The sequence below is a fragment of the Notamacropus eugenii genome, chromosome 3 (genome assembly GCF_028372415.1).
Source record: "Notamacropus eugenii isolate mMacEug1 chromosome 3, mMacEug1.pri_v2, whole genome shotgun sequence".
NCBI classification, from domain to species: domain Eukaryota; kingdom Metazoa; phylum Chordata; class Mammalia; order Diprotodontia; family Macropodidae; genus Notamacropus; species Notamacropus eugenii.
In genome coordinates, this window is record NC_092874.1 from 479,741,683 (window position 1) to 480,027,018 (window position 285,336).

A 285,336-nucleotide genomic window follows, 5' to 3' on the forward strand; every position below is an offset into this window, starting at 1 on the left:
TTAGGAAACAGAATTCCAAGGAGGTTAGGTGATGATTAATGATTAATATTTACATACTGCCTTCTATGTGCCAGGTACCATGGTCAGCACTTTGCAATTACTATCACATTTGATCCTCACAACAACTTGAGAGGGAGGTGCTATTATTATCTCCATTTTGCAAAAACTGAGGCTGACACAGGTTAAGTGACTTTCCCAGGATCATGTAGCTAGTAAGGATCTGAGGCCAGATTAGAATTCAGGTCTTCCTAACTGCAGGCCCAGCACTCTATCCACTACGCCAACTGACTGTTCTTACACAGGTAGTAAGCATTAGAGACTATATTGAATCCAAATGCTCTGAATTCACAGCCAGTGCTGTGTCTGGTCTAGGAAGAGGAATGAGTGCGGTTCTACTGACCTCTGGAAGACTTATGTTCTCAAACACCTTGACCAAAGTTCCTGTGCTTAGGGTCATTGCAGTCCAAGAGAAGCCTCAGTAAGTATTCAGTCTATACTGAAGTAGGGCTTGGGTTCCTGGGTGGAAACCTCAGCTGCTCTAGGTGGCATGTTTTTCTCAGGAGCTGGGGCAGCCTGTGCCTCTGTGGTCCATCCCAGCTGGCACAGTGATACATGCCTGAGTCACTCAACTGTAGATTACTCAGTGTTAATCTGCAACTGTTGTCCTTCCCCTTATAAGCCCTGATATTTTTGGGGCTGACTCCCGGGTCCAGTACTGACTCAGACTTGCTCATGGAGTAGCGTAGCAGGTGTTCTGGAGCCCTCCCCTCCTGGTAGCGGTACCAGTGGATATTGTCAAACTTCGGGCTGAAAATCTCACAGGTCAAGGTTGCAGATGCTCCTACATTTCGGGTCACGGAGATAACCTTCTGCTCCAGGACGATGGCCATCTGGCCAGCTGCAAGGAGGGCAGAAAGAAGTGGGTGACAAGCCAGAAACCAAAGTCAGTGCTTCCCAGACATCCCAGAGCACAGGGCAAACTTACCAGGAACCAGTGCAGCAGCTAAGAGGAGAGCGAGGTACCCAGACATCTCTGTGCCCCTTAGGCTAGAGTCTTGGGTCCAGAAGAAATGAGAGGAAAGCCCTGGAGGAGGTGGGTGTGGAGCTCCTGCTCTGTTTCTGGAGTTCCCTTGTTCTAGAGGGAGGTGCTTGTGTATGACGGTGGGGAATCTTCAGAGAGACCACAGTGAGAACTGGCAGCAGGTGCTGCCTTGGTGGGGAAGCCCACTGTCCCTCCAATCGCTCAGCATCCCAGATCAAAGGTCCAGATGCCTTCTCATGATGGGCATATAAGAACAAATGAGACAAACCCTACCCTCAAGGAGCAGCCATCTTTGGGGAGCAGAGATGCAAATCAATCAAATGACAACCATTTATTAGGAGTCTACCATGTGCAGTCACTGTGCTAGGCACAAAGATCAAAATAACATAGGCCCTGCCCTCAAAGAACTCGTGTTCTAGTTGGGCCTGGGGAGGATTACCATACATGCATAAATTAAGGAAAATTATTTTGGTTGTGTTCTGTTTTTCTGGATGGAACTTTTGTTATTCATGTTGTATTCTCTCAGCAAAAGGTCTTCTCAAGGGCATGGGCCATTTCATCCTCGTCTTTTAATTTGTGGTACCTACAACAACTCTTTGATTCAACAAGTATTTATTGTCTACTGGGTAGAAGGTAGTGTACATGGTTGGGGAAATATCCATATTTCTACCTCACGTAAATCTATGAAGCCATGCTCATTGATCCTTTGGCTGCATAGACAGCTAGGTGACCACAGTCTCTCAGGAGCAAAAGCAAGTCAGGGACCACATGAGGAACCTGAGCCTCAGGGAGGTTGAGGAACTTCCAGTCCTGGGATTTGGAGCTAGAGAAAACCTCAGGGGTCTTCTAGTACAATCTCTACATTTTAGAGATGATGAGAGTCCCAGGGAGGTTTGGTGGTTAATAATTAATATTTATACAGTACCTACTATGTGCCAGGCACTGGAGAGCTCTGTATTACTGGTGCCAAGTACAATAATCCCACAACACCAGCAGAGCAGTGCTGGGACAGACAACCTTGTAGTAACAATACTGGAAAGATCTGAACTGACAGTTCTGGGTCAAAGAAATAATAAACAGAGGGAGTGATATAGGATTTTAGGACAATGTCCTGGGAGGGAGAGGAGGGAAAGGGTGTGCAACACTCTTCCAAACCTGAGGAAAAGAGGCCATTGGGAGGTCAATTCTGACCATCTAAGTCACTTGGGGCAGACTTACAGTCTGGCAAATTGTGAATTTCTCAGTATGAAGGGAGGCTGAGATGTTTTGAGATTCTGCTAATAAGAAAACCACAATCAGAAGGGAGAGATAGGGAGTGATAGTGAAAATAAGGAGGGGGAAAACTGAAATTATCAAAGATTTCAGGAAGAAAAAAACTCAGAGATTTTGAACATAAACACATAAATCAACAAGAAAAACAGTAACAGCTGAAGGAAATATGGCATCCAGACCTAGTAAATGAGTTCAAGCATCTATGAAAAAATATTGTAGAACAAAGGAAAATGATCTAACAGTAGATGAAACAGAGGGTTTTGTGGAATTTGAGAACAGGGAATCACAACTTGCTGTTCCTAAGTGGTGCAAAAAAGAAACGAGAATTATGAGAGAGAAATTTATGTCCTGCACAGCAAAAACAAGGAACAGAATAGAAAAAAACCCTCAAACTTAAATATACGAAAGCAATCTCATGAAAGAAACAAAAGACAAAACAATAGATTAGGAAGGCAAATACACAAAAATGAAGGTCAGTTTAGAAGAGAAGCAAGATAAAAAATGTGCTCACTATGTAAGCAAAACATACTGATCTTGAAGAAAGGTTGTTCAGAGATAATTTAAGGACCATAGATCATGACAAGACAAAAACTTCAACACTGTAAAGAAGGAATTCAGAGGAATTCAATTCAGAAACAGTGATTTCTCAAGAGATCAGGAGAAAGATTTTCAAATTCAAAGGAAAGGGCATCTGAATAACACAAGCCTATTCTGCACTTATTAGAAAAGGTAAGTGAGAATGGAATAATGTGTTCTGAAGAGCAATGGACCTAAGGACACAACCCAGGGTTAACCTCTCGTGAAAATCTGAGCTTAACCATATAGGAAACAAGGTGGATGTTCAATAATAACAAAGAAATTGAAATATTTTTAGTAAGAAAAATAAAAGTGGTTATTTGCTTCTCAACAATGACCAACAGAAATGCAGGAGTTGTTACTAAATTCAATAAGCAAGGACACCAGCAGCGACAGAATGACAGCAGAGACCAATAAAAGACTGCTTTTTAAAATGTGTACAATGAGACAGAGGTGAAACAGGTACAGAAGCTACAGATGAATCACTGGTATTTTTTGCAGGGGGAGGTTACATCACAACATGTGTGGGTACATAAAACAGTAGAAAGAGGAGAGGAATGTGCAATGTTGTGGGGTTCAATCAAGGTCTATTAATGAAGGGAAGATGAATTCTGTCATCTCGGAAAGAGAAAAACCTACAGCAGAGTGGATAAAGAAGAGGAAGGAAAGATTAAAAGGGAAAGAGGGAAGGAAGGAGGTTGTAGTTTGTGATGGGAGGTGGTCCATCGCCGAAAGCTCCTACAGGTGAAGGAAGATGGTGCATGTAAGGAAGTAGGGACTTTACACTGGATATGAGCTGGAGAACTTGTTCTTGAAAAGTTTACTTCTTTTATATTGGAATAGGAGGCTTGAAACCCCAGAGGGCAACTGGTGCTCAGGGGAGTGGAAGAGTATGGACATAGGGAAGAGATTTTGAGGCAAACATGAGGGAAAGGGATAGCCAGGGGAGGGTGTAGAACTCGGTAATGGGTTGCATAATCAGAACTATAAGCAGGGAGTGGCCATACCAACTTAAAAAAAGGATTAAAATAACTGAAGGGCCATAATCTTGTGTTTACAGAAAAAGAGGGAAAAATCATGACTTCAATAAAACTCAACATTAGAGAAATCAACAAAATAGAAAATAAATTCATAACTTTAGATGTAAACAATCCTATAAGCAAATAAGAATGACAGATTAGATAATAAAACAAAATCTTGCAATCTGTTACTTGCAAGAAACACTTTTATAAAACAAAGACACACAAAATGAAACTGAGGGAGTGGGGAAAATTACTTTATATCAAGAGAATTTAAAAAAAGTAATATTTGAAATCTTGCTTTCTGACAAAGCAAAAACAAACACTGAAAAAAAAAGTGGTAAATAAGGATACTATATTGGACTGAAAAAACTATAGATAACAAACCAATACCAATAAAAACTTAACAGCTTCACATGCCTTAGCATCCAAATTCATAAAGGAAATATTATCTGAGCTTGAAAAAGAAATAGACAGTAACACAGTAGTGACACTAGACTTCAATAGCCCTCTTTCAGTTTTGGATAAGTTTATCAGAAAGTTAAACAAAAGAGAAAATATGGAACTGAATGAAGTGCTGGAGAAATTACAGTGAAAAAATATTGTATCTTCTAAATGGTACCACAAAGTAATATACACATTTTCTAGCACCACGTGAAACTTTTAGAAAAATTTCCCCAAGTATTATTTGATTTAGTTCTGAAAATATTAGCTGTATCAATAAAATGAGACAAAATATAAAAGCATGGAGATAGGAAAAGAGATCTTAAATTATTCCTGTCTGCTGATTGTATGGAAAATCCTAGAGGATCAATAAGGATACAAATTAATGTAAGAGATTTGGCAAAGTTTCTAGCTACAAAATAAATCCTCAGAAATCAACAAAAAATTCTAATTATAATGAAAGACAAGAAGCAATAATAGAAAGGGAAATCCTATTTCAAATAAAAATGCATAAAAAACTTGATTAATGATTAATAATATATAAGACTAATAGCCATTCCCCAATATATAAATGGTCAAAGGATAGGAATAAATACTTCTCAAAGAAGAATTGCAAATATTCACAACCTCATGAAAGGATGCTCCAAATCACTAATAACAGGAGAAATACAAATCAAAGCAACCCTGAATTTTCACCTCCTAACGCACACAGAAGATTTATACAGATTCAACTATAAAGTATTCCTGGGGCAGAGCCAAGATGGAGGAGTATAAAGACACACATATGCAGGCTTTCCCCACACAGCCCATAAAAATACCTATAGAGAGGGACTCTCAACAAATTCTGGAAGAGCAGAAGTGGAGAACAACAGAGTGGAGGAGATTTCCAGCCCAGGGTTACCTGAAAGGCCCATGGGAAACGTCTGTTGCACCAGATGCAGAGTTGAGCCCAACCCAGCCTTGGCCATGGCATGCAGCTCGAGAACAGCCCTTGGGGGTGGAATCTCCAGTCTCAGAATCCCCAGTGCCAGTAGCAATGGTTCACAGATCCTTCAACCCACAGGTGCCAAAGGTCAGTGACAGAGTTTTTTCAGCTGGCCAGGAAGGGAGAAGGGCCTTCCCATAGCTCCAGTCTTAAGCAGTAGCAGCAGTGGCCACATCAGACAGGAGGCAGCAGTTTCCATGGCAGCCGCTGCAGTGGCCTGCATCCATTGTTGGATCATAAGACCCCTGGGGGCACTGAGGAGCTGATTCTTGCTTTGGTCCTGTGTGGAGGCCCTAGGGGAGCTGGTCTTTATCTCCCACTGAATGGAGGCTCTGCCCATGCAGCTTATCTGAAAATCAGCCCCCAGTGCTGGCCTGGCCGAACTGGAGGCCAGGTGGCTGTGGAGAGGTAACTGCACAAAAACTGGCACAAATTCTGGGCACAAAAATCTCTCTCTGCTCCCAGACCAGGGTACACCCTTGACTGTGCCACCTTGGAGGAAATGAGATGTTATAGATCCCCAGACTATACCCTGCTCCTGACAAAGTACCCAAAAATCAAGTAACTGTTTGGGAAAATGCCCAAAAAAGGGGAAAAAATAAAACTATAGAAGGTTACTTTCTTGGTGAACAGATATCTTCTCCCATCCTTTCAGATGGGGAAGAACAATGCTTACCATCAGGGAAAGACATAAAAGTCAAAGCTTCTGTATCCCAAACATCCAAAATAAATATTCAATGGGCTCAGGCCATTGAAGAGCTCAAAAAGTATTTTGAAAATCAAGTAAGAGAGGTGGAGGAAAAACTGGGAAGAGAAATGAGAGAGATGAAAGAAAAGCATGAAAAGTGGGTCAACACTTTGCTAAAGGAGACCCAAAACATTATTGAAGAAAATAACAGCTTTAAAAATAGGCTATGTCAATTGGCAAAAGAGGTTCAAAAAGCAAATGAGGAGAAGAATGCTTTAAAAGACAGAATAAACCAAATGGAAAGGAGGTTCAAAAGCTCACTGAAGAAAATAGTTCTTTAAAAATTAGAATGGAACAGATGGAGGCTAAGGACTTTAAGAGAAACCAAGATCACAAAAGAAAACCAAAAGAACGTAAAAATGAATTAAAATGTGAAATATCTCATTGCAAAAACAACTGACCTGGAAAATAGATCCAGGAGAGACAATTTAAAAATAATGGGACTACCTGAAAGCCATGATTAAAAAAAGAACCTAGACATCATCTTTCATGAAATTATCAAGGAAAACTGCCCCGATATTCTAAAACCAGGGGGCAAAATAAATATTGAAAAACTCCACGGATCACATCCTGAAAGAGATCACAAAAGAGAAACTCCTAAGAACATTGTGGCCAAATTCCAGAGTTTCCTGGTCAAGGAGAAAATATTGCAAGCAGCTAGAAAGAAGCAATTCAAGTATTGTGGAAATACAATCAGAATACCACAAGATCTAGCAGCTTCTACATTAAGGGATCAAAAAGTGTGGAATATGATATTCCAGAAGTCAAAGGAACTAGGACTAAAACCAAGAATCACCTACCCAGCAAACCTGAGTATAATACTTCAGGGGTAAAATGGTCTTTCAAAGTATTCCTTAAGAAATGAAGGATAGATTAAAAAGCTGAAGGAACATTCAGTGCTCATTGGCTCTGCCAATAAAATTAAAATGCTGCGAAAATTAATTTCCACTCTTAATTCTATACCAACCAAATTACCAAAGGGGTACTTTATATTAATTGATATAGTAGCAATTGTAGCAAAATTCATGTGGAAAAGCAAAAGATTTGGAATATCCAGGAAAATTATGAAAAGAAGCAGAGACAAAGGGAAATAGCACTTACAGAACTTAAACTATGTTATGATGCAGCTGTCATCAAAATTATCTGGTCTTAGCTAAAAAAAGTAGAGAGGCAGGTCAAAGGAACAGACTAGACATGGAAGAAGCAGAAACAATGAAATTCAATAACTCAACTGTTTGATAAAGTGGAAAACATTTTACCTAGGGAAAAACTTCTCATGTAATAAAAACTGCTTGAAAAACTGAAAAGTAATCTTCTAGAAATCACATTTAGTCAACAACATTTTACAACCCATTTCATACTACTTTTTAAATGGATATGTAACCTTAATATTAAAGATCATACTATTAAAAATTAGGCAAGAAACCCAGCTATGGGTAAGATTTGTATTATTAACCAAAGAAGAGATCGAGGCAATTATGAAAGAGAAAGTAGACAACTTTGGTTACTTGAAATTGAAAGGCTTCTGAACAGATAACGATAACAACTAAAATTTTTATAGTGCACTGGGCTAAGTGCTGATCCTCCCAACAACTCTGCGAGGCAGATGCTATTACAATTCCCATTTTGCTTATGAAGAAACTAAGACAGAAAGGGGTAAACTGACTTGCCAGGGTCATAAGTCCAGTAGTGTCTGAAGTTGAGTTTGAGCTCAAGTCATCCTGACTCTAAGCCAGAGAGCTTTATCCACTCTACCACCTCACAATATTAGTGCTTCCACATTAAGAAGGAAAGTGAGAGAATGGGAAGAAACTCTTTCTATCAAATTTCTCTATGGGTCTGGTATTCCAAATATATACATGATTAATAACACATAGGACTAATAGCCACTCCCCAATATATAAATGGTCAAAGGGTAGGAATGAATACTTCTTAAAAGAAAAATTGCAAAATATTCACAACCTCATGAAAGGATGCTCCAAATCACTAATAACAGGAGAAATACAAATCAAAGCAACCCCGAATTTTCACCTCATACCATGCAAATTGACAAAAATGACAAATGATGTCAACAATCAATGTTGAGGGGCTTATGAAAGAATGCACACGCTAATACATTGTTGATGGAACTGTGACCTGGTACCACCATTTTGGAAAGGAATTCAGAATTATGTAAATAAAGTGTCTATGCCTTTTAAACTAAGGACTCCATTAGAGGGCTTATACCCTAAGGAAGCCATCAGTAAGAAAGAAGTCATCATATACTCCAAAATATTTATAGTAACACTTTTTATGACAGCTAAGCATTAGAAACAAAGTAGATGTTCATCAGTTGAGGAATGGCTAAACAAGTTGTGGTACAAGAATGTAATGGATTAAAATTTCTTATGACACTAGAAATCATGTATGTGATTAATATATGGAAGCATGGAAGGGTCTACATGAACTGATGCAGAGTGAAGTAAACATCTCCATGAAAACAATGTACACAGTAATTAAAATAACATAAATGGAAAGACAGCCATACAGGAAGCAAAATAAAAAATAAATGTGACAAAATTATAAAGATCAAGCGAGACTTGAATGAGGAGAGATTGGAAGACACTCTCAACACACTCTAGTGGAAATGAGAAGTGCACATATGTTGCACGTGGCATGTATCTTCAGATATTAAAAATGGATCAATCAATTATTTCCTCAATAAAAAAATAGTATTTGTTATAGAGGATGACTCTCTGGGAAGGACAAGGAGAGGGTTACTTTGCATAATTATGTAATAAAAAGAAAATATTAATAAAACTTTTTGAAAAGTGACTGCAAGGCAGGCGTTGTCTTCATTCAAACATTGTTGCTAGGTGGCACAATGGATAGAGTACTAACTCAGAGTCATAAAGAGCTGAGTTCAAATTCTGCCTCATACTGGCTATGTGATCCTGGTCACGTCATACAATTTTCTCAGTCTCAGTTTCCTCACCTATAAAATAGGGATAATAGCAACACCTCCTTCCTAGGGTGAGATAATAAAGGTAAGGAATTTTGCAAACCTTACGGCACTATATAAATGTGACTTAATAAGGGACAGCAAAAATTACAATGAAAATAACAATAACTGTAATGACGACAATAATAACCTGCTCTGTGCCAGGCACTGTTAACTGTAAACGACGAATCAGTCCTTGCATTTGAGGAGCCTCCATTTGGATGGCTAGGGCACTGGCCTTGAAGGAAGGAGGACTCAGTTTCCAAATTTATCTTTGACACCTTAAGCAGGGTCCTTCTCTTTTCTGCATCCCTATTTCCCCACTGGGCTATGAGGCTCTCCCGTAGCGCTGCCTTCAAGGAGGTTTGAAGAGGAGAACGTGTGTGAGGTGTTTGCAAGCATTCATGTGCTTCAGAAATGTGAGTGAGGATTCCTGTCCTATCCAAGACAGTGAAATGGCATCTGGCTCTTGGGTCTTCTTTTCAGTCTGGCCAGTCTCATGCCTCTCATCATTGTGCTTATTCCTCCACATCCTTTCTGAGCCCCAACTGAAGCTCCCTGTCCATTAGCTGGAAACCGGCTTTACTCAGAGGTTCCCATCCCCTTTCCTGGGGAAATGTGTTTAGGACTATTCACCCTCCCCTAAGTGGGCTACCTTTTGTCCCCCATCTGTGACTTTGCTTGGATGCCCTACAGTAATGGTTTTCTTCAACATTTCTGCCTGTTGCAATTCTACCCATCCTTCAAGGCTCAGCTTCTGAGGGCAGTTAACTGGCGGCGGCACCTGGGTTAGGAAGACCTGAGTTCATATCCTGCTTCAGACGTTCACTAGCTGTGCGATGCTGAACAAATCACAACCTGTCTGCCTCAGTTTCCTCAATTTTAAAATGAGGATAACAATAGAGCCTGTCTTGCAGGGTTGTTGTGAGGGTGAAGTGAGATAATTTTTGTAAAACACTTAGCATAGGGCCTGGTACATAGTAGGTGCTTAATAAATCCTTGCTTCCTCCCCTTGTTTCCCTCCCCCAGCTACAAAGACATTTCCATGAAGTCAATCTTATTCCCTTGTCAGAAGAGATCTGGTCTCTTTTGCCCTCTCCTGGTACTTTTGGGTAACGCTTTTGTAGGGCAGTCATCTCTGGACATCACATTACACTTCTTGGAATGTGTGGTTTCTTTGCCCTCCTAGATTGAAAGCTTCTCCGTGGTAAGCTCAGGTAATCCTTCTCTTTGGATCTCACTCTGTCTGGCAGGGGCTGGCACATGGCAGCCATTCAGAGGGGACAGAACCACCCGGACACATTTCAACAAATCTTTTCTGAGACTTCCTGTCCATTCTCCACCATAGGGGGTCTGGAGCCTTGTATTTCTTTCCCACGTCTCTCAAACATCCCAGAGATTAAATGAATAACTGGCATTTCCCTGGCATCTTAATTAAGGCTTACAAAGCACATTCTTCACAGCTATCCTGAGAGGCAGGTAGAGCAGAAACCTTCTTCTTCTCATTTTACAGATGAAGAAACTGAGGCCCAAAGTGGCGGATGGATACACAGGCAATGCTAGAACAGAGCTCCAGTACCCTGGTCTTCTTGGCTTGGAGGCTGGCTCTCTACCCAGTTCATCAAGATGACTATCAATGGGCGGTGATGACTTTTATGCAACTAGTGGATGTCTCTACTGCAACTAGACTTTCACCAATATTTTTGCCTGCCATGGCAGCTAGGTGGCGTCATAGTGTGGGTCTGGAGTCGGGAAGACTCATCTTCCTGAGTTCAAATATGGCCTCAGACACTTACCAGCTGTGTGATTTTGGGCAAGTCGCTTAAGCCTTTGCCAAGAAAACCCCACATGGGCTCACAAAGAGTCAGACTAAACAAGAACAACAAACATACATGGTGGGATTTGTGACTCTTGATTAGTGGAGAGAATGCCACATCTCTGCATTAGGGATCTGTTAGTTTGGTACCACAGCAGATAGGTATCACTGGTTTTCCTTCTGAACTCAGACTCATCCCCCTAGACTACAGATACCTAGACCAGAGATATTAATGTGCTGCTCGCTTCTTGAAGACAGGAGAAAAAGAGTGCCCAGCCTCAGTGGTGCTCCCAGGGCCTTTCTGCCCAGTGTGCCAATGACTGGCACACATCTTTGATCCCCTCTTCCTCTGCTAAGAGAAGACCTCAGATTGTATCTAGGCATGCTGCCCACAAGCCTTGTCGATACATCCTGACTCACACCCCCTCATGTGTACACACCTATCTTACACTCTAGCATGCTCTTTACAAAGAACTGCAGAGATGTTATCTCATCTGAGCCTGACCATAGCTCTGCAAGGCAGGTGTAACCTCAGAGTCACCCTTGGCAATCTCTGAGGCTTGTCTGTAATTTGCAGGGACATTCATTGTCACTTACTGAACTGGTTGGCTACATCCAGTGCATGCAGAGATGATGGATGTATGGAAGTGAGGCGCTTAATGATTGTTTAGCAATGGGTTGTTTTCTATGTTGGTCAGACATTAGTGTACACTCTGTGTCAGACAGAACTTTAAGCAAAAATTACTTGGTAGTAAGTCTCCTGCATGGTGGTGTGATCCATCATGTTTGCCTGCCGCCCCTCTGACCCAGACCCCATTGGTTCCAAGCCTTGCAAACATGGTTGGGGGTGGAGAGGGATCCTGCACGGACTTTTCTGTGGTCTGTTGAAAGTCTCACACAGGTGGTGGTGTGGGATGATTTCTGGGTGCCTAGTATTTGTCTGTTAAATTCTCACCTTCTCAAACGCATCCACTTTCCCACTGACATCTTCTTTTTCACAGAACCTCAGAAAGTGTCTCAGGGTTGTTCTGGGATTTGGGAGCACCCATAATGAGAAAACCCAAGTGTGACATACACAGCCTGTCTTTTCTCTTGGTTTGCTTTCTGCTGATTTAGACTTCCAGTGCTTGTGGGCCAGTCGTGGGGCTGAGATTATCTCAGTCAATACAGGTTAGAGAAGGAAATCATGATAACATGGCCAATGCCAATTTGGAAAGGTGGACTTCACTCTGCCCTATATAAAGAATTGCCAAAAAGTTGCCTGAATGACTGATTGAGGATGCTGAGCTGTTAGGCTCTGTGGGTAACTAAGCATGTGATAATGCAAACTCTGGGGTGGAGGGCTGGTGCTGCAATTCCTATTTCTGTGGGACACTGAGCAGATCAAGTCACCTCTATTGGCCTCTGTTTCTGTTTTTTAAAATGAGAGAAAATGAATGCTGGGTATTTTAAGGCCTCTTCCAACTCTAAATCTAGATGGCCCTTTGTTTTAAACAAGTTGAGTTAGAGTTTAGAGGGAGAGAAGGCAGAGCATAAGGAGAGTGGCAGAACACTGGGCCATTTGTCTGAAGACAGCATGTCACTGCATTTCTAAGAGATTCTTCAGAATGCAGAGAGGGGGAGTTAGGAATCAGATGGGGTTTCCTAAGTCACTAGAGTTCCAAAGAAAAGAGGGTTGGTAGTTTGCCAGCATAAACCTTGGGCAGTGGGGACAGTGCTGGGTTGGCGGCCCAGAGTCTGCCTTAGAGGTGACTAACAAAGGACTGGAAGGAAGGGACAGTATAGTCTTTGTAGCCAAGGAAATAACAAAGAGAATGAAATTAGTAATCCCAACTTTTAGAAAACTCGTTCAGTGTAGTCAGAAGGTGACCCCATTCTATCTTCCTCTTTGACTGCTCTGATGTTCACATGGAGCTGTGATCTCCCTCATGTGGGTGGGCCTCCCATTGATGCAGATTGTAGCTCTCTCCTATTTGCCCACCTGGGGCAGCTCTGGGTTATGCTGTCACATAAATGCTCCAGGCAGTGGAGGAGGAACCCAACACGGGGAGGGTCTCTCTCCCTTTGCTTTGATGTTGGGAAGACCCTGTTGGAGCACATGACCTGTCCAAGGCTGTCTTTTCTGATCCAATCACAGAGCTCATTCATCAGTATGAATAAAAATACACACAACACATGCAGATGTCTCTCATCGTTGTTCAGTCGTTTCGGTCATGTCTGACTCCTTATGAACCTCTTTTGGGTTCTCTTGGCAAACATACCGGATGGTTTGCCATTTCCTCTTCTAGTTCATTTTACAGATGAGAAAATTGAGGCAGATAGGAATAAGTGACTTACCCAGGTCACACAGCTAGGAAGTATCTGAGGCAGGATTTGAACTCAGGTATTCCAGACTCCAGGCCAGGAACGCTATCCGCTACATCACCTAGCTGCTTCATACATCTACATCCGTCTATCTATGAATCTATGTATCCTCTACATACATATGCATATTTATATTTCAGCTTATATCTAGTTGGGTCTGCTATAACTTTCATTTTTTAAAATACAAATTTGTTCCAACACAACTGATATGTTAAGAAAACATCTGAGCATAATGAGAAAGGTGTTTATGCGCAATTTCCTCCATAAGAAACATCAACGATGCAGAAAACTTTACTCTTTCACAATAATTTACAACTGCAATCCTGACACCTACTTCCATAAACAAGCATCAGGTCTTTTTCAAGGTAAAATACACTTTTTATTTCACACCTTCTGGTGCAGTAGGAACCATGGGTGGCTTCCCAATCCCTTCTACCGTGGCCCTTCTGTCCTTCAGCCCTTAGACTTTGCCAGTCTGGAGCTTCCAGGAACCAAGATCCAGGCAGAAAAGCACCCAGAAGCCACAGATGCCACCACTGCAACCTTATTTACCTTAATTTTTATGTATTTCTTATCCGTTTAACAGGTTTAAAACCATTCTACCATTTTTACTAAGTTCTTTTTTGTATGTGTGTCTCACTGAGAGTTTTTGAGTTTCGTGTACCTAATCCTATTTTTCCCATAAGCCCCGGGGTTTTTATTGCACTATTTTGCATGTCTCAATGCTTTTGGCGAATGCATATGTCATGTTTATAGCATAACTGACTATATGAAAGTTTTATATGTATATATATATATGTATCTTACTAATTCAGGAGAATGGATAAATTTTCTGACACCAAGTAACATCTAAACAGAAACCTCTTTTCTCTGAAAGTTCTCTTACCTTGGTAACCATCAAGGAACACACATACACATTTACTCACACATATATAATCCATAATTATATGACAATTTCTAAAAAATGAGATTGAAGATTTTTGAAATAGGATTATAGCTCTCTATTGTTTTTAGTCTATATACACATTTGTGTGTAGGCTTGTGTTTAAATTGATATGACAGCTGTGTTTTCTTTTCCTATCAGAATATGATGAGGGCATGGTTAAGGACAAGGACTGTCTCTCCCCTTATATGTATATTCCCCAGCTCTTAAAGCAGTGCTTGGAACACAGTACATGTTTAAATAACAACTGTGACTTGGTTTGATTTGAGAAGGACCTGAACCCAGAGTTTAACAGGAAGAGAACAGGCTGTATTGTCTTTGGAAAACAAAAACTGACCCAAATTCTCCCTGAAGTCAAGATCTCTATATTTAGACTAAGTATCCTCCTTGTGTTGTGTGGCTGTGAGTCAGGAAACATTTTGCTCTTCAAAGAATTGGAAAGGAGGCTCAGCCAACGGGCAGCAGTAGGTTTGAGCTATAAACTAAAGATAATAAGGAAAAGTGGACCAAAAGATGAAAATGGGATGTATTAGTGAAGAAGAAGAGGAGCTGGTCATATGGTGTGAAGGAGCCAGTGTGTTCCACCAAGATCCTCACAATGTTATGAGAAAGCAGGCAAGGCAACTAGCACATTGAAAGGATTCTCTATGATGAAATTATGGTAAGCTACAGACCAGAGTCACAGCAATTAGGAATTGCTGAGTTGCATAAATAGCATTGGAAAGAACAGCCATCTTGATGAGGTGTGTCTGGGTATTTGAGAACCTTCAGGGCCCAACAGTGTACTTTACACATAGTAGGGTCTTAATACAGGCTTGTTGAATAGAATTTACATTATCCTTACTTCTGCCCAGCAGCCCACCCATGTACAAGTGGAAGGCTGGAGGTGAACAAAGATAGACTGGCTAAGACCTTTCCTTTCTGGAAAAAGCCTTTCCATTCGTTCTCATCTTTCACTAGTACTTAGGATAATCATTACCTGAACTCTAAAAGTGAACAGCCACCCTTGGGACCTCTGAAGACTCCAGAGAGAGGGATTTCAAGGCCCTGTATAATAGTAATATTACGGCTTCAGATGGCTTAACATTAGACATACCTACAGAGTACCCTAGAAAAGCTTTGCTATCCTAGCTAATTTTCCTTTTTTTCTCATTTACTATTTTATTTTTCACAATTACATACAAAACAATTTTAATATTCTTTTTTTTAAATTTTGAGCTCCAAATTCTCTCCCTGCCCCTCTCATTGAGAAGGCAAGCAATTTGACATGTTATACATTGTTAGTCATGCAAAATACATTTCAATGTAAGTCATTCTGTGAAAGAAAATACAGACAAAAATGCCCCAAGAAAAATAAAGAAACTGAAGAAAAATTATCTCCAGTCTACATTCAGGCTCTGTCAGTTCTTTCTTTGGAAAGGGATGACACCTTTCATCATAAATCTTACAAATTGTCTTGGATAATTGTATTTCTGAGAACAGCTGTTATTCATAGCAGATCATCACACAATATTACTGTTAGTATGTACAATGTTCTCCTGGTTCTGCTCATTTACTTTTGCATCAGTTCATGGAAGTCTTTACAGGCTCTTTTTTCTGAGAGCATATTGATTATCACTTATTAAAGCACAATAGTATTCCATCACAATCATATACAACAACTTTTTCAGCCATTTCCCAATTGATGGACATCATCTCAATTTCCAGTTTTTTGCCACCACAAAGATAACTGCTGTAAATATATTTATACACATCGATCCTTTTACTTTTTGGTTTCTATCTCTTTGGGATAAAGGTTTAGTTGTGGTACTACTTGGTCAAAGGTTTTTTATGCATGGTTTTACAGACCTTTGGCCAAAGTTCCAAATTGTTCTCCAGAATGGTTGAATGAGTATACAACTTCAGCAATAGTACAATAGTGTTTTAATTTTCCCATATCCCGTCCAACATTTGTCATTTTCCTTTTCTGTCATATTAGTTAATCTGACAGGTGTGAGGTAACACCTTCGAGTTGTTTTAATTTGCATTTTTCTCATCCATCGTGATTTAGAGCATTTTTATAGGACTAGAGATAGCTTTGATTATTTTGTTTGAAAACTGCCTGTTCATATCTATCTTTGACCATTTATCAATTGAGGAATGGCTATAATTTCTATAAATTTTGACTTAGTTTTCTATATGTTTGAGAAATAAAGCCTTTATCAGAGAAACTCATTGTACAAACTTTTTTCACAGTCATGATTACCAACTATGTATTTCTCTCCATCCTATTTTCCTCCTGTTAATACTACTGTCTCTCCTTTTACCCTGTCCATTCTCAAAAGTGTTTTGCTTCTGATTTTTACCTCCCCCAAACTGCCCTCCTTTCTATCAGCTCCTTTCTCCTATTATCCCCTTTCCTTCCTCCTTTCCTATATGAAAGGACTCTAACCAGTTGAGAATGTATATCATTCCTTCTTTGAGTAAATTCCAATGAGATATGGTACACATACTCCTCTCCCCTCTTCCTTCATTTTCCCCTTCACTCTCTTTCAGGTCTCTTTTATGTCAGATAATTTATCCCCCTCTACTTCTCCCTTTCCATTTCTCTTAGTGAATTCTTCTTTATCATCCTCTAATTTAATTTTTTTAGATAATCATATTACCATATTCAACTCACACCTCTGGTTTCCATGTATAGTCCTTCTAACCATCCTAATAATAAAAAAGTTTTTTAATAGCTTTATACATATGTATATATATATATATATAAATTTTCCCAGGTAGGAATATAAACAGTTTAACCTTATCAAACACCTTATGATTTCTCTTTCCTGTTTACCTTTCTATGCTTGTTTTCTGTCTTGTATTTGAAAGTGAAATGTTTCTCTTCAGCTTCTATCTTTTCATCAAGAATGCTTGAAAGTCCTGTATTTCATTGAATATCAATTGTTGCCCCTGATGGATTGTATTCATTTTTGCTGGGTAGGTGACTTTTATTGTAGTCCTAACTCTTTTGCTTTCTGGAATATCATATTCCAAGCCCTGAGATCATTTAATGTAGAAGCTGCTAAATCTCACATTATCCTGACTGAGGATCCGTGATATTTGAATTCTTTTTAGCTGCTTCCAGTATTTTCTCCTTGACCTGGGAGTTTTGAAAATTGGTTATAATATTCCTAGGAGTTTTCATGTTGAGATCTCTTTCAGGAGTTGATTGGAAAATTCTTTTAATGTCTATTTTACCCTATGATTCTAGAATATCAGGGGAGTTTTCCTTGATAATTTCTTGAAAGATGATATCTAGGCTCTTGTTTCATCATAATTTTCAGGTAGCCCAATAATTCTTAAATTATCTCTGCTTGATCAATTTTCCAGTTCAGTTGTTTTTCCAATGAGATTATTGACATGCTGTACTATTTTTTTTGTTCTTTTGATATTATTTGATTGCTTCTTGATGTCTCATAAAGACATTAGCTTCCACTTGCAAAATTCTAACTTTCAAGGAATTCTTTTTTTCAGTGAATTTTTGTATATCCATTTCCATTTGATTAATTCTGCTTTTCAAGGCATTCTTCTCATCACTGGATTTTTGCATCTCTTTTACTCTTTGGCCTATTTTTTTTCTTAAGGTATTGCTTTCTTCTGGATTTTTTTTGCATCTCCTTTAACAAGTTTTTGACTTTTCATGATTTTCTTTAATCACTCTCATTTTTCCTACCAATTTTCCTCTACCTCTCTTACTTGACCTTTTAAAATCCTTTTTGAGCTCATCCATGGCCTGAGACTAATTCATATTTTTCTTTGAGGCTTTGGATGCAGGAGTTTTGAGTTTGTTTTCTTCTCCTGACTGTGGGTTTTGATCTTCCTTGTCACCCTGTAACTTTCTGTGGTCAGAATTTTCTCCTGTCGTTTCTTCATTTTCCAGCATATTTCTTGAGTTTTAACTCTATGCTAAAAATGAGGTTCTGTTTCCAAAATGGGGAGGGGCGTGTTGGTCACTGACCTAAGCTTCAGTTTTTTTGTGCAGCTGTTTTCAGAGGTCATTCTGAGGAACTGTAAGATTTTGGCTCTTCCAAGGTGGTATGATAATGTGTTTACTACTCTCTTGTACTTTGCACTGGTTTGTGAGTGACCACAAATACTCTTTTCAACTCTGGAACCATGAACAGTGTCCCTGCTCCCCTGGGACTGTAAGCTCTGCTGTGCTAGTGCTCCTCCTCTCACTGGGACTAAGATTCAGCACTGCAGCTTAGATTCAAGTATATGCAATGTACGGGGTCCTGCTCATGGTGCCAGCAAAAGTCCTCACACTGGGACTAAGATCCAACACTGCAGCTTAGATTCGAGTATAAGCAATGCAACAGAGTCCTGCCCGTGGTGCCAGAAGTGCCACATAAATCTCCTTCTGACCCCATTTTGTGATTCCCTTACCATCTGTGGGAAGAGAGGTCTCAAAACTGCCAGTACTATCAGTGATTCAGTCTCCCCAAGGTCTGATCTTGGTTTGTTGGGGCCAGGTCTGTGCTGGCACGGCCTGAACTGGTCTGCACTCTGCTCTCACCCAGGTGAAACAGACCTTTCCTGTTGACCTTTTAAGTTATTTTGGAAGGAAAATTATTTCCACTCTGTCCTTTTGTGGGTTCTGCCACTCTAGAATTTGTTTAGAGTTATTATTTAAAGGTATTGTGAGGAGTTTGGGGGAGAGCTCAGGCAAGTCCCTGCCTTTACTCCGTTATCTTGACTCTGCCTTCCCCTTTTTAGTGTTGGCTTTTAATACACACAATGCATTGCCAAAAAGTTGAGGAATGATTACGATCCTAAATCTTTCTTAATTCCATTTTATTCAGAAGAAATTATGCTGTTATGTGTGACGTGTTATTATCCTTCTCCCTTCTTGCCATATGTGATGCCCTGGCTCTATCATAATTTAATTCCAGGAAAAAAAATTGACCCTAATAATAGCTATTTCCTTGTGCCCCATAAAGTATAAGAGTTGATAACTTTGAACAGGCAGTTCTATCCATGAATCATGAGCATATACATAGCAAACATCTGGCAAATACAGAGCTTTGGTCACTATATATTCTGGAGAGGGTGCTGGGAGATTAATAGATACTCAATCACCAGAAAGTTCCTTTGGTTGGGTTAAGAATTAACTTCCACAAACAATGGACCCACTTACTGACTTTCCTATTTCCCTTGATCTATTCATCTATAAACACAGTGACTTAAAAATGCCAGGAAAAAATATGGCTCTGAATGAGGCTGCAGTGAAAAGAAATTCCTGATTAGGAAGGCAATAAACCTGGGTTTGCCAATGACATCCTGGGTTGGTGCTCATGAGTGGAGCCTTGGAGAGGGTCCTCTCTGGCTGTCATGTCATTGCTGCTAACAGCTGTTAGTCAGGAAGGAGAGAGTGGGCCTAGGGATCTGTTAACCAAAAACTGATCTGGGCTTTCAGCTGTGTGCTTTGGGGAGCATAATTGAGAACGCTCTGCTTCTGATGTTTACCAGATGCTAAGGCTATAGATTGAGAACTGTAAGGGGCCTCAGAGCCCATCTACTTTAACCTTTAAACTCAGGCCAAAAATCACACAAGAGATAGAAGCAGGATCTGAGTCAGATCTTCTGATTCCAAATTTACTCCCTCTTTCCTCTCTCCCACACTTCAGATAATCCTGACTTGGAAACCAAGAGGCCAGAACTCTGGTTCTGGTGCTATCACCAACTCAGGGCAAGTCATTTACCTTCTCGAATCTCACATATATTACTCTGGGTAAGCCCCTTAACCTCTCTGAGTCCCAACAATTTAATCTGTAAAATGGAACTTGTCCTCTTCTCACATGCTCTCACTTTAGGATCAAACCAAACTTTCAGAAACACAATTTGTCAAGAGGAACTTGGCTCGTGTGTGGAGGATCAAAGGTTTATTTGGAATGACACAACACTGAAAAACATAATCGTCACAGATGACTGCTGGATACAAGATACATTACTGATTTTTAAAGGATCTATGAAGGTGAGCTGCATAAATATAAGGAGTGAAAGTAAATGGGAGATTTCTTTTTCATGGAGGTATATTTGGGGAGAGGTTCTTTCCCCCATCTTTCAGCCAATCTCATACAAAAGTATATACTCTTTAATGTCACATTAGTGATAGGGAACATTTTAGGTGCTTAACCAAGACTCACTCATCCGTAGCAACAGAAGTCCCTGACATCAGATTCCTTTGCAGCTTTACAATCACCATTCATCATCTCACTGTGAAAAGTGCACATCATATACACACAGACACTGTCTAATGCTTTGGCAATGAGGCAGCTGGCTTTGCTCAGGAAACAAAACCATGTACTATAATGCCAGACAGGATAAGAGCAATGTGTCCCCATGACACATCAAGATAAAGAACCAAAGGACAGGGTGGGAAAAGGAGGCAGGGGTGCCTGTGTGGTTGATGTATGCACAGAGGGTCAGGGATCTCAGGCTGCATTGGAGGGATAGATGGATTTATAGATATATGAGATATAGAGATATGGCAGAAAAGAACACTGAAAATGTTTGCAGCAGTTAAGGTTTAAACATAGACAACCCAGAGTGAAAGAGAAACAGGAGGGAGAGAGAGAGAGAGAGAGAGAGAGAGAGAGAGAGAGAGAGAGAGAGAGAGAGAGAGAGAGAGAGAGATACAGAGACAGACAGAGACAAAGACAGAGACAGAGACAGACAGAGACAGAGACAGAGAAACACAAAGACAGAGACACAGAGACAGAGGCAGAGACAAAGACACACACAAAGAGACATAGAGACAGAGACACAAAGACAGAGACACAGAGAGAGACAGAGAGAGACAAAGACAGAGGCAGAGAAAGACACACAGAGAGACAGAGAGACAAAGAGACAGAGACACAGAGGCAGAGACAGAGAGAGACAGAAACAGAGACAGAGACAAAGACATACAGAGAGACAGAGATAGAAAAGAGAGTGGGGAGAGGAGAAAGAATCAGAAAGACAGAGGAAAGAAGACAGAGAGACAGAGAGGAGAGAGGGAGACAGAGAGAGAGAGACAGAGAGACAGGCAGAGAGAGACACAGAGAGATACAGAAAGAGAGAGACAGAGACAGAGAGAGAGAGGAGGGAGGGAGGGAGGAAGAGAGAGAGGGGAGAAAAAGGCAGAGAAAGAAGGAGGAGGAGGAAGAAGGGGAGAGAATGGAAAAGAGGATGGGAGAGGGAAGGAGGAGGACTGGGACTGCCTCACTCCAGGATTATTCATCAAACCTTCCGCAGCACAGCAGCTCATACAATACACTTAGTGCAGAGAAATTAAGGTTCTGGTCTTGAGGAAGCTAATTTAGACTCTGGGGGAGGGATCAAGAACAGGATTCACCATAGCTCAGAAAAAGCACAAACAAACCTGTTGTCACAAACAGAAGGACAGAGGAGGATGCCCTCCCCCGCTTCATCGGAGGAGTTCACTTTACTTTTTAAAATGTTACTGAATTTAACTTTTTTTTCAACACATGCTCCTTGAACACGTCTCCCCCGGCTCTGACCGACACCGGTCTGGAAGCGTCAGCAGCGCGGCTGCCCAGGCAGGCCCCTCATTTTCCCGTCGGTGGAAAGCCATTGAGCGAGCGCACTGGAGAGTAGAGGGTGGGGGGACAGGCTGACTAATCCAGGCGGTGGGTGAAGTTCTCTGGGAACAGGCCCTTGTAGGTGTCCAGGTCTCTGAACTGAAGCCAGTCTGATTCCTTCACTCCTATGAGCCAGCCCGCATCCTGCAAGGGAAAGGCCAAGACTCTCAGGGTCATGGTGCCCAACGCTGGAGGGGAGGAAGAGGAAGACAGATCTGGACATGGGACAGACCCCAGAAATCAGCTAGGCCACCCCTTCCCATTATTCTAAGAGAAGAGCTAAGGATGTTGAGTAATCATCAGAGGCAACATCTGAACCAGTGTCCTCTAGCTTCATTCAGGGCTCTTTACACTGCACACAGAGCAAGATGGTGGTGATGCTGATGACGTCATGATAATGATGATGATGATGATGATGATGATGATGATGAAGAGGGGGAGAGGAAGGAGGAAGGGGGGGAGGAGGTAGAGCGGGAGGGAGAGAAGGGAGAGCTGGAGGGGGAGGAGGATGAAGGGGAGGAGGAAGGGAGAGAAGGAAGGAAGGGAGGAGGAGAGAGAGGAGGAGGAGGCAGAGGAAGATTCCCTAGCATGTATACAGTGGTTTTATATTGACACATCGATCTAGCAAACATTTTTAAAGCTCCTTTTATGTGCTAAGTCCTGCACTAGGTTCTGGGGCTACAAAGAGAAACAAAAGCATCCCTGTTCTTAGGGAACTTTCATTCTTCTAGGGGAAAACAGCTCCTATACATTTGAATAAACACAGGTTTTACCCAAAGTCAATTCTGATGGGCTTCCAGCAACATAGACAGTGTAATGTGGAACTTCATCTCAGTGCTTGGTGATTAACACATTCTTGCTGACTGGACTCATCATAAAGTCAATTTTACAAACTGAAATTGCTTCTCTCATAAGAGTGAGAGATGTATCTCCAAACAGATCATCTTTCCTAATAAAGAAATAATTAATAACTTAAATAGCTGAGAAATATTCAGTATTCATGGCTAGGCTATGCTAATATAATAAAAATGGCAATATTAATGCTTTTGTTCTATATCAATCATATTACTGAAGGGATACTTTATAGAACTTGATAGAATAACAACAAAATTCTTTTGGAAAAGCAAAAGCTCTAAAATATCAAGGGAATTTATGAAAAGAGATAATAGAGATGAAGGGGGAAGAGCATTTCTAGACCTCAGATTATTTTATGAAGCACTGGTTCTCAAAACCTTCTGGTCTTGGTTAAAAATAGAGGTAGCTCTATGGAACAGACCAGACAAGGAAGAGTCAGAATGAAGGGGTTGGACAGATGACCTTAATAGTCCCTTCTCGTTCTAAACCCTGCAGTGTAGCATGGCTTACTGGAAAAATTCCTGGATATGGTTTCAAAGGACTTTGAGGGCCTGAGAATGGAAGATGAAAGTGAACCTGTTAGGAGAGATTTATCTCCTGGTCACTGTTGATCCTCCTTAATCCTCCAAGGAAGGTGAACCCATTTGGGCTAGTGGGGGAGTGAATTTAATCTGAGCCTGTGCCTCACACAACCCAAGTACATTAGAAGTGAACGTACACAAAGCTTCATTCCTTTGCATTCCTGATGTTAGGGGAATATGTCACCCAAAAGACAAGAAATATAAGCCTTAAGACAGGTGAATTTTGAAGAAGGGGGAAAGGAAGTGTAGAGATAAAAAGACTCAACAAAATAACTGATAATATCCTAGTTGATGAGAAAAGCATCCCCCTGGAAATGATGATGCTATCCATACAAAGGACAAATATGTGCCTCAAATAATGGATCATAGGGGAATGCATTCTGACCAGTTCTTTCAAGCATGTAAAAGGTCCACTTTTTCCTCCCATAATTCCACCAATACTCATGGGAAGGACAAATCACAACCTGAGATACATTAAAGGAATAACAAACAAAAGATGTCTAGGGCTAAAGATTTTTCTTAAAGGATCCAAATGAGGAAAAGTCATGTCTGGGAAAAAATATCTTTTCAATAGACTCCCACCAATAAATACCCTTACCTGGCTTATGGTGGGAAGACATGAGAAGCATTACTCAACATCATTTACTCTTCTGAGAACACCATGGAAAAGTAAATACAGGCTGGGTAAAAAGGTGGCAAAGAAGTCTGTAGGTCATTTAGTACAACTGGACATGTCTCTTTACCCATATTACTGCATGTGGGAATGGGGTTTATATAGCATTTCAATGGTTTATTTTAAAAGCACCCCAAAACATTTAGAGAATGTTCTTTCTCTTGAATCACTTTTAAGATTTTTGAGAGCCGGGATGTTCTTGTTCATTTTCTTTGACTCTCCAGCACCCAGATCAGGACCAGGGACACAGTTAATGGCTTAATAAATACTTTTTGATTGAATACTTGTCTGTGTATGACTAGTACCTGACATAGGGTCCAGCATACAGTAGGTGCTTAACAAGTGCTTATTGATTAGTTGAGTGATGCAAGGAAGCTGGTAGTAGAATGCTGAATTTCCAGAGAATGCTACTTTTAGAAAAAAATAGAATCTTGGGCTCATCTTGTTGCAAGAGAACTCAACAGATATTGCATCCAAATAACAGCCCTGAGTGAAACAGAGCAAATAAGTAAAAGCAGATTTTTATTAGGAAACTTTCAAAGATATTTAGAAGTCTAAAACCTTCACAATTCCAAAATGAAAATGTTCCTGGCCTGATGGGTGTTCACACCAAAGCTGGGCTTCGGAATTAAAATGAAGAAGAAAGAGGGAATTGGACCATTTCGCTTTGGGTTCTGAGTCTCTGGTCTAAAGCCAGAATTAGACCCTGGAACATGGGTTATGGTGGGGTAGGTGTGTCAAGCCAAGCCTTATCTCTCACTCCTCACCACTGCTCAACTCATTACTCTTTGGAAGAAGACCAGACAAAGAGAATGAGACCAGGAGAGAGGAGAAGAGGAGCGAAAGGGATCGTTAGAAGGGGAAAAAAGTGTTTTTTTCTTTTTTGAGTCTCCTTTGAAGAACTCAGAATGACCGGTATTGACTGAGACAAAAGGAGGTCTGGCAGACCTTGGGAATTCCACGCAGACAATGTATGCTTGTTTGAATGCTCTGTTACAGAAAAGAGTCACATGGTCTGAAAAGAGAATAGGGCCCACTAGAATATGAGGTCCTTGAGGGCAAAAATTAATGAATGAATTTCTTTAAGCACTAACTGATGTGATCTCCTTGCTGTCCAAGAGACTCTCAAAAGTCTTCCACAGCATCACAATCCAAAAGCATTAACTCTGTGGTGCTCAGCGTTCTTTATTCTCATAGTCATACATCACAACTGGAAGAACCCATGACTTTGACTCTATGGATCTTTGTCAGCAAGGTGATGTCTCTGCTTTTTAGTTTGTGATCCACATTTGCCCTAGATTTCCTTCCAAGGATCACATGTCTTTTAATTTCCTGGTTACATGTTTGTAACATGACACCACATGTCTGCAGTGATCTTGGAGTCCAAGCATATAAAATTGGACACTGCTTCCATTTCTTCTCCCTCTATTTGCAGGAAGTGATGGGATCAGTTGCCAAGATCTTAGTTTTTTATTTTTAATGTCAAATTTCAAGCCAGCTTTCATACTCTGCTCTTTCACCCTCATCAAGAGGCTTCTTAATCTTTCTTTACCTTCTACCAACAGAGTGACATCATCTATATATCTGAGATTGCTGACATTTCTCCCAGCCACCTGAATTATGGTATGCTTACCAATTTAAAATGTTGAGGTTTGTCATACATCTGTGAGAGGCACAGGTTGGAGAACTGAGAAAGCAGTTCAAAGAGGAAGCAAAGGGAGTTCTGAAAAGTAGCACAATTTCTAAGAGACAATGGAAGGAAATTAAAAAGGACTGTGTCTGGAATGGATCTGGGTTCAAATCCTGCCTCCCTCATTTGCTAGCCAAGTGACCTAAGTCAAATTACTTCATTTCTTGGGGCCTCAGTTTTCTTAACTTTAATATGATGGGCTTAATCTTGGATGGTCTCTGAGGTCCCCTTCGATGCTAAGTCTATGAGTTTAGGGCCCCCAGCAGTCACTTAATGCAGCAAATACAAGACAAAATGGTCACATATAGAATCCCCGGATTTTTAAACAGGAGGATCATACAATCTAGCCAATACTTCAGCAGGCTTTTGTGCAAGATTCCTGCCATCCAGTCTCCCCTGGAAGACTTCTCATGATGAGGCCACTCATTCATTCCTAAGACAGACTCTTCCACTTCTGTATAGTCTTAATGAGTAGGAATGTTTTTCTTGTGTGGCGGGAGCTGGAGCCTGGCTTTCTGTCATGTCTCCCCATTGCTTCCACTTCCACCCTCTGAAGCCAAGCAAGAGGAGTATCTTCTTGGAACCTAACTGAAAGAGACCTTGCAAGGTCTCTCATTCAGTCCAGTCCACTGCCTTTTAGAGGACAAATGGATAAACATTTCCAGGACAGGGAGACATCTAATCCCTGAATGAAAATATCCAGGGATGGAAAAGAGCCATAACCACAGAAGGCCTGGAAAACTGGACAAAAGAACCAAGGTGTGCAGCCCCAGGCTTTACCTGCTCAGCCTCTGCTTCTGCTGGAATCACCAGGACCACGTCGCCTCGCTTCAGGGTAAGCTCATCAGAATTAGCTGCCTCAAAATCATGGAGTGCTTCCACCTGAAAAGGTGACACAAAAAAATCATCAGGCCATCTCAGAAAGAGAAGTCTGGAAAGCAAAACCAAACCCTCCTGATTCCATTCTCTGGGTCTGGGAAATCCACAGCCAATAGAATCAGGAAGCCTTGGGTTCCAATCCTGCCCCTGATGCTTGGGAGCTGTGTGATCCTGGGTAAATCAAATGGATTTAGTAATACCTTCTTCCTTGGGTCTCTGTAACCCATGTAGCCTTCAAAGTGCTATTTCTAAATAAACAGGATTGAAGATCATCCCACAATAAAGTACAAGTCATGGAGTACAGAGCCAACGAAAACCCTGGCCCTCACTTGGGGTAGTTTGAATGATCTATATTTGTTGGCTATCACTTCGGCTGTATAAGCACCATGTGCTTCATTATTAAAGCCACATTCTGGAAAATTATAATTCATGCCATTATTTTTGGTCAGTGACTTGCATTATTACAATCCAAGAGACTTTCCCCTTCACATACTAGATTAAAAGCTGCATGAGAACACAGACTTTGACTTAGCCACACTTTCTTTCAACCCTAGTACATAATAACTATTTGAAAATAAACATCAGCTTCATTTTGAGTGTTAGAGACCCTGCATTTGAAGGCCATTTGTGCTCTGTGGTCTCAGGCAAGTCAATTTGCTGACTGGACTCTGTTATCTTATGTGTAGAATGAAAGGGTTCAGCTGTCTGGTTTGGGCAGCTAGTGATACAATGGAAAGATCACTGGGTTTGGAGTCAAGAGGATCTTAGTTCAAACCCTTTCTCCAGATACTAATTAGCTTTGTGATCCTGGGCAAGTCCCTAGATTACTCTCAGCCTCAGTTTCCTCATCTGTAAAATGGGAGAGTTGAACCAAAGGGATCTAAGATCCTTTCAAGCTATGGATTCTAAGACTCTCTCTGAAGTCATTCATTCATTCATTCATTCATTCATTCATTCATTCATTCATTCGTTAATCATTTAATTCTATTAGGCACTGTAGATCCAAGAAGGCCCTGCCCTGAAGAAGCTCACATTCTGTAGGTAAAAATAATATGTGTAGAAATAAGTAGCTATAAAATATATAGGAAGAACATTTAAAATAATTTGGGGGTTAGAGGGGCTAGATATGATAAGTGAAGAGGTCAGGAGAAAGTGTGTAGGAGAGGGAAGCTTAGCTGAGCCTTGAAAGAAGTTAGGGATTTTGAGAGACAGAAGAGGTATGGAAGGAAGAAACCCTAGGCCTGAGGATCATCTGAGTCACTTCCGGGAGTGGTAGGTGGGAACAGGGGCTGAGGACCAGGACAATGCTCCTGGTGTCACTGGGTCCTTTAATTGAATCCCACTTAGAATGGTTGTATGTTGGGGAGGTGGTCACCCCACCTTGTAGAGGAAGCCTGGAGGGACTTGGGCAGCTTCACTGCTGGAGGGGAGGGGAGAGGTCCCACCAGGAGCTGTAGCCTGAGCATCCTCTTGTGTCTTCTGGTCACTGGCCAGCACTGAGGGCTCACTAAAATCATCCTGGGGAGATATGTCTTCTCTTGTCTCTCTGACCTCTCTAGCCATACTGAGCTCAGTGTCCTGATCATCCTCCCCTTCATGGTTGGATGCCGGCTCAATGACAACTGAAGGGATGATTTTCTCCTGAAGAAGAAAAAATATACTTAGAAATTCTCAGACCTTCATTTAACTAGAAAACAAACCCAATTCAACATTTATATTGAACCTCCAGGATTCAGGGAGGACCCTCAGAGACCACTGATTTTACCTTTACTTTGAACTAGAATCCCCTCTTCAGTATCTTCAAATGGGGTCTTCACTTGAAGACCTCTAGGGAGGGTGAGCCATGACCTTCAGAGAAGGCCTGTTCCACTCAGGGAGAGCCATGCTCACTGTGATTTTTCTCTTTCATAGAATTGGAACCAACCTCCACAACTTCTTCTAGTTCTGTTCTGGGCTAAGAAGGATAAGTCTAATCCCTCTTCCAAATGATAGACCCTCAAATTCTTAAGGTCAGTTATCATAGCCAACTTAAGTCACCTCTTCTCTTCTGAAGAAGGAAAATAATTGGTTTGCATCAAGGATGAGTGAAGGTAGCAGCTTCCTTCCTTTCTTGCTTCCTTCCTCCATCCCTCCCTCCCTCCCTCCCTTCCCTCCCTTTTCTCCCTTCTGTCCCTTCCTCCCTCCTTTCCTTCCATCTTCTTTCCTTCCTCCCTTCCTTCCTTCCTTCCCTCCCAATAGATAGATTACTACTTGGAGTTAGGAAGGCCTGAGTTCAAAACCAGCTACTAGCTCTGTGACCTTGGACAAGTCATTTGACCTCTGTCTCAATTTCCTCATCTGTAAAATGGGAATGATAAGAACCTACCTCCCCAGGTTGTTGTGAAGATAAAATGAGAAAATATTTGTAAAATGCTTCTTACAATACCTGACACATAGCAGGCACAATATAAATGCCAGCTTTTTATTACTATCATTATTACCATTCATTCACTCATCCACCAAGTACTTAGAAATGCTTCCTGTGTAGTACCCGAGAAGAGAGGCAATGTGAGCTACAGGTTTCAGAGACAGGAGGGCTTAGGTTCAAATTCTGTCTCTGATATATATTGGTTGAGTGACCCTAGGCAAATCATCATCCTCTTGACACTCCCAGACAACCACGGGATGCCATAAGTTGCAGGGAAGTTTCTTATCTATAGGGGTAGAAAGAATTTCTTTCCATGAACTCCCTATATTTCCTGTAGGTAAAAGCAATAATGACAACAAGAAAATTAAAACCCAAGCAAATACTGAGATAGTCCCTGACTTCCAAGAGCTGGGAGAAAAGAGCACATTCCTACAGCAAATTCAATATCAAATCCATGCAGAACCACAGAACTAGAAGTAGAAGGACTTCTGAGACCAGAACTCTGTTCATACATGAAGGTGATCTCCATCCCAACACCCTGGGGAGTGGGCATCCAGCCTTCACTCCCAGACCTATGGGGTGGCCTTGGGTACATCGGGGCAGCTCTCCTGCTGAGGATGGTTTTCCTGATGTCTACCCTGAATTATCCTCTTTGCACTTTTTAACTCATTGCTTTTCCTTCTGCCTTCTGGTCCTAGACAGAACAGATCCTCCTCCCATGACAGGCTTTCAAATGCTCAGACATCTATGACACTCCTCACCCTCCCTCTTCCCCTTCTCTTCTCCATGCTAAGGATCTTCAGTCCCTTTCATCAATCCTCAAGTGACGTGTGCTCCAGACCTTCACCAGCCTGGTGGCCCTCTTCTAGACATTCTGGCTTATCAATGTCCTTCTTTAGCTATTGTGGACCATGATGGTCCAGAAGAAGTCAGACAAGGGAAGAGTACAGTGGGAATCTCACCACCTTCTTATTAGAAGCATTTATTCATGTAAAGGCAGTCCAAAATTGCATTAGCTTTTTTTTGGCTCCCACACCACACCACTGACTCATATTGAACTTGTGGTCCACTGAAGCCCCAGATCTTTTTCAGAACAACTATAGTATACCATGCTTCCCTCATATTGTGAAGTTGATTCTTTTTTGTATCTAAATGCAAGACTTTACAATGATCTCTACTGATTTTCAGCCCAGTACTCTAGCCTATGTGTCAGCAAAATGCTGCCCATGACGCAAATCTGATCCACTGTCTTTTGAGGGGGGAGGGTAGAGGGTTCAATCTTTGAGCTATGAATGGTTTGCACATTTTAAAATACAATCATTTAAACACACAACATGCAGAAGGCTGAAATTGACCAAAGACCAGTCGTTAATCCTTGCTCTATCCTGTGTAGACAATTTTGGATCCTGATTCTGTCACCCACTGTGTTAATTATGCCTCCCAGCTTTGAAAATTTGATGAGCATTCCATGTATGGCTTCATCCAAGTCCCTGATAAAATGTTAAGTGGCACAGGGTCAAGTCAGTTCTCAGATAAGACACCACCAGCCTGACATCAGATCATTAGCAATCACTCTTGCCAATTCAGTGTCTGCAGGTATTCTCATCATTTCCTAATACACTACTTTGATCTCACAGGGCCGCCATTTTCCACCAGAGGCTTTACCTGGATCCCAGCTGCTTCCATTTCTTCTGTCCCAGTTCTATCGCCCTCGGTGACCTCCCTGGTCTCTTTAACAGCTTGGCTCTCAACGAGACTCACTGCTTCACCCAAGGGGAGGGCTTCACCTTCTGTGACAGCCTCTGGGGCCCCCTCGACAGCCCCCACTGGGGCTCCAGCAGCTGCAGCAACTGCATCAGTATCCAAGGCTGTCACTACCTACAAATAAGATGCCCAAAGAGGTGAGACCTGACCATTTGTGTGGGTACAAACTCAAATTTGGCCAAAATCTCATTCCTATTTTTTTATTCTACTTCTCCAGAGAACTCCTTGGAGTACTGAAATTCGCTAGAACCCAGTGTCCAGCTGAACACTGAATGGATATACATTAAAGTAAGAAATAAGCAAGGCTGTACCTAGCAATGACTTTGGGGCTGGCTAGATGACACAGTGGAGAGAGTGCTGGCCTGGAATCGGGAAAACTCATCTTCCTGAATTCAAATCTAGACTCAGACATTTAATAGCTGTGTGACCCTGGGCAAGTCACTTATCCCTTGTTGCCTTGGCTTTCTCATTTGCAAAATAAGCTAGAGAAGGGAAAAGCCAACCACTCCAGTATCTTTGCCAAGAAAACTCCAGATGGGGTACTGAAGAGTTGGACAGGACACCAGCAACAATTGGGGCTAGCTCCCATGGGATGTAGGCATTCCCGGATGCAATTTAGACCCTTTAAATTTCTTAGCTATAAAGAGGTTGCTAAGTCAAGGCCACCACCCATGGTGGGGTAGCCAGGAGATGAGCTGGAAGTGGGGGAAGCACACCCTTGGATGATGTTGTTTGTTTCTTCTTAATTTACAGTCACAAGCAAAGATTCAGAGGCCCTTCTCTTGTTATAGCTTTGAAATTAGGTCCTTTATATTCTCTTAAATCAACTTTTAAAACAACTTTAATGTTAAATTGTCTTCCTTGGAACTTAACAAAGTGGGTAGCATACTGCAAGTACTTTAACACATGTTTATTGAATGACTGAGTGAAAAGTTAAACAAAATAATATATTAATATAATTTATATATTTATATGATATGTTTAACATATGTGTTGCACTTTGCAAAATTTAAGGATACCATCCTCATCATCTTAGCTATCATCTTCATTATCACCATCACCATCACCATCATAATGAACACCACTGCCACCACCATCGCCATCATCACCACCAGTATCATCTTCATCACCTTCATCACCACCATCACCACCATCATCATCATCACTATTTCTGGTGCTCCAAGGTATTCAGAAGCACTTATTACCAAAAATACTTAACTTCACACTCTCTTGAAGGCTTAAAGGGAGGAAATCTTTTGGCTCCCAAGAGCTGCACTTTTGGCTACTAAACCTCTATCTATACAGTCAAAGTTTCACCAGTGAAAACCCAGGCAGAGGCAAGGGCACTGGTCTCTTACTCAGAACAAGAACAAGAAAGAAGAAACTGGAGCATTTGGCGGTGGAAGACCAGCAGTTCATTTTGTTGGTCTGTGCGTTCACTTAAACTACAGCTCTGTTTCTTCCTTATAGTAAGACACCAACTATTCAGAAGAACTCTTTGGAGAGGAATGCTTCTGGAGAGAAAAGTTTTCTGGATAGCTGAGAATTTATTCCTTCTAGTTTTTTGGACAATTGATCCCTTTAAAATAACTCAGATTTGTGCTGAAAGGCTTTGGGAAGACAGGGAAACTAAGGTCCATGTGGATGGGGTTCTGAATCGATCTTATTCTGGGAATAAAATTGAAATCATGTGAAAAAATCACTAAACTTTTCATTCCCTTTGAGTCAGGTGTCTCACTACTAAGGATATACCCCCAAAGAGTTCAAAGATAGAGAGGCAGGCCAGGTAGGTGCCAGAATATTCACAGACGCACTGGGGACTAAGAACCTGGCTTTGAATTCCTTCACCTCTCTGGGATGCCTCAGTTTCTCTTCTGTAAAATGAGGCCAACTGCACTCGTGGATTTCCTGGATTCCTCCTAGTCCCATCTCCTGCCCCGTGCCCCAGCTCACTCACATCCAAAACGCTGGCTAGTTCTATGATTGCTGTTATGAAGTCAGCAGGCCAGCAGAGGGAGTCTGTTTACAGAACTTTGGGCTCCTGACTGAGCTGGTTTCTGGAGAGCCCGACCCTGTTGGGTCCCACAGGGATGTGGTGGTCCAAGAAATGGGATGCAGCAACTAGAAAAAGGCTGTGGGGGATGAAGAGCTCAAGGGAACCAACGCCAACGTTCTGGGCAAGGCAAAAACAAAAGCCTATTTTCATGTACTGACATTCTACCTAGCAATCTTCTCCCATTTGTCCGGAGGCTGCTACTCCTTTGGGGTTCTGACAGGCTTTTGAGCTAGTTCCTCTTTATGAGAGACAGTGTGGCCCAGGGGCTAGAGGCTTGAGATCAGGAAGATATGGGCTCGAATCCTGCCTGGCATTGTCACTTAACCTCTCTGTGCTGAATTAGTTGCTTGGCTTATGAATGAAAGCCAACAAGGGGGCCCGTTTATTACAGACTTAATTTTGTCAGAAGATCTGGGGGAAAATGTGAACAGACTTTCCTAGACTGCCCATGATCTGGGGCCAAAGGATGGTAATAACATCAGCTTACACTGATTTGGTGAATATGAGAATTTACATTTACGGGTGAGATTTAGTTTCCTCTGCTGTGAAATGAGAACAGTGCCAGCAGCACCTAGAGCACAGGGTTGTTCAGACATTAAAATGAGATGCCTATCAAGTGCCTCATGAACTTTAGAAGCATGACACACACATAAGCATCGTTACTTCAACAGATAAAGGCTTTGGAGGAGTTTATCATCAAGTTGTTAGAACTGAAGGCAGGAGCACATTTGTTTGATTAGATTCCTATGATTAGGATCCTGTCTAGAGCTCCACTCATTTTGTTATTCAGTCGTTTCGGTCTTGTCTGACTCTCCATAACTCCATTTGGGGTTTTCTTGGCAAAGATGCTGGAGTGGTTTGCCATTTCTTTCTCCAGCTCATTTTACAAATGAGGAAACTGAGGCATAGGTAGGTTAAGTTATTTGCTCAAGGTCATGGAATGGATGTTTTTTATCTCATAGATAAAACTACAAAGAGTTTCCCAGAATCTTTTAAAGTTATTATTAATACTCCTAAAATGTATTATTACTGTCGTGGACGTCATCATCATCATTACTATTATTTTACACTCTTAGTCTGCTGCTTAAAGGAAGAACTCTAGTCCCTGCATGCTGCAGGAGGTGGCTACTACCACTAGAAATAATCCTGATTAAAAGACTGTTATTAGTTGTTTTAAAGAGCAGATAAATGAATCTGCTGAAAAGACGCTAAGATTTCAGTCTTTAGGAAGCCACATCACCCTATTTTTCTCTTTATGTTAAAATCGATAGAAACACCTTTTTTCAGTCTCTTGCCTTTAATTGTGCTGTTCGGGGTTCTGAGGGATTTGGAAACTCTGTGAATCCCAGTATCAAGGAGATTCTAAAATCGACCCACACCGGCTGCAGAGGGGGGTCTATCTGGGACACCCCTGAAGGCTCTAGAGCTCATCCAGCAAGCCCCTTAGAGACTTACATCTTAATTCCCAGAGCCCTCCCTCTCCTGAGGCATGAAACTCCAGCACTTTAACAGATGGCCCACTGAGGCATCTCACTACTCCCTCTCTAAGTTCATGCAAGTGGCTGCCTCCCTCTTCCCAGCAGCCTCCTTCATGGAAAAGAAATATGAGCTAATGGCATTCACAGTGGGGTCCTTACAGCCCTGCAATAATCATGAACAAAAGTTAAGGAAGGCAGGAGTAAATGAGTGTGTGTGGAAAAGGAGAAGATGCTCTGTTGCAGGAAGAAAGGCAAATAAAATAAAAGGCCTTGCTCACGGGTTGGGTTACAAAAGCTCATCAGCAATGACCAGGACCTCCAGTCATGAGTGGTAATAGGCCTCGGAGCCATTTCTCCTCTCCAGATTTCATTTTTCCTGCTACTGTGTGCCCATAACTAGCTCTTGATGATTGTGTGCTTGGCCACTTCTCCCCAGTCCAGCCAAGTTGATTTTTTTCTTTTCTTTTTTAAGTTTAAGATAATTTCCTGAAAATGCTTTTGGGGCACTTATTCCAAATGATAAACAAAGAAAATGAGAATGTCAATCCCTGTGAACGGGATTCCAGCCAGAGGGGGCATACTGTTCTTGGTGTCTGAGGGATCTCGTCCTTCCTAATGAGCTGCAGTGGCTTCCTGTAGTCTCTACAACCAAATACACAACTTGGGCCCACCCGACCTTTCTGCCTTTTTTACTCAGCCCTCTCCTTCCTGCCTTCTGTGGTTTAGCCAGACCTGCCTTCGTGCTGTTTCTCACACACAACATTCCACCTTTTTGCCTTGGCATAGTCTGAACTCTGTGCCCCCTCCACTTTGCCTCTTACAGTTCCTAGCTGAATCTACTGTCGTTTTCAATAAAGCCTGTTCTAATTCTCATGGCTGCCAGCTTCGATCGCCCAAATTACCTAGAACATATCTGGTACAAAGTAAACTCTTAATAATTCTTGTTACTTGATTAAAGGGCAGACTCTACATAAAAGATCTATGACCTCATCCGAGCAGGAGAGCAGCCCTTCTGTCCTTCAGTGCGCAGGAGCAATTTGGGATTAAAGCTCCTCTCCTGGAGTCAGACTGGTGAAGAGCTCTGAACCTGACTGGGCTGTTTCTGAAATTACAAGCATGCTGGCTGTCACAGGACTTGTGCTCTAGGAGGATGGAATGTAATCTCTGAAAGGGGCCTTGGACATCATTCAGCCCAACTCCCTCATTTTGCCAATGGAGAAATGGAGACAATATTCTCTGGTGGTAGGAATGCTGAGCAAAGAGCCCAGAGGCCTGGGTTCTAGTCCTGTCTGATGCCTCAGAGTGAGCTTAGGACATCGTCTGTTGCTGGTAGAAGGAAATCCGTTAATGAAGATCATTGTTCCTGTCCTGGGGGAGAAGAACTGTAGCTCCTTTTCCGGACCCTAAATACTCTGGTGCCAAATAGTATTGACTTGCCTATACTGAATGACAGAAATATCAATTTAACAGTTAAATACTTATCAAACACCTATTTCCCAGAACATTAGATATGCACAGGTGTGGGCACTGGAGACGAGTCAGGAAGGCTCTGGTCCAAATCCTGCTCCTGATCTCACCAGATAAGTGACCTTGGGCAAGTCACTTCACTCAAGGCCTATAAATTGAGGATCAGAATAGGAACTATACCTACCTCACTGGGTTGTCCTAAAGATCAAATGCATAGAGCTTTGTAGATTTTAGGGTGCTAGAGCAAAGCTCATTTTTAGGGATATTGTTCTATGTAATTATCCCAATAGCCCTGTAAGATAAATAGTGCAAGTATTATTGAGAGAGAACCTGGCATTATGGAAGCAAGACAAGTTCCAATCCCACTTCTGACACAACTTCCTGTGTGACTCTGGGCAAGTCATATGCCCTCTCAGCCTCAGTTTCCTGATTTGCAAAATGGGACTAATCCTATCTACGTTACTGACTTTGGAGCGTTGTTTGAGGACCCAAAGAAGATCCTGGATATAATGCTGTGCCAACCTCAAAGCCCAGCTCCATTATTGCCACAATTTCTTCATTTATATGCAGAATTTAGATACCTTTCTTAATATTCCAGAGCTAGATATACCGGGGTTGGAACCAATGCCTTGGCAACCTTCTTTCAAATCCAAGGTGTTTCTCCTATCATAAACCCAATCTGAGGTTTCCTGAAGTTTGCCAGCTCTAGTGGGTCCAGGGTCAAAGTCACTTGAACCCTGTAGATTGACCAGTCAATTGACAAGCATCTATTAATTGTCTTCTGTGTTCCACAGGAAAAACAGATTCAGGTCAGTAGCCTGAAAGTCCAGGGAACAGCCAGAGTGACCCAATCATTTTTTCAGTCCCTAAATAGAAGGATTCAATAGGCCAACAACATGTGATGGTAATGGAGGGCTGAGAAGAATATTAGCTATTTCCTCCTCCACATGGTCTAGACTTAAAATGCTACAGGTCAGAACTCTCCTTCTGCATAATTCATCAAGGCAGATTCCTCCAAGAGATTCTGTTCCTAAACATCTTTTCAAAGGGGAGGGAGACTGTCCCTTTCCATTTTATTGGACCCTCTCTTTCCCATGCCTGGAAAAGCATTTCTGAGTTTCTTTTCTAATAAAGGAATATTGGGAATGGTTGAACTTCACAGCCAATCCTTTCTCCATTTTAACCTTCTGTGGTTCCACCATAAACCCCGTGTCTGACCAGGTGCATGCACATCGCTACTGAGGTCAGCACAGTTGCCATAGCAACCCCCACCAGCTCCATCCAGTGAAAATGATAGGGTTTCAGAATCACCTTGTAGAAATGGATGGATTCTTGTGTAGATGGGCCAAAGTACAGCCCCAGAAGAAAGTTCAGAGATAGGGAGGGACTGCTCAGAAGCTGAGAGAACAGAGCAGGCCAATGGAAAGTCCCAAGGTCCTGAGGGTTTCCTGGGAGGGAAGGAGGGGAGAAGGGCCAGTAGAAGGTGTTTGGGATTCAGTGTGTCCACCTACTTCTATCCAAGAACATCTGTAGTCAAAAAAGACTCCAGGGAGAGGTGATGCTTGATTTCCTAGTCAGCCCTCTCCTCCAGGCTGCTGATGCCAGCCCCTCCCTGAGAAGAGTAACTTCCACTTCGGCTTATGTATCCTCCTTGCTTAGTACAGCATGCCTAGCACAGTGCTTGGCACACAATAATTGCTTTATAAATACTTGTTAGGTTGATTAGTTAATTGAGAACCACTGTCTAAATATTTAGAAGATGTCTCCCTACTGTGTGCTGGGCAATAGGGAGTACAAGAGAAGGGTAAGACAGGGTCATTGTCACCAGAAACACGCACTCTGCCTGATGAGGACCATGAAGACAAATTGATTTGGTTCAGTAAAAGGAAGCAATCCCTTATGAGTCCTATCCCAGGAAGCCCAGGAAAGCTCCATGTCCGGTGCTTCAAGTCAGAGAAGCAGACTGGTTTATGGATGACTGCTGATTCTTTGATTAAATGTTTAAAATAGAGAACTGAAGTAAGGAGGGGAGCTAATGTGGTGGATGAAAAAACCAGCGCTCCCACGCATCTCAATGAGTAGAGTGGTGAGCTGAACCCAAGAAGGAAAAAAATAACCCGGATCATCATGAAGTCTTAATATTGGACTCAAAATTCAGAGGCCTCAGTGTAGAATGGGGAAAGCACGGTCTGATTGTAGAAAACAAAAAACTACAAACGCCTAACATTTCAGTGACTGACAGTCAACAGGAGTCAGTCGCCTCAGTGACTTTGGGAGGCAAGAAAACCAAAGGGAACTTTGGCTTTGTTATGGCAGCCTAGTCCCCAAGACAAGGTGCTTGTGTCTGTGCCTCTGAACTCTGACCCAGATAGGACCCAGCTGGAAGCTGCAGTCAGTCCTGTGGGACCCTTGTGGAAGAGCATTGACAAGGTGGAGTAGGTCCCAAGGACCTTGACCAGGAGGGTCTTATGGGAGACAGCTTGGAGGAACTGGCTCCTTCCTTTGACTGAACTGCTCTGTCTGTCTGTCTGTCTTTTTATTAGAAGACAAAGAATGGGAAAAAAGCTGCAGAAAATCAGATGACATCTCTGGAAAAATGTGAATATATTGTTTAAGCTGTGGATACGTCAAGTAAAAAACTGATTTACTACAATTTACTAAAACAAAATGGAAACAGCATTATGGATGATGAATTCATTTTGGCAAAGGATGATGTGCTTTAAAAATGAATGTGCACCATTGGCTTGGTTTATTTTTCTGCTTTTCACTCTGAATCTTTCGACTTTTCCACTGAAATAAATATTGGAAAGATTCATCCCCTTTAGAGAAGATTAGTTTCCCCTTTAGGGCCAGATTTTACCAGAGGACCTATACAATGCGTTATTGGAACCCATATAGTTTGCTTTTCATTTCCCATAGGACTTTCTCTTATGTAAATAAGTAAAGAAGGTGTTCCTGGCCCAGGAAAGGAAATTAAATCAAAGAAGGCAAATGGAGAGACTGCCTGGTTTTCATATCAGTCCCAGTCTTCTCTATGGACTCCTGCTTCTTCCTCCTTCCCTTCCTCCCTCCCTCCCTCCCTCCTTCCTTTCCTTCCTTCCTTCTTTCCTTCCTTCCTTCCTTCCTTCCTTCCTTCCTTCCTTCCTTCCTTCCTTCCTTCCTTCCTTCCTTCCTTCACAATTGCATTTGTCTGCCCTTTTCATAACAACATTCTAATTTTGGTTTCATTCTTTTGGAAGAAAATCTAAAATAACTTTACAGTGATACTCAAGTGCTAAGGATGGTTTCTGGAAGAGGGCAGGTCAGCCCTGCAAGTGACTGATGACAGCAGTGGCAGTGGTTAATTAGTGTTTCAAATACTAAAGAGATTTGTATATTCTCTCCTACACAGCTCAGCATTAACTTAGGAATGAGCTTGTGGATTTTTCTTTTGAGAAAGGAATTCCAAGGCAGTTTTCTTAGATATCTTGGCCAGAAATGAGAAGAAAAGGTCATGTCTATATGGTGGAGGGGAAATATTTATTGTGTCTCTATCCCAAGTGCCTAGCACACTTATTTAGTTAGTTCAGTTGTATCCAATTCTTCATGACCCAATTTGGGATTTTCTTGGCAAAGATACTGGAATTATTTGCTATTTCCTTCTCCAGCTCGTTTTACGGATGAGGAAGTAAACAGGTCTGTTACTTTCCTAGGGTCACACAGCCAATAAGTATCTGAGACCAGATTTGAACTCAGGAAGATGAGTGTTCCTGACTTCAGGCCTGGCACTCTATCCACTGCAGCACCACATAGCCACCCTGGTACATAACTGGTCCTTAATGATGGCTTGTTGATTGGCTAAAGGGGAGAAAATTGGATTTAATTCAGTTGACCTAGATGTAAATACTAATTTTTTTCTTTCTGATTACCTGTGTGAGCTTCAATATAACTTTCCCTCTTTTGAGCCTCAGTTTCCTTATCTGTTAAATGAAGGAGTTGGAACAGATGCACTCCGAGATCCCTTTCAGCTCTAGTCAATGAGTCTATGATCTTATGTACATACAATGAAGGAACTGGATGAGATGGTCTTCTATCTTGGGCCACCATTATCCTAAGTAGTGTTTGGGATCCTTAAGTGGAAAAGAATGTTATACTATGCTCCTACAGAGGAGAGACCCAAGGAGAGAGCTGATATGATGCCTGGCTGTCAGAGTTAGCAACCTGGATGTTTGGCAAATAAAAAAAGTGAGATGAAATGGAGCTCGGCATGATGAGGACATCTTCCCAGTGTTCCAGCTGTTATTTATAGTCTGTGTGAGGAAGGAGAGAGAGGAGAAAAGGGAAAGCATTTTAAATTCCACAAACTTCAGGCTAAAAACAAAAGGACAACCTGAATATTTCTCAGTGGCCAAGGAGCCATCCATAGGCTACCATCCTTCACTATCTCTGGGGCTGCTTGGGGCTCCAGCAGCAGGGAGTGCTGTGACCATTGGCAGGAGTCCCCATCATGGGCTTAAACAGGATATGGAAATAATAGAAGGGAAAGAACCGTAACAAAACTGAATGTTATACAGTTATGAAAACCAAGATTGTCCCTAAAGAAGAGATGAGAAGACACACCTCCCTCCCTTCTTGGCTCAGACGTGGGGGTCTATGGATAGGAAACATAGCATACACTGTCCCATTTGGTGGATGTGTTGCTTTTTGGGGGGAGGATTGAATTGCTCCCTGCTCCTCCCATTTTCTTTTTAAATTTCTTGTTACAAGGGAAGACTGATTGGATTGGGGGAAGAGAGATGTTTGGAAATGAAAATTATGTAAAAATAAACTGTATCAATAAATATAATGTTAAAAGAAATTGGCATGCAATGGGAGCCATGGTGCAAATTGGCCCTGCCATTAATAAATGCTTCAGGTCTTTGCTGATTAGCCCACATGCCCTGGCATGAATGTCACCTCATCGGAGATGGGTAGGCTGTGAGTCAGGAATTTGGAATGTGGTTTAGAGAGAAATGAATGTAAGGGCCAAGACTGGAACTTGGGGGAGATGGGCAAGGAAGGAGGGGTGCACAGACAAGAAGACTATGTCTTGTCTCGGAGCATAGCATGTTTCTGCTGCTATTAACAGGAGTTTTCTGGGCCATACTGGCATTGGATTTGGGGGACACTGATGTGAAGGCCCTCAGAAGACCTCAAGGCTTCCCTCATATCCATGAAGTATCCTGAGGTCCATAACTGAGAGACACAGTCCATCCTAAACATCACCATTTCAACATTCATTCACCAAGAAAGCCCTTCCACTCTTTTCTCTTGCTTGCAATGCAGAGTGAAGAAGGGATTTGGGACTGCAAGAATTCATTTCTCTTTCCTCCTCCAAAAATGGTGTGGGGGGGCTGTACTTTGAATGATGACGGGAGGGTCTGTGGCCTCATTTTATTCCTTATTATTTAATGTGACTTTCTTTTTCAAATTAATTACTTATTTTTAACCATAACTATGATGTCATATAATTGCTAATAAAACAGTTTGGCCTTTTGGGGGAAGAAACTCAGGAGGATTGTGGGCTTGTAAGCATTAATTTGAGTAAATTGAAGCCCAAATAGGCTTTAAACACTTGGAAGGAGGGGTGAGTGGGAGGTAGAAAGAGGCTACAGATAGCAATGATTGTTTCTATAAATGTCACACTGTTGGTCCCAGGAGAAACTAGGCCTTCAGAAGGGCTCTGCTTCCTGTTTAAGGCACGGCCCTTAAGAAAGAAATCTAACCCAAATCTCTCTAGCTCTCATTGATTGGCCAACAAAAGGTCCCAGCCCAAGACTCACTTGGTCATTGTTTGGGCCCTGATCACTCACAGTGAAAATAGCAATTGTTTTTGTTTGGGCCAGAAACCCTGAGGGCCTTCCCCTCCCAGATTGATTTTTCTAAAAATTAGATGAAAGGTCATTCTTTGCCTTACTTCTTAACTATCCTTAAGCACTGAATGGGTGTTGCCTCAGACAAACTGAGACCTGGGAAACACCTTGGCTTAAAAAGGCCAAGGTCTTCCACTGCATCCAGGGCTATCTCCAGTCATCCTGATCTATCTTGCCAGTGGATCCAGATGCTTCTGGAGGAGAAAGTGAAGCTAGTGACTTTGCATGGCCTTGCCTCACTTAAATCCAATTTACTTGCTTTTCATGGCATGACTTTCCTGTTGTCATGGTTGTCTTGGAGAAAGAAGGACAAACAGCAGCTTCCTGTTGTGGAGGATAGCATGCTGGACTTAGAGTGAAGGGGTGCCAGGTTCAAATTCTGTTTCAGATACTACTACAACTGTGTGGCCATGAATAAGTACCCTCTTGGAAGCCTCAGTTTCTCCATCTCTAAAATCCAAGGTTTGTGATGGAAGGAGTCTTAAGATTCCTTTCAGCTCTCAGTCTTTAATCCTATGCATGACACTGGAATCAATTATCGTCATGCAAAAGTAATGAGTACACATGTCATACTATCTCTCAACTCCTAAGCAAAGTATTCACTTGGAAGAGGGAGAGACCTTTTCCTTGAGTTTCTCTTTCTTCTTTCTATAACTTCAATATCTCTTTTGGGGTAGAACCTCTGTTTTACTGTGATCTAGGGACAAGAGCACCAGCTGAGCCTTCATAAGACATGGGTTCAAGTCCTGACTCAGACATCTACTGTTTGATCTTGGGAAGTCATTTAGTCATCTGGGCCCTCAGTTTCCCCATATGTAAAAAATGAGGGGATTTGATTAGATGAAATCTGAGGTCCCTTATGGGGATTCAACATTCTATGATATAGTTCTCAAATAGAGGACCAGTGGTGCTATACTTTTGAGTGAAGTCTGGGTTTATTTGTAAAAATCACTGAACGGCATTATCTCCCCTAAGTCAACATTTTTATGTCTTTGGGTCACTACCTACAAGGAATTCTGATCAGATTCTTAAAAGGTCTTGGAGATGATGCTGAATATGGATTATTAAACAACTCGTCTATAATCACGTCCATCCCTTCCCTTCTCTGTATCTCCAGTCCCCATTATTCTACAAACATATATTAAGCACCTACTGTATGTAAGGCACTACTCTGAGAATGGGGATGGAAAGAAATGGTTCTTTCCCTCCCGCCGTTTGAATTCCAAGGTAGGAAAAGAGAATATACAATGTTCCAGTGGAAGACTAATGGATTTGGAGTATGAGAACCTCAGTTCAAATCTAAGTGCCACTATTTACTACCACTGTAACTGGACAATAATAATAACTGACATTCACGTAGTGTTTGGCAATATCTCTGTGAGATTTGTTGGAAGGCATTTGTTGGAATGAAGGCTTCTTCTAAGGAAGCGTGGTTTTTTGCCTTCCTTTGTAACTGCTAGGCTTAGCACTGTGACCTAGCACGGAGTAAGTGTTTAACAGACGATTGCTGATTGACTGACACCAAACTTCAATTTGGCATATTGTATCTTCCACCAAATGCTGCCCTTTGGGACTAAGCAGGACAAATTAAAGGGTAACATTTTATAGGGAAGGGCTATTTAAACAGAACGTGTGTATTTTGTCTTCCCAACCAGCACATGGTCCAATGGAAATGATTCAGACAAAAATAGGACAGATCCGCTCTACTTTTCTCTATCTAGTCTTCCTCCCATCACTTCATTATTTACATGACTTTATCCTGCTAGTCTATTAATAAATGGCAGATTTGACAGATGGTCTACACACCTTATTGCAAAGATGACCTAAGGCAAGTACAGCATGAACTTTCAATTCTGGCTATCAAGTCTCAAAAATGGTATTTTGGGTTACAAGGAAATTATTTTTTCATATTTGTATGATTTCTCAGGGAAACCTGTGTTAAATGGCACACTGATTGGAATTCTTCAGAGACCTTTTACTGTATTCCAGGAATAGACTGGTCTTCCCTCCCTATTGTATCTATAAGTCAATTTTCCTCAGTCTCACTCCTTGAATTTCAAATGTGTTGCACTGTCAAGTTTATTTCTGTTCAACCTCTACCCTTCCACTTCAGACTATGTTTCATAGCCGTATTTCATATCAGCCAGTATAGGCAGACTAGACTTGCATTGAGAACAGGTAATGGCACAGACACATGCATGTGTTCATAATTCACTATTTTAAATACTGTTTGGACACTTGCCAATCCAGGAAGTCAAAGCTACAACTCAGATCTGATCATCCTATTCATTAGTACATTGTAGGTGTTTTCCCAATAGATTAAATCAAGTTTCTTATTCATACTTTGTCCTTTGGTGTCAAAGATATTTCTCTGCTCACCACAGGTCATGCTTGACAAGGCCCTCTAGAAAATGTTCACTAGGAGTGGGGATATAAATTGTGTGTGGGTTGATTTTAGAGAGGAACCTTAGTGTTACTGAATAGAGAGCCAACTTGGGAGTCAAGAAAACCTGGGTTCAAGACATGCCTCTGACTTGAGGTAAATCACTGACCATGTCAGTGCTCTGGCAAGTTCTCTAAGACCAGAAGGAGCAGGTGCTGACCAGCACTGGCTTAGGGAATTCCTTCATCTAGGAGTTCCCTATCCCAGTGGAAACACAGCCCTCCCTCACTCAAAACAAAGTCAAGAGCAAGTCATATCATCATTTCTCTGTTGTCATGGTCTTCTTCAAAAATGAAGGATGAACACAGAAAACACAAGCTCAGCTTCTATCTCAATCCTTATAGAATGGTCTACATACAGGAATTCTTACCCTGGGATCTATGAACTTTTTAAAAAAAAACTTTTTGATAACTGTATTTTAATATAATTGATTTATTTTGTAATCCTATGCACTTTCTTTTATATTTTAAACATCATAACTCTGAGAAGATTCATCAGACTTCTACCAAAGGGGTCCATCGCTCTCTCTCTCCCTCTCTCTCTCCCTCTCTCTCTGTCTCTCTCTCTCTCTCTCTCTCTCTCTCTCTCTCTCTCTCTCTCTCTCTCTCTCTCTCTCTCTCTCACACACACACACACACACACACACACACACACACACACACAGCTAAGAACCATTTGACCATGAGGTACATCTGATCTGGTAAAAAGGGTCAATGGTGCAGTGTGTTTTACCCAGGAAGTCAGGTCTATAGTTGCTTGAACAGAACTGCTATCTTCTAGTAGTCTGAGTACCTTTACTTGAAAAGTAGCACCATTGGTCAGTGAATGAATGAGAGATGTGGAATGGAAGGGAGCTAAAAGATCAAGGGTACAACAAAACCTCCTTGAACTCTCTCTCAGCTGGGATATTCATGGTGGAAGCTGGTGACCACAGTGCTGTCTAAAGCAGAAGGATGGCATGAGAGCTGAATGGATGAATGAATGAAGAGATGACTCTGGTGGTGGGGAGGTGAGGATGGCATGGATGGATGGGACACTCACCTCAGCCTCCTCTGCTGCCTCACTAGGCTGGATGTCTTGGCCCTCAGCAGAAGCTCCAGCCAAGGGCTCCTCAGCTTTGGGTTCTGTGGGGGGCACTTCTTCCAACTCAGCCTTTGTTGGATTTTATTTTGGGGGTGGGTTAGGAGAAAGAGAAAATATGAAAAGTTTGACAACTCAGACTGATGGTGTCCTCTATCTGACCAGCTTTGGTGAATTCTCCAAACTTGATACCATTGGACTTCATGACACATCCATGCTAACTGGGCTCATGGCTTTCCTGCTGTCACCAAGATTTTTGGGTTCCTTTGAGCTTTCATAAATACTCATTTGGTGAATATTGTGCTAACCTGGGAACATGCTACAAAAAATGGGGGCCCCTTTCTGTGATTTCCCTGAGGGTGAAGGGCACATATTTCCAGAAAGGATCAATTTATAAAGCTGCATGTGGGAAACCTGCTTTCAGAGTACCCAGCTCTGAATGACCAAAAGCAGAATGAATGCTATGGAGGACCAGTTTCTAAGTCCAACAGGAGATACTGAAATAGGTGAAGATGGGATATCCTCATGGAAAAACAATATATTCAAATGAAAACAACAGATTTTTATATAAAGTACTCCATAAAAGTAGGACATTGCATGTGGAACTGGAAAGATAATCAGATAGCTGCTGAGTGGCCCAGGGGGTATAGCAATGGGCTTGGAGTCAGAAAGACCTGAGTTTTGACCCTGCTTAGAGGTCAATCTTTAGAGGTCTGGTGGCCTCTAAGGATTCTTACAACATTAATTTATGTCAATATTGAATCTATATAGAAGAATGGTCTGAAGCATATCAAATAAAATGGGTAAGATTATCAATTTTAGTGAAATAAAGATGGACATTTTTCCCACTGAAGTTCACAGACTCAGATTCAGAATCCTTGTTCTACAGGTGGCTAGGACTAAGCTGAGGAGTCAGAGAAACAACATTCCCCAGTTCTTTCACATGTTTGTGAGGAAGAGAGCTCCTGGACATCCAACATGATGAATCTCCGCCCCTGAGAGAATGAGTTGTCAGAAGAAACAGGGGAGGAAGAAAATGCTCATGTTTTCCTTATTTACAAACCAGAGCTACTTACCGAGGTATCCATCACAGTCTGGCTGGCGGGCATGGTGAAGAGGGAAGTGTCCTGAGGCTGGGCATTGGGAAGAAAGGGAGCTCTTAAATCACCAGCATTTTGAAAACTCTCCAAGAAAGCATTTAAATAATGTCACCTTAATGGATGTGATTAGAAATCTTCTAAATTCACAATAAAAAATCTAACAGAAAAAAAAAATCAGATTGAGCCACAACCTCTTGTGTGCTTGCACTGAATATGCATCTGGATTTGAAGAAACAACATAATGAGAAGAAAAAGATTACTAAAAATACATTCTCTTCAGCACTTGTCTGCTGCCAGTCTTATTCTGCCCACCTGTTGAGGCTCAGCTTGGTGCCTTCTGAGATCCAAAATGATGCATCTACTCGAAACTAGTGAGGTTCTAGATCCTAGACTTTGAATATGTACCTGTGTGTTGAGTATCTTGTGAATGGGTCAATGAGATTGACACACTAATGCCTTGGAGACCAAGAGGGCTCAGGATGAGCGCTCTTTTGTCCCTCTCTTCTCTTCAACCAAAGCCAGGAATCCCATCTGAGGGCACTCTCTTCTCAGTAGTTGTCTTAATCACAAGAACTGGGTCCTAATCCCCAAACCAGGGTTGCCCTGATCAGATAACACTTGGGGTATGCATTCAGTTAAAGGCAAAATTTAAGAGGGAAATAGATAACCCAGAGATGGTCCAATCAAGGGCCAAAGGATGGTGAAAGGTCTTGAGTCCATGTCATATATGGATCCATTGAGGGAACTAAGGTGTTTAACTTGGAAAAGATTCAGGTATCTGAATGGCTTTCACTACAGAAGAGGTTAGACTGTGTTCATCTTAGCCTCAGAAGAAAGAACTAGGAACAGAGTCAAAGTTGCAAAAGAGACAAAAAGAAAATTTCCTAACAGAGGTAACCACAAAGAGGATAGGATACATTGTGGGTAGTGGTTTGGCCCTCACCAGAAGACTTTAGGAAAAAGATGGCAGACTACAACTTGGGTCTATCATAGGGGGATTTGTTTAGGGTATGAGTTGGGTTAGATCATGGTTTCTCACTCTAGAGTCCATGAACTTGACTTTTAAGAAAAAAATTAATATTTCAGTATAGTTTGTCTCTTTTGTAATCTGATGTATTTTGTCTTATAAATTTTAAAACATAACTTTGGGAAGTGTGGGCTTCACCAGATTGCTAGAGGAGTCCATGACAGAAAAAAAGGTTAGGAGCTAGATGATCACTCAAGTTCCTTGCCAATTGGGAATTCTAGGATTGCTGCTATCATGCTTCCTGTCTCAACAGCTTCTCGGAAAACCACAGGCAAAATCATGTTTCCAAATGGCCCATCTGCCTTAAAGGAACTGAGGGTCCTTGGGTGCTTATATGGGTGCACTCTTTGCTGATGACAACTGTCTCTTCACTTAGAATGACTGGACCTCACTAATGAACACTCTGGTGGCAGCACCAATCTGACATCCTCTTCAAGTGGGTGGGTGTCTGTACGGTCCTGAGACTGGGGGATAGACATTGGTGGCCCTGGAAGCCAACTTGAAGGGAGGAATTCCAGAACCTTGGAGTAGGAAAGGGCATCAGTGGCCATCTAGTCCAACCCCTACCTGACAAAGCACAGCCCTGTCTGATAAACTGTCTTCTGGTTTCTGTGAAAACCCATTTCATCATCACAGGGCAAGCTCTAATCATATCTATATTGATATTGCACATAAATTACTTCTTTGTGGCTCATACTTATGTTTTCTCATTCTGCCTCTGAGGCCAAGAAGCCCAAGTCTGATTTCCCCCTTCCATAAGGTACCTTCCCCTTTCCCATAAGTCTAGGATATTCCAGATTAAATGATTCTAGTTCTTTCCATACTCCTATGAAGTCCTTCACTTTCCAGTTTCTCAATGCCTTTACCAAAACATACAATTCTCCACTTGGAGCTGAGCAGGGCAGGAACAGTGACATCATCATTTCCCTGGATGCACTATGGCTTTCGTTATTTTTTTTTTTTGTTTCCATACCTCTACATTGAGCTTCATGGAGGAATTTCTTGAGAAACTTTGTGAGTGCCTTTCTCAACATCTCCCTCTGCCTTCTTTATCTCCATCCCCCAGCCCTTCAATAGCAGCCCCACCTCCCTCTTTTGAGAGCAGAACCTGGTGAACCTTGAAGCCCAAAGAGATCATTCCATGTACTTATTCCCTATGTGACCTTAAGCAATCACAACCTTCCTGTGTCTCTCAACTCTCATCTACAGATGTGCGAGCTGGACTCTATGGCCTCCAAGGACACATCAAGCTTCAAGTACTATGAGCCTGTCATTTATGGTCTATGTCTTGACTTAAAGAAGCATCTGATCTACTCACTTGGCTACCCATTTATGCACATAGTTCAGTCATTGCTAGCCCAGAGCCACTCTCAGACTAATTCATTTCTTACCTGGGTGAATCCGTTGAAGGTGCCACTGGATGCCTAAGTGGAAGTGGAGACCAGAATGTATTACTTGTTAAGTCTTCACAGCCCTTGTTAACATTCATATAGTTTTATGTGTGGACAGGGAAAAGACAATGACACATCACCAATGAAACCAAATGGAGAGAAAGGGGAACATCCATGAGCTAGAGTACTTATGAGATGGAGGAGTCCACAAGGGAGCACATCTAATAGGCTGCTGACAAAAAAAGGTTCAATGCTCTTTCCAGTAATTTTTGGTGGCTATTTCATCATTCCCAAAGACTCCCTCCCTCAGCAATGGTGGCACAGCCCTAAGAGGTGAGCACCCAAGGTGAACCTTGTGGTCTCTCTACCATCAGACCATGGCCATCACTGTCCTGGTTATGATCAGAAGAGATTGCTCTGGTTTTTCTAAACAGCAATGTTAGAATTTTGCCCAGACGGAGATTTTCTCAATGTGTGTGTGTGTGTGTGTGTGTGTGTGTGTGTGTGTGTGTGTGTGTGTGTGTGTGTGAATATAAGTTATTCAGGCATTCCTCATCTGTAAGCACTTTGAGGGCACCAAAAATAGTGCAGAGACAAAAGCGGGCAGAGAGCCTGGACTGAATATCTGAGTTCAAACCCAAGCTCTACCACTATACCTATGTGACCTTAGGCAAGCTACTTATCCTCTCTGGGTCTCAGTTTCCTCCTGTGTCAAAAGAATAGCTTGGAGGAGAGGGCAGCAGGGGTCCTGTTCTAAATTGATGTCCCTATGAGTCATGTCTGCTCTGTTTACACTATGGCACCTTGAAAAGCAATAATCAGTCATCTCCACACTTGGTACCCGAGATGGGGGCACAGACTAGGACTCTTGAAAATGATCACTCTTTTTTTGGTCAACCTATTTGTATGGTCAGGCTGCACAGAGTTCAGAGGATGTAGGGTGGTTTGTCAAGGAGGTCAGCAAGGGCTCACTCAGAGAAGGAAGGCACGGACCATGGATGTGGAGGAAACACAAAGTAACAGCCTAAGGGAATCTTGGGCTAGGCTAGGCTACACACCAGGATAGGTACCTCTTCTTTCTCTGTCTCTACTTCTTGGTACAACACTCCATATCTCCGGTTAGCAATCTCATCTTCAGATAAGTCTGAGTTGTTGGTCTCACTGTCTTTAGGACTATTTGAACTCTCGGTGCTAGCATTTGGGGAGCTGCCCACGTGGAACAGAACCATGGGTCTTGCTAAATCCTGGTTTTGCTGATAGACATTCATGCTGGCCTGTTCCCCAGATAACCCTGTTTTCAAATGAGTCTCCAACGTCCTCTTGTTGGCATCTAAGCCTGCATCTTCCCAGCAACTACTGGAATCTCCCACGTCTTGGGTGGGCCACTGATTAACAAATTCAGGCCAATTATCCAAGCCATTGTTTGGGCCATCTGGTAGACCACTGAAGTCCCAGGAATCCTCATTATTCACAGTAGGGTCCCAGTTGGGTAACCAAATCTGATTTGCATCTAACCCCCAAGGATCTGCCTCTGAGCCTTCTGGCTTGCTAATACTATTTCCAATGTCTTGGGGGACTGCAGCTTCAATCCCTTCTCCCCATGAATCTTCTGCTTGACCTGAACACAGGTTATTACTACATTTGGCCACAGTATTGTCAGAAGAGGCAGACTCAACTCCGACTGGCAGGGCCATTTCATCCTTGCTGGGGATGAAGAAAGGTTTAGGGTCATCAGTGATGCCTACATTTTGAAGTGTGCTGACACTGCCACCTTCAAGTTCATGAGCAGTCTCCTCTGTACTGCTCAGCCCAGCATCACAATGGATGTTTGCCAGACCCACAGGGTCTTGGCCTAAATGATGTACCATCTCTAGGTCTGGAGGAGCTACAGAAGTTCCTTCCTCCATAACTAAAGTCCATTCTACAGTGCTAGTACCCTCAATATTTGCCACATGCTCTGTCTGGTGCTCTTGACTCCAGATGCCTAAGGCATTCTCAAGCTCAGTTTCAAGCCCCTTGACAATTTCACACTGATTGATTATTAGTGGCACTTCAGCCTCTAACCCTTCGACCTTACCTATAAGTTCATGTGGAGGATCTCCTCCCTCTAATTCTTTGCCTCTGTGTTCCCTTTCCTCAAAAGAACCTTCCCCTGAGGAGAATCCTGTCACACAAATAATGTCCTCCTCTGTGATTGTGCATGTCTCCTGGCCTCCCCTTTCTCCTGTCTCAGGCTGCCATGTGTCTCTGCTTCCTCGACTTTCCCAAGCTTCCTCTTCACACGCCTCTGCACCTTTTATCCCTTGGGTGCTACCATTGCTGGTGTCTACCTTTTCACGTGTCTCCAAGCTTCCCCATAGTGATTCTTCCACCTTTTCTTCCTCCTTTGTCCTTTCCACACTTGGGTGAATTTCTTCTCCAAGGTCTCCAGCTTCCACAACTGGCATCTCAGAGTCTAGTAAGGATTCAGAAAGCTGTTCCATCTCTGGACTCAGACTCCTGGCAAATCCAGCTTCTGGCTCACCCTCTGGGGAAATCAATGAGTTTTCTTCTGTAACAGCTGGCCTTGCCATGCTCTGCTCTGCCCCAGGCTCAGGTACGGTTTCCTCTCCAGAGTCACCTGCTGTAACCTCCTGGCTCATACTGTCTGTGCTAACATCTAGGCCCCAGATGAATGACCCTAGGTCACTTTGGGGGTCAGGCATGTCTTCGGCTGACCCGAGGTCTGGAGTTTCCTCCATGATCAGGTTACACAAGGAAAGGCTTTTTGAAGCGTCAGGCTTTAGAGCAGGCAGAAGAGCAAAGGGGGAAAAAACAGAGTAAGATGAATTTTGTCATGGCAAGAGCAGGTGAGAAAACATAGAGAAGCTAGCGCAGACATGGGGGAAGGCACCTCAGACCATGGGGGCACCTGGTGAGGTCATGAGAAAAGCCACTCATCTTTGTAAGGGACAAGAACACAAGCACTGAACACTCATCACTACACCAAAGTAAGGAATTTCACAAAGTCAACTTACCGGCTGGACCAGTTCACTGCTTGTCTGTGGGGAGGAAAATCAGACACATGAGGCAAGAGAAAGACATGACAAAGACAAGAGTTGGGCATGACAAATTCAAGGCAGCAAAGATTTATTAGGGGCCTACTGTGTCCTAGCCACTGTGTTGGACTCTGGGGATACAAAAACAAAAGTGAAAATCGCAGCCTTCTGGGACCTTACCTTCTAGCGAAGGGAAATGCACATTCAGAGGAAGGTAAAAATAAAGAAAATAAAATTAATTTTGAGAAGGAGAGAGAGCTGGCAATGCTGAGGAGATGGTAGGAGGTGGTCAGTAAAGGTCTCATGTAGGAGGTGGTACCATAGCTTTGCTTGGATGAAAGCTATGTCTTGTATGCATGGGAGTTGGGGTAGTTACCCATCTGGACCTATGGCACTTTTGGGTTTTGTTTCATCCCTTTGCCAGATGAAGAGGGACAGAGTTGAAACTTTTAAAGCCAGTGCTGGCTTCCCAAGGGTGGCTTATCAATGTGTACACAATCTTTACTTTAAAAGAAGAAGCAGTATGCAAAATGGCCTAGCTGTGAAGGGGCATCTCCGTTTCTAGAATTACCAACCACTCTTTTAAGTCAGACCCTGACCAAAAAAGTAACCCTCACTTTTGAATCTTACTGGGACAGCTGAGTGAGTTGGCCAGTAGATCTCACAGATAGAACTATGCACTTCACAGAGGATTTTCCTCACAGCCCTGGGAAGTACAGTCATAATTATATCCATTTACAGGTGAGGTTCAGAGAAATTAAGTGATCTTATGACTCATGATCATACAGCAAGTGAGAAGCAGAGGTAGGGATTTGGACCTAGGTCTGATCCAAAGTCCAGGGAGATACTCTGCTCTGCTCTCCATCTCTGGCTCTGAATAGTCTAGAAGGAAATGACCTTCACTATCAGCCATCTTGGCACTGATGGCCATCTCCATGACAACCCTGCATAAGCAAGCTGGGAGGCATCAGTAATGGGGATGATCCCAGGTTTTAGTTTTAATATCTCCTCATTTCCTAAATGCCAGGCAGGAAGACGCATAAAATCTGTGAGGGAGCATGAAGATGTGCCTAGGACATGGGGTCTTACCCTGAGGTCTCTGAATTTATTTATTTTTTAATATTTTGGTCACTGCATTTCAGTATAAGTGATTTCATTTGCAAATTTATGGATTTTATGGATTTAAAAAAAACGTTATCTAAGAAAGGCAGAGTCTAGCTTCACCAGACTGCTGCCAAAGTGGGCAGGAAGCACAAAAAAAGGTACAGAACCCCTCGGTCTAGAACATAATTGGACACCAATTGTTTCAGATACAAAAAAACCTACATTTTAGACATTTTTTCATTCTCATTCTGAAGCCTCAGTTGAGAAATGAGGCCTCTCGTCTCACCCCATCGCCCCTGGGTGACACTATGCCAACTAGAGTCATGCCAAGAGGCACAAAGACTTAGGCATACAGGCTGTAGTCACTATGTTCTAGGCATCTTAGTGACATAGAGAAGAAACAGACATATTTGGAGTCAGGACAGTCTGAGTTGAAATGATGCCTGAAGCACTTTCTAGCTATGTGGCTCTTGGAAAGTCACTCACTGTCTCCCAGGCTGATTTTCCAATTTGTAAAAGGGGGAGGAGAATAGCACCTACCCCGTGGGGCTATTGTGAGGACCAAATGGGTTAATATACGGCAGGTGCTTTGTAAACCTGGAAGGGCTGTGTAAAGGATAGTAGCAGTAGTAGTAGCAATAGTAGTAGTAGCAGTAGTAGCAGTAGTAGTTGTAGCAGTAGCAGCAGTAGTAGTAGTAGTTGTTGTTGCTATAACAACAATGCTATTATTATTATTTATTGTTGTTTCTCTGCCTTGTAAACCTTGAATTTTCTATTCTTTTCATCTTCTTGACCGTCTATGAATCTTCTGACCCAAAGCCATCTCATTCAGAGCTCATTTTGAGCCACTTAAGACTGAGGGTCAGGGTGGTAGAGTAGAGAGATGGCCTTTAAGCCAGGAAGTCCTGACTCCAATATACACTACAAGACAACTCCCGGGGTCCTAATCAATCCCAAAGGCTATGAGCTAAGATGAGTTGCTAGCATGGGTCAGGGGAAGGAGTTTCCATGCTGGGAATCCCCCCTTCACATTGGTAAAATCACAGATCCAGACCTAAAACAAGCAAACAAACACACTTTAGGTGGGCAATGGTTTGAATGAATGGCGGACCTCCAGAAATAGAGCGTACCTCCAGCAATCTGGTAATGGTTCTAGGGAGATCAGATTTGGGAACCAATGACATAATTTTAGCTTTCCTTGAACAAAAGTTTGGGTGAAGAATTTCAAGCATTATAAATTTTCTGGTGACCCAGAGATATCAGCTTATATAATCCTAAGTAAAAGTCTTACCGTCCACAAGTCCCAAGGCAATGTCTGTAAAGAAAAAAAGAAGATATTGTCAGTCCACACAAACAAGAGGCTGTGGGAATGTCAGGTTCAGTGGGTTCCTAGTCAAGCAGTCACTTGGTTTCTCTCAAGGTCTGAGGTCTGGGGAATTCTTTACTCAATGCACCCTATCAACATTGGAAGTAAGAAAGGAGTATGCACAGATAATGAGTATTAGGATATCTGCCCTGAGGAAGAGGAAATCCAGGAATTCAACACAACCAACATTCCTTACTCTGCATTAGGTACATGGGGCACAAAACCAAAATAGGCACATTCTGAGTATACAATCCAGTAGAAGGGCAAGTGCATGTATGCCATCATTCAACCAATAAGCTTTATTTCCTGCTTATTATGTACTAGTCACTATGTCAGCTGCTGGGATTACCAAGACAAGTGATCTCATCCCTTCCTCCAAGGAACTTACCATTGGTCCCATAAAAACCCAAAACCACATGGTATATCTATGCATAGAGAAGGTCAGCAACCTGACACAGAGGGGCAGAGAGGAGGCACCTCTAGGTGGAAGGGGCAGGGAAGGCTTCATGGAGGAGCTCACATCTGAGCTGAGCCTGAAAGAAGGAAGCAGAGACAGAAGCACTTGGATTCTCAAAGTATAGAAGCAGGACATGGCAGGATGGTTTGAGGAATGGTCTGAGGAGATTTCAGTTGGACTGGAGCACCCAGTGCCATGTAACAAGATTGAAAACTAGCTTGGAATCAAATAGTGGAGATCTTTGAATGACAAGTTAGAATTCGGATTTTATTTGGTGGAAAATGGGAAGCCATAAAAGATTTATGAGTGAGGGGAACAGGGTGACATTATGGAAGAAAAACTCTTCTTAATAAAGAGGATTAGAGCAGGGGGAAATGGGTTACTTGGAGAGGATGTGAGTCCACCCACGATGGAGGTCTTCAAGCCGAGACTTGCCAGCTTTGTGGGAGAGGAATGGATGGAGGAATGGATGGACAAGATGACCCCGGAGATCTCTTTCCACATTGTTTTCTATCCTGTACATTAGGAAATTGATGACGAGGAAGAAGATGAAGGAAAGGTTCAAATAGCTACAGAGCTGTCAGCATGAGCCACTCCCCATTAAATGAAAGTGGACTGTTCATTTGCCAGTATTTCTAAAGAGATTGCATTCTCCAATTCTACCTTCTGGTTGATAGCCTCAAGTGACACTACACCCTACTGATTTACTGGTACTTAGTAGAATTTTCTTATAAGACCTAATTGTACATTATATTAAGTGACTTCTACTACCTTAATCATAAAGAGTCAGTCCAGAATTTCACCTCTCACTTTGGCTGGGGAACAGAGAGATTGGGGAAATGTGGAAGGGGTGGATTTCTCTACCCATCACATGTCTGAGCCTGAGTGGGTCTGTCAGTGGCACTGGGACAGATTCTTTGCATTCATAGTGAAACGCTAAAGTCAAAAAGCAAAGAAAACTTACAACTAAGTTTGGCCCTCTGTTAATTTAGTGCCATAATTTTCAAATGCCAAGATCAAAAAATTCACCTTGGAGAAACAGTGGTTTGAGCACTGTATCTCGCTTCATCAAGACCTCGGTTTGAATCCCATCATAGATACTTACTAGCTCTGTTATTTAACTTTTCTGGGCTTCAGTTTCCTTAGATGTAAGATGAGGAATATGGAATCATTGGTCTCTTAGTCATTTCCTGCACTGGGTGAACTGATCTCTGAGTCTAAGGTAAAAACTTCAGGGATTGGGTTCTGGCTCACTCCCATTCCCCAATCCCCATCACACTGGAGCTGGGTAGGATGGCTGAACCTTACTGCTTTCTCACATTCTAACACCTCTGCCTTTTTCAGAAGACATCAGCATGGACTGGGACTATTTCAAATTCCATTTAATTAAAATTGTTGTCTGAATGAGGTTCCATCTAGCAAACACAAGGACTGTTTCTATTTCCCTAGGACATGATGCCTTGATATGTACATGGCATAAGCTCATGCACTGACTAGGCTGATAACACCTATCATTTTCTCTAGAGAAAAGGGCCATGTCAATCAGTCCACGGGATCATTAAAGATGGACTTATTTCTGGGGACAGATGACCAACATCCTAATATGGAGAACTCTGTGAGTAGGAATATTAATCCCAAATTCTGAGGGGAAGGGTTGGAGTGTCTATTTTGGATGGAAGAGAAATCATGCTAGCACAATGAGGACCACAGGACAGTGGGCTGGCACTACAAAGTTTCATTCTTGGGGGGGGGGGGGGAAGGAGTCAAGATGGAGGAGTAGAAAGATGCACATATGCTAGCTCTCCCCCCACAGCCCATAAAATACCTGTAAAGAAAGACTGTCAACAAATTCTAGAGCAGAAGAAGCCACAGAACAACAGAGTGGGGGAGATTTCCAGCCCTGGGTGACCTGAAAGGCCAACGAGAAACTTCTGTAACACCAGACGTGGAGCTGAGTCCAGTCCAGTCTTGGCTGTGCCACGTGGCTCTGGGAGAAGGACACATACAGAATCTTGGGGGCAGAATCTCCAGTTGCAGTGGCGGGAGATGGCAGATCCCTCAACCCACAAGTGCCAAAGGTCAGTGACAGTGTTTTTTCAGCTGGCCAAGAAGGGAGAAGGGCTTTCCCATAGCTCTAGATTCAGGCAGTGGCCACAGAGGCCACATAAGGCAGGTGGCAGCAGTTCCCACAGCAGCCCCTACAGCAGCCTGCGTCCATTGTTGGATCATAAAACCCCTGGGGGCATTGAGGAAATGATTCTTACCTCAGCCCTGTGTAGAGGATCTGCCGCAGCTGGTCTTTACCTCATGCTGAATGGTGGCTCTGCCCTTGCAACTTATCTGAATCTCAGCCCCTAGACCTGGCTTGGCTGAACTGGAGGCCAGGTGGTTGTGAAGAGGAAACTCTACTAAGATTCTGAGTACAAAATCTCTTCTTGCTCCCAGACCAGTGTACACACTTGATTGTGCCACCTTGGAGGAACTGAGCTCTTACAGATCTCCAGAGTACACCCTACCCTTGACATAGGACCCAAAAGTCAAGTAACTGAATGGAAAAATGCTCAAAAAAGGGGAAAAAATGAGACTATAGAAGGTTAGTATCTTGGTGAACAGACATCTTCTCCCATCCTTTCAGATGAGGAAGAACAATGCTTACCATCAGGGAAAGACATAAAAATGAAGGCTTCTGTATCCCAAATATCCAAAATAAATGTTCAATGGTCTCAGGCCATGGAAGAGCTCAAAAAGAATTTTGAAAATCAACTAAGAGAGGTGGAGGAAAAATTGGGAAGAGAAATGAGAGGGATGCAAGAAAATCATGAAATGCAAGTCAACACCTTGCTAAAGGAGACCCAAAAAAATGTTGAAGAAAATAACACCTTTAAAAACAGGCTAACTCAATTGGCAAAAGAGGTTCAAAAAGCCAATGAGGAGAAGAATGTTTTCAAAAGCAGAATCAGCCAAATGGAAAAGGAGATTCAAAAGCTCACTGAAGAAAATAGTTCTTTAAAAATTAGAATGGAACAGATGGAGGCTAATGACTTTATGAGAAATCAAGAAATCACAAAACAAAACCAAAAGAATGAAAAAATGGAAGATAATGTGAAATATCTCATTGGAAAAACAACTGACCTGGAAAACAGATCCAGGAGAGAAAAGTTAAAAATTATGGGACCACCTGAAAGCCATGATCAAAAAAAAGAACCTAGACATCATCTTTCATGAAATTATCAAGGAAAACTGTCCTGATATTCTAGAACCAGGGGACAAAATAAATATTGAAAGAATCCACTGATCACCTCCAGAAAGAGATCCAAAAAAAGAAACTCCTAGGAACATTGTGGCAAAATTCGAGAATTCTCAGGTCAAGGAGAAAATATTGCAAGCAGATAGAAAGAAACAATTTAAGTATTGTGGAAATACAATCAGGATAACACAAGATCTAGTAGCTTCTGCATTAAGGGATTGAAGGGTGTGAAATGTGATATTCCAGAAGTCAAAGGAACTAGGACTAAAACCAAGAATCACCTACCCAGCAAAACTAAGTATAATACTTCAGGGAAAAAATGGTCTTTCAATGAAATAGAGGACTTTCAAGCATTCTTGATGAAAAGACCAGAGCTGAAAAGAAAATTTAACATTCAAACACAAGAATCAAGAGAAGCATGAAAAAGTAAATAGCAAAGGGAAATGATAAGAGACTTACTAAAGTTGAACTGTTTACATTCCGACATGGAAAGACAATGTTTGTAACTCTTGAAGCTTTTTTTCAGTATCTGGGTTGTTGGTGGGATTACACACACACACACACACACACACACACACACACACACAGATACACACACAGAGCACAGGTTGAGTTGAATAGGATGGGATCATATCTTAAAAAAATAAAATTAAGGGGTGAGGGCGAAATATATTGGGAGGAGAAAGGGAGAAATGGAATGGGGCAAATTATCTCTCATAAAAGAGGCAAGTAAAAGACTTTTCAGTGGAGGGAAAAAGCGGGGAAGTGAGAGAAAAAACATGAAGCTTACTCTCATCACATTTGGCTAAAGGAAGGAATAAAATGCACACTCATTTTGGTATGAAAACCTATCTTACAATACAGGAGAGTGGGGGAGAAGGGGATAAGCAGGGTGGGGGGGGATGATGGAAGAGAGGGCAATAGGAAGAGGGAGCAATTGGAAGTCAACACTCTTGGGGAGGGACAGGGATAAAAGAGAGAGTAGAAAAAATGGGGGACAGGATATGATGGAGGGAAATATAGTTAGTCTTATACAACACAACTATTATGGAAGTCATTTGCAAAACTACACAGATATGGCCTATATTGAATTGCTTGCCTTCCCAGTGGGGATGGGTGGAGAGTGAGGGAGGAAGAAAAGTTGGAACACAATGTTTTAGGAACAACTGTTGAGTATTGTTCTTGCATACAACTAGGAAATGAGAAATACAGGTAATGGGGCATAGAAATTTATCTTACCCTACAGGACAAAAGAGAAGATGGGGATAAGGGAAGGAAGGAATGTTAGAAGGGAGGGCAGAGTGGTGATGGGGTAATTAGAATGCTTGGAGTTTTGGGGTGGGGGGAGGGGAGAGAAGGGGAGAAAATTTGGAACTAAAAATTTTGTGGAAATGAAGGTTGAAAACTTAACTGAATCTGTAAGCAAACAAACAAACAATAAATAAAGAAACAAAGCTTCATTCTTTTCTTAAAGTTAGAGAAGGTGGCTGCCTGCCTAGAGCTCAACCACTGAGATGGAGGAAAGGTCTTTGCAGCACAGGGTACAGGTCCATTATCTGAAAACATGGTGGAGATCCTTAAATCCAGGTTCTAGTGGGCAGGAGATAAGAGGAAAAGATGAATCCTGTGGTTATTCTGTCCTCTTACTTCAGAATGGAACCTCTTTTCCTGCTTATTCAGACCAGTTGGAATTGGGGTAGGAGAATCAGCAGATGGCACTCACTTATAGAAAAAAAGCATTTATGAAACCCAGAGTGTGTGGAAAACCCCTGGTCTGTGGCCTGTTCCAACTAGGGTTTGATTAAAACAAGAGGTGACTCCCTTCGCCCAAGGGATCCAAGAAAAGTGCTATGAAAGTGGCCCATGGCCCATGTGGCATCTCAGTACCCACCTTGAAACCTTCCTGTGGTCCCTGGCTCAAGAGAGATTTAGAAAGGGGAAAAGCCTGAGGAGGTTTTATGCCTCCTGGAGGCAATCTCTACTAAAAAAGTTTCCTGAATAGGGAAGGCGCTAGTGATACATCAAATCAACACTCAACTTGGTTGGGCATCCTGGCCAATATTGTTTTGCTAAATTACTTGTTCCATTGATTCTTAGACTCTATCCATTCTTCCTTTGCATTGAGCAAGGAAACACTTGGAAGCCTACATGGGATGTCTCTGTTTAGGCCAATAAAAAGAGAGATATCTGTGTCTCAGGATGGCTCAATTCTTTGACTTGAAATAAGTCTCTATAGATAGGTCCACACTTAAATATGTCTCTTCAAATACATCTTGAGGCCAAACCATTAACATTTTTTGTTATTCTGGATGATCTGGTCCTCCATGTCTTTCTCTTCATTCTGATAGATAGGAAAGGGAGGTGAAGGGGGAATTGCCCTCAGATCCCCTAGGAAATCATCACGCGGCAAGGATCAAGGCTGATCCTCTGTGCCAGAGGGGTCTATGAGAGCCTTAAAGGCAGACTTAATCCATCACAGTTAAATTAGAAAGGTGATTGGGGGTGAAGAAAAGGGTGAGAAAAGTAAGTGGGTCACAGCTCTCTTATCAACAGCTGCCTTCTAGGTGGAGAAAGGGGAAGATGATGGTTTGTGGGAAAGGGGAGTCAAAGCCACTAGAGGTAAAGGTGTTAATTCTCAAGCATGACTCTGAACTGTGTCCTGGCTGATTCACATATATCATCCCTGAGAAGCCAGGAATTAGGAGAGATTAGCTTAGGGACGAGGATAGGACTTGTAACTTTATTGGTAGGAAGAACACCCAGGGGAGGACATTTCCTCTACCAATTCACGTCATCAACTTTTCAGCAGCTTATTGTCCTGGAGAGTTGCTCAGCTCCCTGAGTGGTTAAGCTCCTCACTCATGATCATACAGCTGATATGTGTCAAAGGCATGATCTCCCTTGTAACCCAGTTCTCTATCTACCACATCACACTTTCCAGTCCAAAGGATCTTTCAAAGAATGGGGAAATTAACAGGATAGAAAAGTTTGGGGACATGTAGAAGGCATCATTTTACTTACCTTCACCTTAGGATAAAAGGATCCACTTGGGGAAGTGGTTGAAGCGATGAATGAGTGTTTGAACCTGCCAACTCCCCAACCCTCTTCCCTCCCCTCCCCTAGAAGAAAAATCTCCTACCTGAGACATGGGCGAGTGGGTGATTCCTGCAGATCCCACTGGTGTAACGTCCGGCTTGAAAGGATCGAAGTCCAGATCAAGCAAAGTCTCTTCTTTCTTCGGTTCAGGAACTTCATTCTGTTAAGGAAGAGGTCAGTGACTTGAAAGTTATATCAGAAATTGGCCTAGCCTGGGCTTCCCTGCTCCCATGGTCATGCATTGGTTCCCAAGCCCAGAGTGAGAGGAATGGCTACCCGACTGACAAGTGGCCTGAGGGCTCCTGCAGTATCCATGCTATGTTAAATGTCACAAGAACCAAGTTCCAAATTCCAGGGCAGGGGTGGGACGAAGGCAAATTTAAAAAGGGAAGAGAAGAAATTTACACAATAACTTTATCATGTATTTAAAAAGAATAGCAAGTCGTGCATAATAGTTGCATTTTCGTGTGCAATCATCCTTTTTTTATTATGCTATGTTACGGAAATGCTTGTTTTTATTCCATAAATTAAAAATAAAATAAACAAAAATTTTATAAAGAACTAGGGATAGGTCTCTGGTACATCAAGTCACTCCCTGATAGAGGATTCTCAGAAAGCCTCAGACAAGAATCCTATAGGATAAGAAGACCTGGAGGGATTGCTAACTGAGCCAGTAAAGGGACTGCCCAAACTAAACATCAAAGAGTCAATTCAACCCAAAGGAGTAAGTCTTTATTAAGCACCTACGAAATGCCAGGCTTAGTACTGGGGATATAAGGACCAAAATACAATGATTCCAGTTTTCATAGTGCTAATATTCTGCTAGTCTGATACAAGATCCATGCATTCAAATAAAATACATGGAAAATAATTTTGGAAAGTGGTGATATCACTAATAACTGGAGGGGTAATCAGGAAAGGTATAGACCAGGGGAGCCATTTAAGTGGAATATAGAGGGATGGAGGGAAAGTAATATGCAATGAATTTAGAAAGACAGATCGGAGGCAGATTTTCTGCTGGAGACAACAGGGAGCCATGAACACTACTGGAGTGGGGGAGTGACATGTTCAGATCTGTGCCTTGGCATCCATAAGACCCTAAAACCAGCTTGTTCTTTTGCCTACTTCTCACCTGTGGTTAAAAGGACAGAGGGAAAGGCCAGCCACTGCCAACTAGGTAATCTGTGGTTGGCCTTAAACAAAGCTGAGCAGCCAAATTCCAGGCTTTGGACATGAGTTCAATCTTTATTTCAGGATTTTTCCTTTGTTTCTGTTTATTCCTCTGGCTTTGAGAGTCTAAGACAGTCTTGGGTTAGCATCACATAATGTACTAGTGTTTCGAAAGGCCTCCCAAAGCTAACAGGTGCCTTTTAGGAGGCCTGCAAGAGAAAGAGGAGGCCTTACAATTCTCTCATTAAGTATCCAAGCACAAGGAGGGGGCTATAATTTGGGAGATTTTTTTTTTGTGTGTGTGAATCAGTCAAGGGAAAAAGAGCTGTTCATTTCGGCCCATTCCTCACACCCATGTGTCAGCTTTAATGGAAATGATGAGGTCCCTCCATCCCTCTCCTCTCAAGGGCTTTTCATTGACTCTTCCTTGAATGTTTCTTTATAAAAGCTGAGCTGGAAGGACACATCTGAACTGTGATTCAGATTTAGGCTAAAAGCAAGGGAAGCCTCCAAAATATCAGAGATAACCCAGCGTACAATGATGCTAACTATCCATCATTAAAGTGTTACAGGCAGAAGCTTGGGGCTCATTGGTTGGAGATATTTGAACGGTCTGCCCACTTCCTGCTCTGATGTACCCTCATGGCATGGAGCTGACCCTGGGCCCTCACAGTCTTCCTGCACAAACACACTTATGTGCCATGGCCCGGCATGCTGTTGGGACAACCCTGGCTCAGGGAAGCTCCCCGGCAGGTTACCCATAGTCTGATGTCCATGTGTCGCCATGCTAATTCTCAAAGAGCACTTACTAATTCACAGAGAGGCTATGATCTATGTTATTGGAGGGCATATATTTGCTAATGAAATGATGGATACTTAGAATTTTCAAGTAAGAAGGAAGCAGGTTGGAGTAGTGGAGTCAGGAGACCTTAGTTCAGACAACTTGAACACTTACTACCTGGGTGATTCTGGGCTAGTCAATTCTTGTCTGAGCCTGCATGTTCTCATCTGTAGAGTAAGGGAGTCAGACCTGATTAGAGCATTTTAGCCTTTGTGTGTCATGGACCCCTTTGGCAGCAGGCTGGTGAAATCTAGGGTCCCCTGTCCCAGAATAATGTCTTTAAGTATATACAATAAAATACAGCAGCATTATAAAGGAAACCAATTCTACTAAAATAGTTCTCAATTTTTTTCAAATTAATGGATTCCAGGTGAAGAGCCCTAGATTAGATGATCTTTGAGATTCTGCCTGCCTCAAAAACTGAAATCCCCAAAATAAGAGAGGGAATTCCTGTCCAGATATATATTGAAATCAATGGGCTTCTCTTACTGGACAGAGACAGTTGCAGAGACTGTAAAGCCAAAGCCTTTTATAAATGAGGGCTCTTGGTGTCATAGTGTAAAAATCTGTTCACAAGAAAACCCCAATTAGAGTGGTGGTCTGTGTGATAATTCAAGGGCAGCAATTTCCTAGAATATTTGTTTTCTTACTAAAGCCCCAGATCTCATGCAATGTAAACTCATCCCTCATGTCATTAGGCAAGAGATAATCAGAAACTTGATGAGGAGAAGGGAAAGTTACTTTTCAATACAATTCAAGAAGTGATCGCCTCTGTGATTTATCTCGTTTAGTATGACACTCTGGACTCCTGGGTGCAGTCTGTGAGATTGTCCAATACATTGCTGGGGAAAGAGAGATGAGGACACAGGGTGGAGCATTCATGCCTCAAAGAAAGATTCCAAAGCTACCACCAACTGGTATTTGTGACATCCTCCTAGTCTGAGAAAATGTCAACACAAATTTGGTAGAATCACAGAATGTTTGGGGACTTTGATCTGACTCCCTATCCAATAATGAGTGACTTGCCTAAGCTAGTAAGTGATTGAGACAAGATTTGAACACAGATCTTCTGGCCCTAAAGGTAGCTCTTGAGCTACCATCAGCAAAGTATGAGTTTAGGATATTATCATAGTGACTTTGTCATTATTATTGTTATTTACCAGAGAGGATGGATCTTGTCACCCTTATTTCCAGTCTCATGAATTGTGGCCAGGAGTTGGAGGGTATTGGAGGCTCTAGCTCATAATACCACAAAAAGCAAAACCAAGTGCCCCATGAAACAAATGTCATGAACGCTGTGTGTCCACTGGGTGTCACTGGAAAATGACTTGTGGCAAAGTGGCTGCCAAAATGCAATCATCTATTCAACTCCAAAAGAATTCTGGTTACACTGATGTGAGTATGCCCTCCAGCGAGGCAGAGCCCAGACTGACCCTGCCTCTCCTATGGGACACTCAGGTATGAGCACTCATAGCAGCTCTCCATAGTGTCTCTTCCCTGTGTGATGGGGACCATCCTTGCTTTTCCTTGACATCATAAGGATGCCAATGGAGCATCCCAACTCTCCCCAGTCATGTCTTGCTCTTGTTGCACTAAACTTTAAGGTGACTTAGATGATGCCCTATATATCCTGGGGTATGCAGGACATGATCACACCAGCAATATCCTCTGAATAGTTACTAAGTACACAGTATGTGGAATACACTATGAGGCCACTAGATGGTGCAGTGGATAGAACCCTGGGCTTGGAGTCAGGGTGACCTCAGGTTGGATCCAGTCTCAGGTGCTTTCTAGGTGTGTGACCCTGGGCAAGTCATTTAATATCTCTGAGTCTCATCCTTATGTGTAAGAGGAAATAGTGATAGCCTACCTGGTACATAGGATTGTTGTAAGTAAAGCATGGCAAAAATGTGACATTATGATAAGGCAGTTACTTCTCTCAGTAACTTCCAGTCCAGTTTTCTAACAAAAGTGTGGCAGGGTTCATTATATAGAAGATAGCATAGCTTAGGAACAACAGTGTGTCTTCGCAGGAGACTTATCAGAAACTACTAAAAATGTATTCCAACAGAATCTCATGGAAATGGCAGCTTCTCACATTACTCTTCATGGAGGCACATCTTGCACCTCCAAGGTGGGAATGGGGTGGAAGGAGTGGGAGGGTAGAGAGTCAGCCCTCTTCCTCCTCCATTTTAGAGAAGTTTACAGTAGGTGACCTTTATCCAGATTGAAGCAGAGAGTGAGCTGCTGATCAGAATGTGTGTAATGCTTGTTGGTCTGCACCTGACAAACACTTTTCTCATTGGGGACTCATCCTTCTATGTTAGAACTGGAAGCAAAGACCATTATTCTGGGCATAGAGATTGCCTCGGCAAGCCAAGGAAAGGGCAGATGTTCTGGAATGATTCCATTTTTCATTTGTTTGCATTCATCATTTGGGCTGGAAGTGGGTGCTCTAGAAAATACCCTGAAATTCTTAAAGCCTGGACCCTCATTGAAGGAATGTTTATCTCTCTTGATGATTAGGAAAAGGACACAGTGACAAAGTCTCTCTGGCTGCCCTTGTGGACAAGACGGGAGAATGGGAACTGGATGATAATCCAGTCTGGTGGAGTGAGAATCAGTTAAACTACTGAACCCAAACAGTTGCCATTCATCAAACAGTGTCAGCGGGGAGGAAGGCTGGCTGTCTAGACTATCTGATGGGGATGAAGAATTGGACTGGGAACTGTCTGCTAACCAGGGAAGGGGTGGTTGTGAAAAGATACTCTCTCAGAGTTAAGAAAGGGAAAAGCATCTGATTGCCACAATTTACGGCATCAGACCACTTAGAAAGGACAGTGTTGGAGATATGGGAGGGAAGGAATATAAGAGAATGGATCAATTACTCATTAATGATCCAATCTTCTCTTTCCCCATCCTTGCCATAAACAAAAGAAGAGTGAAGGTCAGACCTAGAATAGATCACTAGGGGAAAGGGGGAGTTGAAGAGTATCACGGAACCATAGATAAAGAGCTGGAAAGTACCTCAGATGTCATACAGTCTAATCCCCTCATTTTACAGAGGAGGAAACTGAGACCCAGGGAGGTTAAGTGATTTTTCCAAGGCAGGATTTGAACTCAAGTCTTTTGACTTCCTGTCACTGGAAGTGTTCCCAGGTTAGCTGGGCATTTGTTGGGATTTGGAGGGGAGGGTCATCTCCTGCCAAGGAACTCATCTACATAGGTTTTAGTGTGTCCTCCAACTTGAGGATCCTAGGACAGTAACATTAGCTAGAAGGAGAAGGAGGCACGAGAGATGAGGAGACACAAGACTTCAGTCCATCATATAAATCTCGGCATGACTGTCTAATTGGTGAACATTGTATTATAAGTTTAGAAGTGCTGCTGGCAGTTAGCTCCTCTTGCTTAAATAACGCCACACTGACAAAACCATTCTTGGCATCCTTTTTAAAGAATGATTCCAGGTAAGAAAGCATTTTCATTCTGGCTTATTGGAGAGTTGTGTGTTTGTCCTTCGTTGTCAAAGAAGACCACGCCGTCAGAGAAATGATGACATGACTTGCACTTGACTGTTTTGAGTGAGGGAGGGCTGTGCAGGTCACCAGCCTCACCTCTCCTCCAGAGCCACCTGAATCCAATGACTAGATATTCATCAGGATGACTGGAGATGACCCAGGATGCACTGGGAGACCTTGGGCCCTTTAGGCCAAGGTCTTTGAAGGTGCTCACTTGGGGTGAAGCAATGCCCATTCATTGGATAGGCCTGTTAAAGAAGGAGCCAGGGCATGGCCCTTTTAATGAGGTCAAGAAAAAGAAAGACATCAGGTTGGGAGGGAAACAGCAACAGTTACTACTGATAATCACTCTAAAGCTAGGAGGGTTCAGAGGCAGGGGCCCATTGGGGTCCCAACTTCAGAGTGCAGCAGGTTTAAGGTTTTGGGGAAGGAAAGGACAGAACAGGGAAAAGACAGGAAAGGAAAGGAAAGGAAAGGAAAGGAAAGGAAAGGAAAGGAAAGGAAAGGAAAGGAAAGGAAAGGAAAGGAAAGGAAAGGAAAGGAAAGGAAAGGAAAGGAAAGGAAAGGAAAGGAAAGGGAAGGGAAGGGAAGGGAAGGGAAGGGAAGGGAAGGGAAGGGAAGGGAAGGGAAGGGAAGGGAAGGGAAGGGAAGGGAAAGGAAGGGAAGGGAAGGGGAGGGAAGGGGAGGGAAGGGGAGGGGAGGGAAGGGAAGGGAAGGGAAGGGAAGGGAAGGGAAGGGAAGGGAAGGGAAGGGAAGGGAAGGAAACGAGACAGTAAAACCCAAGTCAACTGGGAATGTTTTGGCCATTCAAATTTACCTTCCTTTAGAGAGGAGAAGTAAAGGGAAGGGGAAAGAATGGCTCTGCACCTTTCAGGTGTAGACCAAGAACAGCCAGGAGATGGTGAAACGAGGACATTTCTTTCTCTTCTAAGGGTTTATCCACCCATACTGCTATTTTTCTGGACACTCATGTCTGTAACCGCCTCAGTCTGTTATTGAACACTCTCTATACCCCAGTTTCCACCTTGATTCCCATTCTTGCTTCATTACCTCTCCTATCCTCAGTTTCATGGTTTGTAAAATATGAAGTTTACACCTGATGACCTCCATGATCCTTTCCAGAGTTAAATCAGTGGCTTTACTGTCCTTCACTGACTGAACCAGTCCAGTGGGCATACTAGCTATTCCCTGAACTCAATACACCTTCTCCCACCCCTGGGCCTCTTGTCCCTCTTGGCTAGACAGTGTGCTTTCCTCACCTCTGCCTCCTCAAATCTCCAGCCTCTTTTAAGACTTGAGCAGCATGATGCCCTGGGCAGAGGGCTGAACCTGAAGGAACAGATCTCAGTTCAAATCTCAGCTGCCCTACTTCCTCCCTGTGTGACCCAGGGACAGACCTCACTCTCCACTCCTTTACATCTGTAAAATGAGGGATTGGACTAGCTAAGTTTTGATTTCTCTTTCACTTGATTCTATGATCCTGGGATGTAAGTGTCCACCTCCTACAGGAAGCCTTCCCTGATCTCTTCTTGTGTCCCCTGTCAAGTATTAGAATTCTCTCCCTCCTCAAATTCCTTTGTATTTCCTTATCTGTGTATGTGTGTCTTCCCTTCAATAAACTGTAAGTTTTTTCAGGGCAGAAAGTGTTTCCTTTTTAACTTTGTATCACCAGCACCTAACATAGTGTCGAGTTTTTAATATGTTTGTTGAAATGAAATAAAAATATATAAATAAAATATTTAAAGAATTAAAAATAAAATGTCTAAGATTTATGAAATGGTTCATTACCCTGACAATGAGAGAAGATTCCTCCTTCTAATCCCTCTATTGTTTCAGATAAAGAAACTGATACTGATAGGGTGAGTAACTTTCATGGGATCACAGAGCAGGTAAATGTCCAAGGCAGGATTCTGATGAACCCAGGTCTTCCTGAATCCATGTTTGGTGTTCTATCCACTAGCTGCCCTGTGACGTCTCTGTGGGTTGGAACCCTCCGATCTAGTACCTTTTGAAAACAAACCTCTCTTTTTATTCAAAAGACAGCCCCGTTTGAAGAGAAACCATTTACAGAATTGATGGAAACTTAATTTAAATAGGACTCCCTGTGTAAAACATACATATGAAACATGTTTTTCAGGAAGGAAACGTCCATGGAGGTCCACATCAACGCTCTGATTTCCAGGATCCTCTTTCCCCACTGCTGCTCTCCCATCCTCCCTTTGTAATTCTGCTTGTTCTCTCTATCTCTTCATCTGCTTCCTCCTCCTGATGCCTCGATCCTCTGCCTCACATGTCACAGCTCTGCCTGTAATTCGGGCAACTTCCCCAGGTCACATTTAACACAAGTGCCCTTGAGTCCGGCCACTTCACTAGAGAAGGGTCCAACTGCACAAGTCATAAAGGGAGGGAGCCCGATTGTATGTCAGTAGGATGTAGGTGACAGGACCAGGGACTTGGAGTCAGAAGGTTGGAGGTTGTCAAGGCCATTCTGGTTGTCATGGATGTGAAGAATGATGGACCAAGCTGCTGCCTGTGCACCGCCTGCCTACTCCTGATCTCTTCCAGCCCAGATGGCCTTGTTAATGCTATCATCCTTGTGTGAGAGCAGGAGAACTGACAGAGCTCTCCATCCATTATGGGTTGTGAGCTACCCTATGTCCATGCATTCAGAGAGTGGGAGGGGGTGCAAGGAAAAATGATGATGATGATGATGATGATGATGATGATGATGGGGATGATGACGATGACAGAACCTGACATTTCTATAGCAGTTGGAAGTTTGCAAAGGACTTTATGGCCATGGGCAACAATGCCCCATGTGAGAGAGGGTCTACTAATATTTCTATCCCCATATTACAGAGGCTCTGAGAAGTGTCCAAGGACACATAGTAGGCTCATAGGATCATAGATTTAGAAATGAAAGGCACTTAAAAGGTCATCCAGGCCAACACTCAGTTGGAAGATGTTTTTGTGAAATGTGCAAGAACTTTAAAACGGATTGATGGAGGCCAGAGTTAACCCAAAGTTTGTGCCTTCTGTATCTGTCCACCATTGGGTCCCTTTTCAAACCAAGGCACTTAACCCTCACATCCATATCCTTATGGACAGTAAGAGGATTCTGTAACAAGATCAGAGATTTAAATATGGAAGTGATCTTTAGGGTCATCTTATCCAATCCCTTCATAGGCCAAAAGAAGCAAAATTTGCTCAAGGTCACACAAGTACCAAGTGGTAATGTTGTGATTCAAATTCAGATCACCTGACTTGAAAACCAATGAACTTTCCACTTCACCAGCAGTTCAGATCAAAACAAATTATTTCTGCATATTTTAAATAAAAGTGATTTTTCTGGCCCGAGTTATCCAGCTGGGTTGCTCTCTCAGTACCTCACTTTGCATGTGACAATAATATCAGATATTATTAGTAGAAATGCTTTAACTCTTGTGCTCTAATCCATCTGTTGCTAGGTTTCTTTTATCCTTAGGTTAAGAAAAAGAATAAAAATTTCAAACTGAAGAAAATATTAAAAAGTAAAGGAAACAAGACAAAACAGGCAACAGTAACTAGTTTAGAACCATGAAAGTACAGAGTTGGAAGGCTACTCAGTAGACATCTAGTCTAACCCAGAGCCCAGTAAGAATTCCCTCACCCCAGTCACCTTGGCTTGAATCCCTTCAGTGAAGAGGAGCCCACTGTCCCCCAGGCTGGCCCCCTCCACACTGGGAGAGCTGCAAGTTTAGAAAGCTTCCCCTGACATGACCCCTAAATCCAGCTCCCTCCAATTGCACTCATAGCTCCTAGGGATGTCCTCTGGGGTCAAAGAGGACAAGTCTGTGCCCCATCCAAATGGCAGCACTTCCAATGCTTGGCCACAACGTCATGACTTCCCAGAGTCCTGGCTTCTCCAGGCTTGGAGTCCTCAGTCCCTTCCACTGATCCTGAAGAACTTCAGACACTTCCTTTGAGTCACTGAACAACTGCTGCTGCTGCTGCTGCTACTACTACTGCTACTGTTACTACTACCACCATCACCAACAATGGCTGACATTTACAAAGTGATCTAAGGTTTGCAAAGTACTTTACTTAAGTCCTTTCTCATTTGATCCTCCCAACAAGCCTATGAAGTAAAATTCTCATTTTAGACGTGAGGAAACTGAGACCCAGGAAAGCAAAGGGATTTTCCCAGGCTCCCACAAGGACTGTGTGCAGAGGGTTTTCTTCATGATTCTAAGTCTGGAACTCCTGCCACTTGATCACCCTGCTCATATTCAAAAAGTGTAAGAGGTCTGATGGGATTGCTGTTTCACATGGACCTGGTGAAGACACTAGTCATGTTATTGGTGAAGAAGCACCCACTTTCCCCCTTACCCTTATTGTTACTTTACTTCCTGGCCATGATCCTGCCACTGGTGTAGCTTCTGCAACCACAGACCATGGCCAAGAGAGTTTAACCCTTTCAGCTCTGAAACTGCTGCCCTGGTGCTTCACTGTACTCATTGCTGAGTGCCTCACATTGCCCACTACATCTAGGCAGGCTCCAACCATGTCTCACCTTACTGTCCACTCATCTTGATAGCCCTCTTCTTGCTGCATGTATATTCCATTGTCTCTCATCACTTTCCACTTCTGGAATCATAAATACATCAATATGGCCTCTTCTGCTAGAAAAGTTATGTCAGACTACTACTCTGTGGTGCTCCTTAGAGGAACTAGGTGGCAAAATAGAGTGCCAGGCCTAGAATCAGGAAGACTCATCTTCCTGAGTTCAAATCTGGACTCAAACATTTCCTAGTTTGTGACCCTGGACAAGTCACTTAACCCTGTTTGCCTCAGTTTCCTCATCTGTAAAATTAGCTAGGGAAGGATATGGCAAACCACCCCAGTATTTCTGCCAAGAAAATCCCAAACAAACAGGGACATGAAAGAGTTGGACTGAAAAATCACTCAACAATATCAACCAATGGTTCTCCCCAGCATTCCTAGAATATTCCAAACCAAAATATCCCTACCTGGTCATTACTCCCCTACACATATTATCTTTCTTATTAGAATAGAGAGTCCTGGGCAGCCGAGGCTGCCTTCTCTTTTATGTCTGCATCCCTAATGCTTAGCCATAGTGCTTGGAACATAGCAAGTATTTGAAAAATGCTTTTTCACCCATCCATCCATCCATTCTCACTACAGTACTGTTGGAATTATTGATGTGTTCCCAGCTGGCTAGGTGGCATGAATAGCTGCTACAAATAATTATTGCAGAAAAATAAGAAAGAGCTGTAGTCATTTGACTTTTGAGGAGAACTTATGGGCTCTGCTATCAGTCTCAATGAGGATAAGGTGAAGAAACCTTAGCAGGAGCCCAGATTATTGAATTCTGTTCTTGAGCCCAAAACCATGACTGGATGACTTAGACCTAAATCTAATTAGACCTCAACCTAAAACAGGAATGACTTTCCAGAGATGCCAGAGCTGCCTCTAGACTGTCCAGAACCAGAGGTAGCCTCCACACAAGTCATTCATTTTCCATTTACTCTTGAAATCCAAATTATCTGGATACAATCAGATAGGGACCAAATGCTAAACCCAAGCTGAAAGGAGCAGCCACTCCAACAGCTCCACCCCTTCTCATTGGGTCCTTTCTTTCATACGTGGGCATGGGCAGCTGTCTTGTCCTGGCTTCTGCCATGTGCATGCATGAGCACACACACCCACACACACATGCACACACACACATACACACACACGCACACATACATACACACATGCACACACACACATACACACACATACATACACACATGCACACACACACACACACACACCAAGCATTATAGGCCCTGTCCTGCCCCACCTTCACAGACTGTACCACTGACCTGAGAAGTAGCTGTCACGTTGATTTCGGGGACAAAGTTGTCCTCAAAAAGGCTGATGATGTTCTCTTGCTGCAGTTCCCTTGTGGGAGTGACTTTGGGTAGAGGTGGGACTGGAGGCCCTTTCCGCAACTAGGAAAAAAGGATGAAAATGGTAAGTTTGTGCAGACAAGGCCTATGACTGAAGCTTGTAGAAATGCCCTCTCAGGGCTAAATCCTCCTAAGGAGACCCATGCCTTCTTACAGGGAGGCTGCTCCCCTGGATGGGGCAGAACATGTACTCTACCCAAAAAGGTGCTAGGACACAGTGGAGGAATTTGGCTCAGAAACCAGAGGACTTGTGTTCAAACCCTACCTTGTATTTACCTACCTACTGGTATGACCTTGGGTAAGTCACTCGTTGAATTTGATGCTTTCTGAGGTTCCCCACCCCCACCCACCTTTCAATCAAGGATCTTCTGAACTTCCTGTCTGACACTGGGGAGCACTTGTGATCCCAGGATTGTAGTTCAGAGCAGGAAGAAACCTTATAGGTCACTGAGTCCAGCCACCACATTTTACTGGTGAGGAAGCTGAGGCCTGAAGATGTTAAGTGGTCTGCCCAAGATCACAAATTCAATTGTCCAGAGAAGAAATCTCATTGGTCATTTAGTCCAATCTACTCATTTTACAGATAAGGAATCTGAGGCCTATGTGAGCAAGAATTCCTGTTTGGAGATGACTCGAGGCTAACTGCAGCCCTAGGTCATGTTATCATGTCCCCTGTGCCCCTCCTATCTCTACATCTGTGATCCTAGAATCCATTTTATAAATGGGAAACTGAGTCTTGGAGGGGTGAAGTGACTTGCCATGGCAGAGGCATCAGACAGATCTGCTGCAAAGGTTCCTTTTCATCAGTCAAATATCGTGTGGGACATTTATATCACAGACATAGAAACTTAATGACTCCAACATAACTAATGTGGAAATACATTTGGCGTGATTGCCCGTATATAACCTAGATCAAATTACTTACCATCTCAGGGAAGGGAGAAAGAAGAGGGAGAGGGAGAATTTGAAATTCAAAAAGTTTTTCAATGAATGTAGAAATTGCTACTACATGTAATTGAGGAAAATAAAATATTAAAAAAGTAAAGAAACAAGTTTAGTGATTCAGAATGAAATCTTGGGTAGAGAGGGAAGCCTAAAACTCCTCTTGGCAGGCCTGAAAAGGTTGTATTTGACTATTTTTTAAAAGCTCTCTAGCTGCACTTAAAGAACTCTGGTTTAGGTGGGAAGACTGATAGATCCCTAATGGAGATGTCTGAGAAGCAGAACCGAGCACAGCTATGAAGAAGGCTGGAGGGACCTAGAAGACACCAGATTTAAAGAACCCTCTTCTGGGGTCTCTCAAAGATATCAGGAAGGCCTGGCCAGAGGCTCCTGCCCTGGGTCAGGGTCCCTTTCTTATGTCACTCTGCAGACTGATCCAGACTGAGTCCCAAAGCCATGGGCTTCTGCTGGTGTTGCCATTAGTATTTTGGGGGAAGGTGGAGAGACCAGGAAGGGCACACACCAAGCCACCAGATCTGCAGGGCTTCCTGGATGCATTTCACAAACACAGTGACACCAACCAAAAAAAAATCACCTTATTCAAATTGGTCTAAAGGAAAAGATGGCTTAATTTTTTTTAAACTATGGACCCATGATTTCAGTGGCTTTGGGAATTCTCCAAGTGGAAACTCCCTCCACTTATGTGAATTGCAACTAGTTTCTAGTTTGTCAATCAATTGATAAGCATTGATTAAACACTTCCTGTGGCAGCAAAAACAATAGAATCCTATCCTCAATGAGCTTTCATAGTTTCATTCTCTATTCTCGATACGAAGAATTCAAGTCACAGAATGAAATAGACATTTTTAAACGTGGACAAAGTGGGAATCTGTCTCGTCTGACTATGCACATTTTTGTGAGGCTTTTTTTCTTTTAAATTGGAGATGGAGAGAAAATAAGTGCTTGTTAATTGAAAAAAATAAAATGAAATGTTGTCTAGGACAATGAGATGTGAGGTGACTTGCCCAGGGTGACACAGCTAGGACAAGTCAGTGGGAGGATTTGGATGTTATCCTTGCTGGATCCAAGGCTGAGATGCCTCCAAGGACATTTCTCTTAAATAGGCCTTTCCGACATTCTCATGGACAGGAGGAAGGAAGCAATGAGGCACCCTGGACCTGGAGTGGGAAAGAGCCAGTTCAGAAAGATGTGTGATACTGGGTGAATCTCTGAGCTCCAGGTTCCTCCTCTGTCAGACCTGATGGCTTGGAAGGTCCCTTTTGGCTCTAAATCTATGATCCTGCAACGTCTCAACTCTCCTTGAAATGCTTTCAGGGCAAAGTCTCCTTATTTCATATCTCAAGGTTACAGAAGAAACGACTTTCACTTTCTATGGAGGTCTTTGGGTTCCCTTCTACCCAACATTGGCTTGTAGTTGTCCAGAATTACTGGAGGGTATATATCTGAGTTTGAAGCCAGGAAAATCTGAGTTCTAGATCTGCCTCGGACACATCTGACTGTGTGACCTTGGGTAGGACACTAGCCTCCTAGATCTGGACAAATCTCTGAGACCATGAGGTACAAATGCGCTTCAGGCCTGAGTCAATGGAAAGACTTTCCACACTGCACATTTGTGTTATCAGTGAAATCACAGCTCTGGACCAAATTAAACAAAAAAGCAATTGGAGGGAGCCCTGGTGGTTGGTTCCCAACTTGCCCCCCAAACAGGGCTTATTTCATCAGTTCACTGATGTTCATCCAATAGTTATTTAGGACAATTTGGTGCAAAGGAGCTTGTTACTTGCTATAAATCGTACAAGGTTGTGAAAAATGATATCATTCCCATAAAGGTCAAGGGTATCTGGGTGGTTCCATAGTGGATAGAGCAGTGGGTCTGGAGACAGGAAGACTCATCTATACAAGTTTAAATCTGACCTCAAACACATACTAGTTGTGTGACCCAGGGCAAATTACTTAATCCTTGCCTCAGTTTCCTCATTTGTAACATGAATTGGAGAAGAAAGTGGCAAAGCACTTCAGTATCTCTGCCATGAAAACCCCAAATGGAGTCACAGAGTTAGACATGACTGACAATGACTGAGCAACAGCAACCCTCAAGGGGAGGGAGTCAATGAGGGGCGACAAGCAACAGGCATAGAGAACTCAAATGTTCGACCCTGTGGGTGACACACACCAAGTATTTGGGAAGTTCAGAGGAGGCGTTATTTAAGCTGAGCCTTGAAGATTGAGTTGTGTTTTGGTGGATGAAGAGTAAGAAGATCCACATGGTAAGTAGAAGGAGTTTCCCGAACAAGATTGTAGACATGGAAGAGAGCAGGGCTGAGATGTCTGGGATAATTGACTGACGGTATGTTTTCATTTTTGTTAGACTGTAGAGTCTCCTTAGGGGATTAGAGCATGATCTGGCTTTGCAGATAGGTCCTTCTCTTAGCAATGGTCTTTCCTGATGTTCTGTTACCAGTCCTAAGGAACACCCTTCTCTTGTGACCATGGCATCCAATAGAAAGCTCCTCTAGCTCTGTCACCTCCATACCCCTCTGGCTCTCCCGTTGTCCCTCCTACCTGTGAAGGCGATTTTGGCCGGGCTGGTGCAGGAGAGGCAGGCGCCAAGGTGTGATTCGGACTAGCTACTGGGCTGGGCAGGGGGGAAGGCTCCTCTGGTGGTGATGGTGTCTTTGCGATGCGGAGAGGACCGGAATCACTAGACAGAAAAAGAAAAGTAAGCATGCCACAGCCTGAGCAGGAACTGGGAATTTTTTTTTTTTTTGCTCTTTTTAAGTAAATGCCAAAAATCAACCTTTGTTAGTAATGGTGAAAAAACTCACTTTCTTGTAGCCCTTTCAGGTTGTCCAAAACATTTTCTTTCACAATGATCCTGGGAGGCTGACAATATAGTCATTATCCTCAGATTACAGATAAGGAAACTGAGGCTCAGGGGCTTATCTAAATAGCAAATATCATGGTTGAGTCCAGAGCTCCAGGCTCCAACTCTGATGATTATTCCAACACAGTCTTGTAATTCTTAACCAGGGGTGTGATATCTGCATTTCAAGATACTTGGCTTCCTTTGTAATCCACTGTTTTATTTTATGCATTTAGAACATGATTCTCAGAAGGGGTCCAGGGCTTCACCAAACTTCACCAAACACCCAAGTGTTCCAGGACACAAAAAATATTTAGAAGTCCTGACCTAGAACATGTCAATAGCCACTTTAAACCATATTAAATGGAGTATCTTCTGTATCCTCATCTCTGTATTAAATAGGAGCCTTTAAAGCATAATACCTGTCATTTTACAGGGCTTCAGGGCTTGGAAGTGCTTTCATGTCACCCCAAGGAAATCTCAAAAAGCCTTTGTGAGAGAAACATATATATATATATTATGTAATATATTTATATATCAATCATCTGTGTATTATAAATGAAGAAACAGAGGCTTTGACAGCAAAAACAATTTTCTTACAGTAAGAACAAGTAAATGTTAGTGATGGGCTTTGAAGTCAGTTCAGTTCTCCCACCACTTCCTGTGCTCATTTATTCCCTAAGCAGCACACATCATAAAATAGTCAAGATTTTGCCTTCCCAGAGTTTGGTCAGCTGTTGTTGGGTGAATGATGAAATGCCATAGTCAGAGAAGCCACAGAAGCATTGGGAAGTGACCATTCTCCTTAGGAATAGGAGCTTGGGAACTTAGGAACAGGAACAATTGTTCCTGTCTAGAATCAGACTAGAGATTTATGGGTCAAACCCAGTGGTTTGAAGTGTTCAGATGTCAAGGACATCACTCCTAAGTATGACGTAACTCCTAAGAACAGTAGCCAGAGTTGATATCTGCTAATGACTGCTGCTAACAAGGATGCTCAGGGGCACTCTGCTCTCTAGGGGTTTCTATATACTTCAGCTCGAGGAGAAAGCAGTTTTTTTTTACCTAAAACAAAAGCACATGTGCGGTGCAGGGGTTGGTATAGACTCAGCAGGCTGAGGAAACTGAGTCCTTGCGGTCTTTCGAGAAAGCAAGCAAGTGCGGCTCATGATTGCAGACGCTAGCCGTCAACCATGGCTGCTCCAAGCCAAGCCCAAACGAATGCTTTGAGAAGGGTTTCTGAGAGCGCACTCACCACCTCTCTCTGAGGAGACGTTAGGAAAATGAAAGAAGGATATGTCAGTAATAAGATCTGACCCCTTCACATCCCTCTATCCCTGAAATCATCTTTTATTTCCATTGCATTTTTTTTGTATTTATCAGTCTGCATATTTTTTTTCTCCTCATAGGATGTAAACTCCTTGAGGACAGGAGCTATTTCACTTTTGTCCTTGTAATCTCACCACCCAGCCGGTAGGCTCTTAATAAATACTTGCTAATGGATTTGTATCCTTACTACCAATAGAATATAAGCTCCTTGAGGGCAGGAATTTTGTCTTCGTATTCCTAAGGACTAATATAGTGCTTGGCACATAGTAGGCACTTAAATGCTTGTTGATTGATTTAATCTCAGTAGGCACAGTGCTGAAGAAATGCTAACTGAATCAATAAATGTAGACTCTTTTAGGGAAAATGTTACTTATTTTAGTTTTTTTATCCCCAGTACATGGTAGGTACTTAAATGCTTAGTGACTGATTTCTTCTCATTTGATAATACTTAAGCTTAAAAAATGACAAGTATTTGACCCTGTTCTGGTGGGGAAAAACATGAGCTGTTGCTGATTCTTCCTACCCTTCACCAGATACAATAACAGTTGATGCTGGAGGAATTGTGGGAAGATAGGTACATGGATGCATTATTGGTGGAGTTGTGAATGATTCCAACCATTTTGGAAAGCAATATAGAATTCGGCAAATATAGCCTGAAAGGTCAATGATAAGAAGGAAAGTCCCTATAAGCGTCAAAGTAGTAATAGGAGCCCTTTTTCGTGATAGCAAAGAATTGGAAACAAAATAGACACCCATTGAATGGGGAATGACTAAACAAACCATGGTGGATGGATGGACGATTGTTGCAACAATGAATAATGAATCCAGAGAAGCATGGATTTACATGCACCGATGCAGTTTGAAGTCAGCAAAACCAACACCCACAAAGGGATGAAAGCAGTGTACCTGGAAAGCCACACCACTCCCAAAACACCAAAAGGGAATGATACAAATTACAAAGAACAAACTTAGCTCCAAAGAGGAGAGAGTGGGAAATCCTCCAACTCCACCCACTCTGCACAGATGAGGGGGCAATGGGTGAGAAACATTGAACATTTTCCCAGGTCTTTTAGATGTATTGATTAGTTTTGCTTATTCAAAAAAATAGATTTTCTTTCAAAAATATTGGGTTTTTTATATATCTCTTTGAGGGAGGGGGAATACTGTTCATCTGTTGACTCTCTCCACTTCATCCTGTCCATATCTTATTTGCCCAAAGCTGTCGGCACCTACTCTCTTCAATGAGAGCATGAGCCCTGGGGGAACAAAGACTTTGGGCCTTTCTTTGCCTCCCTGGCATTAAGCACAGTGATTGGCATATAGGAGGTGCTTGCTTACTGCTTCTTGATTGACTCAGGACTGTAGCTTGTGGATCATATGTCACAGAAAAGACTAAGGAAACATTCTAGTCTAACACCCTAATTACCGAAAGGGGTCAGTGATGTGCTCAACCTTACCCAGGTAATCATATCTGAGGTAGGATTTGAATCCAGATCCTCTTAGCTCAGATTCATGCTCTTGTTTGTTTTTACCTGAACCCTATGGCACAGGGAGGGACAGACACCATCTTTAGAAGATGAGGACATTGCAGATATGGACAGATGCTGCCTGTCCCTGCTGTGTTGGCAGAAAGCTCTCTCCAGAACTGTCCCTAGTGCTGAAAGAGCTAAGGCATCCATGGTGAAGGGTGCTGATGTTTCACAGGGGCATTGTACATGGGAAAGGCTGCTGGGACATAACTGGGGGAGGCTGACTTGGATAGCAGAGTAGATGCACAGAAAGTGTGTTCATAAGTCTGAGTGCCTGACTGGAGGTTAGCCAAGTGGAGCTCACTTGCTTTGACCTTGACCCTGTGCCTTCCTATCTCCTCACATTCATGAGTTTAATGTCTTCCCCATCTACTGGTGCCTTCCTTACAGTTTACAAACCTGGACATAGTTTTCCCATCTTTAGAAACTTTTCTATGAGCACAGTTTGGCTTGACACATCAAACTCAAATTAGCTAATATTTGCAAAGCACTTAGCCCAAGATCTGGCACATAGTAGGTGCTTAGGAAGTGCTTATCCCTCCTCTCCCCTCTTTCCAAAGTGCTCCTTATTTTAATGGCTTGGATTCACACATCTATTCTTGGGTGTCTACTTCCCCACTGTTACTTAGTTTTCAAGCCTGTGCAGAATGGCTGGGACCCAACCCCTGGACTGAAACAGGTCTTTCTGGGATTGCTAAGGATCTCTTAACTACCTAATCCATGTTCTTCTCTCACTCCTCAACTTTCTTGATCTCTTAGAAGCTTCTGATGCTGCTGCTGAACCTGCATTGATCTTGCATTCTCTCTGTTCCCTTGTACATCAAGTCGCTGCTTTCTTGTGGTCCCCCCTCTACCTATCTGATTTCTCCTTCTCAATTGTCTTTGCAGGAATGTAGAAAAGGTCCACATGCCTGCCCAACCTAGGACCCATCTGGAAGGCCCACTGGGAGCACAACAGGAAACCCTCTTCTCTCAAATTTCTTGCCAGTCCTCCTTTGTCTTTTCCTCATCTATTTGTACACTGACTTCACATTCTCAGCCCAGCAGAGGAATCCCAAAGACCTTGCACCATTCTAGGGGTGGGTCAGACTCCTCTTGCTCCCCACTACTTGCTCCATGGATGTGGCTGCTCACACCCATTGGATATCACTCTAGCAAGGCTTGCCAGGATTTAACCTGGCACTGCATCCTTCAGCTCCCCAGGCATAGTCATCGATAATATACCCTGAGCATCCCTGGGGCTTATTGTATACCCTGTCTCTGCAACTGTAAGACCATCAGACCCTATCATCTACCCTGCGACTGGACCCTCTCTCAGTTAGAATGGGGGTTCTTTGAAAGGAGAAACTTTTGGTTTCTTATATCTATCCCCAGGAATTAGCACAGTGCTAAGTGTATATAGTAAACCCTCCGCACATGCTTCTATTCACTCACTCATTTATTCCTTCCTTCCTGTAACTAATGGCACCTCTTCAGGATGTGACATGAGAAAGAGACTTTCCAAGTGGAGGAGTCATGGAGATCCATGAGCACTTGGTTTGGAGGAGCCCACAAGAATGTCTATGCCTTTCAATGAACAGCCACTCACCTGGGGGCTCCCTGGATGGTGAAGGCCTTGTCTGCATGCTGCTCCCCCAGCTTGGTCATCACCTCATAAAGCTTGTGGCAGAGCTGCAGGAACAGAAGGCACTTGTCCATTGGATGAAGATTATTCTGGTCCTAACTCAAGAATCCTCATGTTTTTCTTTCAAAGCTGATGATTGAGGGACTATGCCTGGATCACAGAACCAGTCTTTGGAGGCCTGGGGACAGGCAGGTGGAGATGGCACTGAGGGAGATTTGAAGCTGAGGGGGGTGTTATAATGTGCCTGGAACATAGGTGCTTAATTTTAATTTTAAAAATTGATCAATGAATATGGGAGCTTGAGCAATAGTGGCAGAGTGGTTTTTCTTGTGAAACTCATCTGCAAAGGAGGGTCTCTGAGGACTGCTGAGGCAGCCAGAAGAGTGATGCTTAAAGCTTATGCCCAGCATTCTTATTCTTTTTCCTCGTATGTAAAATGAAGTGATGGAAGAGAAAACTTACCAAGGTCCCTCCAACCCCACCCCAGGCCTAAACCTAGGTCTTTATAATCAGTAGAAAACATAGCCCTTAATATCTTTTTCTAAAGAAACAGATGGGGAAGTTCTAAGAGGGGACCCAAAAGCAGAGAAGGGCTTGCTACATCAGGCACATCCTCTAGAGAACACTAATTAAGATGTATATCTCCACTGCAAACATGCTTTTGATAGAACAGTGAAGAATTTAACCCAGTTACCAGAAAGATGCATGATCCCAGGAATGGGGGAATCACCTGCCTGCCTGTCCCTCTCGCCCCCAGACCGAGAGATCCCTGTCCACCATGTAATGCACACATGGAATGATCAATGCCACTTACCAGAGCGATTTCCTTGTGGAACTTCGCCTCAAGGCTGGACACATTCTTGAAGGTATTGACATAAAATCCCACCCGTCTATTGAAAGAAAGCAAAAAGAGAAGGGAGAAGTTCTGAGAGAGAGAGAGAGGGAGAGAGGGCCATTCAGTAACCATGGCGCTTGCAAAGGTTAAGGAAGCATCTCAGTTACTCCATCTCCATCCAGTTTTGAAAGAAAGCAAGGATAAAATTCGGATTTATATTGCTGGCTAGACCTAATTTATTTTTAATGAAGCTCCTTTAAAAATGTTACATTAAAAGATTAATGTTGAGATATCAATGCAACCAGCTAAACTTACCTTACATGTGGTACGTGCCTATATACGTGTGTTTGTTTGATGTGTAACTTCATAGACAGAGAATTCCCCGTGAGAAAACTCTCTCTGCCTTTGCAGATTTGCCCAGATAACTGAAAACTTGAATTCTTTCATATAATCATACTGTCAGGAGGGGCTATGATGGCCTTTTAGCCTTGATTGACTGAAAGATAACTAAGGCACAAAAAGTAGGGAATTTCAGTAGATATTTATCTGCAGAAATAGGGAGTTTTTGCAAATTCCCCCCAAAAGACATATTCCTTTCTCTGAAAATCAACTTATTCATCATCAGTTGGTCAAAATGACAATATTAACCATTACATATTAAGCACTGTATTAGACCTTGGAGATTCAAAGACAAAAGTCTCTGCCTCTTGGCACTGACCTTCTATCTGAGGAGACAACATGCAGACACATGGCTTTACCTAGACCACAATGAAGGAAGCTCTTCTTGTAAGTCAATGTTGAACTCTTCAAACACTTTCTGGGCTTTTTGAAACTCTTCTTCTGCCTAGAAGGAACAAAAGCCTGTTTATTTCCACTTATCTAAAAAATGATGTAACCATGTTGACATGAAACAGCATCACTGGATAGAAGAGATTTAGGCTGGAGTTGTGTGTCAGCCTACACACTTTTGGATAAAGTAGAAGGCAGGCTTGTTTGTCTGGTTTCTGAGATGCCAAACTTGTTTTTACAAAACTCATCTTAAGTTAGGTCAACTGATTAGATAGGGTAGCCTTCTTTGGGGTCCTAGTTCTCCTGCTTTCCGCGTGCCAGCTAGCCCATCAATCTGATCAGAACATAAAGGATCTAACTAGAGGAGGCCTGACAGGGATCTGAAGAAAGGGTCAGTAAATTAAATTCAGTAAGTGCTTCAAATTGACCCCCACTGTGCACATTCCAGTTCTAAATATGGTGTCCCTCGATGTTAGATTGGTCTATCAGACATTTTCGCAGCTAAATAATGTCCTTCAACAGTTTAACAATGGATATGCCAAATGTCTTGGACCAAAATATGCTATAATGTGAAGAATGGGCTCATTTCCCACCAATGTGTAAAAATGGAGGTAAAACAGCAGTCCCACAACCTGGACCCTGACTTGGTTCCAAACAAATCTCTGTGGCTTTGTTCCCAACCACAAAGCCACTCAGATCTCACATGAAGGTGGAGGGAGCTGCCAGGGCCCTCCCAGCACATCTTACCTTCGTGATTCGACTTTCATCTCGTCTTTTGGAGCTCTGCAGTGCTTCAAGGTGGTGACGGGCACTGTCATAATCCACTAACTTTCTGCTCCTCTTGGCGATGCGCATCTGCCAACGGAGGGAATTGTGGCCTTTACTAAAACAATCAAGACCCAGTAAAATGGTGGACCTGGACAGCTCTTTCCTCTACTTGTAGCAGTTGACCAGGGGAGTGAGGAAGAGGCTGCTTAAGGGCTAAGGCTGCTTTGTTTTTTTGGCTTTGTATTCCCAGGGTAGAGCATAGTGATGGACATGGTAAGTTCTCAGTAAAGGCTTGTGAAAGTGCATTGGATTGAAGAAGATGGGAAGGCAAAGCAATAGGATGCCATGGAAGAGAATCAGAGATTCAGAATGCTACAGAAGCTACTTGGTCAGTCCCTAGAGGACCAAGAATGTCCTCTATAATATACCAGACAAACGACCATCAAACCTTTGCTAGAAGACCTCTAGTGAAGGAGAAGCCACAATCTCCTAAGGCACCTCATTGTACCTTCAGATAGTTCTAATTATTGGGAAGATTTTCTTTTCACTGTTGTTGCTGGTTCAGTCTGGTTGACTCTCAGGAGCCAAGCAGATTGAGACTGACCAATCCGCTATGTGATGATACTCCAAGTACCTGAAGACAGTGACCACGTCCGGTCTAAGCCTTCTCTTCTCTGGGATAAACATCGACAGTCTTTCAACCAGCCCTTGTACAGAATGAAATCGAGATGATTGCCACCTCTAGGATGCCCTCAAGTCAGCCAAAGTCTTTCCTAAAGCTTAGTGTCTGGCCTGTAAATCAAGGCTTCAGCTGTGAACTGACCAGGTCTTCCTAGTCCCAGACACTATGCTTGTCTCAGATTAAAATTGCATAAGATTTTTTTGACTGTCATATCATTTCATTGTCTTGTACTAGGCTTGCAGTGCACCAGGACTCCTAGATCTTTTTCAGACACGCTTTCACCTAGCCATACCTTCCATATGTCATCCCTGTGAAGTTGATTTTTTTGAACCCAAGTACTCTCGAGTAGCATGATCTTAAGAGACAGGAATGACCCCGATAAAATTGGAAATTACAACGACTTTATACATTGATCTTTGTCCAGTAGAGGAAGCTCTATGAGGGCAGGACATATTACATTGGTCTTTATATCACCATTTTCTAGCACAATGCTTGATATTTACAGGTAGTAAGCCCTTAGAAAATGTTTGATAATCTGAATGGAAACATCTGGAGGCATTTGTTTGTTTGTTTTTTACACTGAGATCTGGATTGAGAAAAGTAAGGTAGCAACCGGATATTCCAGTTCTAGTCAGCTCTAGCATATGTCTCTTACAGACACATTAAGCTATATCCTTTGAGAAAGTGTTCCCTTTTCATATCATATGAAGGCAAGACGTGATCTATAACTATGACCTAAGGTTGGCTAGGGCAGGAAGACTGACAATAAGTTGCTGCATGGCAATGAGCCAATCTCCCTCCACCCACATTTTCCTACAGTGTTTTCCTACAGACCCTTCTTAAGCAATCTAGGCCCTCCTTCCCAACCTCCTCCTACTCCTATTTTCTGCCCTTTCTTTTCTCTTCCTACCTACAGTGATAGGGCTAGACTAGATGAGCCAGGGTTAATGGTGGGGAGGCTTGTGCCACAAGATCACAGATGCAAAACTGGAAGGAACCTTAAAGTTCATCTAGTCTGGCATTTACAAAAGAGGAAACTGAGACCCAGGGAGGGAAAGTGATTTGTCTAGGGTCACACAGGCAGGGAGGAGCAGGGTAGGGACTTGAATCCAGAGCCCATGCCTCCAAATCTAGTATACTTCCCCAGCTACATGCATAAACACTGCTGACATTCCATGGCTATACCCAAATACAAGATATGGGGTCAAAAAGGATCTGCAGATGTTAGACACTACTTAAAACCTAAAACAGGAGGGGTGACTAAGGCAGAAAGAGACTCATCTTTGGTAACACATCTACTGGGTCTTTCAGAGATCTGAATGATCATTGTCCCCTGAAAAGAAGCTCCCTCAGGTGGCCCCCTGACAGCAGTAATGGCAATGAGAATGCAATTCTTGAAAAGCCTCCCAAGTTGCCCCTGCCTTTGGAGCCCCAGGATGTCCCTTCCAGTATCCTTGGTGGTGACCTGCTTTCATTCTTTGAGAGAGGATTTGATTTTTGGAAGTAGCTGGAAAGGACTTGGAACCAAGTCTGATGAAGACAGTGGGAGATCACAACAGGGTCCATTGTTTGTGAGTAAAAAACAAAATGTGTCTATGAAATAATTTCCTTGTTGCTTGGTTTGCAAAGAAGATCTGCACACAGTACGCAGGGGTAACATCAATGGAATAAGTATCCAGGGTACTACTTTGATGAAGTTCATAGGTTCATAGATAGAGAGCTGAAGGAGTGTAAGAGGCTATCTAGTCTAGCTCTATCACTGTACACATGAGGAAACTGAGATCCAGGGGAGTTAAGTGACTTGTTCAAAGTCACAGGGCAGTGAGAATCAGATGCTGGATTCAAATCCAGGTCCTCTGACTCTAAATGAGCCTTGGTTCTGCTGTACTAAACTGGCTCCTCCTCTTAGCAGAATCGAATCATTTCAGAATTGGGAATGACTTCAGTGAGTACCCTGTCTAGTGTGCACTTGGAAAAATAATCCTACTATGAGACACTTGATTTGTGGTAACCTATTCTTTCCTCAAAGGTCTTCAGTGAAGGAGAATTTGCTACCTCCGCACATGGTCCATTTTCCAATTATATAGTTTTAATTATTAAGAACTTTTCACTTATAGAGAAAAGAATGCCACAAGAGAGTGGGCTGCCTCTTCTTAGAAGTCTGCAAGCAGTAGCTGTTTGTCCACCTATGGGGGAATGTTATTGTAGGGTGCTGGCTTTCTCTATAACTCTGACTAGATAGCCAACAAGGTCACATTCAGTATCACATTCTGTGATTCTATGAATGCACAGAAAACCCAGAGGGGTGGGAAATTGACCTCTTTGCAACTTCCATGCACAACTACAAGTTCTTACCTCTGCAGCCACCCAAAATGTTCCATTTAATAGCCCTGCAAAAACTGGAAGAAGGTCATCATACCTCCTGACCCCTGATCCTTGATTCTCTCCTTCTGGTTAAACACACCAGTTTCTTCAGCTGACCCTCGTGGGTCATGGACTCAAGGCCCATCACCATCTTGGTTCCCTCCTCAGATACTCTCCAATTTACCAATGTCCTCCTTCCACACTGGTGCCCGGCATGAACATAATATTCCATGGGTGGCCTGACTGGGGCAGAGAGCAAGGGCCCCATCACCTCCTTGTCGTCAAGTTCTCTGCCTTTCTTAATGCCATCCACATGGCCTTGGCTGACTTGGTGGTCAAATCTTATTGCTGATTCACAATGAGTCATTCGTTAAAACCCTCCAATTATTTTCAGAAATAGGGCCACCTATCCATGCCTTCCCTGTCTTATCCTTGGGTTGCTGATTATTTTTAAATCAAACATAAGACTTGACATTTATCACAATGCATTTCCCCTCATTTAGACTTCCAAGCTCTACTTCATTCTTCTAAAATCAGTTTCATTAGTTCAGTTTCCCATCCTGGACTAGGGCCTTCTTCAAAACATCTGTCATCTGGGGCAGGGGTCAGGAAATGTTATCTTACTTTTTACAATAAACACTCAGCTTTTTCCTTCAGTCTAGCTCAATTAAAACTCCTTGGCATTTTCATCTGCTCAGCAGCCTTCTGCCACAAAGAACACAAATGAGCCTGTTTAAAAGGAACCACCAATAACTGTCCATTGGAAGAATGTATCTTGGCACACCCCCACCAAGATATATTTAGTGGCTGGTGCCCAGGAGCCAAGACAAGCTCACAGTGACCTTTGCCAAGAAATGCTCCTGGCTGTCCCTGACTGGACCAGGCTGTTGACAAGTCTGTTCCATTTGAAAATAGAGATTTGGTTGTTGGTTGCCTTATCCCACAAAGCTGAGCTGGCTGCTTCACTCATCCCATCTGACAGAGCAAGACAAAGCAGCAAGCCCTGAGGAGCTCTGAGTCACCATCCTTACCCATGGACTGGAATAAATATTTTGAAAGTTGCCTGAGGTTTCAGCAGCATGTTCCCCGTTGACTATAATGGGAATCATAGTGCTGGGTTTTGAAAAATCTACACTCAGAATCTTAAGTCAGAATTCTTGGCCACATCTCCAGCCCTCTCATTTGCTCTGCCCCAATTCAGTGACTGTATAATCAGTAACACTTCAGTCTGGTGTGCATACGCATTGTTAGTATACTTACCGCCTCATTTTAAACAATCCACCATTTCAGCTATGTGCTCTCCCTCTGCTGAGAGAGGCCCCTCCATTGATATCGAACAGCTTCATGAATGACTGAAGGTGACCAAAGCTAGAGCTTGGCAGCCAAGGTCTGGGTGGCAAACCTTTATGCACTTGGATGGGATGGCAGATTTGGGGATGGAATGCCATCCATGAGACCTGGGAAGGCCCAACGATGCCAACATGGGAGTTCTCCATGGTATTTGTCATGGTCAGCTTGTTCTAAGAATCTATTGTTTCAGAGACAGCTCAGTTTAGTGACTGGCCTCAGAGAAAGGAAGATCTGGGTTCAAGTCCTGCCTTTGACACATATCATCTTGTGACTGTAGACAAGTCCCCTAATGTCTCCATACTCTGGGCAACTTTAAGAATCAAAGTCAGAAATCAGCTCAGCTCCTGATCTGCACTGGAAGAGGGTTTCCCTACTGGGAAGTTCTTGTATTAATGAGATCAAGCAAAAACTATTGCGGAAAGCAAAGCAAGCCATCTCTAGGATACACAATGGGAGAAGGAGGGGTGTGGTTCTTGAGGAATCTCTCTCGTAGCATGGAAGCAGTGTGAGTCAGTGGAGAGAACATGAGATTTGGACTGCGACCAGCAAAATCGCAACTGGGCCTGTCTGTGTGACCTTGGGCAAGTCAGTCCCCTCCCCTCTGGGTGCAGGAGGGAAAGAGAGAATTAGGTTTTATGACCTCATCTGACTTTTTAAAAACTATTCTCCATGATTGATAAGTTTGGCCAGAAGCCCACAGGGCAAAGAATCCAATGAAGAGCAGCTGAGACCCCACCAAGGCCACGAGAGGATACATTGAGGCTCTGCTCTAAACAAGGTTGTTACGGAGATGACAGATCATCTCCAGCTCAGCGGCAGTAAGTGACAAGTCTGATGTGTGCATGACATCTGAAGAGATGAAAGGAGGTGAGATGTAGGGAGGAAGGGAAGGAGGAAGGGAAGTGAGGCAGAAATGAATGATAAACGAAAGTATAAAGATTTACTCAGCGTTTACTATAGGCCACGTGCCCTGATAAGTTCTAGAAATACACATAGAAAAACAAGACAGTCCTTGGCTCCAGGGAGCTTCCATTCTAATAGGGACAGAGCAGAACATGACATAGCCAACATATGGCTCTGTATCCAGCAGGGGAGTCTAAGCATATAAAATGTCTGACCCTATAGCTCTGAGCAGGCATTTTCCAGGCTCATGTGAAAGCAGAGATGGAACAAGGCTTACATCTGAGGTTCTGGAAGCAATGACTACAATTCCTGCCTCAGAGTATTTCTAACTCAGCTGCTTCACCTATTTGGACAGGGCTGGAGTTTACCTGCCTGCCCCAGGGCTCCCTCCAGTGGTGATGTTGATAGGCATCAAATGTCTAAACGGCAGAAAAAGAGGTCGCAGATTAAGAGCCAGAGTTGGAGGCTTTTTAAACTGAGCTTCTCATTTCACAGAGGAAGAAACTGAGACTCCATGAGATTAAGCCTTTTACCCAAGGTCTCAGAGGCAAGAAGCAGAGGTATTCAGGGCAGGAAGGCCCTGAATCCAGGGCCTTCAATTTTAAATCCAGTGCTCCTTCTATGGAGAACTGAGGAGAATATGTAATTCACTCTCTACACAATTATTCTGCTGAATGATCAAAGCTTAGTGCTTAGTGTGCTCTGGGTGTTTAATACATGCATGTTGATTGATTTATTGATATCCCACAAGTTGTCTGCATTGATCCTTAATCGATCTATCCAGAGCTAGCAATAGTGAGCATGGAACTAAATGGAGGAGGTAGGGTGGATAATCTCCATTAAAGCCTTCTCCTGGTGCCTCATCATGGAGTAGAACTGACCCTGGATTCCCAAGAGTCATCCCCCAGAAATTCAAGATCTGGTGGGATCTGCCAGTCTAGAAAAGCCTCAGGAATAGACTTAGAGATGGCCTGAATGTCGGCTATCATATGGGTCATTCTAGCTAAGTCAAAATAAGGAGGCAGTGAAGTGGCTCAATGGAGCACTGGGCCTGCAGTCAGGAAGACCTGAGTTAAAATCTGACTCAGACACTCACTTGTGTGACCCTAGGCAAGTCACTTAACCTCTGTTTTCCTTAATCCACTGAAGAAGGAAATGGCAAACCATTCTAGTATCTTTGCCAAGAAAACTCCTTGGACAGTATGATTCATGGGGTCAAGAGGAGTCAGACATGACTGAAGAACAAATAAGTAGAGGCTCATTACTGATCCATTGATGCTGACCTTGGCTCTAGACATTCTCGGGGCTACCCCTCCCCCCCTGCCCCCCCCCCCACCTGGAAAGTCCTCCCTCCTCTACTCCAAGCACTGACCTCCCTCGCTTCCTTTAAGTTCCAACTAAGATCTCACCTTCTGCAGGAAGTCTTCTCCAACTTCCATTCTTGCCTATCTTATGACTTGCTCAGTACATATTTATCTGTATGTTGTCTCCTCCATCAGACTATAAGTTCCCTGAAGCCAAGGATTGTCTTCTTCTTCTTTTTGTATTCTAATGCTTAGCAAAGTGCCAAGTACATAGTAGGTACTCAATAAATGTTTATTGATTGATTGAAAACTTTGGTCACTGGAGAATAAATCTTTTGGCCAGCACAACCAATGAAACTGTCTACTAAGGAGTGGTGATAGTTGGAACATGGGGGGTGGAGATCCTACTGAGATATGTTTTAGGGAAGTGAGTGGCCACACTGAGAAGACCCCAGCTCTTTGAAGTCATGTCATCCTTTGTGAGCCATCATGGCTTCCTTTTGCTGTCTGTACGGGCTACATGGAGTTGTGCTTGTCAATGCACCCATTCAAGATGGCAGAATTCTGGAGGAGAAGGCAGGGCCCATGTGACTTCCTTTGGACTACTCCCCAGCAACTTGCTGCGTAACATATGAAGACGTCAAGGAGCAGGAGTCTAGTACCAGTGGCCCAGCCCTGAAGACACCTCCCCAGCTCCAATGAATTTCAATCTACTTACCATTTTTGTGTTTCGAGTCTCAGGGTGAACAGAACATTAATTCGATTCAAAATATAATTATTAGAGTTTACATTGCAGATATTGTGATTGGCCTAATCACAGGCTCAGTTCTAGAGCTGGAAGGAACCTCAGAGGCCATTTGGACTAACTATCTTATTTTATAGAGGGGGAAACTGAGACTCAGATAGGGGGATTGCCCGAGGTCAAACTTGCAGTGAGAGACAAAGCCAGGATGTGAACCTATGCTCTCTGAATCTAAACCCAGCCCTCCTTCTATGGAGAAGAGGGGAAAAGGAACATAAATAATTCATGAGAGAGGTAACAATATTGGTAAATTAGAAGCACTTAATAGCAAGACAGTGTGGTGCAGTGGGCAAGGTGCTGGTTTGAAGTATGGCTTTATGTTTCTGGGTTCAAAAAGCCTTCTGTCAAGCAGCTGAAGCTCCAAGGGATGAAATGAAGGAGAAAATGAGATTTCCTGAGTCACAGAGAATCATAAGCTGTCACTGGGCAGGGGACCCAGGCTGGAGGCAATTCCTGCCTTTTATGCTTTGTCTTGGAGGACATGGTCTATTTCTTCCCCTTCTGTCCCCTGCTCCTATCCCACCCTATCTATCATGGCCTGGGATCAGGAGCTATTTCATCCCTTCTCCCCCTTAGGAAAATAGGGTGCAGTACTTTGATGTCGGGAAACTGGCCCAGGTATGTGTCCAGGGTGAGTAAGGAGCCGTCCACTAGCTTTTGATGGAAGTCTTCCCAGAGCACATCACATTTCTGAAAGAGAAAAAGAGAGAGACAGAGGTCACCATTAGATTGTTCTAATTGGATTCCTCTCACCCAACTGAGAATAAAGGGAAACATATTTGAAAGAGCCTGGAAAACAGCTGCTTAAGTATGACGTCCCCAGATGTTAGGTTGCTATACTTTAAAAAAGATAAGGGTAATTTAATAGTGAAGTTCATTTTCAACACGTTTTTGGCTACCAGTTCTCATGTATAATTCAGTCCATCTAAGTTGTATGACGGATAAAGGAGGTTTATAAGTCTTCTGGATTCCTAAATAACTTGTCAATTTATACAACAATTTCCTCACTTTCTTCAAGCTACTCCTGTCAATCTGAAGGGGGTACAATTACCGTGCCCATTTTACAGATGGAGAAGCTGAGACTTAGAAGGGTCAAGCAATTTGTTCAAGACAAATGGCAGAACTGTGACTCTGACCTATGTGTTTGACACCCTGGTGCCCCTACCATGCCCCTACCATGCCCCTACGTGGCCTTTCTTTCTTTTTAAATTATGTTTAATCGGATGTACAAAGGTCAGAGGCCTCAGAAAGGGTCTGGATCATCCAGCATGGCTTCTCTGGTAGGGAAAATAGCAAATGGAAACAGCTGAGCGGCTCCTCTCGAGGTTTTCTGGGCAGTCAGTCACAGTCATCTCAGAGAGCCCTTTGTAGAGTATGACAAGGCGGATCAGAGCTAGAGCTGGGAGGGAGATATATGTGTATATGGGTGAGGAGTGCCCCGCAGGGGCTGCTGATTGAATTGATCAGGGTCTTTCATGAACTCATTTTGAGAGATAGGGCTACAGGATGGCCCTCAGATACACCTAGATCCCCACATGCCTATGAAAGGATAGCTCCCTTTAGTGTTCTATAACTGCTTGGATGCTCAAACAGAGACAAGTGGATTGAGTGTTGGACTTGAAACCAGAAAGACCTGGATTCAAATCCAGCCTCCAGAAACTAGCTGCATGACCTTGGAGTAGTCACTTACATTAACTGGACCTCAGTTTCCTCCTCTGTAAAATGGGGGGGAGGAACTCAATGACCTTTCCTTTAAGCACTAGAACACAGATTCTTAACTAGGAGTCAGCAAAAATACATTTTAATAACTGTATTTCAGTATAATTGGTTTCCTATGTATTTTTTTCATTGGAAATCATCATTCCCAGAAGAGGTCCATGGGTCTATGACACAATTATAATAATACCCAGCATGTAAAAAATTTCTTTAAAAATTTTAAAAAGCACTTTACAGATATCATCTTATTAGATCTTCACAACAACCTTGTAAAGTAGATACTGTTATTATGTTCATTTTTAAATGTAGATACCAAGGCAAGCAGAGGTTAAATGACTTAGGGTCACACAGTAATTAAGTGTCTAAGGTCAGATTTGAACTTAGGTCTTCGTGACTCCAGGTCTGCTGCGTCACATAGGGACCTAACACAAAAAGTGGTCAAGACTCCCAGTCTATACCTGAGTCTCTGACTTCTACTCCCAGCCCTGCAGCACAGTAAAGGCTGTAGACCTGGGTTAAATCAGAACCCTCTGGAGACAGCGATATGCCTATGGAGCTATGAGAAGTGCTTTCATTCCATGTGCCTTCACAGCAGTCAGTCTTCAGAGTTTTATAGACCCCAGGTCCAGGAGGGGCTCAGAGCTCATTATAAGAGGCACATCTTTCTCATGAAAATCCAGATATCCTTACTCAGCCAGGTTTAACATTATAGCATCCATAGAGACAAGTACTTGCTTCCATTTTTTCTTTAAAAAGAGCAAATGCCGTTCTCGTTAACGATGTCTTGCCTTTATCTCGGCTGCACCAGCGGTTCCTAAACCACCCACAGCAGCCAGGGAGCTCAGGCAGGAATGAAAGGTATTTAACAACTGAATTTGCAAATGGTGTGTGTCTGGAGGTGAGCTTCTGCCAAATTTATGCCCTGGAATTTTCCACAAACCAGAATGGAGCCCAAAAGCTCTTACCACAATCATGAGTTTCTTGTTTCATTGCCTCTGTCACCCTTTCCTGAGGATCAATGTCATTGGGATGGCAGGATTTCAGAGGAAGACAGACTGTCAAGGCAAGACTTTCAACTCTGTCCCTCACAGTGCCTCTGTAGCTCTGGCTGCCGTTAGGAAATGCTCCAGGGTGCGCGTTTCACATGGCACTCCACTTAAGGCAAAGAAGATGACAGTTGTCAGAGGCATTCCTTGATGTTATTAGAACCCCAAATTTGAGGCAACCTTTTCACTTCCCTTTGACAAATGCTTTCTTGATGCCTGGCAGGTGCATGATACTGGGAGAATACCTTGGTGTAGGTGGTGCAAAGAGAAAGGAGAGTTGATTAAGCCTTCCCTTACAATTTAGAAAAAAAGGAAGGTAAGACATGAAGACATATGCCTGATCGAAGGAACTTGGAAGGTACAAAGAAAGAGCAGAGGAGAGAACATTTCCACCAGGAAGGAGTCAGGGATTCAGCAAAGGCTTTGTGGACAAAGGAACACTTGAACTAACTTTTGAGGGATCATAGATCCCAAATCTGAAATGGACCTTGGAGGCCATGTGTATCAAGGTTAAGTGACTTGTCCAAAATCGCACAGGTAGTAAGTATCGAAGGTGAGATTTGAAACCAGTTCCTCCAACTCTGAAACGAGAGCTTTTTTCCCATTGTAGAGTGCTGTCTCCCTTATCCAGGAGATGATAAAGGTCTGAAAGCAGTGGGACATAAGGAGTAACTGCGGAGTATCTCAGAGGCAGAACAAACAGAATGTGGTGACTATGGATATGCAAACTTTTAAAGAAGAAACAGAAGATGCCTTGATATATCAAGGCTGAGTGACTGGGAAGATGATGCCATCTTTACCTGAAAAGGAAGAGGCTGGGCTTCGTGGAAGATGGTGAGAATTCCTTCTTAAATATGTTGAGTTGGAGATGCCAGGGGTTCATCAAGGTAGAGATGCTCAGCAGGTGCTTGGGAAGGTGGGTCTGGAGCTTGGGGTGGATGTCAAGTTTGGAAATACAACATTGTGAGTCATCCACACCCAAGTTGGAACTAAATCCATGGAAGTGACTGAGAGCACCATGGAGGAGATAGAGAGACATACTAAATGACCAAGATAGAGTATGGGGGAATGCTTGCATTTAGTGGGGAGGTGGAGAAAAGATATGCTAGGACAAAGAGGGCAGCGGGAAATGTTTAATAAAAGAGACAGGGAGTCAGGAGGATGTGAGTTTAAACCCTTCCTTTTTCACCCACTAGCCATGTGCTATCTAAGCCTCAGACTTAGCTGACTAGCACTGATTATGCACCTGCTATGTGCAAGGCACTGGGGCTACAAAGACAGTCCCTGTTCTTAAGGAACTCACAGTCTAATGGGAGACAACCTGAAAGCAGCTAGAAACAAAACTTATCTCAGGGTAAACTGCAGATGATCTCAGAGAGAAGGGGCCAATATTAAGGGGGATTGGGACAAACAAAACAGACCCTGCCCTAAAGAAACGCATGTTTTACAAGGGGGTAGTGTGGAGGGCAGGGAATGGAACACAAACTGGTAATTAAAAAGTTCAGACAGAGAATACAAAGTCATTTTAAGGAGAGAGACTGAAGGACTGGGAGAAATCCATCAAAGCCCTAGGTGACGACAGACATCTGAGCTGTGCTCTGAAGGGAGAAGATGATCGTATACAGGAGGCAAAGAGGGATTGAGGGGGCCACCAAGGCAAAAGCACAGGGTGGGAGGGAAATACAGTGTTGTGCACAAGGAACAGCTAGTAGCTCATGACCAGAACAGAGAATGTACAGAAGGAAGTAACATGAACCAAGGCCAGAAAGGTGGACGAGAGACAGACAGGGGAAGGCTTTCACCACCAGGCTGAGGATCTTGTATTTCAGGCTGAAGCCAATGGGAACCAGTGCCAGTGCCAGTTTTTTAGTGGGGGAGTGTATGATCATCTTCTCCCTTCAGAGCCCAGACAGAGAATACAAAGTTATGCCTTCCCCTGTTCCTTGCGCACATGCATTTCTTTAGGGCAGGGTCTGTTTTGTTTGTCCCAATCCCCCTTAATACTGTATTTTAAGAATATACATTTAGTGGCTACATTTGGTAGAGAGGAGAGATTGGGAGAAGAGAGAACAATTAAGAAGCTATTGCAATATTCCAAGCAAGAGGGGATGGGGTGGGGGTGGGTGGAGGAAGGGATTAAACATTTATATGACACCTACTATGTTCTAGGCACTCACTGTGCTAACAATTTGACAAATATTATCTCATTTGGACTTCACAACAACCCTTTGAGGTTGGTAGTATTATAATCTCTATTTTATAGATGAGGAAATGAAGGCAGATAGAGGTTAAGTGCCCAGGCTCACATAGCTAGTGTCTGAGGTGGATTTGAACTCAGGTCAGGCCCAGCACTCAATAGAGTGCACCACCTAATTACCTGCTAATTCAGGCTTGAACCAGGACGATGGCTGTTTGAGTGGAAGGAATGGGATTGATACAGGAGATATTGTGGAGGGACAATTGACTTCACTTAGAATTGATTGGATACAGAGACTGGAGATGGGGCAGAACCAAAGATGGCTCTGAAGATGAAAACTTGGAAGGATGGTCATGAGGATGGGTGAGCTTTGTTGGGGGAGAATTAACAAGCTGTCTTTGGAACGTGTTGAGTTTGAGATGCCTACATCTAAGGAGAGATGTACCAAAACCTCAGAGAATAACATAATACAGAGAAAGGAATGTGTTTTATTCTGAAGATGAAAAATGACACTGAAGCTCCAGTTTCCCTCCAAAGCCATTTAAGAATCATCTTCAAGTGTCCCAGAAAGTTGAAAATGGTTCAAATGGACTTCCCCTGCACTACGTTCTAAGTAGATTGTTTTGTGTCATCATTGAAGGACCAGGATGGTCATAGTAGGCTAGAGGACCTCCTCCTGCATTCATAGCTGGTGAGGTGTGTATGGGGTGCTTCCCGAGGCTCCCCTCTGGAGACTTCTCTGCCCCTCTCACAGTTCTCACCTCGCCCACCATCTTCACGTCCTCACGTCCATACCAGTCTGGCTCATAGACTTCGTGGAGGGACTCTGTCAGTTTCATCGAGGCCTCCTGCATACCTATTGGGTGAAAAAGAAAGACAAATGTTTTCAAGGAAAGTCAGGATTGATTTTTTTCTCAGCATGTCTGCCCACCCCGAGTTTTTGGAAACCAGATAAAAATCCTGAAGAGTTGCTGACCCCTTAAACAGGCATCATTCTGAAAGAATCCTGATAATATTCCAAGGGGATGGGAGTGAGGTGGCATAAAGGTTAGGGTACCTGAAGTCAGAAAGACCTGGGTTCAAAACCTCTTTCAGATGCCTCTCACTTGTGAGATATTGGGCACATCACTTAACATCTCTGAGATGCATTTTCCTTCTCTGTAAAATGAGGCCAACGATAACAGGGCCAACTTCTCATAGTTGTTGTGAGGATTAAATGATGTTACTCATGTAAAGTGATCTGCCAGCTTCAGAGATCTCTACATTTTTCAGCTTCTTCTTTGGCATCTTGGACAGGCTGTAAATGTTCATTTCTGTTCCTTAATGTTATTCTGAGTTAAGACCTCTTTTGGAAACCAAGATAACTAACTTGTGCTTGATTTTCTATTCATCAAGTTCAGAGAATTTAGAGCTGGGAAGGACCTTAGGGATCATCTGGCTCAGGCCCCTTATTTTACAGAAGGTCTACTGAGGCTAGGAGAGGTCATGTTTGAACCCAGGTTCTTAAAGTCTACTATGCGACATTGCCTCAAGCCATTATTGGGTGCAAAGCTGGGACCAATGATTCACTCCTACTCATTATCTTCATCTATCTCAAAGGGTGCACTGATGTCAAAAAAATATCAAAACAAAATTAATTATGATTTGCTTTAATTATAACAATAAACCATGTATCAGTTTTAAGAAGTTGGGGAGTCAGTGGTGACAAAATCAACCCCCCGCAACGATTCTGCAGAGCTGGGATGCTTTGTTCTAAAATAAATTAAGCAAAAAGAAAAGAGCGGAGGGTCATCGTTTCAGACAGAGGGAGGTTAGAGGCTGCCTACCCCATATCCTCTTTCCAGGTATGAGGAAATTGAGTCCCAGAGACCTTGAATGACTTGCCCAAAGTCACACAGGCAGTGATGGCAAAACCCAAATTTGAACCCAAAACATAGGATCATAGATTGAAAGTTGGAGGAGACTTTTAGAGTTCATCTTGTCCATCTCCTTTCCTTTACAGGAGAGAAACTGAAAACCAGTCAAGGTGACTTTTGCAAGGTCACACAGAAAGTGGAAATGTCAGAATTGGAACCCAGGTTCTCTGTCTCTAAGTTCAGCCCCTTTTCTAATTCACATTGATGCTCCAAAGTACCATTTTATTTTATTTCAACAGAAACCATAAGAATCACTTATTGATGTTCAGAGAGCTGAAGTTCTCCAATTCCTTTCGAAGCGTTGGGAGCTTTTGCCGATTTCACTTCAAGTAGGGGCTAGATGCCCACTTGCTGGTGGATTGTAGTGGGGACTTGTTAGCCTCTTACCTCCTTTGAAATTCTGTGGTTCTGTGAGTCAGCAAGCCTCCAAATTGGAACTTACATTGGAAAATGACTCTTCACATCCTCAACTGACCATTAATTAGAGAAATAAGTGGTGGTCCTGGCCCCAAACCCAGACCTCAGAGCAGCCATCAGAAAGCACTGCCAGGACCAGCATCCCACATCCCAAGTTCCCTGTCTCCTGTAGCTCTCTAAAATCCCCAAGATGAACAATAAACTTAGAGATGTCATATATCTTGTCAAAAGTCACAGAGACAACAAGTGACAAAACCAGAATTTGAACCCAAATTTTCTAAACTAAATAGTCACAGCTCTTTCTACTGCACTACTCCAGAAGGAGGCTAGGCAGGTGGTGCCATAGGGCACAGACCATAGGACTTGGAGTACAAATCTGGCCTCCGACACTTACTAGTTGTGTGACCTTCGTCAAATCACTTAACCTTGCTTGCCTTAGTTTCTTTTTTTCAATTTTAATTGGTAAATTTATTATTGAACTTAAATATAAAATAAGAAAAGAAAAATGAAACAAATTTAAATAGTAAAACTAAAATAATACAAAATAAGAAAAAAATATTGCCATGTGCACAGGAGAATGTGAGAGGGGAGTCACCATATATAGCGATAAATTTCCAAATATGTATGTGTGTGTTTGTGCACACGTTTGCATGTGTGTGCATGTATGTGTGTGACTAACTATAAGAACCATGAAACAGGAATTGTAGACCAGATTACCCTTCTGTGATTTTGATGGCTATATGTCTTACCTTTTCCCAAAGTAGTCTTACAAATGCTATAAAGACTTGAAAGCAGAAGTATATGATGTACTATCCTTTATCTAGAAGATAGTTGAAGTCAGAAGTCTTTACCATAACAGGTAAAACAGTAAAATGCAAATCTAAGATTAATCCATAGAAGGATACCGTCTTATTAAATGGTTGCACTGTTATGTCAGTACAATGTTGACATTTCAAAGAAATAGGTGCTGAGTGATGATATCACAAGGATCAATGGTCAGGAAAGATGCAGCGATTTCAACTCAATTCAATTCAACTTATTCAGTACAACAAATATTTATTAATTGCCTAGTATGAGATAAAGAACTGAGTAAAACACTAAGGATCTGGATCCAAATTACACTTGACTGTTACAAGTGTGGACATGAACGCATCACTGCATCTCTCTTCCATCCAAGGTTTCTTCATCTGAAAAATGAGGAATGAGTAGAATATGTCTGAAACTCCTTCTAGCTTCAAGTTCTATATTTAAGTATCTATCCAGAAAGTAACCTACAATCAAGTTAGGGGAAATAAGATAAATGCGCAAATGGCTGTAACACATTAATATAACATGAGCCAAAGAGAGTAAAAACGAAGTATCATAGCTGGTAAGAGAAGATAGGGATGAAGTCTTCACAGAGGAAGTGGAGCTTGAATTTTGAAAGATGAGAAGAATATTGGTCAGATTTAGTGGCTTTTCATGCAGTCAAATTAAAACTCTAACTAGTTTCAAGAAATTATTTCTCAAAAAAAAGCACCTAACTGACCTATTAAAATTCAAAACAAAAGAAAAGGTGAAAGTTGCGTTTTGGATCATTCCGCCTTTTAAAAAATTACTTTGTCTTTAGAAAAAATAACTAAAATAAACAACAAAATCCTAAGCCCTCAATGTGATGACATATTAATGGTTATACATGCATACTCATACTTCCATTATTTACCAAGTGACAAAATAAATGAAGAAAGCACAAGTTAACAAGGAAGCCCCAACATTGCCCGTTGTATTTAAGAGTTCTGAAGCTGTTTCATATTATCTTCATTTATTTAGTAGACATTAGTTTGGAATTGCTCTTTTGGTCCTGTTTTTGAGAGGTCTGAGCCCAAGAGAGATAAGCAGGTTTTTCTTCCTTCTCTGTGGCTCATTATGCCCTAAAGCTGGAAACTCTCTTGAATCTTAGATATGGCTCATGTCTTGGGTTTCCCCAAGGGGAGGGTTCCACCTTAGCAGTATACTTTCCAGGAATGTACACATTGACGATGAAGCTGATGCACATATTGACAGAGCTAGCTCAGTGTTTGTGAGACTCTGGTGGTCAGAAGAAGTGATACAAGGACACTCTCAAGGTATCTCTGAAGAACTTTGGAGCTGATTGTGTGACATGGGAGACATGCGCTGGGGTGACATTAGAGACATTGGCAAAGGACCACACAGTGCCACCATCCAGCATCGTACTCATCAAAGAAGGTGCTATGCTAAACAGGGGCAATCTTCAGTCTGGAGAAACAATCAGACAGTTTGATGGACCCCAGTGAAGAATCACTGGTGCCAGAAATCCTTTTCTTTCCGCCTCCCACTATAGAAGCATTCCCTTGTCTCAGTCTCTTCAATAAACTAGAGAAGGAAATATCAAACCAGTATCTTTGCCCAAAATTTGAGAACACCAAATGGGATCAAAGAGTCAGACGCAATTGAAATGAATGAACAACAACAACTTCAGAAGCAGATAACAGGATGATAAGCGTACTTCAAGCCATGTAATATCAGTTTGTTAACAAGCATTTATTAAGCTCCTACTAAGGACCAGACACTCTGTTACTACTGGGAACACAAAGAAAGGTAAAATCCAGTGCCTACCCTCAAGGAGTTCCCAATCTAATGGAGCAGACCACATGCCAACAACTCTGTACAAACAAGCTACAGACAGGAGAAATTGGGAAGATACTAGAAGTAAGAGGCATAGGGAAAGGTTTCCTGACAGAGAGGGAAAATAGAAGAAGCAGTCAAAAAGGGTCCTATTTCAGCGAGGACGCACAGTAGCTCTGGAGGCTGAACATGACAACAGCTTGATGGTGGGCTGCAAATCTCAGCAGCTAACGAAACAATGTGAGAAAATCTTGGAAAACTGTCATCTGTCTTTGAGCTGAGTAAACACGAGTGCAATATAGGTTTGAAACCAGGAAAAAAACACCCATTAAATGATCGATCTCTCCATCTTTCTCTTTCTTCCTTTCTTTCTCTTTCTTTACATAGGTGTTATTTCGTCATTTTCAGTTGAGTCTGAGTCCTTATGACCTTATTTACAGTTTTCTTGGCAAAGATACTAGAATTGTTTGTCATGTCCTTCTCCAGCTCATTTGACAGATGAAGACACTGAGGCAAACAGGATTAAGTGACTTGCCTCGGGTCACAAGCTAGTATCTGAGGCTAGATTTGAATGCTGGTCTTCCTGACTCCAGGTTCAATTCTTTAACCACTGTGTCACCTCTCTGCCACTCTCTGGGTATATCAGGGTTAATTTTATTTAAGGAAAGTAATATGTCTTTCAAGGTGCAGAGATAATGGGGGGGGGGGGAAGCATGACTATACACATGAATTGGGAATTTATTTCTCCTCTGAGTTTGTTACTTTGGTAATTGGTTTGAGAAGGATAAAGTTTCCACTGACTTTCCTTCTTATGCCTGGCCAAGGTGGGATGATCAGTTTTCACCCGACATTAACTGTGGTCAAGGGCTCGGTTTGGGCAGAAGGTACCAGTTTATTCATGTGAAAATAATCTCTCTTTGTGGGGAACTAAGGGATTTCAGAACCAGAGGCTCAGATGGAAAGATGGCGCCCAAGAACTCTTCAACTCCCTAATCTTGGGTTTGTGTTTGGTTCTATCAGTTACCATTCTTTGTAGGCACAATTATTCAGTTTGGGTTTAGTGAATGCATCACAAATTATATTGGGATGGAAACTGAGATTTTATATGATCCTAATTAGATCTATTTTATCATATGAAGACTTAATGATTATTGAGAGACTATTAGATGGACCATCACTGACATGGAGAAGGAATTCTACCTAGGTAGAGTCAGTACAAATTGAATTTAAGGTCCCCAGGTAGTGCAGCAGACAGAGCATAAGGCTTGGAGTCAGGAAGATCTGAGTTCAAAATGACACCAGACACCATTAGTTGTGAGACCCTGGGCAAGTCACTTAACCTCTTGGTCTCAATTTCAACATTGTAAAATGAGAATAATGACAATACCTACTGCACAAAGTTGTTACGAGAATCAACAAACTGCTAGCTAGTATCACCACTCCAGTTAGATGGCACAGAGAGAGGGACCTGGAGTCAGGAAGATGAGTTCAAATCTGGCCTCCAACACTCATTAGCTGTGTGACCTTGGGCAAATCACTGAAACTCTCTTTTTCTTGATCCACTGGAGATGGCAAACCACCCCAGGGTCTGCCAAGAAAACCTCATGGACAGTGGCATGCTGTGGTCCATGGGGTCATGAAGTTGGACATGACTGAACAGCACCGATACATGCATATGTGAACCTATTAACTTTACATGTGTGTCATACCTATTAACCTTACATGTGTGTCATACCTATAACTTTACACATGTGTCATACCTATTAACTTTGCATGTGTGTCACACCTATTAACCTGACACGTGTGTCATACACATTTTGAAGGGGAGGACATAAGTATTTACTACGTGCCCAGCACTGTGCTAAGCCTTGCATAGATCTTATTTCATTTGTTGCTTAAAACAACCTTGTGAGGGAGGTGCTGTTATGAACTCCACGTTATAGTTCAGGAAACTAAGGCAGACGGTGGTTAAATGACTTGTCCAGGGTCACCCAGCTAGTAAGTGTCAGAGGTTGGAAGGAGACTTAGTGGCCAACTAGGCTACCCCCTCACTTTACAGATGAGGAAACTAAGGCAGACAGAAATTAGATTATTTGTCCAGGGTCATGTAGCTAATAAATGTCTGAGGCTGGATTTGGACTCGGGTCTTCCTGACTCCAGGCCCAGCATTATAGCTGCCTCTGTAAGTATGTCCATAAAGTGATTAAATACAAGGTAGTTTGGGAGGAGGCACTAACCTTTGGGGGGATCCAGAGAGAGCTGATGAAGAAGATGCTGCTTAGCAGCATCTTAGAGGAAGAGATAGACTTTATGAGAATCTATATTTCAACGTGAGGGGTATGGTCATGAAGTAACTCTTCTAGACAAGGGCAGGAATGGATAACACCAGGATTACAGAAGAGTCGGGAGGAGCTCCAGAGTTCACTTGCTCCAACCTGTACCTGAACAAGAATCTTCTATATAGCCAAATCAGATGGGCATCTCCCTTTGTTTGGGGACATCCAGTGAGGGTTGGAAACTCATAAATTGCTTCCCTTCTCAAAAGACAGACCCCTTGTCTGGTCTTTGTCATGGGTGGAGGGCCAATGATGACATCCTCCTGTCCTTTGGATTACTATGGTTTTCTTGGGAATGTCTGCTTTCCTGTATACTTCAGCAGTAAGTTAATCAATATTTAATACTTCCAGAGAGTTGTGATTTCAGTTAACATCAGGAGGGATCACAACCTTTATGAGCCTTCAGGTAATGGCTCTTTGTGAGCTGCTGCAGCCCAAACATCTCTCACCTGGAGACTGCCTTTCTGAGACTGAGCATGTCCACATGTCAAGGGGCTGGCTGGCAGACAGGGCATTCCTGAGTTCCTATTCAAAGCCTTCCTAGCCTGGTGGGACTTGGTAGGGTAGCTTCCTAAGGTCTCTTCCATGTCACAATGACTGGACCATATACTCAGTTCAGATGAAAGAGCAGCCTGGACATTGGGTGGGAGGATCCACATTCAAACCTTAGTTCAGACACCTGGATGGCCTCAGGGAGTTGCTTCACTTCTTCTGTCTTGTTGCCTCCTCTAAAGGAAGACATGGGACTAGATAGTGTGGAAGGTCCTTGCAGCCCTAAATTTGTGATTCTAATATTTCTGTAACTTCTCTGGGTTTCAGTTTCTTCATCTGTTAAATGAGAGGGTTACAAAGGTCTAAGGTCCCTGCCAGCTCTTAATTTAGGGGCCTCTGAAGACAGTGGAAACAACAAAGATAAAGCCCATTTTTGAAGATTGGGGTGAACGTGGATACCATGTAAGGCATTCGGATTTCTATGGTGATTGCTACCTCTACCCTCAACCCCAATCACACCTTCCAGCCTACCAAGTCTCTGAAGTTACAGATTTCATTTTCTCCCTCATTCTCCTGTACTCATGGACTTCAGAGAAAAAAAATCAGATTGTATGTGTATAGGTTGGGGGTTGGTAAATAAAAGGAGCTGGGATGAAGTAGTACAGGGGGAACTGGCTAGCCTAAAGGTCCTACAAAGAGATCACCTACCACCCCAGCAGCATGAGGCATCTGACCTGGGGCTGATGGTGGGGCCTATGACCCCACTGTCTTTTCCCAGACACCCAAGATGCTGCCATGGCAAGTTGAGAGGGACTATCACACTCTCCATTCTCACAGCTTAGAAAATGCTGCAAGATAGGGAAACTAAGAGCCTTGGGACTAAATCTTCTCTTACAAACCAAGGGACACCAGCCAAGGGAAGGAAGGCATTCAGGGATGTGTCCTGTCCTGCCCTAGAAGTGATCAGACCTTCTGGATAGACAGTCATTTAGATCAGTTTTGTACAGTCATGGAAAGTCAAAACAAGAAGCTATCTTGGAGACAATCCAGTCCAACGTATTCACTTTATATGTGAGAAAATGGAGGCTAAAATAGAAACATATTTAGAGGGTATGTTGAGTGTGCCAATACAAGGGCACTGACTGATGCCACAGAGACAGCGTCTTCTATCCAGTTGAATGGCTACTGAAGGAGAGAATGAGGCAAAAGCACAGCTTTAGGATTCACAGTGTCGTAGATCAGAGTCAGACTGGTACCTGGAGGCCATCACTTCCAACTCCCTCCCATTTTACATATGAGGAAACTGAGGCTGGGAGAAATTAAATGATTGGACCAGATCACATACCTAGTGTAGACAGAATTTGAACTCATGCTCCCTTACTCCAAATCTAACATTGTATCCACGACCCCAAGTCCTGTCCAACTGTCTGCCAACAACAATCAATTAATATACAATCATTAATGGTAGCAATTACTATGGGCCAGGCACCATGTTAAAACAATATCCCCAAAACCAAATAAGTAAATTAAAAAAAATGAATCCCTGTACCTGACTATTTCCAGTGTACTGAGAGTCAGTAATAAAATTGTTCCCATTTACTGAGGGCTCGAGAGCTCTCCTCGTTACAACCCTGTAGCTTGGACATTAACGATATTATGATCCTTATTTTGTATATGAGGAAATTGAGGCTGGGGGAGGGGAGGGGAGGGAGGAGCTCATGCCACACAGCTCATAAGTAGGATTTGAACTCAAGTCTCCTGACTCCAGGTCACTTCCAACTAGGCCATAGAAGTATCCCTTTTTTCTTGATCAAATTAATAATTAGTATATTGAAAAGAAAATTAGATTACCAGATCTTTTCTTAATGAATGAACACCATGGTTCATACTTATCCAAGCATATCGTATGCCATATCATATCATCATATCACATCATAATTTTGTTTTGAAAAAAGAATCCAGAGAGGAGCCTGGCTCAAAGGTAGTCTCTATCCCCACTTTTTTTCTTTCTGGTTTGGTATCTTTACAATGTTTGAACAATTAGAGTTATCCAAAATTGGATGGCAGATCCTCAAGTAAAAGCTGTCTGACCCTTTACAGGGGAGCCTAGGGGCCCCTCCTGCTGGAACATTCCAGATTCTGGGAGGATAAACTTGCACTAGGAGAATGACCACACAGTTGAAATTGGTTACTTCTAAATGAGATTAGGGCTTGTATGTGAGCCTACTATGAGATAATAGAGAGGAAAACCTTGAAAATTTCAGTTTGCTACATCAGCAAGGTGTTATTACTACCAATAGAGAGAGGGAAGGAGGGGGAAGGAAGGAAGGAAGGAAGGAAGGAAGGAAGGAAGGAAGGAAGGAAGGAAGGAAGGAAGGAAGGAAGGAAGGAAGGAAGTGAGATGAGATTGTGAAGACTTATCATAATAAAATATGGGGAATATTGGATTCTCTAAATAAAATTTTTCTTCCATAAGGCCTCTCTGCTTGCATACCTGAGTTTCAGGTACCCAGGGCCTGTAGATGGTCAGTTGGCCCCCCACTCCCCCACCAGCTGCCAGCTTTCTTTGTGAAAGTGCTGTGGACTGTAGCCGAAACTTGGAAGTTACTCAGATCTCTCCTTGGTTTGTTGTACTGTTGCCACATTAACAGTATCAGCTCCCACTTCTCCCCCTCCCCTCTTTTCTTTAGCCACATCAGCAGTCAAGTTAGGTATTAGATGAGGTAATTGTTTTGGGATAGGTGAAGATTTCGCAGGGTTTGTCTAGCTTTTCATGCTTACATTGCGAGCCCGTCTCCCAGCCAATGGAGAGGTGGGACAGTGGGATAGTGGGGAGGTGGGATTCTCTGCGTTAGAGTATAAAAATTGTGCTTCAGTTTCTGTAAGTGGCCTCCCTCCACCAGATTCCCCGACCTGGTGGAGGGTTGTCTCTTTCTCTAGAATTGTAATAAATCCTTTTCTTTCTGTTCTTATTGAGAAGCCTCTTCATTTGTTTAAAATTTTGAGTAAGGGTCTGTTTATCCCATAGAGAAGGAAGGAAGGAAGGAAGGAAGGAAGGAAGGAAGGAAGGAAGGAAGGAAGGAAGGAAGGAAGGAAGGAAGGAAGGAAGGAAGGAAGGAAGGAAGAAAAAAAGAATCTGAGCATTTGAAGTTGGTTTCTAAACTGGCCACAGTCATCATTTTCTGAGTCTCAGTTTCCTAATCTGCACAATGAGGGAAACAATACAGGATCACCTTCGCCTCAGGGTTTTTGTGAAGCACAAGTGAGATTATTCAGGTAAAGATTTCAACCTGTCCTTATCATCAGCGTGGCCAGGTGTGGCTGTGATCTGGGACACTGGAGGCCCTCGAACCCTACCAAAGCCTGGAATTAAAAGGGAGTCTGTGAGTGAGACTCCTGAGAAGGGGGTGGAGCACAGGGGCTGTGCAGGGAGATCTGCAGGAATGTTTGCTCCCAGACCAAACTGCTCCAGACTGTTTGATTTCTCAGTTGCTCTTTAAAGTGTGTGTGTGCATGTGTGCATGTGTATGTGTGTGTGTGCGTGTATGTGTATGTGTGTGTTGTGTGTATGTGTGTGTATGTGTGTCTGTGTGCATGTGTGCATGTGTGTGTATGTGTGTGTTGTGTGTATGTGTGTGTATGTGTGTGTATATGTGTGTTTCCCCCCACTCCACTACTGACTCTCAGTTGCCATTTCTTATTGCTTCCAGTGTGTCTGAGTCCTGGGAAAACAGTCACCTCAACTGGTTATCACTGTGTCTCGAGCAAGGCTAGCCGGGCCTTGGCTGGGCCTGACAGAATGCCCCCTGAGTAAAACAACCTTCTGGGCTTTCCCAGCTGTATTCTTGGCTGAGTTCTGAGTAGTCCAGGCTTTCCAATAGAATCCTAAGATTCTAGCTTAGAGTGGAAAGGGACCTTACAGGCCATTCGGTTCAACTTCATTTTACAGATCAGGAAACTGAGGCAGAGAGGAATTAAGTGATTTGTCCAAGGTCACACTGGCAGTGAGATAGGTGAGCTGTGGCTCTGGGTCCATGAACTTAAAGTCAGTATAGTAGACTGCTCCACTTACATAAGTGAGCTCCTCTGAGGAGCTGATACCATGCTCCAATATTGCTGCAGCAAGACTGCATCTGCCTGCCCTGTCTGGCTTCCAAAGCCTTGCACCCCTGCCCTCCACTACCATCCTGATTTTCAAAAGCACATTCTTGCTGGCATTCTCGGGGAGCGCCTGACAGCTATGGCAGGAGCCCTGAAGAGGGCACCAGCATTGCTCATCCTAAGGCTGCTTAGAGGCAGCAGAGTAAAGGCTGGGAGAGCCGACCTCAAAGGATCTTTATACTGTAAATGCACCCTTGAGTGTTGGAAGGTGGGAGAGCAAGAGAGTTGGGAAGGTGCCTCTTCAGGGTAAAGGGGAAGCCTGGATGCTTTTCCCTGGGGGTTTATTTCCCTGGTTTTTGCTTCCTAAGTGCTCACTACAGGGTTAGGGTTCATTGTAAGTACTTAAACATTTGTAGAAGATTGGCATCACTTCCTATGCCCTTTCCCGCCACCCTAGACAGGCCAGGGAACCTCACAATCCTTGCAGGGAAAAAATGGAGATCTCAAAATCTTTATGCCAAAGTTGAAAGGATTTTTTAAAAAATGAATGCTTGGGAGTTTAATTTGTGTTCAGTGAAGAGGAACTTGGAGGGCAGATTTCAAGGCCCATTTCTAACAAATTCATAACTTCTAAAAAAAAAACTGAACAAATAAACAAAAAACCAGGGATGCATTTGTTCTGGTGATTCTCTTACCAATACCCTGACCTTCCACATCCTCCCTGACTTTATCTTCATAACTGTCTCCATTAAGCAGGGTGGGGAAATGGATCAACCTACAGCTGGCTTACCATGTTTGAATATAAAGCATGGACGTGAGAGTTGACTGTCAAATATCCCAAAGAGTTAGTAACAGAACCAGCAAAAGCCGCTCACACCAGCATTCCTTCTGAGCTTTCTCCCCTTCCTGCTGGCAGGAATCCTTCAGAAGGACAGAAGCCAACGCCTGTGGGAAGTCCTCAGTGAGTATTCCAATCAGAAGTGGTCTGTCTCATTTCTGGATTATTTTTCTTAGGCACCACATCCATTCTACTTAGCAGATATTATCTCAAAGCTCTCTTTTGTCAGCTGTTATGCATGAGTGGGCACATTACGCAAGAGCTGAAGTCTACTGTTAGCCTTGGCAACGGATTGCCCATATGTTGTTCATGATGTGTTTGGACCTTAATCGAAAAATCAAACGTGACCTGAGGGGGAATGCATGTTTCAGTAAGTTCACATATGGTTTCTCCTTCCTTTGACCTCATTAGAAAAGGTGTCTCTTGTTCTAATTGCCCAGGATTCACCCTGTCTTTCAGCAGTGCCCAAGTCCAGGGTTCAGGCTCATTACATTTGAAGAACGATTGAATCTTGAATCTTAGTACTATGTAATTAACCACAAAATTATTCAGCTTTTTCCCTATCTCATTTGGATATTAACATAAATTTTCATGCAGAAATTTCGAAGTTTCTCAACCTACTTGTTTCCTCACCTTTTTTCCCCATTACTGTGTTGCTAAAGATTTTTAGGGGGGATCCCATACTTTTGCTATGCTTTCTAGCTATTTATCTACGTGTTTTAAATCTCTGAATAAACTGTAAGCTCCTTGAGAGGAGAAATTGCTTCTTCTCTACCTTTTTTCTTTCACATTTCCTGTTCATTTGAAAGAATAAATGAAACATTGAATGAATGAATGTAGCCTGAGGCAAACTCCAACTTGTTCTAAGCCAATAGCAATATCATTGGAATAGACGTGGAACTTTCCAAAAGGAATATTTTGGAACTAAACTATCATTGAGATGGATGTTTGTTTTTTAAAAGCAATCATTGGAAGCACAGTATAAGGGAGAGTGTGCCTGATCCGAGGTCACAGGACTTAGAGCTGAGAAGGACCTTGGAGATCATGTAGTCCAAGCCCCTGATTTTATAAATGAGGAAACGGAGGCAAAGAATCTCAGTTTCAGTTCCTTCTCTGTCATCTGACAAATCACTTATCCTTTCTGAGCCCCATTTTCCTCCTTTGTAAACTTGAGGTAATATTTCTACTACAGTTATCTCACAGGGATGTTGTGAGAAGACTTGATGACTCCCAGTGTGTTGGAAATGGCAGCTGTTATTATCATAATCTCATCCTTCTCATCTTACACTCACTCTGAGTCAACATAGAAATGGTGGCCATGCTCATGGCTTGCCAACTACTGTTCTTTTGGGTTTCATGCTCTGTGGACCTGTGCTTAGGTGGATAAAAGACTGTTTTCTGGAGTTGAAGAAGAATTCTCTGAAGATTCATTACAAGCAACTCCAGAAAATTAGTAGTAGTACTATTAAGATTAGTACTGGGAGGTATAGCAACTATGGTGAGAAGAGACCTGGTCTTAGAATCAGAAGACCAGTTTAAGTCTTTCATTTTTTATTTCCTGCCTGTGTGACCTTGGGTAAAGCCTCAATTCTCTGTCTCTAAGATGGGAATGATAATAACAATGCTTCAGAAATCTTTTATCACCCCAGAAATTTGCTGTTGTTATCATTATTATGTTCTAATCTAGTGTTGTATCATGATGTGGAAACAAGCCTGAGTTCCTAAAGTCTAGATTCATGAAGCACATGTTCTGAAAGGTCCAACAAAGTTGGAAAGACTTCAAGGAGAGGCCTGGCAATGGTGTGTGTGTGCGCGCACTGTGTGTGTATGTGTGTATGTGTGTGTGTGTGTGTGCTGTGTGTGTGTATGATGTCCATCGACAAGCCTAGCTAAGTCCAGAGAGGCTTATCGCCACAAGGTTTTACTCCAGGTAATGAATGTTTTAGCCACAGCAACTTGCAACTGTTTACTAAGTCAGGGAAGGGTCGTGATCTCAGTCAGTGAAAGAAGGGTTCACACTGGTGAATTCACAGATTCATCAAGTATTGATACCTTGCTATCCTATTTGAGGATTCCCCAGGAATGGTGTTTCACTTGATTGACTATAGCCAGTCCAAGTGTATTTAGCCAGCTTTCCCACTCAGCCATTATCGTCTATTTTTTTTTAAGGATTTTTATTTTTTTATTTTTTTAATTAATTAATTTATTAAACTTTCAACATTCATTTGCACAAAATTTTGGGTTCCAAATTTTCTCCCCATTTGTCCCCTCCCCCCACCCCAGAACACCAAGCATTCTAATTGCCCCTATCACCAATCTGCCCTCTCTTCTATTATCCCTCCCTTCCCTTGTCCCCATCTTCTCTTTTGTCCTGTAGGGCCAGGTAACTTTCTATTTCCCAATGCCTGTATTTCTTCTTTCCTAGTTGTATGCAAGAACAATACTCAACAGTTGTTCCTAAAACTTTGAGTTCCAACTTCTCTTCATCCCTCCCTCCCCACCCATTCCCTTTGGAAGGCAAGCAATTCAGTATAGGCTATATCTGTGTAGTTTTGCAAATGACTTCCATAATAGTTGTGTTGTGTAAGACTAACTATATTTCCCTCCATCCTATCCTGCCCCCCATTGCTTCTATTCTCTCTTTGGATCCTGTCCCTCCCCAAGTGTTGACTTCAAGTTGCTCCCTCCTCCCATTGCCCTCCCTTCCATCATCCCCTCCACCCTGCTTAACCCCTTCTCCCCCACTTTCCTGTATTGTAAGATAGGTTTTCATACCAAAATGAGTGTGCATTTTATTCCTTCCTTTAGTCGAATGTGATGAGAGTAAGCTTCATGTTTTTCTCTCACCTCTCTTCTTTTTCCCTCCACTAAAAAGTCTTATGCTTGCCTCTTTTATGAGAGATAATTTGCCCCATTCCATTTCTCCCTTTCTCCTCCCAATATATTTCTCTCTCACCACTTAATTTCATTTTTTTAAAGATATGATCCCATCCTATTCAATTCACTCTGTGCTCTCTGTGTGTGCCTCTGTGTGCATGTGTGTGTGTGTGTGTGTGTGTGTGTGTGTGTAATCCCACCAACTACCCAGATACTGAAAAGTTTCAAGAGTTACAAATATTGTCTTTCCATGTAGGAATGTAAACAGTTCAACTTTAGTAAGTCCCTTATGACTTCTCTTTGCAGTTTACCTTTCCATACTTCTCTTCATTCTTGTGTTTGAAAGTCAAATTTTCTTTTCAGCTCTGGTCTTTTCATCAAGAATGCTTGAAAGTCCTCTATTTCATTGAAAGACCAATTTTTTCCCCTGAAGTATTATACTCAGTTTTGCTGGGTAGGTGATTTTTGGTTTTAGTCCTAGTTCCTTTGACTTCTGGAATATCATATTCCATGCCCTTCGATCCCTTAATGTAGAAGCTTCTAGATCTTGTGTTATCCTGATTGTATTCCCACAATACCTGAATTGTTTCTTTCTAGCTGCTTGCAATATTTTCTCCTTGACCAGGGAACTCTGGAATTTGGCCACAATGTTCCTAGGAGTTTCTCTTTTGGGATCTCTTTCAGGAGGTGATCAGTGGATTCCTTGAATACTTATTTTGCCCTCTGGTTCTAGAATCTCAGGGCAGTTTTCCTTGATAATTTCATGAAAGATTATGTCTAGGCTCTTTTTTTGACCATGGCTTTCAGGTGGTCCCATAATTTTTAAATTTTCTGTCCTGGACCTATTTTCCAGGTCAGTTGTTTTTCCAATGAAATATTTCACATTATTTTCTATTTTTTCATTCTTTTAGTTTTGTTTTGTGATTTCTTGGTTTCTCATAAAGTCATTAGCCTCCATCTGTTCCATTCTAATTTTGAAAGAACTATTTTCTTCAGTGAGCTTTTGCCACTCAGCCATTATCTAAGCTCTGCTCTGGGGTGGGGCCTTTGTTGTAATGTGTTCCCCTCCCCCACCTGCCCACCCCTAGCCCTTTGGAGACCGTTCTACCATCTCTTGCAGGATATTTTATAGCAAATATTTCAGAAATCATTACCTTTGATAGCAGCTAAGTATCCCCGGAGTTCCCTCTGAAGTCTTGTACCCTCTGCCTGAAAAATAACAGAAATAAGATATTGTATACTCATATCTGGAATATAAATACAGCATTTGGAGGAAGCACAAATCAGAATCTGGCATTCCTTTCAAAGACCTCGCTTTTGGATCCAGCAAAGAGATCCCACTCTCTTTGCTCCTCCAGGCAAATCACTAAGACTGTAAGTCATAGAGCAGGTATCCATCAGCATTACTGGAAAGAATTTCCCCACCAGGAGTTCTCTATGCCAAATGGGCACACTAAGTCCAGGCATGCTGGGGTTGACTTCCTCAGGCTTGAAGAGGCATAAGATTCAGCCTAAAATTAATTAAGCAAAAGAAGGTGAAGGGTGATCAAAAAAGTGACCTATAGCAGAGTAAGTTCTTATTTTCTCCAAATAAAATAGAAGCTCAGGAGGGACTGTTTACTTTTTCTATACCTGGAGTCAAGTGCAGGACCTGGTACATAGTAGGAATCTGATTAATGCTAGCTGAACTGGATTGAGGTCAGTGTGTGCACATCCACATTATGGAAGAACACACACATGCATAACACTCACTTATGCCCTTCTTCAAGGTCCTACTGTTTGTAAAATCAGGGCAGCTTCAATGTGAAAATGATTTCTATAAGACGCATGTCTACAGCTCCATGCATGCTGCAGCCAGCAGGATAAAGATCCATCTTTACACAGTTTACCAGTCACCAGTTCTTGCTGATTTACCCACTCAGCATCTTTTGAGTTCAGCACTCTTCTGTCTAATCATACGGCCTCGACCCCAGCTCAGGCTCCAGGCACCTCTAACTTGGACCACCATAATGGCCTCCTGATTGGTCCTTCTGGCTCTTGGCTCTTCAGTCCATCCTCCACACTAGCTGCTAAAAAAATCTTGGCTGAGGCAGCAAGGTGGCACAGTCCTAAGACACAGCCTTAGACTTGGAGTTAGGATGACCTGAGTTCAAATAATTTCTCAGACATTTATTAGCTGTGTGACCCTAGGCAAGTCATTTAACCTCTGTTTGCCTCAGTTTCCTTATTGAACTAGGTCCCTGCCAAGTCCACACATATGATCTATGATTCTAACACTAAACTGCTCCAAAATCTTCAGATTTTGCTGTTCCTTCTCGAATCCCCTCCTAGTTCTTCAGTCTAGCATTTGAGACCCTCCAGAGTTTGACTCCTCACCCCTCCAGCTTCATTTCCTATTGCTCCTCCAAGGCATTCCTGAAGAACTTCATTATTACATGGCATTCCTATCTCCCCATTTTTGCTTTCCCCCACTTCTAACATTTTCCCCTCCCTCCCCAAACTGAGCCAAAATATCCAAGAGTCAGTCACTTCTAAGTGATTCTGCCTAGAGATACAAACTCAAAAGTAACTCTAAAAAAATCCCCTTCTGTCTTCAGAGGACCATGAGACTACCACTGAGAGTGCACAAATAATTTATTCACAGGCCAAGCAAAAAATCAATAAAACTTGAATGGTTGACATTTTCTTAGTGGTAACAGAACTTCTTCTAGACTTCTCATAAATCCAAGGTCAAAAAATGGCAAAAGCAGAAGGCAACGTATACTCAGGTATGAGTGAAAAGATCTCCCCAAGGAAGGGTGGGTGTTCTCTTGGTACTTCCATGGGGACTCAATTACAATCTACTCATGATTACCATCTTAATAATTCAATTCAAATCACATTTATTAAGTGATGATTTGGGGTCAGCCAGGGTGTTGGGTGCTGGGTGTACAAAGGCAAAAATGAACAGTCCTTACCTTCAAGGCGCTTACAGTATAAGAGAAGATACAGTATCACACAAATAAGTACATGCAAAATATTGATGACAATAAACAAAATAGGAAGTAAATCTTCAAATAAACCTCAAACTCCATTTTTTAAAATAGCACCCTTTTTAACAAAAAAAAAAGTGAGAGAGGGAGGAAGGAGAAATAGGAGGAAGGAGAAAGGGAAACTGAAGAGAATAGAAGGAGAGAGACAGAGTGGAAGGTGAGCAGCTGTCCTTTGTCCCCAACCATGCCTGGTGTGAGCAGTGGCATAAAGACTTCCTTGAGTAAATGGATTTTCCTACTTGTAGGTCCTCCCTTCTCCCCCCACCTTCCTTGAGACATTACATACCAATTTAAAGCTAGGCTCAGGGAAAGAGTAAAAGGAGTGGATTAAGACAACAATATCTAGAAATTGAGAGGGTCAGGGTGCACTTGAAGAGCCATAAACTCTCCAAAAATGTCTAGAAATGAAAAAAGGCAGGAAGAGAAAGAGTGAAATGTATTAAGTTCTGGAATCCCAGATGGAATCTGATATCTGATCCAGCAGTAAGCCTAGCATGCAGGCAAGTTAATCTCTTTAAAATAAGCTGAAATAGGCTGCAATAAATACAAGGATGACTTTCCATATAGATGGACACAAAAAAGATATTTTCAGGGTAATGGAGAAAAAAGCAAATGCATTCTGGGAGACTCATGGAAATCATCAGCCCTCAGTCATTAATGTGTAGAAGCCTGCAGTTGTTGAGGGTGAAACAAAATGGAGAGTTTGTAAAAGTCACTATAAAAATACCAAATAATATTCTCCAGCCCATCTTTATATACAGTAGCTCCAGGGACATTTTTTCCCCTTGCAATCAATCAACCAATCAATCAATCAATCACCAAACATTTGTTAAGCACTTCAAATAAAATGGTATAATTTTTGTAAAGCACTTAACACATAGTAGTGTCTGGCACATAGCAGGTTGTAAATAATACTAACAGAGAGATCTACTATGTGCCAGACACTCTGCTAAGAGCTTTACAGTTATTGTCTCCTTGATCCTCCTGGGAGGTAGGGATTATTATTATTCTGTCATAGAGTCACCATGAGAATAAGTCCCTAGCTTATTATCTACCAAGGGGGAAGATCAAAGCAGGAAAATCATGGTGGAAGGACCTTATCGAGTACCCTGTAAGAAAGAAGCCATGATATAACTCAGAAGATGAAGGTGCTAGTGAGGAGGAACCTCCTAAAGACAAAGCAGAGGAAGCATCCTGGAATGCCTTTAGCTCACTATCTATGCCATTCATCAAATGGAAAAGAAGGGAGTAAGGATTTGTTAAGTTCCTACTATTTACCTGACACCAAGCTAAGCACTTTGACAAATATTATCTGTTTGATCCTCACAATATGCTAGGATATTGTTATGCACTCTTATTATTTCCATTTTACAGCTGAAGAAACTGAGACAGGTAGAGGCTTAGTAACTTGCCCAGGGCCAGATAGCTACTAAGTGTCTGAGACTGAATTTGAACTCAGATCTTCTCAATTCCAGATCCAATGCTCTGTCCACTACACTACCTAGCTGCTTCAGAAATAGACCCCTTTTAGTAAAAAGGAACTGGCTATCCAAGGATCACAAGATTGGCATGGCCAACTCATGTTCTAGGAAGGGTTACAGGACTAGATAAATGTCTTAGGGATAAAAAACCACCTGTCCCTTTGGTCCAGTAGGTATAAAAATAGAATATATGAATCTTTGAAAAGTTCTGGGTGAATTACCCAAGTTTAATGGTATAATCCAGAATTCATACTGGTCACAAAAGGCCTTGAAGGGTCTTTTCTACTTCTAATTTTACTGTATCAGTTCTGGATCAGCCAGATGACAGTTCTCATAGGGGTGGGAGTAGGGGGTGAGCTGCACTGATATTCCCCAGGCAGCTGAACTAGGAGACTGAATGACAAGGACGAGGACACCAGTTCCAGATGGTAAAGTTGTTCCCTATTAAGAATAGAACATGAGTAGTCTGTTCTTCTTGTCCATGAAAAACAGAACTTGCCCAGGAGAGGGGGCGGACAGAAGCCAGCTCTGCCTTTCAGGAGGACAACCCTGAGCATGGCCAACAACTAGCTTAAGTCATTCAGAAGTGATACTCCTGGCATGCTGCAGATTGTCCAAATGTATGGCCAACGTCAGCAGCTTCTTTGACTTGGCTGTGCTAGACACAGACCTGAATTCCTGGAATTGGAGAGGGGGCCAGCTTGGGGTCTGAGGGCAGCAAAAAACTTCCAACAAAGGAGGTACTAATTGATAGAAGAAATACCTGAATCTACTGTCATACAGAACTGTAAAATTTCACAGAAACTAATTGAGACCATTTACCAAGAACTCCTTCTTCTCTCCTCCATATCGTGGAAGGGTTATATTTGAGACATGGGACAAGACTGGTGGAACTCTATTTCACCTCTTCTACAAATTCTCACCCCACTCCACCCTCAAAACTTCCATGGAGAAATTGCAAAATCACAGAAAGGTAGAGCCAGAGTGAAACTGAGGAAACTGAGGCTCTGAGAGCTGATATAAATTCCCCACGCTCACAAAGATAGTTGTGACAGACCTAGAACACCGATCCAGGACTTCAGCCTGTGAATACAGTTTCCTCTCTGGTACTTTAATGGTATTTGGTATAGTCAGATGGAGAGACCACAGGGTAACAGTAAAAGTGAATGGCCAGGGAAGGGAGGGAGATAGATCTAGAACTGGGTGTGGGTCCTCACACAGCATCAGTGGAGAGAGAACAGTATGGAGTGAGCATGGAGAAAGAGCAGTGTGGAGTATGCATGGAGAGAGTAGTTTGGAGTGTGAATGGAGGGGACAGTTTGGAGTAATCACAAAGGAGGACCACACAACAGTTCCCATTGTTAAGACACTGTTCCTATTACATCAAGGACAAATTCACCTTGGGTCTTTCTGCCCACTGTTCTATTAGCAGTCCAAGATCAAGTCTCGACCTCAGAGTTCACTCAGGTACCCATGGTCAGGGACTGAGAAGAAGCACAACTTTAAGGTTGATAGCTAGAACAAATTCTGGACACTTGTGCCTCTACCTCAAAGCCCAAACCTCTAAGACATACAAGACTGATAGAAGGGCATACTAGTCCAAGGGCTGATTGCTAGCCTGCCCTGGTCTGTTGGTACATATTCTCCCCTTCTCTCCAGAAGAATGAGATGCCCCAGCTTTTGCCCTCTATCTGTCTCTTGCATCTGCACCCAGTCTGCAAGCAGACTTCCATTTGCTTGGCAACCATGGGTTGATGGAGAAGTGGCCACCCCAGGAGATATGTGCTTATTTTTGGTATTTGCAGAAATTTTTCCTCTTATAATAAGTGCAGGAGGAGAATAAAGTTAGGAGCAAAATATCAAATGTCAAATTGGTTTAATTCCCCAGAGTTAATTAAATTGGACTCAGGCTTAAGATCTATGTTAACAAAATCTCTGGCAACGTTTGAAGTTTGGAAGGAAATAAATTATCAAAGAGATGGGGTTTAATGAGTGCATAATGGGGACCTCACTAACCGATAACTAATACGACTGTAATTCTGCAATCACTTAGGATCAAAGCATGCTTTAGCTGGTGAGCCTCTAGACTCTGGAGAAGCAGGCAGGCAGTCCCCAGGGCTCCAGAGCAGGCCTCGCAGTGTGACAAGTTAATAGATCACTGACAAGCTTGAGGACAAAAGCCTGTCAAAGGAGAAGCCTGCAGGAGCTCGCTCATTTACAATTTCCCTGGCTCACCGTGTGCAGCAAGGACAGCAGACACATAAGGACACAGAGTGAAAGCATCCGAAAGCTGGCATCATTTAGTGGAGAAGGTACATAAGGGAGAAGGGGAAAGGAGGTGGTGAAGTGGGATGTCATTTCCTCTGGGAACTAGGGGCAAATGATATTGTGAACCTGGGTACTTGGGCTAGGCCACTGGAGTGCTGGCTCTGTGTTTTTCTAAAGCTATAGAGGATTTGGGGATGGGCATGGAAACTTTCCTGGCCATAGATCAACCTGGTTGGACATGGAAAGTAGCATCACTTCCTCTCATACTACCACCTCCCTTTGGGTGTCAGCTCTACAATTAGAATATAAGCTCCTGGAGGGCAGAGTCCACTTGGCTTTTGTGTATGTATTCCTAGCACCTAGCACAGTACTTGACACATGGGAAGTGTTTAATATAAGCTTTTCATTCCTTCATTTATATTCATGATATTCCATCTCCCATCTCTCCACCTTTGCCCAGGCTGAGTCCTATACCTGGAGTGCCTTCCCTTTCTCCCCTCTGTCTCTTGGAATTACTAGTTTCCTTCAAAGCAAAGCTCCTGAATGAGACTTTTTCTGATGCCCTTCTCCAGCCCTTCTCTTCCTAAAGTTACTTTGTATATATTGCATTTATTTATTTGAATGCAAGTTATACCAGTAAAATATAAGCTCCCCCACAGAGAGGGGTTGATGTATTTGTGTGGCTTGTGTGTTTGTGTTCTTGGAACCTAGCCCAGTGGTTGGCACACAGTAGTGGCCTAGCAAATTCTTGCTGAATGAACTAATGGGCAATTTGACCTTTGGGAAAGTGGAAGGGTTTGTCCTAGGAGGTGGCACTCTTCATTGAAGGCACTTGTTGGGGGTTTTCTTGTTCATGACATTCCAAACTCGATGACCTCTGGGGTCCTTCCATGCTCTGGGATTCTGGGTGCATCTGACAAATGGCCTTATTGAATTCCCCAGAATGAGGGCAACTTTTCAGGGAAATCATCAGTAACGTGACTGAAATATTCTAGCTCCATATTAAACATAGCACATTCAACGAGAGCTCCCTGGAGGGAGCCAAGCAGGAACGGAATGGAATAGAATGGAACGGAATGGAATGGAGGTGGGATCTTTTTGAAAGGCAAAACTATTCCATCCACTCTCCTAGAACCATCACCAACGAAACACCAGGAAAACCAGAAAGCTACGAGATCTCAATGGGAGCAGCGCCTTCTACAATTAGGAAGCGAGACAGGAGTTCCAGTAGTTGAACTTCCAGAAGTGCTTTGAGGTTTGCAAAGTACTTTGCATGTGCAATCACATCATATCCTCACAACAGCCTGGGATATAGGAGCCATCATTATCTCCATTTTACAAAGAAACTCAATCTGAATGAAGTGAAATCATTTGCCCAGAGTCAGACAATTAAATGTTTGAGGCAGGATTTGAACTCAGGTCTTTCGCACTCCAAAGTCCAGCCCCCTCTTGATTTTTTCACCTTTGATGATTTTAATTAAGACCTGAGAGGTCACACGAGCAGTGAGTATCTGGGACAGGACTGGTTCCTTATCCTAGTATCCCCATGAGATCATCCTATCTCATACTCTAAGTTCTCCCTTAGAAACTTGTGCTACAAAGGGAGTGCTGCTATTTAGACAATGGGAAATATTTTTCAAATAAGATCGTGGAAACAGAAGTGAGTTTTCCTGGTGGACAATGGACATACAGGAATATTTATCATTTTTTATTGAGCTGAATAAATTCTATCCCATAGATTCAGTGTCTGTTAGTCTGAATTCTTACATAGTACCTGGGGTACCTTAGGGGAGAGAAGAATTAGCCAGATATTGATGTCTCCCGAATTTCCTTGGATATGGAAATAAGCCAGAAGAACTGTGAAAGATTTCTGGAGATTTTTACCCCAAATGCATGTCAAGGCTAGGGCCCAAATGAGAAATTACACTGTGTTTTAAATATGGGATCATAGAACCTGTGGAGCTTTAATCCTTCCTTATGTTAATTCACAAATGCAAATGTCTTTATTCTTTTTTCATGAGTTCTACATCAAGATAGTCATCCCTCTACAGAAGGGTCCATTCCTCAAGTGTCAGCCTTATAATAATGTCACATTAATTTAAAGTATCAAAACCAGAAGAAAGAAACAAAGCAGTCTATAAATAATCAATAGGCAGTTTTAATCAGATCTGCCCAATAGGTCTGGTAAGCTCAGCTCCAAATCAAGGGAATTCATCAAACTCTGCTTGAACATCTTTATTTGAGCTTGAATGATGAGGTCCATTTTGGAGAAGATCTGTTTTGCCCAATGACATGTAAGCTTAGAATACTCCCTCTACCAAAGCAGACCAGTCGGTACTCCACCAGGGGCAGTGAAAGGTTCATGGACTTAGCCAAGGACACACAGCTAATAGGCATAACAGAAAGGATATGAGCCCAGACCTTATTACTCTGAGGCTTTTCTCTATCCACTATAACAAGCTACCTTTCTAGGGTCAGTTGTCATCACAAAATTGACAAGAATGACCAAATAGGCAAGTTCCAGGAACCTGTGCAAAGACCTGGAGATGGGAGATAAGATATCTATAGTGCTTTCTAGGCAAAACTAAGAATAATGGGTAGAAATTTTAAGGAATAAAATTTAGCATCAAGGTCAGGAGAAAATTCCTAACAATCAGAGGTTTCCCAAAGTGGAATCAACTGCCTGAAGAGGGGTGAGGGGCGTCCCCTTCTTTGAAGATCTTCAAGCAGACGCTGCGGGGGTCACCTGTGGGATAAGTGGCAGGGATCTTTGTTTGAGAATGAGCTGGATTCAGCGTTTGTTGAGGTCCCATCTGACTGTGACACTCTTCTGTGGGATTCCCTGATTGGGGATCCTATTTTCTGTAAAGAGGATAACTTTCACCCAGAAATTTGTTTTCTATGATTCTGCATATTTGTTATCAAGGTTTTGATTTTCTTTTTCTTTCCTTTTTGTAGTGGTGAGGGGAAAGGTGAGAAGGAGAGAAAAAATATTTTTAACAGAAAAAAATTTTAATTAAAAAAATTCTGATTTGGTTTGCAATTGTCTTTTGTGCAGGTGTATCAAGGGCAAATTCAGCCTCCGAGTCACAGTCCTCCATAGGGCGGAGTCACCTGGGTTTCTTGTTTCATGAACTGCATTATTCTTTCCCTCTTCAACCCTGCCCCTCTCCCCGCCTCACAGACTCCTCTCTCCACACTCATCACAGACAGAACAAAGACTGGTCACCCTGTGAACATGGCCAAGACCTCTTTATGTGGCCTTTGTTGGCCCTAGCTAAGAGGTGTTCTCATGAATCCTTGGCCTTCCAGCATTTGAAGAGAGAGCACTCCATCCAGGTTTGGTCTTCATACATATTTAATCCCCATCTCTGAGACATTAGCAATGCGGCTATTTGTACCTTGCTTTGTTGGTATTTTATAAGATCATTTATTTTCCACTTTTTGCATAAGAACATAAATTTATTTGCTTGTTAAATTTCTACCCACCTCGTTTCCTCTAAGGCCCACATATCACTACAGAAGCAGTAGCCTTTGGGTTATCACTGGCAAGAAAACCAAGGGAATATAAAATGAAGTCTTTTCTAACTAGAAATCCTGAATCTAACCACTTGTTTTTTGAGGACAGAAGAGTTACTTATTCATGAGCTCCTGAGAAATATGGTCCCAACTATCTCTATAGGGTGAGTTGGCTGTAATCTATGCAGAAATGGAAAGTATTCTCATTTCCATTCATGGTTCATATTAGTCTCAGGAGGATAATAACTCAACTTAATTTAACAGACGTTTATTGAACTCATAATCAGCCCCTAGGCGAGACATCAGATATATTTTTTTTTCATTCAGAATCCATTCTCTTCCTGCTTTCAAGGGGTTTACGATCTAATGTGATGGAGATGAAATTAGGAATGGAAGACAAATATGCAAATAGTGATTCAAGAAGCAAGCCATCTCTGGATGCAGGACAAGACACTAGGCAAGTATGCCAGCCCATGCTGCAGTAGATGCCAAAAGGACCAGGGCCTTGGACATTGGGTCTAGCACAGGAGAAAGGATGTATATAGTGCCAAGGCACTAGATATAAATGCATGCTTTCCATAGGAAATAATGCCTTTTGATTATGCTTCATCCTTCTATCAACATGCAGTTATTAGGCATCTACTATTTGTCAAGCACTGGGACAATGAAGACAAAAATGAAACCATCCCTGCTCTCAAGGCACTTACATTCTCCTGTGGGAAAATAACATCTCTGTGTACAAGCATATTCAAGCTACACACATGATGAATAGAAGGTTATTTTAGAGGGAGAAGCTTTAGTGACATGACAAAGGGAAACCTTTAAGTAAAGCTGGCTCTGGAGCTGAGCTTTGCCATTCAAAGAAGGGAAGGGAAGAAAGAAAAAGTGGATTCTAGGAAGAGAGGACATTCAGTCCAAATGGACAGCAATGGACAATGGAGTATCAAGTGCGAGGAAAAGCAAGAAGCCCAGTCTGGCTCAGTTCTAGATAGTGTGTTAGAGGGAGAAACACAAATTGGGCCTGAGAAGGTGGGTTAGAGCCACTGTGATGGGCTTTAAATGAAAAACAGAGGAGTCCGCACGTGATGGTAGAGGTAGTAGGGAGACAATGACATTTACTGAGCAAGGCAGACCTCTTGAAATCTATTCATGGCCCTTGATAAAGAATTAATGCTCAGTGGTTACCAATGACCACAAATGCTCTGAAGTCTTTGAGACCTGATAGCACTCTCTTGCCTGGGCACCCTCTTCTCCATTGGCTGCTATGACCCAGCTTCTTCTTGGCTCTCATCTGGACAACTGGAATGAATTATTTCTGATCCAAATTCTAACCCAACTAATTACTTCTAATCCAACCATAACTTCCATCCCAGTTACTAACACAATATTCCTAATGTACAGGTCACTAATATCATATTCCTAACTCATAAAACTTTGCTCACTCCTTATTACTTCTAGTATCAGATACAACTCCCCCCCACCCCAATCTAGTGATCAAATCCTCCACAATCTTACGCTATGATTTATCCTGCCAACTTGACTTAATAGCCAAACTGGGCTATTCATTATTTCACTTGCCACTCTCATTTCCAGTCTCTTTGCTTTTGAATAAGCTGTTGCCCCTCCCTTGTCATCCCAACCACGCTGAAGCTGTGTGCTTCTTCAAGGCTCAGGTCTCAGCCTATCTCCTCTGGGAAGGCTTTCATGATCTCCCCAGACTAAGTGCCTTCTCCCTCTTCAAATTACTTTATATTATTGACCTTGCATAGCCCTCCCTCACTCAAATCAAAGTCAAGGGCAAGTCATGTCATCATCTTGATGTCATGGTCCTCTTCAAGAATGAAGGACAAACACAAAAAATAATTTATCTTACCTCAGCATGTTGCCAAGGTCTATTAGATGTCACCTCTGTAGCATCTCTCAAATACACCCCTTTCTCTACTCTGACCTTGCCCTCACCCTGGTGCAGACCCTTATCACCTCATACCTGGACTATTGCAGCAGCAGCTGGGGGATAGGGGTCTGCCTGCCTCCAGTCTCTCCCCATTCCACCCCATCCTGTATCCAGCTACCAGAGGGATTGTCCTAATATGCACCTCTGACCATGTCACTCCTACTCAATAAACTCCTGTGGCTCCCTATTACCTCTAGGATCAGTTAGAAAACCTTCTTTTTGGCAGTCAAAGCCCTTCATAACCCAGCCCCTTCCTATCTTTCCAGTCTTCTTGTACCTTATTCCCATAGACATATTCTTTGCTCCAATAACACTGGCCTCCTAGGTGTTCCTCAAACAAGACCCTCCATCTCCAGAATCCAGGTTTGTCTCTGACTGTCCCTCATGCCTGGAATGCTTTTAATCCTCATTTCTGATTTCCTTGCCTTCCTTCAAGTCACAGATAAAATCCCATCTTCTACAAGAAGCAGTTGCTGATCTGCCTTAATTCTGGTATCTTCCCTCTGTTAATTTAATCTTATTCATCCTGTATATAGCTTCTCTGTACATAATTGTTTGCAGGTTATCACCCCCAGTAGATTGTGAACTCCTTGAGAGTGGGAGCTGTTTTTTTAACCTTTTGCATCTCCAGAGCTAAGAAGAGTGCCTGGCACATAGTGGGCACCTAACATATATATATATAATTGGCTATATCCTTCTAAAATGCTACACTTGGCTTTTAAGAGTTATATTTTCTCGTTCAAATCTCCTCAAGTTTACAATTCTAGCTGGAATTTCTGGGAATGTGCTAAAATCTCTGGAAAAGAAAGAGTTCAATTATTCCTCCATAATATTGAAATATTTCTCAATCCAGAAAATTTAAAACTGAAATGCCACCCTTGCCACCCCCACTTTTCCACTACTCTTCACCTTAGGAGCAAATATAAAAAATCCACTAGTTGGCATTCGAAGCCCTTTATAAGCAGTCCCCCTCCTACATTTCCAATCTTCTTACACTTTACACTCCTCCCTCCATATACTCTTCCATCCAGAGACAATGGCCTCACTGCTGTTTTTCAAACAAACACTCCATCTGTTCATTCAGGGCACTTTCTCTGGTTGTTCCTCATGTCTGGAATTCTCTCCCTCATAATCTCCATCTCTTGTATTCCTTGACTGCCTACAAGTCCCAGCTAACATCCGATCTTCTGCAAGAGGTCTTCCTTGATCTTCCTTAACACTAGTGCCTTCCCTCTGTTGATTCGTTCCAATTTATTCTGCCCATAGCTCATTTATGTGTAGTTCCTTCCATGCTGTCTGCCCCATCAGACCATGAGCATTGATCCTGGGGAGCATGGATTATCTGGCTTAGCACAGTGTCTGGTATCTACCAGATGCTTAATAAATACTTATCATTGTTTTGGTTGTTGCTTTCATTCTCTATTGACTAGCATAAATGCTAGAGAAAGATCACAAAAAGTCATCCCCTTTTGGCTTTGGAGGTAGGAATAGGAAACCCAGCAATTCCTGGCTAACAGTCACCTGACTCCATGGCTGTCTCACTCCTCAGGGATACCATCAATCTGAGTCTGCCCAGTCAACAGAACCCAGAGAGATGCAGTGAAAGGTCACCCTGCATAAACCATGCCAAATGCTTCCTTCTCCTGGAAACAACCAACTCAGCATTGTACATTCAAAGGTTGGGCTTCTAGATCATTGGGATATTAAAATTTCATTAAGCAGGCATGTTTTATAACAGGAAAAATCCAAGTGAAAATAACTGGTTGTCTCTGAGGGATGCACCAACTCTCCAGACACTTACTGGAATATTTTTTAAAAGGACAGTGAGTAAATCCTCAAGCTGGGTAAGCTGTAAACAGGGGTCACATTGTCTTTCCACTATGCTTATAGCCTCCTTCCCATTTTTCCTCTCTCAGTATTGGCACAGAGAGGGAGCAAGATAGACATAATTAAATTTTCGACCTCTAATGGGTGCTCAGGACCTCCCTGTCCAAATACTGCCAATAGCCCTGATAGTAACCTTGGACTCTCCGACTCTGATGTAGTCTGAAGGTAACACATGAAAGCTGGCAAACCCAGGCCTCTAGATTCAAGTGTCTAAACTGATCTTTGTCCTTTGTCAATAAACTGAATGTGTTAACTGGAGGAAGAGGGTCAAGGGAGACCTCTTTGAATAGATACATGTAGCTCTGGAGAGACTGGTTACTTGGGTGGCTCTGCTTCTGTGTCTATGTTCATGCTCCCCTGTTCTGTGTATCCCTAGAAAAGCCCAGTGCCTCAGTCCTTAAGGCAAGCTGCCCAAGGTCTTAAGAATGGGGTGAACCAAGGACTAGGCAAGCAAAATGTTGCGTCACCAAAATCAGCAACATCTGTATCCTTGAGGTTAAGAGCTCAAGGGGGATTGATGACGGTGACAGTGACGATGATGCTGTCCCTGCTGCTGCTAGTATTTATATAACTCTTTAAGGCTTGCAAAGTTTACCAATATCATCTTATTTGTATCAATATTATCTCTATCCTACAACAACCCTAATAGCTAGTGGCTATTATTACCTCCATTTTATCAGTGGGGAAACTGTGCCAGAGGCTGACTTACCTAGGATCACTTAGCTAGTAAGTGTCTGTGGTTAGATTTGAACTCAAGTCTTCCTGACTCCAGGTCCAGTGCTCTATCTGCTGCACTGCTGAACTACAGACTTAGTGTAAAGGATTTGGTAATCAGACTAGCATTAGTGGTCTTTGTTTCAGGAGAGTGATGGCAATGGAAGTCATATTCTCATCTTCTTCCTCTTCTCTTGAGTGTGCCTATGTTAGAGGTCACCAGACCCTCGAAACCAGGGGTTAAGAGACTCTAACATTGAACTAGAGATGGGCTGCTCCACAGGGTTAAGTGGCATTGACCAGGTAAGCCCTTCCTATAGAAAAGGGACAGAAGGATTTCCTATGACCTAAGAAAACCCACCTGGGTTCTCCAAGGAAAGGAAGTAATAGGATGGGCCAACAGTACAAAGCTCTGTTTTGCCACAGCCATCAGACACAATGAAGACAATCTTTCTAAGCTAGTTGTCAAGTTCAAATGTTATCACTGAGACTCTGGAGCTTGATTTTTAAGCAGTTCTATTTTGCTATAGCTTCCTGGGTACCTGTAATTCCTGACCCCATTGTCTTCTTTGGGTCAGGCTAGTATAACAAAGGGACCCAAGTCATGCACTGTCATACTGTCTAAAAGAGATTTAAAATGGGTCCCAGGTCCTATTTTTCCAATTCCCATACCTCTTATTAAAGTTTTATTCATTTCTCTTCTCTTGAATCAGTCAACTCTCATATTCCCATCCCCCCAAACTAGGGATCCTTCTCTTAAACACAATTTTTTAAAAAAAGGTAAGCAAAATCAACCACCATACCAACTATAAGTGATGGTACATGCAATACTCCTCACCCATAGCAGCCCACTTGTCTCCCATTGCTATCTTTTCTCTGCCAGTGACTTTCCCACCTTTGCTACTCTCTACTACATTTGATCCAGCCATCCCATTAAAGTTTTGAAGGATCATTTCATTTCCCAACTATTATACTTTGATTTCCTTTTTAAACTTAACTATTTTCTTTCTCATTTTCAGATCCAGTAAATCAGCAGAATTGAATTTGTTTATTATAATTTAGCCAGCATATGACCCCATCATACGAAGTCAATTAAGTCCCTGCCTTGTAGGAGATTCCAGTTTAAAAATCTGGTATTGAAGGACCTTCTAAAAGAGCCTCCTTAGGCTCCAGAAATCTTTTTGGAGTGTGGGATTTGGGTATGCCATGTAAATGAGTTACATCTGCTACAGTAATTATACTTCACTGAGCATAGCCACCTATTGAAGGATCTTTGCAACAAGAGACAAGCTGGGCAGAATTTTCTGTAATACACAAATAAAAGTCTTAGCATATTTAAAAAGTCCTGTCATTCCTTTTAGGCAAGTTGGTTATCAGTTTTGCAAAGATCCTGGACTGAATCCATCTGAAATCAGGGGTCTTCTTCCTATTCGATCTTTTGGAGTTGAGCCCAGTTTCTATGAAACATTTGCAAAGGTCCTTCCTGCTCTTGGCACCTGCAGGAACCTTGCCTGCCCTCTCTGATGAGTCTGAATGCATCTGAGTCACACATAAACCACTGGAGAATTCAGCAAAACCGAGCAGATGCCCAGGGACTCACCTCTTGCCGTTTGAAGTTCTGTACATATTCCTCAAACTGCTCATCTTTTGTTTCATCAGCTTTGCCGAGTTTCTGAAGAACCTGGTACACAAAGAAAACAAAATGTCATTCTCATAATGTTCTTTAAGGAAAACCAGTCATTGCAGTCTCAAGCTTAGCACAAGAGAACTTTTCTGAAAGATCCTGTTATCTTAATGAGAGCAGAATTCTTGTGTTTGCAAATAGCTGTCGTATAGTTTTATGTGTTTCTTAGGTAGCTAAGATAAGAAAGTTCATCACCTGATGGGCAGCCTTCTAGGGATGTCATATAGAGCCCTGACTAGGACCTAAATTGAAGGCTTAGGAGATACTGGAGTGGTTTGCCTTTTCCTTCTCCAGATCATTGAACAGAGTAGGAAACTGAGGCAAACAGTGTTAAGTGACTTGCCCAAGGTCACATAGCTGGTAAGTATCGGAGGTCACATTTGAATTCAGAAAGATGAGTCTTCCTGACTCTAGGGCCAGCACTTGATCCACTGTGCCATCTAGTTGCCCAGGTTTGTTTAAGAGAAATTTCAATGGGCATGTGTGATGGCAAAAAGCGAAGATAGTTATGGAGCCAGAAAGATGGATAACTGACAAACAGTCTGAGTAGTACACTGGTATTCAGGACATGTCAAGAAGGTAGCTGGAACAGTTGCTAAAATAATGCACATGGAGTCAGAAAGATCTGGGTTCCAATTCTACCTTGGTACGACATATTACTCTATAAATTGTGACAACTTTTCAGCCTCAGTTTCTTCATTTGTAAAATGGGAAGAATAATAGAACAGGACAATGTAGGTGTTTGTAAACCTTGAAATATCATGTAAATCTCAACTATCATTGCCATTATTTTTATTGTCAAATAAATGAGCAGAAGGGTTCCTGGGCCCTGGTTATAGTCTTTGGAGGGATAATGGTAAGATACAGGCTTGTCGAATGCACAGATGGCAGCAGTATTCTCACTGATGAGGTTAGAGATCCATTTAAGCATCCAAGTATCTAAGTATGATTGTTAGCCAGTCTACCTACCAACCACACTCCCCCACTCTTAAAGGAACCTAAAGGTACCAGATGGGAAAGGCTTTTTACTCCTCAGACTCAACAATAAGTGGACATATTTGCCAACGGTTTTTCCCTAATCCTATAAATGCATTATATTCTTACAAATCAGAGTCACTTTTTAAAAGGAGGAGAAGAGAAGGCTGGCTTGAATTCAGGAAACTGTGAAACTCTCCCACTGCTCCTGAGTTTCCCCTCAAAGCAAAGGTCTACCTTTTCAATATTAACATTTTTCTGTATGGGAGTGAGATATTAAACAGCACTGCCTCCAAAGAACTCAAGATGCATATTATGAACACTAGCCACGTAGGAATGAGCAGGCTACAACATAACCAAGGAGGGACTCCAAAGAACAAGAATATAGGATGATACCCAGAAATTGTGCAACAGAAAGAGAAGACGGGCTGACCATGTGGTGAGAGCAAGGGAGGAGAGGCAGGCAGCCAGTGTTCTGCTGGTACTTTCACAATGCCAGGAGACATTGAAGAAGGCTCCCAGCACACTGTATGTACCTTCTACGGTCAACTTTGGGCAGAACATGGCCAGGAGACTTAAAGGATGGGGAGTCAGAGATGGGTTGAGAAAGGTTTCATTGGAGGAGCTCCCAAATGAATGCAATTACATAGGCACTGGAGAGAGAATTGGCCATGTCCTAATTTAAGCAGCCAGCAATGGCTGTGGAATAGGTTGCTAAGGAATGTGAACTTTCAAGAAGAGCCCAATCCTTGGAATCATCAGCTTCCTGATCATTTAAAATGATCAGGTAAATTCAGAGATACTAGACACAATCCCTGGCCTGCTGTAGACCCTTCAACACGTTTGATGACTGACTGATGCTGACACTGCTGAGTAAAAAAAATGAGAACAAAGCTGAAGTGGGCATTGTAAAAGGCATGCTAATGAAAATCATTTTGTGAGGTGATTGCTTTTTTACAGTAATTAAGTAAAAATTTGCTTTCATTTTGTAGTCCTGGCTGCTAAGGACTACAAGGCTGCATGTAAGAAGATCTAAATCTGTGGTTTTTAAATTGAATTCGCAACAAGATGTGTTGAATTCAATTCAACAATGTGAAGTCTGGCCTTTAGGCCTGGGCACCACACTTGAGAAAGGACATGGCTGAGCTGGAGGATGTCTAGAGGAGGCACTACCAGGCTGGAAACAGCCTTGAGTTCATGCCACACCATATGTGATCTCCTAAAAGGTACTGTTGGTGCTTAGCTTGAGTAAGAGAAGGCTGAGGGCAAGAGGTGGGGAATGGGAGCTGCTTTTGAGCAGCAGAAGGGCTGGCATATGAAAGAGATCCAACTTGTTCTACTTGACTCTGGAGGCCAGAACAGGGAGAATTGGGTGGCAATTGCAAAGGACTCCATTTTGACTTGATGTCAGGAACTGCTTTCTAACAATCAGGTCTCTGCACTAGAGTTCTTTGGTTCCTCATTGGGAATTTGCCACGGGGAAGCTTCTCCAGGCATAGGCCAAACCTCTAGGCTTCAAGGCCATCAGGGGCCTTTACAGACATAGCTGTGACTGTTCTCATGGCTTGGAGTCTTACGTTGGCAAGGAGTTGGACAATTTCACCTCTATGTTCTTGCTGGATTCTCACACAGTCAGGGCAGGTATTATTCCCATTTACTAGATGGGGAAACCATAGCTCAGAGGTTTCCCCAAGATCACAGGCTTGCTAAGTGTGCAGAAAGTAAAGAGAGGACAGGTCTTTGGGTATGGAGTTCACCATTGTGATGGCTTTGCTAGCATCAATCAAGCAAATATCACTTCTTAAGCACCTAAAAGATATCAGGCACTGTGCTAAGTGCTAGAGATGCAAGAAAGGCAAATAATTATCATCAATCACAGCTCCCAAGGAGCTCACAGTTTAAACAGCAAAGGTAACACCTGAAGAACTTGGCACAAAGATGGTTGAAGCAACTAAGTGGCCCGATGGATAGAGTGCCAGACTGGAGTCAGAAATACAGGAAGTTCATAGCCAGCTTCAGATGCCTCTCAGTTGTATGACCCTGTGCAAGTCACTTAACCTCTGCTTGCCTCAATTTCCTTAATTTAGAATGAGGGTTTATAATAGTGCCTACCCCCCAGGGTTGTGGGGGGATCAAATGAGATCATATTTGTAAAGCACTCAGCACAGCTGGCACACAGTAGGTGCTCTGTAAATGTGTATTCCTTTCCCCCATATCAATATGTACATACATATATCTACACATGTAGATATGCACAGTATATATATCTATATCTATATATGTAGATATATGTGTGCATATATCTATACATAAATATATGCCTGTACACATACATATTAACAGATATAGATATTTGAATTTTGGTTTAGAACCTGTGATTATCACAGAAATCCCAGTGCAGAAACTCCTTCCAAAAATGCAAATCTTCACCTGATCTATAACTGATGGTTTCAGGGAGTCATGTGATATGCTGAGAGTCCACGGCGAGCTCTCTCTCCAAGGGGCCACCCTCAGTCCCCCTTCTCATTTCTATTTTTTCAATATTTTGATAATTGCTGATTCACTTAGCATATTTTTATCCTTTGTATGTGTATCCCCGGTGGCTGGCACATATTAGCAACTTCATAAATATTTGTTGGTTTATTGATTGGAATGGATGCCTTCCACTGGTGGAAATGCTCTAACTCTTCTTTGTCTTAGCAGATGGACTTTGTGTTGCTCTGGTTGGGAAAAAAATCCTGCATTGAACAAAGGTGTTAGGAGTCCCTCCAAACCTAGTTGGCTGGCCGCTGATTGGCAGACATGTTTCTAACCTGCCTTCTACTCTTTCCCCCCCGTAGACTGTAAGTACCTTGAGAACAGGGACTGTTGAGCACAAAGCCTGACCCACAGAAGCTTGATTTTTGAATTAAATGCTTGTCTGATTGGGTATAACAATGGTGGTAGGCATGACAATGGGTAAGTCCACCAGTAGAAGGGCTGTAACGTGACCTCCACAGCTCAGTCATCTTTGGTCATGTCATAGCGACCCAATGACATGACACCTTTCTGCTGTTTGAATAGGAGAAAGTGTGTCTGCTCCCTGTCACGTGATGCCAGCTAGCACAGAGTGAAGAATGCCTATTGTCTGGACTATGAGATCAAGGAGGAGGAGAGTGGGATGAATGGCCCTTTGGAATCTGTGAAGAGATTTTATTGCCCCAAGCTTCTCTCTGAAACACAGGTCCATCTTCTTTGTGCCAATATTCTTTCAATGATGCTCAATGACTTTGAATCAAAAAGTTCCCAATCTCTGAAGAACTAAAGTTCTAGGTCACCCAAAGGCCAATGTAAAGGGGCATGGCAGGAGTCAACAGGCAGCTGCATATTGTCAAAGGATATCTATAGGAAAAATGGGGTGAAATGTATCAGGAAAGAGATGTTTAATGGAGAGACAGAATGAACAGTGCAATGATTGCTGAGTTTGAATCCTCCTCTGCTACTTATTACCTGTGTTACCATAGGTAAGTGAATTCACCTCTCTGGGTCTTAGCTTCCACCACTCTAAAATGAGGGCCTTGGACTAGATGTCCTCTGAGATGCTTGTTAGTTCAAAGTCCATGGTTCCAGGATCTCATGTATAGCTAGAGAAGATGGACCAATCAGGTAAGGGGGATAAGGGATAATCAATGGACAGCCCTTTTGGTAAAAGTGTCTCATAAAAATATCAAGTGGTCTAGCATTTGGGGAGGACTCCTGTCAAGGATTTGTGGGAAGGTATGGACAAGATTTGCATGAGATGGACAGACATGAATAGGTCTTGATCCACATCATCCCTTGGTTCTGACCCTTCCTCTCCAATTACACAGCTACTCCCTTAAGTCAGGTCCTTATCATTCTCACCTAGATAATTATAAGAGCCTCCTGCTTGACCTCCTCCCCCCCAAGCTCCCCCAAGTATCTCCTTACTCCAAGCTATTCTACCAAAGGGATTTTCCTTAATTATAGATATAACCACTTAACTCCCTTATTCAATCGATTATGGTGGCTTCCTGTTGCATGTAGGATCAAATAAAGCCTGTGCCATTTAGCTTTTAAAGCCCTGTACAACTTGTACAACCCCAACTTACTTTTCTACCCTCTATAGACATAATCCTTTGCTCACACCCATCATTCCAACTAGTTTGGTCTTTTCTCTGTTCCTCCCTCTCTTATCTGTGCACCTTTTCACTTGTTGTCCCCTATACCTAGAAGGCACACCTTCCTAACCTCTGCCTCAAGGGGTCCCACTCTTCCTTTAAGGTAAATCTTACGCAGCTTCTGCATGGAGCCTTTCCTGATCCCCTCCATAGCTAGTGTTTTCCCTCCCAAATGACCTTAGATTTAACTGCTCCATATATATTTGTGCTTATTCACGTTAGAGTTGTGCTGCATATCTATTTACTAATCCCTGTCCTCCCCATTCGAATGCGCACTCTTTGTGAATCAGGATTGTTTAGTTCTTTGAATCTGTATCCCCAGCATGTGGCACAGTGCTTGGCACATAATTAGTTCTTCCTAAATACTGGTTGATTGATTGATTGATTGGCGGAAATGCTGAAGAAATGATGAGATTACACCTACATCTAAATTTCCAGCTAGTAAATAGAAGCTTCTCTGATTCTTCTTAGATTGTCTTTTAATTAGGTTATGTCAGAATCAATTAAAAATTATATAAAAGGTTCACATGAACATTTCAAATCTTGTGTTACTTTCATCTCATAAAAACAGCATTTTTACTAACAATGTTAAACTTTTTTTTAAATGACGAGTTCCATTGTCCCATATCGTAGGAGGAGGTATTGAAACATTAAAAGAAAAAGAAGATAAACCCCAGATTTCTAATCACTAATCTTGTATCCTGTTCACAAAGAAAAAAACCTCCCTTTCCCAAGAAGAGAAAAATATCATTACCCTTTTGGGGGCTGGAGGAAGGGAAGGAGGGAGGCATGCATGGAACATGAGGCATATTAAAAGGGAAGAGTTGAAATGCCAAACAACTGGTAGCAGCAAATAAGCAGAATGACTAATGAGACAGTAATGAGGAACCTTAGAAGCACCTGGGAAGAATTAAATGAATAGGGCTGAGCAGGAATTGAAACTCAAGACAAGTGAATATGTGGTAAGAGGGAAAGGCATTCTTCATTGTCCTCAGTGAATTCAAGTAAGTAGATTATGATAATTAATTATGATGAATACAATATGCAAATATTGTATATATATGCAATATATTATGATGAATACAATATGCAAAATGTATGCCAGAGTATTTAAAGGATCAGTGAATGTGAATTGTTGAAACATCATGGAGAATGGGACAAGTGTCCATTTTCAAACAAATAAAGAAACTGACATCTAGAAAGTATAGGACAGGGAACTTGACTTTCATTGTTGGCAAAATTCTAGCACATGGTATTTCAGATGACGGTTGATGAGTATTTTGAAAGGGCAGCAATGATCATCAAGATTGTGTCATGCCAGATTTACTCTATTTTCTTTCTTTGACAGGGTAACTGGCTTCATAGATCAAAGACATACTGTAAAACCAGTACACCTCGACTTCAACAAAACATGTGACCAAGTTGTCCATACTCTGGGGTCAAACTGAAAAAGTCCCTCCCATCACACAATTCTTCAAATACTTGAATACAACCATCATGACCCATGTCTTCAACCCCTGCTTCCATCTTCTTTACTCTAGGCTAACCATTTCTAGTTCTTTCAACTAATCCCTACATGTTATGAACTCAAGGCCCTTCACTATCCTGATTTCCCTCCCCTGGATTCCCCTCTAGCTTCTTAATGCACATTCTAAAATGTGGTGTCCAGAAATTAACGACCTGGGCAGAATTCATCACCGTGATGCTCTGCCTCTCTTAATGCAACCTGAAAGAATTCACTTTGCTTCAGCTGCCACATCCTGCTGCTGATTCATGTTGAACTAATGATAACTAAAACCTTTAGATCTTTGTTCAGATGAACAGTCATCTGATCATTCCTCCACCTCCTTGTATTTGTATAATTGATTTTAACCCATGCATTTTTTATATTGATCCCTAGTTACCTTGCCCACTTTAAAATTCAGTCCATATTTAAACTATTAACCACTGGGGAAAGATAAGCAGCAGATTCTGGAAAGTATATTTTAAGAGGACTAGAAAATGAGGCTAAGAAGAGAATGAAGACAAACATGGAGGTATTTGCAAATGAAAAGGGAAAATCTGGTCCTAGTTTTAAAAAACGGACCCTTGACTTGAACCAACCCCAGGTTCTTTACCAAAATCAGAGCAGTTAATAAATGCTTGTTTTGCCTTCATTATCATCTCATCCTTGAAAAGGTGGAGGTAGCAACCAGGGGGCTGGGAACAAGGGAAATCTTCTGAAACTGCTTCTGTGAAAGAAAAGAAACCTAACTGGTAAAGGAGAAATAATGAGAACCTTGGGGAAAACTAATAGCTCCATCTTAGAATGCATGAGAGAGGAGAAAAAAAGCCAGGCTGAACTTCACAACCATCCTATCTGTGGGGAGAGCAGATTTTAAAGGGTTTAGTAAAAAAGATATTTAGGATCCATTGGCTAAACATTATGAAAGGGAAGCCAACCGAAGAGAAACGGGGAGTTCTCAAGAGCACACATAGAGAAACAATTTCAATGTGGAGGAAAAGGAAGAATGTGCAAAAAGACCAATGGAGCTACATGGGAAATTTAGTGGCCAACTCAGCTTTTATGAGGATAGAAGCAAGGACAGATAACAGAGTATGAAATGGTGGCATGGTCTTTTAAGAGTGTTAAAGGATGTAATGTACAGAACGATGTTAGACTGATGAGGAAGAGCATTGTAGAAAAGAGGGCTATCAAAGAAGGGTATGGTCATAGCTTAGTAGGGATGGTATGAACATAAGAGGGGCACCTAGGTGGTGCAGTAGATAGAGCACCAGTGCAGGAGTCAGGAGGACCTGAGTTTCAATCTCACCTCAGATACCTGACACTCACTAGCTGTGTGGCCTTGGGCAAGTCACTTAACCCCAATGGCCTCATCCTGGGTCATCTTCAGTCATCTTGATGAATATCTGGTTACTGAATTCAGATGGCTCTGGAGGAGAAGTGAGACTGGTGACCTGCACAGCCTGCCCTCACTCAAAACAAAGTCAAGTGCAGGTCATGTCATCATTCCTCTGGTGGCATGGTCTTCTTTGGCAATGAAGGATGAACATGCACACAACAGGCAATTTAGAGAGGGCAGAGTTATAGACACCATATAACTGCAAATGAGTGCTGGACTCACTGTCAGGAAGGATTACATTCAGATTGCCTCTGGCCTGCCTCCCAGTTCTATGCTCATGAGTAAGTTGCTGAACCTTTGTTTACTTACCTATAAAATGGGTATGCAAACGACAGAGAGGAGTGCCCACCTCACAAGGTTGTCAGGAGGCTCAAAAGAGATCGTGTTAACTTTGCTAGTATTAAAACTATACAAATGATGCTGGTTGTTATTAGCTCTAATTCTCAATCTTGCTTCTGTTTCCTCTCTCAAGGAGAATGAACTCTGGACTAGGAAAAAAAAAAGCAGGCAATATGGAGTTGAAATCAAAGACAGGGAAAAAGATGGCACCAAGATGCCTTTTATGATTTTGAATTGCCTGACCTGGACAAATTATATCCCAGGGCCCCTGGAGGAGTTGACCAGTGTAGTTGCTAAGCAATTGCCAGTGATCTTTGAAAGACTGCAAGAACAGGATGGGAAATAATTGTGACCTAAAAGACAAGAGCTATCAACAAAACGTGTTAAAAAAGAGAAAATTAATAATAAAGGAAACAAAGGTCCTGGTGAATGAGAGAGGTGCTACAGGGCTGGAGAAGGGTATATATACTGAGTTTCTAAACAGGAAACCAAGGGTGCCTTCTGTGACCTATAGGCCAGTGAGTCTAATATCTGTTACTGCCAAAAATCCAGAAGATATTATTAGCTTGCAACATATTTTTAGATACAAACCTCTAAAAGAAGAAACAGTATTCACAAAAAGCCAGCATGGCTTCATCATAAACAGGTTGGGCCAGAATGGCCTCATTTCCTCTTTCCCCCTGTATAACAAAACTGGTAGGTCAGAGAAACGCCATGGACATGATTTATCTAGATTTTAGCACAGTATTTGACAAAGTCTCTCATGTGATATTTGTGAATGAGACGGAAAAGATGTGAGCTCATCCATACGGTTGGTATGTGGACTTGAAAATGGCGCATGAGCAGATCCAAGTGGCTCAGTGTCAATGGGGAGACAAGTCTTCCCTGGAACACTCCATAGGTCCATGGGCTCTGACACTTATCAGTGAATTAGATGAGAACCCAAGGAGCGGTTAGCACATGTACAGCATGTTAAAGTTTCTAAAACACTTTACACGTATTATCTCCTTTAATACTCACGAGAACCCTGGCAGGTAGGTGATCTTATTACTCACATTTTACAGATGAGAAAACTGAAGGTGAAAGAGGTTAAGTGACTTGCCCAGGTCCAGCCCTCTATGCACTGTACCACTTAGCTGGCTTATGTGACAAATATAGGCAATTTACAGATGACTGAGCTCAAAGTCATAGCTATTGTGTTCTATAGCAGAGTTAAGATCCAATGAGAACTGAATGGGCCAAATCTGATAAGATGAAATTCAGTGAAGAATAAGATAAAATCTAAGATTTAGGTTTAAGAAAATCAATTTAAAATGTACAAGACAGGTGATGTGGGGCAAGAGCATGATCATTATTCAATTAATCTGCAAACTCAATGGGATTAAAATATGACATGACAAAGAAGCTATTGAGATCTTAGGTGAATCAGACCACAAACATTTATTGAGTGCTACCTATGTGCCATGTACTGTGTTAGATACTAGAGAAGTAAATAAAGGCCAACATATGATACCTCCTCTTAAGGATATCAGTCAAATGGGGAAGACAACATGCCAAGTATTATGAGTATATCAAAAATGTAGTGGGGCATGTCAGGGGGAAGGCACTAGCATGGGGAAGGCAGAAAACAACCAGGGAAGACTTCCTGCAGAAAGTAGAATCTGAGCAGAGTCTTGCAAGAATTCAGAGAAGCCTGGAGATGGAGATGAAGCATTTTGGGCATAGGGGACAGTGAGTATAAAGGCATTTTGGATGGACTAATATTTGAGAAACAACCAGGCCAGTGCCTAGGGGTACATGGAAGGGAGGAAAGTATGAGAAGAATAAGAAGTAGAAGGGACAAATTGGGAAGGTCTTTAAATGCTAGAGAATCTTATTTTCAGTCCTGAAAATAATAGGGAGCCACTAGTGTTTTTTGAACATGGGGGTGACAAAATCAGACACATACTTTAGTAAAATCACATTAGCAGCTGAGAAGATGAATTAGATTGGGTAGAGACAAGGTAGGAAGACCCATTGCTAGGCTGTTGCAATGGTCCAAGCATGAGGGATGAGGGCATGAATTAGGACAGCATTCTGTGAGCAGAGAGGAAGGATACATATGAGAAAGAGAGTGGGAAGGGAGAAACAACAACACCTGACAACAGACTGAACGTTTGAATTGGGTGTGAGTAATTGATGATAGTGAGCAGGCAAGCCTGGGTAATAGGGAGAATGGTGGTGCCCTTGATAATAATAGGGAAGTTTGGAAGAGGGAAAGGTTTTAGTGGAAAGATTCTAAGCTCTGTTTTGGACACGTTGAGTTTGAGATGCCTACGGGAAATCCAGTTCAAGTTACCAGCAATACGGAAATTCAGGAGAGCTGAGGGTTAGGGCTGGATATAAAGATTTGGGAATAATCTTTATAAATATGACAATTGAACTCATATAAGCTAATAAGATCATTAAGTGATATAACATTAGAGAGAAGAGGTCCTAAGATTGAATACTGGGAGACACCCACAGCTAATGAGAGCCATCTGGATAAAGATCCAACAAAGAAAAATGAGCAAAAAAGGTCAAACAAGCAAGAGAACCTTGTTGTTCAGTCATTTTCAGTCATGTCTAACTCTCTGGGTCCCCATTTGGGGTTTTCTTGGCAAAGATACTGGGATGGTTTACCATTTCCTTCTCTAGCTCATTTTACAGATAAGGAACTGAGGCAAACAGAGTTAAAAGTGACTTGCCCAGGGTCACACAACTAGTCAGCGTCTGAGGCTGGATTTGAACTTGTAAAGATGAGTCTTCCTGATTCCAAGCCCAATGCACTCTCCACTGTGCCACTTAGCTGCCCAAGGAGAACTTCAGGCTTCTTTAAAAGTCCTAGTATCCCAGAATAAGGAATTGGTAGACACATTGAACTTTTCTCTAGCCAAGAAGCCTCAGAAATACCGTAGCCAGTTCGGAACATTCTAAGACTCTGACAAGATAGGGAGCACCCAGGAGAGGTGATAGAGAATTATGGGGCTTTAATTCCATCTTGAAGGTGGACTGGTTGAGGATCTGGGGATGCTTAACCTGGAATAGAGAGCATGTAAGTGGGTCTCCAAATACTTAAAGGACTCCAGTGAAAAGAGGAAAGATTAAATTTACTTTGGGCTCAGAGGACAGAACCACGAGTAGATGGAAGTTCCAAAATGGCATCACTCACTCATCAGAGCTATTGCTAACTGCACATTTGTCTCTTGGGTGGAATCCTTGGGAAAACCCAAAGTTGGTTCTCTGCATTTTCATAAATACTAAATGAACCCTGAAGGCCATGATACATAGATTTCAGCTCCTACCCTTTGCTGCATTGCCAAAGGCCAGGTTTCTTCTATGAAGAGACATGTAGGTCAGCAGGAGGGGCCATTGCAGTAGGAGGGCCATCTCTCCAACCAGAAGGCCAAGCACTGCTGCAGTACGTTCCCCAGGGCACCCCACAGAGGGCTCTGTGCCCACGGAATTGAGTGCAGCTCAGCTCATGCCAAGAAGAACTTGGCTTTTCTTCACTTCAGTCCCTCTGCACATGAATCTCAGGGTCTTGGTGAGCCCTGGGAGATTTTCTCTCCTAAACTTTGCATCCCCATGATGGCTTAGTTCAGTGCTCTCTGCACAAAGTAACAGTAAATTAGCAAATAACAACGCTGAGAATAAGAGCTTCCTTTTATGTATGGACAGATTCAAGGCTTGTAACATGCTTTACAGGTGATCATAATAACAGCCTGTCAAGGTAAGGGCTGCAGGAAGTAAAATGACTTTGAGCTAGAGGGGGCATCAGAAATCGTTGAATCCAAGCCCCTCATTTTACAGGTGATAAAACTGAGATCTAGTGAGATTAAGGGACTCACACATGGCTATTCAAGCAGAAAGTGGGATAACCACAATTGAAAAGCAGTGCTTGGGATTACACAAGTTTAAGGCCCCTCTAAAACACTAGATTCAGGACAATCCCCAGGTTTTACACATGAAGAAGCTCACACCCCAGGATACTTAATAATTTGCATAAGATCACACAGGTAGAAAGTGGCTGAGCCCGGATTTGAATCCAAGTTCTTTGACTCCAAGTCCAGGGCTTTTTCTACTGTGTAACAGCTTCAGCTGTGCTAAAGAGTACATGAACAAAAGTTTTCCTAACTATGATCATGGATTTTTTTTCTGTAAGAGTTAGCCTCGAAAATGGAAAACATGGATAATTTGAAGTTAGAGAATATGAGCTCAAATTCTGGCTGTGTAACTATATAACTCACTTCTCCCTGGGGTCTCAGTTTTCTCATTTGTAAAATAATGTTAGATGATGTGCCTCTGATGTTGCTCCCAACTCTTAACCTATGAATCTGTGATCCTAATTAGTTCAATACATGCTTAAAGAATTGAAAAAATGGAATTATAGGACAGCAACATCAAGGGGAAAGAGCAGGACAGCAGAAAGACTTGAGGGCTGCTGCCATCCTGTGACCTTTGCAGATCACACTTTCTGCATACCTTGTTCCCTTGGTAAAATGGAGACTAATAATATCTCCCTTCTTCCTGTCTCCTGGAGACAGCAGGAGTAGGGGGAAGGGAAGCATCTGCAAAGTGCTAACGGCGCCTTTGAGGGAAAAAAAGGTCTTCCATATGCCCTGCCTGGTATTGGCATCAAAAATAGAAGAGGCTCTTTAAATGGCCCCCCGAGTCCACTTTCAAGACAATTCAATCTGGAGCTAATGTTAGGGTCCGCCAAGAGCACAGGACTCAGGAGAGGCCAGCAGCAACCACAACCCAAGCCAGCCATCTCATTGGGCAGTTCCATCTTTGAGTTCTAATGTTCCCAAATGAACCACACTAGGTAAAAATGAAATTCACTAATAACATTCCTATAGTGCTCTGAGGTTTGAAAAACACTTAACATCTCCTTTGATCTCTACAAGAACCAGGTCAGGTGGGTACTTTAATTATCCCCATTTTATGGGTGAGGAAACTGAGGCCCAGAGGTGAAATTTTACCCAAGTTAACATAGCCAGTAAGAATCAGAAGAGGGATTTGAACTCAGTTGAGGTACGGATGGAAGGAGGAAAGAGGAGGGAGAAATGGGCATTTTTTGGGAGAAAAGGAATTATTAGGCATATAGCTTTAGGAAAACTATCTATAGGAACTTCAACTAGTGATAGAAGGATGGTCAGAATCTATCTATTTCAATCCTTCATTTTACAGATGGGGAAACTGAGGCAAACATCATTTAAGTGACCTTTCCAGGATGACACATAAGATCACAGGTTTAGAACCAGAATCAAACCTCAGAAGTCATCCAGTCCAAACCCCTCATTTTAAAGATGGGGAAACTGAAGCCCAGAGATGTTAATGGATTTTCCCAAAGTCACACATAGGATCCTATATCTGGAGCTGTCAGAGACTTCAGAGGCTACCTAACATAGCTCCTTACCAATGATACAGAGATAGTAAGTGATAGAGTCAGGACCTAAACCTAGATCCTCTGACTTCATAACCTCTTTAAATGGCACTGTACTTAGATCTCAGCACTTTAACAAATTTCTTATGACTGAGGAAGAGGCTAACAATACTTTTTATCATTCAACTCCTAAGAAAACTCCTCACTTGCAAAAATTGGAAATCTTTCTAGTCCATGATAGCCACTAACTTGCCTCCTTTGCCCACCTATTTTCCACTCTGAATGGGTTGAATGGATTTATATCTCAAATTGTCAAGCTAAGACTGGTTGAGTTCTTGTTATGTATGGAGTAACATTTGGGTCCAGGTTGGATCTACAGTCCCTGAAGTCTCTTCTAATTCAGGGATTCCTTCTATACTCCTTTCAAACTGAAAGTATGAGCTTCTTGGTCTCCTCCACACAAAGTGGGAGTATAGAACCCTGGCCATGAGATAAACTCCCAAGATTTTGAGTAGGAAGCCTCCCTGGTATCACCTACTACCATCACCTAGATGACATGTCCAGATTTAAGGACATAGAGGAGAGAGGGAAAGGACATTAATAGTTTTGCAGTGGTCTCCCAAGCTTGGGGACACTCTAGCTAGGATCTTAAGAGACTCCAGGGAGAGATACAGAGCAAGGACAGGCCAATTCAGCCTCCCTCTGTCCTGAGCAACAAGGCCTCCAGCCATATGTTGGTCCAGCACAAGTCAGGCTCATAGGAAAGAAGAGATATTGCCCCTGAAGCTTCAAGGGGGATTTTCAGGGGGACTATTAAGACTAAATACTACAATACAGCCAGATTGGCAGGGGGAGTGGGTGGTCATGGCTTATATTCAACCCCATAGAATTTATCATGTGATCTTCCCAACAGACCTGAGAGGTCAGACGAGCCTTGTTTAACAGTGTTTGGAGGTCTGTCATGTGGGAGGAAGATCAGATATCCATCCTGCTCGGGCCCCAGTCGACAGAACAAATGGCAGTAGATGAAAGTTGTAAGAAGGCTAATATTGACTTGTCAGGAAAACAAGCAGTTATGAGTACTGTCCCAATGTGGAAGGGGCAGCTATGGGAGGGAGGGGAATCTTTTTCATGACAAGGTGGCTTTTAACCTAGATGAGCACTTGTCAGGTATGGCAAAGTAATGTGTGGAGCATAAGGATAGAAGTCAGAAATATCTGAGTTCAAATCCCAACTCATACTCATTGACTATATGATAATGGACTAGTCACTTAACCTCTATTTGTTTTGGTTTACTCATTCATAAAATAAGGATAAAAATTCAAAAAAATAAAGCTGGAAAGGACCTCAAAAGTCAACTAGTCCAACCTCCTCATTTTACAGATGAGGAAACTGAGACTGAAGGAGGTTAAAGGAGCTGCCCATGATCATAGAGGTAATAAGTGTCAGAGCTAAGGTTTCGATCCAGATTCCCTAATTTCTGATCTAGTTCTCTCTTCACTATGCCAATTTACCTCCATAGCCAGGGAATGAAGCCCTGCAGCTAGGGACAGGGCTCTCACCCCTAAATGGCCTTATTTATGTCCCCTTTTCATTTTTATTTTCATTTTCATATACTGAACATTACTGAAAGCCTTCAGTGCTGGCCAGAGATGGTTCTATACAACCTGCTGGACTTGGTAGAGACCAATTTCCCCTAACACCCCTAGTGTTCCACTATATCCATTTGATGAATTCATGGGTCTCCTTCCTGAAAGCTTAAAATTAAAACCCCAGCATCCACCAGGAAAATATATACTATAATGCCAGCACTTTGACTTTCCCCAAAGTGCTGAGATGAACGTTGACTAACTCCACCCAGTGTGAGAATGTGGGCTTCATGGCCCCTCGAAATAACAGAATTTATAATGGACTACTTTTTTTCTCTTCCCCAAGTATGCAATGAACAAAACTTCCCACCAGAGTTGTGTTTTTACTCAATCTGGGTGTTGTGCTGGGAATGTCCTCTGCCCTCTTTTCATCTGCTCATTTCTAACTCCTTCACTCCCTCACAGGGATACTCCTTGCCCCTCCAGAGTGCTGGAAAGAAAACACTTCCTAACGTTTACCTTGTGAACTCTTCAGGGGTCTCAGGTTTTGTCAGTGTGGTTACTTTAATCAATCAACAAGCACTTATTAAGCACCTACTATGTGCGAGACAGTATGCTAGACACTTTGATGGAAAGTGACAAAAATTGAATGACACTCTCCCTATCCTTGAGGAATTTATATTCCATGTGAATATTCCCATTATCTTTCCCTATCCTTAAAAGACCAAATAAATGACTCTCTCCTTCATGGAGTTTTCTGTAATGCTCCACACCAGGGAAGACCCTGGCCTCATTGGATCTCATGCAGTTGCTTCAGTCATGTCCAACTCCTTGTGACCCATTTGGGGCTTTCTTGGTAAAGATACTAGAGGGTTTTGCCATTTCCTTCTCCAGCAACATAAGGACAAGAACTGCTTAAAGTATTAAGAGTTTAAGTGAATTTTCCAGATTCAAATTGCCATCAGGTTTACAGGAGTGGGACTTGAACTCAGCTTCTTATCAATGATGCCAAGGTCTCTCTCTGTAGAAAAAAACGGAAAATAATCCCACAAGAAGAGAACCAGAAGCCCAGGAAATATACATCAACACAAACACAGGGCTATCCAGTCAGTATCCAGGGCATCATTATCTTAATCAAGATTCTGGAATCTTTTGGGCCTAGAACAGTTGTTTTCAGTTCTTCTCAGATTAAATATTTGAAAACCAAATTTTAAAGAAGGTATATTTAAGCACTATTTTTATCTATGGGGGTGGCAAAAAGAAAAGAAAAATGATGTGTAGGAGTAGGATATAATTCATTCTTGAAGTACATCTGGCTGAAAAGGCCATGGGTTAAAAATGGGGTATATAAGGAAGGTTTAAGGTTAAAAGATGAGAAAGAGAATGTAAGAAAAGAATGCTTAAGTATTAATGGATGCTCCTTTAAAGCATGCTGTTGGGTTTCTTTCTATCCGATGCAGTCTTCATAGATAAGGCTGTGTAGTTGACATAATGTTCATTTTTATCCATTAGATCAATGAAAGAAAACAGAACCATTTATGATTTCTAAGTGTTGGCAACATTAAAAAGAAGCTTGAATTAAGGAGTTCATCTTCCATGCTCCCTGTTTTGAAGCCAGAAAATTAAACAGGAACTGCTCTTGCCAAATTAATCTTACTGTCTTTTCTGAGAGATTTATTGGTCTGGTAGCTCTTAGCATGCTAACAAATGGTCAGCACCATGGATAGAGGCAGATGCAGTGTGATGTGGCTCAGTAAATGTCTCCAGTGTTCAAGAGGTCTGTATTACTTTATCATTCAGCAGCCCATGGAAGTGAGTGAGTGCAGCATTAACCCAGGGTATTTAAGGAGGGGAAAGCATCATTATTAGTGTTTGTAGATTTAATCACATTAAAGAACTTTGGTGTCTTTAGATATTTTGGATTATATAAAGGCTGAGACTCAGGTAAATCTTTGGAACTGAGAAAAGACATTACTGCATTACTTTAGTTTTGTGATATTGGTCATATTTCTAGGTATCTTCTCTATGGTGCTAAGCATCTTGGGGCCACTTTGGGAGAGTAGGGTGTGTTTCTAGATATCCCTCTTATAGGTATCTGGTGTACTGTAGAAACATGTTACTATCCCCACCTAATAAAGGGTTAATATTTTGGGGAGGGGTAAGTCTGCAATGAAAAAGCTTGTCATAAAGTGACTAAGAAGTCTTTACCCCAGAGATTCCATTGCTGGTCATAAGTCACAAAAAAGTGAAAGAGAGAAAAGTTTCACATACACCAAAGTATAGCAGCACTTTCAGTGATAGCAAAGAATTGGAAACAATGTTTGGGGAATGGCTACACAAATTGTGGTACATGACTGTAATAGAATTTTACTGCATTACAGAAAGGATGAATATGAAGAAATGTGAGAAACATGGGAAGACATATGAACTGGTGCAAAGGAAAATAAGTAGAACTCTGCCCTGGACCTTCATCCCAAATCCTCACTCCAGTTCTGGAGGTCATACTTTGGAAGAATTGCCTGCTCTTGCAGCCTTTCCATCTGACCTGATAGTTCCTCTCACAACCTTCATTTAAAGAGTACATCCAAGGCAGTCCATCTTATTCCACTGCAGGCTACACCCCGGACTTCTTCTATCATGCTCCACACTGAGTATCTTTGACTCCTGCCCCCATTCATTTTCGGATTCCTTTTGTGTCTTCCCCCATTAGAATATAGATTCCTTGAGGATAGATGCTGTCTTTCTTTTTGTATTTGTATAACTAATGTATAACACAATGCTTGGCATATAGTCAACACTTGATAAATGTTAGCTGACTGACTAACCAGGAAAACAATATACACAATGACTACAAAGATGCCAGTGTAAGGAACTAAAAGAAACTGCTAAAGGCCTTACTTACATGCCATGTAATTACAATGCCTAAGCCTGGCCCTGAGGGACAGAGGCAGAATTGTACTGTCTTCCCTCATTTTCAGAGGTAAGGGACAATGGATTCAGAATATTGCATGTATTGTCAAACTTAGTTGATATATTGGCTAGTTTTGCTAAACCAATTTTCCTTCTCTTTTTCATTCTTTTTTTAACATAAAGTGGATCTCTGAACAAATGAGGGAGTAGGGGGATCTTTGTAAGATGCTGGCAAGCTGGAGAGGTTCCAAAGGATGATGGTAAGTTTTGGGAAAAGACTCAAAACAATGACAACCTGGCTTCCTTTAAGACTCAATTCAATTGCCACCTTCTACAAGAGATCTTTGTGATCTTTCTCACTAGCCCTAGCTACCAATGCCTTCCCCTGCCAACTATCTTATAATCATTTTTATACATTATGTATGTACTTACATATGTTCATAGTATCACTCCTATTTAAATTAAGATCTTTCTCAAGGTCAGAGAATGTTTCCCTTTGGTCTTTGTATGCTCAGGATCAGCACAGTGCCTGGTACCTAGTAAGTACTTGATATATCCTTGTTGCCAATTACTTTGACTGGTTGACTGGAAACAAGTTTTAGTGATGACATCACAACTCTTTCTAAGCCTATGAAGGGTTGTCACATGGAAAAACAGATTAGTCTTGGCCCTTGGTGGCAGAGTAGGATCAATAGGCAGAAGCTGCTGAGAGACAGATTTCAGCTGAATATAAGGAAAATCACCCCAACAATTAGAGCCATCCAAAAATGAAACAGTCTGCTTGGGAGGCTGAGTCATCAGTATGATGTGGGAGCCAAAACAGCAAATGCAATACTGGGCTGCATTAAGGATTAGGGAGATGAAAGTACCCCTGTATTCTGCCCTCATCAGGAGTATTGTGGTTAGTTCTGGATGCTGCAGTTTGAAGGCATTGATTATCATAAGAATGTGCACATAAGGGCAATGGGATAGTGACAGCCCTTGACTCCATGCCATATAAGGATCAGCTGCAGGAGTTGGTCATGTTTAGTTTGGAAAGGAAAATGTAGTGGGAAATGCTGTCTTCGACTATTAGCAAGTCTGTTTCACAGAATTACACTGGTTTTCCTTGACCCTAAAAAGCAGATCTAGGAACAATGAGTGGAAGATGAAAAATGTCACCTTAGGATTAATGCCAGGAAGGGCTTCTTTTATTTATTTATTTACTCACTTATTTATTTGTTTGTTTGTTTATTTTCAGTGTTCCACAGTCACTACCATACAACCTAAACTTTTTCTTTCCCTCCCTCCCCCTACCTCTTCCCTCCTTCCCCAAGACATCATACAATTTTATATAGGTTCTACACATACATTCCCATTAAATACATCTTCACCATAGTCATGTTGTGTAGAAGAATTAAAATGAATGGGAGAAATCATATAACAAACCAAAACGTAATACAAAAGAAAATGATCTGCTACAATCTGCAATTGAATCCCATAGTTCTTTCTCTGGATGTAGAAAGCATTTTGACTTAAAAGACCATTGGGAATTTTTTAAGACCTTACATTGCAATGAAGTTCTAAGTCTACCAAAAAAAATCCTCACACACTGTGGTTGTTGCTGTGCACAAACTTCTCCTGGTTCCTCTCCTTTCGCTCAGCATCAGATCATATAAGTCTTTCTGGGCCTCTCTGAAGTCTTCCTATTCATCATTTCTTATAGCGCAATAGTATTCCATTACATTCGTACACCATAATTTATTCAGCCATTCCCCAATTGAAGGGCATCCCCTTGATTTCCAGTTTTTGGCCACAAAGAGTGCTGCTAAAAATATTTTTGTACATGTGGAACCCTTTCTCATTTTTATGATCTCTTGGAGATGCAGTCCCAGAAGCGGTATTTCTGGATCAAAGGGTACGCCATTTTTGTATGGGCATAATCAGGAAGAGTTTCTTAAGCATGAGAGCTGCCCCACATCCCACAGGGCAATGGACTGCCTCTCAAAGTGGTGAACTCCCATCTGGGAGACCCAAAGTAGAGAATGGAGGATTATTTGTCAGGTATGTTGCTTTGAGGATTCTTCCTGTGCATGGATTGGACAAGATGGCCAAGAAAATCCCTTCCAATTCCCAAATTTTGTGATCTTATGAATTCTGATTCACTGGAATTCTTCAAGCAAAGGCTAGATAAACAATATGTTCAAGTATACCTTGTACCTCTAAGATTCTGTGATGCTCTGTTACCAATATATTAACGCTAGCACTCACAAAAGAGAGAGAGTGAGAGAATAAGAGTGACAGAAGGAGGGAGGGAGGGAGAGAGAGAGATGTATATTATGAAGGAGAAAACAGTTTATTTAATGAAAAATGTAAAGTCACTGAGGGGATGCTCTTTCTATGTTTCTATTGTCAGGCAGTGTAATTCATGTGTTTTCCAAACTTCACAGCCCCTCTAAGGTATTCAATATGGCATATGCCAGTTGCCAGTGTTTTGTAATCTGGCACAAAGTGCAGCTAAAGTGGTACAGAAATCAGGTTGAGGGGTCAACTTGTGTTCCTTTAGTTCTCTCTAATCTCCTGATTGCCATGATAGCAACTAAGAAAGCAGCCTAATACTTATGGGAGCTGTTTATTACTGCCATTCTGCCCAAGAAAGCAGATTGAAGCCAGGTACAAAAGGTACTTCAAAGAAGATAGCAAAAGAAAGGAAATCTTGCCAAGTAGGCTCAGAGTTTGACAAAGGAACACTGGCTGGGCTTCAGCTGCCCAGAGTCCCATTTACCTCCTCATCTCACATTTCTGGAGTGAGTTAGAGATTCATTGCTTTTCTCACAACAATCCTGTGAGTATTGTTGTCCCATTGACAACTGAGAGAAGTAGGGCTCAAAAGGTTAAGTGACTTACCTGTGGTCTGAGCTAGGATATAGTTGCATGTCTCCAGACTCCATGTGTCATTTCAAGATAGCATGCTTAGTCAGCCAATGGAATTGTTGCACTCAGAGATCCAATTGGATCCCTTGTAGCAGAGCTTCCAAGATAACAAAGTAAAACTTATCTCATTTCCCTGGTATTTGGGGACACTCTTGAGCCAAGCACAGATATGCTGAAGCTGGCATGCATGGAAGAAAGAGATGATCCATTCCCTATGGATTTGATGTCCATGAATTTAATCAGAATTTTAGAGCAGGAAGTGACCTTGAAAACCATTTCTACACAAGCAACAAAATACAGAGAGAGGCAATGTGGTAGAAAAGTGAAATGTGGTAGAAAATGTGTCAGAATGAGGTAGAAAAGTTTCTGGTCCTGAGGTCCAGAAACTTGGGTTCAAATTCTGGTCCCAGCATCAATTACATAACTTTGGGAATCATTTAACTTTTTGAGCCTAATTTCTCCCTCTGTAGAGTTAGGAGTTTGCTCACCTAACTTTTGCTTTTTTTACTTGCTTGCTTTTTATTCACCTAACCTAACTATGCCTATGGTATAGAAGGAGAATAATATGGGAGAAAAGCAGATTCGCAGAAGAAAAATGCAAGAAAGGGGCCTAGAGTAAAAAAAATCCATATCCCTAAATGTGCACAGGTACACAAATATAAGCAGCAACCAGAAGATGAACTCAAGACTGTAACACAAGCAAACACATTTGACCTCACGAATATTACTGAGATGTTGGCAAGAGAAGAGAATGATAACTAGAATATAGTTCTGGATGAGTATGCCTTACTCCAAAGAAACAAAAGATAAAAGGGTTTGTGTGTGTGTGTGTGTGTGTGTGTGTGTGTGCGTGTGTGTGTGTAGGGGCCCATTTGTGGAAATCTTAGGACCAATATAAAGGAAAGCATTTGGGTAAAGCTGAAAGAAGAAATTAATAGAAGTGGGTTTTTTTCCATCAAAGCATAGTACAGACTACCTGTGAAGAAAGAGAAAATAGACAAAGAATTTGTAAAACATACCATTTAAGTCTGGCACAGACAGATACTGTTACAGCAGTGATGGGAAACATTAGTTATCCAGATACCTGCTGTAGCTTACTCTCTCCCAAAAGCAATTCAGCTAATAACTTCCTGAGTCACCATAATGATATTTTTATCCTTCTGAAGTTGAAAGGATTAAGAAGGGAAAATTACAGTCTAGATCTGTTTTTCATCCAGAGAAAGAACTGGATGCTATGGTTGACATGGAGGGACCCTGGAGAGAAATGCCCTCAGTCACCCTTCTGGAGTGTATCCAGAGAGGAGAAGGAAGGTGCCTAGCACAGTCTTTCATACACCCTCTATTTTAGGTGAGCAAATTCCAAAACACTCAGAGGAAGCATACATAGGATTGTATGGACTAAAATTCTACTTAGGGAATCAGATGAGAAGAGATGGAAAAGAGACAAGAATAAAAGTCTCAAGACACAAAGGGAATGAATTCTGATGAGGAGGGACAATGAGAGTTGTCTGAAGAGATTAAAGGGAGACACAGAATTCGCTGAGTAAAATGGATTTGAAAAAGCTATATGCAGAAGACTGAAGCAAGGACAGCTAGCAGAGGGTGAATACACCAAGCAGGGCACAGGACCAAGATTTATGACAAGAGTGCTGAAGCTCAGAACAGACTGAGGCTGGTAAGAAAAGCTTAGAACAACAACAAGAGGATTTTCAGTCACATTGCCATGGGTGCCCACCACCATAACACTTCACAGGAGAAACATGGTGACTCGCCCGAGGGTTACAGCTGCTATTCTCGGCAGATGCAAAGGGGAAAACTAACAAGAGAGAAGCAAGAGTCACTTGAAGCTCAATTGGCTTCAGTTTTCTCTGCCAGTCAATCAACAAGCATTTATTTAGCACCTGTTCTATGCCAAACATAGCGCTGGATGCTAGAGCTACAATGACAAGAATAACAAGGCTAGTTCTGCCAAGAATAACCTCCAGGCAGGAAAGGACAGAACCAGAATGCCCAATAAGCTATTTCTTTTTTTTACCAGATCTGTGATTTCACCGGCATAAAGAGTTCTTGGAGAAGAACTTCCTCTGTCAATACAGATTAGATTGGTAACTTGGTGGTTTTAACAGATGTCTGTGGCACTGAGAGGTAAAGTGATCAGGCCAGGGTCCCACAGCTAGTAAGTGTCAGAAGCAGGATTTGAACTCAGATCTTTATGACTCTCAGATAGGCTCTCTCCATGATGCCATGCTTTTCCTCTAGGAATTAATGCCCAATGTAAGAAGGGAGGTTTAAGAGAGCACCTAGCTTTCCTTTAAGAATTGAAGTTGCCTAATTCAAATGAGCTATTATTAGGTACTAGAAACAGTGACAGATGGGATGTATTGACTATAAATGATTTTGTAAAATTATGGATAATGAGAGATGCTTAGGTCTACAAAAAGGCAAATGTAGATCTGATTTTCAAAAAATTAAAAGAATAGTCTCAAATTCTAAGTGACATCTTAACTGTGATTCTTGGAATAATCTGATAGCATTATGAAATAGATGGTTGAGAATATCTAGAAAAGGAAACAATGAGAGAAACCAGTCAAGATGGCAGAAAAGGAAGCCCTACTATCTAGACCCTCCTCATCGTGACTCTACCAAGACCTACAAAACGCACCACATCAAGTCTGAACTGGGAAATCCAAGAAAAAAAACCACACCAAGTCATTTTTCAACCTAGGTAAACATAGGGGGAAAGACATAGGTGTCTACAGATTCTAAGATTGGGAACTACATGGAGCCTTCCAGAATAGGGACTGAACAAGAGCCTTTAACTGGACACTAGGACAAGAAAAGATGTAATCCAGACAGGGTTTACCCTATGCAGGAAGTAGGAAAACATGTCATCTGGCAGACCTGTCACTCATACCACACAGCTGATTCCTAGATCCAGTGCAGACTAAAGAAGACACCTGTTCCTAGGGGTTAAAAATCAGGCCACAGAGTGGCTGGAGGAACCTGAACCTAGGGGTGTCAGTACAGGGCAAGGACTGGTTTCAGACTCAAAGTTCTTTACTGGTGAAACAGCAGAAACAGAAATGAACAGTAGGAGTAGAGTGAAGACTCCTACCCATCCTTCAGTGCATTCTCAATTGATGGAAGAACGAATAGCACAAGTAGCTAAGACCAAAGGAAATCCAGTAATTCTATTTCCCTGAACCTTCATAGCCATACTAGCTAGGAAATGAGAGAAATGGATGAAATAACTACAAAAGAATAGTGAGCTATTTAGAAAATAATTAGAAAGAGAATTAACAGCTTAGCACAACAAGTACAAAACCTTACTTAAACAATAAACTCCTTGAAAATTAGAATGGATCAAATAGAAGTCAATGACTCTATAAGACAAATATAAATATTAAACACACAGTCAAAAGATTAAAATAATAGAAGAAAATATGAAGTATTTCAGATAATAGATAATTAGAAGATTGACCTAGAAAATATATTAAGGAAAGATCAGTTAAGAATTATTGCGACCACCAGAAATCAGTAATTCCCCCAAATAGAATCAAAGGGCAAAGTAAAAACAGAAAAAAATTCACTGGCAAGGTTCTGAAAGAACACCCAAATTAAAAAAAATCTTGGGAAGATTATAGCTAAAAATCCAGAGCTTCCAGGTCAAGGAAGCAGCAGGAAAGGATCCAAGGATTAAGGAGCCAAAGTCAATATTACACAAGATTTAGCAGTCACCACTATGAAAGAGCTGAGAGTTGGGCATAATATTCCAAAAGGTGAAAGATATAGTTTTACAAAAAAGAATAACTTTCTCAGAAAAAAAAAATACTGAATATAAACCTATGTAGGTGGGGGAGGGGAGCAGGGAGGAATGTACCTTAAATGGAGTGGAGAAGTTTCAAGCATGCCATTATCATCATTACTATTTCACATAGACCTTGAGACAGCAGCTATAGCAATAGTTTAAGAGAAAGAAATTGAGAGAATAAGCATAGATTGGGAATGGAGGAGAAGGAAACAAAACTATCATTTTTTCAGATTTATTTGGAGAACCATAGTCAACTAAAATTAATTAAAACAATAAATTTAACAAAGATATAGGATACAAAATAAACCCACATAAATTATCGGCATTTCTGTGCATTACTAATAAAACCAAACAGGGATGAAAAACAGGGAGATTCCATTTATGATAATTACAGAATATATTAAAAATTTGGATGTGTACCTGAAAAGACACATACAAGAACCATATGAATACAACTACAAAACTTTCTTTATAAAAAGAATTGGAAATGCATCATGTGCTCATGGAGAAGTTGACCTAATATAATACAGATGACAATATTGCCTAAATTAACTTATTTATTCAGTGTCATACCGATCAAGCTACCAAAATATTACTTTCTAGAGATAGAAAAATAATAACACAATTCATCTGTAGGGACAAAGGATCAAGAATCTCAAAGGATATATTGAAAAATAAGTGGGAAGAAATTACTATAAATCAGCAACATATTATAAAATAAAATACATAGTAAAAATAAAATAAAATAAAAATAAAATACTAGACTAAAAATGATTTGGCATTGGTTAATAAATAGAGAAGACAATTAGTGTAGCAGGTACAGAATATATAACTAAACAAGAACTAAACAAGAATATAGAACTCAACAAGCGTAGATACAAGTCTCATGTTCGATAAACCCAAAGATTCCAGTTATTGAGAAAAGAACTCATTATTCAACAAACCAGAGAACTGCAAGGCAGTCTAACAGAACCTTGGTATAGGCCAATATCTCACTCCATTTACCAAGATAAGTTCCAAACAGGTACATAGAAGACATCAATGGTGACATCATACATGGAAGAAAATGTCTTTCAGGTGTATGGGTAGGGAAAGAATCCATGACCAAACTAAGGAGGCAGAGGATCACAGAACAGCAAACAAACCATTTTGATTGTATAAAATTAAAAAAGATTTTGCCTAAGCAAAACCAATGCACCTAAAGTTAATTGGTAAACAGGAGACTAGGAAAAATATTTGCGGTAAATTTCTCTGATAAATGCCTGGTTTCTAAGATATATGAGGAATCAATTCAAATTTATAAGGATAGGAATCATTCCACAATGGATATGTGGTCAAAAGATATGACCTAGCTACATGTGCCTGAAGTCAGAAAGACCTGAGTTCCAATGCAACCTCAGACACTTACTAGCTATATCACTCTGGGCAAGTCACAACCCTGTTGCTTCAGTTTCCTCATCCGTAAAATGAACTGGAGAAGAAAATGTCAAACCACTCTAGTATTTTTGCCAAGAAAGGCCCAAACAGGGTCACAAAAAGTCAGATGTGACTGAAATGACCAAACAACAACAAAAGATATGAACAGGCAATTTTCAGAGGAAGGAATCCAAGACATCTATAAACATGTGAAAAATGCTCCAAATAATTAATACTTTAAAAATGTAAACTAAAGTAATTCTGAAATTCTATTTCATACTCATAATGTTGGCTTTTTAAAATTAAAGCAAATGACAAATCTAATGGGGCTGTATGGAAAAATCAGCATAAAACTATACAGTTGGTGGAGGAATGAACTGGTCCAGTCATTCTAGGAAGCAATTTGGAAGCTAGGCTGAATGAAAAACCTCATGTTTTTGCTCCATCAATTTCACTATTGGGTCTATACATCAAAGAGATGAAAGAAAGAGGGAAAGATCCAATATGTACAAAAATATTTATAGCAGATCTTTATGTATTGGCAAAGAAATGGAAACAATGGTGGTGACCCTTGGTTGGGATATAGCTGAAGACAGTAATAAAAATAATAATTGTAGCTGTTGATCCAGGTCTTACTATGTACATGAACGTAATGGAACACCACTGTATTGTGCAAAATGAAGAAAGAGGCTGTTCCAGAGCAACCTTGGAAGACTGGTATGAAGTTATGAAGAATGATGTAAACAGAATCAAGAGAATGATTTATATTCTAAGAAAAACATGATAAAGACATGCAGCTTCAAAAGATTGAAGAACTCTTACCAATGCAAAGATCATAGAGTCAGAGTGTGCAGTGAGATGTATTTTTGGACGTGGTGAGTGTCATCATTTGTTTTGCTTGATTATACATGTCTGTTGCAAAGGTTTTGTGTTTATTTCTTTTGAGTGGAGTTGGAGAGAGAGAAAAGATTTTTGTTAACTGGAAAAAATCTAATTTCATTTAAAATGAAAACAAAAGAAAGCAGTGCCCAAGAAAGGACCACCATGACTTCTGCAAGTCACGCCAAGTCGTCCTGGCCTTATTTCCTTTTTTGACAAGTTTGGGTTTCCCATCCAGTTGATAAGGGGAATACTAAAAATACATATTTGCCTAAATTTTAGCAAAGAACTTAATAAGTGTATTTCATGCTATTCTCTTGGCAAAGATGGTGAGACATGGATTATCAATCAAGCATTAAAAAAAAAAAAGATAAGCCTGCAACGTTTGCTGATATTGCATAGGACGCAAAACTGGGGCGTGATTAACATACTAGAAAACAAAATAATACAATAATAATAGGTGCTATCGATATATTGCTTTAAAGTTTGAAAAACTTCATATAGATATATTATATATTGATTCATCTGATCCTCACAACTCTGTAAGGTAGAGCTGCTACTATTGTTCCCATTTTACAGAAGAGTAAAGTGAGTCTGAGAAAGGTTAAGTGACTGCCCAAGGCCACACAGCTAATTAAGTGTCTACACAGGAATACAACTCTATGGTTCAGTTCTGGAAACTGAAGGTCTTTGAAAAGCTGCAGGGCAACAAGAAAGGAAGGGTCTCAAGTCAGTTACATGTGAGGATTAATTAACAACACTGAGAATGTCTACCCTGGAGAATCTCAAGGGGACAACAGAACAATCTTCAAACATCCAAAAGGCTGTCGTATGTGGTGGGGGTAGGGGGGAGGAAGGGGATAGACGGTGTGAGAAAAGACTTCCTAACAATGAGAGCTATCCCAAGGTGGACTAAGCTGCCCGGAAAAGTGGTGGGTCCTCTTTCATGAAAAGAGGCTTGATGACTACTTGTCACGTGCATTGCAGAAGAAATCCTTTTGGGTATGAGGCAGATTCAAAGGGCTCTAAAGTCCCTATCAGCTCTGGTGTCCTCAGATGCCCACATTCTCTACCCTGGTTATTAAGAGAAGGGAACTGGAGGCACAGCTGCTTCCCTTCTCAGCCAACACTTCTCAAGCTCCTTTTAACAAAGCAGACAATTGGGTCCCTGGCTGCCTGAAGTCTATTGAACAAATGGAGACAATTTCGTTGGCAACATTGGGATACAAGGAGAGAAAGCACATCCAAGAGAGATGCTTTTCAGGGAAAATGTACAGATTAACACACATGAATTCGTCAAAAATTGCTTCAATTAGCTGAGGATAACATTATTAACTGCACCTTAAGAACAGAAATGTCTGAGCATTCCAGCAATCAATACTTTCCTTAGACTCAGTTAGGCTTCTCACCAGCTACCAGAGAAAAGGGAGAGAAAAAGTGAAGGAAGAAGAGAAGAGAGCTAATGCTTCTGCCTCTCCTCTTTTCGTCAGAAAGAGGAGAAAGGAGAAAAACTGCTGTGTCCTCAAATCTGTCCATTACTTCCACTCCAACCGAATCACCCATAAATTGCCTTTCTTCTCACTAGTAAAACCACATTTGTCTTTCAAGTTCTGTGTCAGTTCTGAGGGTCATTGAGGAAATAACTCCCCTTATAAAGGAAAGATCAATTTTTCATCAAGGAGGTCCAACCCCATTAACAAAGGAAAGTTGTTCCTGATTGCAGGCACTTAATTCATTATTATCTTTTCTGATAACTATTGTTCTGGTTTAAGGTTGGGGGTGGGACGTAGGAGAAAGGTAACGTTACAAATTAGCCACTGAAGATACAATCTTCCCAAGAATGACTAAGCTGACACATTGTACCCTATCTCCCTGTATTCTCTAAAACCCTCCCATAGCGCTGGTTTGGACCTCTCCTACAGCACTTACAAACACTCCCCACTTATTTAAAATATTTGTGTAGATCTCTCTTGTACTAAATTATACATTTCTTGAGAAGAGGAGCTGCATCTTACTTACCTTTCTACGGGGGGTGGGAGGTGGGGGGCAGGAATGGAGATCTAGAACCAAAAGAGACCCAAAGGCCATCCATGCAGCTCCCTCATTTTACTGATGAGGAACCAAGGGAGTCTAAGTGACTTGCCCAATGCCACCCAGGGAGTCAGTGTAAGAAGAAGAATCCCTGCACCACAGGAACTACTTGCATGGCTCCTATAATGCCTGACACATAGTAGGTGGTCAATAAATGGCCATTAAATTACGCTTAATTCCCCCAAATGCCACCAGGACCATTTAAACATGCTGAAGTAGGCAGTTTGTCTTTGGTATCTCCAGTTTCCTCTTTTTTGTCCCCTCTGACTAAATCTAGCATTTTAAATACTGCAAAGCGTTTTACATGTTATCTCATTTCATCCTCGTGTTCTCTTTACTCATCCCTTTTCAAACCCTCCTATTTAGACAACATTTTTATAAATTCAATCATGCTGAAGTATAAGCAGCTGATAAGATTCAAGGTTTGATCCAACCCAGGGATATTTAATTTTAAGAGGATATAAAGACCCTCATTAGTACCCTCTACACCTGGTGTCTGTCCTTCCCCATGACTGGAGAGGGTGAAGGCTAGAAATCAGAGAATTCCTCCCCACGTATTCCATATAAGGAAGGCCGCTGCCCCCCCACCCCGGGCAGCCATCTTATTTTGCACCTGATTGCCCTATGCTGAGAACCCTCCCTCTACCTCCAATCCCCCTCCCTTTCCTGACCCTCTTTCAGCTTCTTTTTGTGCATTGCTTTCCTCCACTAGAATGTAAGCTCTTTGAAGGCAGGGATCATCTTTTTCTTTTTTCATCTGTATTTAGCACAGTACTTGATGCATATTAGGTGTTAATAAATGATATTAACTGATTAGCTAGCAGACTGACTGACAAATTAAAGAAATTAATCTCCAAATGTGAAATTTCAAAAACTGGTGCCAGAAATCCTGGAGGTGGATAGGAATGGAAACAAAAGATCTCATGGGGCCCCTGAGTCACATCAGGTGCCTCCTGCAAGTATCTATTGTCTTTGCCCATTTCAGCTCGAGATTTAGGGAGATAGATGATGCCAGAAAAACAGTAAGAATGAAAATTCACCTGTCAGCTTAAGTCAGGTTGTCACTGGGATCACATGTGAACGCATTGCTGCCTGAAGCTTTCTTTCACATTAAAAACTGTCATTATATTATTACAGTTTGATAGAAAAATTGCCCTCGATTAATAAACATGCTAAGCATTGCTATATGCAGCCCACAGAATTAACACATCAGTTATTTTTGCTGCCTCTTCTTTAATAGTTTAGATCAGGATATTTCTAAAGCCATAATTATTATAGAAACTTACCCCTACCAGGATATCAAACTCCGTTTTTGCCAGTCTCAGCTGACGCTCTCTTTTTGTAAAGTACAAGTGGCTGAAATTTGCTGGTAATTTGTGTAATTTACCAATTATATAGTTCAAAGGATAGTGTGAATATTCAGTGCTGTAAAATGTATAATGTGGGTTCCTCGCAGTGGTACCTTGAGGTAGATGGCATCCTTTTTTTATAGATGAGGAAACTGAAGTTTAGGGACTTGTCCAAGGTCACGTATCTCTAATAATTGCCAATGGTAAGACTCAAAACTAGTTCTTCTAACTCACATTCAGTCTTCTTTCTACCAAACTGCATAGAAAATGTCTAACACAACTAGAAACTATTTCTAGTTAGAACCAAGAACAATCCTCTAGGCTGCTCTGTTCAGTACTTTTCATTTCCATTATGAGATTTTTCTTTAATTAAACAGAAAAAGAATAGCTCAGTAGGAACACACTGGCCAATCTCTAGAGTCCAGGTCCCTCATCTGTGAAATAAGGCAGTTTGGTTAGATGGTCCCTAAGGTCCTCTCCGATGCTAAGGTTTTATGATTTGAGGAACTTCTCCAGACTATAATTATAGAACTGAGTCATTTTCCTTTGACTTGCTCACATAACCCATTTCTAGGGCCTTTATTTAAACCAACCAGTTGGTTAGTGCATAAAGAATATTACACATCAGAAGGAAGAGCTGGGTCCCCACCACTGGACAGTGGCCTGTTTATTCTTCCCTAATCAATTCTCTAGCCCAGTCCCTGCAGTAGGTATTTCAAATTTTCTCTCCTTTCTTCAACTCCCTACCACCTTTTCCCCACTTTATTCAGTAGAACACCTTATGTCCCACTTATCTGAGAAAATAAAGGCTCTGTCTTTCATGAGTTTCCTCTTCTCCTCTACTATAGCCTGCACACTAAACATATTCAAAGGCAGCTAGATGGCTCAGTGAATGAAGCATTAAACCTGAAGCAAGGAAAACCTGGGTTCAAATCTTGCCTCAAATACTTACTAGCTCTGTGATAATGGAAAAGGGATTTAACTTTTGTTTGCCTTAATGAAAAGGAAATGGAGAACCACTCCAGTATCTTTGCCAAGAAAATCCCATGGACAGTATGGTCCACAGGATCACAAAGAATCAGACACAATTCAACAACATAGTTGTCTTCTTCCTTCCTCCAGTTTTAGGGGAGGTTAAGGCAGCCCTTCTCTTTGCCAAAGTCAAACTTTGGGTTTGTGTCTTTGATCCCATACCCTTCCATCTCCTCCAGGAGTTTACCTTTTTAATCATTCTCCTCATTCTCTTTCCCTCCACTTCTTTATCTCCTTTCTTCCCTGCTCTCATCCTTTCCCTCTCCTTCCCTATTTCCTTTCTCCTCTCCTTCTTCTCCCATATTTTTCTCACTTCTTATCTTTCTTGAGTTCTTTGCCATTTTGCTACTACTGAATCCTCCCCTTCATGTCCACTCCTGGATAGTCTCTCTTTCCTTGGCTTCCAAGACACTGTGTCCCTGGTCCTCCCATCTGCCTGGCTGAATCTTTTCAGTTTCATTTTCTGGATCATCATTCATTTCCTGCCCTTCCACTGAGGCTATTTCCCAAGATGGTCCTGAGCTTCAGTCTCTGTCATTAATCTCATCAGCTCCCATGGATTCCATTTTGCTCTCCAGGCACATGATTTGATCAATATATCATGCCTAGCCTCTCTCGAGTTCTAAGCATACATCATCATTTCAAGCTCAATATATCCAAAATAGAGTTCATTATTTTCTCTGTAAACCCTTGCCTTCTCTGAACTTTGATATTTCTAATGAGGGCACCACTACCTTTCCAGTTACCCAGCTTCATTAGCAGAGTCCTTCCTGACTCTCCACTCTCACCCCACCTCCCATATGCCAACGAATCTCAATGCTATTTCTGCCATATTTCAGACATCTACACTCACAGGACCACCATTCTAGTTCAAGAAGTCACCTCATAGTCCCAAGTCTAGGTCAGTTCACACACAGCAAGTTCTTGCTCTTAATTTTAAAAAGAATCTGGAAAGCAACCATCACCTGAGTTGGCCTCTGCTGTGGGAATCTTTAATTACACAGGCTCCAAACTTCAGCATCATCTCAGATGCCTCCCTCTCCCTTATCCCTACAGCCAATCCTTTGTCAAGTTATAACCTCTTTCACGGTTACCTCTGACCACAACCCTAAGTCACATTCTCTTAATTTCTTACCTGTACTGCTGTAATTGGTCTGACCAATTGCAGTAGCTGTGCCTGCCTCTTCTGCCTCCCCTCTCCAATCCACTGTCACACAACTATCAATAAATTTTCTAATGCACAGGTCTGATCATTCCACTCCTCTGCTTCAAAAGCTTCAGTGACCTTCTGTTGCGGCTCCAATAAAATATAGACTCCTGAGTCTGGCTTTTGCAGTTTTTGTAAATATGATTCCAACCTACCTTCCCAGCATTATATAATACTTGTTCCTTTCAAGTCATGTTCCAACCAAACTGGACTTGTCAAACCACAATGCATTGTCATTGGTGACCTCACTGCCATCATACTTAGAATACAATCCTTCTGAACTCTACCTATCGAAATCCTCTAAGATCCAGCTAAAGAACCATTGCCTCTCTGAAACCCCCCACGATTCCTCCATGATCTTTTCATAGGACACTTTGGCTCCCTCCTCTGCTTGTGATAAACACTTGTGGCTTTTTTGATTTGCCCTCATCATCTTGTATTTCAATGATCTGTCTATGTGTCATAACATCATCAAATGATAGATTTAGAGGTAGAGGGACCTTAGAGATCATCTTGTCTAACCCCTTTCCAAAAGAGAAAACAGGTCTGGAAAGGTGAAATGATATCTGATAGTATCCTACATTTACAGATAGAAAGGACTTTAGAGGTCATCAAGGTGAATCCCTTCCTCTTGCAGATGAGAAAACTTGAGTCTAGAGAAGTTAAGTGACTTGGTTAGGGTCACTGAGTTACTAAGTGTCTAAGGGAGGATTTGAATTCAGTTCTTTCTGATTCCAAAATCAGCCCTTTGTCCTCTAGGCCCAACTTTACACAGCTGGAAGTACCAGAGTCACTCTGAGTCCTGGACTCTTCCCACTATCCCATATTCTTTGTATCCTAAGATCCCTGAAATCAGGAATGGGTTTTCATCTCTGCATGCCCGCACCAAGTATAGTAGCAAACATCTCACACGTGTTCAGTAACCTGTTATTCAATGATTTATTAGCTGGATCAGCAGACAGCAAAGCTATGGTCATGTTTTGACTGCACTGAATTTTGAGGCATTTCTGAAGGTAGGATGATGCCACTTAGAACCAAGAGAGCACAGAAGACATCTCCACCTCATAAATATTCATTCTCCTTCACTTATTCAGCATCCGGGAAGGAGGAGGGGAAATGGAAAGAACTCCAAAGATCTCTCCCACCCTGGAGCTAAGTCCAAGGTACAAATCAGAGCCCTTCTCAGAGGGATGACTAAGTGTTCAGAATCACAGCCTAAGCTCTGGAGGCCAGATTTGGATTGCTGAGAAAATGTGTGAAGGCATCATGACTCAACAGAAGAAAAAAAATCCACCTGAAACACAATGAACACCGAAGTCTCTGCCTTTGGATTTTAAAGGCATAGAAATATTGGTTTGAAACTAGTGAGGGATGGAACACATACCAAGAATCAAAATTACAAATCACCTAAAGGACAATGGAAAGTCATTTGGTAGGAGGTGATGAGCTGCAGGATATCAGGCGTAATGTGAATGTGACATGAGAGACATGAGAATGTGATTTCGAGTTTGCTTATTCGTGATTCCATCTGTGAGGAATATTTAGAATACAGAAAATACTACTTTGAAATAACCCACATGTTGTAAATCTTCCAATGCTCACTTCCACAAGCAAACTTTCAGTCTTTTTAAAGATAAAGTACCACATTTATTGCGTATCTTCTGGTGCAGGAGAAGCTGTGAATAGAGGAGAGGTTGTGGCCTGCCAAGGCCACCCTCTAACCTGGTAACCCTTAATTTTGCCAGCCCAGCTCTGTGGGAATTGGGGTGCAGGCTGAACAGCAGCCAGGGGGCACTGCCACTATTTATTTTTTGTGTTATTCATTTTTTAACTGGGGAGGTAGGTGGCAGAGTAGATAGAGCACTGAGGAATCAGGAGTTCTCTTCCTGAATTCAAATCTGGTCTCAGACACTCATTAGTTGTGTGACTCTGGGCAAATAATTTAACCCTATTTGCCTCAGTTACTCATCTGTCAAACGAGCTGGAGAAGGATAATGGCAAACCACTCCAGTATCTCAGCCAAGAAAATCCCAATGGGATCACGAAGAGTTGGAAGTGACTGAAAGAATTGAAAAACAACAGCAAATATTGTAGCTGTTTAAGCATGTTGTGCTGCCTTTTTAATTAGGGTTCTGTCTTTTATTTATGTGCCACCAACGAGGTTTTTCAGTGTTATGACCCTAGCCCCATTTTTCTCATAAGCCATGTGGTTTTTAACATGCGATTTTACAGAAGTGATTTTTTTTGGAAACACATACGTAGTAGAACTAACTTAACTTCATTTAGGATCCTTAACTTCCATTAAAGCATTGCTCAGAAAATCTTTCCTGATCCTCTTAACTACGAATGTTCTCTTTTCCTTGGAATTCATTTGTGTGATCTTGGGTGTATTTTATATAATTTACTTGGGTACCGGTTGTATCTCCCCAAAGGATGTAAGCTCCTTGAGGGAAGGGACTATTTCATGTTGGTCTTGGTGTTCCCATCATCCGCTGTCTGAATCATGCTTTTTGTTGAACTGAAAAAAGAGACTTGTCCAAGGTCACACAGTTGTGAATGGCAGAGACCAGGCTCAAACCCTGATCTTACCATTCTGAGTGCCCAACTCTCTCCACTGTGGCACACTACTCTTCCTCTAGCTTCTTCTTTTTGTCTTTCCTATCCCCTGATGTTAGAAAGAAGTCATGGGGCCAAAGGGTGGGTGACTAGGATGTGGAAGTCAGGGATTTAGATCATTCAGGATAACTGCATCATCTTTCCCTCCCCCTCTCAATAACTGGGAATCAGTCTTGTTCATAGTTCTGATCTCACTTACTCTTTTTTTTTATGTCACTTCAGCAGAATCACATACCACATTCCTTTTTAGAAAAAAATACACTTTAGTGTAAGCACTAAAACGTTTTCAAGCAAGTTATCTCACTTGAGCCTCACAACTAATTATCCAGGGGCAGTGTTCCATTTTACAAATGAAGAAACAGAGGCTCAGAGATATAAGTGACTCACCTAAGGTCACACAACTGCTTAGTAGTGGAGCTAGTTTTAAAAGCCAGATATTGTCTTTCCTAATCAAGTGACCTTTCCATTGCATCAACATGCCCTTAATTGTGTATTTAAGTCATTGTTCCTGAATACTGAATAATTGAGTGTCCAGTGTGTCCTACAAAGATCACACAAAACATAGGTCCTAGCCTACTTAAAATGATGAGGTTGGACTCCATAATCACTCATGTACCTTCTAGCTCTAAATCTATGATACAATGATCATAAAATCAGCAGGGCATGTATCTTGGACAGATATTACAAATGAATGATGTAACCCAGAACTAAACATAAGGAGGAAAGTGGGTAGGATGGTCTTTGGGAAATTACACAACTCTTTAAATGACCCAAAGCTTCTCCCTGAAACAAAGGCCCATCCTTTTAAATATCAGTGTTCATCCCATGATGTCAGTGATTGCACATCATGAAGTGTGTGTTCGTCCTTCATTGCCAAAGAAGACCATGCCATCAGAGAAATAATGACATGGCTTGCACTTAACTTTGTTTTGAATGAGGGAGGGCTGTGCAAGTCACCAGCCTCACTTCTCCAGAGCCATCTGAATCCCTGTGACCAGATATTCATCAGGATGACTGGAGATGACCCAGGATGAGGCCATTGTGGTTAAGTGACTTGCCCAAGGTTACACAGCTAGTGAGTGTCAAGTATCTGAGGTGAGATTTGAACTCAGGTCCTCCTGACTCCTTCACTGATGCTCTATCCACTGCACCATCTAGCTTTCCAGGTCATGAAGTACTGTGACCTCCAAAGAAATGAGGTTGAGGGTCACCCAATGAGATACACTAAAGGGCATGCACGGGATGCATCACATCACAAGCCAGAAATTATGACAGCAAAAGTGGCTATCATTCAAGAAATATACAATCCCTAAAAAAAAGAGCCCATGTGGTCTACTCATCTTCACACAAGAGAACGTGAGGAAGGCCTCCAGTATGTTGGGTGGACACCACACTCATTGTAATGAATTTATGGGAGAATCCATGTGAGAGCTGCCCAGGAGGAACTGGCATAGATAGGTTGTAATCCACATCAATGGAGTGACAATACATTTCAAGGAATTTACATATCTTTTGCAATCCTGGACTTCGTGGGTTTGAGGAGGGCATGGTGAAAAGGAGGAAATTTGTACGTAGAATTCTGATCTGGATGTAGGAAATGACCTACACAAAGGAAGATTTGACATAGAAGATGGGCATCAAGAGGAATGTCGATGTCCAAAAAGGAGGAATGGGCGTTTGAGAGATAAAGGGATAAATTGTGAAAGAATGTGGCAAAAATCCATGATGAACAGATTGAATTCAATGCTAAGATCATCAGAAGACCTGCATGCCTATGTGTGTGTGTGAGTGTGTGCCTGTGCGTGTGGGTGAGTGAATCATCACTGACCCATGCTTTTTATGGAAATTTAAGAATGAAAGCAATTTTCCACAAATTGAAAAGCAGGCTGCTGTCATTTGTCAGGGCACAGGCTTCCTGGAAATAAACCACTAAACAAAGGTCTTGTATTTCTCATCAATAGTAATTCGCCATGTCAAGAACAAGTCTGGTTACACAGCAGATGCCATGGCCTAATATTCATAAGCCTTCCCAAGGGTTCTGGGGCTCAGACAGCTACAACCTGCCTCAAAATCACCCCAACTCTTTTCAAAACTAGATCTCCTTGGTAAAGTTCCCCAGGAGTGGCCAGGAGGCAAATGGAGGAAATTCACCACAGCTAAAACATGTTCCTTTTGGAGCATTGAACAGACTCCTTGTAAAAGTCAACTCTCCATTGATGTAATGAGAAATCTATACCTGGTTAGGTGAAATGTCATGGGCCTAAAGATCAAAAGACCCCCAGAAGCCATGGAGTCCAACGACCTCATTCTGCAGATGAGGCAACTGAAGAGGGAGAAGTTAAATAACTTGGATAAAGTCACACACATAGTCATTGTCAGAGATAGCATTTTAACTCAAATCCTCTGACTCCAGTAACAAGGTTCTTTCCACTATACTACACTGCTAATAAAATTTGAAAAACCTCACAGCCACTCACCCACTCACTCACTTCATTTCTAGGATCTCCATATGATTGCTGAGAAAACATCCAAGATATTTACTTTTCATTTCTCTGCTTCGCTCCTTCATTCTACTGTGTTAACAACTGAAGAGACTCTGTGTGTGTGTGTGTGTGTGTGTGTGTGTGTGTGTGTGTGTGTGTGTGTGTGTGTGTGTGTGTGTGTGTGTGTGTGTGTATAAAGGCGGAGATGTATTCATGGGAACTTCCAAGTAGCCAAAGGCAAAAGCTGCTTTAGCACACCATATCTTAACTGACTAATCAGTAAGTTCCTCGGGGGCAGGAGCTTTTTCAATATTGTCTTGATTAATTCCTGAAATGGATACAGTAACCAAAACATTTACCTGCTAACTTCTTTTCCATCTGCCTAGACACATATGGTAAGTACGCATCTTCGTGGCTTGTCTAAAGGATAAAATACAATAGAAGCAGTGAGATGGTACAGTAAATAGTAAGCTGGGTCTCAAGTCAGGAAGACCTCAGTTCAAATCTGGATTTAGACATTTACATACCGTGGACTTAAGCTCTGTTTGCCTCAATTTCTTCATCTGTAAAATGGGGATAACAATAGCACCTACCTCCCAAGGTAAAAATTTTTGCTCAAAGCATAAAATTTTGATTGTATGTCAAAGAAAACTAGGAAATGAAAGCTTCAAGCTTGAATGTGAAAGTTGCACTGAACCGTTAAGTGAAGATGATACCTACAAATACATTGGTGTCCTCCAGTCATAACACATTGAACATAAAACTGTCAAGGGGAAATTTATAACTGAGTAGACTAACAGCCATGTCAGCATCCTTAAATCTAAACACAATGGGGAACAGGTTTAAGTAAGGTAACATCTCTGTAAAATCAATTTAATGTAGCCTTTCAGAAAATTTAAAATATGCATAAGTAATTTGGACCATAGTAGTGTTTATGTTTGCAGCAGGTCTGTAATATGGGCCATAACCAATTTGGAAAATATTCTAACAAAAGCTTATACCAAATTAATAAAACATAGAGGCACTTAACCCAAGGAAGCTCTGGAAAGATGAATATTTCTTCATCACAAGGTAAAAGAACTGTCAACTATTCTCAGAATATACGATAAACAGGCTTTCAGAAATGCTTTTAGACAAAGTAGGCATCACTTCCCCCAACCAATCATAAAGGCTAATGACTGCATCCTACTGGACTTGCCAACTATATCTGAAAGTTTCTTTCCAAATGGAGCCTATGAAATAACTATGGATGAAATAAAAAGGCCACCATTGGCAACATCTCCTGTACATTCACACAACAAAATGTAAATTTGATTGTGAAAACGGAAGGATGCAGCACGAAAAAATTCAAGAGAAGGCCATTGCTACAAGAAACCACAGATGCATTGTTCTTAAGGACTTAGTGACCAAAGTAGATAATACAAGGACATGTCAGAAGCAATGCAACACATCACTACCTTCTCAAAAAAATTTAGCATTTACTGAGTCCCTGGCATGACATGACCTGGTAGCTAGAATTTTATGCATTATAAACTCATCATCGTTCACTGACTAACAGAAAACAACTCCCTCCTCTTGACAAATATAGACTTCAATAGATCCTGGACAACTCAACCAATAAACTCTTTTGAAAGCAGAACATTGTGACAGTCTGGAGTCCACCATTGCTCAAATACAACATTTGTTAATCCTTAAAAAGTTAAGAGCAACAGTTCTAAAGATGTCAGCATGCCAAACTTCAAAATGAATGAAGGAATGAGCAAGTATTCAATTCAATAGGTTAAGGTCACTGGAAATTTATACAAAATTTAGCTAGCCAATTCCAAAACTAGTAATAAGTGAATGAACAAAGCATTGAGTAATCACTTACTATGTACAAAGCACATGGCAAATGAACACAAGCCCTGCCCTCAAAGAGCTCCTATTCTAATAGGTTTAAGCTGTAAGTTAAGTGGAAAATTCCCATGATCTATTGGGTGTCATTTCCATTAACAAGATCTGATCAGTTTCTGATGCTGAGCCATTTGACAGGGTCAAGGACTTGGGTGGCAGGAACTTCCTTTTCTGGGTCTTCAGTAGCTGTGACTGTGGAGGTCCCTGCAGGAGCACTGGCCAGGCTGCAACTCCACAGAGAGATGGCTGAGGGGAGTGGGCTGGGAGCATTGTTATTGCCTAGACTCTTGAGTTCAGGGTCCTAGGGGAGATGGGTCATGGTCAAGGGGGTTGTGAAGGGAAAAGCTAAAAGATGAGTTAAAAGATGGCAGGGATATTTAAATGAACCAATGGCTTCAGTCCAGGATGTGAGAGGAGAGCAGATATGAATGTAATATGTGGCAGGTCCTGAAGATAGTGGTGTGGAGGATCAGGAAGGTTAGGGTTGGGCAAAGGCTCTGGACTTTGAAATATTGTGGAAAGCAGAACCAGGACCTGGTGAGGGCTCCAAAACTAGACATTCAAACAAGTTAAGACAGCTGGGACACCCAGAAGCTATTTCTTACTTATGAATAAATCCTAGAAAAAAGTGTATCAGGACACAAGAACATCTTTGAGAAGAGGAAGAAAAAGATGGAACAGCTGTAAACAACTCAAGGGGGCAGCAAACTGGGGTTCCTATCATATTACAACTTTATTCCCTAGGATGCCTTTCCTCAGGATAGAGAACTGTGTCTAGCCACAGCAGACTGGGCCCATATTTCTCTACTGAATTTTCAAGGCAAGTCAAGTCAACAAGTGTTTACTAAGTATTTACTATGTGCTAGGCACTGTGCTAATTCTGGAAAGACAAATCCAAGCAGAAAGGAAGATAGACACTGCCCTCAAAGAGCTTATATCCCAATGAAGGACAATGATACCTTAAATATGAAAGAGGGGAGGGGAGAAATGAAGTCAGTGAGAGCAGGAACACTGCAGAGAAATCCCAGAATCAAGAGGACAACTGGAGAGGAATGAAGATATGGCTGGCCCAGATATCCTAAAGTTGAAGGACTCACGTCACCACTCCTATTTCTTCTTCAAGATACTTTGTGCTCTGTGTCCAGGGCAGCACAGAACTCCACTGCATCCCTTCCAAGGAGCACACACACACACACACACACACACACACACACACACACTCATCACATGAGGTCCTGATTGCTTCCCTCAGAGGTTCATCCTTACTGCCTCAGATCACTGCAGGATTGTAGTTTCATGGATTTAGAGCCACAAAGGACTTCTGAGATCCAGTCCAACCTTTTCATTTTCCAAGTGAGGAAACTCAGGACCAGGGGAGTCATGACTTCCACAACTTCCATACAGCTAACATAAATGACACAGCAAACCTTCAAATCCAGATGTCTGATTTCTCATCTTTCTCCTGCTGCTAATTCACTGCCATCCTCTCCCACACACTCCATGATGAACCTCTCCCCCAAAATGGTCCAGCTTGACAGCTATCTCCTGGGGCTCATGAGTCACAGATCTCACATCAACGAGTTCTCTGGCCAGCTGAGTCCAGTCCCACCCCTGCAAGGATCACTAATCCAGAGCTTAAGATCAATGTGGCAGAATATTGATCTTCTGTTCTCTCAGACCTTTAAACCAAAGATTAAAATATTTAGAGATTCGAGAAAGGAAAAAACCAGGCTCCAAGATAGTTTCTTTTCATAGCAATCCCTGGTCTGGAGACCACCAGAAAGACATGGATTTTAGGGAGGGGCCTGGGCAAGGAAGGGAGAGTTACAGAGACAGCAAACAGAACCATTAGATAACAGACTGATACGGCAGTATGGATGTGATTACCATTCCTAGGAAAAGAGGTTTGGAGCAGAGTGAAGGCTAGGATGAATGGCTAGATGGAGAGGGTTTGGGGTATGGTCTAGGGCTGGCTAGAGAGATTGGATTTGGTAAGTCTGAGCTCATTCACTCACCAATCAAAACAGTTCAGCTCCAGGTCAGTGTTAGGAAACTGAGAGGAATAACTTACTTAGGAAAGGAATGGGTTTTGGAAACTGGTTGGGATGGTACCATTCAGAGTGAGAAGCCTGGAGGACAGAGGGCAAGAAACCTCTTTATAATTGACTCTTCATCACTCTATTTTCAGGACTCTGCTTAGGGGAAGTGCAGGTAATTACTCCCACTCAGAGTAACTCATCTTCCAGTCTTCCAAGCTCTCCTACCCAGCAATCCCAGGGGTTTTTAACATTGCTAACCAGAATGCCTGCCTTCTAGATTGAAGGGAAGCAACAAGGATCAATGTAATGAGTCTCCTTTATAGTAAAACATAAAGAAATAAACTCTGGTTTAGTTGAGGAGATGGTCATGGGTATGGCCTCAATTTGTTCTAATCGTCCAAATTTTTCCCTTAACTGCATTTTCTTGTCCCTGCAGATCAGATGGTTCAATAAGGAAGCATCAGTTCATTTTCCTTCTCAGCCTGCCAACTTCTCAGTGGCTGCCCCATTCACCACCATTAGCAAGCACTGGTGTAGCCATTCCAGAGGGGTTCCAACCAACTCTGATTGCTCCAAATACCACTGGCCATCTGGAGATCATGAAATCCCCTTTCAAAACTTGCAAAGCCACCTATGCAAGATAGGTACTCACACAGTAGCAAAGATGGCCTTACTGCTTTGTTCCCTGGGTAACGGTTCCAGGGAGGGATAGGTGATTAAAAGAAACTGTGGCCTGGCCAGTTTTTGTATTTAAGGAGAAATCAAATTGAAATCATTAATAGGTAATCCAAAAATCCCAGAGCTGAAAGGCAAGCATGAAGTCACATAGTTCTCTTTATCATAATGAAAAGCTTCCCCAGTATTAATAAATAAAATAATCACCTAAACCATAAACACAAGAAAGCCTGAATAAGTTGTTCCCATCTCTTCTCAGTGTCACTAGGCCTTTCAGTAACTAATTCAATGGTTCCAGAATTGGCATTTTTATTAAAACTTTTTAAATAACTGACTCCATGCCAGTATAGGAAGGAAAACCAACCAATGGAATTCACAAAATCCAGTTTGAAGAAAATTCACCATCTCATGAGGATCAGCAGATCTTTTAGGAAGAATTTTGTAAACAAACCTAAGGATCACGCAGGATGATCAAATGAAGGAACTAGGAATACGTAAACTAGAGAAGAGAAGGCAGGATGAGGGGAATCATAACACCTGTGTCATATATGGGAGGTCATATATGGGAAGGTCTAATAAATGGAGGAAGAATTAGATTGCTCTGTTTGGTACCAGGGGAAGGAAGTGGGATGACCAGGAGATACAAGCAGTCACTTTTAGGTTTGCAGTAAGAAATCCTTCCTAACAATAAGAGCTGTCCAAAATGTAGATGGCCGACTCCAGAGGTGGTGAGTCCCATTCCTTAGAGGTCATCAAGCAGATCACTGGTCTGAGGGTGATAGGGAGGATTTATGTGCAGATTTGATTTGGCCTGCGTGATCTCTGACTTCCCTTCTAACTCCCAAATGATTGTGCAATCGGAGAGGGAAGACACAGAGAAGTTAGGATCTATACCAGAGGAATAAGTGACTCATCCCTTCATCTATTCAGTGGGCAAACTAGCATCTATTAAGGACCTCCTATGTGCTAAAGACTATACAAAGCCCGTGACAGACAAAGGCAAATCCTCAGCTCTCAAGGAGTTTCTGTTCTCCTGCAGAAAAGCGAAACACCAAATAAATACAAAATTATTTGGAAAGGAGACTAGAAACTGAAAATGAGGAAAACCTTGCTAGAGAAAGTGACTCTTGAGCTGACCCCTGTTAGAAGCTAGGGATTCTAACAGGCAGTGGTAAGGAAAAAGGCATGAGAGGACAACCTGGGCTAAGTAAGGCACAGCAATAGGAGGTGGAAAATCAGCAAGTCCACTGAATTATGGCAATATATAAGAATGAGTACAAGTAGCCACTGGCTTGGAAAGAAGGTTAGTTTCCATATGATGGCCTACAATTCCCAAACATCTTCCTTTCACATCTGCATGCAGCGCCATATTTCTCAGTGTTTATGACAGGGTCTGAACTGTCTGTTCCCAAGAGGTTAAATTCAAGTCATGAATTCTAAAGTACATTTTCCGTTAACTTCAGTACACGTACTATGAGGAAAAAAAATCTGACTCAAGGCAATTGTCCAAATCATAGTAAACAGTGTCTTGGAGCTTTGAGAGTTTGCTATTGTTGAGGAGAGGTTTTCTTAGTGATAGGCTAAAGTTGAAAGAAAGGGATTCATCCTCCTGAATTTTTCTCAAGAATTATATTCAGCTGGACTCTTTCTTCTCTCCTCTGAGCCCTGTTGAGGTCACAAGCACAATAATAATGCAGGTAAAAATAAGAGAAGAGGTGGTGATAGTCATAGCTATCCTTTATGTTCCTTTATGGAAACTTTAGCTTTAAGGTTTCCAAGGCACTTGATCTATATTATCTTATTTGATTCTCACAATAACTTCATGAAATTAGGAGCTTGGATAATGATGATGATGATGTCCATTTTGCAGGTGAGGAAAAACAGATTCTTTGGAGTAGTAAATATCTAAGGCAGAATTGAAACTCAGAATTTTTTTATTACAAGTCCAAGTGACTGATCTACCACACCATTTTAGCACAAGAAACAGAGCAGCTTGGAAGACCAAGAATTCCAGGCACTCTCTCCAGTCTTGTACAGCTTGCTCCTGCATGGGCACTCTTCCTAACCTTCACTTTCCAGCTGCACACAGCTTCCTGATGCTCTGAGTGGGGCACTCCACTTTACATATGCTGTCCTACCTGGCTTCAACTCCATGGAACAAGATGACTTTGTACTGAGTATCCATTGGTGTCCCCCCCATGCACACTTTCCTGCCTTCTTGTTTGTGTTCTCTCCTCCTTCAGATTGTAAGCTCCATGAGGACAGGGACAATCTTTTTATTGTATCCCCCACATGTTGCACACTGCATGGCTCATAGTAGGCACTTAATACATATCTATTGGATTGGATGATCATAGGCCAAATCCCTTTGGAAAATAATAATCTATTTGAATACTTTCCTTGATGATTAACATACTCCTACCCCCACCATACTTATCCTTCCCAAACTGTCATTGTTCACACCCTATTCTCCACCCCACTGCCCATTCCCCAGTTTCCATTTCACTCAACCAAACTCAACTTCTACCTACCTTTTCAACCCTGCTCTCTAGAATGCGTCCTACATAGGCAACTAAATGAATTCATTTTAAACCTTTTTTCTTTCTTACCCCTTCCATCTTCCTGTACTCTCTGGAACATGGCTGCTTCCTGATGACTCAGTTACCCTTTCAGGCATTGTTTGTACTTTCGCTTGTCACTTCCCCTCTCCCCCTAACTCCCACGTCAAGTAGAGAGAGTTAGAATATTCCATGCTCTCCATTGCCACTTCCAGGTTCTTCCTCTCCCTCTATCACTCAGGGACCTCTCTCTTTTCAAGTTCATTCAATCCATATTTCTCATCCAATGAAGATTTGATGGCTATGATCTACTGACCTCCAAAACCCTGTCTTTCCTTCTTCAACAAGCTCAGTGACCTCTCTTCCCCAACCCCTACCTTCATATGAGGGGATTTCAACATGCATGTGGATACTCTCTTAAGTGCCCTCACTTGTAAGTACCTCCACTTACTATACTGCTCATGACCTACTTCTCCACCCCACCTTGGCGACATCTAGGGGAGTGTGGCATAGTGTCTGGAAAATGGCAGACAATAAATACTTGTTGACTTGACTTCTCTCTAGGCAGATGATTCCCAGATCTATATCCATCCCCAGACCTACATGACCTGTTTCCCACTGCACATTTTAAATTGGATGCTCCAGCATTGTCTCAAATTCAAAACATCTAGGATAGAATCATTATCATTCCTCCCAAACTCTTCTGTCAAATTTTCTCTGTTTTGTTGAGAACAACACACTTTTTCCAGCCTCTAAGGTCTATAACCTTTTCATTATCCTTGACTCCTCACTTTTCCTCATCCCACACCTCCAATCAATCAACAAATATTTACTCACTGTCTTCTACCATCTGCCAAATATTGTCATTTCTACCACCAAAGCATCTCTCACCTCCAATCCCTTCTTTCTACCTACATGACTAACAGCTTTGTATAGCCTCTTTATCACTTCTTGCCTGGATGATTTGCACTGGGCTCCAAATGGGTTTCCCTTTCTCAAGACCCTCTCCACTCAAAACCATCCTCCATAGAGCTGCCAAAATAATTCTCCTTAAACACGTATCTGACCATGTCATTCACCTATTCTATTAACTCCACTAGGGTATAATATAAATGCTCCCCATTTGACTTTTAAAGCCCTTAACAACTTTCCCCAACCTATCTTCTGAACTTTGTTATTAATTACTGCCCTTTTCTCACTATATGGTCTAGCTTTCCTCCCTTCTTTTGCCTTTGAATGCCTAACTCCTAGCACAGTGCCTACCATACAGTAGGTACTTAATAAATTGTTGTTGTTAGGTCATTTTCAGTTGTATCCAACTCTTTGTGATACTAGAGTAGTTTGCCATTTCCTTCTCTACCTACGGATGAAGAAATTGAGGTGAACAGTATTAAGTGACTTACCCAGGGTCACACAGTTAGTAAGTATCTGAGGTCACATTTGAACTCAGATCTTCCTGACCCCAAGTCCATAAGCTATTCACTGTGGTCACTTAGTTGTTTCTTTTCTTACTCATTCTTTACTTCTCTTGGTTGGTAACTTCCTATTCCACCTTTTTCTGTTCTTTCCTTCTCAGTACAAAGGTCATTCTCCTTGGCAAAGAAAACAGGAGCACAATGAGAGTTGAGCAGCCTTGCCTTCCCTGTCATGTGAGTTATCTTCATCTCATCCACACCAAGCAAAGGTCTTCTCTTTCATTGACTATTCCTCTCCTTTAGTTTAAGCCTATTGGCCTGATCTGGACAGACTGGCCAGCAGAGCTCCAGTAGCCCCATCCTGATACATTTCTGTGCAGCAAACCAAAATCACCACCTTTTGTGGGCCTCCTTTTCCCTCCCATAGACCTAACAGTGCTCTGCAAAAGAAGCTGGGGAACTCAAGAGATTTCCTGGGCCTAGCATTAGCTGTGTAAAGAAAACCGTAAGCTTGTACAGAGACCATATGGGCTAGGCCACTGACAGGGCCCCCAGGTTTCCAATTTCTCTTGGAACAGAAGAGCCTCTGTCCCTGCTGGCCCTGTCCTCCCTATTTCATTTTTTTCTTTTTTTTTTAAGGCATTGTTCTTTATTTTCACAAGGCCATTGACATTTCATATTTATGAAACTTTACTTTTTTGTCTAAAACAGTCTAACTCTTATTTGAAAGCTGTTTCTTCATGCACATATTCTAGCAGTTCTTATTAAACCAACATCCTTTTCCAATTCCTTTCCAGAATAAAAATATCTATTACAGGGGCAAATCTTGAATATCCTTTAAGAATTGTTTTAAGTGTTTTTTTCTTTACAGAGAAGTATTTTTCTGCCTTTTCAGCATTCGACAATTCCTACTAAGATTTCTTCCAGATCTAAAGTTCAATATTTCAATTTATTTATTTTTTTGCAGATGATATGATGGTATATTTGTTTTTCTTTTTTACTTTTAATGTTTATTTATTTTTAGTTTTCGATATTCATTTCCACAAAATTTTAAGTTCCAAATTTTCTCCCCATCTCTCCCCTTCCCCCACCCCATAAGATCTTGTATTCTGATTACCCCTTCCTTCAAAAGGCCCTCCCTTCTATCACATCCCTCCCTTCCCTTATCCCCATCTTCTCTCTTCTCTTGTAGGACAAGATAGGTTTCTATATCCTATTACTTGTATTTCTTATTTCCCAGTTGTATGTAAAAAGAATTCTCAACAATCATTCCTAATACTTTGAATTCCAACTTATCTCCCTTCCTCCCTCCCCACCCATCCCCGCTGAGAAGGCAAGCAATTCAATATAGGCTGTATAAGTGTAGTTTTGCGAAGACTTCCATAATAGTCATGTTGTGTAACTATATTTTCTTCCATCTATCCTGCCCCCCATTTATTCCATTCTCTCTTTTGACCTTGTCCCTCCCCAAAAGTGTTTACCTCTGATTACTCCCTTCTCCCATTTGCCCTCCCTTCCATCATCCCCTCACTCCACTTGTCCCCTTCTCCCCTACCCTTCTGTAGTGCAAGATATACTTTCATACCAAACTGACTGAGCATGTCATTCACTCAAGCCAAATGTGAAGAGAATAAGCTTCCCTTTTTCCCTCTCACATCCTCCTTTTCTCCTTCACTGAAGAAGCTTTTTATTGCCTCCTTGATGTGTGATAATTTTACCCCATTCCATTTCTACCTTTCTCCTCCCAATATATTCCTCTCTCACCTCTCAATTTTATTTTATTTTTTAGGCATCATCCCTTCTTATTCAACTCACCCTGTGTTCTCTGTCTATGTGTGTGTGTGTGTGTGTGTGTATGTGTGTGTGTGTGTGTATAATCTCTCCAACTACCCAAATACTGAGAAAAATCTCAAGAGTTCCAAATATTATCTTTCCATGTAGGAATGTAAACAGTTCAACTTTAAAAAGTCCTTTATGTTTTCTCTTTCCTGTTTATCTTTTCATGCTTCTCTTGATTCTTGTGTTTGAAAGTCAAATTTTCTATTCAGTTCTGGTATTTTCATCAAGCATGCTTAAAAGTCCTCTATATCATTGAATAACCATTTTTCCCCTGAAGTATCATACTCAGTTTTGCTGGGTAGGTCTCTATTTCTAATAAAGAGAAAATAAACAGAGAAAAAAAAACCTCACTAGGGAAAATGGCAGAAAGGACAAAGGGTCTGATGAGCCAGAAATGGGGGAAATAATCAGTAAAGTGTTAATTCACACAAGGAATACAATACTAGGCATTGTTGTGCCACAAACACCAAGTGAACTTGACAGCCCTATTTGAGCAAACAATGGTCAAGGGCTTGGACTGACCTACTTTCTCTTCCATCCTTGAAGCACCAAATCACAGAACTGGATGGGAACTCTCCATGGTCCTCAAGTCACAGCTGTGATTGTACAAGTACCCCCATTATAACATGTCCAATGAGCTTCTGTCCAGTCTTTTCTTAAAAAATTCTACTAACAGGGGACCCACTATTTGCCTCTGAGAGTTGGTTGTGCATACCTGGGCTGTACCTGAAACCTTTCCAGCTTACTAAGGGCTTATGCTCTGGTGGTATATGGTTTGGGAACACAGGGTCCTCACCATGTCACATGGTGCTTCACAGAAGGACTTTGTAGGGGGGAGTAAACAAAGTCAGTACATTCACAACACATACCAAATGTATGATCCAATGTAATACAGAGCCAATCTCGAAATAAAACTTTAAAATAAGAAATATTTTCATTTTGATTAGAAAAAAAATTACTATGCAAATTCTAATAAAATAAGCATTTGTTTGGTGTCCCCTTCTGAACCTTTCTGGATATATCACTATATTCCTTATTTTAAATATCAATTTTTCAGGTATTCAGCAAGTGCTTCATCTGTGCAAAGGCATGGTGCTAAGTGCTTGGGATCAGAAGACAAAAATGAAGGAGCTCTCCTTTGTGCTGATCATCATGCTCTTCATTGTAGTAAGCCCTGGAATGAAGTTTCTGTGGTTTTATTCTTTTCATCATCATCAGAGAATAAGATGATGCTGAATTAAATAGTACTTTCAAAATAATATTTTCAAAGTTTGATGACCAGAGAAGCAAGGCTCCCAACTCCTGTCTCTTACTTATTAAAGGCAAAACATACACATTCTGGATTTTAAGCTTTGAGATTCTCTGATCCTAAATTTTTTTCATTTGTACCTTTTCTTTTTCTGATTCTTTTTGGAGGCAAGCAGAGTTAAGTAAGTTGTCCAAGTCCCACAGCTAGTAAGTGCCTGAGGCTATGCTCTAAGCACTGCACCAATGAGCTGCCCCCTCATCCACACCTTTTCAATGGAATTCCTGAGCCTGGGACTGATACTATTGATGAATGCAGTGCTCCACAAGAGAAATTGCACCCAGAGACGAAAAAGAAATTCTGTTTTTTAAAGTCTCATGGTGGATTTGAAGGGAGGGATAAGTCAAACATAGCACAATTTAACAATAATTATATTTTAAATTTTTTCAATTGATACTGATCATCTTCACTTTAATATGAGTCCCAATTAAATTCCTCACAAAGTATACTTCATGAAAACAGTTAGATAAAGCAATAAAAAGGAATGGATGTGATTGTTTTCTGTCAGCTATTAAAGTGTGAGTACTGCAATCACGCACTTTGCTCATTTTATGTTTGTGAAAAGGATGGACAGGATGTACTGGATAAGTTAGAATGAACTTCATCTGATACTGTTGATTCAAGTTTTATCACCATTAAAATTGCTGGGCAGAGCCAAGATGGCAGAGTAGAAAGATACACATACACTAGCTCTACCCCCACAGCCCATAAAATACCTGTAAAGAAAGACTCTCAACAAATTCTAGAGCAGCAGAAGTCACAGAACAACAGGGTGGAGGACATTTCCAGCCCAGGGTGACCTGAAAGGCCATAGGGAAATGTCTGTGGCACCAGACACAGAGCCAAGCCCAACCCAGCCTTGGCCACACAGCATGGCTGTGGGAGGAGGAGGTGCAGGCCTCGAGTGGAATCTCCAGTCATAGTGGCAGTGGTTCCCAGATCCCTCAATCCACAGGTGCCAAAGGTCAGTAACAAGGTTTTTTCAGCTGGCCAAGAAGGGGGAAGGGCCTTCCCACAGCTCTGGCCTCAGGCAGCAGCCACAGAGGCCACATCAGGCAGGCTGCAGCAGTTCCCACAGCAGTCCCTACAGCAGCCTGCATCCATTGTTGGATTGTAAAACCCCTGGGGGCTCTAAGCAGCTGATTCTTACTTCAGCCCTGTGTGGTGACCCTGGGGAAGCTGGTCTTTATCTCACACTGAATGGCGGCCCTGCCCCTGCAGCTTATCTGAATCTCAGTCCCCAGTACTGGCTTGGAAGAACTGGAGGCCAGGTGGTTGTGAAGAGGAAACTCTACTAAGATTCTGGGCCCAAAATCTCTTCTTGCTCCCAGACCAGTGTATACGCTTGATTGTGCCACCTTGGAGAAACTGAGATCTTACAGATCCCCAGAGTACACCCTACTCTTGACAAAGGCCCCAAAAGTCAAGTAGCTGGTTGGGAAAATGCTCAAAAAAGGGAAAAAAATAAGACTACACAAGGTTACTTTTTTGGTGAACAGACATCTTCTCCCATCCTTTCAGATGAGGAAGAACAATGCTTACCATCAGGGAAACACATAAAAGTCAAGGCTTCTGTATCCCAAATATCCAAAATAAATATTCAATGGTCTCAAGCCATGGAAGAGCTCAAAAAGGATTTTGAAAATCAAGTAAGAGAGGTGGAGGAAAAATTGAGAAGAGAAATGAGAGAGATGCAAGAAAAGCATGAAAAGCAGGCCAACAACTTGCTAAAGGAGACCCAAAAATGCTGAAGAAAGTAACACCTTTAAAAATAGGCTAACTCAATCGGCAAAAGAGGTTCAAAAAGCCAATGAGGAGAAGAATGCTTTCAAAAGCACAATTAGCCAAATGGAAAAGGAGGTTCAAAAGCTCATCATTAAAATTGCCTTCTCACAAAGAATGTCCCCCATTCCTGGAGCAAACAGCAGCCTTATCTTCATTTCTAGGAAATTGTAGCCTTTTCCAGAAGAGCAGGAGTCAGATGAGCCTCCCCTTAAGCTCCTAAGCTACTAAATGCTCCCCTCTGGGGTTCTGTCCATGAGTCTTCTATGATTGTATCTATAAATTCCGTCCATTTCCTCTTTTCTCTTCTAGCCATCCACATCCACCAGGTGACTTAAGTAACTGACTTTTCATGCTAGACTCCATGCAAATCAGAGGCAAGTAGGAAGTGGCACTGCTGATTGGCATGGCCCTAGGGAGGGAGGAGCTCAGGGAGCAACAGGGATGCTGATGAGAGGACTTTTGAGACTTTGACCCTTTATTTTTACACTGAGAGGATGGTGAGTTGGGCCTCAGTTTCCGCATGTGAAAAAGGAGGGTAGGAACAAATGGCCTCTAAAGTCTTTCATAGCTCTGAGTCCATGATCTTTTAGAAAAAGAACAAGAGTGTTATGGTGCTGAGAAATAGCTCTTCATTTTTAACATGGGGAAACTGAGGTTCACAGAGGTTTAGGAACCAGCAAGAGGGCATGCAGGTAGTAAGTGGCAGATCTGGGATTTGAACATGAGTCATGGTAGAATAGAAAGAGCATTTGTTTTGGAATCAGAAGGTCTAGTTTACGTCTGGGTGCCGCCATTTACTACTTATGACCTTGGACAAAGCATTCAACCTTCCTGGGCATCGATTCCCTCTTCTATAAAAACAAAGGCCTTAGCTAAGATGGCTTCTTCAGTCCATCCTGGCTCTCAGACTAGACTAGGACCCTGTGAGTCTCTGCCTGGATCCCAGGCAAGACCTTTGTGCCAAGCCTCAAACAGTCCCCAAAATGATAGGAGTCACACGGGAAGCCAGAAGTCACCTATCCCAACTTTGGGGAGTCTTAGGTAGAGGCATCCTCATTTTTGGCCTATGGCTTCAAGGGGTGCTTTAAGCCTTTGGGACTCATGGTTATTTGTTCTTGGTTATTTTTTTTCTTTCACTAAAGTTTCTTTGGTAACACTGGGGTGGGACAGACTTTTTCCCAGCTTTCCAGAGTCAGGAGCACCTGAGTCAATACAAATCAGAGAATTACCCAGAGTTTATCTAAGCATCTCTGGCCCAAGCAAGGCTCCACCACAAGAAAAAAAAGTTATTTGAATATAGCAGAAAAATATACACCCCCAGAATGGCTAAATAAAATGGGAGCTGTGGAAACATTTGTTGTCCCAAATCCCACCACATAAGTGACTGTCAGACACAGACTTGGAAAAGAATGTTAACTGAAAAACAGTGGCAGTCAGCCCAGGATGACGTAAAAAGTTGTCTCTCCTGGGCATCTGGAGATTGGGGGGTTGGGCCAAAGGAGAGAAAGGGAAGATGTAGCAGGTAGAAGCAAGGCCTTCCATGACAGACATTTTAAAGAAACAGCCTAGCAAAGTCACAGCTGGGTCCTTGTCCTTGGGTTTGCAGTAAACATGCAGATCCTCTTAGTGGAGGCTGCTGGGAACTCAGAGTCACATCAGCATAATGTGGACATGAGGATAAGTAGAGTGAGCTTTGGGTATCTGACCCTGACTAACGGCAGCAATCCCAGAATCCCAGGAGGACAGAGCTCAGAGAGATCTCTGAGGTCATCTCATCCAACGCTCTCCTGAGCAGGAGTCCTAACCAGTTCTCATCACCTTTGCTTGATAATACCCAGGCTGATGAAGTCACCCACTGGCCAGGCAGCCTGGTCCCCTTCTGGGCTGCTCTCATGGCCAGGACACTCTCCCTGGCTCATAGTGGAAACCCAGCTTTCTGCAACAAATCTACTTTTCTTTACAAGTGATCCCCTTTAAATGAATACCTGAAAGGTTAAGATCATGTCCCCTCTCTGAGGTTTCTCTTCTCCATTAAACAAACAAACAAAGAAACCCAGAAAGTCCCAAGGAGTGTTTTCTTAAGTCACAAGAGGGTAAAACCCAAATACTCAAATAACATGGAACGAGAAGTGTGGCTACATCCCCACTGAGTCTATATGCTTTATGGCTATGTGGGCATGCAAGTACATGTATGTGTGTGTATGTCTTTGGCTGTGGGTACATATGTAAACTCACTAACATTTACAAAGTATCTACCATGGGCCAGATACTGTGATAAATGCTGGGGAAACAAAGGATGCAAAAGACTTTCTGCTGTCAAGTAATTCACCATTTAACTGGGCAGATAGCATGCAAACAACTGTGCAAACAAAATCTACAGAGAATGAACTGGAAAGATGAGCAAACGGACAGCACCAGCACTAAGGAGGATTGGGAAAAGTTTATTCCAGAAAGAGGGACTTTATCTGAGGCATGAAGGAAATAAGAATTCAGGAGGAGGAGAGGAGGGCAGAGCATCCCAGGCATGGGGGGTAAAATGTCCAGAGTTGGGTGATGGAGTATCTTGTGCAAGGACCAGCCAGGAGGCCAGTGATTCAAGATCACAAACAATGTGGAGGGGAGGAGGGTGTAAGAAGACTGGACAAGCAGAAAGGGGTAATGCCATGGAGGACTTAAAAGTCAAACTGAGGATTTGGTATTTGATATGTGAATCTATGCATGTGTGTGACCATACGTGGCTGTGTTTGTATGTATATGTCTGTATAGGTGCGTGTGCATGTCACAGTGTAAGCACTGAGTTCATGAACTGTATGTGCACATATGTGTACCTGTAGCACTGCAACAAAATGGTCAGCTAGGTGGCTCCATAATGCACAGAGTGCCAAACCTGAAATCAGAAGACCAGCATTCAAATCCAGCCTCAGACACTAGGCATGTCACTTGGCCCTGTTTGCCTCTGTCCTTATTCATAAAATGGGGACAGCATCTACTTCTCAGGGTTGCTGTGAAGATCAGATGAGACATTTGTAAAGCCCTTTCTAAGCCCCAAAGCACCAAATAAAAGCTGGGCTTTAGAGGTGGGAAGCAGCTTGCCTTTGGTCACACTACCAGGAAGACAAGTATCAGCAAAGGACTTGGATCCAGGTCTTCTCTAACTCCACATCCAGCCTTTTATCCATCATGCAACATTGATGCACATTGAGAGGCTGAGATATAAGTCAATGGGCACTTCCAGTTTTCATGATCACACACTGAACAGCTATCCATGTTGAGGTCTTTTCTTTTCGTCTAAGAACCTCCTTAAGACACAATCCTAAACCCAGGATCAGTGGGTCAAAGGCTCTGCTCAGTTTCCTGCAGACTGCACCAAGAAAGACTGCACCAAATTAAAGCTCCTAGTGCCCAATGACATGGCAATGTGTCTGCTCCTGCCAGTCCAGTCAAAATGGAATTTGATCATTTTAATTGCATTTTCCACGTTTTAAACGAGTGAGGTTTTAATTTTCATTTCTCAAATGACTAGGGACTTTGAAAATGTTTGTGATTAACATTTATTTCCTTACAAATGTGTATTATCTTTGTGTATTGTTATTAATCATTAATAATTATTTGGATAGTAAGGTTTGCAAAGTAGTTTACCAACTGGTGACACCTGGGATTTGTAGTTCAGAGGGAGAAACCCTTTTGCTCAGCTGTGAGGACCTCCGTCATTGCTACACGTGTAACACTGAATCAATCCATTTAGACCCTGGATATTTGTTTTTTATTAGAAATAGTTATCACTATATTTTCCCCAGTTCTTTTCTTTGGGATAAATTGATTTTTGCTGAGAAATTTTTTTTATTTTTACATAATCAAATCTATGTATTTCTTACTAGTAATTTCTTCAGTTTTTGGATAGATTAAAAATATTTCTCCTTGCTACAACTGAGATAAATATATTATTCCTTCTCCTTTCCTTTTTTAAAAGTATTTTTAAATATATACTGTTGTGAAAAGGTTAGTCATTTATATCTGTCATAATCATTTTAAAAATTCCTCCATACCACTCACTGGTGTTTCTCAAGGTAATGTCACATGCATATACATGTATGTGTGTACATGCACATATGTATGTATATATGTATATGTGGGCATGATATACATATTCATGTACAGGCACACCTTCATTTGCCACTGGAACAATTAGGATTTATTGTCATATATGACATGGGATGGGCATTTGTGGATGGTAAGTCTAATCATCTTTTTTGCTACGAACATCAGTCTTCTAAACAGTTTTTATGGAATAATGATTCCTCTCTTCATGTTTTGTCATTTGGGGTTTTTCAAACATAGCTATCTCATTTGTTTTCTCTTGCCTTTCTGGATCGTCTCTTCCTTTCCATTGATCCATTTCCTTCCTCCCTCCATCCCCATTTTTGTCCAGGATTAGTCATGATAATTGCTGCTTTAGAGGCTATTTTGAAACCTGGCAAGTCAAGTACTCCTTCAAAAATTTCCCCCTAAAATTTCCCCTTAATTTTTTGCCTGAAGGACAAAATCCATAAATGGTTTGAACTAGCTATATGCAAAGACATGGTACAGTGGTAAGAGAGCTGATCTCAAAAGCAGAAATTCCTGGGTTTAAGTTCCACATCTGACACAGACTGGCTGTGTGACCCCAGGCTTCTAGGCAACCCTAGAAAACTCTAAAGAAAGAAAGTGTTAACCACATTGGAAGGCAGTCCCTCACCTGGAAATTCCTTATATCAGTGAAATCCCAGGTACAGTCCCTCCAACTGTCCCATTTTGAGATCAATACAACTTAGTTGAAAAGGTGTTAGCCTTGGATTTAGGAGGTATGAGTTCAAATTCTAAATGACACTTGAGGCATGGAATCATGGATGTCCCTCAGTCTCTTCCATCCTCAGTTTCCTCATGTATACTTCAGAGGATCATTGCAATGAGCGGCCTTTTCAGCCTCCAGCTATTATGTATCAGCTGTTATATAAAGGCCAAGCATTTAAATCTGTCACAACGATATCTCTGGTGTTTCTCGGGATAATGCCAATTTCTTTTATAGACTGCGTAATTACTGCAAATAATTCCTGTCCTTCTAATATTTTCCCTGATTTTTATTAGTAATATTGACAAATAGAGATGAGTTTGGGGATTTCTCTAATACAATATTTGAGAGTTAAGAATATCTTACATCTTAGGTCACTAAAATCAAGCCACCAATCAGCTACCTCCCAGAGGTTTGGGGATTTTCAAAACAGACAATCACACCATCTGCATCTGGAGACTTTCTAACCTCTTCACTACTGATTCATATTCCCTTCATTTCTTTTTCATACTGAAAGGGGTGTGATTATGATGAACAGGTTTGACTCTGGAGAAGAGGTAAGAAACTGCATGTCCCTCACTGCTCTGACACTTGGTCCAGTTGTCTCCATACCTAGAATGGTCCCAACTCTGGCTTTCTTTGAGCCTCAGTTCAGATCTCATCTTCTACAAGAAGCCTTTTTGTATCCCCCTTAATGTTAGTGCCTTCCCTTGTGTGCATCTCATTAGCATATAGCTCTTTACATGTTGTCTCCCTCATTAAACCAAGAGAGCAGGGACTTTCTTGTGCCTTCTGTATTCCCAGGGCTTAGCACAGTGACTGGCTCATAGAAGGTGTTTAATAATTGCTTGCTGTCTTGATCAGTTTTGTTGTACTGCTTTTTTTTTCCTCTCTGTTTCCCTCATCACTACAAGAGCCATCTCCACTCTCTGGGGAGGAGAGAAGAACTAGGAAACACAGCAAATTAAATGAGATAATAATGTAGCACAATGTAGCAAATAAGATAATACTCAAGCCCTGCTCATAGTAAACACAACATAAATGTTAGCTATTATGGTTGTTACATATTTAGAAATGAAGGTGAGACAAAGACAGAAGCTGTCAACAAAAAGGTTGATTTATTTAAATTTCTTTTTATTAACTTTTACTAACCCAATATTTTATTAACATATATAAAACTAGGTTAGTCAGAAGAGGTGACAATTCACTAACCAGCTTCACCCCTGTTTGTAGTGGGAATAAGGTTGCTGCTTCTCAATCCTGCAGGAGGGTGGCTCCTGCGGGCAACTAGGCTCCCTTCTTCCCAAGGTTCATGATTCCATTGGCCAGGACACTCCCTACAGTGACCCGGAACCCAAACAACCCCAGCTTATAAAGACTTCAGAGACAGGCTTTACTGGAGGACTTTTTAGTTACTTTATAGAGAAATCTTGCTCTTACCCTGTCCCCACTTCTTTCACTGTTCTTCATTTTTACTTATCTTGCGTTGTCCTATATTTATCACAGTGTCTGTGGAAGAGATTTTTTGTTTGTTTTTTGGGAGGGGTTTTTGCTTACCTTTTTAAAAAGTATTTTTAATATAAAATTTGAAAGACCAGATGGTATAAGGGATAAAGAGCTGATCTCAAAGCCAGGAAGACTTGGGTTTAATTATTGCTTCTGACACATAGTGTCTATGAGTCTCTGAGCAAATCACTGAAGCTCTTAGGGCTCTGAGCCACTCTGGACAACTGGAGATTGCAGGGAAAGGAGTGCATTAGTAGAGAGAGTTTCCCTAGCTGGAGCTTCCTCCATCAGTGAAATCTCAGGTTCAGTCCTCGTCTCCAAAAGAAAGAAGTGCTATGTTTCATCAAGTGCTGTGTGTGCATTTATTGAGATAGATGTATAATTTTCTCATTTTTCCTATTTATTATGGAATATTCCTAATTCTTGGTATAAATCCTAGTTGACCTTAAAAATGGTTGATACACTGCTCTGTCCTAGTCACCGACATAATTTTTAATATGTGTCTCATCAATATGCCTTAATGATATCAATTGCAGTTGCTTTCACCAGCCCAATGTGACAAGTTTGGAGATCAGAAACATCTCTGTTTCATAGAAAAAACTTACATAGAATGTTCTCTTTCTATATATTCAATCTATGTAATATATGTATTTGAATTATATATATATATATATATATACATATATATATATACATATTTGTAACATATATATTTGAAAGTTTGGAAAATTTCATTCCCATTCACCTCAGCCCTATCCCTCCAAATTCCTGAAACGCCCAGCTCTAGACCTGTCCCCACCCCCCCGAACATCCCCGGGAAGGTCTCCTCTGTAATTCACAAGCTTTCTTTTATCTTACATACTTCTCTTGGTCCTTCCATCTTCTAGTTCTCACCGACAGCTGGCTCCCTCTTCATGACAATGCTCCCTCACTACCCTTTCAAAGACTGGCTACAATTTCTTCCATACTCCTACTCCCAGAGGTTTGCTGGGATCAGTTCTCTCTAAAGATAGCATGGGGCAAAGTATGCATATATGTGCATACATATGTTTATTATGATTTTTTATTCATTTGAAGGATGTGCCACAGACAAGTAATAATGCAAGATGTAATACTCTTTATTGAGAATCCCATGTAGTCAAGCAATGTTCATAGAATGATTTTGTTGATTTTTGCCCAAATCTTGCCAATTTATGGTTGTATTTTGACCATGATTTGACCAATGGAGCATCATCCCAATCTGCTAACTCTTTTCCCAATAAGTTATTGTCCTTAAGAATGTTATGTGATCCACTGTTAAATTATTTTTTATACCAGCACAAATTTTTTCATTAAATTGAAGCCTCTTTCAGCTTCAGCTGTATTGACAATATTAGCACTATGTTTTTGCCTTTTTGAATAGTTCTAGGGATTGTTTGATTCAACATTGTTATCTACAGAGTCCTGAGAATCATTTAAATCAATTTCAGGTGTTAAGACTTCACTTAAATGATATAATTTTTTCCCATCAGTTATCTATGGTAAAGTTAGATCTTCATAAGGCCAAAAAATGGTTTTAATAGATCAAAATAATTTAAAATGATTTTGTAGCTTTTTCTGCCCAAGAAAAAAAACATAGAGTATTGCTTTATTATATTTTAACTTATTCCTAGAAAGAATATTGTTTATTTTTTATTAAATGGAATGTCTTTGAACTTATCTGACTTAATCAAATCTTCACCATGATATTCATCCTTCCAATATCAGTCTTTAAACTTTTCAAAACTCTCATGGTGCGTTTGATTAATTTTTGCACTTTCTGAAAGTTAGTTATCTTGACTGCAATACAGATTAAGGTAATAAAAATTCTTCATGAATGTCAATCACTAAAGAAAGATCTTGTAAGAATTGATATTGGGTAATCTCTTTACCAAACCCCAAGCAGGAAGAATAATGAGAGAAATAGATAGGATGCAAGACATTCCTACCAGTGAGGTGTGGCAGCTCAGAAACTATATGCTGCTCATCACTTTCCCAGGACTCAGTCAATTTTCATCATTTCAACTTCAAGTACTGTAACTAAAGCTCCTAGCTTAGTTTGACTCTTATTAGATTAATGAGAAATAGAATAAATTTCATCCAGAAATGCTTTTAAATTCCTAATGTGTTTTATATCATATATTGAATTGTCAAGTGATAGTTGCAGTTCATGATTTAAAGTGTCAAATTATATTTTAGGAAAATTTTCTAACAACTTCATGGCTACTCCAGACTTTCTTCCCAGCAATATATTAACACCAGAAGAATAAAATGTAATTAAGTTTGCTTTCAAATATTCATTATTAAAGTCACAAATATTGAAAGTAGACAATACCATATTGAAGATACACTCTTCTGTGTTGGACACCAATTCTTTTAAAGCAAAAAATAACATTTCTAGTGGAAGAGCTGACTGAACTGAACACTATTGTGTTTAACAGCTTGCTCACAAAATTCCTGAAAATTTAACAATCAGCTCATTGTCATCAAGTCATGGATAGAGATTTTTTAACCTCTTCACTACTGATGTATATTCCTTTCATTTCTTTTTTTATACTGAAAGGGGTGTAATTACAGTGAACAAAATTGACTCTGTCAGGGCAAGGTTCCCACAAGAAGCTTTAAGGAGAATTTGACCTGAGGAGGCAGACCTGAGTGGAAATGGGATGGAAGCAGAAAAGGAATCCTTTGTTCTAGGAGTTCACTAGTATGAGAGCCAGTACTTTAAATAGTTAATCAACTATGCTAACTAGAATTACTCTATTGATGTTAAAGTGAGCCATTACCTTCCCCACCTCTTATTTAAAAATCAAACAATCAGCGATTTTCATAAAGTAAATGTAGAAAAGTGCTCCAGATGCTGGTGATAACAGCCCTGGGATTTCTAGTGACCCAGAAAGAACCTCCCACATTATAGGGAGAACAAAGGGAAACATTAGCTGGGGCCAGTCTGGGATCCATTGATGTTAACTGATATGTACACTGTCAGCCCTTTTCTCCTAATGATGTCAAGCGGCTTCCCAGAGTATTTGCCTTCCCTATGCACTTCATTAGGAATGTGACTAGATGATTTGACCTAAAATAACATGCAGCCCTATGTCTGTTTCTCCTTCAATACTCCAATTGCCCCAGAGACTCTTCCACTAATCCAGGGCTTGAAGAGAACTTCCACTACTCAACTTGACAATTCAATTCAACCAGCCTTTGTTCATTACCCTGCCAAATGTAAGGCACAAGGCTCGGTCCTTTAATGTACGCATCAACCAATCAACTAACAACCATTTGTTAAGCTCCCTCCCTATGTTAGGCAATACGCTAAATATTGGGAGTACAAAGACAAAAGCAAAACATGTCTGCCCTCAAGGAGCTCACATCTAATGGGGAAGACAACACACAAAAATATAGCTGTGGGTGTGTGAGTGTATGCAAGTGTATATGTGTATGTTTATGGATGTACACACACACACACACACACACACACACACACACACACACACACACACCAGATAGATATAAGGTAACTTTAGAGAAGAAGGCAATTGGTTACTATGTTGTCTGCCTCTCCTGTGCGATTCACCAGAACTATAACAAGCAATCTTAAAGCCAGAGAAAAAAGCAGCACAATATTCACCATTCGATCAGTTCTATAATTCATGGCATGAAAATAACACAAGACTGAAGAGAGCTAAGATGAAATTAGTTGAGCCAGAGGAGAACGCATGTTACGCTAGCGCTCCTGGCTTAGCTGAAGGAGTGTGTGTTTGTTCTCTGAGCCTTCTAGGTAGGATGCTGTGAAAGAGCCAGGTACCACTTGATGAATCACAAGCCATCTCTTCTTCCCCTGTGCCACTCTTGGCCAGGTTTTTTCATACAGCCACAAAATAAGATCTGTTTAGTCAAGGGACACCATCTTCTCTTTCTTTTAATTTCTCAGAGAGTACTAATCTCTTGAGCCACCTGTCTGTCGTCTCTCTGGGCTAAACATCTTCATTCCCTCCACTGGTCTTCATAGAGCATCGTTTCAACTTCCTTCTCTAACTTGAATATCCACCTCTGCACCAGCTCTAGAATGCTAAGTCCTTCACAAATGGTGAACTGATCTGAACACAATTCTTTTTTTCTGAGTAGTGTAAGAAATTAGTTTGGTTTTTATTAAAGGGAAACATTGAAGTCTTCTGGATCTTAAAATAGAGCAGATCTGGGCACTAGATGGATAAAAAATTCACTCTGATCCCTGACTACTTTTCTGTTATCTTCAAAATGTCTATAATCTAAGTTGGAGAAATTTGAATCCAACCACTTTTAGACAGGGAAGGGAAGGAGAGGAAGGACATCCAGTTATAATGATAATTGAAAATGGTCATTGAGTTATTTAGCTTAATAGCAAGTGGAACTAAACCCAAGAATGTCATCAACTCATTAACTGAATCTTTAATATTGTTACTTGTGATTTTGACTGAATCAGAGAAATATGCTTTTGTTCTCTTGAAAGTCACTCATTAAGAAGATGTAAGAAGGAGTGTAGAAGGCTTCTGTTCTCTGATAATGGACCACTTCTATGAGGTATGGAGAGGTCCTATGGTGTGGTTAAAAACAAAAACAAAAATATTGGATTTGGAGTTTCAAGTCCTAACTCTCCCACTTAATAGTCAGTCATGTGAGCTCTCTGGGACTCACTTTACTCATTTGTAAAAAGAGTGTAAGCAAAACTTACACTACTTATTTCACAGAAATCCTCTGAGAGTAATATTTTATATTATATATATTATTATATATTGTATATAATATATAATAATATATATAATTTGCATATAAAATTCAAAGTGCTATATGCACTGAATTATTATTAATAATAATAGTCCAAGAGCATATTACTGCTTTTTTTGTAATTGTATCCCAACATGGAGCCAAACTGAGTTTATAGTAAACTGAAATCACTAGATTCCCGCCCCTTCTCCGCATAAATTGTTGTCTATTCATGTGTCAAGATACAAGTGCACATTCCATTTGTAAAGTTGTTTTGTTTCAATCTAAGTGCAGGTATTTAAAATTATCCAATATAAATTTAATTTTGTCAGATTTAGCCTATTGTTCCAGCCTTTCAAGATATTTTTTGCATTGCAATTTCTCACCGAGTACATTAGCTATGCCTCTAAATTTTTGTTTGTTTGGTTTTTATAAAACAAAATCTCAATAAGTATGATTTCTATATGTTGAACCCAATTTTAGTGATGTGTTCTAACCCCACTCTCATTCTGGACACTAATTCTAAGAATGACACCAAAGTTTGCATTCCCTTTTGAGATTATACTCAACTTGCAGTCCAATGTGGAAAAGACCTAAAATGCCCAGATCCTTTCCAGCAGCTCAGTCTCCTCTTCTCCATACAGTCTTTTCTCAACCTCAATTTTCTCAGCCTAGAGCTCTGTGACACCTCACCAAAGACATCCCTTTATGTTGGTGTGCTTCCATAAATCACTCTTTGAGCTTGCTTATTCGTCCTGTCTTTAATCCATCCAGCCCTGCTACTACCCCTTTGTCATATCTCCATCTAGTTTATAGTGACTTTGCAAGGGGTTTTGATAAATGATTTTAAGAAATTCCAGTATGGTATTTCCCTTATCAGAGAGGCAGCATGTCAAAACAGATAATGGGTCCAAATCCCACTTCTGACACATACTGGTTGTATGACCCTAGGTGAGTCATTTTACTGACCCAAGTAACTATCCAAGACATGACCATAAATTGTGCAGCAGGTACTGGTCTGTCTGAGTGGAAGGAGTTCTCTATATCAATGAAATCATAGGTTGGGGTCAAAAAAATGCCTCTTTTCTTCCAAACTCACTAGCTGGTCTCCCTGCCCATGAAAGACATGAATTCTGACATTATTTATTATTTATGAACACATCTACTTAATGGACCCATCACTGCACAAACCAAATTTATTAGTATTCCTGAGTTTTCCTGAGTTTTGTCATGAGATTGGAACTGGAAGGTACTTCAAATATCAGTCAAACCACCTCATTTCTTTTACAGGTATAGAAACTGAGTCCCAGAAAGGTGACAGGATTCCTATCAGGTCACAGAGATAATAAGTGACAGAGCTGGGATTCAAACCCACATCCTCTGGTTTCCAAGCTGTCTATCCATTGCATCCAGTATGAGGAAACGGCAACCACAGAGAAAATTTCTTTCTGAGATTTTTTTTTTTACATTTAGCACAGCAGGGGTTTATGCAGTACAGAACACAACATTACACAGCAAGTCAGTGCCTGCTTTTTTCCATTTTTCTCCAGAAGAAAAACCCATGACCTACTGTACCCACTATTGTTTAGGATTCCCCTGCAATAAGTGAGCCCTTCTCATTAGTCACAATTTTCTACTGTGTTAGTAACATGAAAGAATACAAGGGCCTTCATCAGAATTTTTTATTTGAATTCAGGGTAATCCAGAGGAAAGAAAGAGACTTGCCTCTCATGAACCCCCTGAAGGCAAGTGGGGTCAGAGCCTGGGTTGGCCACTACAAAAGGAACTTTGTATGGCTTATTATTCAAGGGCTAAGTCAGTTATGAACCAGTGACTGAACTAGGAGGAGTCAAACGACCCAGAAGGGCTGATTTTTGGATAAGACAAGGACAATCAAGGATCTCTTCCACATGGGACCAACTAAAATCTGACTAGACTTCTCCCAAAATGTATTTCCCAAGACAGTTGCCACATCCCAGCTGGAACACAATTGTCCAGAGCAAAACTACAAGAGAACCTGTTTATAAGCCAATTTGGTAAAAAGGAAGGCTGATTCTGCATTATTTTTTAAGGAAATACCAATTTAAATCCAATCCAATAAGCATTTATTAAGTACTTACTATGTGCCAGGCACTGTGCTAGGTACAAGGGATACAAAGACAAAGACAAACATGTGCCTGTCCTCAAAGAGCTTCCATTCTAATTGGTGGTTAGGGGAAGAAACGAAGGACAGTGGGTAATATATACACAAGTAAGGAAATACAACATATATACAAGGTCATTACAAGAGGGAGAGAGTGCTAATGGGAGTGTGGGTGGGAAGAGAAGAATCAGAAAAGGTCTTATTTAGGAAGAAGCTCTTGTAGGCTCCCACCTACCTTTTCCATGAACCCTCTATGTGTTTTCTTTCCCCATCCCTTAGAATCTAAACTCCTTGAGGACAAGGATGGTCACGCTTCCTTGTACTTGTATCTCTAGCACTTGGGATAGTATCTGGCATTCAGCAGGTGTTTGATAAATGCTCTGGCTATCTATAAACATAGAGATTCTGTAAGGCATGGGCAGTCATAGGAGAAAAATTGGTAAAAGAAATGATGCAAGAAAATCCTGAAAAGATTCCCCACCTGGGAAGCACTGAAAACTTTCAGACCCCTAGAACTAGCTCTGAAAGCAGCATTATGAAAGATTTTGAAGCTTGGGACACTTCCAGGTGAGCAGAGCCCAATTTTGGCATAAAGTTCAAAGTCAACAAATAGGCTGGAAAAAATAAGCAAACAACAACAAAAATAATAAAACAACTACAGTGGCAGAGAAGACCATAACACAAACTCAGAATAAAAGAAAAATATGAAAACAGCTACAAACAAAGCCTCACAAACAAATATGAAGTGGACCCAACCCCCAACAGGAATTTCTGGAATAATTAAAGAAAGAGATAAGTGGTAGAGGAAAAATTAGGAAAAGCAATGAAACTGATACAAGAAAATTACGAAAAGATAATAAACAGCATGGTGCAGGGATGGGGAACCTTTACTCTCAAGGTCACATGTAGCCCTCTAGGTCCTTAAGTGTGGCCCTTTGACTGAATCCAAACTTCCCAGAACAAATCCCCTTGGTTAAAGGATTTTTTCTGTAAAACTTGGACTTAGTCAAAAGGCTGCACCCTAGGACCTAGAAGGCCACTTGTGTCCTCAAGGGTACAGGTTTCCCACCCCTGTTTTGGTGAAAAGGACACAAAAGATACTGAAGAAAATATTGCCTTAAAAACAGAAGTAGCCTAATGGTAAAATAAGAATAAAATAAAGTAAAAAGGCACAAAAATTCACTGAAGAAAATAATTCCTTAAAATTTAGAATGGGACAAATGAAAACTAATGACTTCATGAGACTTTAAGAAACAATAAAACAAAGTCAAAAGAATGAATAAAAGCAGAAGAAAATGTGAAATATCTCACTGGAAAAACAGCTGACCTGGAAAATAGATCAAAGTGAGATCGTTTAAGAACTACAGATCTACCTGAAATCCACGATTAAAGAAAGAGTCTAAGCATCATATTTCAAGGAATTAACAAGAAAAGCTACCCTGATATCTTAGATCCAGAGGGTAAAATAGAAATTAAAAGAATCCATCAATAACTTCTGAAAAGAGATCCCCAAACAAAAACTCCCAGGAACAGTCAAATTCCAAAGCTCTCAGGTCAAGGAGAAAATATTAAAAACAGCTAGAAATAATTCAAATATGGAGCTAAAGTCAAGATAAGACAAGATTTAATTTCTACACTAAAGGATCAGAGGGCTTGAAATACAATACTTTGAAGGGCAAAGGAGCTAGGATTACAACCAAGGATCACTTCCATCCAAACTGAGTATAATCTTTTGGGGAGAAAATGGATATTTAATGAAATAAAAGACTTTCAAGCACTCCCGATGAAAAGACCAGAGCTGAATAGAAATTTTGACAATCAAACATAAGACTCAAAAGAAGCATAAAAAGGTAAACATGGAAAAGTAATCATAAGGGTCTCAAAGTCTAACTATTTATATTCTTATGTGGGATGATGATCTGTGTAACTCTTTATTAGGGCAGTTAAAAAGAGTTTATGGAGGGCATGGATGTGAGTCAACTATGTCAGAATGATCGCCAAAAAATGAAGGAGTGAGAAAGAGGATGCACTGGAAGAAGGAGAAAAAAGAGGTGGAATGTGTGAAAAAATGTTTTCATAAGACTTACACAAGGAAGAACTTTTACAGCAGACAGGGAAAGCTGGGTAAGGTGGGCTGCTAATGCTTGAATACTATTCTCATCAGAATTGGTTCAAAGATGGAAAAATCCACACACTTATACATACCTATACATATAGGTATGTATATACAACTCACATATACACACTCAGTTGTGTATAGAAAGATAACTTACCCAATGGGAAATATGAACAGAAGGGGATAAAAGAAAGGTGGGATGATAAAAGGGAGGGCATATTAAAGGAGGAAGTGGTTAGACAGCATAAAAAGAGAGAGAGAAGAAATAGAAGAAAATGAGATGGAGAAAAATATATAGTTAATAATCACCCATAAAATAGAAGCAGATAGTAGAATAAATTAGAAACCAGAATCCAGCAATACACTTGAAACAGAAAGACACACAGTTAAAGTAACGGGCTGGAGCAGAATCTAATATGCTTCAACTGAAATAAAAAAAGGCAAGGGTGGCAATCATCTCTACACAAAAAAGCAAAAATAAATATAATTAAAAGACATCAGGGAAACCACATTTTTTTAAAAGATATCATGGACAATGAAGCAATATCAAACATTTGTACAAAAAGTTTCTCTGACCAAGGCCTCATTTCTAAAATATACTAAGTATAGAACTGAGTCAAATTTATTAAAAAAGAGCTATTCTCCTATCGACAAGTGGTCAAAAGATATAAAAAAGTCTGTTTAAGAAGAAAACAAAGCTATATCTAGTCATACGAAAAATGCTCTAAATCACTATTGGTTAGAGAAAGGCAAATTTTAAAAATCTCTGAGGTACCACCTCATACCTACAAGAAATGACAAATGGTGGAGGGGATAAGGGAAAATAGGCACAGTAACAAACGGTTTGGTGAAGTTGTAAACTAGTCCAACCATTTGGGAGAACAATTTAGAATTCTGCCCAAAGGGCTATGTAACTGTGTATATCCTTTGTATATCCATTAATACCGCTACTAGGTCTGTATCCTAATGAGATCAGAAAAAGGGGAAAGGATCTATATGTACAAAATTATTTATAGCAGTTCTTTTTGTGGTAGCAAAGAATTAGAATTTGAAGGGATGCTCATCAATTGAGTAATTGCTGAACAAATTGTGGTATTTGATTATGATGGATTGTGTTATAACAAAAGATGAGGGGAGTGGTTTCAGAAAAACATGGCAAGATTTATATATGAACTGATGCAAAGTAAAGTGAAAAGAAGTGGGAGATCACTGTGCTCAGTAACAGTAATGTTGTAATGATGGTCAACTGTGAAACATCTGGCCACTTTCATCAATGCAATGATCCAAGACAATTCCAAAGGAATCATGATGAAAAGAATGCTATCCATTTCCTTTGTTTTGTTTTGTTTTTTTGCTTTTTTGTGACATGACTAATATGAAAATTTTTTTTATGATTGGTGTCATATTGCTTGTCTCATCAGTGGATAGGGAAAGGATGAGGGGGAGAGGGAGAGAATTTGGAACTCAACATTTCAAAGGAAAGAACACTAAACATTTTTTTAAAAAGAAGCCATTGATTTCTAGGGTGGAATGACTCTCCCTGTGGAAGAAAACTAGATGCTGTTGTTTCATATGTGTGTGTGTGTATGTGTGTGTGTGTGTATAAATATATACATATGTATATATATATATATATATATATATATATATATATATATATGTATATATATATATATATATATATATATATATATCATAAAGAGGAATCATTCATGGAGATGCACCATGGTATAGTGAGAGACATCATTTTATAATAGAGAACTTTCTTGGCAATCAGGAAGAATCCTGTTCAAATCTTGTCTCAGATCCTTACCCAGTAGTATGTCCTTAGGTTTGAAACTATAAAATAAGGGGATAACATCCCTTAACATCCTTTTTAGCTCTAAGTCTGTGTCCCATGATCTTTGGAAGAAAGTGCCTTAGGAACTTGTGAATGGGTAAATAGGTAGAGCCAGCAGCTGTCTGAAATAGATGCGAAATGTTAATTAGATACAGAAGATTCAGTCTTCTTAGTCCTTAAAATTATTTGGATGTTCAGCACCACTTAAAGACAACAGAAGGAACTCTCCAACTGAATATTAGGTCTGAGTCTCTCAATTCCCCAGTTACGACCAAGGGTAATGGGGCAGAGTATCAGAGGAGCATTCCCTTATAAGAAATGCAACCAAGGCTTTTTCTAACAATCTTTATCATCTCAGACTCACTTGTACCAAAGCACTGACCTCCAATTGGCATGTACATGTATACATGAAATTGTCTTGGAGGATGCCATCAAGTTCTTTATATAACTTATATAACTTCTCCACCTCTCTCTTCATCCCCTAAATAGATTTTGTTGAGCAAGATGCAATTATTTGAAGGTAATCTTTTTTGTTTATAATCACTGAGAACGAAAGATGAGATGACCAAGGATTCATGAAATGATGTTCCTTGTTGCCTTTGGGTGTATGATAAAACTAACTGCATCAATGCCTGTATTTGCTGTTACATGAAGAAGATGGGAGCAATCTCGTCATTCTGCTTTAATTAACATGTCTTCTTTATTCATTTGCAACAAGAACATCAATATTGAACATGGTTCAGTTCCTCCAGTTGTATGTCAACTGTTAGTCATTGGACAAGGATCTCATATAGTGAATACCAGCAGCTATATGAACCATAGAATCACAGAATCTCAGAGATGAGAGGGACTTCACAGGCCACCCAGTTCTACCCACACTTGAATAAGATTTCTGCTACAAAATACTCAGAATACCTAAGTCATCCTACCTCTTCTTGAAGACCTCCAGTGAAGGGAAGCCCATAGCCTCCCAAAAGAGTCATTCCATTTTGAAAATCTCTAATTACTAAGAAGAATTTCCTTACATCAAGTCTAAATCTTTTTTCTGGGCAACTTTTACCCTTTATTTCTAATTTTCCCCTCTAAAACCATGCAAAATAAATTGAATCCCTCTATGGTTCTTCAAATAGTTGAAAACAGCTTTCATGCACCCTTTGTCTTCCCTTCTCTGGGTTAAATGCCCTCCGGTTCTTTAAATTAATCCTCTTTTGAAATGATGTCTGTTTCCTTCTCCCTCTTGATTATCCTCTTGTGCACACATTCCATAATGTTGATTTCCCTCCTAAAATGTGATGCCCAGAACTGAACACAGAATTTATTATAGTCCTGTAATCTGACCAGAATACCAAACAGAAAAACAATCCCTAATCTTGTTATAGACAAGATGCTTCCATTGCAGTCCAGGATAGCATTAACCCTTTGGGACGCCATGTCACACCATGGACTCCTATGGACAATAAAACAACTCCATTAAGACCCCTAAATATTCTTCAAATGAACTGCTGTCTTAGTCATACCTCACTCATCTTGGATTTAGGAGTTTATTTTTTTAAACACAAGTATGTATTTCCTGCTATTCAATTTCATCCTCTTAAAGTCAGTCCTTGATTCTAATCCTGTGATATTTTTTTTTATCATATTCCCCAACATAATTACCTCTACCACTTTCACATCACCTATTAATCTGAACAGAGTATGGCTTTGTAAAATCCAAGTCATTTATAAAAATGTTAAACTACACAATTCCATGGACAGATCCCTGGGGTGATTCACTAGAGATGTTTCTTTGTTCCATTCCCTCCCCACCATCTTGGCCCATTGGACCTCATATCCAACCCACCCAGCCCTAACCTAGGGCTTAGCACAGTGTCTGGCACACAGACATCACTTAATAAAGTTTTATTGGCTGACTATCAAAATCCTACCCATTCATCAAAGCTCCAGTTCAAGGCACCTTCTTCATAAAGTCCTCTCAAAGTCCCTGCAACCTATGTAATCTTTCCTTCCTCCAGGTTCCCCTAGCATTCTGCTTTTGCAACTGACTGGCATTAATGACAACTTGTCTTGAGTGACAATTATCCATACATCTTATTTACCCTGCTAGAGAGAAATTTCATGAGGGCAAGCCATCTATCTTAATGATGTTTTTATCCCCCGCTGAGGCTAGGACAGTGCTTTGCTCATAGTGGGCGCTTAATGACATGTATTCAACTGAATATAATTGGGTTGATGCTATATTCTCTGCCCTCAAGGAAAGGCTCATCATTTTCAGGCACTGACAACAGCATCATCACATCACAATAAAAGTTGAAATACTTATGGTGTTTTAAGGTTTGCAGAGCACTTTACATGCATTATCTCATTTAGTCCTCATAATAAGCCTGTGAAGTAGGTGCTAATATTGACTTCATTTTACAGATGAGGAAATTGAGGCAAGAACACAAGGTCACTAAGACCAAGGTCACCCAGCTAGCAACTGTGTGAGGCAGGATTTGAATTCTCATCTTCCTGACTCCAAATCCAGCCCCCTAACCTCATTCAATGTCAAAAGAATAGTCACTTGGAAGTTTAATTAAAGACACCCAAGGAGGCGTCAAAGGAAAGGCAGGACCAACACAGAAAAAGTAATAGGGGTGCACAATATCTTCAGATTGGGACAGCAGATGATAGTTCCCTAAATAGAGCAGTACAAATTTAGTGGCCCTGGGCCACATGGAAGCTAAGACTGATACAACTAAATCAGAGCTGGGAATAGCAGGGCAGGGATCTGACCATAGCTGTCCAGGCACAATGATCTTGAGAAGAGAGTCCAAAATGGTTACGGTGAAGGGCTGTTCTGAGGACTTGGCCCAGCATTACACCAATCTCTTCCTGGGACCATCTACACTTTGTACAACAAGGTAGCCCCACAAGCAAGACATCTCATGGGGGTCAATTGGCTCCTCATCCTTGAGATCACAGACATGGAAACACCAATCAACTAAAAACCTGGAAGCTTCTTGCTTGAAAAGTTCCAGGAATAAACAATTGTTGATAAGCAGGGTTCCTAAAAGAAGGTTAGAGAGGAAGGACTTTTTGGATGGAAGGATCATGGCCAGGCGAAGGACTGCTTTTGTGTAGAGAAAGACCAAATCTGAAAATCAATTTTTCCCCCAGGTTATAACACATGAAGAGATAAGTCACAATATAAGATTTTAGTAATAGTCCAAGAGAAGTCTAAAAGAGATACCACATAGCAGGACAAAATTAGTTGCTAGATGAGTTTGATAGTAATTGTTATAAATGTCCTGAAGAAGGAAAAAAGAGACACTCATATGGACCAATAGTCAAACTCACAGGAGCAGGTGAAAGCTCAGGAAACGCAGAAGAGAGAGAAGTAGTCTGAGGACAGACTACTTTGGTAAATGACAATGTAGGGAGGTGGGGAGAGTGATAGGAAGAAGCCAGGACAAGGCAATGTCACAGAAAATGCAGCAAGAGAACAGCTGGAATTTTTATGAAAGATGTAGGGGTGGATCGACAATATCAGATGCTGTAGAGATGTCAAAGATGATGAAGTCTAAATCCCATTGGATGTAACCGCAAGAAGGTCACCAGCAGCCTCAGAGAGCATAGTGTCCATGAAGTGGAGGGATGTGAGCCAGATAAAAGACGTGAAGGAGACACTAAGTGATATGGCCATGACTGCAGGCGACTGTAACAAGTTTGGCAGAGAGAAGGAGGAAAATCGGTGAGGCCACTGGAGGGATTGGGTGGGAGAAAGAATTTGCTATTTTTTTAAGATGAGGAGAGCACTACCTTCTGGAGACACAGGAAAAAAAGGTTCCAATGGAACGGGGAAGAGTGGAGATGCTAGAAAAGGGACTAGCGGCTAAGTGAAGGAACAGAATGAAAGAACACAATGAAACCTTCAGTGGTAATGTTCTTTTCTTTATTCAGTGGACCACTCATCAGTCACTAATTAACAAGCATATATTAAGCATCTACTCTGTACCATGTACTGTTCTGGGCACTAGGGATCCGCAAAATGAACCAAACCTTCCACCACTGTATCATACCAGCCCCTCCCCCCACTCTGCCTTCAAGGGGCATGTGTGTGCTGAGGGATGGGTAGGGAAAGACGTTGATTGCTGTGGTACACACCCATCCTTACAGAAGAATGGAACCTGTGACTCTGACCACATGAGCACAGAATCAGCCTACCTAGTTGTACAGCAAATCAGTGCCGTAAGGTGACTCACGAAGGATATTTTGACCTTAACAGTTCACAAAGATTGTCACAAAGGCACAAAACAACTGTGCTCAGCACAGGAAGCAACGGCCATACACCCAACATCATTGAAGTTGGCTTTATCTAAAGAATATGGCCTAGAAGCGCAGTGCTTGGCACACAGTCAGCATTTAGTGACTGCTTCTTGACTGACTTCTGTCAAATAAGGGCCATGCACACAGAACAAGATCTCTTTGAGGGAAGCAAGAAAATAAGCATTTATTGAGGGCCTACTATGAGCCAGCCAGGTCCTGTGCTAAGTACTTTCTAAGTATTCTCTCTTTTGATCCTCACAACCCTGGGAAGTAGACGCTAACACTATCCCCATTTTATATCTGAAGAAACTGAGGTAGAAAGAAACTAAAGTGACTTGAACTCAGGTCTTCATGACTATCCACTATGACACCCAGCTGTCTCTTTGAAAGAGGGTGAAGGGGAGGAAAAAGGGGAATGCAATAATATCACCCATATTTCAATAACATTTAAAGTATTTCATTTGGGCCTCACACAAACCCTGTGAATTAGATGAATTCTTTTTCTAAAGTTGAGACAAAGAGATTTTAAATGACTTACCCAGGGTCACTCAGCTAGTAAATGTCTGAAGTCCAGCCCCACTACACCACACTGCTTTCAGGGAAAATGATCATTCATTAATGGAAAAGGAAAGGGGCTTGTGTACAAATATTACACACCCAGGTCCTCTGACTCCAAAGCCTGTGTTCCCTCCATTGGACCTCTATGTCTCATCCAAGATCACCCTAGTAAGATGGGATTCAAATTCAGGTCTCTTTAGCAATAAATCCAGTATTGTCCAATATACTACCCTGCATTTCACCAGCTGAGACAGAAAGAAAGGGAAGGAGGAGGAAGAGAAAGAAAAAGGAGAAAGAAAAGGACAGAAGAGAAAAAGAGAGAGGGGAGGAGAGAGAGAGAGAGAGAGAGAGAGAGAGAGAGAGAGAGAGATGTATTTTTAAAGGTGGGGGTGGATCTATTGTAATGCTTCATCTAAACAATTCGTGTTAAGTCCGAAGGAGGGGGAAAAGGAGACAAGAGTAAGTACAGTTAGGAAAAATGGAGCACCTAAAAATATGGAAAATAAGCCAGTACCAATTCCAAATGCCCTCCTAGTCTAGTTACTAAGGACCGTAACCCTGCAGGAAGCGTTTCGAACCATGGGTCACTCAGCTGTTAGGAGAACCCCGGGAGACAGGTCACAGGTGCTCAAGAAGGGCTTGGGTGGATATTAAAAGAATTACAATCCTCTTACTAGGTTGGCAGTGGGCATGTGCAGAGATGCGGAGCATAGGGAGCAAGAGCGGTCGGATCACAGAGACAGATGCCCTTCTTTGGAGAGAGGGCCTTCTCCAGTTCCCGCGCCCCCTAGTTCTCCAAGGGTTACATATTTGGGGAGGGGGTGGAAGCATAAGCCCGGAAGGTTCGAGTTAATTGCAATAGCGCAGCGAAAGCCTGTCTGCCTTCCAGGGAGAGAGGCACCGCTTCCACACCTGGGGCCCTCCCCAGGGTGGAAAACATTGCCACCACGTGAATACAACACGGCATCGAATACGCGCCATTGTGATCCCCATTAAGATTCCCTTTTTTGTCCCTGGCTCAGCAACAATGTAGGAAGTAGCCCTTCAAGGCACAAATAAAAATGTTAGGCGATTCAGGGGAGCAGAAGTGAGGCAAGTTTGCTTCTGTATTCATGCACAAGGGACATTCCTACAGATTCCAGACTGTCATTGAATTTGGACCCTCTTCTAGACAGAAATGAACATCTACTACTTCCGCTCACTGGCAGGGGCCGGTCAGAACCCAGAGAAGCTCTCCGAGCTTCTTGTGAGGGTCAGTTGGGCTCCAACCCATCCACGCACTCATCACCACCACATAGTTCTTTTGGATGGGTGGAGGAAGTACAGGCCGGAGTCGGAGAGGCCTGAGTCCCTGTGCTTGGAACACATTGCACCAACATGCCTTGGTCACACACAGACCAAAAATGTACCCTGACACCTTGCCTCCTGGACTTTCTCGGCTCCTAGTCTTGAGTTCCAAGATGTCTGGGCTCTGCTAACAAAACTATTTGCTTGTCTCCCCCGTCCAAGAGGAGAGATGGGCAGCACTTCCCCTGCATCTCTCCATCCCACTGCAACCAAGAGCAGGACGATACCCGAGCAGGGGAGGTCCGGCCAATGCAGCCGCGTTGCTCCCTCTGCCCATCCAGCCCTCGCCACCGCCAGCTCTCGGGTGGCCTGCACGCCTAGCCCCTCGGCTAAGCCCCTTCACTTCCACCCCCACCACCTCCCGGAGGGAGGTCACCGGCGGCCGCTGCGGTGGAGGCATCCTCTCCAGGCTGTGGTAGGAGCAAAAGTGCGCGTGTGCAACACAGTGAGTGAGCCCCGCCGACCCGAGGGAAGGATGCTTGCATAGTCCTTCTCCAGCCCGCATTCCCCTCTTACCCTCCACCAGTAGCTCGAGCTGCTCCCTCCAGGAGCCCCTCCCCCTTTTCCCCTCTTCCAGGGCAATTCTCCTTCCCGCAACCCAGGCGTCCTTCTCTCCACTCCCCCGACACCCCTAATCTCTGGGAGCCTCCTGAGAGTGGGGGAGAGGCACCCAAGGAGACAGGGACTGAGTAGTGGGGGAGGAACAGAGAAGGGAGGAGGAGGGGGGACCTCCCGAGAAGCCCAGCCTGAGGACCCCAGAGCTCGGGTCCATAAGTGTGAGTTGGTCTGTGCGGCTCTCCCGAGTGTTCCTTCCATGAGCTCTCTAATTGTTGTGTACTGGTGTATATGTGTTGTGTCCGTGTTGTGCTTCTCTGGATTGTGTGTCCTTGTGCGGTATCGAGTGTATGGCTTGTGTGGTGATGTCTTTGAGTGATGTTTGTGTGTGGGGGTTGTGTGTGTGTATGTGTGCGTGTGTGTGCGTGTATGTGCGTGTGCTGTGTGCTGCGTGCTGTGCTGTGTTGCAGCGTGGTGTGCCCCTGGGTGCTGTGGGCACAGGGAGGAGGGATTCCCCAGCACGTTGGCCAGAGCCACCCCATCCCTGGGCTTCCTTCCCCTCCCCCTCCGTCGTCCTCTCCCCTTCTGTCCCATACCCTGGTCCTCCCAACTCCCGCCCCCGCGCCCCCCGCACCCTGCCCCCTCACCGCTCTCCTCGCTCACCTTCTCCTGAGCCCGGTTGAGCCTTTTCTGCACGTTCTTGGCGAAGATGCCCGTCTTGATGTCGGCCATGGCTGGGGCTGCTGCTGCTGCTGCTGCTGCTGCTCCAGGAGGCTGGAGATGGAGGGAGCTGGAGGGAGACTCTGGCTGAGCCCAGCGCTTGCTGGCGGCGGGCAGAGATTAAGCCCGACCCACCGACAGATCCAGGGACCACCGAACCAGCCAGGGAGCGAGCGGGCGGACGGCAGGATGGAGACACCCAGGGATGCAGGGGGAGGGGGAGGGGACACCGGCAGCTGGCGAGGGCGGGAGGGGCCACGGGGAGGAGGGGTGAACTTAAAGGCGCAGCAAGGCCCCGCGGAGCCTGGTACTGAACCCGGGGCTGAGGGCACAAGGATGTGAAGAAGATGCGGGGAGGTGGGGAAGGCAGAGAGGCAGGGAGAAGCTGGAGCGGACCGAGAGGTACAGAATGATGGAGAGCTAGGAAGAGCGAGAAAAGGGAGAGGCAGAGGATGGGAGGGAGGGAGGGAGGAGAAAGACAGAGAAAAAGAGAGAGAGAGAGAGAGAGAGAGAGAGAGAGAGGGAGAGGGAGAGGGAGAGGGAGAGGGAGAGGGAGAGGGAGAGGGAGAGGGAGAGGGAGAGAATTCCAGAGGGGCAAGAAGAATTAGTGATGCATAGCTGGAGGGCATTCAGGTATGTAAGTGTGCAAGTACAGATCGGGTGATAGGGTGGGGGTGGGGCTGATTTAACCTGAAGTGTTTTTGGGGGGGGGGGGGGAGGAAGAGGATGCCTCTCTTTCTAAGCAGGATATGATGAATAAGAAAGGAAAAAAGATGGGTAATTGTTGTTTAATCAAAGACTAACTGTAGTCTCTGAGTTAAAGTCTTTAGGAGCCACCCTGAACAACTCCACCTTGGGTGATCCAGGTCCTCCTGGGCTCTGCACCTAGTCTCCTATCCCCCAGAGTCAGATGGATCACCCAGGGCTCTGTCCAGCCACTACTCACCATGTGTGGAGTGTGTGTGTTGGGGAGATGGAGAGAGGGCTTTAGGCCCCAGCAATTTGAAAGTGACTGACTATCCAAGACTTCCCCTGCCCCCTCCCATCTACACCTGCAGTCCAGCAATATGGAACTTTAGGTGGGCACTTGGCTCAGCAGCCCATGCCAGCATTTCTCCAGTTCTGAGCACCAGCCAAGAATGAAGGAACAACTTCTGTCTCAATCTGAGAGCATTTTCTAAGTCTTCATTTTGCTGGAAGTCTCCAGTTACATTAAACCCAATAACCCTTGAAGTGACTACTAGTGACAGTCTGGAGGCCATGTGGGGTGGTGGACACAGCCAGCCATATTGGCAGAAAGAGCAGGGTTCAAATCCAAGTTCCACCCTTGACAGACTGGCTGTGAACCATTCCCCAGACAAGTTAGTGAATCCTTGGTGCCTCAGCTGACTCTAAGACTCAAAATCACAGAGTAGTGACTGTTCTACACCAACCCAGTCAATAACACATACTCTGCTAAGTGCTAGGGATGCCAAGAAAAGCATACATGTCCTCCAGGAGCTCACCACTGAATGGTGGTGGCACCATAAGTTGAAAAGAGGGCACCCCAGAGGGAATACTCAGCCTGAGAGCACAATGAAGTCCAGAGGTAAGCAGCTAGATGTAAATGAAGAGCTGGCTGCCCTGGGAGACCTACTTCCATGGAGAAGGTGGGGAATGGAAGGTCCTCTCAGATCCTCCACAGCCACCTGACAAGGAGCTCCCAGCTTTTCCTTGAAGAGCACCTAGGAGAAAGACCCACTCTCCTTTCCACTGTTGAATAGAAAGATTTTTCTTCAAATTAAGCTAAAAGCTGTTTTAAGTTCTGCCCTGAGAGTTCACACACTGAGGATGGTCAGTCACAGCAGTCATATCCAAAGAGGGGAAATAAGTCATCCCTAGAGCCGAGCTGAGTACACAGTGGGTGATGGAGACAACAAAAACCACACTCCAGTGGGTGACTCCAGTAACTGTCAGTGAGCAACTACTTCCAGGTCATAGAACTTGTCCATGTTGAGTCCTAGAAATGCAAGGAATTATGGAAATTATCCCTCATGTGTTGGAGGTCAGCCAATCAGTTAACATTTCTCTAACCCTAAATGTGCTAGGCATTATGTTAAGCCCTAGAATTACAAATAAAGGGACACATTCCACTGCAACACTTTAAGACACACATGGACTGACCATTGGGCTTCACTTGAGAGCCTTGAAATGAAGAGACCTTTCTCTTTTGGGAATAAACAAATGAACAGTAACAGCTACTGGCCTTTGTTTAGGACCATTCCCAAAGATCTCACAGAAATGGCCTACAGTTGGTCAAGATCACATCCTGCCTCCATTCCCACTGTATATAAAGCCTATGAAAACAATGGTCAGGAAACAAATCACCATTAGAATTTCAGGCATACTGATGGTGTTGCTCTGCTCTGACTGCTCAGAACTCTAGAGGGAAAAGTTCTAGATACAGAGTTGATAATGGAGTGGTTTTCTTAGTGTGCAGATAGATATGTAAAGCTAGTCTTGTCATATGTGTGGGAAGCAGGAAGTTGTCACTGGGGCCGCATGACCTTTCAAGCTAGTGTCAAATGAAATTAGCGGACGGAAATGGGGCTGTTTGTCCTGGAAAAGACAAGATGTCTAGGGAGTCCTGATGTCTATCCTCAGGTTTTTGAAGGGTGTCATATGGCAAAGGGATTAGACTTGCTCTCCTTGGATCCAGAGAGCAAAGCTAAGACAAATGTAAGGGGCAGATATCATCGGAGACAGTCACACCTTGACCACTTATCCCTCCTCCTCCCCAATCCAGGTCTGGAAGGTCCCTTGTCAGGGATGTTGTCCTAGCTGTAGCCTGCTGTACTCAGGACACAGTCTTCAGGTCTTGGATGTAAGATGGTGACACACCAGCTCTTGAGTTGCCTCCTGACTAATTCCCCTCACATGGCTCCTACTGTACCTTTCCCAGTGAAGAGGTAACTTAGGATCAAAGAAAGAATTTCGTGTTGGGACAGAAGACCTGAGATCTAGTTACTGAATCCAGAATTTTGGGGTTAAAGCAGGTCTTAGAGGCCACATCATCCAACCCCACCAACAAATGAATCAGTTTATCTTCTTCTAGCCACTCCTTCCCTCCTTTATCAAACAATCCAAAACTCAGGACTGGATTGTTGGAGTGGACAAAGACTTTAGGGAGGCAACCCTACAGCAGAGTATTGAAATATCCCAGCATGAGTGGTTGAGGGCCTGCCCCAGGTTTGGGGCAGTATCAGAGGAGGGAAGGGACATATTCAGGAAATGTTGCAAAGATGAAATACAAAGACCTTGGCAACTGATTGAATATGGGGGGGCCAAAAGTCGAGGGGGAAAGGAATAAGGATGTATATAGTGCCTACTATGGCAATGTGCTAAGCACTTCACAAATAGTATCTTATTTAATCCTCACAGCAATCTTTCAAGGTTGATGTTGTTATTGTACCCATTTTATGGTTGAGAAAACTGAGGCAGACAGAGGTTATGTGACTTGCACCATCACACAGCTAGTGAGTACCTGAGACCATATTTGAACTCAGTTTTTCCTGACTCCAAGCCCAGTGCTCTATGCACTATGGCACCACCTAGCGGCCTCTAAGCAACAGATTGAGGGAGAGAGGATATGACAGTGGGCTGCTAAAGATAAGGTTTAGGTTGTGAGCCTAGGAGACTGGGAGAATGATGTGCCCTCCACAGTAATGGGGAAGTTATAAGGGGTCTTTCCTAATTTCAAATCTGCATCTGTCACTTTGTAAATTCTTCCCATGGCTCCAAGTTCTACTCCCTAGCACTAAACAGAGTGGGTCTTGTATCTCTTCAAGGTATCATATTTTGTCTTTAAACCTCATCCTTAGATTTGCTAGAAAACTAAGTGTGAGCTCAAGGCTGGCATTTTACCATTTTGCATAATGTCCTAGTCCAGCATTTTCTGACATTCCTGGTTATAATAAAAATTATCCGGTGAGAACTTGACAGTTGAATTGTGGTATGTAACATCCATATTCTACAAAGAAAAGAATCCATCTCTGGAGTCAGAGGTCTTAGGTTCAAACATAATTTCTAATACTACCTGTAGGATGGTGGACAAGTCATTTAACCTTAATGGGCCAAAATTTTCTCATCTGTCAAATAATAGGGTTGAACTACATGTCCTCTGATGTCCCTTCTATCTCCAGAGCTGCAAGCACTCTAGATCCCTGGGCCTTTATTTACTGATCTGTAAAACAAGGGCATTGTTGAATGGGTTGTGAGATTCTCTCAACCTAAACCATCATTCTGGGCCTCCATTTCCTCATCTGTAAGAATGAAGAAATTCTACTAAATGATCTCTTCTGGCTCCAAAATTCTATGCTATCCTTCATGTACTCTCCAACCCCATCCTAGGCCCTCCCACCCAATCCTTTGATTACTACAGCTCTTCCCAACTAGGTGTCTATTCATAAGGGATGCAGCCAAAAAAGTGGCTGTATTTGTAGTCAGAGGTCCTATGTTCATATTGTAACTCAACTACTGTGTATCATGTCACCTGTGGGACCTTGGGCAAGTCACTTCTCTATGCCCTTCAGTTTCCTTATTTTCAAAATAAGGAGATTGAACTAGATGCCCTCTAACATCCTCCAGATGATTCTCTGAATTCTACTCTCTTCCATAGTCAGACCAGGGGAAAAGGAGGAGGAGGAAGGGAAACAGAAAAAGAAGAAGAAGAAGAGGAAGAAGAAGGAGAAGCAGAAGAAGGAGAGCAAGAAGGAAAAGAAAGAGAAGAGGAGGAAGAAGGAGAAGGAGAAGAAGAAGAAGAGTGGTCACTTGCCATATAGTTTTAAGCAGGGTGAGATGCTGGGCATATCTTTCCTTCCAATGCTGAATTACATAAAACCATTAGAACAGGAGCAGGCTGGTGCCATTTGATCCCTTTCTGCTCTTTTGTTCACTGGGTGCCCTTTACTTCCAGCAATAGCTTTTCTTTGATACCATGCCGTCTTTTTGAATCAATTTTTCTATACTGATTACTCTTTTTTCCTCCAAATCCCTCAACATAAAGGGCTGTTTGCCCTTAGGCTTGGAGCTGGAAGGACCTTAGAGTATATCCAGTCCAATGCTCTCTTTCTACAGATGAGGTAACTGAGGCCTCGATAGCTGAAGTGACTTGTCCAGAGTCAGAGGGCAAGGGTGGCAGGGGTAGTATTTGAACTCCTGGCTTCCAGCTCCTAATCCAGGGCTCTTTCCTTTGTTTTGTGCCACACAACATCAATGAAGATTGGAGATTGTTCTAACAGCTTCATTGCAGTACTAAGAATGGCCTCACAGCAATTTGGTCATGGTATCACAGGACTCCAGGCCCAAGGACTTAACCTTTCTTCTGTGGACAAATCTATGCGATCGTTAACAGTAATAATAAAAATTCACGTTTATATTGCATATCAAAGTTTTCAAGGACTTTACATACAAACTCAACTTCTCTGCAAGGATAACCCATTTTTCATATAAGGAATTCAAGACTTGGAAAGGCCAAGTGGATTGGTCAGGTTACAAAGCTCATCCAGCAGGATTTGAACTTGGTGTCTTGCTGACCCCAAGTTCAGCACTCTCTCTGCTGTATTTTGTTGCCTTCCTTCCTGATGTCTCTTATGTCTAACTCATTCCTCAGCTGTAAACATGTGGATCACAAGGACACCTCTTCAGAACTAGAAGGACCTCAGAGATCCTTAGTCAAAATCCCTCATTTAACAGAGGAGGCAGAAGAGGCCAAAAGACTTGGGGATTTTCCCAGGCTCTCACAGGTGATAAGGAGCAGAGGTGAATTGGCACCTGTGTTGTCTGACTAGAAATCCAATGCACTTTTCGTGGGACCCCACTGCTTCCCTTTACAGTAGTCAGGTTTTGTTTCCTTTTTCCTCCAAACTTTATTTTTATGAGACTCTCTAAGATGTGGTGGAAGTCTTCAGTTTAGTTTTACTACTGTTGTAATCATATTGATCTATTAATTAGTGCAACCTCATCTAAGTAATCTTGGAAACTAGAGAGTTTCTGGGCCACCTCCAGCTGCTATTAACTACTCTACCTTGATGACTTGGAAGAGTTTAAATGAACATTTCTCCTTTGTAAATGTCCTGTGAACTGGTATGAGAAAAGAATGTTCTGATTTTTTTTAAAGTTGTAATTACTACATGAACGTTTGGGTTAAAAAGCAGTGCTCTAATCCAGAAAAAAAAGATGGGATCACATTTATCTTAGGATTTCATATTCTTTAGAGATCTGGGATCCTCTTGATGTGGGTATTCCTTCTCCAGGACATAATGGCCACCATATTCTTCCACACAACCCAGATCTCAGAAATCTAAGGTTCTGGCTCTCTGGGAGTACAAAGTGAGGTCATGCACTGGCTCCATGCTCAATCTTGACAAGACACTAGAATATGAATATTCCCTATGTACTTGTCATTCCCCACCCTGTGATGGTCACATTTCCAGCTGTCAAACCCCCTAAATTCATATGTGCTCCAGTCCTCCCCATCTATGCTTAGGAGACTGCCATCTTTTCTATACCCCAAGTCTGCAATTTTGGGGTGGCCAGTCAGTTGCCAGTGGTCCCATTTGTGGTCCTACAGTTCTCTGATTATATCCTTAAGGCTGTTTCACCTAGGTCCTTCTCCAGGACATAAAGACCACTATATTTGTCTACACAACCTAGATCTAAGAAATCTAAGTTCCTGCCTCTCTGAAAGTACAAAGGATGAGGGTGTACATTTTCTCACACCCACCACATTGCTCTCCCTGGTGTGAGCCACCCTTACCTTCAATTCTTTGGAGATGGAGGCCATTTGAGGCTCAGAACTGAACCCTACCACCAAAAGAATGTGAGCATTAAATAGATTTTGATTCAGTGAGAAACTTGAAGGTTATTAAAGAACCTTACAATCTCCCCACAAGGCCTTTGATTCCATATTGCAAATCATTTACAATGTACAGTTATAGCCAGTTGCCTGAGCCTCAAGAAAGTTAAGCGACTTGTCTCTGGTCACACAACTGGTAATTATCAGAGATAGAATTTGAACTCAGCTCTCCCTGCCTTAGCATCCCTGGCTCTGAAGTTAGAGGACCTGAGTGCAAATTCTGTTCTTCTCTCTATGAGATCTTGGATCTGTGCTTTAACCTCTTTGAGCCTCAGATATGTGAAAAGGGGATAAGGTTTGATGATCTCTGAGAGTCTCTTCTCTTTCTAGATCTATGTTCTTTTAGCTCCAGACCCAGAACTCCTCTGTCAGGCCACTCCGCTTCTTGGTTGGGATTATCCTTCTCTTAAGTCACCCCTATGTGCCTTCTATGATCTTGCTTTCCTAATTTGACCACGCCCCCAAATAACAATCTTCTACCAGCATTAATAATGTATCACTGATGTATCCAGAAAAGTAAAATTGTGCACAAAATTGCTTCACCTAGACAAAACTCCGATAACCACGTTAGCCTCACAAGTAATGTACAACACAGTATGGTTGGGGACTTAAGAATTCTCTAAGATCGTCGAACCATTAGAATGAAATATAATGCAAAATGTACACCCAGATCACAGCCATACTGAGAATGACTCACATACCAGTCAATTGAAAGGTCATGGGGTTATTTTAAAAAAATGAATGAGCCACAACTCTTTTCTGACAAACTCTATAGGGATTGCTTAACCACTATTAGGTCATAACAATTTTATATACAGGGTTAGGAATCAGCAGCCTTAAACGCAATGATGAGAGCAGTCCATTATTACTCATTCATTTCTATCCTTAGCTGAAGCTGACAGACATTTGAAACCTTGGACAGGTTCCAGTTAAGAATATTCATTCCCTCAGACCCCTTGGCCAGCTTCTAACGTCACCATCATTTAAACTCAACGAATTCATACACTGATGGGTCATCCAGGCATGAAGACGATTGTTGATCCTGTAAAGTGGTGACTCCAGCAGGTTCGGCCAGGAGGCTTGTGCCTGGATTCCTTATGGTAAAAAAATGTAGGAAGGAAGTCATAGCTCAAATTTAAGATTACAAGTCGGGTAGAAACTTAAGTGATATTGTATCTCATGGTGGGAAAAGACTGACTCACAGAAGAAAACCCCTGTGGTACAAGTGGACAATGCCTAGAAAAAATTTCTGGCTAATAAATACACACACATACTTATATACACATACATACATGTATATATACATGGGTATATGTGTGTATGTGTATATATGTACACACACAAGTAGGGGTGCTGACTGCCACGCCACTTAGGATGCCACACTGATGGACATCAGGTAAACTGAGTCTAGTGCAGGGAAGGGTGAACAAGATGGCGCTGGAAGGGTTGGCCCCACCATCCCTCCCCCTCCCTGAGATTGTATGAGTATGGCATTCATGAGCTACATGGCATATCCAGGTACAGTTCTGGGTGCTGGGTATGGGATTATACTATATATGGTGAAATACTATATGATAGGTCCTAGGAAGGTGGATGAAATGCTTACGCATACTGAATCTATATAATCAGAGTGCTTGCTTGAATAAATTGGAGTTGCTTCCTGACCCGCTGTCCCACCTCATTCTTTTACTTGCGAGCTCCACAAGAGGACGAGCGGCCTGCTGGACAGGTATAAGACTTATTCCTCTCGGCTTGCCAAGCCATTATCATAGCACACACACACACACACACACACACACACACACACACACATATAGTTATTCTAGATCACAAACCATGATCAACTATGAAATCAGTCAGTCTACTAGCAACCTATTAACTATGTGTCAGAAATTGTGGTAAGTGCTGGAGATACAAGGAAAGGCAAAACAGAGACAAAAACAAACTCTGCTCTTGAGGAATTCACAGCTAATGGGGAAGATGCAATCATTCTTCCTACAAGGAGAAGTAAAGAGAATGTTTCCATTTCTCAGAAGTGGATATCCAACATCGGACAATCTAATTCATCTTTGTAAAACAGATGCTTATTATGAAAGGAAGGTAGAGAAAGAAGCAAGACATAAATGATCAGTAATGACTTCATTGTAGAGAGCAAAGGAAGGAAAAGAGTTTGGAGCCTACAAGACCCGAAGGATGGAGGGGATGTTTTCTGTTACGGGAATCTGGGATGGGGTATTTACTTGGGAGGGAAGGATGAATTTGAATTAGTGAACTTCAAGTGTGGAACTATACTGTAGACAACAGCAGATGGAGATGGAGACTGGAGAGGGAGAATTTGGGCATTACGTGCAGGTTGAAATCATGTGAGTTGTTGGGCATCCTGAAGGAATGAGCATAACAGTTCAGAACTAACCATTGTACAATATTGTTGGGGCCCATTGAAGGAGCATGAACATGTAGTCAGAAATATGAGAATTCAAATTGAACAATGCCATGGAAGCCTATGATAGAAAGAGTTTTGAGAATTGCGAAGAGAAATACAACAGACAGATTTTTAAGGGATGAGAATTAGGAGGAGATAACTGAATATTGTCAAGAAAAAAAACATTGTTGAGCTTCAAAGCATTTGCATGAAGCAGGAGAGAAAAAGAAATTAAATGGAGTGATAGGAGTGGTTTGAGTAACTAACTGCAAGAATACTAGTTAAAAAAAATTGCCACCTTCACCAAGTCCCTTCTTTTCTTGCAAAGTGAAACTACAGGTTACCAGGCATGAACCTTGAAGCATGGTGGGAGTTGAAGGAAATTTAGTCCTGTTATATCAGGTTGATCTTCAGGAATTTCTAGTGAAAGGAGACCAAGGAAGTTCTAAAGACCATTAGAATTGGGGGACTATGGCTTTGTGGTCTGTTGCAGCTATGGATCCTACTACAAAAGATCTAAAATTTCCCAAACATCCACATTATTTGGATAATAAATCAGCAAAGGAGAATGAGAAGCAGAGATTAGTCATTATAGGATGTGAATCATGAGAGAGTGGAAACCCAGAGACAAGAGAGTATTCAGAAGAAGGTGATCAAAGAGAATGGTCATATGCAGCAGATAGAAGGAGAAGCATTCAGATTGAGAGAAGATCATCAGATTTAGCCACTGAGATCTCACTTTGAGTAACTTCAGAGTTCACTTTAAGTTACTTAAGAGTAACTTTGGAGAGGGCCAGTTTTAGTTGAGTGATGTCATTGGAAGTCAGATTGCAAGGGTCTGAAGAATAAGAGGAGAAGAAATTGAGGCAGAAAGTACAGACAGCTTTTGTTAGTAGGATTGGCTAAGAATCTGAAGAGATATGGGATGATTGATGGGGGGATAGTAGGTTATAATGAAGGGTTTTTTTAACTGAAGGGGAGGCTTTAGCGTGTTTGAAGTCAGTAGGTAGGGACCAGTAAATAGGGGGAATTAAAATTTTGTAGAGGGAAGTTAGTAATAGAGGATAAAATGTTCTTGAGAAGATGGAATGGGATAGATCAAATGCATATGTAGAAGAATTGATCTTGGCAAAGAAAAAGGCCACAGTTTTGTCAAAGAGTGGGAGAAAGGGAGGAGATAGTGGGAGATGATGAAACAAGTCTTGAAATTAAGAGAATGAGAGGAGTTTACTAAGTGATGAAGAAATGACAGCAGGAATAACCCACTTGTAGTGAGTTGTAGCTTACAACTTGGATGGTAGTTCCATGACGCAAAAGGATAGAGTTTGATTTTTTAGAAAGTGATAACAAGTGATAACAAGAAGACTATTTCAGGAACTCAGAACAATCTGAAATGACAAGTGTCCCATTTCTTCATCCACCAACACTACATCACTCCTACAGATTGATGTCTTGAGCAACTAATTCTATTTTCTCATCACTTGAACAAGTCAAGCAAAAAAAGTTTCATGCTAAATCACAACTAATTTCTTAGCTTTAGGCATCTATATGCACTACATTTTAAAGGCAGTTGTCCTCTCCATTTTTTACAAAATTACAATCACTTAGAATTTAGGGGGTCTCTTTCAACCACCACTCTCAAAGACAGGATAATCTGCAGCACAGATCGAGGACAATAACCATCAGGTTTCAAAGAGCTGGCCACTCTTCTTCATAAGATTTTTGATGAAAATATGCTCAAAGTAGAAAAAATCCACTAATATTCAAAAACTACCTGGGAATATCAAATTAATTTTATGGAGTAGTCTACTTCTTTCCATGCATATTATAGTGACTTTTGCTCAAATGCAGACTCTTCATCAAATATACCGAATTCAGATGAGCATCTTCTTAAATACCAGGGTCAATACAGCAGATGCATAAAATTCAGGGCTGAATAAAAATGCATTTATTGTTTAAAAAATGATCAGTTGAAAATACTCATTTTAAATATTTAAGAACTCATTCTGTGACATTTAAGTTGGCCCAAAGATTCACATTTTTATTTTAATTAAAGGGCAATCTCAGTCAACTTTCTGTTTCCCGTAGATAGTTTTTTCTACTTCCAATTTAATAGAAATTTTCCTCCCAATTAAGAAATTTCTTCTCTGGCTAATGTGTTCATATCTTATATTATGAGACCAAGGAAAAGGCAATTGTCTTGCTTTGAAAAGAGACCTGAACCTGGAACCAGAAGATCTGGCTTTCAGTCTGGCTCTGCCACTTCTCAATTGTATGACCTTCAGTAAATCATTCACCCACTTGAGACTCAGCATCCCAATTGGAGCATCTTTCCATAAGTTGCACTTGGGTTCTCAAAGGAGAAGTTGATCATTGCTATGGTGCTTGCTCTCTCTCTCTCTCTCTCTCTCTCTCTCTCTCTCTCTCTCTCTCTCTCTCTCTCTCTCTCTCTTCTCTTCTCTTCTCTTCTCTTCTCTTCTCTTCTCTTCTTTTCTCTTCTCTTCTCTCTCTGTCTCACTCTCTCTGTCATTCCCTTTCTCTCTCTTTCACCTTTCCTTTCCTCTCTCCTCTCTCTTCTCTCTGTCTCACTGTCTCTCTCTGTCTCTCTCTCTGTCTTTCCCTTTCTTGCTCTCTCTTTCTCTCTCTCTCTATCTCACTGTCTCTGTCTGTCTCTGTCTTTCCCTTTCTCTTTCTCTCTCCTCTCCTCTCTCTCTCTTCTCTCTTTTCTTTGTCTTTCTCTGTCTCTCTTTCCCCTTCTCCCTTTCTCTTTCCTCCCATATCCCTCTGTCAGATCAAGTCAACAGTATTTATTAAGTACCTATTAGGAGTGGGACACAACATTAAGAGCTGGGGGAAAAAGGTCAAAACAAAAACCGGTTCCTGCTCTCAAGGATCTCATGATCTAATACGAGAGACAACATGAAAACAATTAGTAGAAATAAGATATCAATGGAGATACAATTAATATAAATATCAATGGAAAAAATCAACATGGGGAAGGTACTACTTTAAAAGAAGACTGGGAAAGTCTTCTTAGAAAATGGGGTTTTGGCTAAGACTTAAAGGAAGCCAGGAAACATAGATGGGACCTAGACTGTGAGCCTTGGTAACTGGGAGACTGGTGGTGCCCTCAACAATGATAGGGAAATTAAGAAGAAAGGAAGGTTTGGGTGACGGGTTAGGTCATGAGTTCTATTTTGAACATGTTGAGTTTACAATGACTATAGAATATCCAATTTGAGAAATGGGATGGGCAGTTGGAGATGTGAATCTGGAAGTTGAGACAGCAATTAGAGCTGGATAAGTAGATATGAGAATGATCTGCATAGAAATACTAATTTAAGCCTTGGGAGCTGATAAGATCACAAAGCACAGTAGTATAGAAGGCCCAGTACAAAGCCTTAACTCTTGGTTAATGGGCACATCTAGGACAAAGATGTAGCAAAGGAGACTGAGGAGAGGTTAGACAGGTAGAAAGTATTAGGGGGAAGAGGAGGGAATTTTGCCTCCCATAGCAATAGCCCTGGGAGATCAGAGGTAGGAGGGAGAGGAAAGAGGCAGTATTGAAGGAGGTGGTATAGATGTTGAAGACTAACCCATGATTGGCTTTGGAACTGATAGAGAATGGAGGGGGGATGAGACCCAAATCCTACTTTCCCATCAGTTAATCACACAATAGTTGTGGATTGTCACAGTCTCCCTGACATTAGTCTACAGCTCTCTCTTTGGAGACTATTATTGGCCTAGAGTACCAAATGGTTAAGTGAATACTTCAGGATCTCACAACCAATGTGGATCAGAGGTCAGACTTGAACCCAGGCCTTCTTGGCTCCAAGGTCAAATTTATCCATTATTTTAGGCTGCCTCTCTAACAGGAGATATGTGTGAAAATACTAAAATATCCAGGAGAAACAGGCACATGAGACCTTTCCAGAGTTGTGCATGTCCTTCCCAAGGAATGTTGAGCACTGCAGCATCCTGAGAGATGATTCCTGGGGAGTCAGCATCCAGGGCCCTGTTTGTGTCTCTCTGTCTTTGAATATCCCATTACTCTGACGTTGCGTTCCAAAATGGACAACGGAAATGACATGAGATTATGAATGTACTTATAGAAAGTGGAGGAAAGGACAGTGCTCAGTTAAGGTAAGTAAAATTTTGTATATTAATTTTGTAACTTGCCAACAAATCTATTAAAATTAACCCCAAACTGTACTATGACAAAAGTAGAAATAGCAGCAGAAAAACCCAATACCAATTGTGTGTTTTGAATTCCATTCTGCCTCCCCATGGTTCCCTCCCTATGGCTCCCTCCTCATTGGCTGCCTCATACCCATTCAACCTGCTCCTCTAGAGGTCAGATATGTACAGGGTTCCATTGATTTCTGCAGCTCTGCATTTGTTTTGATTTATTCTCAATTAATTCATTAAGCATTTATTAAACCTCCGCTGTGTGCCAGGAACTGTGTTGGATTCCAGGGATACAAAAAGAAGAAGGAAAGCAAGTTCCTGCCTTCATTGTGCTTATATTCCATTGGGAAGATTTGTTTAGGGGACTAGACCTGTGATCTCATTGATGTAGGGAACGTGCAGTGAGGAAACTCCCTCTTTTAATATAGAACAGCAAGCACTCTACAACTTAAGACCTGATGTTTTGGTGTTACTCAGTGAAAACCATCCTGCATCTCTCCAAGTTGAAAGAATATTATCTGATTACTTTTTGCCCAAGAATGTATTAGAATGACTTTTTAAATTTTTATGATAAACTTGACAATTGCAACAAAATCAAAATAAGGAATAAAATCTTGCACAAATGTAAAAAAAAAAAAAAGACAACTTGGTGGGCAAATGTTATATTGGAACTGAGCGAGGCTGTGAGCCAAACTACTCTTCTCCCTCCCTCACTCTCCAGAGATCCAGGCTATATTCCCAACATCTTGGAGAAAACAGTTGGATTGTTTTTTCTTTCTATATCTTTGAGATAATTGTCCCTTTATAAAATCTAATCCTATATTAAGTAGTTAAACGAAACTAACTAGTCACAGTACCCCTAAAAAGGGAAGGAACACAGCCTGTGGGGGTTGGGCTGATGACCAAGAAGAGATACTCCATAATCTCCTCAGGATACCTGAGAACTTTGAGGGAGGTAAGATGTATCAGGCCTAGCCTTGAGAGAGTGGGGTCAAAGAAACCATGTTAGATCAGTAAATTCACTTTTGTAAAATCTGATTGATATACATTCATTCATTTTACAATATCATGGAGCTCTGGATGGAGGCTAACAAGTGACAGTATTAGAAACACCAGCAGTGCTGTAATGTTAGCTGGTAATAGAACCTTGAGGGGAAAAGTAGTTAACTGCCTTCTGGGAGCTCACCTAACCATATGAGTGGGAATTGAAGAAGTAGCCTGGAATGGTGCTAGATATTCTATATTAGAAGAAATTGCTTTCTGCTACATAATAAGGAAGGGAAGTGAAACAGATGTAAAGACAAAAGATATTGATAAAAATCTAGCTTTAAGAAAAGAAGAATTGGCTTGCTTAAGAAGGAGTGAAAGGGAAAAAAGAAAAATATTTGAGGAGGCAGAGTGAAATCCAACCTGTGGTAGTATAATTGGTTGTAGAAGGTGAAGCAGAGGAAAGAAAAGAAGTATTTGGACTTGTGAACATGTGGACCTAAGGAATAGGTGTAGAATAGTGGGGTGATGACCTGTCAAGACAGCAGTGAATCAGAAAAGTTCTAAGGAAGAAGAGATGAATAATGGTGATTGGTGACTTCTTTTTGAGGGCTACCATGGCAACTATATGGCTAGTTGATATTAAAGAACACAGAGGTCAATTGTCTCTCTTAAGTATGCATCTGGGGCTTGGATGAGAGCCCACAGAGACTGATTACACTTGATAACTATTATCCACACAAGGTGATTTACATGAGGACAAATGACTTCATAAATTGCCTAGATATATCAGCAAAACTTGTACCGTGGAAAGTAGTCCATACAGCACAGGAAGAAAGTTAGCTCTGTAAGATGAGGTGGAGACCACCCAAAATACCAGAGATAATATCCAAGGGAAAGGACCAGACCTTAAATATCTAGCCACAGGTGTTTATATTCAAATGCATAGACGAGTAGTAATAAAGAGAGAGAGCTACAGAACTCAATGCAAAGATGCAAATTTTTGCCCCTTGGGTACCTCTAGAATTGGTAGGATAGGATTTATCATTAAAATATGGCACTGAAAGGTATTCCTTGTTCTAGAGTCTGGTGTAGTGTGGCATATATATTAAGAGTTACTAATGTGCCCTCTTTTAAAAAACCATATCCTGGCTGTGTGACTCTAGGCAAATCAGATAAATTCTCAGTATTCTAGGCAATTCTCTAAGGCTACAAGTTGCAGAGATGATGTCCAAATGTGCTGGTAGAAGGAGTTTACTCTCTGGGAGTTACCTAGTCTGATACAATCACAGATTCCATCGCTGTTCCCTCATTCATGTGATCAAGCCAAGAAAGTGTAGTGAGTGTCCAAATATTTGAGTGAGGATCAATGTAAGGAGAAAAAGAATGAATATAGTCAGAGTATCCTACACACAACTTGGAAGGAAGTGGTGATTATAAGAGTAATTAAGGAAATAGATAAAAAACCTTACATGGAGCATGATATTATCAGGATGAGGGGAGGCAGAGGTTCAATTATTTCAACATCTGCTCCAACTATCCGTCTCTCAGAAGCAGTCTTTGAAAACACCCATAATGCACCTCAAGGATAATTCAATCTTCCTAAAGGATCAAAGGCTGGAGTACAACAAGAGTGGAAATTCAATCCTAGACCTGATACTAGGAGGTAGGGGTTGGTTTCTGAATGACTAACAATAAGAACCTCGTGGCACATGACCCTTCTGTCATAGAATTCTGGATAGGAGAGGAAAATCAGTTGTAACTTGAGATGCACCTTACAGCTTTGGAGAGTAGATTTCAAAGAGTTCAGAGAAAGTGCAGGTAAGAGCCCATGAAGGAAAAGTCGGTCCAAGAAGGATGAGAAATTCATATAAAGTAAAGTATTAAAAATAAAGACTGATTTATATGAGAAGGGAATGGACATTTGTTTAACGATATTGGCATAGCTACACAGGGAATTCACTGACTACATTAGATTTCTTGAAAATACATATTTATAAAAATGAAAGCAGGTAACATGAGGCCAAAGAGAATAGTATAAGATTGTAATGATAGTACCGTGAGCAAACGGTCAGGATGATCTGAAGGTGCCCATGAGCCAACAACTCAGAGATTTCTTTAGTTATGTTGTAGATAAGAGAAGCATCAAAGAACAGACAATACCTCAGATTAGTGTGGATGGACTGATGTTAGTGGACGAAAGAAAAAAGGCTAAATTTGAATCTAATTTAACTTCTGCTTTCTTTCATAAGAACAACGACTTTTGCACTGGGAAACAGATCAAAAATTGGTTATTAGAGATTTGAAACCCAAGACAAATGAGAAGATTGTAAGAGGGCACTTGAAAGGTTCAAATTATCAGGTCTGGGTGAACTGCATACTAAGAAGCTGAAATAACTGGAACATGTGATTACTGAGCCACTATCAATCACCTATGATAAGTCATGGGAAATGGAAAAGGTGCCCCAGGACTAGAGAAGTTGTTCCTACCTTCAAAAGAAAATAAAGAATGGAATCTGAAGTCTGTTAACCAGTGAGTTAGACTTTAATTCCTGGGAGAATTCTTTAATTTATTATTAAAGAGATAAGATTCTCACAATCTAGAAAAGGAAGGCATTATAACTTAGAGGCAACTTCATCAAACTATCACTTACGTTTCATCAAAAATAGGTCATACTATACTACCCTTTCCTTTTGTCTCAGGGTTATTAGACTAGTAGATGAAGAGACTGCCATATGAATTATTTACCCAAACTTCAGCAAAGTGTTAGGGAAAGTCTCTCTCAGGTTCCTCTGATAGACAAAATGAAAAAATATGGAAAAGATAAGAACGTAGCTAGGTGAATCCCAAAACTAGTTGAATGAATGGTGCCAAAGAGTAAGCTTTGATAAGTCAATGTGAATTTGAAAGGAAATCTTTGGTAGAGTGGTCCAGGCATGTCTTCCTGTCCCTGTACTGCTGGACATTTTTTAATCAGTGGCTTGTACAGAAACATAGATGACATGCCTGTCAAATTTGGAAATTATCCAATGGCAGAATGGATGGCTAACATGGTAGATGGGAGAGTTATTGCAAAAGTTCTTGATAAATTAGAGTGATGAATCTAATAGCATGAAATTTAAAAGAGATATATGTAAAATAAAACTTGGCTCCCAAAATTAGGCTTCACAAGTGCCATATTAGGGAGGAATAGCTAGACAGAAATCTGGAGTAAAAAGATCTTGGGGTTTGTGGTTTTAGTGGACAACAAACTCAATAGTTATGACCATTGGTGATACGGCAGCCAAAAATGTCTGTGTAATGTTAGACTGCTTTATTGGAAACATTATGGCCTTGGACAGGTCATTTAACCTCCCTAGGCCTCAGTTCCTTCATCTGTAAAGTTAGACAATTGGGATAATTAACCGTTGAGGTTCATTCCAACTCTAAATTCATGATCCTATGAGCCTATTACTGGGCAATGGGGGATCATCCTAATAAGACTACATCTAAAGTACTGTATTCTGGTCTGGGTTTTAGGGAGAATGTTGATAAACTATACAGCATCCAGGAGGTGACCAGGAAGATGACTGGCCTTAAGAACATCTTATATGAAGATCATTTAAAGACACTGGGAGTATTTAATCTGGAGAAGAGAAGAATGGGAGAGGGAAAGTAACATGATAGCTGATTGGGTGTTTGAAGAGCTGTCATGCTAAAGAGGAATTAACTCTGTTCTGCTTGGCCTCAGAAGGAAGAACTCTGAGGAATTGGTGGAATATTCCACCAGAGCCAGATTTAGGTTTAATTACAGGGAAAATTGCTAAACACCAACACCTTCCTGCCAGAGAGGTGATGGACTCAAGCTGCAGAATGAGAAATATATTTTTGAACATGTTCTATGTTGGAATTTATTTTTGCTGGATCATTCATAGTTATTAGGAGGCTTTAATTCTTCTTATTTTTTGTGTTGTTTAATTGGGAGACAAGAGAGGGGAAAGGAAAGAGGGAAGGAAGGAAGGAAGGAAGAAAAAAGGAAGGAAAGAAGGAAGAAAGAAGTAAGGGAAAAATTATTAAACACTGTATCAGACAGTATACTCAGTACTACAGACATAATTGTAAAAAGCAAGGTAGTTTTGGCCCTCGGGGAACTTATCCTATCAGAAGACAATACATATAGGATAGTGAGGGCTAGGAAAAGGTGCCTTTGTCCAGGAAGTCAAATGCATGGTGGATGGTGTCATAGAATGATACACTGACACATCCTTTCCAAGTATGGTGGCATTGATTTGAGTTTCTCATGAGGTGAAGGCTGGGGAACAGGAACATGGTCTGAAGATGGCCAGGGAATGAAGAACCTAGTGTTTCATAGAGTGAGTGTACATGAAAGCCATTTCTGATGGGAATTCTCCTTGGTGGTAGGGGGAGGAGAGGGGCAAGGTGTAGGGAGAACAAGTATGCTGCCAGTACCTGAGTCTCCTGCACTGGGAAGTGTGTCAATAACACAGTGGGCAGCAGTTTTTGCTGTGGAAGACATACTTAGCTTTTCAGGGTCAGCTTCCTCTTCTCTGGGACTAGAAAACTGGTCCCACTGCCAGAGAGTCCATGTGCAACTACCCATACACCCGGAGGCCATCTGGGAACCCTGCCAACTTGGTTGTCTGCAGGCTGGGTGGGAGAGCTAACAGGAAGTACATGAAGGGCTGCAGTAGGAGAAGATGAGGAGGGAATCTCCATGGCACCAAGCTCCAAGAATTCTGAGCAGCTTTATCAGTGCCATGATCACTCTGGGAAAGATAAATGATGCTAGGATTCTTTTGTCCAGATACATCCGCATCAATTAGCCCTCCTTTCAGAGTCCTGAATTGTTGCTTCCCAAGGGAATGGCAGGTACTGAGCACAGAAGAGATGCAGCAAACACCTCCCCCCAGTTATCAGAAGAAACCTTAAAAGGAGAAGGAAAGGGGGAGAAGAGGAGGAGTCATGGAGAAGAAAAAGGTTGTAGATGAAATAAGGGAGAATGGGTCTGAGAAGGGCAATTTTGGCAAGCACTGGAAGGAAAGAATGAGTGTCCCAGTTTGACTCTTCCCTCAGTACTTTAAATTCTCAACCAGGATTCACTAGAGACTCAAAGCCATATTCTATCTCTGCCACAATCCTGGATGGGAAGCATGGAAAAAACAATACTTTGTGCTCTGTCCAAGACTCACTCTTTGGAATGTATGCCCTTCACATTCTCCAAGTTGACTCACTTTTCAAGAATCTCTGCTCAGAATCTCCATTCCAGCTGCAGCTGTGTTCTTGATCTAGAAGCCTTACTCTAAAAGCATTTCCAAGGTACAATCAGAGAAACTGAGCAGCGCAGTCAACATCATGGTAGAGGAGGCACAAAAACATTCTGTGTACACCCTTGTGTTCATATTACTGAAGAAGACTCATGACATATATGTGACTATTCATGCAAAGTCACTAGAATTGAATGAAGAGAGTCCCAAGCTAAAGATGTCTGCCAAACTTCATATAGAATATGGTCATGTGCTGTACATACTAACTGGGAAAGAAAATCTTAGAGAGAAAGACTCTCAGTGCAGTGGATGCAGATGGGCAGAACCAGCATCCTGTCAATCAAGGATAAGAACCTGAATATCTAGAGACTGGTCCATATCCATATCCAACAGGTCTTGGTGTGGCTTTGACTATGGATACTCAGATTCAAAGACTTCTAAGTCAACCTGCTGTACCATCTTTAGTGGTGACTCTATCTCTTTCAAAATTCAGGCTAGAGGTTAACACTACTTCAGCTAGTGTAGGAGATGTTTACCAACAAGCTGGGCTCCTTGAACATTTACAAGCTATGGCTATCTTGGAAGCTAGTAGCACCAAGAATGCTGCAATGATGGCCAAACCCTTTACCACACCTAAGCCTAAACCAGAGGCACCCTCCATGGAAACTGTACAGAGTTATCCATGAAGTTTTATTGCATTTAGATAAAAGGAGGACAGTGTTGGTGATGAGAAGGTCATGCGATGCACAAGTCTTCAGCAGTAAATGACCATTGCTGTTGCTGTTTCCAACTCAATTCCTCCCTAGGACCCCTTGCCAAGTCTGGTAGTGTGAGCCTACTCTAGCATTAAAGTCACCTAGTATTGTAAGCTTGCTCTCTTTTGGCACATTGACTATAAGGGTCTCTAGGTCTTCATAAAATTTTTCTTTGACTTCATCAGGATTTGTCATGGTGGGAGCATAGACATTGATGATGGTACCATGGCATTTTTCTGTGAGTGGCAAACACATTGTCATGAGCCTGTCATTTACTCCTTTTGGCAGGTATACCAACTAGCTGATTAGATTAGTTTTGATTGCAAAACCCACGCCAGCTTCACAGTGCTCCCCTTCACTGAGCCCACTCCAGAAAAAGGTGTATCCAGCTCCAGCTTCAGTAAGGTGGCCTTCATTTGCTAACCCTAACCTTGTTTCACTCAGGGCTGCTATTTGTATGCAATACCTGTTGAGTTCTCTTGCAATAAGAGCAGTTCTTTCAGGTCTACTGGATTTTGTGTGGTCTATTAATGTGCATATGTTCCATGTGCCAATGGTGAGTGGAATCATCTTTGCACATGTTTTCATACTTTTTTTGTGTTTTGACCACATGATGGGATTCCCTACCTGCCACGGTAATCAGACCAGGGTTGGGTAAGTAGGCAATGTTTAGGGCACTTTTTCTAGCCCCCTTCCTCACACCAGGAGGTGAGCAGTGTGATCCTAGTCCCACTGCTGCTTCCAGTGAGAAATGACCCTATGGCCTGGGCTGCCTGTGTGCAGGGTCATGACTGCAGCTCCCAGTGTATCCGCACCTGATGCTTCATCACTTGCCTGTGACCACAGGACTTTGAGGCATAATGGTGAAATGGTATGGGTGATGTGATGTCTTTTGATTCATGTGTAAATTGGATTTAAGAGAGGCAGAGTTGCACAAAGTCGTCAGCCTCACTCTCTCCTCCTGAGTCATCATGGTACAGTGGCAGAACAGTCAAGATGGCTGGCGATGGCTCAGAATGCAGTGGATGACCTTGGCATCTTCAGTGTCTAACCAAGCTTTAAGCACTCCATATTGCCTACTTCATCTGTCTTCATGGCCATTGGAATAAATTGTTCTTATCTGCCCATTCCACCAGATAAAGTCTTCACATGCTTGGGATAGACACCCCCCTAACTCACCAGTGGGTTTGAGAACCCTTAGTTATACTCAACCTGGTTTGGCTGGTCTGTCAAAATGGTTTACTGGGGTGTGGCCACTGTGCATGCTGCAGCTTCTTGAAGCCACAGGTGAGAGTTAGGCAGAACAAGTGGACGCCATAGGTGGAAAGAGCCCTGAAAAAGGCTCTTCATGGATGCACCCTTGCAGCAAACACTGGTATCTAGTAGATTATGTGATTGTAAGGAGAAGAGACAGACAAGATGTGAGAGTGACAAAGGCAATGTGTGGTGTAGAGTGCTAGACTGATCATAGACTTATGCTTTCCACGCTAAATATTCACATTCATCAAAAGCACTGCCCCCAAGGCAAAATGACTACCAGAAAAATTAATGTCAACAAATTAGAGCTCTTCTCTGAGCATGAACAGTTTGCTGCTGACTTGGAGGGGAAGTTGAGCCAATATGCAATTGGCAACAGTGGAGCAGCAAAGGAGTGGGCAGCTCTCAGAGCTTTGGTGTACAGTACTGCATTTGCTCATCTGGGTCAGAATACTTGCAAACACCAAGACTGGTTTGATGAAAATGATGGGGAAATTTACAAAAGCTGCTAAATGAAAAAAGTGAACTCCATAGGATTTATCAATAAGATAGTTCATCCACCTCTAAGAAGGCAGCATTTAATTCCATCAAAAGCAAAGTACAAGCAAAGCTTAGAGAGATGCAGGATTCCTGGCTCAGTAAGAAGGCAGATGAAATTCAGTTTTACGCTGATAGTAACAATCCAAAGTGCTTTTGTGATTCCCTGAAACCTATTTATGGACCAAAAACTTATGGTGCATCACAATTACTCAGTGCTGATGGAGTCACATTGATTAGTGAGTGATAAGGACATGATCCTAGAGAGATGAGCTGAACACTTCCATAGTGTTCTCCACAAACCATCATCAATCAATGCTGAGGCCATGGACAGCTTACCTCAGGTTGAAGTCAATCACTCCTTAGCTGAACTTCCAACTGAAGAAGAGGTTTTGAGAGCCGTTAGGCTCCTTTCATGTGGTAAAGCACTTGGTGCTGATTCTATTCCAGCTGAGATTTACAAGGTAGGGGGACCATTGCTCAAACAAAAGCTGAATGAAATTTTCCAGATTATATGGCAAGAGGAGCTAATCCCCTAGGAGTTCAAGGATGCCTCCATTGTCCATCTCTACAAGGGTAAAGGGAATAGATTGTCTTGTGACAATCACAGGGGGATCTCTCTCTTAGTCATTGATGCCAAAATTCTTTCTAGAGTCCTCCTTAATAGGCTGATCCTTCACCCGGAAGATGGTCATCTACCTGAGAGCCAGTGTGGCTTCAGAAAGAGCTGAGGAGCAGTCAATATGGTGTTTGCTGCCCAATAATTCCAGGAGAAATTCCAGGAGCAGAACAGAGGTTTGTATACAACATTTGTAGATCTGACCAAGGCCTTTGACACTGTTAGTCATGAAGGCTTATGGAAAATTATGTCAAAATTTGATTTCCCAGAGAAGTTCATCAGTATTGTACATAGTTTCATGATGGCATGTTTACCTGGGTTCTGGGTAATGGACAAAGCTCTCGTGCCTTCCCAGTCACCAGTGGAGTGAAACAGGGCCCTCTGCTTGCTCCCATGCTTTTTAGCATGATGTTTTCAGCCATGTTGTCAAATGCCTTCAATGAGGATGAACACGGCATCAAGGTCAACTACCATACTGATGGTAAGTTCTTCAATTTGAAAAGGTTACAAACCAAGACCAAAGTGGAGGGAGTGTTGGTGCATGATTTTCTGTTTGCAGATGACTGTGCACTCGATGCAGCCTCTGAAGCTGAGATGCAACAATGTATGTCCTAATAATTAACACCAAGAAAACACAGGTGCTCCATCAGCCACCACCACACCATCCATACTTGGAACCAGAAGTTACAACAAATGGAGAAGTTTTGAATGCTGTGGATAAGTTCACTTACTTTGGTACTGTACTTTCCAGGGTTGTACACGTTGAAGATGAGGTTGATGCATGCATTGCCAGAGCTAGCTCAGTATTTGGGAGGCTCTGAAGAAAGGTTTGGGAGAGAAGAGGTATTAGACTGACTACCACATTGAACGTCTACAGAGCCGTTGTGTTGACCTCATTGTTATATGCTTGTGAAACATGGACAGTCTGCCAGTACCGTGCCAGGAAACTGCATCGCTTCCATTTGAACTGTCTTAGAAGGATTCTGAGGATCACCTGGAAGGATAAGGTACCAGAAACTGAAGTCCTTGCTCAAGCTGAACTGCCAGTTATTCAAACTATGCTTCAGAGAGCGCAACTCCAATGGGCTGGTGACATTGTTCGAACACCAAATGTACGCTTGCCAAAAAGACTATTTTATGGAGAACTTGCATGGGGCAGGTGATCACATAGTGGCCAGAAGAAATGACACAAGGGTACTCTCAAGGTCTCTCTCAAGAACTTTGGATTTGACTGTGCAACGTGGGAGACACTGGCACAGGACCGCTCAGCATGGCATACCCACATGAAAAAAGGTGCTGTGCTCTTTACGATGGTGATATCATTTTGGTCCTTTTCTAAGATGAAGGACAACAACCAACAGAGTTATCAATGGACATCTAGCCTGGGTCTGGTCTGGCAGTAGGACTTGGGCATCAGTGGTTTGTTACAGGTTCTGCTGATAGGACAATATGGGACCTGGCTAGTGGCAAATTAAAAATGTCATTGATTGGACATACCAGGACTATAAGAGGGGTAAGTGCAAAGAGTCCATCCCTCTTCTCCTGCGGTGAAAATAAGCAGGTGAAATGCTGGAATCTCAAATACAACCAGGTTATCAGACATTATCATGGACATCAAAATGCGGTCTATGGTTTGGATTGGCACCTGACAATTGATGTGCTTGTGACTTGTAGTAGGGATTTAGCTGCAAGGATATGGGACCTGAGAACACCTGAGGACAAGCCAGCCTACACCTGTTGGTGAGGCACACAAATGCAGTGGCTACACCTAAGTGTCACACTGCAGAATCACAGATCATTAGAGGGAGACATGGCACAACCACAAAATTATGGGACTTAGTGGCTGGAAAAACATAGGTCATGTTAACGAATCACAAAATATCTGTGAGAACAGTGGTTTTGTATCCAAGACATTACCCATTTGCATCTGGTTCTCCAGAAAATATTAAATTGTGGAAATTCCCTGATCGAGATGTCCTTAAAAACCTCTCTGGTCATAATGCTATAATCAATACATGAGCTGTGAATTCAAATGGAGTGCTAGTATCTGGAGCAGACAATGGCACTAGCCATCTTTGGGACCAGAAAACTGGATACACTTTGCAAGGAGTACATGCAGCTGGACAGCCTGGATCTTTGGAGAGAGAATCAGGAATGTTTGCATGTGCTTTTGTTCAGTCTGGAAGCTGATTACTCACTGCAGAAGTTGATACACCATTAAAGTATACAGAGAAGATGATTCAGCTCAGCTCAGTGATGCAGAAACTCACCCAATAAGCTAGAAACCAGAAATGACCAAGAGAAGTCTATATAATTGGGCCATTGTTTTATTTTGACTTTTGTAAGCTCATTCTGTCACATCATATTCTATATAGGACTGGGAAGAAGAAACTCAGCAGGAGTCATTACTGCTTCACATTTTACAATAAACTCCTCTTTTTCTTAAAAAGTGAAAAAAAGAATCACGTAGAGCAGTATCACCTGCATAACAGCATGGCATAGTTGGATAGAGACAAGAGGACCTGGGTTCTAACCTAACAACTATTAATTGTGTTATCTGGGTAAGTCACTTGCTGAGTCACTTGCTCATCTATAAATTGAAGAGGTTGGAATAGATGATCTCTCAATTTCCTTCCAGCTCTAAACTACAATCTCTTGACTTCAAGAATTTGTTTTTGTGGTTCAGTCATGTTTGACTCTTCATGACCCCATTTGGGGTTTTCTTGGCAAAGATCCTGGAGTGGTTTGCCATTTCCCAGCTCATTTTACAAATGAGAAAACTGAGGCAAACAGGGTTAAGTACTTGCCCAGGGTCACACAGAGAGCATCTGAGGCCAGATCTGAACTCAAGAAGATGAGTCTTCTATTGCAAGTTTGGTGCTCTCTCCACTGTGCCATCTAGCTGTGCCCAAAAATACTAGCATTTATTTGGTGCTTAAAGAATCCTTACAACTCTGGGACATAGGTACTATCATTATTCCCATTTTACAGATGGCATAACTGAAACAGGTAGAGGTTGAACGCTGTGCCCAAGGTCATCATATGTGCAGTTGTAAAGTGCGCAAAGCCAGATTTGAACTGAAATCTTTCTACCTACAAGTCCAGCACTCTATCAACTGAGTCACCCTGAGAGTATTAATTTAATAAGAGCACAGCTCTGAAAAATAATAGGATTCTTTCAAAGTAGACCACACTAGAGGCGGGTTAGTACAGTGGAAAGAGAATCTTATTTGGAGTCCGAGGACCTGGGTTCAAACCCTCGCTCAAGTCTGCCACTTATTATCAAGCAAGTTACTTTATCTGTCTAGGCCTCAGTTTCCTCATCTGTACAATGGAGATGTTGGGCCAGATCACCCTCAGGGTGCCTTCCAATTCTAGATCTTATGTCTAAGCTACCCTTAAGCAATTTCCTAGTGAAGAGTTTGGGCTTGTGAGTTCTGGAGACAGATCTCTGGGTACACCTTGTGGTAGTCAGTGTGAGAGAAAGCAAGTTGAATCAGGGTCTCTTGAAGTAGTTTCCTTTTCTTCTGTGATTGAGTCTAGGAGTTTCAGATACATGCTCTTCAAAGACCAAGACTGTTTATTGACTTCCCATACATACTAACATCCTTCCCTTTCTCCAAGGACTCAAAGGGTTCTTTATTACTTGTAAAGCCAATGTGAGGAACAATAAACAGGTAACCTTCTTCAATATCTGAAAAATATCATCTCTGATAATAATTACAGAAAAGCAAGTTCTAGTACTTAGTGAATTTAATTGAAAGCAATTTTTATTGCCTCTATAGAAGCAAATATTACAGTAGGTACACTCTTCAATATTTCTTTGTCCCGACCTCTCTGAATCAAGAAAGTAGGGACATAGGTGTAGTGGGGGGATTCTATAGGTATGATTCAGTACCACAATGAATGCTTTGCAGAGTAGGATAGGACAACAAAATGCTAAAGCCCCCTTATGCGCCTTGCTTATCCTGGCAATATCATAATTGACACCTGGCACCTAGATCTTTAAATGGGGTGAGGGTACTGAGTGTATCATTGATTGGGGAGATGGCTTTCTGTCCTGAGTAGGACAAGATCACCTCATTTCTAAAGTGAGTCATGTGAACCAGAATGGGGGATTCAACTTTCTGTGCATCCTGATGATCAGACCCTGCCCCGTCAACTTCCTAAGTCACATACTCATATGTGTGTGTTGATCCTTCATTGCCGAAGAAGACCATGTCATCAGAGAAATAATGACGTGACTAGCACTTGACTTTGTCTTGAGTGAGGGAGGGCTGTAGATATCCTGTTAGAAGGGACCTCATTCCAGCAGTCCCAGAGAGGGCTAACAACGTGTCTACAGTTACACAGGTGGAATGAATTAGAGGAGGGTTTAGAAACCAGGTTCCCTGATGTCAAAGACAATGCTGTTCCACAATGAGTCCTTCCTAGCAGAGCTTGGATCAGAAATATTGCCTTACCCAACAGGATAGAATGCTGGACTTGGAATCAGGAGGGTCTGACTTCAAATTCTGGTTCAGACACTAGCTGTATGATCTCAGGCAAGTCATTTCATTTCTGTCTGCCTCCATTGCCTCAACTGTAAAGTAGGGATAATAATGGCACCTTCTTCCAGAGTTGATGTGAGGAGCAAATGAAATAATATTGCTAGTAGCTGCTGTGTATGCAAGATACTTTTTAAAATTTATTTATTTAACTTTTAACATTCATTTTCACAAAATTTGGGGTTCCAAATTTTCTCCCCATTCGTCCCCTACCCCCACCCCAAAACACTGAGCATTCTGATTGCCCCTATCACCAATCTGCCCTCTCTTCTATCATTCCTCCCTTCCCTTGTCCCCATCTTCTTTTTTGTCCTGTAGGGCCAGATAACTTTCTATACCCCATTACCTGTATTTCTTATTTCCTAGCAGCAAGAACAGCACTCGACAGTTGTTCCTAAAACTTTGAGTTCCAACTTCTCTTCATCCCTCCCTCCCCACCCATTCCCTTTGGGAAGCAAGCAATTCAATATAGGCCATATCTGTGTAGTTTTGCAAATGACTTCCAAATAGTCGTGTTGTGTAAGACTTACTATAATTCTCTCCATCCTGTCCTGCCCCCCATTGCTTCTGTTCTCTCTTTTGATCCTGTCCCTCCTCAAGAGTGTTGACTTCAAATTGCTCCCTCCTCCCATTGCCCTCCCTTCCATCCCCCCCCCACCCTGCTTATCCCCTTCTACCCCACTTTCCTGTATTGTAAGATAGGTTTTCATACCAAAATGAGTGTGCATTTTATTCCTTCCTTTGGTCGAATGTGATGAGAGCAAACTTCATGTTTTTCTCTCACCTCCCCTCTTTTTCCCTCCACTGAAGTCTTTTGCCTGTCTCTTTTGTGAGAGATAATTTGCCCCATTCCATTTCTCCCTTTCTCCTCCCAATATATTTCTCTCTCATCCCTTAATTTCTTTTTTTAAGATATGATCCCATCCTATTCCATTCACTCTGTGTTCTCTGTCTGTGTGTGTGTGTGCGTCTATGTGTGTGTGTGTATGTAATCCCGCCAACTACCCAGATACTGAAAAGTTTCAAGTTACAAATATTGTCTTTCCATGTAGGAATGTAAACAGTTCAACTTTAATAAAGTCCGTTATGACTTCTCTTTGCTGTTTACCTTTTCATGCTTCTCTTCATTCTTGTGTTTGAAGGTCAAATTTTCTTTTCAGCTCTGGTCTTTTCATCAAGAATGCTTGAAAGTCCTCTATTTCATTGAAAATCCATTTTTTCCCCTGAAGTATTACACTCAGTTTTGCTGGGTAGGTGATTCTTGGTTTTAGTCCTAGTTCCTTTGACTTCTGGAATATCATATTCCACACCCTTCTATCCCTTAATGTAGAAGCTGCTAGATCTTGTGTTATCCTAATTGTATTTCCACAATACTTGAATTGTTTCTTCTAGCTGCTTGCAATATTTTCTCCTTGACCAGGAACTCTGGAATTTGGCCACAATGTTCCTAGGAGCTTCTCTTTTTGGATCTCTTTCAGGAGGGGATCGGTGGATTCCTTGAATACTTATTTTGCCCTCTGGTTCTAGAATATCAGGACAGTTTTCGTTGATAATTTCATGAAAGATGATGTCTAGGCTCTTTTTTTGATCATGGCTTTTAGGTAGTCCCATAATTTTTAAATTGTCTCTCCTGGATCTATTTTCCAGGTCAATTGTTTCTCCAATGAGATATTTCACATTCTCTTCCATTTTTTCATTCTTTTGGTTTTGTTTTATGATTTCTTGGTTTCTCATAAAGTCATTAGCCTCCATCTGTTCCATTCTAATTTTGAAAGAACTATTTTCTTCAGTGAGCTTTTGAACCTCCTTTTCCATTTGGCTAATTCTGCTTTTGAAATCATTCTTCTCCTCATTGGCTTTTTGAACCTCTTTTGCCAATTGAGTTAGCCTATTTTTCAAGGTGTTATTTTCTTCAGCATTTTTTGGGGTCTCCTTTAGCAAAGTGTTGCCCTGCTTTTCATGTTTTTCTTGCATCCTCTCATTTCTCTTCCCAGTTTTTCCTCCACCTCTCTAACTTGACTTTCAAAATCCTTTTTGAGCTCTTCAATGGCCTGAGCCCATTGAATATTTATTTTGGAAGACTGGGATACAGAAGCCTTTTTTTCTATATCTTTCCCTGATGGTAAGCATTGTTATTCCTCATCTGAAAGGATGGGAGGAGATATCTGTTCACCAAGAAAGTAACCTTCTATGGTCTTATTTTTTTTTCCCTTTCTGGGCATTTTCCCAGCCAGTTACTTGACTTCTGAGTATCCTCTCCACATCCATCATGCCTCCAGATCTGCCCAGCTAGCTCTTGGGGTCTGAGATTCAAGTGCTGCTTCCCAGCCTCAGGGCTTTCGGCGGGGGCGGGGCTGCTATTCAGTGTGAGATTAAGTTCAGCTGCTCAGGTGGGGTCAGGGCCACCACTCAGGGCTCAGTTCCTTCAGGGGGTTTATGAGGAGCCCTCCAACAATGGATCCAAGCTCCTGCCTTCTTTGGGAGCTCTTGTCCCCTGCTGCCTCTGCTGCTGCCTCCTGAGGGGGCCTGAGTTATGGAGAACCCCACTCCCCTCTCGGCCAGCCAAAGAGACTCCCTCCTTGACCTTTGGTGCCTGTGGGTGGAGGGACCTGCGCAGCTGCTGGAAATTCTGCCCCTGAAGCCTGCTCGGATCTGCTCCTCTCGGTGCAGCGCAGCCGAGACAGGGCTGGGCTCTGTGCTGGGTCCGTGGGGTGACGGACCTTTCATGTTGGTTTTTCAGGGCTCTCTGGAACAGAAATCTCCTCCACTCTGTTGTTCTGTGGCTTCTGCTGCTCCCGAATTTGTTGGGAGTTCTTCTTTACAGATATTTTATGGGCTGTGGGTTCGGAGCTAGCGTATGTGTATCTTTCTACTCCACCATCTTGGCTCCTCCCAAGATACTTTTAAAAATAAATTTTTATTGATATTTTCTGTTTCTTGCATCACCATCGGATTCTGTGTATCCCATCCCCTCCCCAATAAATAGTATTTTTTTGGAGAGGAAAAAATGTCACCATAACTGATCAAAACATTGAAAAAATCTGAAAACCTATGCTATGTATAACACTTGAGGACCTCCTACCTTCACAAAAGCATGGGTTGAGAGTGTCTTCTCGTATCTCTTCATTTGAGTTTTATTCGATCTTTAGAATTTTGTTGCATTTACTTTTGATTTTTTTGAAGTGTGGTTGTTCATTTACATGGTTGTACTTTTTTTCTTGACTCCGATGACTTCACTCTGCATCAGTCCATATAGATCTCTCCATGCTTCTCTATTCTCATCACACACATTATTTCTTGTAGCACAGTGGTACTCCATTACATCCATGTATGGCAATTTATTTACCTATTCCCCAATTGGCTATCATCAGCTTTGTTTCCTAGTCTTAGCTCTCTGTAAGTATTTTTTGAGTATATGAGGACACTTTCTTATCTTTTGAGTATATGGTGACATTTTCTTATCTATGGCTTCCTTGGGGTATAAATTTATTAATGGAATCTCCGGTTCAAAGGGTTTGGACATTTTAGTCACTTTATTTGCACAATTTCAAATTCCCTTCCAAAATGGTTGTATCATTTCACAGCTCCACCAAAAATGTATTAGTGTGCCTGTTATCCCACAACCCCTCCAAAATTGGCTGTTGACATTTTTTTTGCAATTTTTTCCAATCTGTAAGTTATGAGGTGAGATCTCAAGTTTTCTTTGATTATTATTAATTTGGAACATTCTTTCATGTGGATATGTATACTTTCTTTTGAGAACTGTTCCTATTCTTTATTATTTATCTATTGAGGTATGGCTATTAGTTACACACACACACACACACACACACACACACACACACACAGTTTATATATCTTGGATACCAAATCCATATCAGAGAAATTTGATACACTTTTTTCCCATTTAACCACTTCTCTTCTTATCCTAGATGCATTAATGTTTTCCGTGTGCAGAAATTTTTCAGTTTCAAGTTCCCTCTTTTGCTGTAGACAGTGTTATGTTTCTTCAGTTAACTTGATTTTAATCTCATTTTAATGTTGCCCTGTTCCCACTGACTCTCTTCTCCTCCCTCCTGATCTCACCTTCTCACTTGACTTTCCCTCTTCCTTTTCTCCCCTTCAGCTAGTCCTGGTCATTAGTTTTGTTTTGTTTTTTTAATTTTTAACACAGTTTATAACAGATAAAACAATTCCAACTTTTGGCCAGGTGATACTTCCTTTTAAAGCATTTACAATATGGATCACAAAAGAAATTTTTTTTAAAGCATTAACCAACTGAGGCACAAATATTTATGTTGTTAACTTCACAAGCTCTTGACCTAATTGTCTCCACAATATTACTAAGAATTAAAGGACCCTAACTTATTGTTGTTGATCAAAAGTCCTAAGCCTAATAGCTTAATTTTAGCCAGCCTTGGATGTTCCCCTACCCATAATCTACAATTGAATAGATCTGGTATTAAGCTTACAAATCTTTTGACTATAGGAAATTGCCACCAAGAGTAAGGATATTGCAGGGATACAATATCACCCCAATTTCATGTCAGTTCCAGGCAGGATTAAATTATCCACTTGCATTCAGTCAGGCTTAAAGTCTGCCAGGTGTCAGTGGGGAATCCTGGTCATTAGTTTTTAAATTTCATTTCTATGCCTCTTTCCAAAGGATTTTTCTCACTCTTTTTATTATCCACCTCCTCTTTCTCTTTACTCTAGCCCCTCATTTTCTGATTTCTGATCCCTATAATTATCTAATATTTTCATTTTCTCTTACCCTTTATGCCATCAAAACCTCCAGGGTGTCTATATTCAGTTCTCACCTCTAAATATTTTCCGCCACTACCCTGTAGGGCTTGTCCCATGGATTCCCCTTTTGTATTCCCTTTTCAATTACAGAACAATGCCAATTATTGCAGGTGTCAGAGAGGACATTGCACATGGCATGGCCCTTCCCCCATGTCCTTGATTATGTATCCCATCACTGATCCACGTCCACTCTTGTTGGTCTTTTCTCTACATTTGCCTGAGCCTCTCCTCCCTTTATCCATGCTCTCACACTCCTCCACGTGCCAGTTGCCTCCAAAGGTTCCATTTCCCCCACTTGCAGCAAAAATAGACTTTTCAAGACCCAAATCCTTAGGTTTCATTCAGTGTTAAGTCCTCATCTCCCTTCACCAATCATCTTTCTTCACCCCTAAAAGCATTCATTAGTGAAACTCTTTCCACCTCCAAAGTAAGGCGTCGTTCTTCCCCCCACTGTTTTAGTCTGCCCTACTCCTCCTCACCCACTCCTCTGTAGGCTCTTCTCTTTCTGAAACCACAGAAGTCACCTCCCCATTCCTCTCCTCACTTCACTCATTCCTCTCCATCTCACTGCTTCCCTCCCTTCTTCATGTACCCTCCCCAATATTGATTCATCTGTAAGCAGGCTGACATGTTCTGTCCACAATGCCTTCCAGCCGCAATGTCTTCTTCTTCAGTTACCTCTAACAGATTTCTGCCTTCACCCCACCTCCTTGTGTACTTTTAGAAAGAAGTCTCTCACTGGTCTTGCCTTTGTTATTTTTGCTGCCTGCATTTATTCAGTCCTCTTGCAACTTGCAGTGTTCAAGATGCAAATAATTTCTTCAGGTCTGGTTTTCTTTCTAAAAATGTTTCAAATTCTCCTTTCTTATTGAACATCTATCTTTTGTCCTGTATGGTTATGCTAATATTTTCATGATAGGTCATCCTGGGCAACATCCTCAGTCCCTTGCTCTTTGAAATACATTACTCCATTCCTTCCTCTTTTTTCTAGTGGGCAAGGAATAGTCTTGCATTATTTCCCTTCCCTTTTTATTTGAAGGTCTTCCTCCTGATGACTTGTAAATTTGTTATCATTGAATTGAAAAATTGAGCTATTATCTGTATTGGAGTTTGCATCCATGTGATATTTTTTTGTGGAGATGATCTGTCAATTCTTTCAACTGGAACTTAATTTTCTATTTTCAGAAGTTCTAGACAGTTCTCTTCTATTATTTCCTTCATTATGGTGTTAAAGTTTTTTGTCTTCTTGTGTTCTGGGAGATGTAGGATCCTTAGGTTGTCTTTCTGATCCTATCTGAGTTTAGTAGGTTTTGCCTGCATAGTGAATATTTTAAAAATGCTGTTGCTTTGCTTCTCTTGCTCCAGGTTGTCCTTCACTTCTGCGTATTTGCACACTTTCTGTATATCTCTCTATCTATCGTCATCACCACCTAATCACGGTGTCACTGAATAAAGAATCAGGAGCCAAAAGAAAACAAAATGGGTAGAATGATGGTTTGAAAAGGGCAAAACTGAATTAGGATTAATGTTAAGTTCTGTGATCAGGATTAAAAACAAACAATTGCATTGAGTAGAGGATATGGAGACTTGGCTGAATAGCAGTTTGTGTGAATAAGATTTAGGTATTTTAATTAATTATTTATTCAATATGAATGACTAAATGAAAAAAAAAAAAAGAACTCTTGTCATTAAGACCTTCCTTTCCTTTCCCTTCCCTTATGAAGCATTTCCTAATCAACTAATCCCCACCCCAGTTCTTAGTGTTACATCATTCCTGAAATTACTTTATATCCATTTATCTTTACAGATACACATTTTATCCCCCCTCGCCCAATGTAATGTAAGATCCTTGAAGGTGAGAGATGCATGTTTGTATCTACAGTGCCTGGATACTTAAGGAGTGTGTGTTGAATTGAACAGTACAGGTATCATTAAATCACTTTGCAGGTGAGGAAACTGAGACCCAGATAGGTTAAGAAATGTACTTAATCACACAGCTAATAGGTGGCAGAATCAGAACTCAAACCCCAATCTATTACCCCAAATTCAGTGCTGCTTCCACATTGTCAGTCACATAATGGAAGAAGCTTTCTTCTACAGCATCAATTCGGTAAAGTGGTTTTATACTGTTTCTGACAGAAGGTCATCTGTACTTGGTCTCTAGATCATTGCCTTATGAGAGAGCTCATTATCTTGATAGACAGCTCGGATTGTTTAAAAAAAGACACATCTCTTCCTTAATCTGAGAGAATCTGCCATCCTCTGCCCTCTGAAGTCACACACAGTATTTGCTCTCATTGTTTTCATTGAGATAGAGAAAAAAGAGACAGACACAGAGAGACAGACAGAAACAGTTGCCAATCTGCACGGGTAAAGGGGTTTTCTCCCAAGAATTTTATACACTGATTAATCCCAGGACTGGTCTATCCCTCCCCTCAAAAAGTGCATTATTAGAAGACAAGAACTTTGATCTCATGGCCAGAATATTGGATTTAGGAGTCAAGAAGGCTGCATATGAATGCTGTCTCATTTACTGTCTATGAGACCATAGCAGAAGTCCCAATCTCTCAGAACCTCAATTTCCTTATCCATAAGAAGTTAATTAATACTACTGACACAGTCTTGCATTGTTACTGGGTAATGCAGAGCTCAGAGGGCTGACCTCAGACTTGGGAAGATCAGAATTTGAATTCATCCTCAGGTATGTACTTAATCATATAACTCTGGAAAAATTACTTAAATCCTCTGAGCCTCAGTTTCCTCACTTGTAAAAGTGAGTTCTTAATAGCACACACTCTACAGGGTTATGAGGACCAAAAGAGATAATATGTAAAGTACTTCCAGACCTCAAAGAACCACATAAATGTTGGCAATTATTACTATTTTCTTCATACAGGTGTTGAGAGGAAGGCACCATGCAAACCCTAAATCTCTCTATAAATGTGGGACATTATTAAATCTATAAGATGTGAGAAGTAGGCTGTATGTGTGCACTGCATTTTGTCTTTGTAGGTTATGTGTTTCTACATGTCTCTATGCGCTTCTCATGGAAGCAAGATTAAATATCTCTAGAGTCTCTTCCTCCCCACCCTTATCTCATGGAAACTGATTCCTGTCAAGAGAAGAACCAGGAGGTTAGCGCCAGAGGTTATCGACTCAGAGAGAGGTGATCGCAGGCTAGAATTACATATAACTTCTTCCCTAACTATTGTCAGACTAGGGGAAATAATTTTTAGGTTCAACATTCCTGATTACTATCTCTTAATGTGAAAGGATTGCTCCAAACTCTACATCCAAGGCTTGACTCCTTTCCTGACAGATTCTAGTTCTACAATGAACACACATAAAATAGTTAATAAGCCCATTTATCCAAGTCCATGGCAAAACAGAGATCAGAGAAAGTACATATAAGAGAATGCATACACAGTGTGATAATACAGAGCATGAATAAGCTCTCACATTGGGAGTGAGATAACTGAGCTCAACCAAGAAAGGGAAATCTCAGATATAACCCAGGGGAAATACCCCAAAGTCTCTGAGGACTTGGAAACAGAGGCATGATCCAGAACTAGCTTTTCTACTTATTGACTTCTTTTCTAAGTCTTTTTTCTCCCTTAAGGGAATAGAAGAGAATATAGACCTAAATGGCTTCTCATTTAAAGCTGGAACCCAAAAGACCAGAATTCGTCTTCTCCTAAGCTCTCACCAATACACCCGTTCCATAGGCATAGAACATTAAGTAATTCCTCTCCACCAAGGAGAACTTGCACATATATTTTGAGTAATCCATTGCATGTCAATTTGTATCTCAATTTTTTCAACTTTAAAAATGAGGTTGTATGGTTGACCTTGTTCTACCTGGTTAGTGAGTAAACAAATTAAAGAGTAGACATGAAGTCATTGGGAACCATTTTTACTTAGTCAGATTTGGAGGAACTTTAGAGATCAACCCAACCCACTCATTTTGTTGATGAGGAAACCAAGATTCAGATATATGATGTAAAATGAGGGGATTGGATTTGATCTGCAAGACTACTTACACATCTGTAAATTTCTACAATTCTTTGACATGTTTAATAAAAGCCACTTAAATTCACTGATTTCTTTGAGTTCCACATTTTCCTTTTGACGTAGGGAGGTTGTCACTGCACGGTTAGTTTTATGCACCCTTGTGCTGTTCAATATTTCCTCATATCCAGGTCTAACCCCCAGCCTTGGGAGTATGGGAAAGACTAAGGATTTACAAAAGTGTGTGTGTGTGTGTGTGTGTGTGTGTGTGTGTGTGTGTAATTCACCGAAGCTGGTTTCTATTAGAATCAACAACCATTATTAAGAGCCTACTGTATTCCAGGTACCACGCACAGACAAAAATTAGCCATCACACAATGACTAAAGGGGGCTTTCAAGCAAGAAACACAAGGCAGTCTGACAGATTTGAACAAACATGATGTTTGAAATTAGAAGGCCTAGATCTGAATCCCAGCTTTTTTATCCTGTATCTTGTTTGTTTGTACATTGTCTCTCCCATTAGATAGTGAGCTCATTGAGGGCAGGGGCTGTCCTTTGTCTTTCTTTGTATCCCCAGTATTGAGCCTGGCTTAATAGATACTTAATGAAGGTTTGTGGACTGAGAAGCTGATTGACTGAGCAGGTGACCTTAACTCTCTGGGCTTGTTTTCCAATCAGTAAAATGAGGGAGTTGGCACTGATGATCTTACTCTAAAGCCCCTTCTGGCTCCCAGTCCTCTAATCAAGACTGTAGACTAATGAAGCTCAGCTGACATGGAAAAAAGTTAATTGCTCTTGTGATGGAAAATTTCAGACTCATTATAAAGCAGAGAGTCTAGTCAGCCGACATTTCTATTTGGGGTGGGTTTCATAGGTGCCAATGGCAATGAAAAAGAGATTAATTATGAAACAGAAGAAGCCTATGGGTCCTTCCATCACAGCGCAGGACACTTGCCAACCATCACTACTTCCTTACCCTCCTTCTTAGAGTTTATCATTCATGTTGTTCAAAGGTCATAGTTCATGACAGTTGCTTCAAGAATATCCCCAACAAAGTATAGTGAGAAGAGCACAAGTTCTAAAATCAGAGGACCTGGATTCAAATCCAACCTTTGTTGTTTACTGGCTGTGTGACCTTGAGCACATCACTTCATGTTCAGGACCTTAGCTTCCTCATCTTTAAAATGAGGGGGTTGGTCTACAAGGCTTCTGAGAACTCTTACAGTTCTGGATCTATGATCCTGTAATTTTAATACTCTATCATCCACCATATGCATGACCTTGAGCAAATATCTCACCCTCTCCAAACCTCAGTTTCCTTACCTGTAAAAAAGAAAAGATGGCCTCTGAACCCCCTGCCAGCTCTAGACCTGCTCTCTTTAACGTCTCTCATCAGAATCCTTTAAGTTTCTTTCCTTTACTGTCTCTTCTTCATAATGAAAATCCATCAGGGATGGCCTTGGGCAAAATGATAAAGTAATGAAATTCGGTTTTGGAAACACATTCCCAAAGCTCTTTTCATTACACTTTGCTGCCCATTAAGGCTTGAAAGATGGCTTCTAGAATCTATAAACTTTAGGAAAATATTATTTAGAAGTAATAGGAGGAAGCTCAGAGATGATTGAGCTCAATATTGTCTATCTCTAGCCTTCTTTGTACTGTCTACCAACATACACATAGATATCTAGGCCCATCTTTTGGTCCTCTGTTATCCTCCTTGGCCCTACCTGAGCCAACCACTGCTAGTTAGTGACCCATTATGAGGACCTTTCTCTACTTCTTCTCTTGCCTCAAAATGTATCTTTCCAATTTCTCTTTCTCTTGGGAGTTAGTTCTCCACTCTCCCAATTAAGTACTCTGTGGGTGACTGTGCCAATAGTGTTAATATCAAGGTATTTACATTTTAAGAGATAAGGTGAAGCATTCAAAGACTTAGCCAGATGAAGGAAGACCCAGCCTTTACACAGTTCCTGGGATTCAAGGATTTAGAGCTTGATAGGATATTAGAAATAATGACTGACACACAGCTGGGAGGACAACTACATGGCGCCATAGTGCACTGAGTGCCAGCTGGAGTCAGGAAGACCTGCGTTCAAATATGAAATATGGCCTTAGACACTTACTAGCTATGTGACCCTGGGCAAGTCACTTAACCCTGTTTGCCTCAGTTTCTCCTCTGTAAAATGAGCCAGAGAAGGAAATGGCAATCCACTCCAGTATGTTTGCCAAGAAAACTCTAAATAGGGTCATGAAGAGTCAGACATGACTGAAAAATAATAAAACAACAATGCAGATGGGAAATTGAATGGGTTGTGTGTGTGTGTGTGTGTGTGTGTGTGTGAATAACTGCAAGCAGGTTAAGTTGCCTGGGCCATAGAGGAGAAAAGGGAAATGTGCTAGAAGGCTGGAATCTTGGCAATGGAATCCTAACAGAGCTGCCTCCAGCCCCAGTATTCTCACTTCCTTCTGGGCCCCACTAAACAGCAGGTGTGTCCTGATTTAACTGTACAATCTGGCTTTAACTACACTATAAGCCCCTAAACACAATCAGAGGCTTCTCTGAACAGCATGTCCACTACCCCTCGCCAGCCACTGCCCTCAGATCCAATTCACATATTTGAAAGGGTGTGTCTTTGCACTCAGCCACAATTGCATCATCCATTTAGCCCAAGACAGGACCACAATACTTAGCTATCTCTCCATCTTGACCAGGAACACAGAAACTAGCCAGTGAGAAAGCAGCAGCACCAGGATGTAAACCAGGATGTTTGACCACCAAACCACAGAAGGGACCCTTCCCCTATTACCTAATACCTTGACAAATCCCTCCTGCCTTTTTAATATTCATAATTTCTGTTTTGTAATCAGTATCATTACACTATAAATCTCCTGCCTTGTCTTACTAAATTGCAGATTCCTCTTGGAACCTAGCCTGCTTCTGAGGGGCTTCAGTCCTCAATAACTACCTGTACTTGGATTAGAGGTGGTCTGATTGAATTCTTTGAGATGACCTCACAACATACCATGAAACCACAACATTAGGATCATAGATTTAGATCTGGAAAGGACCTTAGAAGTAGTCCCATCCAACCATCTCCTTTCACAAATTAGGAAATAGAGGCCCAGGGAGGTTAAACAACGTGTCCCAGGTCACACAGGTAGGATGTGTCTGAGATAGAATCAAATCCAAGTCTTCCTGATCTTATCCACTGGAGCACATTGTCCTCTCCTTCCCCTAGCCCACACCCAAGTTGTAAAGAACTTGAACGCCAAGCACTGTGTTTGGTTTTGTTTTTGGTAATAGGAAACCATTAGAGTTTATTAAGCATATGGATGACATAGACTCATGCTTTAGAGAGATCTCTTTGAAGGTGTGGAGAATGGATTAAAGTGAGAAGAGACCTGAGTAGATGTGGTGTGTCATCTCCTTTTAGTTAAGTTCCTATCCTGTCATGTCCCATCCCATCCCATCCCATCCTACCTTGCACTGTCCTGTTCTGTCTCACCCTATCCTATCATCATATCACAAGAGGCAGCCATCATAAGGTAGGCAGGACATTGATCTTAGAATTAAAGACCTGAGCTCAAACTGAATTAGTGAGTCACTCAACCTTTTTGGACAATCGCAGTCAGAAGAGACTGGCAGAGAGAGGCACAAAACAGTAAAGAGGCAGTGCTGGGAGCCATCAGGACATGAAGGTAGAGTGCCCAGCAGGGAGTGAGGCCAGAAAGAGGCAAGGACATTCCTGAAAAAGCCTGGCAGCTCTGCAGTGTCAGAGCTGGGATTGTGCTTTCTACTCACACTCATTCCCTTCTTCTCAAGGCTGTATGTAGCACAAGTGGTTCAGTTGGACTTTAGCAGACCTAGGCTCACATTCCCCCTTAGAGGATTAACCAGCTCTGTGACCCTGGGCAAATCCCTTGACCTTTTGGGACTTCATTTTCCTCATCTGTAAAATGGGGCTAACATTCACTCTACTATCTACCTCATAGGAACTTTAAACCTGTACAGTCACAATCTGAGGAACAGTTATAGGATCTGGAAGTGTTTACCTGGTAAAATATATATCACATATGCCAGAGAAGACCTGGCACCAGGCAGAGAACAACTGCATAAGAAATATTGCCAGCATACAAGGGGACCTGGAGAAGGGGAGGGGAGGGAACAGATGAAAAATGGCAACCAACTGGAAAGAGTTCACTCTTCATTCATTTCTCCCCCTGCAGTTAGCTGTTGAAAGAACTCTGGCAGTACTTTTTCCTGGGTGAAGCCCAAGTGTAAGGAGCAAGAGATAGAAAGAGAAGATTAATGTAAAATGAGGGAGTAGAGAGCCCATGCCCAGCACCTGGTGCTACCTCGTTTGCTTGAACCTCATTGTTCTCAGGAGAGACTCCTAAGATATTCCAAATTTCCTGAATGGGATCAATGGGAAATAGAGCTACTGCATGCACAGATTTTATGGGTGGAAAAACAACAGCAATGGGAGCTCTTAAATGGGAGCTACAGAAAATGGAATTTCCAGCTTAGCTCTCCCCCCCAGACTGGGAGGTGATGGACAGATTTCTAATCCTCAAAGGGTTTCTCTCTTCAGGAGGGGCTGGGGCTGAAGACTGAATAGAATTTGCTCTCAATATATATGTTAATGTTTATGTCTATGTCAATACTGTCAACATTACATGCAAGGAATACCTTGGCTTTTATCACTATTTATTTCATCTGATTAAATGCTTATTTATTAATGGTCTGGGAAGAAATGAATCAGTGAAGTTCTAAGATAAAACAGGATGATAAGGAGGCATTTTCCTGTTTATAATGCCATGATCTAAACTAGGGGTGGAATTACCCCCCATAACCCTAGACATATGTGACTATCTACCTACAGACAGAGCCAAGGACTGATGAGCAGCCTGTTGTTTCAAGAGCAGAATATAAGCTCCCTGAGGGCAGAGACTCTTTTGTTTTTTCTTTATAATACCATCATCAACCATAGTGTCATGCGCATGGTAGTACTTTTATTGAATTAAACAGACATAGAGTTTGTGCTTCTCCCAGAGTGCCCTCTGGTGTTGGGGAGTGCACATAACAGATAGGGTTTAGTATTTTATAGCTACATTCCTAGGGACTTTGCTGTAATAGGACCAAACACTGATCATAGAGCCCTTTATGACTCAAACAGAAGAATGATGTAGACACAATACATAACTTCAAATATGTGAAGTATACAACAGTATGTGAAAAGTAGAGTCATTCCTCTTAGTCTTAGATGACAAAATTACTTGCCTATGTGCAAGGTATTAGGCCACATCCTAGGAAAACAAAAAATAAAATGACACAACACCTGCTCTCAAGGGCAATGACATTCTAAGACCAGGTCAAGTAGTATAAATTCTAAGGAGACAAATTTGAGTTCAATGTAGGCTATCCAAAATTGGAATGGGTACCCCCCTGTTCTCCATCACCATAAAAATGTTTAAGGAGGGACTAAATGACTACTTTTAGGGATGTTTTAGTTAGGACAGATGAAATTGACTCAGTGAAGACATAAACAACAAGTAGTCTCCTATCAGTGGAGAGAAGAGAGGGAGAAATAGGAAAGAGGAAAAGTATGGGAAGCTGCTGAATGGGGTTTTTTTTCAGACCATATTGCAGATAATGCTACGATAACTACTGTACCAAGGTATTTCCAAGTTTGAGTTATGTTTGGGTTTCTTCCACAGTCGGTCAACAACTATGGACACATAAAATTCAAGTTGATCCTCCTGCCTATGAGACAAAGTCAGGAATTCTCCATACAGGAGCTTATGAGTAAGTGCAAAGTGTTTCTTGAAGGAATAGAAAAAATGTTTTAAGTGGAAGGCAAAGGGAAAAGAACATCCAGGAATCAGAGAGTCCACTGAAGAGTTTCATCATAGGATGGGGCCTCATATATAAAACTTCACTTGAATGAAATTTCCTCTACTCTGTACTTAACTAGTGTTCTGTAGCCTTTTCTTGAAACTCTCAAGTGAAGGAGGACACCCTCTCTGACATTCCACACATGGACAGCTCTCATTGTCAAGAACGTCTTCCTGACATCAAGCCCAGATTTGCCTCCTTGCCGCCAGCTTCTACCCACTGCTCTTTTATCTTCACTCTTGGGCCAAATATTGAAGTCCGTTATTTTGCTCTAACCCAAAACCTGAGTCTTCTCACTTTAGGTTAAACAATTACAAGTTCGACACTCTAATTTTGATGTCTTCCTTCATCCTAGGCTCCCTTCTCTGAGTACTCTCCAACTCATCAATATATCCTTCGTAAAATGTGGCCTCCAGAAGGGAATACAATATTCCCCATATGGTCTGCCCAGAACAAAGTACTCCTAGGTCACCACCTCTCTTCATCCTGGACATGATGCCTCTCTTAAGGAAGCCCAAGTATAATGTGTATAATGCTTTGCTGGAATTTATCTAGATCATATATATGAAGGCAGCTAGTACCACAGTGGATACAGTGCAGAACCTAGAGGCAGAAAATCTCGAGTTCAAATCCAGATAATTCCTAGATGTGCAGCCTTGGGCAGGTCATTCAAACCCTTTGTACCTCAGTTCCCTCATATGTAAAATGATGGTAATAAAAGTGCATACTCCCTAGCATTGTTGTGAGTCTCAAATGAGATAGTGTATATAGTAAGCTTTGAAAACTTTAAAGTGTTGTTATTATTATTTCATACTCCAGCTCCATTAACTTAGTATCCTTTGATATTAAATAGTGTAATAAACTTAGTCTGACCTGATCTGTTCTTGACAAAAGCATGCTGCCCCTTTGGGACTATTGCTTCCTTTTCCAGATGTTCATTAACCATCCCTTTAATAATCTTCTAAATTTTTTTCCAGGAACAGAATCTCATTGACCCATAGTCCTCAGCCTCTGCTGTCTTCCTTCTTTTGATAACTGGGACATTTGTCCTCCAATCCTTCAGTGCCTTTCCTGACCTGGTTAACAAATTCATAAATATGAAAAATCTGCTCATTTGCCAATGTCTGTCTGTTGTTAGTACAAAAGAGAAAAGGGTTCTTTTATCTTCCTCAACTCCCATTTTGCACTGAATACAGTATCTTCATTTAGCATGGATGATGTTTAGGAAATAGTCACCACAGAAACACAGTCTTACCACCAGTTTTTGTTTTCATGGAAATTGCATTGATTTTCTTAGTTATCAGGGAAAAAATCTGTTTGTAGCTAAAAATGTTCCCCCTTCCCTAGCGAGTCAGTTTCAGAGCTTTTCCTCTGTATATTTTAGCAATGGCTGCAGCCTGGTTAAGGAGCCAAAAAATCCCCAGATCCCAGAATCTAAGTGGAAAGAGACCTCAGATATGATCGAAACCTTCCGACAATGTCTCTGACAAGTGGCCTTCTAGCCTGTGCTGGCAGGTCTCCTATTAAGGGAAGGCCACTGCTTCTGAGAGAGCTCATTCTACTTTTGAAAGACTCTCATTGGGAATTCTGGTCTTTTTTCAGAATTATCATCTTCACAACTTCTGCCCATTGCACTTAAGTTCTCTAATTCCATGTTCAGCATCCTTTCCATTATAGTAATCCAATATGCCAAGGTGCCTTGGGGCTCTTTCAAGCTCCAACCTCCTAACCTCTAGACTGAGGGAATATACTCTGCTTCTCTCATGGTTGACCTTCCTTCCCTTTTGGGGGATGAATTGTCAGGTTGTGACATGATGGGGTTGTAGATTCTGAATACCAAGCATGTCTTGTTCAACAAAAAATTCCTCTGTTCTATCCAATATTCTGACTTTAAAAACAACATATTTCCAACTACAAGGAGCCTTAAAAATCATCTAGTCCAACCTTTCATTTGATCAACAATGCCAATAGCTACAGAGGGGTCAAGTAGGATGGAGATTAAGGATGAAACACAGATTTCAGAGTCAAGGAAACTGGATTCTAGTCCTGCCTCTGACATTCACTAGCAGTGTGACCTTGGGCAAATCACCTAACCTCTTTGGACCTCAATTTACTTGTGTTTAAAATCAAGGGATTGAATTCTCTAACTTCTAAGGTCCCTTCCAGCTCCAAATCTGTGATGCTATGAATTTAGGTCTCTTGACTGTCAGCCTAGTGCTATTTCTACAACCCCATGATGCCCCCCTCCTGTTACTCTTAGTTTGGCTTGATGACAGTTTCATTTTTCAATGAACAACTGTTCAACAGACATATCATATATCCCCAGTCCTATGCTAAATGCTACTTTGGGAGAGAGGAAACACAAAAGAAACAGAAGACACAGCCCTATTGCCCCCCGGGAGCACCCATTCTTATGAACTGTCAGAGGACACATGGTGATCTTGGGCCAAGTGCTAAACAATGTGGTGAGGTAACTACAGCAAGAGTTTGGAGAAAGGAAAAATGGGGGTGGGGCAGGATAGTCAGGTATAACTGTTTAACAGAGAAGAGAACTGAGGGGAGACCTGAAGTCTGAAGACTTGGGGGCCAATGAGTAATTTTCTGTTTTTTCCTTGTAATGTGTTTCCTGGGGAATTATTCCAACTTGCTACAGCATTCTCCATCTCCTTAGGGAAGCCAGATGGAGAAGAGAATGAGGTAAAATCTAATTACATGATGAATGCAATTTGTCTAGCCATGTACTTGGTCCAAGTGGTCTTTGAAAGTTGTAGACTATTGTCTCCCAGAGAGTTGTAACTAGCAAACTTTTACACCTCAGTTGAGTCCAAAACACAGTCAAGGAAAGAAGTATGAAATATGCTAGTAGATATTGCTAGGGAACCTGCCATGAGTGGGCTAGGGAAGTGCTCATGTGATGTCACCAAAGATGTCACTAGTAGCTTACTATTTTATTTATTTTACATGGCAAACTCAGGTTGCTATAAGCTCTGTAAGTGGCTTCTTCATTTCATCAGGCTGAAGGAAAGCTCTAGTCACCATAACCTAGTTACAACTTTGACCCCCAGGAAAGATTACCCTCCTTCACGAAAAGAGCAAAAGGTTTTAAAGCAGCAAGTTTGCTAATTTAGTACTGTTATAGTCTTAGGTGAGTCATATAACCTTTTGGAGCCTCAAGCTCCTTATCTGGGAAATGGGTTTATTTAACCATGATCAGCCTTAAAGAGTCATATGAGGATGGAATGAGATAATGCATGTGTAAGTGCTTTGCAAGTGTGACTGAGTTCTGTTCATTCCATTCAAAAGTGAGAACTAGAACACTTGAATACTAACAGAAAGATCACAATCAACAAAAGGGACTGATAGTTATTTGTGTTATTTTTGGAGACTGAATGTTTCCCAGAAACCAGACATTTAGCCGGGTAGGGGAGGGTGTGTGAGAGAGTGAGGGGAGATTCATAAGTAATTTATAATTAGGTTTTCAAAGAGCAGGAAGAGAATAGAGAGACTGGTGCTAGTGATTGAAAATTCCATGAGGGAGTTTGCAGATGGGGTTGCAAAGGGTAAGCCACCGATATATCAACTTTATCCAATGTTTCCCAAACACAGCAGATGTATCATGAATAAGGAGATTTGCATAAAAATGCACATGTCAGAGTTTGGGAGATACATGGTAGTTAAACCCTCCCCCCTTTCAGTTTTGACATTACCCTTTCAGTGAAATTCATTATGCTGAAATTTTCTCCAAATGGGACTATGGGAATTACATGATAGGAATGGTAATTGTGCCAGCTATGACTGCAAGCCACAAAGCAAATGGATTGTTTTTACTAACTCACCAGAACATAGATCTCACTTATCCTGGTCAAAATGGTGATTCTTCTGCGTCAGAGGAAATTTACTTTAAATAGTCTGCTAAGGGCAGGTAGGTGGTGCTATAGGGCACAGAGTGCTGGGCATGAAGTCAGGAAGACTTTCCTGACTTCAAATATGGCCTCACACATTAACTAGCTGTGGCACTCTGGTCAAGTCACTTAACCCTGCTTTCTTCAGTTTTCTTGTCTGTAAAATGTTGGGGAGAAGGAAATGGCAAACCCTGCCAGTATCCTTGCCAATCACACCCCAAATGAGGTCACAAAGTTGGACATGACTGACTTGACTGAACAACAGTCAGCTAATGTGAAGAGCTGTTCACCCCACAAGTGCTGAAGACTCATTTTCTGTAAACTCTGTCCCAGGAAGAGAAATTTGCAATCATGTATAGACCCTTTCTCTGGAAGCTATACAGCTGCATCAGAGAGAGAGAGGGAGAGACAGACAGACAGACAGACTGACAGACAGACAGAGACAGAGAAAGAGAGAGAGACAGACAGTGTATCAGTAAGCAACCCAACATACATGCGAGGCCTGCTATCACGGGTTCTTAGATCTGCATTCATAAAAGGAAAGGCAACTTTTGAGGGGTTAACAATCACTTAAATCAAGTGCATATAGCATTCCTTTAGCCAAGTACATATATTATTGAGTTAGTTCAGTGAGTTAGCACCCTGAATTTCAAAGAAAATACAGAGAAATCAAAAGATCAACAGACATGTCTTCCTTTGCCTGAATTCAACAAAAAATTGGACCTCAACTATCTGACCATAGTTACCAGAGAGGGAAGCACAACATCTGATTTTCTCAAAGCTGAGGTGGAGGGGCTTCTTAGCAGCTTCCCAGAGTACTCACCTGGTCAAACAATCACTCTTACAAAAACTAAGCCCAAAAGTAAAACCTCAACTCAGAGTATTTATACCTTTTTTAGAGCCAGAGGGCATCACAACCCTTTGACTCAGTGCCTCAATAGAAAAAACAAAAGATACTTGGGACCCTCATAGAAAACAACTCCCCTAATCAAACTTCCCACAATGGGCAAACCCATCAATGAGTGGGAAAGATCTTTAATCACATTAAAATAATTAACAATACAAATACATACAGTGGTTCTAGTTAAAGAAACTCTTGTTACTGTACTTTCACCCCTGTAAAGACTCTTGATTGCTAAAGGCAACATTCAAACCGAGGCACTTGATTATACTAAAAGAAAAACAGCAAAAGATCTTATTTTCATTGCAGTAGAGAGAGACAGAAAGAGAGAAAGACAGAGAGAGAGAGAGAGAGACTGAGGATAAAAACCACTCCATACAATTCACAGTAAGAGAAACACATATATATGCCTGATCTCTAAAGCCTGAAATTTCATCTAAGTTAAAATCCAAACAGCACACACCAGTAATCAAAAGTCTATTGAACCTAATGTCCAAGAGTTTAACTTTCTTTACTGAATTTCTCAGCCTTCTTTTATGAGATATAGCCTAGTGGACAGAGTTTATTCTTTCTGTGTATGAGACCCTGGATCTGATCCTCTAAATCTATGTCATCTTATGCACTATTTCTTTATTTTTAAATTTAATTTTTTTTAATTGATGAAAATAAACCCTTTCTCCCTCTCACCTCCCACTTCATATTTAAAAAAAGAAAGAAAACAAATATCTTTGTAGCAAATGCCCATAGTCAAACAAAACAAATTCCTCCACTGACCATATCCAAACCCCATATGTCTCATTCTGCACTACTTCTCCATCAAGATATGGCAACATGTTTCATCATAAGTCTTCTGAAATTGTGGTTTCCTGTTGTATTCATCAGTGATCTTAAGTCTTTCAAAGTCATTTGTCTTATAATGCTGGTGTTTTATTGTATGAATTATTCCTCTGGTTCTTTTCATGTCTTTCTATATCAGTTTACATGCCTCCCCAGTTGTATCTGAAATTATCATTTTTAGAACATAATAGTATTCCATCACATTCATACACCCATAATTTATTCAGCCCCTCCCCAAATGACTGACATCCCTTCCCTCCCTCAGTTTCCTGTTCATTGCCACCACAAAAAGAGTTGCTCTAAATATTTGTCTGCAGGCATGATTTTTTGTTTTTCAGTCCTTTTGGTCACATCTGACTCTTTTGCAGCTAGGTGGTACAGTGGATAAAGCACCAGGCCTGTAATCAGGAAGACCTGAGTTCAAAGCCAGTATCAGACACTAGCTTTGTGACCCTGGGCAAGTCACTTAACCCTCTTTGCCTCAAACTGGGGAAAGAAATGGCAAACTCCTCCAGTTTCTTTGCCAAGAAAACCCCAAATGAAGTTACAAAGAATCAGACACAATTGAAATGACTAAACACCAAAAACAAATGTGTAATTTTCTTCTTTCTTTGATCTCTTTTGGAGTAAACAACTAGTAATGGTATTACATGGTCAAAAACTTTGTCCCATTCAGTGACTTTTTGAACATGGTTCAAAATTGCTTTCTGGATTGATTAGCCCAGTTTGTAGCTGCTCTATCAACAACACTCCCACACCAGCATGTCATTTGCTTTTTCGGGTCATTTTTGACAATCTGATGAAGATGAGGTGGGTACTTAGAAACTTGCTTTAATTTGAAATTCTATTTGAACTGAAAGAGAGTATTTTTCATATGGCTATTGATAGCTTGAATTCTTCTTCTTAAACCTGCCTATCATGTCCTTTCACCATGTATCAATTGGGGAATGGCTCTTATTCTTAGAAATTTGAATCAGTTTCCTATATAACTTAGAAATAAATTTTTGTCAGAGAAACATGCTGAATTTACCCACTTACCTATTTTTTCTTTTCATCTGAATTAATCCTGTATGGGCAAAAAATGTAGCAATTTTATCTAATCAAAAAGATTCATTTTAACCTTCTGTGATCCTCTTCCATTGATTTAATAAGTAATTTATTCCTTGCTTCTCTAACTTATTTATGATCTCTCTTGTTTCCCTTCATGTCTAAGTTATGTACCCATTAGGAGCATTCTTGGTAATGAGTATAAGATGTTGAGCTACATATAGCTTTTGCCCAGCTGCTTTCTGATATTCCCTGCAATTTTTTGTCAAATAGTAAGTTTGTAATCCCAATAGCTTGGATCTTTGAGTTTATCAAATCACTAAACAACTGTGCTCACTTATTTTTATGTACTATGTACTTAATCTATTGTACTGATCCATCTTTATGTTTCTTACCAGTCAAATTGTTTTGATGATGACTGTTTTGCAATATGGCTTGAAATCTGGTACTGACATCTTTCTTGCTATGTTGTCATTTTTCTCCCTGAGATTTTGACATTTTATCCCTACAGATGGATTTTGTTAAGTTTTAGCAATAAAAATTAAACCTTTGATTAGTATGGTACTGAATAAGTAAATTAATTTTATGTGATATTGTCATTTTTATTATATTAATTCAACCTACCCATGAGCAACCAATATTTCTCCAATTATTTAGATCTGTCTTTATTTGTGTAAAGAGTGTTTTGTAGTTGTATCCATATATATTCTGTATGTATCTTGATAGGTAGATTGTCCAGTGTTTTATACACCCTGTAGTTATTTTAAATGGTATTTCTCTTTTGTTTGCTTCCTTGTGGGTTTTGTTGGTAATATGCCTAAATGCTGGCTATTTATGTGGGTTTGTTTTATATCCTGCAACTTTGTTGAAGTTGTTTCAATTAATTTCAGTTGACTCACATTCTTTAAGTAAGCAAATCATCATGTCTTCTGTAAAACATGAAAACTTCATTTCCTCTTTGCCCCTTAATAAAAGGCAGCTAAGTTTTGCAGTGGATGAAGTGCTATCCCTGGCTTCAGGAAGCTGAGTTCAAATCCAGCCTTAGACACATACCAGCCGTATGACCCTGGACAAGTCACTTAACTTCTCTTTCATTTTCCTCATCTACACTTGACATGGGCATTGTAACAGTACCCACCTCCCAGGCTTACCATGAGGATCAAATGACATAATATTTGTAAAATGTCTTGAATAGTATGTGGTACATAGTAAGTACCTAATAAATGCTTCTTTACTTCCTTCCTATATGTATTCTCTAACTTTCTTTTTCTTGTCATATTGATATAGCTAGACTTACTAACACGATAACAAATAGTCATTCATGGCAACAATGGACTGCATCCTTAACCCCTGATCTACTTGTTGAATTACAGTAGAACTTTTTGGGGAGTATGGAGGGTCTGGATCTGTGATTTTATGTCTATATGATTGTCTATATGTCTATAAGAATTTCTCAATCCACTGCTGCTGTTTGGTTACTGTACTCAGACATCATCTAGGATCACACAGCTCATATATGTTTTCCTGACTCTAAAGCTGGATCTCTATTTACTCTCTCGAAAGATTAAATAGGTAGAGAATAATAACTATAGCTGACAGTCACATAGGACTTTAAGATTTGCAAATAACATTTCTAATATGTGCATATATATTTACATATGGCCTCCAGCATGAAGCAGTAGACAACTCGTTAATTCAATGATGTTATTCAAAATAACACTAAAGACCACAGAACTCTTGTCAGTGCAGTGACCTCTCCTGATTTCCAAGGACTGACAATGAAAGACTTCTGTTCTCTGAGCAGAGAGGTGGCAAATGATATATTGGGAATAAATTACACACTCTGAGAGGATCACTCAAACCTTTAAATGACCCTGGGAGATAGGTGCTACTATTATCCCAGAATCTAAGAGTTGAAAGGGACCTAAGCCACCATCTAATCTATAACATACATTATAGGAAGCTTCATTCAAAACTAGAACAAGGAGTCATCCAACTCTTCATAAAGAACCCCATGGAAGGGAGCCCATTACCTCTCAGGGAAGCTCTAACTTTAGGAAGCATTTTTTCCTGATATTAAACTTCAGTTTGCCTCTTGACTCATTCCCTCCCTTGCTGCTAACTCTGCCCTCTGGGACCAAATGAAACAAATCTATTCCCTCCTACACAAGACATCACTTCAGTACTTGAAGAGAGTTACTATGATTCCCTTTTTTCTCCAGTTTAGACCTGCCAAGTTACTTCAACATATCCTCATACTTCAGGTTCTCAAAGCCCTTTCCTGTCCTGGTTATCTTCCTCTGAACACTGCAATTTTTCAATGTTTTTAAACCATGTTACCCAAAACTGAGCCTGATACTTCCAATGAGATCTGATGAAGACAGAATACAATGGGACTATCACCTCCCCATTTCTAGAAGTTTTTCCTCTTACTGTAGTCCAAGATGACATTAGCTTTTTTCCCCATCTTGTCACACTGGCAACACCTATTGAGCTTGTTATCCATTAAAACTCTCCAGATATTTTTCACAACACCCACTATCTGTAAGCATGCCTTCCCCATCTTATCCTTTTGAAAGTAAGTCTTGTATTTACTCAAGTGCAAGACTTCATGTTTATTCCTAGTGAACTATATCTTATTACTTTTGGCCCAATGTTCCAGCTTGCCAAGATCCTTTCATCCAACTGATTCTTTCATCCAATATTTTAGCTCTCCTCACTGCTTGATATCATCAACAAATTCGATGAGCATTACATCTATGACTTAATCCAAGTCAAAACAACACACAACCAAGAACAAATCCCTGGGATAACCCACCAGAAACCTCAATGCACACAACTCACTGCTATTTTCTGTGGCTGGACATCTGATCGTCTTTGAATCAATCCAATCATATTATCATAGAATTTGTATCTCCACATTCTCCACAAGAATCACATGAGATAATTTATCAAAACTTTTGCTAAAGTTTGGGTAAAAGATTGCTTACCATTTTAGGGAGAGAGCGATGAGAGAAGGAGAGGGATAATTTGGAACTCAAAAAAATTTTAAATGAATGTTAAAAATATCTTTACATATCATTAGAGAAAATAAAATGTTATTAAAAATAAAGCTTAGATAAACTGTATCTACAATGTTTCACTTATCTACTGGCTTAGTAATCCTGTTAGAACACAAAGCAAAAGAAAATATAATGAGGTCGGTCTGGCATGACTTATTCTTGATAAGTCTAGCTGACTCTTTAGAATATCTTTCTAGATGTTTACCAAGCACCTTGCTAATGATCTCTTCTAGAGTGTTCCCAGGAATCAAATTGGCAGGCTCTTCCTTTTTTGATAACAGAACACTATTTTCCCATCTTCAATCTTGTGGAATCTCTTCCATTTTCCATGATTTTTCAAATATTATTGACAGAGGCTTCACCATGGCACCTCTTATCACCATCATCATCATCTTCATCACCACCATCACTAGAATTTATTAAGCATTTTAATGTTTGCAAAGTGTTTTACAAATATCATTTGATCCTCACAACAACCTTGTGAAGTGCCATTACTGTTCCCATTTTACAGATGGGGAAACTGAAACTGGAAAAGCAATCAGATATTATAGTGTATAGAGTTCTGGCCTTGGATCCAGGAGGACCTGAGTTAAAATCTTATCTCTGTCACTTACATGTTTTGTGATGCTGGACCTGTCCCTTAATCTCTCACAGTCTCAGTTTCCTCATCTATAGAATGAGACAGTCAGACTTGTTGGCCCTTAAGGCCCCTTCTACCTCTAAAACTATGATGCTAAGTGACTTGCCCAGGTCACACAAATATTGTGTCTCAGGCCACTTCTGAATTCAGATTCTCCTGCCTTCAAGGCTAACATTCTATCCACCTTGCCACCTCGATGATGGGCAGTGATGGGCTAAAGCATCAGCTTATGGAATGACCATCCCAAAAAATATAAGAGAAAATGTGATGTAAAGCTGAGACACTGACACAATGAGATTGTGTGGATCGAAAAGCAGGGGAAATAACCTATCTTTTCTCCAGACTCAGCAATCCAGTGCCGTTGAGCTGTTGGGAATGGTGACTTTCTTAATTTGATTGGTGACAACTGTAAGAAATAGCTTAGATCTTATCTAAGCATTTCAGCTGATGATCTGCTTAGTGTGATAGGGAAATCATCACTCTTGTATATAGACACCCAGGCTGGGCTATGATCTAATAGTCAGATTAGAAACAGCTTGGAAGTATTAAGGCATCTCAGTCTCCCTGGGGAGGGTGATAACTGCTTTTGTACATTAGTCCCAAGAGACCCTATTCATGGGGAGGTAAAGATAACTCAGTTGAGGAGACAGACCACATACCAGTCAATACGATCAATGGCAAGTCTGGGGGAAAAGCAGCATCATGTGTGCAGAGGTTTATTTGGTGGTGAAAACTCTTTTTTAAATGTCTATTTATTTATTTTTAGTCTTGAACATTCATTTCCACAAAATTTTGAGTTCCAAATTTTCTCCCCATCTCTCCCCTCCCCTCCCAAAATGCTGCGCATTCTGATTGCCCCTTCCACCAATCTGCCTTCCCTTCTTACACCCCACCCTTCCCTTATATCCATCTTCTCTCTTTTCTTGTTGGGCAAGATTGATTTCTATACCCCATTACCTGTATTTCTTATTTCCCAGTTGTCTGCAAAAACAATTCTCAACATTTGCTCCTAAAACTTTGAGTTCCAACTTCTCTTCCTTCTGCCCTCCCCACCCATCCCCACTGAAAAGGTAAGCAATTCAATATAGGCTATATATGTGTAGTTTTGCAAATGACTTCCATAATAGTCATGTTATGTAAGAATAATTATATTTCCCTCCATCCTATCCTGTCCCCCATTTCCTCTATTCTCTCTTTTGACCTTGTCCCTCCCCAAGAGTGTTTACTTCTAATTTCTCCCTCCTCCCATTTGCCCTCCCTTCCATCATCCCCTCCACCCCACTTATCCCCTTCTCCTCTACTTTCCTGTAGTGCAAGATAGGTTTTCATACCAAATTGAGTGTGCATGTTATTCCTTCCTTGAGCCAAATGTGATGAGGGTAAGCTTTACTTTTAGCCTCTTACCTCCCCCCTTTTTCCCTCCATTGAAAAAGCTTTTTCTTGTCTGTTTTATGAGAGATAATTTACCTCATTCCATTTCTCCCTTTCTCCTCCCAATATATTCCTCTCTCACCCCTTAATTTCAGTTCACCCTGTGCTCTCTGTCTATACATACATATATATGTATATATATACATATATATTTTGTGTGTGTGTGTGTGTGTGTGTGTGTATAATCCCTTCAACTACCCAAATACTGAGAAAAGTTTCAAGAGTTACAAATATTACCTTTCCACGTAGGAATGTAAACAGTTCAACTTTAGTAAGTCCCTTATGATTTCTCTTTTCTGTTTACTTTTCCATGCTTCTCTTTATTCTTGTGTTTGAAAGCCACATTTTCTTTTCAGCTCTGGTCTTTTCATCAAGAATGCTTGAAAGTAGATGATGGAGTAGAAAGGTACACATACTTTAGCTCTTCCCCCACAGCCCACAAAATACCTGTAAAAAATGACTCTCAACAAATTCTAGAGCAGCAGAAGCCACAGAATAACAGAGTGAAAGAGGTTTCCAGCCAAAGGTAACCTGGAAGGCTGACAAGAAAGGTTTATCTCACTGGATGCTGAGCAGAGCAGAGCCCAGACCTGGCTGGGTGGCACTGGGAGGAAGAGGACTTGAACAGACCTCCAGGGCAGAATTCCCAGCAGAGAGGGTCCCAGATCCCTCAAGTGACAAAGAAAGTTCCAAAGGTCAGTGTGGGAAGGCTTTCCCAGCTGAGTGAGAGGGGAATGGGGTCCCCACAGCACTGGCTCCAGGTGGTGGCAGAGGCAGTGGCAGCAGCAGCAGTGGGAAGATAGTGGCTATGGTGGCTATGGAAACAGCCTGGGTCCATTGTCCAGGCAGCTCAGCTTAAATTCTCTGGAGGAATTGAGTAGCTGATCTGAATCTCAGCCTTGAGCATGGTACTGGGGAAGGAGGAGCACTAGGACCCTCCTCTTGACAAAGAATTCAGAAGTCAAGTAACTGGCTGGGAAAATGCCCCCAAAAGGGAAAAAAATAAGAGCATAACAGGTTACTTTCTTGGTGAACAGGTGTCTCCTTCCATCCTTTCAGATTAGGAAGAACAAGGCATACTGTCAGAGGAAGTCAAGGCTTCTGCCTCCAGTACCTCCAAAATGAATATGAAATGGGCCCAGGTCACAGAACAGCTTGAAAAGTGAGTCAACAGCTTGCTAAAGGAGAACCAAAAAAAATGCTGAGGAAAATAACACCTTTAAAAATAGGCTAACTCAATTTAAAAAAGAGGTCCAAAAAGGAATGAGGATAAGGAGGTTTTACAAAGCAGAATTAGTCAAAGGGAAAAGGATGTTCAAAAGCTCACTGAACAAAATAGTTCTTTAAAGGAGAGAGTAGAGATCAGGAAAGCTAAAGACTATGAGATAAACCAAGAAGTTACAAAACAAAACGAAAAGACTGAAAACATAGAAGATAATGTGAAACATCTCATTGGAAAAACAACTGAACTGGAAAATAGATCCAGGAGAGACAATTTAAAAATCATAGGACTACCTGAAAGCCATCATCAAAAAAAGAGCTCAGACATTATCTTTCATGAAATTGTTAAGGAAAACTGCCCTGATATTCTAGAACCAGAGGACAAAATAAATATTGAAAGAATCTATCGATCACCTCCTAAAAGAGACCTGAAGAGAGAAACTACTAGGAACATTGTAGCCAAATTCCAGAGTTCCCAGGTCAAGGAGAAAATATTGCAAGCAGCGAGAAAGAAACAATTCAAGTATTGTGGAAAGACAATCAGGATAACACAGGATCTGGCAGCTTCTAAATTAATGTAATTCAAAGTATTAGAAACAAATGTTGAAATTATTATTGCATATAACTGGGAAATAAGAAATACAGGTAATGAGGTATAGAAATTTATCTTGCCCTACAAGAAAAGAGAGAAGATGGGGATAAGGGAAGGGTGGGGTGTGATAGAAAGGAGGATACATTGAGGGAAGAGGTAATCAGAATGCAAGGTATTAGGGGTTAGGGGGAGGGGAGAGATGGGGAGAAAAATTGGAACTTAAAATTTTGTGGAAATGAATGTCAAAATCTAAAAATAAATAAATAAAATCACTAACAGCAACAAAAACGGAATGCTTGAAAATCCTCTACTTCATTGAATGACCATTTTTTCCCCTGAAGTATTATACTCAATTTTGCTGGGTAGGAGATTCTTGGTTTTAATCCTAGTTCCCTTGACTTCTAGAACATCATATTCCATGCCCTTCAATCCCTTAATGTAGAAGCTGCTAGATCTTGTGTTATCCTGATTATATTTCCACAATATTCAAATTGTTTCTTTCTAGTTGCTTGCAATATTTTCTCCTTCACCTGGGAACTCTGAAATTTGGCCACAATATTCCTAAGAGTTTCTCTTTTTGGATCTCTTTCAGGAGATGATTGGTGGATTCTTTCAATATTTATTTTGCCCTCTGGTTCTAGAATATCAGGGCAGTTTTCCTTGATAATTTCATGAAGGATGATGTCTAGGCTCTTTTTTTGACCATGGCTTTCAGGTAGTCCCATAATTTTTAAATTGTCTCTCCTGAATCTGTTTTCCAGGTCATTTGTTTTTCTAATAAAATATTTCATATTGTCTTCTATTTTTTAATTCTTTTGGTTTTGTTTTGTAATTTCTTGGTTTGTCATAAAGTCATTGGTTTCCATCAGCTCCATTCTAATATTTAAAGAACTATTTTCTACAGTGAGCTTTTGAACCTCTTTCTCCATTTGGCTAATTCTGCTTTTCAAAACATTCTTTTCCTCATTGGCTTTTGGACCTCTTTTGCCAATTGAATTAGACTATTTTTAAGGTGTTATTTTCTTCAATATTCTTTTGGGTTTCCTTTAGCAAGCTGTTGATTCACTTTTCATGATTTTCTTGCATTGCTCTCATTTCTCTTCCCAATTTTTCCTCCACCTCTCTTACTTGATTTTCAAAATTCCTTTTGAGCTCTTACATGGCCTGAGACCTTTGCATATCTATTTTGGAGGTTGTAGAAGCCTTGACTTCCTCTGAAGGTATGCATTGTTCTTCCTTGCCCAAAGGATGGAAGAAAATACTTGTTCATCAAGAAAGTAACCTTTTATAGTCTTATTTTTTCTCCTTTTTGGGGCATTTTCCCAGCCAATTATTTGACTTTTGAGTCTTTTGTCAAGAGGAGGGTATATTCTGGGGACCTGTATGTTCTCATTTCCTCCAAGGTGGTACAATCAAGGGAGAGGCTGGCCTGCACACTGGTCTGGGAACAGTCAAAAACTTTTCTGCCCAGATTCTGGGAGTAATAGAATTCCCTCTCCACCACCACCTCCAGATCCATCCGTGCTCCTTCTCACTCTAGAGCCAGGCTCAAGTTGAGATTCAAATTAGCTTCTCAGTTCCCCCAAGGGCTTTAGGTGGAGGACTCCACAAATGGAAGCTGCAGCAGCAGCTGCTGCTGCTGCTGCCTGGGGCTAGGACTAGGGGACGACCTTTCTCCCTTGTCATGTAGGTGAAAAAGCTTTCTCACTGACCTTTGAAGCTGCCTTTGGTGTTTGTGGGTTGAGGGAATCTGAAAACCTCTGCTGCTGCTGAGGATTCTGCCCCCAAGTCCAGTTCTAGTACTGTTCTTCTTGGTATCACATGGTCAAGGCTGGACTGTGTTCTGCTTCATGCCCTGTGAGATAGACTTTTCCTGTAGTCCTTCCAGGCTACCTTGGGCTGGAAATCTCTTTCACTCTGTCGTTCTATGGCTTCTGCTGCTCTAGAATTTGTTGAGAGTCATTTTTTACAGGTATTTTGTGGGCTGTGGGAGAAGAGCTCGAGGATGTTCCTCTTTCTACTCTGCCCTCATGGCAAGAACCCTTAAATAAAATTCCTTGGAGGTGTTTCTCTCTCTTTCCACATAATTTACTTTTAAGTTTAAACTTTTGAAATCAAGTTACAAAATCATAGATTTAGAGTCTCAAAGGAGGAAGGGAAGAGAGTGAAAGGGAGGTGACCCAGAGGCTATCCAATAACTGGTACCTAAGAATTTTCTCTTCAATTTAATGGACGAGAAGAAACCCATCCCCTGCCTAAAGACGTCCAGAGAAAGGAAATGCACCATCTCTGGTGACAGTCAAACTCACAGCAGACAGCCGGGATTATTGGCAAGTTTCTGCTGAGTCTGCCTCTTTGTAACTTCTGCTCACAGCTCTCAGTTCTGCTCTCTGAGCCTTCTTAAATGTGACAGCCCTTCAGATGTAGCCAGCTTTCATGTGTTCCGAGGGCCTTCTTTTCTTGGAACTAAACCTCCCAATCCAGTTACCCACTTAAATCAATTTAGCAAAGTAAATAGTGAGGAAGAAGATCCAAAAATAGGCAGGTTAGTGAAGAAACCCTTGGGCCTATCCCATAATACCTTTTCAATTGACTGAGTGAGCATCAATGCTAATGTTCCTCACAAACAACCTTCCTTGTAAGTCAGCCAGAAAGCCAAATGGATCATCCTTAGTCTCACTCAGACTCCTCATTGCATCCACCCTCATTTACTTAGATGTTATTTGTTGGACTTCAGAGTCACTATTTCCTTTAACTGAGTGATACAGTGGAAGGGAGGGGGAGAGAAGGATGGAGAAAGGGAGAGACAGAAAGACAGAGAGAGAGAGACAGAGAGAGATAGAGACAGACACAGACACAGAGAGAGAGAGAGAGAGAGAGAGAGAGAGAGAGAGAGAGAGAGAGAGAGATTGAATTACAAGGTTATACTTATCCAGTGATGTAGTAATACATGGGGGTAGGACTCTATGTAAATTCAATGCTTTTCACCAAGCATCATTAGCTCCTACTATGTATCAGGCACTGTGGTAGTCATTGGTGATATGGCAGACATAAAAAATTCCCTTCCCTCAAGGAGCTTACTTTTTTGCATTCTTCTTCGATATTTCAGTATCTATGATATCATATCCCTATGGATAATTCTTCTACAGGCCTATTTTACAACCCCCTATACACCTCAAATCTTCATGAATCAATGTAATCAAAAATATCTGTCACCTTGTGACCATCTTCTTGATGATAAGCCTCTCCAAATACTCCTAGACCAGTTCTTAGATGTTCTAGGTTGGACTTGCCAGGGCTTTGACCTAGTCCATGACCTCATTGAGAGTTCTTAGCAATAGATTTGGGAAACATTTATATAAGCCAACATAGACTATACCTTCCAAGTTAAAGTATTATCATTGCTACTTATCAAATCCAGTCCTCATCTCCATTTTTATGTGGAGAAATGAAGGTACAGTTTTGTCCAAGATCACACAACTGTAAACAGAGTCTGAACCCAGATCCTCCTAACTTCAAGATCAGTGGTATATCCACTGTGCAACACTGCTTCTCAAAGAAGGCAGCTTGTGTTTCTTTTTGTAGATGTGGGTTTTTTGCTCATTCTTTTCCTCTTGTGACCACTGATGGGACTATGTGCATATTGCCTGGAAAATAGTTGGCACTCAGTAAATGCTTGTTGATTAGTTAATTGACTATTGGAAAAATGATTGGGTCCAATGATAATAATCACTTAGAAATCGAAGTTAAATGACTAGTTTTAAGACTGAGATCAAATTAAAAGAGAACACCATAGTCACAGTAATCAGAAGAGGGCCACCCATGAAATTCCATCTGCTAGAGAATGCAGGATATAAAGTCATCTGTTTGCGTGGAATTTTATTGAAACCCCCCTGAAAATGGTCAGAAACCATGGAGAAAAGGAAGAATATTAGTTCTGAAATGCTGAGTATAAGCATAGTAGGAATTTCCACCCATGAAGAATCAGGTCAAGTCAACAAACATTTATGAAGTACCTACTATGTGCCAGGACTTATAATAGTCACTGGGGATACAAGGAAAGATAAAAACAATCCCTCCTGTCAAGTTACTCATAGTCTCTTTGGGGACATATTGCAACGAATGTCATATTGTGATAACTTCAAGTCAATTAACAGTTTTTAAGTTCTTAGTATATATCAGCCACGCTGCTAGTTACTGGCAATATAGAGATAAAAGCTAAATAGCCATTATCCTAAATTAATTTACATTTCACCGGAGCTGGGGCTACAAATTAATTCCTCAACAAACATTTATTGAGGTTTCACTATGTGCCAGGCATGCTTCTAGGGACTGGAAATACGGAGAAAAGAATGAATCATTCTTGCCCTCACTAAGGATACAGCATCTACCCAGATAAGGAGACACAAAGCTTAGGTAAAGTAATTTCAAGAGGGAGTGAGCTTTATCAACTGAGAGGGATGAAGAATGTAGGAGAAAGCAAAGAAAAGGATGTCATCAAAGAAATAAATGAATGGGAAAAAACAGACCAGTTATGGAGCCAGAACAAAAGATAACCATTAGACATTCTATACACTCCACTCATGTCTTCACAATGAGAAGGTAAAGTGAAGGATACTCCCAGCATGTTAGGTAGATCACTCTGCCTGCCTGCCATGGCAAACTTAGGAAAGGATATGGACAAGGCACAGGTTGAGACCTTCATCACTGGAGATCAGTAAAATCACAGAGTCATGTGAGTATTTGAGCACAAATTCACAATGGCATCTAGCAACATACAAATTGGAGTTCCTCAATAGGGAGTTATTTCTGGACCCAGGAAATTGGAGTTGGAATTGAACTGTTGTCTAAAGAAGAGGGATGGGTTGCACCATCATTTCCTGTTCTAGCAGAAATGTAGATGGGTCTCACAACAACAAAATGAAATTCATTTTACTCCAAGGAAGTAGACTACCAAGGAAGAAAGTTTTACCTTTGGGCGCCGTTGTTCTATGGATGGGATTCTAACAAGGCAAGGAAAATGAGTCATCTGAGGTCGGTTAAACTTGGAGTCTATTGGTTCTCCCCTCTACACCCAGGATCTTGGTTAGACCAGGCTTAATAAACTTAATACATGTTTGTTGAATGAATACCTAAAGATTGGTTCTGTATTGTAAGTTAGGTGGTATAGTAGATAGAGTGCTGGGTCTGGAGTAAGAAAGACTTGAGTTCAAATCCCACCTCAGACATTTACTAGGTATGTGATCCTGGAGAAGTTCACTGAATCAGACTCATTTCTCTGAAACCTTCTGTCCTAGAAGGGGCTAAACATAGCAGGACAACAGCGTATAATCCATAGCCATCACAGGAAGAAGTGTAAGATGATGTATTTATATTTGAAAATTGGAATACTCTAACTTGGAGTTCAAACATGAGTCAATACCCTTTGCAAGAGCAGGGATTTTATTATAAAAATGGTCTGATGAATTAATTCAGAATCCAATTTTGAGGAGGCAAATAGAGACTGAATGGATGGAGTTTAGATGACCATAAAGAGTTTCAAATGTAGTTGTCAAGACAACGAGGCTTTGATAACTTTGTGTCTGTGGAAATCAGCTAAAATTCTCCCCCGAAGGAGCAAATTATTGTGTGTCTCTAAAGTATCCTTTCCCAGAAAGCAATTTGAAACTACGCCCAAAGGGCTATAAAACTATGCATACCTTTTGACCCAGCGATACCACTACTAGGTCTGTATCCCAAAGAAATTTTTTTAAAAAAGGTAAAGGACCTATAAGTTTAAAAATATTTATAGCAGCTCTTTGTGTAGTGGCAAAGAATTGAAAATTGAGGGAATCCCCATCAATTGGGAAATGGCTGAACAAGTTGTGGTTTATGATCGTGATGGAATGCTATTGTGCTATAAGAAATGATGAGCAGGATGGTTTCAGAAAGACTTGGAAAGGCTTACATGAATGGGTGCAAAATGAAGTGAGCAGAACTAGAACATTGTACACAGTAACAGCAATGTTGTGCAACGATCAACTAGGAATGACTTAGCTATTTTCTGCAATACAATAATTTAAAACAATTCTGAAGGAATCATGACGAAAAATGTTCTCCACCTCCAGAGAAAGAACTGGTGGAGTCTGAATGCAGACTGAAGCAGACTTCTTTAAAACTTTATTTTTCTTTGACTTTTTTTGTCTACATTTTCTTTTGCTACATGACTAATATGGAAATGTTTCCCATGATTGCATATGCATAATCTATATCTAATTGCTTGTTGTCTCAGGGAGAGGAGGAAGGGAGGGACAGCATTTGGAACTCAATATTTTTTTTAAAAGAATGTCAAAAAAAGTTTTTTTACATATAATTATGTGTGTATACATACATATGTATGTGTGTACATACACATGCACACACACACACACACACACACACACACACACATATATATATAATTTTCCTCTCTCAGCACTGTGTATGTTTACTCAAAACATCAGACATTCCATTGGTACAAATTTCAATAACTAGTGACAGAAATTATTTAGCACTCAAGGCTCTTCTCCAATTTATCTCTATCTCTTGTCTCTGTACCTTTGTAACTGACTGCCTCCCATACCTGGAATGTCCCCCCCCCAACCTCCCCACATTTGAATCCCTGGTTTCCTTTCACACACAGCACAAGTGTTACTGTCCATATGAGCCATTTCCTGATTCCCCACAGCTACTATCTTTACCTACAACATCTCTCTTTTATGTATTTTGTATACATTAACGTATGCATGTTGTCCCTCCATCCTTAATTGACCAATATAATATGAGCTCCTTGAGGTCAGAGAGAATAATTATAAAGTATTTAGCATAATGCTTGGCACATATTACATGCTGTATAAATTTTTACCATGATTATTTTTGTTAACATGTTACAAGGACAATTCAATGAGGAGAGTTCTATGAGAGCCCATTTTAAATGTTCAGCATCAGCATTTGCGCCTTAGAAATCAGCAATCATTACAAATCATGGACTGACTTATTGTTTTGTTGCTTGTTTAGACATAAGAAAGTAGTAATCATTAAGATTAAACTCAAAAAGTGTATGTGCATGCATTCCCCCTTCCCCAACCCATTTGTTAAACATTTACCCAGCAAACCCCTATACTGCTTTATAAACATTGCTTGAGCTTAGGAGTGCTTTGTCATCATGACCATCTTCTTCATCATCTTCATGATCATCACCATCACTATCATCATCAATATCCTCATCCTCATCTTCATCCTATCAACATCATTATCACCGTCATCCTCCTCCTCACTGGCATTTACATGGCACTTTAAGGTTTACAATATGCTTTACATCCAACTTCTCACTTGAGCCTCACAACACTCTTGATTTCAAATATATGGATAACTCTTAATACTAACATTAAAAGAGGGGAGGGAGAGATGAATGAGTAAAAATGTACTTTAATGCCCTTCACCTAGAAGGATCTAGAAGAGAAGTACGCTGTTTGCAAACCCTGCATATCTTTCCTTGACCACTAGTGAGTGTGCCCTGGGCACTATGGAATGAGAACAGTTTGTATGTCCTGTTTTCTAAAGGGACATTGTAAAAGTTGTCCTGATTTTGACCTGGGAACACTTAGATCATAAATTCATAATTGGAAGGGCCCTCTGGAAATAGTCTAGTGAGACAAGAGTGTTTGATGTAAAATAAATTTTGATGTAAAATAAATTGTTGGATATGAAAAGAAAAAGGAGAAATTTAAGTCTCAGGAAAAACTGAGAATTGATACAAGATTCAAGGAAGATAAATAGTGCTAGAAGCAGGAGGACCTGAGTTCAAATTCTGCCTCAGACATTTACTGGTTGTGTCGGTCACTTAATCTCTCTGTGCTTTGGTTGTCTCATCTATAAAATGAAAGCATGTATTTGATGGCTCTGAAAATCCTTTCTGTCTTGAAATCTATGATCCTGTGATCCTATGACAGGCTGTCCCAAAAGGGGAAGAAAGTGGATACTTTGACCTGAACGTCACCGACTTTGATGTCAGTACCTGGCAAAATTCTAAAAAACAATTATTAAAGGAACTATTTGTAGACACTTATAAAATGAAGCAGTGAACGCTGAAGCCAGCACGGTACTCATGAGATGCCATGTCAGACTAGCGTCATTTCCTTTATGGACAAGGACACTGGCCTGACACTGTCCTCCACTGTCTTCTGAGGTCCATCCAAGCCCATATTCACTGTTGCCATGAGACTTGATTCTTCTCATCCTCGGCCGTCCCTTTTCCCCTTTGCCTTCAATCTTTCGCAACATCAGGGTCTTTTCCAATGAGTCCAGTCTTCTCATTATGTGGCCAAAGTATTGGAGTTTCAGCTTCATTATTTGACATTCCAGTGAAGAGCCTGAATTAATTTCTTTAAGTGTCCACTGATTTGATTTCCTTGCTGTCCAAGGGATCCTCAAAGTCTTCTCCAGCAGCACAACTGGATAGCATCAATTCTGCAACACTGAACTTTCCTTGTAGTCCAACTCAGCTGTACATTGTCACTGGAAGCAACTATAGCTTTGACGATATGGACCACTGTCAGCAAGGTGATGTCTCTACTTTTTAGTCCGCTGTCCAGATTTGCCAGAGCTTTCCTTCCAAGGAGTAAGCGTCTTTCAATTTTATGGCTGCAGTCATCATCTGTGGTGATTTCTGAGCCCAAGAACATAAAACCTGACACTGCCTCCACTTCTCACTCTATTTGCCAGGAAGTGATGGGACCAGATGTCAAGGTCTTAATTGTCCTTTTTTTAATGTGAAGGTTCAAGTCAGTTTTTACACTCTCCTGTTTCACTCTCATCAAGAAGCTTCTCAATTCTTCACCTTGTGCCATCACAGTGGTATCCTCGGCATACCTGAGATCCAAAAGGCACCAGGGATACAAGAACCAAAAACAGAACAATGCTTGACTGCAAAGGATGCACAATCTGAAGGAGATGAACATTTTGTGTTCTAGGGATATCTGACAAAAGTAACCTGAGTCTTAATCTTATTGCACTTAGGTAATAATAATGAATTGTTCTATAGTGCCTACCATATGCCATGCTTGTGCTAAACACTTCACAGTTATCTCATGTGATCCTCACAACAACCCCTGGGGTGTAGGTGTTATTATTAATCCCATTTTACAGAAGAGAAAACTTAATAGACTTGCTCAGGGTCACACAACTTAGAAACATTTTGAGACCATATTTTAACTCAGGTCTTCCTGATTCCAGATCTAATGCTCTATCTGCTTCACCATCCAACTGCCCCAGATTAATAATGGAAATATTTATCTACTCTTTCTTTGAAAAATTGTAAGTAGCATTCAAAATTGGTGTGTACCCAGGGAGACAAGATACTCTTTCTTTTTCTTTCTTTTTGTAAATTTTCATTCATTTAAAACTTAAATCCAGATGAAAAAAGGAAAGAAAGAACATTGTCATGTATGCAGCAGAACATGAGAGGATTCAATGTAAAACAAATTTCCATTAAAAAACTCTATGTAATAAATATTATACATTGTTTTCCAGGCTATCCAGTTTTCTTTGCTTCCTCATAGGTTTTCTTTTGTTTTCCACTGTATACTTTTTATTTTATTTTCACCTCCCCCTACCCTAACAAGGCTACAATTATAAGTATGGATATATATATATGTATATGTATATGTATATGTATATGTATGTATGTATGTATGATTGCATATGTAAGACTGTATGACTGTACTGTGCATATTTCCACTTCTGATCTTTTTCTCTGATAGCACCCTCCTTTATAGGTCCAAATCTTTCCATGTTTTTCAAAATTAACCAACTCAGCATTTCCTACACCACAGCAATATTCTAACATTATTATGTTCTAACTGATAGATTGCCTATGAGAATTTTCCCCAGTTTTCTGCATTCCTCCTATTCTTGGCTATATTGGCTTTATACAAGGAAATTTTAAATTAGAATAATCAAAATTATCCATTTGATGGATCATGCTTTATCCTTACAATACAGTTTATGGTCTGATACTCTTGAATCCCCTTCCTTTACATCTTTTTCACCAGGTTTCTTTGAAATTCCTGACCTTTTGTTCTTCCAAATAATCTTGGCTATTTTGTAATATTTGATTTAATTTTTTTAGTAATTTAACTGGAATAGCTTTGAGTAAATAGATTATTTAGGTAAAACTGTCATTTTAAAATTATTATTCCAATTATTTTGATCTGATCTTATTTGTATAAAAAGTGTTTTGTGTTTATATTTTTATAGTTCTTTTTTCTATTTTGGCAGGTATACTCTTAGGCATTTTGGACTACACAGTTATTTTAAAAGGTCTAAAACAATATTGAATACTATTGTTGACACACAGTGTAGTTTTCCTATTTTTCTCTTTTGATTATATCTATTAAAGCTTTAACTTTGTCTGAGATCATGATTAGTACCCCTGCTTTTTGTTTTACATAATAAATTCTATTTCTGTCCTTTATTGTGGTTGCCTCTCTCATTTTATTGTCTTTCCTGAAAGCAACATAGAGTTGAATTCAAATTTTTAATCTGCTGTCCATTTCTGTTTTATGAGTAAGTTCATCCCGTTCATATTCTAACCTAAAATTACTTGTGTAATTTCTTCCCTCCTATTTTTCCTCAGTGTCTTTCTTGCCCTATTTATCCTAACCCTCCCCACTCCTCCACATTACTTCTACCCACTGCCTTATTGGAACTCCATGGTATTTAGCTTGTTGTTTTTTCTTGTTGCTTCTCATATTTTCTCCTTAACCTGGGAGCTCTGAAACTTGGCTACGATATTCCTGTAAGTTTTCCTCTTGGGATCTCTTTCAAGTGATGACTGGTAGATTTTTTTCTGTTTCTACTTTGCCTTCTTGTTCTAGAACTTCAGGGCAATTTTCCTTCACAATTTCTTGTAATATTGTGTAAAAATTCTTTTTTTTATCTTAGTTTTCAGGTAGTTCGACTGTTTTTATATTATTCCTCCTTAATTTGTTCTCCAGATCAGTTGATGATATGTTTCATTTTCTCTTCTATTTTTTCATTCTTTTGATTTTGCTTTATGATTTCTTGGTGTTTTAGAAAGTCATTAACTTCCCCTTGCCTGATTCTAGTTTTCAAGGAATTATTTTCTTTCTTAAGTTTTTGATTCTCTGTTTCAAATTGGTTGACTTTTCCATAATTTTCTTGGATTGTTCTTACTTTCCTTCAATCTCTCTTCTTTGATTTTTAAAGTCCTTTTGAAATTCTTCCAAGAATGTGTGTGTGTGCACGTGTGCCTGGGATCATCTGATGTTTCTCGTTGAAAAAGGAGTGGTTTTCTTTAGCTCCATTATCTTCCTCTGACTACGAACCCTGATCTTCTCTATCTATGGTCAGGTTCTTTCTCCTTTGTTTACTCATTATTTATTTTTGTTGCATTTTGTTTTTAACAGCTATTAGTGTAATCAAGTTGAGTCCCGAGGTATGAGGAATGATGCCCCAAGCCTCAGGTCCTTCTTACTGCTATTTTTGAGGTCTGTCTCAGGGCTCAACCTTGAGCTCTCCACTTCACTCCTAAGCCATAGCTAGGACCCCCTGACCCACTGTCCCGCAAATGATCTTGCTCTGTAGTCCCTCTGATGACTGCAAACTATAGCTGTCCTTTCTGCCATGGTCTCTGCTCTCCTGTAAGTCCCCACACCCAGCAGGGTCCCCATCCCTCTGCTGCCCCACCCATCAGATGTGAGCTAGCTCCTCCCCTGCAACGGCAGCCTGGGATGCATTTGGTCAGCAGAGCTGTACTTCCACGTCCCTCAACAATGGAAGTTTCTTCAATCTTCTCCTGTTCAGCCTTCAGACCCCCACACAGTCTGTGAGATGAAAGTTTCTAAGGCTTTCTCTACCTCTCAACTCAGCTCCCTCCAAGGCTTGTTGTTTGTTGATCTGCAAAGTCAGCCTGGAGGTGTTTGTAATTCACTCAAGCTGAACCTCCTTCCAGTCTTTCCTGGGGTTTTCTCAGATTGTCTAAGAAGGACAACAGCTTTATCCGAATTTTTGTTATTTCCACTGCTTTATGTCCCTTCTGAGATGTTGATCTGATGTTTTTTGTGGAGAAAATTTGGGGAGTTAAAAGTTCTCTGACCTACTGCACCATCTTCCCAAAATCCTCTCCTTTTTTTACTATGGTAATCCACTATTACCGTATGTTGGCAGGACATTTAGCTACAAGTGTCTGTGATGGAAAGTATTAAGTTAATGATGGGGGGGGGGGAGACAGAGAGAAGAGAAAGAGAAAGAGACTGACAGAGACAGTGAGAGGCCAACAGACACAGAGAGAGATGATAGAGCAGTTATTTGCTAAGTATGTTTGGAGATTACTGACAGAGGACCAGAAAGTGAATTTACGAGGGGAAAGGTGTCCGAATGTTGATTATCACAGACAGTTCTGTATTCAGAAAAAGTAACTTAGTCGATAATTGTAGCAGTGTGGGAAGAGTGAGTGCTCTGCACAGTATCCTCTCCCTGTAGACATGGCTGAACAGCCCTGGGCCGCCTTCTCATACAGAAATATCAGTATTTTAGGAGCTACGATAAAAGAGTCCTCACATGTTTCCCAACCTGAATGGCTTAATTCTAAACCATGAAATGTCTCCACATGTGAGAACAATGTAATCCCAACGGAAGCAATGGTTCCAGGAATCAAGGGTGAATTTAACTAGTAGTAATAACTCGTGAGCATGTGTGAGTGGGTCTGTAACCCCTTCCCATTATGAGTTTCTCTGATTTTTAACCCCACTACTGGTCTTTTGTTATTTTGGCTGGGGTAACAGGTGGTATAATGGAAGGAGCATGAGACTGGGTTTTAATCCTGGCTCTCCTAAGTAACAATGTTTCTGGGCCTCAGTTTCATCACCTGCAAAGTGGAAGAATTGTTCTAGTTGGTCTTTATGGTCCCTCTCAACATTAAAGGAATGATTTGCCATAACTTTCTGTATGATATGGGATCTCTGTCTTACTTGCCAATGCTTCTGATCTCTCTGTGGGAAGAGTAGGGAGACATTTAATGATAACTATATCTGCCTTTGTACTGACTGAACCACAGAATAATACCCAAAAATGTATTTCTGACATAAACCTTATCTCTGGTCTCTTGGGGATGCAGTTTCTGCTTTCAGGAAGAATACTACTGCTTAAAGAAAAATGTGAGGTTTGCATTATCAAATGCAAAAAGAATAATGATAGTCATTAAAATGTTTTCTGGCAATGTTTTCTGTGACCACAGAGCAGTGGATATTAAAGCTATTTTTTCTGTGTTAAATAGAAGTCAGTTGGGGAAGGAAAAAACAAAACACAAGTAGGTTCAAGTGTTTCAGAAAGAACTAAGCTTTAATTCAAGGCTGGTCCTTTCATACAGGACTACTCACAAGTTGGGCAGTATAAATACATATCCAGTCTACCATTGAGGCTTGGGAAGGCTAGAGTAGGGGTATAGGGGAAAGATGTATTTGATAAATGATAAATACCTATTCATTGGTGTGATACACGAGAGGCATAGCACTGAACTTCTGAACCTCTGTGACTGTTTTCTCCTCTGTAGAATTTTGGTCAAAAAGATAGTTAAGAGAGCTGGGCTATGGGACTTTTAAGGTCCCTTGTAACACTAAGTCTATGATACTCTTAATAACATGGGTGGTACCATTGGTGGGTGTGGGTGTCACCATTCAGGGTACAGTTGGCTGAATGATGTTCAGTCCTTTCTGCTCCCTCTTCCTTTTGGATTCTTTCCTGTGTCTTCCCTATATCTTCCCAAGGGTAAGGGGATGAGGGGGAAAGACTTAAGGTATGATGTTTTCTTTCCTAACTCTTTTTTCTCTAAAGATTTAATTAGCTACAATCTATTATAATAACTGATTTGCTTTTTTAGCATAGGGGTATTTAGTAGCTCCTTAGTTCCATGCAGTCCCATTCCTGTTTTATGAAATTTATATCAGCCCAAAAGTTAATAGTAAAATAACAATACCTCAGAACCCTCAGAAAAAAAAATTCCTGATATTCAGGCAGAGATTTGACTGTCTGAACTAATTTCAGTTTATATGCCTCTTTCTAACCTCTGTCCTATTTGTGTTTGAAGGAAAAATCAGGATACTATAAATATTTAGAACAAAGAATCCAGCAGAGTATATTAGGTCTCTTACTGAACTGTTACAACAGAAAGTTATGGAAATAAAGGAATTGGGGGGGGGGGGCAGACTTTGCTCAGTCCTTGAAGAGGTGGCTCCAACTGGTAGCTTCACCCTGGATCTTTGGTTCTGAGATGCCTATGTAGGATTGATGACCTTCCTTGATGTCTTCTCTCTTTGTAGCATCTTCCCCTCCCTTTCACATTCTCCTTTCAGTCTCTCTACTCATTTCCTCCCTTCTTCTGTACCTTTACATTCTTATAGGATCAACTTATTTAAATCCTGAATTGGACTGGGGATGCCATCTTCTCGCTGCTGTTGATGTGTAGACTTTGAAGTTCCTATTCCTCTCTCAGACTGTTTTTCCTGACTATGTGTGTAACTCAAGTCTTCCTTCTATCTCAAAGAGTACAAATGTTGCTAATTTGTACTTAGGGATGAGAAGGGAAGGCTTATCCTTCTGCATTACAAATCCTGGGATGCCAGTCAGTTCTCAAACCCATATGGTAGGATGATTTGTCAAGGTGTATAATTTTTCTCACATAATTATTTCAAATGTGTGTGTGTGTATGTGTGTGTATGTGTGTATGTGTGTGTGTGGTGGTTCAGACATGATTTTATCAGTGTGGAAACTTCCTCCAAAAACCAGATCTCAACAACCCAGTAATGTGTGGAGTTCAATAATTGCTTCTGAGAGAGAAACTACCCGTGGTCACATAGCTCCAGTGTCTACCAGAGGATCTGAGCCCAGGTGTTTCTGAGCTTAAGGACAACCCTCTATCCATCCTGCCTACTCCTCTCATTGTGTGGAATATTAAACAAGATCTCACCTCAAACTCATCGTGCCTGGAACAGAACTCCTCTTTCCTCTCCTCACCCTTGTTGTTGCTCCTGAGTGCATGGCTATCTTCCCAGTCATCCAGGCTTCCAATTTCAGTGTGATCCCTATCTTATTCATACTTGCACTGCATGTCCACTTTGTTGTTGAGTCTTGTTTTTATCGTCACAATATCTCTTGTATGCCTCCATTCCCTTCACTCATAAGGCTACTCTAACGGCACAGGCCTTTGTCAGCTCTTACCTGGATGAGGTAATGCAGTGGATAGAGGCTGAGTCTGAGATCTGGAAGACTTGAGTTCAAATCCAGTCTCAGACACTTACTGTGAGATCCTAGGCAAGTCACTTAACCTCTATTTGCCTCAGTTTCCTCAACTGTAAAATGGATATAATAATATCACCTACCTTATGAGGTTGCTATAAGAATCAAATGAGATAATATTTGTAAAGTACTAACCCCAGCTCATAATAGGAACTTACTAATTGTTTATTCCATCCATCCATCCATCTGTTCATTGCAATAGCCTTCTGGTTGGTCTCCTTACCTCGAGTCCCTCCCACTCCACTCCACCCTCCATTCTACTGCTAGAATGATATTCTTGAAGCTCAGATCTAACTATGTGGCAGCCTCCTCCTCCATTCAATAAACTCCAGTGACTTCTTATAAATTTATGCAGAAAAATTAAAGTCATCTACTTGGCATTTAAATCTTCATAACCTGACCCCTTCCTGACTTTTTAATATTTTTACACAAAAAGCAAGAACTTGATATTGGTACAATGATCTCCTCCCTCAAGCTACCAGAACATGAGCATCTGGGTCTCAGTCTCAGCCAGATTATTGCGATTTCCAAGCAAACCGAACTTAAGGAGGCAAGACTGCATTTAAATAGTTTACTGGCTAAAGACTACTATTCATATCTCTAAACTAGGGAAATGGCATTTTGGGGCAAAGAATTAGGTTTTGAAAACACAAGCTTCTTTCTTCAGTCTTTTTTGTTTCTTGTTACCATCATCAATTGTATGGATAAGAGATCCCATTTAATATCACCCCAGTTATTTCCTTAGTTAAGGTACCACATTGATGTATATGGCTGGGTCAGTTAGTTTGAATCAAATGCAAGGATCTCATGCAACCTCCTCTGCTTGGCATTGAAAGTCTTTCACAGCCTGGCCACAGTCTATTGGTAACCCTTGTTGCCACAGAGATGATACTTTAGCATCTTCCGGATATTGATAGTTGAGGCTGGAATTTAGGGGCTGGTTTTGTGGAGATTGCTAGAAGGAAGTCATCCAAAGAAGTTGGGCTAAGCTAAGAGACAGAGTCTGGAGTTCAGCCGCCATCTTGGGACCATGTGGACATTCCCTGGTTGGACTGAGCCAGGTCCTCGGACTTGTGCATCCCTGCTCTTTCTTCGGTTGCCTGAGAACATCAGTGGTCACAGTTGTTTGTCGCTGCTACTGAGATCATGGCTGCACAGATGTGGATGATGGTTGGGGAAATGATGCATCTACCTTTTCAGAAATAATTGTCTTTCCTGAACAAGTCCTCCAGGTTTCTTTGGTCCCTCCCACCTCTCCTGAAAGGAGAGAGATGACACCATGAAAAGGGGATCTCTGCTCAAGTCAGAAGGGTTTAGCTCTGGCTAAGCATCCCCACACCCTGGACCCTCCATCTCCTTTGCTGTCTGTTTATTGACATCATTTATTTCTCCATCAGAAAAGAAAATTACTGGTTACTTGTCTTTATTGAATGGGTTTGAGCAAATGTATGAGCCCAGGTAGAAAGCAAGAGATATCCCACTTCAGTTCAAGGCAAAGAGAGGTGGTGACAAAAGCAAGAATTCCCTCCAGGAATCACAAATACTTTGGAGGTGCTTTGCATGGCCTCCCCAAGCCTGGTCAAGTTGTTTTGTAAGAAAGATTGCAAGTGGAAAGATTAATCACCTAAAGTGAATCAAAAGCTTGTATATTATAGAATAAATCTGTAAACCAGCCTGGACCTGGGACAGAGGTAGGACATTACTATATATACCTTATAGGAATCTTTGCTGGTGCTTGAGTGACATTTCTCTTTCCTTAAATATATGTCTTCTCACCACCCTTCAGTGATGGTTTCAGTCCTGCACCGTTATAACAAATTTACCATTACAACAAATTTAAGGACATAAGAGAATACTTAACATCACCCTCCACCTTACAAGTCAGTGAGGATCGACCTTAGGGGATGACCCCACAACTGTCCTTGCTCTGTGGCAAAGTTAGGATACCCTAAGCCTCTGGGGACTCAACCTTGAAGATCCTTCTACTGCCTTTGGACTTGCCCTCACCCACTCACCACCTCTCACCTCTTCATCAATAGCAAATTCTTTCAGCCTTTATTATGTTTTTTTCAGCCAAGCTGGCCTCTTTGGTCTTCCTCACCCATGAAGTTCTCTCTATGTCTATGGACAGGCTGCTCCTCGTACTCACAACACATGCCCTCCTCACCTCCTCCTCTTCTAATTCCTAGGTTTCTTTGGAGCTTAGCTCTAGTGCCATCTCCTATGTGAAGCCTTCCCCAACAACCCTTCACCCAGCTGTGAATGACTGCCCTTCAAAATTGTGTTACATCTATTTTTAAAAGAATTATGTAATGGGGGTCAGGTGCTTGGGTAGATGTCATCAGTTTGCTAAGACGGTATCATCACATGGAAGGGACGCTTCTGTCACAATCACAATGGTTTGAGCATATGTGGGTGCTCTATACCTGGCTCCCAGTTGGGAGGAGCCTTTTTGGATGGGCTGTGTAGTGGGAACTGTTGGTGTCTTCAAAGTGCCTGAGTCAGTTCCAGCCACCTCTTTGCTGGATTTCTATCTGGGGGAGCAAGGTGACTCCTCCATTAAGAGTATGAAGCTGGAGGACCACACTGCCATGGGAAGGGCAGTGGAGCCCTGAGCACCACCCCGCCCTTGGCCTTTTTTTCATTCTTTTCTGTTTTCGATGCAGTTCCTGATGTCATTGCTCTTCTTCAAGAATGAAGGACAAATGACAATCTGTGAGTAGCAGCAGCTGCTCCACTGGGGACTCAACTGACCAGTTCTAGTTGGGCAATGCTGCTCCTTCCTTCCTTCTTCCTCAGTCTACATGGGGAATCACACCCTTACATGTGGGGGCTCTGCCCCAAGGAATATAAATTTCAATTACTTAAACCTTGCAAGATATCTTGGGGCTTGGGTGCTAGATTTTTTTCTCTTCTCTACTTATTTATTCTATCTTTTTTTTTAAACTGGGACATTTAACTCTTCTGTCCCATGTAGTTTCATTTATGATTTCTTAAAATGTAGCTCTGAAAAACCAGGCCTTTAATAAAGTCCATTGGGATTCAAATGGAGCTACTTGACTATGTCTTAAACCCAAACCACTCTGGCTCTCACTGAGTAGCCAATAGCCCAAGCCTTACTTGGTCATTATTTGAGTTTTGAAGGTTCAGAATTAGTATCAATAGCAACTGCTTCTGTTCTGGCTAGAAACCCTGAGGGTCTTTTCCTCCCAGATTTTTTTTAGTAAGCAAACTAGAACATCTTTTGCCTTAATTCTTAAAGAGCTTTAAATTACTGAATAGGTGTTGCCTCAGACCAACTGAGACCTGGGAAAGACCTTAGCTTAAAAAGGTCATCTCCAGTTTTCCTGACCTATGTCTTGCCACTGAACTCAGAAGACTCTGGAGGAGTGGAGCTGATGACTTTGCACAGCCCTGCCTCACTCAAATCCAATTCATTTATAAGTCTAGATATCACCCTCCTGGTGTCACTGGTCCTCTCTGAGAATGAAGGATGCACATCAATGTACAGGGAGTAGATATTGACTGGGAATTCCAAAGACTGAGTGCATAAGTCACAGGAATCCAGGAGACAGATGCAGGCTGGGATTTGTAGTCAATATTGTATTGATACCTCGAGAAAGTTTGGGGAGTGATCTTTGGGAAGTCAGACCAATCAGCAGAAGGGCCCATGAGCAGGATACTGCCCTTTGATGTGAACTTGATGGCACCAATATTATAAAGGAACTGATCTAACTTTTGAACCTAGTCTCTGCCATCTACCTTCCTCCCCTACAGATTGGTGTGGTATGGGGTGGGAGGGAGGGAAATTATGCCCTTAAGATGCTGAGGGAAATATTGGCCCTGTATTTTCTATATTAGCACTTTTTTTTTTTTACTATGTTTACTTTACAAATATCCCTTCATAAAAGCAACTCAATGTAAAGTGGCTATATGAAATTGGGGTGCTAGTTACTGGCCCTCTAAAATGGGGGAAGCAGCCAGTAGATGCTTGAGGTGATGACAGAAATGGTTCAGTCCCTCAGAGGACCTGAGAACTGAGGCAGAAAATAATAGACTTGAACCTGAGAGTGAGACCACAGCACATGTTAGTGGACATTCTCCATTCTCTGTCTTTCTGTCTCCTGTCTCTTGTCTTGTCTGTCTGTCCATCTATCTCATAAGTTCCTTGAGGGCAGAGACTATCAGCATTGTCTCTGCTTTCTTTCTATAGTAACCATTTAATAAATGTTTGTTGATTTATTGATAAATCCCCATGAAACTTAACAAAGAGGTTGGGGCTATGGAGGAGCATGGTGTGGGGTAGGGAATGAGATAGGGTTTAATTTGTAGTAAATATAAGATCTTTCAGTGAACTAATGAAGACTGGAAGGAGAGAATAATGAAGTTATTCAGGGTCCAAAAAAAAAAAGTGATTAAAATGATCTTACTAGCGTTGTCTAGCTTTGGTGGTTGTCAATCAATAGGCCATCTGGGAAATAAAAAAAAAATTATCCACCTGAGTCACTCATCCGCAATTTAATTCACACAACCTTAGGATAGCAGAGCTAGAAGAGATTCCCATGGCTGTCTGGTTCTGCTCTTCCCTACTCTGTAGCAACGACAAATCCACTGCACCTTGGTGCTCAGATCTGGCTGCAGTCATTTTCTATCTGTGTAGCCCTGATCAAGTCAGTTAATAAACTCTACCTGCCTCAGTTTCCTCATCTATAAAAGTGGAGTAATAATAGTGCCTACCTCTCAGTGTTTTTTTTAATATAAAATATTTGTAAATTACCTCACCTTGAATATAAATATGTTACTGTTATTATTAACACAACCTATGCCTGAACAAAATTTTTTCTCTATCATACCTGACAAATGGTCATCGAGCCATTGCTTAAAGTCCCTTCTGAACCAAGATTTAGCAACCTTATTTTATTCAGCTAAATTCATCATTTATTATGCTCCTGCTGCATATGCATGGCATTGTAATCAACTGCTGGAAATAGCCTTTGGACATCAGGGCCAAATAGGATAATGATGGATACCTTAAAGAATCAATATGCTCTTCAGTTTTTTACCTCCCATTACCATGAAGGTGCTTAATAATGCTGATCACTTAATTGAACTGCAGGAATTGCAACCGATTCTGATCATTTTAAGGGCGATTTCCTCACCTCACATGCAGTCTGGGCTCCAGTGTCTCCTGTAGGCCTATTTTTGCAAGGAGCACTAGTGGAAAGAAAGCTGGTACGAGGTGGGGGCATCTCAGGTTTTTGTCTCCAACCACAAGTGCTGGGTCAGGCTGATGCAGATGCCAACCCCACAGCTGCTGGTCCCCTAGTTGCTAACTGCCATCCTTTCCCCCTCCTTCGTGTGGCCAGAGATACCAGGTTCTGAATATCAGATGGCCCCTGGGCCAGGTTGGCCATTCAGTCGGCACCACAGCACTGGGAAGCAGTGTAGCACAATGGATAAGGAGCCAGCCTTGGGGTCAGGAAGACCTAGGGAATGCAAGTCCTGCCTCTTACATCAATTGGCTATGAGACTCTCAAGAAGGCACTCACCCTCTCAGCGCCCCCAGGCAATGCTGAAACTATCCATTGTGGAGCAAGCTCTGGGAAGCTATGGTGAAGGGAGTTCATCACCAGAAGCAACGAAATCATAGATCGAAGCACACACTAAAGAACGAGGCAGTTCCACTGGCTCTGTAGCCCCCACCCAAGGAGGGTGAATCACTGGAGGAGTACAGGCACAGGAGGAGGTACAGTCACAGGACCTTCAAGTACCTCAGGTAGCATGAGTTTTGGTATCCCAGAAATTGCCCCCAAGGCATGGATTTTTTCTCTTTCCTTCTTTTTCTTTCTCTCTCTCTTCTCCTTTCTTTTTCTTTAACTCTTTTGGGGTCTGACAGAAGGGTCTAGACCTGTGATTTCATCAGTGTGGGGAACATCAAGTGTAGAAACCACTTCTAACAATGTTGAGTAACAGCTATAATGCTAATACAAATGATACCAGTATTAATAATAGCAGATAGTACTTATACACTGCTTTAAGGTTCACAAAATACTTTACATAGGTTATCTCACTGGATTCTTACAATGGCCAAAGGTCAGTGTTCTCAAGTTGCCTGGGGCTCTCGAAATCAAGTGACTTGTCCAAAGTCACACAGCTTGTGCAGAGGCAAGGGTTTGTGCTCAGGTCTGCCCCACTCCAAGACCAGCCACATTCCATGCTGCTTTCCCATCATTTCCCACTACATTGGGAAAGCCATGTAATAGCTAATCACTTACAAGAGAAAGTAGTCATTCATTCTACTCTGTCAAAGCAATATGCACAGGGCAGCGGGGTGGGGCAGTGGATAGAGCATCAGTCCTGAAATCAGGGAGGAGTTGTGTTCAAATGCAGCTTCAGACACTTACTAGCTGTATGATCCCAGGCAAGTCACTTAACCCCAACTGCCTCAAAACAGACACATGTAGCCTCTTCTACTTCATAAAATACCACCTCAATCAAAGCATCACAGAGCACTGGTTAGGTGTCTGCTCTGCCAGCCACTACGCTAGGTGTGAAGGCTACAAACCAGGAGTGGTGGTTTTCAACCTCAAGAAGCTTGTAGCCTTCTGGGAAAGAGGACATGCACTACATAAAAATGTGTACAAAATAAATCAATCAAAGCTAATTTGAGGGCAAATTCTGACTCTACTCCTAACAAGATAATGCATGTAAAGGAATGCTTAGCACAGTGTCAGGCACAGAATAAGTGTATATAAATGTCAGTTATTATTATTATTGGGATAAGGGATTATTTGAGGCAGGAAGTGACATTTAATTTGAGCACTGGAGGAAGTGAGGCATTCCAATAGACAGAAGAAAGGATGCCTGTGATACCTGTTCTGAAAAGAGAAGGGTAAGAGAGCTGTGGACGGTCTTACACAAAGCAGAACAGACCAGGGCCCTCAAAGGACCATCAGCTGTAGCTACCGAGGAAGGATTCTGACAGAATACAAAGGAAATTTAAAAATGCCACTGATGCAGAAGACTAACATATCTCTGCTTGGACAGAAACTCAGGCTGTGATAGATACAGCTTTCCTAAACCCTGTGAAGGGCTATGGCATTCATACAATTAAAGAGATGTGGAACAGATGGGCACTGGATCCACATATAAAAATAACAGAGTGGGAGAGCAGATGATTAAACACACTTAAATCCTTCTAGAATCATCGAATATCAGGTTGGGAGGGCCCACAGAGGTCAACTAATCCAACCTCCCATCAAGTCTAGTAATCCCTTGATAGCACCGCGGACAGATGGTAACCCAGGCTCTGCTTGAAAATTTCTAGTGATGTGATACTGGGGCTATGCATGGTCCACTCTGTTTTGGTAGACAACTCATTGTTATAATATAGTTCAAAAGGCATTGATTAGGTACCTACTGTGTGCAGAACTCTGAGTTAGGTGATCCGGGAGATAAAAAATTTAGATAAGACGTGCTCCCTACTTTTAAGGAGTAGGGGGATTCTATAGTTCTAAAACTATGTGCCAGGAACTTTACAAATATCTCATTTGATCCTCACAACAGCAATTTGAGGTAGGTGCTGTTGTTATCCTCATTTTACAGTGGAAGAAACTGAGGCAAATAGAGGTTAAATGACTTCTGCAGGGTCCACAGATCTGGTCTTCCTGACTCAGATTCAGTCATCAAGCTGCCTGTGAAACAGTGGGCTCTAATTCCCAATAATGCTTCAGTGCCTTCAGAGCCACGAAAGCAAAAGTGGTCAATAAATGTTTATTAAACAGCATCATGTGCCAGTAACAATGCTAAGAGCTGAGAATACAAATAGGAGAGTTCCTGCCCTCAAGGAGGTCACAATCAAATAGAAGAAGATGATACATAGAAGGTGAAAGAGAAAGTGAAATCAAAGCTAAAAGAGGAGGCCGCCAGAATGCATGGGTGGGGCTGGGGCTGTGTGATAGTTCATATTCAGTCAAAACCAACCCAAGCAACTGATGGGAAATGAAGTTAGCTGGAATATTCTAGCCCTCTATAAAGGGAGGTATGGGAAAGAGTTTACTGCTCCATCCCGTAATCCGAAGGGAGAGGCAATGGAGGGAGCTGAGGAGGTATTGAGTATCAAAGTTGTATCCGAGAGGAGATTTCAGATGATGAGCTTATCCTGGGGAAGGGCTTGATGATCATGGAGTCAAAACCAAGGAGAACTGATGGAAAAATGGGGTGAATCAGACACAGCCTCCTCCATAGAACTAGAATTGTTAGGAAGTTCCTTGCTTCCTTCCTTAAGTACCTACTTCCTTTCTTTTTCTTTCTTTCTTTTTCTTTCTTCCTTCCTTTTTCTATTTAGTATTTTATTTTCCCCCAGCTATAGATAGAAACAACTTTTAACATTTGTTTTAAAAGCTTTGAGTGCCAAATTTTTTCCCTTCCTCCTTCCCCACCCCACCCCCCTTTCAGAAGGCAAGCAATTAGATGTGTTATTCATATGTAATCATGCAAAACATACCCAAAACCATCATGATGTAAAGAAAACAAAGAAAAAAACTCAAGAAAAAGAGTTTTTAAAAGTATATTATATTCTGTATTCAGACACCATCAGTTCTTTCTCTGGAGATGGATAGTATTTTTCCTTATAAGTCCTTCAGAGTTAGTTGTCTTAGATCCTTGTATTGCTGAAAACAGATAAGACATTCACAGCTGATCATCTCCCCAAATTGCTGTTACTTTGTTAGGAAGCTCTTTCTTTTGTTGACTTGTCTTAATTTCTGTAACGTAACCCAGGGGTCCCACAGACACTGTATAGAGGATCCATTGTACGACAACCTTCCAAATACTTTCCTTGTATTTCTCCTTGGTCTTCTCTTTTCAAAGTCAAGCACATCAAGTTCTTTTCATCGTTACTTGCATGGCATTTTCCAGATGCCTTACTAGCACAGTTATCCTCCTCCCTAGAAATTCTTAATTTGTCAGTGTCCTTAGAATGTAGCACTCTGAGGTGAAGGTGGCACTCCAGATGTGGTGCAGCCAGTGCTGAGAAGACAGGATTGTTTATGACTGCTTACAGTCTGGCTACCACACTCAGTCTAATACATCAGCTTTCCTTAGCAGTCCCATCACAGGATTAGATCATATTAAGCCTGTGGTCACTAAACTGTCCCCCTCCCCCGTAACCCTCAGGCAGCTGCCAAACTAGGTCTCTTCCACCCTCACAAGTCTAAGGGTGGTATTAAAACACCCCAACATTTTAGCTTTGACATCTTAGCTAGGCAAGATCATCACCTCAATTAGTCAAGTGTTAAAAAGTCTTTAAACTGGAACCATGCTTAGATAGCTCAAGGAAACTTGGCAACACCCCAGGAGTCATCTAGAATTTACTGATAAAGTTGAGAAGGAATTCATTCCAGAATCTGGAAAAGAGAACCTTTAAGGGAGTACAACCTTGAGCAGAGGAAGAGTTCTCAGTCAGTTCTTCTCCCACTCCACTCCACTGTGACTGGAGAAGGACGACGTACTTTTGGAAGCATGCTGGACTTCCTATTTCCCCACTGGGGTCTTAAATCCACCTCCAGATCAGCTGGTGGCAACATCTACATTGGGAGCCAAGGCTAGATGGCTACAGATTCACCAAGCCTATAGGGACCTTCTTAAGCACTGTAAGAATGGGAGAAAAGGGTTTCCAGCAACCAGGACCTTTGTCACATGGACTCTCTAAGCTTGAACCCAGTTCCCTTGAAATCTATGTTTATTGTGTAAAAGTGTCACAGACTTGGGGAGATACTTTGTATAAATAATTCTTAATGCATAACTTTTGTAAATTGGCCTTTTCTAAAAAGTTCTTAAGACTGGCTGACTACACAATTCTCAAATGGCAATCTTTGGAGGAAGTAAGTGCACTATGAGGACTTAATGTTCTTAGAGAATCACCCCTGACTCTTTGGGAGGTACCCCTAGAGACTTGAGGGGAGAAGATTGGTTAGCCAAACTCAGGATCTAAGATTCATCAGTAAGAACGAGAGGTGGGAGGACCTCCAGGGCCTAAATGAACTACTCATGACACAAATGTCAGATTTGACATCAGTCTGTTAAATGAGAAATAACGTGGTATAATGGATAGCAAACTGGCTTCAGGGCCAGGAAGACCTGTGTTCAAGTCCTGCTTCTGGTTCATATTTCTGTATGATCCAGAGTAACTCAATCACGCAGGACTCTAGGTGAACCTGAGAGTCAAGAGAATTTGGGTTCACATTCCCTGTCAGACATGTGACTCTACAAAGTCACAGCCTCTCTGCACTTCAGTTTCTTCACCTCTAAAATGAGG

At 41.5% G+C, this 285,336-nt stretch overlaps 1 protein-coding gene, 1 pseudogene and 1 gene segment (V, D, J or C); 1 reads left to right on the forward strand and 2 right to left on the reverse strand.

Annotated features, from left to right (window-relative positions):
* The window catches only part of LOC140497762 (T cell receptor gamma variable 4-like), a 2,969-nt gene extending 1,696 nt beyond the window's left edge, over positions 1-1,273 (reverse strand). The window contains 2 exon segments of the V gene segment in view: positions 1-898; positions 986-1,273. The exon segment at positions 1-898 is cut by the window's left edge and continues 1,696 nt beyond it. Of these exon segments, the coding sequence occupies positions 492-898; positions 986-1,031 (453 nt within the window).
* An 18,783-nt stretch (positions 1,274-20,056) lies between these two features.
* Positions 20,057-204,336, reverse strand: AMPH (amphiphysin). 3 transcript variants are annotated; one of them, XM_072599089.1, is made up of 21 exons: positions 203,814-204,336; positions 127,497-127,577; positions 112,196-112,250; positions 96,201-96,295; positions 91,075-91,170; positions 83,055-83,162; positions 82,277-82,362; positions 81,498-81,573; positions 80,648-80,730; positions 75,901-76,039; positions 72,289-72,417; positions 60,933-61,049; positions 54,015-54,038; positions 51,599-51,622; positions 48,582-48,614; positions 46,140-46,196; positions 45,025-45,135; positions 30,550-30,762; positions 27,858-28,118; positions 26,379-26,480; positions 20,057-21,943 (listed from the first exon to the last, which is right to left on the reverse strand). In XM_072599089.1, the coding sequence occupies exons 1-21, from the start codon at positions 203,880-203,882 to the stop codon at positions 21,836-21,838; spliced, it is 2,067 nt and encodes a 688-aa protein (XP_072455190.1). In that variant the 5' UTR covers positions 203,883-204,336; the 3' UTR covers positions 20,057-21,835. The 3 variants fall into 3 exon arrangements, with proteins under 3 accessions (XP_072455190.1, XP_072455191.1, XP_072455192.1); XM_072599090.1 differs by lacking the exon at positions 45,025-45,135; XM_072599091.1 differs by lacking the exons at positions 96,201-96,295; positions 112,196-112,250; positions 127,497-127,577; positions 203,814-204,336 and adding an exon at positions 93,162-93,317.
* Positions 204,337-223,715: 19,379 nt separating this feature from the next.
* On the forward strand, positions 223,716-229,131 carry LOC140532314 (pleiotropic regulator 1-like; annotated as a pseudogene).
* Positions 229,132-285,336: the final 56,205 nt, after the last annotated feature.

Bases quoted from the DNA above. Each gene is read 5' to 3' on its own strand.
- AMPH (XM_072599089.1), bottom strand. From the start codon at position 203,882: ATGGCCGACATCAAGACGGGCATCTTCGCCAAGAACGTGCAGAAAAGG. The intron at 80,731-81,497 runs GTAAGTGGCATT...CTGTTCCTGCAG, and splicing joins TCCACAAGGAAATCGCTCTG to CTCTGCCACAAGCTTTATGA. The intron at 28,119-30,549 runs GTAAAGCCTCTG...TTTCTTCTTCAG, and splicing joins TGGAAGCAGCTGGGATCCAG to GAGAAAATCATCCCTTCAGT.